General features: G+C 30.9%; 4 protein-coding genes across 6 annotated transcripts; 1 reads left to right on the top strand and 3 right to left on the bottom strand.

The window, feature by feature from the left end:
* Nucleotides 1-73,425: 73,425 nt before the first annotated feature.
* LOC129988136 (gastrula zinc finger protein XlCGF57.1-like) lies at nucleotides 73,426-76,926 on the bottom strand. The gene has a single exon (XM_056096281.1). The coding sequence runs from the start codon at nucleotides 75,884-75,886 to the stop codon at nucleotides 74,681-74,683; it is 1,206 nt and encodes a 401-aa protein (XP_055952256.1). The 5' UTR covers nucleotides 75,887-76,926; the 3' UTR covers nucleotides 73,426-74,680.
* An 18,233-nt stretch (nucleotides 76,927-95,159) lies between these two features.
* On the bottom strand, nucleotides 95,160-110,651 carry LOC129988135 (zinc finger protein OZF-like). 3 transcript variants are annotated; one of them, XM_056096280.1, is made up of 3 exons: nucleotides 110,483-110,651; nucleotides 110,105-110,201; nucleotides 101,966-103,624 (listed from the first exon to the last, which is right to left on the bottom strand). In XM_056096280.1, exon 3 carries the CDS (start codon nucleotides 103,472-103,474, stop codon nucleotides 102,251-102,253), a length of 1,224 nt encoding a protein of 407 aa, XP_055952255.1. In that variant the 5' UTR covers nucleotides 103,475-103,624; nucleotides 110,105-110,201; nucleotides 110,483-110,651; the 3' UTR covers nucleotides 101,966-102,250. The 3 variants fall into 3 exon arrangements, 2 of the variants coding, with proteins under 2 accessions (XP_055952255.1, XP_055952254.1); XR_008785629.1 differs by lacking the exons at nucleotides 101,966-103,624; nucleotides 110,105-110,201 and adding an exon at nucleotides 95,160-95,304; XM_056096279.1 differs by lacking the exon at nucleotides 110,105-110,201.
* A 273-nt stretch (nucleotides 110,652-110,924) lies between these two features.
* LOC129989386 (DNA polymerase kappa-like) lies at nucleotides 110,925-137,766 on the top strand. Its single transcript, XM_056097900.1, has 10 exons — nucleotides 110,925-111,075; nucleotides 115,950-116,161; nucleotides 123,680-123,832; nucleotides 125,491-125,902; nucleotides 127,857-127,981; nucleotides 128,881-129,047; nucleotides 131,890-132,019; nucleotides 132,693-132,864; nucleotides 134,383-134,746; nucleotides 137,121-137,766. Exons 1-10 carry the CDS (start codon nucleotides 111,051-111,053, stop codon nucleotides 137,203-137,205), a joined length of 1,845 nt encoding a protein of 614 aa, XP_055953875.1. The 5' UTR covers nucleotides 110,925-111,050; the 3' UTR covers nucleotides 137,206-137,766.
* An 8,986-nt stretch (nucleotides 137,767-146,752) lies between these two features.
* LOC129988691 (uncharacterized) lies at nucleotides 146,753-254,641 on the bottom strand. The gene is made up of 20 exons (XM_056096965.1): nucleotides 254,424-254,641; nucleotides 181,189-181,414; nucleotides 178,458-178,484; nucleotides 176,455-176,567; nucleotides 176,248-176,315; nucleotides 173,717-173,871; nucleotides 170,896-171,048; nucleotides 167,816-170,122; nucleotides 164,852-164,959; nucleotides 162,318-162,410; nucleotides 159,644-159,757; nucleotides 159,278-159,458; nucleotides 157,623-157,715; nucleotides 156,126-156,196; nucleotides 154,886-155,060; nucleotides 154,179-154,355; nucleotides 153,003-153,118; nucleotides 150,505-150,644; nucleotides 148,992-149,145; nucleotides 146,753-147,345 (listed from the first exon to the last, which is right to left on the bottom strand). Exons 1-20 carry the CDS (start codon nucleotides 254,475-254,477, stop codon nucleotides 147,203-147,205), a joined length of 4,668 nt encoding a protein of 1,555 aa, XP_055952940.1. The 5' UTR covers nucleotides 254,478-254,641; the 3' UTR covers nucleotides 146,753-147,202.
* Nucleotides 254,642-269,656: the final 15,015 nt, after the last annotated feature.

Raw genomic sequence — 269,656 nt, 5'->3', positions numbered from 1 at the left:
TTCTTAACACCACTAATTTCCTTAACTTTAACTTCAACTTTCCAAACTCACAATCTGATTGGTTGAAATTCATGGAACAGCAGATTTTTCAATAAGAGACGCCATTTTGAGTCAAGTTTCTGAAAGTTTGAGTTGCGAAAAAGCAGCGGATATTATTTTCGAGTGACATTACTTTTTTTGAATAAAAATATTTCATTTTATTTCTTTACTTATTTACTCATATACAAATAAACTATGGATTTTTGTGTGTCTTCTTCAGATTTCGTTGCAGGTTTCGAGCCGATGGACTGGGAGGCTTCCTGCACTGAGGAGCCGATGGACTGGGAGTCCGTGGATTGCCAGGAGCCTATGGATTGGGAGGAAGTTCCTCTTCCTCCCCAGGTAAGTCTTCCAGGTACGTCCTTTTCTACACCTCCAGTAGCTAACCCTGACGCATCTCCTAGACCAACTTTTGCTAGGAGACCCAAGCGCAGAGCGTAAGATCAAAAAATCCATGTATGACAGAATTATGTATATTAATTGTCGCTCGAATAGAAAACGGTTCTGAAAACATCCAATTTAAGCAGGTTATAAAATGTCTTGATACATCTAATGCTTTAAGTATTTAAAATTATTTGATTCGAGAAACTTTCTATAACATTTGGCGATTACAAAATGTAAAAAAACCCAACCTGATTTCAATGTTATTTAACAATATGTTTAAGATATTCCGGGCTTTAAACTAATTATTTATCATTATTTATCGAAATCACTTTTCCCTACTTTTAACGTTCAATGCAATTTACAATTGTTTACAAAAACATTGAATGCTTCTGCTAATATTATCAATTTTTGCTAATATTCAGAGTTCAAAATTTTTGTTGTTATTTTCATAAGTTTGGATACACATAAACTTTTAAAAATGTTTTCTTACATTTCCGTTAGATCGCCAACAGAATGTCTCAAGTTCAAATGCTGGCAGGAAATGACTGTTAGTTTTTACGCATTGAAATGTGCCAAGTAGTGTAATTTTATGACATGGATTTGGCGAAGTTTCGCTGCATATGTTTATGTTTTTTGATATATTGATTGGATAACGGCTTTCGCCAAGCATTAATGTTGTTGCAAAACGTAGTTCAAATAGAAAATATTAATGATTAATAAAAAAATTTTGAAATTATAAATAAAATCATTTTTAAAATTTAGCAAGATTACAGTTGGTAGATTGCATACAAATCACATTACATCAATAATAGAAAAAGTATGCTAATTTGAGAGTTGCGACAAAGAAATAGTTTTTTATTCAAGCCAAATTCATATTCTATTACAAGACAGTGCATTGCATCGGGGATATAGCTGAATCGGAAATATTTCACGTTCTTTTAAATTTGAAATACATTTTGAAAGCTCCAAATGGAAATTGGTACACATTGCTTAAAATATGTCTTAAAAAGTGATTAAGGCTTCTTTCTTTCATCCTAAGGGTGAAAAAGATAATTCATTGATTCCATCAGCAATTATTTTATATGTCGTTATCAGTTGTATGTGAAAATAAAAGATGTAAGTATTTAAAAAGTCAATAAAAGCTGTGCCACATCATTCAATGGCCTCCATTATAATAACATCTATTTAGTTTTGGCAAAAACTCATCTTACAAAAATTTAGCATTTCTGATTTCCAAAATTTTGGATATTAAGGAAATAAAAATTAAGAAATTTATATGATTTCTGACACTTTAATTCTGCATTCCAGCATTATATTATATTAAAAATAATTTTGAATAGGAAATCTTTGAGCATACGCTTGAATTTAAGAAGGCGAAAAATTATGAATTGTTTCATTCGTTTACATAATTTTCTTATTTCTACTGAATATTCTGAAATATCACACATAAAGAGAGCTTTATATTAGGGCATTTAAATAAAATGAAAATAATTTATGAATCAATAGATATATAATTCTATATTTTCATTACTTCTCATTTAGCAGGATAGTTCTTATCGCCAAGTAAAAATTTTAGTTTCAAATAACAGGTATTTGTTGTCAGTTAGAGAGTCGCCAAATGGAAATCACGTTTATAAAACGCATCAAACTGATACTTTAAATGTATTCAAAAGCTGCTTGATTTCCGGTACTGACTGACTGTATTTGGCTCGATTTGTAATACAGTCGAAGTAAGAAGTGCGTACTGAATTTCTCGTTGAGAAAATACTGAAATTTTTCTTTCTGCACGAGTTATTGCCAATACTTTTTTGAGTCCTTCATTTCATTTTCTTTCCGCTTTTTATCGCAAATGAGATACGATAACTATTTTCCCCATACTTATAAGCAATGGCCTATTTCGCCGGTTCATCGTGAAGAAAGCTCATCAATCGGATGCTAATAAAATCAATTTGATCTCTAAAGCATCATTTTGTTTTCTTTCGAAAGAAAAAATGATTTTTTACAAGGAGTCCTTTCAAGTCTTTTTTAACCGATGAAATCGCTGTTGTGAATAAACAGAGGTGCTTCAGGAGGAATGGATTAAATAGGATGACTGCAAAAATGACAAATTACGAAATTAGGAGTTACGCCAACATCTTGCAGAACAATACATTATTAGAAATTAATTTGGCGCATGTACAAATAAGTTGGCTATTGTTGTTGTGAAAAGAGAGTGTGAAACATTTTAATAACTTCAATTCTATGAGTGTGTTTTTAAATTGAGCTCAGTTTAAATTAAAATTATTAATTGTTTTTAAAGATAGATTTAGTACAATTTTCTCTGTTTGATTATTAAAATTTTATTTAAAACTTTTGTGACTCATTAATTTTAAGAATCCTAATGTTTTATTTTGATAATGTTTTGGAATATATATATATTTTGTTATCCTGCGTTGGAGAAATTATTGTTTTTATGAATAGCAATTTTATTTCCGATTTTCTGAAATAGTGAAAAAAAAACCCCAATATTTTCAATTTAGCATTTTTTTTATTTTGTTGTCATCACATTCCAAGATATCCAATTGATTCTTGAATATATATCGTTCTTTTTTCACCTGTTTGAGTGGAGGTTTATAATACGCCAACGATAAACTGGTTTGTATCATCCTAGATATGAAACTAAGACATTAGAATCTAAGATGGAGTTGGAATTCTTACTTAGACTTTAAAAAATTTCTTCCTAAAATTTAGGTACCGTTTTCGTTGAAAAATTTAATCTTAGCTCATTTTCTGTTTCACGCCATCTTTTGAGTTCTAATAGTATAAATTAATTGCAGAAATTTTACATCGTTGACGCAAATTTAAATTTATTTTCTATTGCTTTTCTAACGATTCAACGACTTATGTAAAACTTTATATATATATCTTTTCCTGTGAGACTCGCTTTCTTTGAAATTGCGCATAATGATTGAATACATTGTTAACGACTCAGCTGAAAATAGAGAAAAGCATATGGAAAGTCTATTTAAAAATATATTCATCCCTTTCTTTCAAACTATTTAGTCCAGAAATTAAATTGATAAATGGAAAGACCTAAATTCCATCAGGCCTTTTTATTGCATTTCAGTAATGCCTGCTCTAACAATTGGTTGAGAGTTCAAAATAGCTATTCCTTGATATAATGATTAAAGATAAGAGGCCGCAGTTTTACTAATATATTTTGCTGTGAATAGGTGCTATTCAGTTTTCATTGTGAAAACCAATGCAACAATCTCTTAATTTTCCAAAAGATTCATTTTTGCATATAATTAACGAACTTAACAGATTTATTAAACTTTCTGAAATATAACAGATGCTATGAATTGTAGATGATTGAAATATATGAGGGTTGGAATTTTAATTGAAGTGTAACAATATATTTACATTCGAAATTATACGAGCGCTTGATTGGGATACTTATTGTTCTTAACTCTTTTTGACTTTCTTGATACAGAGGAAGCGGTTTACGCTCGAAGGAACAATTCAATGAATCGTTAGGGAATAGGACGAAGTGGGGCTTTAAACTTCAGGAAAACTATTTTAATACTCCTTAAGAGTAGTGCTGCATCCTTTATTAAGCAATTTTTCTCATATCCATGCGTTCTTTCAAAAATATACAGTCCTCTGTACAGATTTGGGTCACCTCAGAAATCTTACAGTTTGAATATTCCTTACAACACTTTCGAATATATTTTGATAGACGAACATATTTTCGGGGACAGTACTTGATTGGAAGTAGCTTTTCTCAGAAGCTGATTTTGTATACTGATTGCGTTGTACAACGTACGTATATTTAAAGTGAAAATATTAAATTTGTAACGTTTGAAAAATTTAGTTAAACTATTAAAAAATTTTTAATATAAATTTTCACATTTTTCCATCATTTTAAAAAGATTGTGACTATCTTTTATCAATCGTCCGTGACTACCAATTGTCAATGCTGCAGCAGCATAATCAAATATTGCTAGAACTTTACTGCGCATAGCTTTCTTTTCAAAAATAAGTAACCCGAAAAGTAACAGAAAAATCGGAGGAAAACACAGAAATAGAGCATATTTATATAATTTGAAACAATACATGTGCATACTATAATAATTTATAAAAGTAGAGTCATTGAAATAAAGTCTGATTTAAGTGCTAAAAATGTTACCTTAATTAAAAAATTCAGTATTTCTTCAGTTATTTCTAATCATTATTTCAGTTATTTCTGAAGTTATAAATATCATTAACATCTTAATTATCAGAAGAATACAGATCTAATTTAAGAATATGCTTAGTATAATTCACAAATAATGAATATTTACAATAATGAACTCCAAATGTTATCATATTAATTTTTAAATCTGTTTCAAAGTCATTAACCTTGTAATCGGTCATGTCTGTGCATTCAGCAACAGGTATTTTTACTGTTATAATGTTTTTTTCTCAAAATAAAGAAATAAAATATTTAAATTTAGAAGCAGATATTCTGTTTTGAAACATACAACTTTAGTTGTATGATCGCAGTTTCTCGAATTTAAACTTTTGAAAATTATGAACATGTGAAAATTTTTAGTAGAAAATGGAATCAGATGACCAAAGAGTTTTATAGATTTTTTTCAATTATTTTTAATTGTTAAGACATTTATAATGAAGTTTAAGTAAATATAAAAATAATCACAAGAAAAAATATTTAAAATACTAACCTGAAAGAATAATATCGGAGGTAGCTTTGAATTTCAATTTAGAATAGAGTAATAAAAAAGGTCATTTTCAAATAAAAACACTGTAGTAACTGTAGAAAATAACAGAAAACCAAAATATTTTATCCAGAATTTTTGAATCATTCAAACACTTAAATTTATTTATTAATTGTCAAATTACAAACCAAATAATATAAAAAATAACAAGTAAAAAAAAGCAGATATTCATTGCTGTTATACATTTTCTTTATGGACGGTAGGAAAAAAAAGGGAGAAAATATTTTAAGAATGTCTTCTTCTTTATTAATTAGTTTTTTATTGGAGTAGATAAAATAAGCTTCTAAAATAACGTGAAATTAAAAAAAATTATCAAATTCTTACTCAGTGTGAAAGAAAAATGATAAGAAACATGAGAAACTGTTTTAAATGTGTTCATACGTATGTAATTATTGAAAATGTATATTTCTTTAAATTCAAGATATTTAAAAGACATTTCACTTATGCGCAAATACTTATTATTGTAGCATTATGCATTTGTATGAAATGTGAGAATATGATTTCTTGATTATGAAGGAGTGCTTCTAGTAATAGCCATGTTTGCGCACAAAGACTCATTTCAAATCATGATAGGTTCATTCAAAGGATTTGAAGATACAATACACGATGTGTTAACCTAATACAAGACAAAGAAATGAAAACAACAGAAGGAAATCGTGGAAATAGTACAATAAAAGAAACAAATGGTTATAATCATCTCAATTTAAGAGTAAAATACTTAACTACTTCATATTTAACCCTTTAGCAGAACATAGATAATCATTGAAATATAATGTCAAGGTACCATTACAAAAACTATTTATTTAAAGCCTTCAATAGTTGAATTTATATTTTCAATGACGAAGAGCGCAGCCATCCATGTCACCATTTAGGAAATATTTAGTTTGATGAATTTTAAATTCAGCTTTTGATAGCATAAATTAACATCTATGATCATTTAAGGGAAGAATAATATGGATAGTTCAAAATAGTTAGTTCATTTATTATTTCATTAATCGCACATTATTTTGCAACACGGAAGTAAATATTGAAATTAAATCTAAAACTAAAAAGTCTTATCTTATTTCAACTATTCTAACCAGCATCTGAAACTAAATATTTTAAAAATAAAACATACAATAGATGGAAAACCATTTTTTTTTTAAATAGAAAGAAGGTTTTATCAACAATACGCAGAAATGTAGGGGGGAAATCCTATTTCGTTCAGAACTGATACAGCATGCAAAAATGTTTTTTTTAAAGTTTAATTAAGAGTTTATTTTATTTAAGGAGTTACACGCGTATTAGTTCATAGAATACACTGAAGGAAAGCGCAGTGACAAAATTTTCTCAGGAAAATCTAGTTCCTACTGTATCGCCAAGCCTCATTTAGATATATCAAATGTCGCATTCAAGAGATTAGCCATCTCTATGACAAATGCATGTAGTAAATGGAAGCAGGAAATATCATCTTTTCTGTTACATATCTTTGAAAAAGCAAGACTTTTAATCTTATTGACACAAAAAAAAATTTCAAATAATTTTCTTTTGTTGTTTCATTTGAAAAAAAATAATTTTTGGTGCTTTAAAGTAAGCATATTAAAGACTGAAGCTTGACTTTTGAGTTTAATTAAATTAGAATATTCGCACATAATTGCAATGATATTTGTGTCTGTTTTTTTTTTTTTTTAAATTAAGCATGGAAAAGGTAAGAAGCGTTGTTCATGAATTTATTAAAATCGAAAGAGCAAGTAAGTGTGAATTCTGAATTAAAAGATACATATGAAAGATCATCAGTAAGTTTAGTTCGTGACATAAATCAGGTACTTACTGTCTTATTAATACATTCATGTGTTTAAAGGAAAACTCTGCGGTTCTGTATATTGCCTTTAATGCAGGATCATCAACATTAAATCAGAACTATTATGGCGAAATTGTGGAAAGATTATACTATTTTTTCGGCACTGCAAATTATTTTTGACATATTCATTGATTATTTTGCAGAATATATCTTAGAATTTAATATTAAAACTATTTATATTACTGTAAATGAAACGTTATCGAAGTAACTACAAAAGACTAGACTGTTTATTAAAGACATTACACATTTAAAATGCCATTGCTAGGAGAATTATAAACAGTAAAAATAAAAGCATATATTTTTTTAATCCAGCATTTGTAAAAATTAAATGTAATATTATTATGAAATGTTTTCATCATATCATAGCATTATAACGTATTTCCATCCAAGAAATAATTTGATAAATTACTACCAATTATAAATCAATTGAGAGCGAAACAATAATGATTTCAGAAATATATAGAAAATTAGCTAGATAGGTTTTCGTATTAAGGTGGCATATATTATTTGAAGAATCTCAGCGCAATTTAGTAGCATCTTCTAAAGACACATTTAAACATTTTTTGCTATTAGGAGCGACAGTAATATTTGAATATCCCGATTATGAGTCTTCAAATAAAAGTGGCCGCGCTGGTCCACTCCCATTCACCAGCCACCTTCAGCGCCCCACCAGTGGCCGAGCGCCGAAGCTCTTTGAACTGGGAGGCGGAGTCCTCCGCTGTGCATAGCGGATATCTGCCGGACTGGCTGCATGGGGTTTACCTGGTTTCCCCATGCTTTGCACGAATGTGGGCCAGTTTCCTTCCAAAGCCCTTCCAGGAAGGCACTTAGAGCACTCCAAAACCCTCTATTCGGCATCACTTCTTTCCAAATTGATTGTTGAAGGGACCAGTTAGTTAAGCATCATTCACACATATGCAATTCCAACATTTAGGTTAATTAAACGATTTAGATATAATTAAATATTTAAGTCTGCAGGAGTGCACTAAGTTGTTGTGGACGCGTTGATCCACCCCCCTACCGTCAACGCACGACACTTTAATTTACTCATACCCCGAATCTGTGACCAGCAGATGGAACCCATTTCTCAGGCGTGTGCGAGGGAGGTCGAGTTTTGTTCGACCTCCCGGGGCTGTCCCGGAATGTAGTGATCGGAGTGTAGGAGGACAGCCCTCGAGGAACTCTGGTAGCCGACCTCCACGTGGTGTTCCTCGGGCAACGCTGCTACGAAATTTAGCAGCGGCTGACGGGCTACTGATATTCTAAAAATTAATAAACACTAAGACAATATAAACGTCCCTTTAAAGATCGTCTTGATTTTTATAATTTAAAATTGAAAAAAAAAAATTCCCCTCCGTCATTAAGAATCAAGATTTAATAATTTTCTTAAGGTCTATTAAGAACACTCTGAGTTTTGTCGGCCCTTTTAAAAATATCCTGTATATCAAATGAAACAATTATTTGCTTAGATGTATTCGATATAACTTGACACCCCTTTGCAAATTCAAAAGAAATTTCTTACGAATGTTTTGTAACGATTACATGCACAATACAAAGTTTCCATGAACACATTTAAGCAGATGAGATGAGAGTTAATATATTTCAGATTTGCTATTTTCTTTTCATTTTATACCATTCTAACATTGTACAAATTATTCATATTGTAACATCAATTTCACTAAAGTAGCAGTTTTCCATAATTTAAAAAAAAATGCGTAAATTTAATCTAAACATTATTTTTAAAATTCTTTTTTTTTTTTGTTATGCAATACTAAATCTTATGAGATAATCAAATATATCTATCATTTGCATACGTTTATAAATGTAAAACTTAAGTTGTTCTCTCTATTTCTACTTTTATTATTTAAAATAAAATGATTAAAACTCGTGATCCAAAATTCGTGATTAAACAATATACCACTAATCTGTGTCTAGATCTCATGTGCCTCTTTCCAATTTTGCATAGGAAAGGTGGAATTTATTTAAAAAATAAATAAATAAAGATAGTAATCAAAACAAAAAAACACATTGCAATAATTTGTGCAAAAAAAAAAAAAAAAAGTGTAAACATGACTATATATAAAACTGACACTAAGGAATAAAAACGAAAATTCTCGATGTTTATAGTACAAGGAAACTGAATGAATGAACACTGTAATTTTTATGTTTATTTACTAGTCGTCTCAGGCTACCACTTGATTTTCTAGAAATAATAACTACAATCGATATTAGATAAATCGTTTAGATTTAATTTCCAAATTTTCTGATATTAAATCCTTGTTTTTTAATTGATTTACTTCATTTCTGTTTATTAAGTAGAAATATTTTTATATTGGGGGAAAACTTCATATCTCTCAAATGGAGTTATATGATATCGCTACAAAAACCTAAATATCTGCATAATCATTTTTCTTAATTTCACAAAATTGTAACTTCAGGCGGTCACCAAAGGCAGCTAGTGTACAATATGAGCGATAAAGTGAAGAATTGTATTATCTATTTATAAGGAAAAACACGAAAGGCTGCATAATGCATCGAATACTAAGATAAGGAAGAAAGTATTATAAGAATGAAATATCAGAGAAGGATCGAGACTGAATTATGAATAATATGAGGAGATATTGAAATATCGAACGGGAAAATTTTATATGATAATCGATAATCGGAATAATTGAACATTATCAATTACTAATTTAATCATGTTTCTTTTCTTTGAATCTTTTTCTTGATTTTAAAGACACTTTTATATGAAAGATTTACCAGTGAAAGTAAGAACCTTTTAGAGTTCCACGAAAGAGTGAAAGGGCGAGATATTGCATAGTGGATAGGGTTGTCCATTGCACCACAGAAATAAAATTGGCCATCTGATAAATAAAATGGATGAAGAAAAGAAAAGCCGCATCCTGTGGCATTCGCGATTTCTTAACAACCCGAAGAGAATGGCTTAATTTGACAGTTTTGAGGACTTTATTTACAGATCGATCAATGTTTGATCTACCCCTAATGTTTTGTTAATTTCCGTAAAAATATTAATTGTAGGTGCTAATTGTAAGTCTGTGTGGAGGTTTTAGAGCTTCTTCTGAAAGTGCTTCTTCGGTGAGACTGCCGACTTCTTCTTTACCCCGAGAACCAATACGTGGTTTGATTCAATTTAAGAGTGATTAAAGTTTGGTTAAAAAGGTAAATAAAGAGTTAGGGAATCTGTTTTATAGAGAGGAATAGAGATAAGGGAATTTGTTTTGGACAATATACTAAAGAGACTGTCCAAATTTTCAACATTCATTTCTCTTACTTGCTCGAATATTTCCTTCTTGAAATCCTTATGATTCAGTCTGAAGTTGTCTCTGGAATTTTTCCATTCTCCCTTTCTATTTTAGCATTTTTATGCCATCTTTAAATGCAAAACAGTAGCCTCCTATTCCCAGTTTTGTTTTAAAAATGCATGTATACAATGTCACAGATTTATCTTTCTCGAAGGGCTCTTGTGTCATGATTTGGTCTGTTTTCCTGCTTCTAATAAAGATGAATGCGTGTGTGTTGATCAGGTCGTTTAATTTACATCTACCGAATTCGGCACATACGGACTTTGGAGAGTAGAAATATGCAAATCAAAGAGTGTGTTTTTACTTATGTTCTGAGCATGATAATGTGACGAAATTATAGATATGAAAGCATATCCAAACAATTTAAATAAAAATAAGCTTAAATAATATCCGTGGGGAAATAGCTGGCCGGCAAATGCGATTCGTTTTGAATAATGAAGGTTGGATTTTGATTGTTCTTCACATCTTTAAAGTTGATAGATAAAACCTTCAAAATTTGTACAATTTAAATAAATTTCTTCACTTGAAAGCTCTCTGACATTTGTGTCTGGAAAATCCTCCTGTCTTACTAATTGATTAAAACATTCTAGATGTGAGAAAATCTCCAGGAAATAATAAGTAATTTAAAAATCCAGATAAAATAGCAAAGCAATCAACAATCGATCAAGGAAATGGAATTCTGTTTGTCGGGATAAAATAAATGAAATCTTCTAAGCAGTTCATTTTATAAGAAACTGGAGAAATGCTTATATAATGCTGATTAAAATAATTAATCGAAAAAAATAAAAAGAATTGATTTTGCAACGAATGTATAATTATAAGATATGGCAGAAAACAGGATAACATTTATTGATATTCTTTAACAACAAGACTGTCTCTAAACAAAACACCTAAGGTATAAAGATTGCTTGACCAAAATATACTGATTAGAAACAATTGAATCGGGAATGTAAGCAGCTTATCATACGAAAGGCAAAAAAAGAAGATTATGTTAATAGTGCATTTTGATTTATAATGCTACATACTGGAATTGAAAATTAAAAATGTTGTATACAAAAAATAACAAATTTATTAAATGTTTCATTCTTTCTTTTAGAAGAGATGGCTAATATGAGCGCATTTTTCCCCTCTTAAGGAATGTAAATATTGACTTTTTCGCAAAGAGTGATGTCTAGAATAATACGCAAAACCGTTTAATTCTTACGAAAAGTAAACGAATTTCCTAGATTGAAGTAGAAATGTGCTATTAGATGAAGTAAATCAAAACTATTTTGTTAATCCAAAGAATGTAAAAAAATGAAAGATATCCTGGCGTGGTAGATTGAGATCCAAATGAAATGTTAAGCCATCACGTTTTTTGGTAATTCAACCGTTTTACTATTCGGTAACAGTTCAATCAATACTTGTAAGAAATTATCGGCTTATATTGCTTAGCTTGTCGTCTGGTAATTTCACCTCCATTGCAGGGAGGAGAGAAGGGGGGGGGGCTCAAAGATCAAAAGATTATTAACGTTATATTTATAAGGCAGTGCCCAGATAGGTGGGGAGGCAGAGAGGTGTCCAAATACTTCTGTCCGAAGAAACTGCAAATTGTTGTCTTCCATTTCAATCGAACTTAACAACATGTAGTAAGAGGTCACCTTTTCTTGTCTTCTTAAAAAGAGACAAAACAGCATTTAATTTCTATAATTTAGATTTTCATGGATTGTATTTTCTGAATAATAAATTCCAGATGCGAAAAAGAAACTTCAAAATTTTAGTAATGTGGCACGAAAATCCGTCGTTGTTTTTGTAATTTTTTTATTTTTTTACCCGTGGCATTTCTAGTTTGCGTACACAAAACTCGCTTAACATTAGAACTTCGAAGGAATCTGATTCTGAATTTGAACCCTTCGAAGCCGAAATTGTTATATTACCTCCAGGCCATGACATCTTCGTATCTAAATTTCAGAATATAGTTATTAAGGCATTTTTCATTTTCAAATCTATTGAGAGGTCAATGTAACACAAATTCTCTTAGCTGTTAAATGACTGATTACCAAGTCAATTTCTTGTTTGCTTGGTTGTCTTTTTTAATGGCATAAGAGTCAGAATAGGCTATACTGCGGCAGACGTATGGTTAATAAAAGATTTTTCTAATATAATTTAAAAATCTTTAATAAGAAAAAAAGATGCATTGAATGTCTGCGTTAAAACTGTAAAAGGAAACGGTGGAACATTAAACAAGTTTATATGGAATGATAAAACCCAATTGCTTTATAAGCTTAAAAAGATTTTTGTGTGGATTTCTCCCCACCAGCTTTGACGTGCCCAGTGATGATGAGTTAAAAAAACGAAAACAATGAAAATTCAAATCAAGACATTTAATAAAATTATGACGATACGTTAAAATCACTTGGTATTTCGAACAGATTGAAGCTCGATCACCAAATAGAAGATATTTGTGCATTATACGAGTATGACCAATGCGGAGTCTAGTCAATTTGACATCGAGCTCACGCCTTGGATGACAAGACCAGGATGTAATTGGTGGTTTTATACTACGAAAGTTATTATTTTTCTGTGGATTCCATGATTGTTGCCGTAACGAATGGAATTTTCTTGAGTAAAAGTTCTTCGCGTTGGATAAAGGTATTTCATGCTGCATTAACAAAGGTGCGGTTTCAGCAGAGTTATCCGTCAGGTCATTTCCAATTATTCCCACATGACTTTGGACCCAATAGAATAATATTTCATTATCTCTATTCTTTAGAGTCCTCAAAAGATACAAGATTTCCAAGGCAATGGGATGAAACTGATTATGAAAATGGGAAAGAGTTTCTAAGGAACTCATGCTATTAGTATAAACACAAAGTTGCATTCAGAGCTTTGATAAATTTTCTGTAGGACAGAGAGAATTGCCAGTAATTCTGTAGGCAAAACAGACAGGTTCATATGTATATTGTAGCCAAATATTTGCGTTCCAAAAACAACACACCCAACATGATCATCTGACCTAGAACCATCTGTAAAAACAGGCATGTACCATGAAAACAGACAGTGATGAGAAAGGAAAAGTTTTTTTAAAACCACAGGGACCGTTCTAGACTTTTGGAATCCACAGGAAGGGAATCCATAAAAAGGGGATATGAGGAATATCCCCAACTGGAAACGCAAATCAATCAAATAACTGAATACCCACATCATGGAGTTGAGAATCAGGGAGGAGCGAATTTACTCTTTCACAAAAAGGAAGAATGTTGGATACTCGGGCTGCGTAAAATCTCCGAAGACGAGTGGGAAGCATCATATAAACCATGGAATGTTTCGGTACGGACAATGATCGGAGGTAATACAGGACATATATTTTTTGGTACCTTAAATTTAGTGGCAGTTAGTGACATACATTCCAAAGACTCTCGACTGGTGAGGATAGGAACGCTCCTGAGCAAATTTTCAGGGCGATGTGGTATATATTATCTAGTCTACGCAAAACGGAGGACCATGCAGAACCATACACCCATACCCATACGGGATAAAATAGTTGCTTCATAAATTCGTAGCAAAGATGTGTGGTTTTTTCCCCCAAGAGGTTTAAGGTAGTACTTTTAGAATGTTCATTGACTTGTCACACTTCTTCCACAGATATAAAATATGCGGAAAGAAAGTGAGCTTACTATCAAACATTATTCCGAACAACATTATTTCATCATCTACAGGAATTGAGGTATTCCTAACATGAATTATTTCAAATGAATTCCTCGTTTCTGGCCAAAGGGAACACATCGATTTTTTTCGGGGTAAATCGTAGCCCGTTTTTCTCACACTAATCTACTATTTTATTAACTGCAACTTGCAACTGGTGCTCGATTAGATGCATATAGCATCCTTCACAGGAGATCTGAAGATCATCCGAATACAGGGTGCCCTAGACAGGGGTGGGAAAATATTAAGAATTTGACAAAATTGAATAATAAAAAGAGTTAGAACAATTTCTTGTGGAATCCCCTCAGCTTGATTAAAAGGATCTGAATAAGAATTGCCAATTCGAACATGAAATGTTCTTAAGATAAGAAATTTTTAAGGAAATAGGTAATTTTCCTTTAAAACCAAAATTTGAAAGGGTTTTAAGAAAAACAAACGATATGTGCGGTCGTAGGCCTTTTCAACATCAAAGAAAATGGACACAAGATGATTTCTGCGAACAAATGCATTGCGTATTTCGGTTTCGAATACGATGATATTATCCTATGTTGAATGTCCTCTTGGAAAACACTCTGCAGCTGTGGAATGCATTCTTTCCTCTCAAGTTCAAAAACAAGATGGGCATTACCCATGCCCTCAAGCGTCTTGCATAGACAACTTGTGAGCGCAATAGGTCTATAATGCAGAGGATAAGGTGAATCCCTTCTTTGAGGATTGGAATCTCAATCACTTCTTGCCATTGTGAAGTAAACATCTGTTCAATCCATATACTGTTGAATAAATGCAACAGATTAGAGAGAGAGGGTGTAGATAAATGGCGAAGCATATTATACGTGATTCCATCTGGTCTGGGACTGGTATCATGCACTTTAGAAAAGGCCGATAGCAGTTGATGCCTACTGAACTTGGAATTGTAGGGAATTGATCTTCGGGTGGAAAATGCAAATTCTTTCGTTATGCGCGATTCTTAGTTACCACAAATGCAGGCTGGTGCGAATCAGCAGCAGAAACTTTTGCGAATGCTTCCCCGAGAGTATTGGCAACAAATAAGTGAGATAAAACCATTTCATTTCCTATCTTCAATACAGTGAAAGAAAGTCTTTATAAATTCATTTGTAGCCTTCATCTTCTTCTAAACCAATTTGTTAGAAAGAGAGGATTTAATAGATGAGATGAAGTGAACCCCTGATTTCCTCTGACACTGCCATGCATTGGCTCGGGAAAATGTAAAAGCAATAATATTCTCTGCTGAAAAATACCTACGAAAAAGGTTCCGACTTCTTTTTTTGTTGTTCTTTGTGACTCTCACGGCAAGTTTCATTCCACCACGGTCGACGAAATTTTCGTGTAAACGTGGGAAACATTTTGGGTCGGTGTTAGCAGCGTATATAATGCAATCAATAATGTGTTGCACTGCCTCCGTAATATCGTAAGTATTAATCAAAGTCTCGGTAATTTCTGACAACTGGTCAAAGTAGCCCAATCTATCCAGTGGAATAGGACAAGAGTCACACCACTTCTATCAGCTTGGGAGACTATTATGGGATAGCGATCACTTTTGTAGAGATCTTCACTGACAGCAAAGTTCAACAACGGGAGTAGGTCAGGAGAGCATATGGCCAAGTCAATACTGTGGAAGGTACGTGTGGGTTCGTGGAAGTATGTTCTTTCTTCATCATTGAGCAGACATAGACAATTATTAGTAATAAAGTCTTCAATCTGTTTATAACTATTAGTACAATTCCCACGAGAATTTGTAGGTGAAAGGTGTTAATAATGGCCTTGATGATGTCATGAAGTTTGGACCGTATGCAGCGACAATCCCCAGAAAGGAAGATGCCTATTAAGACATGTGCGTCGCTGATGGATTATTAGTTGCAATGACAGGAATTGCAGAAACATCGCAACTCATTTCAAATTCAGATTCATCTCCCGAAGGATAATGTTTGAAATCGGGACTATTTGGTATGAGACCAAAAATAGATGTTAAGTCTTTATGGGCTATACCTTGACATGTAAGTCCGAAAGCGTCTGAATTTTTGGAAGCTGGTTTCTTGAATTTTGCAGAAAGATTTGTCTTCGAGTCTCCCGTTTTGTAAATTTAAGTTTTAATGATTTGTCTGTTTTTGATGATTCTCGCTTAGTTGTTTCTGACTTCTCAGTGTCGTGATCATGAACAAATAGATTTATCAGTATCGGAATCAGATGAAGGTTTAGAAGATGATAAAGGATTCATATTTTTAGTACAATTTTGACATGTACAGTTTTCACAAAAATTCTTTCAGAAACGGATGAAGGGGTTTCAGAAAGAACTTTCTTTATGGCTTCTGGGTATGATATTTCCTCCTTAATTTTAACTGTTGTTATTTCTTATTTAAATTCACATCGATGAAGGCACGAGCGGAAAAAGAACGTATGATCACCTTTGCAGTTCAAGCACTTTTCTTGTACGGAGCACTCTTGGTTCTTCTGTCCTCTCGCAGCACATCGGGCACAAGTCACAATGACATGGCAACTTGCTTTCGAGTGCTCAAACGTTGACACTTAAAGCATCTCAAAGAGTTTGGTATATAAGTTCTGACTGGAAGCGTAATGTACCCTGCATATATGTGGTGCGGTAATTCAGGTGACATAAACGTGAGAATGTGATGCTTAGATTCGATTGTTTGCCTGTCTCGCCCAATAGTAATTCGGCGGACGTGGGTAACAACTTTGGATTTTAACTCCTTAGTAATTAAATCTATTGTATGATTTAATATCTCACCATAAGTTATGACATCTTTTGAAGTGTTTAATGACAGGTGAGGTGTAACACGAACCAGTATAGTTGTCAGAACTTTTATTTTTTGTGCTTGCTTCCGGGAGTTGATCTCTATCAGCCAGAACACATCTTGCTAATAGAATCTGAAGATACTATTTGAAATGTCTCATCTTTTTCAGATTATCAATATTGAAAGTTTGAGGAATATGTTGCCCACTGAAGGGACCCTTGCTGCGACGAGCAATACGACATAAAAGTAGATTCGGGCCCGAAGCAACCGCAAAACACGGAGCTCAACAGGGGAAGGCACTTAGATACTCCAACATTAGGCTCAGGGCATTTCCAACCTCTGCGCTTACCTCAGTGCTAATCGGTACCTATATGCTGGGAGTTACTCCCAGAAAGAAGAAAGTACATTTAGAATGTTCATTGACTTGTCACACTTCTTCCACAGATATAAAATATGAGGAAACAAAGTGAGCTTACTATCAAACGCTACTCCCTATAACATTATTTCTTCATCTACAGGAATTGAGGTATTCCTAATATAAATTATTCCAAATGAATTCTTCGCTTCCGGCCAAAGTGAACGCATCGACATTTTTCGGAGTTAATCGTAGGCCTTTTTTCTCACGCTAATCTACTATATTATTAACTGCAACTTGCAGCTGGCGTTCGATTAGATGCATATTTCATCCTTGACATGAGATCTGAAGATCATCCGAATATAGGGTGCCCTCGACAAAGGTGGAAAAATTTTAAGAATTCGACTAAAATGAATAATAAAAAGAGTTACATTAAAAACGCTTCCTTATGGAATCTCCTCAGCTTGAATAAAAGGATCTGAATAAGAATTGCCAATTCGAATGTTCTTAAGATAAATATGTTTTAAGAAAATAGGTAAATTTCCTTGAAAACCATAATTTGAAAGGGTTTTAAGTATATCAAAGCAATATGTGAGGTCGTAGGCCTTATCAACATCAAAGAAAATGGAGACAAAATGATTTCGGGGAACAAATGCATTGCGTATTTGGGTTTCGAATAGGACGATATTATCATATGTTGAACGTCCTTTTAGAAAACACTCTGCAACTGTGGAATGCATTCTTTCCTCTCCAGTTCAAAAACAAGATGGGCATTAACCATGCGCACAAGCGTTTTGCATAGACAACTTGCGAGCGCAATAGCTCTATAATGCAGAGGATAAGGGGATTCCCTTGTTTGAGGATTGGAATCTCAATCACTTCGTGCCATTGTGAAGTGAACATCTGTTCAATCCATATACTGTTGAATAAATGCAACAGATTAGAGAGAGGGTGTAGATAAATGGCGAAGCCTATTATACATGATTTCATCTGGTCCGGGACTGGTAGCATGCAGTTTAGAAAAGGCCAATAGCAGTTCATGCATGCTGAATTCGGAATTGTAGGGAAAGGATCTTCGGGTGGAAAATGCAAATTCTTTTGTTCTACGCGATGGCAACTTGCTTTCGAGTGACCAACGCGTTGACACTTAAAGCATCTCAAGGGGTTTAGTATATAAATTCTGACTGGGAGCTTAATGTACCCTGAATATATGTGGTAGGATAATTCAGGTGACATAAACGTGAGAATGTGAAGCTTAGATTCGATTGTTTGCCTGTCTCGCCCAATAGTAATTCGTAACACCTTTGGATTTTAACTCCTTAGTAATTAAATCTATTGTATGATTTAATATCTCACCATAATTTATGACATCTTTTGAAGTGTTTAATGACAGGTGAGGTGTAACACGAACCAGTATAGTTGCCAGAACTTTTATTTTGTGTGCTTGCTTACGGCAGTCGATCTCTATCAGCAAGTCGCCACAACACATCTTGCAAATAGAATTTGAAGATACTATTTGAAATGTCTCGTCTTTTTCAGAAATGCATTTCGTAATATAAAACCGATCAAAATGATTATCAATATTGAAAGTTTGAGGAATATGTTGCCCACTGAAGGGACCCTTCGGGCCCGAAGCCACCGCATACCACGGAGCTCAACAGGGGAAGGCAGTCACCGGCTCTGGACATTTCCAACCTTGGCGCTTACATTAGTGATAATCGGTACCTATACGTTGGGAGTTACTCCCGGGGACAGTGACCATCCTTAACGCCAAGCCCAAGGAGAAACTTCTTCGGTTGATCCCTAGCAGACAAACTACGCAGGTGGTTAGGTACCGGCAGACTAATACACCGGGGATTACAGTGCGCAGCCCGTCTAATGGGTCGCAACGCACGGCCAAAACGTGGGGATTCTGGCTGTCTATGAGAAGTAGGAAGCAAATAGAGCGGCGACAACTTCTCATGGAGAGCTCCCAAGCGCCATCGAGGGAAGGAAGAACGACAGCATGAATTAGCAGACTGAGAGGAGGAGAACCTGGAACGTAAACCTAATCACTAAGGTACCTCGAGGTCATGAAGGCCGTCACGCGTAAAAAATATGCTCCCCAGCGTAGTCAATTTCTTGGAAGTTTTGAATTAGAATATTTAAATCGTCGTAAAATGTCTTGTTTTATATATAACATTCTGATTATAACTGCTCATAATTACCTTTATATAATGCTTATTACCTCGTACACGAAATATGAAAATATAAAGTATAGTAATTCTTAAAATATCCAAATTCGAAAATTGCCGAATTTCTATATTTCAAATGTCTCTGAATCCGAAAAAAGGCATTTTTTAGTTTTTATGTAAACGTGATAATTTAAAAATGCTCATTAAAGAAGAATGAAATTTGCTTTATAGATTTTATAACAAATTTATAGATTTCTATCAAACATTTTACGAAATCCTTTTACGAGAAATCTATGTCTGGCTGATTGAGAACAGCTGAACAAGATAAATACAGTAACATAAAGAAATGGATTTATAAAATTGTGTTCACAGATTTAGAATCTAAATTCCCAAATAGTATCAATTTTGAACTGAATCCGACAAAGAAATTATCTTCTGTCTGTCGGTATGCACGTAAACTCAGTAACTCAAACACACTTGGACTCAAATGAGTGAAACAAGGTTTAGAATGTTACCATAGAAATCGTACACTCATACTAAATGATGAGTTTAATATTGCAACTGCTGTCCGCCGCTCTGTATTTCCGCATACATGAGAGCACTATAACTGAAAAATGCAGCTTTTATGATTGCTACAATTTGGTATACAGTCACTGAAGCTAATGTGTGGATTCTTTTAAAATTTTAAATGCAATCTGAGAAATGGCGGCGTGTACAGTCTCATGCATGTAAATGCTATAACTCAAGACTGCAGTGAGTTAGATATACGAAACGTGTTACATATTCTTGCTAATGAAATTGCAGTCCCGTGTAGTATTTTGGTATGGGTGTATCCAAATTCGTGTCCCATGAGTAGATTAGTATGATATTCTCGTTTTCATTATATTTCGAATCAAAGAATGCATATGTACGGCACTATAAAACTTAAAATCTTAGCACGCGTAGCATACAAAATTTTATAGAGAATCCAAAGTTTTATGAAGTAAAGGAAGGGAAGGGCTGCACTTGACTGCAAAGTATGTCAGGAAGTTTCGAGAATACGCTTCCGCAGGTTTCAATAGCCAAATACTAATACAAATTTCCAGAGAAGAAAACACGGTATTAACTATTTTGTCTCCTCCGTTTTTCATAATATTTTTTGCTTCAGAACTTTAAATATACAAATGAAATTAAAATCGATAAAATTAGTTTGATTTTGGAAGTTAAGGAAAGAGATGATAGTAGGGTCTCTTCGGTAAATATAGGTAACTAAAAATTTGACATGTTCCTGGAATGCGATAAATATTGCTGGAAAGTATTTTTTGGTATTCCATTATTTTCATGCCCTTATTGAACATTTAAAAAGCAATACTGGGGTATAGAGGTAGGGGGAGTTCTATGATATCGGTTTAGAACAGATTTCTAAGACTTCCTTTTATTCTTTCGTGAGAAGCTTTTACGGTTGCTTTCCATGCGTTCAAATATTATTTACCATTATTAGATCATTTACTTCATTTGTTTCATCATTATCATCGTTCCTCAAAACACTGATAATTATTTAAATTATTTACTTTGTTTAGAGACTACGTAACGGTATTCAGAACTTATCTCTTAAATTTAGACCAATGCTTCAATGCTTGTCACATTTTTTTTTAATTTTTTTTTTTTTTTTTTTTTTGATATTCTCGATATGAACTTCTGATATTTTATTTTAGTAATAAATAGATTTCGAAAAATTATAATTCTCCATCAGTATGTAATAAATTTCATTTAAATAAATTTCAATTTCCATATTTCATACATAAAAATTATTAAAACTATTCATGATGTTATAGAAAAAGTTGAAGTGGAATGTCAGTTCAAGTTTGAACTGGTCAGAAGGTGAGAAATTCTTGCATCCAAATTGACCCCATGAAATGCAAGAAATTGCAATTAATAAAAATATCTATTTCGTACCTTTACAGAAATAGATCCTCCAGAACTACTCTCAAATTCTAAGAATGACCAGTAGAAACAGCAAAATCTCTTTTAGTCTACGAAGAGCAGTAATCAATCATTCAGATTTCTCTTTGATGTCTTTTTAAACAAATCTTCATTAATTTAAACTTTCATTTGTAAAGATATGTAACAGACACACGATTTATGACAGTAGGACTTTTTGCAAAGGATAGTACTCAAATTATGTCAACGCATAAAATTTCATTTACAGACTTACAAAACGAAAACTGGAATTTTTGATAACTATGTTTTCTGTTGCTATTCAGATTGGCGATATTTTATTTAGAATTTTCACTGTTGACGAAACTTTCGTGATCTTGGAGATAATAACAATACCATAGTTTTATTTCAAATCTTCATTGCATTAAAATGATAGTTAATAATTGATTAATAAAAGAACTTTACGTACTTTGATTTGATTTATATTTAATTTAGAAAACATTTTCTCGTGCGGATTTTATATATATTTATCTTTCTGTACGTAACATTTTTTGCAAAAGGAAAAGTCATGCAGAAATGTCATTCATCAAAGGTTTATTTCATTTTTATTAAAATATCATGTAAACGCTCCGAATATTAAAGTATAATTTCTATTGAAGAAATGAGACTAAAGAAGGAAATAAAAATAGTTTGACTAACTATGCAAACATTTTGATCTAACATCAAATCTCTATAAATATAAAGAATTAAATAAACACTCCAGCTAAGCTTTATATACATTCATTTGACGCCTTGCGACGTTGGGAACTTTTCAGTGGCGCTGTTGCTACCGTTACGCTATTGCTGCTGTTCCTGCCACATTCTGCCATTTCTCTAAAATTTGGCGATAAATAATTTTTTTGGCGAAAATGACTGTATATCAAAGCTGTTCCTACTCTAAGAATGTTAAAGTACATTCTTATTGAAGAAATGGTGGATAAAGAAGGAAAGAAAATAAGTTTGCCTAAAGCAGCAAAACTTTTGATCTAACAACAAATCTCCAAAAGGTGAAATATTGAAGTGAAACTATTTTTCTCAAAATTTCGCTAAAATTGTCTTCATAGTGAAATGAGGTATTTGTCGGTTGTAACGGAACGAAAAAACGCCAAGAAAAAATTTCGCCAATTTTGCCATTGCTATTGTTAGAATATATAACATATGATTCCCACGCTCAAAATTTTTCATAATAAATAATAATGCACTTGAATATATTTTTATAATTAGGCGAAATTTTTCCTTCGCGCTTTTTGGTAGCCGCTAAAACCGAATTGTATCTCAAATAACTATACAAAAAGAAGAATATACATTAAGAAAAATGATCAATATAATACGCAATATGTAATAAGAAAAGAAAGTTTAACAGAAAATCAGCCACTCATTTATTTGCATCATCAATAATAATAAAAATTAATTAAATATCAAATCGGTATTTTCAATATCAGTCAGCAGATATATCATGAATAAAGTAGTCTGTAGGTTTATTCTTTAAGGACATTTGTAATAATTTTTATACGTGCAAGTGATTTGGTCATTTTGGTGGATAAACCGAATTTCCATCAATAATAATAAAAAAAAAAGATAAATTTTCTCTTCAAAAATATCAATTCGCTTCAAGGGCATCCATTTTTCAGACAAATAATTCTCCAGTTTTAATTCTTGTTACAAAATACATCGTCTGTAGGACAATCATTTTATATTCTTCACAATACACCACATTGATCAATGGTATTTTCTCTAGACAATATCTTTTATATGTCATCTCCAACAATCATAAGTAGACATTTCAAGTTTCAAATGATACTTTTATGCTTACAAACAGAATAAGGAAATCTACCAAAAGTTACAGTTTCGACACAATGCCCGATGATTCTCTTTCACATATATCTCGGAAGTTGTCTGACGTCAGAAAGTGCATACTTCCCTATTAACATATCTTTAAAAACGAAATACTCATTTTTGATTTAAAATATTATTGATTATTTGCATTTGATTTTTAAAAATTAATGACAAAATAAATAATTAACAGCAGGATCATGATGCCCTACAAAACACTTTGTTTTTATTCATCTACTAATCAAAGTAAATTCATGTTTGCTGATGTTTTACAAAAAGAAATTTCGCGAAAATAACAGTGAGTTCCGAAGTTTTTATACAAATTCGAGTTCATTAGATACGGTTATGTATTGTACCGATTTTCGGAACATGTGTTGTTTTACATGCGTTTGATTAAGTCAAATTGTTTCAATTTTGTAAAGAGAGAATTGGTCTGTTTTCACGCAAAACTTGATGCACTAGAAACCTGAAATTTGTATCTGGGGGCACGGCAGTGTCCCCGCCAAATCGAGCAAAAACAAGCGGCACGACCGTACCATCCTTTTCTCGAAGCAGTTCAGGCCGTTTTCGACCTCCTATAACTTCGTTGTGGATAAAACTAGAAGCCTGAATTTTCAGTAACCAAGCAGGAATTATATAAACACAGTATATTCCAAATTTCTTTAAATTTGAACCAGTAGTTTAAGAATTATAACTAGTCAAAATTTGTGAATTTTGTCACTGACTGATTGACTGGCTGTCTGACCGATCATCAAAACTCTTAGGCACTTCTAGCAGACTTAGAAGCTTCAAATTTAGAATACAATTAGTGTTTAGTGTATAAAACAAGGAAAAACTAAAATATTTTGCAATTTCGATCTAGTTTTCTAGATACACCAACTGCATAAATAACTTCTATACTGAATCTATCGTGTCATCCTTGGCGAGTTATTTGGCGATTAGTCTCAGACACGCATTAACAGTAGGTATCCAAAAATCGAATTTCTGCTTTCGACGCATTTCTTCTCAATCGATTAAAACAAAATTTTGACATATAATTGCACTTGCAATACCATTCCAAATAAATTTAATAATACCATAAAAAATTTATAAATACCATATAAATTCGGAACCGAGTTATGCTATTGACTATATTCGGACATATAAAGGAGAGAGTGGGCTTTGAGAAAAACTGTAGCTCAAGCTCAAGAAATAGTACCGGAAAAGAAAAAGAGGAAGATTACATACAAAAATAAGAAAAGGATTATCTACAAAAAGAAAGGAGATGCCATCAAAAACATAACTTGTAAAAAAAAAACCAAGTCTCGCAACTCAGTTCTATCATAAAAAGTTGTGAGATCCATGTAATACTTTTCGGTCAATTTATTCAGTCCCTACTTAAGGGTCCTTCTGTCTTAAGTTATTACGTAATTAACTAACCTAACAACTCCTTTAGTGACCATATCAATATTAAAAATCTTCTATGGTTTAATTAGATTGACTTGGCAATCACACTAAACAATCTAATTTAATATAATATGTTAATGTAATCTAATTTAATGTAAAGATACATCGTGTTTTCATGCGATGGTCAAGTCAATCTATTTATTTAAACCATAGAAGATTTTTAATATTGGTATAGTCACTATAAGATGTTGTTAGGTTAGCTAATTACGTAATACCTTAAGACAGAAGGACCCTTAAGTAGGGACTGAATAAATTGACCGACTTGGTGTTACATGGATCTCACAACTTTTTATGATAGAAGAACTGAGTTGCGAGATTTGGTTTTTTTTACAAGTTATGTTTTTTATTGCATAGATATATACTGTATGCAATTACACAGAGTTTTCCTTTATCGTATTGTATGCAGCCCCAATTTATTGTCCTTTCATAAAAAACTTGAAAATTTTAAATTTTCAAAATATAATAATTAAATCGAATCGTTTCGAATAATTAAATCAAAATATAATAATTAATCGAATCATTAATTAAATCGAAGGGCGTAAGAAAAGATAATGAATTATTCAGAGTTGAAAATTTGGGCATATTACAGAAAAAAAATACTTGAAATATAGATTGTCTTAGATGAAGATAAAGACAGTAAAGAAAATTCCCTGATCGGTACAAATGCCGGCAAGAAATAATTAAATATATTTCGTCCTATAAATCCATAAAGAAAATTAAAAATATAAATAATATTTCTTTGGCATTGATAATACCTCTAGTTTCATTAACTTTAACTTCAACTTTCCAAACTCTCAATCTGATTGGTTGAAATTCATGGAACAGCAGATTTTACAATTAGAGACGCCATTTTGAGTCAAGTTTCTGAAAGTTCGAGTTGCGAAAAAGCAGCGGATATTATTTTCGAGTGACATTACTTTTTTTGAATAAAAATATTTCATTTTATTTCTTTACTTATTTACTCATATACAAATAAACTATGGATTTTTGTGTGTCTTCTTCAGATTTCGTTGCAGGTTCCGAGCCGATGGACTGGGAGGCTGCCTGCACTGAGGAGCCGATGGACTGGGAGTCCGTGGATTGCCAGGAGCCTATGGAATAGGAGGAAGTTCCTCTTCCTCCTCAGGTAAGTTTTCCAGGTATGTCCTTTTCTACACCTCTAGTAGGTAACCCTGAGGCATCTCCTAGACCAACTTTTGCTAGGAGACCTAAGCGCAGAGCGTAAGACCAAAAGATCCATGTATGACAGAATTATGTGCATTAATTGTCGCTCGAATAGACAACCGTTTCGAAAAAAATCAAATTTAACCATTTGCAAAAAGTTTTAATACATCTAATGTTTTCAATATTTTATATTATTTGAATCTAGAAACTTTGTATAACATTTGGCGATTACAAAATGTAAAAACAAACCTGCTTTGCATGCTTTTTAACGGTATGGTTAAGCTATGCCGTGCTTTACTCAAATTTATTATCACTATTTATCGAAATCATTTCTGCTTACTCTTAACGTTCAATGCATTTTAAAATTGTTTATAAAAAACAATAAATATTTCTACTAATATTATCAATTCTTGCTAATATTCAGAGTTAAAAGTTTTTGTTGATATTTTCATACGTCTGGATACTCATTAACTTCTAAAAATGTTTTTCTTACATTTCCGTTAGATCGCCAACAGAATGTCTCAAGTTTAAAAATTGGCGAGAAATAACTTGAATGTTCCATTGAAATGTTCCAAGAACTGTAATCTTATTGCATGGATTTGGCGAAAAACATTCGTTTCGCTGGATACGTTCATGTTTCTTGATAAATTGCCCGGAATAACGATACTCACCAAACACTGATGTTAGTGCGAAACGTAGTTTAAATAATAATGGCCAATGATTCATAAATGAATATTGAAACTATAAATAAAACCTTTTTCATTATTTAGCAAATTTGCAGATGGTAGATTGCATTGAATAATTAAAGGAATAATACTGATTATTTGAGAGTATGAAATCAATTGTGTTTCATCTCAAGACAGGTTGAAATTGAATTACAATACAGTACATTGGAACCGAAATATACCTGGATCTACAATCTTATGCTATTTTAACTTTAGAAGTATATTTTCAGAGCTTCAAAATAAAAGCAGTTTTGTATTGCTAAAACGATATATTTAAAAATGCTTAGATATTGTATTTTTCATCCTAAACGTTAAAAATATAATTTATTTATATCTGCAATTATTTCATATGTGGGTATGACATGGGAACAATGTATGTGAAAATAAAGTGTATATTTTAAAAGTTAGTGAAAGTTGTGCCATATCACTCAACGGCGTCCATTACAATAGCATCTGTTTTGTTTTGGCGAAAAGGTAGCTTGAAATATTTTAGTACTTTAAATGATCGGAATTTTGGATATTAAAGGAATATAAATTAAAGTATTTATATTATTTTTGAAGTTTTTATTCTGTAATTTGTCAGAATTATATTAAACATAGTTTTGAATGAGACATTTTTGAGGATACACTTGAATTTCAAAAGATCAAGAATTTTAAATAGATTCATTTCTTTACATTATTTTCTTGTTTGTCATCTCTATTATCGCAGAATATTCTGAAATATTACATATGAAGAAAGCATAAAATTTAATAATTAAATAAAAATGGAAAGAAATTATGAGTCAAATGATGTGAAATTCCATATTTTCAGTCATTCTCATTTAGCTAATCAGCTATTATCGCCAAGCAAAAAGGTTAGTTTCTAATGACAGATTTTTGTTTCCAGTTAGAGAGTCGCGAAAATGAAATCTCTTTTATAAAACTCAGGAAAATGAGGCTTTAAACGCATTTACAAGCTGCTTGATTTTCGGCTCTGGCTGACTGTATTGGCAAGCTTTGTAATAGAGTTGAAACAAGGAAAGCGTACTGAATTTCTCGTTGAGAAAAATACTGAAATATCGTTTTCTGCGCGAGTAATTGTCAATTTCCCAGCTTACAATTGTTTTTCTTTACTCTTATTAAACGCGCATGCGATATGATAGTTTTTCTCTTATTGCTAAGCAAAGGCCTCTTTCGTCAGTCCATTGTGAAAAGAGAGCTGCATTCTCATATAATCAATTTGGTCTCCGACGCATATTTTTTTTTTTCTTTCGCGAGAAAAAATAATTTTTGGAAGCAATTTTATCAAATCCTTTTAAACCTATCAAGTAGCTATCGTGGATAAACATAAATGCTTGCACAAGATATAGATTAAATTGAAAAAAGTGTAATTGTAAAATAAATGACAAATTATAAAATTGAGATTATGCCAGCATCTTGGATTATTAATACTCTATTTGGCACATTTGCAAATAATTTGGCGATTACTGATATGCAAAGAAAGGGCCAAATACTTAATAGCTTGAATTCTTTTTCTGTTTTTACATCGAACCGTTCTTTAAATTAAAACTTTAATTTCTTTTTCAAGCAGATTTAGTATCTTTTTGATTGTTAAAATTGCAGATAATTCATTCTCTTTAAAAATGCTGATGCTTTATTTGGATGAATTTTTGATTTATGATGAATAAATATTTTATTTCCATGAACTTTTTGCAATGAATTTGTTTGTCATCCAGAGTAAAAGAAAATATTAAAGCTTGTTTCCAAGAGTTGTAGTTTTATTTCTGAGGAATCTGAAATCGTGATTAAAAATAATGTTTTGAATCCTGAAATTTCTTTGAATTTCGCCGCCAAATCATGCCAAGATGTCCAGTTGACGCTTGAAAATATAGCATTCCTTTTATTTCTCTGTTCGAATGGAACTATTTAAAACACCTATGTTGAACTGGTTTTTACCATTCTGAGACATAAAACTTTAGACAAGAAAATCCAATAAAGAATTCGAGTGCTTCTCAGCACTTTTGAAAATTTTTCCCACAAATTTAGGTGCAGTTTTGAGTGAAAATTGTCTCCTCTCATTTTCAGTTCTAGTAGTAGAGATGATGAGCGAATATTTTATATCTTTGACGGAAATTTAAATTTTGTCTCTTCTGCTTTTCAATTGGTTCAACAATTTATGTGAAATCTTATATATATCTTTTGCTGTGTGTCTCGGAATATTAGAAATTTCAGAAAAAGATTGAATACCTTATTAGCATTTAAGCTGAAAAGTGATAAACATATCGCAGTCTTTATAAAAATATATTCTTTCACTTTGTCTCAAACCATTTGGTCCAGAAACTAACTCTCATAAATGGAAAGAGATAAATTCCATCAGGCCTTTTCCCTGCTTTTCAGTGATGCCTGCTCTAACAATTTCATGAGAATTCCAAAATATTTGCATTAGAAAAGCTATTCCTTGAAATAACGTTTAAAGATAAGAGACAGCAGTATTACTAATTATTTTTGTGGTTGCTACACTATTTAGTTTTTACTGTGAAACCCAATGCATGGATCTTTCAATTTTTCAAATTTTTGTTTTATAAAACGTTAATTATTTGACGAGATTTATTAAATATATTGAGATATAATTGATGCCAAAACTTTACTGATGATTGCAAGTATACGAGGATTGGAAGTTTAATTGGAGGGAGGATAGATATATATTTACATTCAAAATAATACCAATTCTCAATTGAAACGCTTATTGCTGGCTGTTTGATAAAATCCGTGCCACTTTTCTAGACCTTCTTGATATAGAGGAAGTGGCTTATGCTTGAAGGATCAACGCAATGATTTGTCAGGGAATGCAACGATGGGCCATTTCAGCTTTCAGAAAACAATTTTAATACTTCTTTCGAGAGGTGCTGCATCCCTCATTACCCCATTTTTCTCATGTCCAGGCATTTTTTCAAAAAATATACAGTACGTTGCACAGATTTGGATCGCGTCCGAACACAGGCAGTTTGACAACTCCTGACAGTATTTTCGTATATATTTATACATACAAGCACAGCTTTGGGTCAGATTTTCTTGAAGTAGCTTTTATTAGAAGCCGTTTCCATTGTTCATCGTGCATACAAGTAAGATTGAAAATATTGAATTTTCCAAACATTGTAAAATTTAACTAAACTATTCAGATTTCTTTAATGTATATTTTTAAAATATTCCTTCTTTCTAAAGAGATTTTGATTAATATCAAATCGTCAATGCGGAAGCAGCATAATCAAATATTACTAGAACTTTCCTGCGCACAGCTTTCTTTTCAAAAAATAACTAACTCCAATAGTATTAGAAAATGAACAATAGAACAGAAAATGAAACATAGCATTTATACAATTTGAAAAAGTACATGTGTATACTATAAAAGTTTGTTAAAACCTAGTCAGTAAAAAAATATCTCTTTAAAAAGCGAAAAATTTCTTATACGTTAATCATTGCATATTTCCTTCAAAAATATTCCTTATAGTTAGCATTAAAGTTATAACTATCAGTAAACATCATAATTATAAGAAGAATACAAATCGAATACCACAATCTCAATATGATCTATGTTGCTTAACATGACACTTCGCAAATAATAAACATTTCTATAGAGACTAATAAATTAATTTATTGCTGAGCTAACTGTTTTTAGAAAAGTATTACCTCACCATTTTAAATGCTTTATCGTGCATTTAACTGACCAATGGTCATATCTGTGCATCAAATAGCAGATTTTTTTTCTGTTGTGATGTATTTTCTCAAAATAAATAAATAAAATGCTTAAATTTAGAGGCAAATATTAAATTATGAAACATATAAACTTAATTTCATTCACTTGTTTTTGCAGTTTATTGAATTATTTTGCATATAAAAATATTTAGATGAAAATGGAATCTGACGATCAAAGATATTTCATGATTTTTCAAATTACTTTTAATTGCTAAAACATTCACAAAAAAGTTTAATTAACAGATTAAATAGAAAAAAATCTTATGAAAAATATTTTCAACAGAAACCTGAAAGAATGTTATCGGGCAGAACTTTGAATTTCAATTTAGAGTAGAGGAATGAAAAAAAATCGGTTTAAAATAATATAAGTGAATCTCTGGTAACTGGAACGAATGTTAGAAACAAAAATAATTTATGTTAGAATCAGGAAATATTTAGAGGAAATTCTATTATTTCCCTAGGGGCAGAATTTTTGAGTCATTCAAATGCTTAGATGTATTTATTAATTAAGAAATTACTAACTTTTGGGGAAATAAACTGCATTTATTTTTTAGTATTAAACTTATACATCATCTTTCTGGGTGAAAAAAAGCAAGAAAAACTATTTTATGAATGTACCTTACTTTATTAATTAGTTTATTATTAGTGTAGAGGAAATAGGCTTCTAAAATAACTTGAAATTAAAATATAAAATTCTTACGCAGTGTAAAAGGAGAAGGATAAAGTGCATGAGAATCTATTCTAAACGAGATCATAAGCATGATAATTGAATATTCTTTCAAATTAGATTATTTAAAAGACATTGTACTTAAGCGTAGATATCTATTAATACAGTCTTCTTCGTTTCTATGATATGTGAAACATGATCTCTTGATTGTAAAGAGGTCCGTTCAATAATAGAGATGATTGGGCATTAAGACGAAGTTCAAATCATTATTCGCTCATCGAAAGGATTTGAAGATTTTTACCTAAAACACGACACCGAAATGAAAACAATAGAGAGAAATCGCATAAATAATACAACTCTGAAGAAATGTAAATGGTTATAATAATATCAATTTCAGAATAAAATACACTAATTACTTCAAATTTCACATCACATCTTTAAAACATTAATGGAGTACAGAATGTAATTGAATTATAATCTTCAGGTACTACGATAAATAACCTAATATTTAATGTTTTAAAGATTCAAATTTATATTTTTCTTTATGAGGTGCGAAGATATAAATGTTTCACTCTAAGAAATCTTCAGTTTTATGAATTTTAATTTTCAGTTTTTCATAGTATAAATAAGGAAATACGTATGAGGATTTTAAGGGAAGAATGTTTAGAGTCATTTAAAATTTTTAGTTTATTTATTAATGGACTAATTATATATTTTTTTGCAAACCGAAATTAGATACTGAAATTTACTCCAAAAATAAATATTCAAATCTAAATCCAAAAATTCTAACAAATATTCTAAATCTGAAAATATTTTAATCAGCAAGCATAGGATGGATAAAAAGCCTATTTTTTTAAAAGAAAACTGATTTTATCATTAATGCAGAAAAAATAAATCCTATTTTGTTCAAAACTCTTACATCCAACAAAAATTTAAAAAAAAATAATTAGGAGATTATTTTATTGAGATAAAGGCACGCTTATGTGCTCATAGAATATACTGAAGCTAAACGTATTAACGTAATTTCCTTGGAATTACGTTAATACGTTTCCTTGGAAGCATCGATTTTCTTCTACATCACCTAGACTGATTCAAATATATCAAATGACGTGTTCTAGTGTTGTGTCATCTTGACATCAATCGCATGCAAAGTGAAGTAGAAATATTATCGTTTCGGTTACATTTTCCTGAAAGAGCTAGTGTTTCAAACTTAGATTTTTTTTAAAAAAATATTTCAGTTGTTTATATTTTGTTCTTCCATTTAGTGACAAAAGTTTTTTTCATATTTATTGGTATTATTTTAAATATAGTATAAGATGAAAAAACACCCAAAGAAGAAGTTATATATCGATACCCCTGCTACTTTAACTTTTGCGTGTATTTAAATCCGAATATTCGAACAACATATCAGATATTTTTCTTGGAGCGATATATGAAGTATAGAAAAGTTAAGAAGCTTTTTTTTTGATATCATAAAAAGCAAAACAGCATGTAAATGTGGATTAGGAGTTGAAATAAATATATGAATGTCCATTAACTTTGTTTCGCAATATGAATCAGACACTTCTTGGCTTAATAAGACGTTCACGTGCTTCCATACATTGCCCTTAATGCAAGATCATCTACATTAAGTTAAAATTTCATGATGTATTTGAAAATACGATTATATATGTATTTTGGTATAGTAAGTGTAAAATATTTTTGTCATTTTCACTGATTCTTGTAGAATAACTCTTCGAGCAACATTTCAAACTGTTTATTTTATCGTTAATTAAATGTTTGTAAAGCAGTTATTAGAGTGACTAGATTATTAATTAATCTCAAATATAGCATTTAAAATACCTTTGACAGAAGATTTATCAACAAAACTATTTAAATAATTATTAATCAGGCAATTAAAAAAACACTCCTATTATGAAATGTTATCCTTCCATTGTTTTATCACATGTTTCCAGGACAAGATATAAATTCTAAAATTAATAATAATTATATATTATCTGACAGTGAAACACAGATGGTTTCAAAAGTATTTAAAAAATTGTTTCGATAGAATTTAATATAATTAAGTAATCAACTACCATTCGAAGAATCTAGCGCAGTTAAGTAGCATCTCCCAAAGGCACGTTTCAATGCTTTTTTGCTATTAAGAGCGATAGTAATATCTGAATTTCCCGATTATGAGTCTTCAAATAAAAGTGGCCGCGCTGGTCAACTCCCATTCACCAGCCACCTTTAGCGCCCCACCAGTGGCCGAGCGCCGAAGCTCTTTGAACTGGGAGGCAGAATCCGCCGCTGTAAAAAGCGGCTCTCTGCCGGACTGGCTGCGTGGGGTTTGCCTGGTTTCCCCATGCTTTGCACGAATGTGGGCCAGTTTCCTTTCAAAGCCCTTCCAGGGAGGCACTTAGCGCACTCCAATACCCTGTATTCGGCATCACTTCATTCCAAATTGATTGTTGAAGATACCAGTTAGTTAAGTATCATTCACACAACAACAATTCCTACGTTTCGGCTAATTAAAAGATTTAGAGATATAATTACATATTTAAGTCTGCAGGAGTGCGCTAAGTTGTTGTGGACGCGTTGATCCACCCTCTCTACCGTCAACGCACGACACTTTAATTTACTCATACCCCGAATTTATGACCAGCAGATGGAACCCGTTTCTTAGGCGTGTGCGAGGGAGGTCGAGGTTTGTTCGACCTCCCGGGGCTGTCCCGGAATGTAGTGATCGGAGTGCAGGAGGACAGCCCTCGAGGGACTCTGGTAGCCGACCTCCAAGTGGTGTTCCTCGGGCAACGCTGCTAAGAAACTGAGCAGCGGCTGACGGGCTACTGATATTTTAATAACATAAAAAAAGCTGAAACAATATGTTTCTAAAAAGAATGTTTTATTATTGCAGTTTTAAATTGAGAAAATCAGAATTCCTCGCAGTCGTTATGAACTCACATCAGTCTCATAACTTTGTTTGATTATTTAAAAAAAATATTTCTAATGAATATTTAAATGTATTCTGGTCTTCATAGTCATTATATATCATTTCCCAATTGTACAATATAAAGGATTTAAGGATTCTGAAACCAGGAGTTTTGGGAAAAACAATTACTTTCTCCTTTTGAGTACAATTTTAAAAATGAGCCTTAAAACTTCTTTCATTATTGTACTCTAAATTTTTTATTTCGTAATTCATCATTAGAATTACCATTGAAATTCGGAATTTGTTACCAGATGTCTCTTCTCCTGTGGATTCAAAATTAGATGAAATTAAGAGAGTAACCGGCACTGAAATGTTGAAAATTTTATAATGTCATATTCTCAAGGGCACGCACAATCCCAGTTAACTTCAGAATTCTAGCGTATAAGGATGAGAATGAAAAATCGATTTCAGAAATCCATCTTTATCGGCAATGAACTTGAAATTATAAATTGCATTAATGCACTTTAAATTTTTTTTAATGGGGCCAAATTGATGAAGAATAACTTAAGTCAACTGCAGATTCCATTAATAACGGTAAGTTAAATATCAAATAGCTCGGTTGATTCAACTAATTAAAAACAGCTAATTGAAAGCAGTGGAAAAAGCACTTTTTATTAAAAAAAATATTTTTAAATATACGAAAAAATGACATTTTTATATGGTCTTAATAAAAAACTCATTGGTAAAATTTTTCGACTTTGTTCACTTTCCCAGGGAATCTCAATATCCTAAGTTAGAAAATGGATTAGAAATGGAATGTGAAATTTGACATCAGATTTTTAAATAAAAATTTACACTTGCAGTCAGTTTTTAATATTTTGTCTGTAAATATGTTACCACTGCGTAATGCTCTTCCGAACAAAAGTTAAAAAAAAATAAACGTCTACTTTAAGAATTGTTCAAATATGTTGTCTCACCGTATTGAAAGAGTGGTATACTTTTTAGAAAAAGTTTAGCGAGATAAAAACTTTGACGCATTTCATTTTTATGAAAAATAAAAATACTTTTGAGGTGAGTGAGTATCTTATTTTTACCATAATATGATTATTTTGTGTAAGGACCTCTTTTTATTTTTACCATAATATGATTATTTTGATTAAGGGCCTCTTTTGCATGTAGAAAACGGCCAAGTATGAAAACTGATACCTGCTCTTTTTTAGAAATAAATATATAAAATATGTATCGTAATTTATTTTATTATTTTTTCCTTTATTTGGCACCTGCAATGAACACATTGATATTTTTTTTTAAATTTAATTTGGAAAATCAGACTTTTAAAGGTTAAACAAACTTGTCATTTCAGACAAACAACACTTTTTAATTCAGACAAAGTTAAGCAACTGCTTAACTTTGTAAAATCTAGAATCATAAATGCTTTTCATGTTAACAGGTTGCCATATTAACAGTTCAGATCTAAGTACAAGATTTTGCATATTTGATTAAACATTATAGTAGGCCCTTGGAATGAAACGGGTAAATATTAGCATCATGAAAACTGCATCAAGATAAAGAATAATTTCTACAAGAAAATAATTAAACACAATAAATTTTTTTTTCTTAATTTATATTTTTTTAGATGCGCGGTGGCGTTTTTCAAAGTGGACTTCTCATTTCACTCCATTATTGCTTGATTATATCTGAATATTTAATCACGGGGTACTATTTCCCAGTGGAAATATCTATAAATGTTATAAATATTTTCCTTTAAGACGTCTGCGTATGTTATCGTTTCTGAATACTGAAGACGTCTGCGGCTCTATCAATATTGGAAACAGAAGGAGTAGTCTTCCCAAATTTTTCCCGCACATACACTTATAAATGTATTATTACAGAGGACACCTTGCATAACTTGCGAACAATATTCACGAAAAATATAACTTTGGCATGAATTTAGTATTTTTACTGAATGAATCACGCAATTCTTGGCGACTGCTTCAGCATGCAGTTAACAAAACATTGTCATGAGGTTAATAGTGACGGAAAAGTGAATTTTCTGAGCCCGATTGAAACAAAAATTCAACACAGAGCTGCTGCTGCAATCACAAAATCACACACCAAGTTTCATTTATTTACAAAAGTATTTTTTGAGTTATCGCATTTGCATCGTCATGTTAACGAGATATCATGCAAGTTGTCATGTTAACTTATATTCGAACACTCAGACAGTCAGAGAATTTTACTCAAATTTGATAGAAATTTATTAATTATTATAATAAATAAATAAATAAAAATAAATAAAATTAAAAAAAATATTTCAAAAAATGTAAAGACCATATACTAAATTTCATCTGTCTACACCAAATAGTTCAGCTATTTTTGATACAAAAAGACGGACATGAGAACAAAATACTAAAAATATGTCTTTTTCGAACTCGGGGGAGGTCTAAATCATGGAGATACATCAAAATCTAGTGCTCGAATTTTTTTCGACGATTACAATTCTTTCTCTATACTTCGTATACTAAAAAATAAAAAAAAAAATGGGTATGTTTGATTACGATTAGAGCACGGTACAATACTTTAAAATCAAATAATAATAATACTAGAGGGAAATGAATTTTTCTCCAATATTATTTATGATTGTTCAAAAGATTTTTTTGAGAAAGGAAACGAACAGAAATATCTATATAATTTAAGATAGTTCATTTTGTTTGAAGCGATTATTTTTGGGCGTGGGTAGCTTCCTTATTTTTTAATAATATTTTTTAAACGTTGTTCATAAGTCGTTATGCCGAAAAAGAAGAAAACATACCATCTAGATGATCAGAGTTATGTAACACCTCCAGATAATTATTATTTCGTTATATTCTTTTCGTTTCTTCATTTCATTTTGTGGTCTGTGTGTTGATTGCTCGTGTTAGTTTCTACAAACAACTTCCTTTTTTTATCCACCACTCGAAAGAACACTATACGAGTGTTCTTAAGAAAGAAATTCAATAACATTTTCTAGTCTTTATCCATTATATTTTCTTTTCGAATGTAAACGATAAAACGTTAGAGCAAAGAGATCGAGAATATCATTATTGCAGAGTAAACAGTAAGCACGGTCCATTTCATCTATTAACTTGATGTGAGCTCCACCCAGAAATAAAAGATGTCGTCGAAACGACGCTGATGTGTTTTTAGTAGAAGGAACATATCCTTTTTTTTATACGTTTCATAATTAATAGGAGGACCGAAGTTTGAAGCAGTTTCAATCATTTACAATGCAAGTATGAGTGAAATATTTCGTATCGCTGTTTTCCAAAAGAATACAAATTTTGCACTCTGAAAATCACTTTTCGGAAATACCGATAAAATGTTTATGAAAATAAGTATGAAAATAATTAAATCCTTTCAAATCATCACTGGTGCGATTTCAGTTGTGTTAACTTCCAGATCTGAAGCTACATTATTTTTATTTATTTATTTATTTTTGTGAAACGGATACCGAAAGATTAATTTTCAACATTGCTACAGAAAGATTATTATTTCAATACAGACAGTTCATATAAGTAAGCAACTGCACTTAAATTTACATTCACTTTTCCTTTTTATGTTTGTTATATTTGACATTCAGTATATGATAGCTGAATGAAATGCTTGATTTTTGAGTTAGATTTAGTTACATACGAAGCATCTTATCTGTATTGGAAATTACATTTTTATCTTCATGAAGCTTGCTACTGTGAGACAACATTACATTAAAATCTCCAGATGTCGGCATGAGTCTCTGCTAAATAGGTATGTGATCCCAAACGTTAAAACAGCCGCTTCTTTAAATTACTGCTTAAGTTTTATGAGGAAGGGAGTGCTTCATTTACATGTTGCGGGACATTCAATTCCTCATATTCTATATATATACGCTCCCAAAATTATCATTCCCAGTTGAAGATTCCGTAGGCCATAAATATTGTGTTATCTTGTATATTTCAATCAATCAGCATTCTAATCTGTAAAAACAGGCATGGACGATTGAAACTACAGCGATAAGAAATGAAAATTTTTTTAAAAACAACAGGAACCGTTCTAGACTTTTGGAATCCACAGAAAGGGCTTTAAAAGGGAAATTGAGGAATATCCCAAAGGGGAAACGCAAAAAAATCAAATGACTGAATACCCACATCATGGAGTTCAGACTCAAGGAGGAGCAATTTTACTCTTTCACAAAAAGGAAAAATGTTGGATACTCGGTCTGAGTAAAATCTCCGAAGACGAGTGTATTCTTTACCCAATTGTCTCAAATGTTTTCTTGTTTTCCTCTGATTCTCTTTCTTGGGTTTCTTGGTCAAAAGCTTCGGTTTTTTGGCATCTGGTAGGGATAAAATATTATTATTGCTCATTTCATTGTCAGGGTTGTATGACGGATCATTTTCTTCGCCGTCAGACGCTGCAAAGGGATCTGGTGCCCCATCAGAATCTCTACCAGTCTTATCCAATTCATTAACTCCATTCTCATTCATTTTGGTAACAGTAGTCTCATTTTCTTCGGTAACTTCATTTTCATTTATTTTGGTAACATCAGCCTCATTTTCTTCATTAACTCCATTCTCATTCATTTTGGTAACACTAGACTAATTTTCTTCGGAAATTTTATTCCCATTTATCTTGGTAATACTAGTACTAGTCTTATTAACTTTGGTAACTCCAGTCTCACTGGTTTCAGGAATTCCAGTCTCAGTCTTTTTAGAAACTCCATCAGTCTCATTCATTTCGTTAACTCCATTATTTACAGTCTTAATATAATTCAAAGTGCCATCAGTATTAATTATTCCGGCATCTTCACAAAAGTCTTGCATCTCATTGCTATCATTGCATCTGTATTGGTTGTAGTTCAAAATAATCGGGGTCCGGCAGGTTGTTTACCCATTCTTGTGTACCTAAAACCGTTGATGTAGAACCTATCGCTGTTGGTGACACTGGTGACACAATTCGCCATTCATCCCTTGGTGATGGATCTGGTGACACAATTCGCCATTCATCCCTGTGTGATGGGCCTGGTGCTTCAGTAACGCCTTTTTCTATCATTTGGCGCTTTCTCGCCATCTGAAGAATTAACGCTGTCCGCCGTTTCATGATTCATGAAGAACTACAACAAACAAATAACAATAAAATTAAACAACTGCATGCAGAAGTCTGGACAATAGTCAATTGGATGAAGCAAAAAAGCTTTGAAATCAGAAAAGTCTTTAAAATAATGCAGAAAACAACACACTTATTTTGAAGTATTTTGATCTGGTTTTCTCCAAAATGAGGGAAACACCAGAACATCAACCAATACTCCAGTCTTTTTTTAAAAAAAACTACAGTTAGCGGATTCTTACATTGAAGAAACACCGGCATATCAGCTCAAGTGACAGTTTTACTTTGAGTGAGAGATCAGTAGTTAGTCTCCCACTCGATGTAACACCGGCACATCAGCCGAAATGCCGATTTTATTTTCATAATACATAGTGAAACATGGAAGTAAAATGGTATTAAGGCTACTTATGCCGAATCAACTTACAGAGACATAGATGTTCCTCCTCCAAGCACTTCTTCAGAACTGACGCAATGGCGGCTGTGTCGTTGTTTACTAGGAGAAGCGCGCCAAAATACCAACTATGCACAACGACACTAGCGATTGCTGCGTGATATTTTGAAACTAGAGATATGCCGACATTACCACAAGAAAGAGTAAAAAAAAATGAATTTTTTGATGTAATAAAAAAAATCGATTTTTGCAGATATGCCACTGTTTATTTCAAGCAGCGAATTGTACTTAATTCGATGCTGCACTCAGTTAATTCACGGAACAGCACAAAATTATTGAATTTCGCCGTGTTAACCGAATCCTCCATTCAACCAGAGGGAAGAAATGTAAAAGAAATCGAAAGTAAGCTAATTCATTTTCAAGTAGATAATCGCTATGACATGCTTCATTAACGAATTAAATCCGCTATTTCGTGAAAAATATTTCTGGGAATGGCTCGAAATAACGCGAAACAGAAAAAAAAATTTTAAATCTTTAATGTTAACATGAGCACAATTTAATCTGTCCTAAATGTAGTAGATTATGGACGGATTTTATATAAATTATATAATTAAATCTTATAAAATAATGCAAAATTTAAATGTATTCCATATTATTATTATCAGTAGCCAGAAAAACTAGTATTCTGGATAAATAAGCTTGTCCTCCAAAGGTAGCAAGTGTATATATATAAAACGCTAGTGCATAATGCACAAAAATTTACTAAATATTCCTGTTGATCCTTGTCAAATAAGAAGGAAATGTAAATAGATAGCTATGCGAATGTTTCAGACCACTGCAAAAAATATTCTAATAGTTGCATTTCATTCTATACTCACGAAAGTCAAACGTATCCATCAAAACATTTACTCGCATGTTTTTCTTAGTGTTAAAATTAAAAAGAAAAAAATTTTTGAACATGAATTTCGAAATAGGATTTTCACTTCAGCTTTCATTTCGTGTTATATATATATTTGCACCAATAGTATTTGCATCACATTCATTCTTTTCTTTTCCGCCGTATCAAATAAGATGAAATTTTTAAATAAGCATCTTGAGAGATTTCGAAAGTAATTTCGTCTTTAAATACATTATTTAACAACGAAGGATACAAAAGTGGAAAAGCACATGACTAAAAAAAATGATAACATTTTTCAGTCATTTATCAAAATTTACGTAATTAAAAAGAATAGAGGCACGGATCTAGTAATGGTGGCATATTTAGATTGTGAGTTCGCAAATTGTACGGACTAAGTCTATGGCAAAGGATACCGACGTGCTCTGATTGGTTTACGCCTTGACATTTTTTTGGCAAAGTTTTGCACTCGTAATAGTGTAGTTTTCGCTTATTTGGCTCAAACCTTGTACCTTTCATTAGTTTTATGGAAGATACGAGTTTTTATTAATATAATTGTTTTCTCTAAATATTACTAGTAATACTAATTAATAATAATAAATATTATTAATAATACTAGTAATACAAGTAACTAATGTTGATTATGCACAGAAGTATAAAAACTGAATGAAAGTAATTACTCAACATATGATGCAGCAATTAAATAATTCTTATTTTTCTATGATTTTCGTGCCTTTATTAGATAATTTATGCAGTCATTGAAACTTGTTGCTGAACATTTGTTACTTGCCCATCAACTACACGTGGGGAGATGATTACTTAATGCCCAAAACGTATAAACATGTAAGCTTTAGCGGAATATGTGATTTCGTAGCAAATTTATTTAGTTATATCAAAATAATATTAAAAAGAAACACACACAAAAGTTATTTTTAATAAGTTGTAATTTTTATATTTCCTGAATTTAGGTTTCATGATTTGATCTTTTCTGCTGTATATGTTTCCAGATTAATATTACATGTAAACCGTAAAAAATAGGATGGGAAATAAATTCACAAATTTTATTTATTTTAATAAAAATATATTTCGGTATGGCATCTTTTTGGCAAAACATTGCCAAAAAGATGCCAAGGCTTAAACCAATCGGAGCACGTCGGTATCCTTTGCCATAGACTTAGTCTGTACAATTTGCGAACTCGCATTTAGATTGTTGCAAACTATTATTGATATTTTAATGAATTGATTATTGATATCTTAATGAATTCTTTAATTTGGAAAAACAAATCTAACTTCCTGCATATTAATAATCTCACAAAGTCAATTAAAATCGTTTCTTTCGGTGCTAGTTTAAACAGTCATTACATTAATTAATAATTCAATTACAGAGCTTGAATCGAAACTAATTAATCCTGTTTAGTTGCCGTTTTATTCAATTTTAAGTCAGAGAATGCTGTAAATTTAAAGAATATAATAATTGTTCCTCTATAGCCCCCCCCCCACTTAAGTACATTTCAAAATATGTTTCATTCAATCGCGAGCGGTTTAACTCTAAAGATTCTGTTCCAATGCTGTGTTCTAAATATAGCTACAGAATCGAGTCTCTCTCTCTCACACACACACACACACACAGATCGAGAGACAGAAGTAGCATCTTTCATAGCCGTCTTTATCACAAATAAATATCGAACGATTTTTATAAAACCGATTTTAATGCGGGAAATCTGCTGGATATTAATAAATCCTTGTCAAAGAAATGAGCTTTGACACGGATTAAGAAATCGGTGTGGGGATTTTATAAATCAAAAAATCTGATCTCCGCCATCATCCGTTTACAGTTCTATAAAGAGTGAAATAATGAATATTTTGGCCAGTTTTGGTTTGAAATTTTATCTCTTAATAACTAGCAGTTCTTTAAAGAATGGTAAATTAGGTTTAACAGACACTCTATATGTTGCAAAATGTGATCAAGAGATTATCTTTTGTACCAACTTAATCTAATGTGAAGCGTTTTTTAATTAGTTGTTTAAAAATAAAAAGCATTTCATAATTACGGGATTTGAAACGCATAAAATAGTTTAATTATATAGACACAGTGGTTCTGAAAACAAATGTGCATCAATTACTCTTCAGTAAAAAGTACAAAGTAGTTTTTAAAATCGCGCTTAAGCTTGAAAGAGGGTAAAACATGCATTAAGAAATCTAAAATTTAAAGACAAAAACAAAGGATATATGGTATTTTTTAAATCAACACCCTGTTGAACACTCACGCGTTAAATTTGTGTTTTCGTAACTGTGGCATCAAATTGGCAGTCAACAACATATTTATCTAATGTCAAAGATACCAGTTTCTTGGTCACCTAATTGAGCATAGAGTTAGTCTATTTCGTAAGCATGAAATAAATTAAAGAACTAATATCAAAGCATTCAGTTAACAAGATTTTGTTACTTGAGGAATTGTTTGAATCCATTCTTCTTTAGATGCAGTTTCTACTTTCTAGAGTACGAAGGATAGCGAAACTATTGGACAAAAGAGTGTCAAAAAATTCGAACTCCAGATTTTGATGAATTTCCATGTTTTAGACCCCCTTGAGTTCGAAAAACACACGTTTGGCATTACGCTACTCAGTTTATCTAAGAGAAAGATAACTCGAAGGTGTGAGCTAGATAGATGAAATTTGACTCTGATCTTAACACCAAATTTATGGTTACAATCAAATTTTACGCAAAATCCTTTCAAAAGAAACCTTTGTGTTCGAATGTAAGTGAACACTATAAATACGAAACGAAGTGCGGTAGATGGATATAATTCTGTACAAAGATTTAAACGAAATCCTGTTCAAAAATCTGAAGTTATATCCTCGCAGCCACTTAAAAAGTGTTCTGGGATGTTATGGTGGCAAGTGTATATCTTACTATTTTACAGGTTTTCATTTCGAATCTGAATTCTGTCATTCAGAATTTTTTTTTATCTTGCCGACTTTTTATGTATATTATACATTATTCATAATATATGTATTCATATTATTGAATTATTGCTATTATTATATACATTATACATACCTTTTTATACATATTAATCTGAATATATCTACAAAATCTACCATAAATACCCCTTAAATAATAGAAATTTACAACAAAATAGCTGCCATAGCAAAAAATCCCCCATCTGCGCAATACGTGCTTCTATAGAATACATAATGCATTTAGGAGAGATCTGAATCTTTTCATTCAGAATTCCATTTTTCTTTTTTTTATAGATTTTTCATATTATAATACATGCTGCTATTTTGCATTTCTTTGTTTCGAATCTGAATCGTCATTCAGAATTCTCCTTTTCTTGTTTTATAGATATTTTATATTATAATATATATGGTACTGAATATATCTACAGAATTGAAATTGTGAAAAAACTAATATTTTGATATCATAATCTCGCAGCTGCACAATACGTGCTTATATCTAATACATTGTGCATTTAGAGTAGATATACCCTCGTATATTAAACGAAATCTAGTAAAAAAAATTAGAAGTTATATCTTCAGGGCCGCTCAAAGAGTCTGCGGTGTGGCAAAGATCATGCTACTATTTTGAAGGTCATTTCGCATTTCAACTCTGTCATTCAGAATTTCATTTTTTTTTCAGATTTTTTTTATACTATTATATATATAATGTATAATATATTTAAATGACTTTCCAAAAATTCCTCTTAAATAATAGAAATTTACAACAAGATTCTGTGTAAAAAAATACATCATGCCTTTATAATAGACATACTATAATATATAAAACGAAGTCGTGCTCCTAAATCAGAATTATTTCTTCTCATTCATTACTGTGTGGAGGGCGTAGTGGTTAGTTAGACAGGGAACTTGCACACATTTTTCAGACCTTCAGTTCCAATCTGAATCCTGTCATTTAGAGTGGCTTTTTTTTAAACTATAGTATGTACAATTTCGAATATATCTTCAAAACATTCCATGATTTTCACTTCTAATAATAGAAATATACTTCAAAATATCTGTAACAAGAATTATTATTATTAGATGTCAGGGTCTAAAAATAATGCGTAGTACATGCTTCTATACAATACATCATGCATTTTGAATACATACGCCATCTTATCATAATTGAAATCCAGTCAGAAGTTATTTATTCTCATCCGCTGCTTTGCAAGTGGCTTTGCGGTATGATGGCAGTGGACTTGCTTGTAAATAATATTGTTACGAAATTTCCGGGGGTTCGTTTGGATAGTGGAAGTTATATGGTGTGAAGTACGCTCAATCACCAGGCGGCAGTAGAAAATAAAACAACGACGTTTATTTACACGAAGACACAAAGGACAGCAAACTATATACAGCACAGAAGACGATTATCTTCAGCCGAGACGTGCAGCAACAACAGCATACACAGCAGCATATAACAAGACAGACAGACAGTAGCGCACAGCTTAGTTCAGCACTAGCTTCACTCCGTCGCTGCTCCGCTTATCTCTGGAAGGCCAGTTTTTTTACTGTCGATTCCGACTACTCTTCGACTCCACTGGTCCACGACTCAATTCACCGTCGGTTCACCACTGCCCGGCAGCGGCAGGACTGCTTCCTTTCATAGGCATCAGGAAGCGAGGCTAGAAGCCTCTCAACCAATCAGGAAAGTTCGAGACGTTCCTACTGGACGGATCATGAAAATTCTCGATGTTTCGGGTATAATCTATTTTGGCGCCAAATTCGTCGCCAAGTTCGGGGACCTCCCATGGAACCAACTATGCTGGAAAGCCGCATCGCAGATTCGTAACAATATTCTAACATAATTACGAAACATCCTCTTCTATAATAGAAATATACTTCAAAATATCTGTACAAGAATTATTATTTTTAAGTGTCAGGGTGTTTTACATGCGTAGTGCATGCTTCTGTTCAATGCATCGCGCCTTTAGAATAGATGTACCACCATCATACATTAACATCTATATTTTGGGCGACTATTAAAGTTTTTGCCAAATATAAGAAGGGTTTGGCCGTTTGTGTACCCGTACATTCAAAGGCGTGTAAATGCGTAACGCCAAAATGTACTGGTTTAAACATATCAAATATGGTTCAAGATTTTGTGACTGCATGAGTAGTTATGTCTCAAATTTTTGTTTTGGAAAAACGCTTCTAAAACACAAATTTGATTTTCAAATATTCTTAAGCGCATACAAGGAATTAATTGCCAAGAAACTGACCTGTGTTCACGCGATAGATTCAGAAATAATGCCAAATTCACGTCAATGGTTAATATTTCGTAATTATCGCAAGCCAACCAATGCGCCTTCTGGAATAACAACTTTATTAAAGAATATTTGAAAAAGTTTTGGGTCCCGATGGTTAAGAATACTTTCTTCTGAATGTTACGAAATGCGTCTCTTAATTCAGACCACAAATTTTCTACAACATTGAGATGAATGAATGAAGATTAAGTATGAGAATACATTTTGCAATAATGCGCTACGAATTATTTCACAGTTTCAGCTATATATTTTGGGATCGTTGACATGATATTTGAAATTCAAAACGGAACTTTGCATAATTTTTTAAAAAATATATCCACATATTTCCTTTTAATTGCTATTTAAGAACTTAGTTTACCTCATGCTTGGCTATGAGATTAGCGATTGGGAGAAACAGTGTAGAATTAGATTTTCGCCGTCATCAATTTCAAAAACATTACATTTAATTTTGTCGTTAAATATGGCATTACTATAAAAGTCTTTCCACATTTTAGCAAAAAGAGATTTGCTTATCTTTATTAAATTTAAATGTTAAGATTTTTTTCGTAGCGTAATATAAAATTAGAAACAGCTTCGCTGATAATCTTAATAACAATTCCGGCTGAAACTTTTCTTCCTATTGGTTTAGCACTCAATACAGTCAAACATGGCTCTTTGCGCTAAAAAAATACAATTCAACCAACCAAATTATTAGTTTAAATATTTCTACAACAATAATTTAAATTCCCCCCCCACCTTTTTTTCTAATAATGATTCTCTTAATTATCGAAATGTGAATTCTTCACCAAGCTTATTTCTTATTAAGTAAGATTTAATATATTCATACACACAGGGAGATGAATAAAGAATCATAAAGTTTACTCTATCAATATTAAAAAATATGCTTATAAATATTAAACATCTGTTTTGAAATGAAAAATAGATTGGACCGCTCAGAAAATCGTTAAAATGTTCAAATACAGCCTTTGAGCTAAGTTTATATCCGCAAATGGACCACGAGTCTGGAATAAGGTTAAAGGTCAGCCGTGGAGTGGGTGATCCAAATGATGTTTTGAGAAGGACAAGTGACTCATTTGGATGTGTTAAGAAAAAGTTCTTTATATTTTTAGCTCAATTCTTAACTTATACATAGTACAGGCGCTTGCTTTTTAAATAGATTTCAAAAATAAATTGTATCCATCTTGCTTTTTACTCTCTGCTTAGTTTAATTTAGTTTAGTTGTATTAACGTGCCGTTTTAAAGCAATACGAAGGCTATTTTGAGGCGGACCTCGTCATTTTGAACAGCGATCAGATGACAAGGATGATGCCTGAGCTGGAAACACCTCTCCAAACTTCCACACCACATTAGCGGGAGGACGTTTGGCCCTGACTGATTTAACGTGTACCAGACCCGCTTACACGACGGTTCCTCGGTGTAATCGTGTCTCTAATCTGAATCCCTCTGGTTCCGAGGCCAAGACCTTACCATCAGGCCACCGAGACCCCTTTTAATTCTTTGCATGCTGCGCATTGGGAAAAAGTGAATTTGGACCTGTTACAATTTTGATGTATAATTCAATTTCCAGCGGAGTGTTCGGCAGTTTCATAAAGAAGCATTTTACCTTTGAAACAATTTTTAAATATAATTTAAAAAGAGTTTTTAGTTTTCTCTGTCAATTCATGCATTTTGAAGAATGCAGAAAAAAGGTTTTCTGAGCTCGAACTTTTGATATATTTATAATGTGTAGTAAAGACTTGTTGCTTTCATGTATTGAATAACCAGAAATTCTCCATGAGATCTGTAAAAGTCCTATATGGGATTTTGAACAAATAATTTTATTACCATTATAAGAGGAACTTCCCGTTTTTCTGCCCAATCAATGACATGTGGGTCTCGTTCTTCAGGGTCATACATAAAGGGATTTAGAATTTTACACCTTTTTTGAAAAACTTTTTACACCTTTGTTTTGTTTTACACCATTTTTAGAATAAAGATCTCTGATCTTGAAATTTGAACTCATACCTGGCTATTCGTTTTAAGGAGACGAAAAAAGAAGTCAAGGTAGAACGAAGACTACATATTATTTCAGCGAGGATTAGCTGGGATTCGGATTTGAACAATATCATGGTGTTCTTTCTTATTGACGCCTATGAAACTGAGCCATCACTTTTTGATGTTCCTTATGTGAAAATCTCACTTTTAACGTATTAATTAATCACTTATGTTTACTGAATAAATAACAGGCTAATTTTCTATGAAAGACAGCAGATTAAATTTTAAATTTATCGCAATAATTATTTCGGGTTCGAATTTGGAGAAATAATTTTGTAATCTTTTCTAAAGGTGACTTGCTGAGTAGAAATATTTGGAAGAAGAGAACGAATTATTAGAATTTTCTAGATCCTGGTGAACTCATAAAAACTCAAAGGATCAATCGGTTTTCCTTTTAGGGTTCCTTGCATGCCACCGAAGTTTTCTTTTTAAAAAAAAAAATATTGTAGAGCATATAAATGGCATAAATCTATATATTTTATAAATGGTCATTGTTTCTTGTGAATGGGTTCTCTATATCTTTAGTATCGCTTTTTCAAGGATTGCTCACCATTGATACAGAGTTGAATAATAATGGGGAAGTTTCGAGTAATGAGTAAGTTTTTTTTCGTGTTTGTGTAAATATATTAATGAACTATTAGTAGTTTTATTTTTTTATTTCTTGAAGTTGCGAAGAATTGTTATACTAAAATATTCGTTTAAAATAATTTTTTTCGAAGAAGCGTGTTAATATTTTATACTATATATATTTAAAATTTCTTCTTAGATTTGACGACTTAATTTTTACATTCGAGAGCCTATTTTTAATTTTCAGAATTGTTTTAATACGTTCTCTTTATAGTGGGAATTTTTGTGTCCATTATTAGCAGAAAATTCCATTTCAGATTAGTTTTTAAAATTGATGTAAAACTCTTTATTATTTATCACTATTGATATTAAACTTGGAAAAAAATGTCATTGAATTTTTATTTCAAAATAACATAGTATTTTCAGTTTCAATCGTCTTCGTCTCGTGCTAGTTTCATTAGTCAATACACTCTATGGAAAGGGATTTTACAATCATTCGATTTGTAGAGAAAATGCTAGTCTGAATCTTTATTGTTTATTAGAAGTGGAAGTTGAACTTTGGAATTAATGTATAAAATTTGTACTTGATAAAATTATAGCTTTACATTAGCTAAAGCATGCTATTGAAATACGCTAAACAAATTGAATTTTATTCAAGTTACAAGCGTTGTCACTATTTTTTTAAGATTAAATTTGTCAAAAATTAAATTCATAGAAATAAAATCAGTATCGATGAAAAAACGACTTATAAATTCATAAAAAATTACTTTTTTGTTGTATGTTCCGGAATTGTAGAGGGGAAAATTTTCTATTACTAGAAATGAAAATTTGGAATTTAATTTTTAATTAAAGAGCTAAAGTATCGAAAAAAGTGAATCTTTATCGGTGAATGCCACTCTTCAAGAAGTCACAATTTACCAAATTTGATAGTTTTAGGTCAAAAGGGCTGTCCGAAGAGCGTTACATCTTGCATGTAATGAGCATCGTCGCACCTTGTAATTTAAGGAAAATCTACGAAGCCAAAAATAGGTTAACTTCTTAAAAGGTTAGTATTACAGGGATGAAACTCTATAAACTTTTTCTAGTAACTATGATAATGCTTTTAATAGAACGTTGAATGCCAAGGTGATTATCTGTGATGGCGCGGTAAGATTTCTTGAAATATATTATTTTAAAAAATGTCAATCCTTATAAAATTTGGATTACAATTGTTACTACACTGGTGTGGAAAAAAATGCCGTATGAAACATATAAAAGTAATTTAGTTTATGCTTAAATTTAGGTCGTACAGTTTTATCGTTTGGCCTTTCTAATTGCTTTGAATTAATTGCACATACAGCACGTTTTGTTTTGCTAGTTCTTTGATTACAAATTTTCAAAAATCGTAACGCAGTTCTAGCTTCTTGCCGTGGTTTTCTTAGCAGGCTTTCACGTGGAGAAATGCAGTCTCAATTTCATTATCAAAACATTTTGTAAATACGCTCTGAGCCGCAAATATCACCGGTGGTCCTAATGAAATAAAATCATTTATATATGATTATATATCATTACTTGTCTATTGGAAATATTTCAACAAATATTTATCGTATAACAAACTCCTCAAGAGAGAAGCCTGCAGCACGTTGAAAGCCGTACGATTAAGAACAAACTTGAAACGCATTTGTATAATCTTTCTTGTAATGTTTACTTAGGCTGAATAACGAACTTTTCCTTTATCTCATAAGTTGCACCCGATTAATGGTAATAAAAGCATAGAGGTTTAACACATCGTAAGATGCTGAGGAAATTTATGTGTTCTGTTATGAACATCTCATTGCATAAATTTGTCTGTGATATTATGTTTGTAATGCAGATGGTGCAGCTTAGCCAAAAGTGGTTCTTGTGGCATAAAAAAAAAACATTGTTCATTCGTTTCTTTACGTTTGTCATGTGATTGTAAAGCTATTTAAATACTCTGATAGAATTTTAAAAATTGTTAACTACATTAACATTGATTTAGGTTGTCCAGATTGAGATACAGTGGACCCTCATTTGAGGAGCACATTTCGCTCATTCGTAATGAAAGACTCTTGAAGCGAAAAAAAAAAACTTTTCCATATGAATCAATATAAAATAGGATAATGTGTTCCACTTCGAAAAAGGAGAAAATTCATTCTTAACGTAATTTATAATTAAGAACCATAATTTCTCTTTCAGCTTGTTTCACAAAGGATTGGAAATTTGGATTTCGGAGCAAGACTTGCATCTGTATGCCCGACTCATTAGATGAGCTGTATATGCTGAAACTGTCGTCGTTCCAAGTGTCATTCTTCCAATTTCAGGATTAAATATACAACATTGGTTTCAAGATTGTTCGAGAAAAGAACCCGATCTTAATCGCATCACACCATACCATGCTTGGAGGACGATGCTTTCTTCTGTATTTCCCACTCTATTGGACTAACCAGGTATGTCTACATAATTGTGGCATCCTAGCCTCTTAGCGATTACTTGTGTGGAATATTCGGAGATTATATATTTCTTTCCCACTCCTTCAGAATACTTGAGGTTTATATTTTAATGCCTTCGAAGGCGTTACGAATCGTTTAAAATATTTTTTAAACGCGAAAGACAGTTTGGAATATGGAGCAATCGAATTCCTCTTTCAGAGAAGAAGTAATAAATCACAAATGAAGAATAACTTGACAGTAAATGTAATCTCTTCGAATTAAAAATAAAGTTAAATATCTTTCTGATACGATATGTATTAAAATCGTTGAAATGAATTTTTCAAAACGATTCTCAAACTACAATAAAATTATTCCAATAATTTTCATGTTTGATAATTTGGAGATCAGCCCATCTTCTAAATAATTCTAAGTTCGTCCAAAATCTTTCATTTAACGCCCTATACAGTTTCGTGTCGAGATATTTGCAACTAATATCGAATGCTTCGTCAAACTTGTTGACAAGTACTGGGTTAAAACGTTAGTTTAGCTGATTGCATGCTGTTATTCGAACTACTGCTTAAGAGTTGTGATATGGCAAATCTCGGATTGTGTAGTAAAAATTAAATACTTAAAAAGAGGCTTTTATTTTTAAAATAAGTTTAACTATTTAATCCTGAGCTGCATCTAAATGTTAAAAAAATTAATCTTATAGTTGATATTTGTTCGGGTTAAAACAGAATTTTTATCGAATGCAAGGTGAATTGTATTGTAAGACAAGGAATAAATTGTTCGTTAAGAGGTTGAGAATTCAAACATCAAGGCATACTAATTTTCTGCACTATAAGTTGTGAAATTAATTTCCTAAACATACTGTATTTAGAGAATTATTAAGTGCTAAATAAACATTTCAGACTGATATAAATTTGATTAATGAAAACGAAATTTTTATTCTGGCTAGTGAAAATGTAAAAATGAATTGAAAAGATTTCTATCTTTGAATGGTTTCCTGGATTCACGATTTTTTTAAATTGATTGATAAATCGAATTTTCTATTCTATGTAGTGGCAGGGAATGCAAGAATTATTGAAATTCTAATTTCACTAGCCATTTTATAGGGTGTTAAATGTGTCATTTTGTAATTAAACTACGTGTAAAGTTATCCTCGCTTATGATACCCATAGTGCATATTGAAATTCCCAGTCCTTAAACATTCTTTTGCTGTTTGAAAAAATCCGTTCATATTTAGGTTTTCTTTAGATTCTTAATCCGTTATATATAAAACACTTTAAATTGCTTTTAATTAGAAGTTTGTGTCATTAGTCTATCCTACTTATTTTGATGACATTCGTAAAGGTTTACATTTAATATAACAAATCCAAATCATATAAACGTAGTTGGTATCATACTTTGCGTTTGTACCCTTCACATAATGCTATTTTCATTGCTTACAGTTATTTACCTTTATTTAATCAAATCGCAAATTCTTCCCTATGCTATTACATGAAATTAACTTTCATAACATTTCAACTGAGGTTTATTTTAACGTTTTCGGCCTGAAACGAGCCCTGTTAAATGAATATTATGATTCAAAATTTATTGATTAAAATTTGGGAAATTAAAATTTGTTTCGTATCCATCTGATACAAGAAATACGAAAAATCTGGCCTCTTGAGATCGCAAATTTGAAGCAGTAAATTAAGAAATGTCAAGGAAAGCGTAATCTGTATTGCAGTATGTCTAACCCCAGATATGTACATCCAAATATTTATTTTTAAGAATCAATTCATTCATGTATTCTACACAGATAGTATTTTATCGAAAATTTAATTATTTTGATTGTAATTAATCAGACCTGATCGAGAATTGATAGATGTACGTTTTTGACGATTTCATACCGAATTTTGAGGAAATCAATATTGAAAAGCATGAATTGAAGAAAGCAGTGCAGAGTATAAGTAATATTTGTATGGAATTTAGAAAATTAATGCTTCTTAGCAAACCGCTCGTCCTCTTTAATCTACTGTTTTCCTGCTCTAATTAAAGGTTTCGTTCATCAGAACTAGCATAAATTCGATGGGTTCAGTATTTAAAAATTACGTTTTTGTGTTAATTTCAATACAAAAAAGTTGCCTCCGCGACGCATGCCAGTACGCAATTGGGGGTATTGACATGTATTTTATTCTGAGGTTAAGATGCATTATGCGAATGAGAATATTGCCTAGTAATGTGCATTGTGAAAGACCTCGCGTCTCATCTTAAGCATGAGCATGATGTACTAAATGGAACTAATACAGTTTGTTTTGGAGTTGTGGCTTGAGTCTAATCTGTGCAAGGTCGCGTTAGGCAGTGAATGGAGTGACGGCATAGGGGAATGTGTGTGGAAATAGTCAATGTAGAAATATGAATACGTGGCAAGTTATTTCAACATAGGCTTAAGGAAAAGAAACGTTAGTCTTTATGGTTAATTCGTCGAGGTATCGCCTTTTGTAACGTAATCTTGAAAATTGGGAATTTGTGATGATAGCGGGGACCGGGAGAGAATCTTGCACTGTAAGGATGGTTTTGGTGGCGTGAATAATACTTGCGACCATAAACTGGAGGTGGCGTGGGTAATGTGTGAATTGGGAGGGTGTTGGAGATTGGGGTTATTTGTGTAAGTTTTGGTTATCGAGGTGGAGGCGTGGGTTATATGTGTCAGACGTGGATTTCGGGGTGGCGGTGGAGGCGTGGGTTATGTGTCAGTCGTGGATTTCGGGTGGCGGTGGAGGCGTGGGTTATGTGAGTGTAGGTAGTGGATTTCGGGTGGCGGTGGAGGCGTGGGTTATGTGAGTGTAGGTAGTGGATTTCGGGTGGCGGTGGAGGCGTGGGTTATGTGAGTGTCGGTAGTGGATTTCGGGTGGCGGTGGAGGCGTGGGTTATGTGAGTGTCGGTAGTGGATTTCGGGGTGGCGGTGGAGTCATGGGTTATGTGCGTCTGAGTTGGGGTTTTGGAATTGATGTTGGAGGTGTGGGTTATGTTTTGTGTGTGTGAGAGAGATGTATTTCGGGATGGCGATGGAAGTGTGTGTTATGTGAGAGATGTTTTTGGGGATGGCGGTGGTAGTGTAGGTTAGGTGTGAGAAATGTTTTTGGGGATGGCGATAGTAGAGTAGGTTATGTGTGTGTGTGAGAGAGATGTTTTTGGGGATGGCGATAGTAGAGTAGGTTATGTGTGTGTGAGAGAGATGTTTTTGGGGATGGCGATGGTAGTGTGGGTTATGTGTGCGAGAGATGTTTTTGGGGATGGCGATGGAAGTGTGGGTTATGTGTGAGAGAGAGATGTTTTTGGGGATGGCGATGGAAGTGTGGGTTATGTGTGAGAGAGAGATGTTTTTGGGGATGGCGATGGAAGTGTGGGTTATGTGTGCGAGAGATGTTTTTGGGGATGGCGATGGAAGTGTGGGTTATGTGTGAGAGAGATGTTTTTGGGGATGGCGATGGAAGTGTGGGTTATGTGTGAGAGAGAGATGTTTTTGGGGATGGCGATGGAGGCGTGGGTTATGTGTGAGAGATGTTTTTGGGGATGGCGATGGAGGCGTGGGTTATGTGTGTGTGAGAGATGTTTTTGGGGATGGCGATGGAGGCGTGGGTTATGCGTGTGTGAGAGAGATGTTTTTGGGGATGGCGATGGAGGCGTGGGTTATGCGTGTGTGAGAGAGATGTTTTTGGGGATGGCGATGGAGGCGTGGGTTATGCGTGTGCGAGATGGGTTTTTCGGGATGGCGATGGAGGCGTGGGTTATGCGTGTGCGAGATGGGTTTTTCGGGATGGCGATGGAAGTGTAGGTTTTGTGTTAGTGGAAGTGTGGGTTGTATGTTAGTTGTGGTTTTAATTGTGCATGCTAAATTCATTGTGGCAATAGGAAATCCTGAATGAGAAAATGGGTTATCATATGTGTACTATACAAGGATTTGATACTTCTAATCCTTTAGGGTGGTTTAGTTTCACCTTCGTGACAAATATTTTAATAGGGATTGGGAATATAAAGGACGAGTTGAAACGTTATTTCGAAGCTGGAAAATTATTGAAAGAATGTTTAGAAAATTCAGAAGTGAATTGGGTTTAGTTCCTGTCGGCTAAATAATATGAAACATATTATTTTGGTTGAAGCAGAGTGCAGGTTTGAAGACATAGACGAGACGTATTTTTAATTCTCTTTAATATCAATCTCGGGAAAGCAATTTATTTACAAGCAGACGCAGCACAGCACAATAGTAGTAAAGAGCAAAAAGGAGCGAAACAAATGATCACTAGTCTTGTATAACATAAGATTTCCGGTCACGCGCCAATGCGGTGACCTTTGATAAGAGCAAAAATACCACTTTCATTTGATACGTAGTACTGATGGCGTATTATTTTTACAAAGGGATTAATTAAACCAAAAAGTGGAATTGGATCTCGAAATAAGAGAATATTTTTAGAATGAATTTGGCTCATAGTAACTTAAGATAAAATCTTGGAAATTAATTAAATTGAAATTAGAATTAAAATGTCATTACTAAATATTCATGCTGAGTTTCCCCCTTCCTTGAACAATCTCAAACCAGAGGGAACATAGAACAATAAATTAATAGATAAGCAAAAAGTTCTCAATATTAAAGATTAAGTCGGCAATTATAACCCGTAATGACGGTAACCAATAACTGAAGTAACTTCTTTATAGTGAGAGAAAAAAAATTGGTGGATACCATATTAATTCACACTTTCCAATGAGCAGAATAGATTAAAATTGATAATTCGATTAAGTTCGAGATTTCAGTGACATAAATCCTCGAAAACCCAAATTTTTACCATGACGGAATCCGATAACAAAAATCTGTACTCGTAATTATATTTAAATTTAAATATTAATTTAATAGAACTTATTCGAAGACATTGGATTTAAGAGGGCATTGGAGTGAATGACGGATTATCTGGAATTGAGCGTAGATCAATTTCTCTAAATGCAATTAAAAGCTGCAATTTTATCTTTCAAATTCCAACTAGCTGTTTTTGCCATCAAAAGCAGTAATGGCTCCGTGTCCATGAGGCTCAATTATGTGGCGTTTCGTACTTTAAACCATCTTTTCTCAGTTTTGGAATTAAAATCCCCAACCTATATCTCGTTCATTTTTTGGTCTCGTACATCTCTAGTTGATGTATCAATTTGGCATCTCATTAAAAAAAAAAAAAAAAAAAACTCTAGTTTAATTCGATCTCTAATATTAATACATCCTAAAGTTACCAGATATTTTTGATGGCTTTAATTTTTACTGAATAAAGAAATCGAGCCTATTTGAATTCTTACTCTTCAATAATCTAGAAAAAATTGTTTATTCCATATCACAATTCGGAAATGGAAATTTTAATGGCTTCATGTGAACGAATTGCAATTGTCTACGAATCGAAATGAATGAATTAAAGGCAGTAATCGGTTAGGATAAGGATAGGAAAAAAATTTTAGAAATATAATTGCATTAAGTTACTAAGCATTTGAGATTTTAAAAAATTGTACTAAATTAAGCTACTTCAAAATTACTTGAAACTATTCAGATAAATTTCGTATTGTGCTTCTTTATACTTAAGTCTGTAAAATATTATCCATAAAGTTAAATATGAAATGAGTTAAGGCAAAGCATTTTCTATCTGAAATCAAATTTGCTAACTGTAAACAAAACAAAAAAACGCGGAATAATATCTCTGCAATTCATAGCCTTTCAAAATGTAAGAATAATTACTAAACAGTCAATTGTCGGCTCAAATGTTTCTAAACTTTTAGAATCTTTCTAAAATGCATTAAAATCTGCACATTTAATGCGGAAGAAATGTTCATAATCTCTGAATATTCCGCTCGAGTAGCTTCTAAGCGACGAAAATGCCATAATTATGTGGATTTTACATGGTTGTCTAATATGACAGAGGAAACAATCATGGCAGTTGTTCTCTTGTGCCCTCTTCTATAAATGAACAGAATGCATTAATGTAAATTTGACAAGTCTTTTGTGCAAAAGTACCAGGAATCCTTGTGGGGAAAAAGAGTTTAAATCAAATATCTGTAATACCAGAAAGCTTCTGTTGGATTCATTGGCTTTTTCACTCATTAAAGTGAAATGCAGCATCATAGAAATCATCAACGACACAAAATCGTCTGCAGTTGTTGGATCTGTTCTCTGTAAAAAAACACTTTATGCTGTTTACTGACAACAATGGTCAACGCCTGTATGTATAGTGACTGCCTTTCTTGACAAAAGTATGGATGGCAGCTGTCTGGATGGGCACGGAATCTTTTCTGTTTCGTACAGAAGTAATATCGGTAAGTTATGATATTTATAATTATCATATCGTGATGAATATTGGATATAATCATATGATTATATCCATGGTAATTAGAAATGCAAAAATGTCCTCATTTTTTCATTAGGTATTGATAGGCTGGATAACATGACCTATATCCATGCCATTTTGCTTGATAAAGACACTCCGTCAACCACCAGTTGCTTTCTGTTCCTTTCACATACCTATCTACACCTAATATGCTTGATGCGAGGAAGTATTTCTTTCATATGATGTTGAAGGTGATGACAAAATTCAAGGGCAAGTAAGTTAGCCATTTAGATTAATAAAACGGCATAGAATTTGGAAAACCTTTTTTAATTGGTTCATATAGAAAGTTTCTCGAGTCAGCAAATCCGAAACATAATGATTCTGAAATATTTATTGAAATAGATGCAGTCCTTTCAGCTGCTCCCCATCATTTCAATTACCGGAATTGAAACAGGGTCATATTTGCTCCTGATTACAGGATTCGAAGTAATTGAGCGCCTCAGAATAGTCAGCATGTGACGAACATCTACATGTAATTTTCACAAGAGAGCTATTGCATAGCCGAAGAACAGTTTCCGGTAATCTATTCCAGCACAAATGGCAAGACAAAAAAATGCTTCTAAATAATTCCGTTTTGTTTAGGCATAGCCAATGAGAAACTTACTTTCTGGAATCACCAAACGTATTACTATTTAGAAAAACATTTCTTCGATCTTTCATTAGTTATAATAATTATGAAATATGCTTCTGGGGAAGATCATTAAAATCGTTATTTTCCAAGCATAGAAATATAGCATTCAGTAAATTTGATTTGAATGCACCAAAATTGTTTCTTAAATGAAACTTCATATATTTTATCACTATGCATATTAATCCTTTTGAAGAGCATTCTAACTTCGGTGAATAAATTATATCGTTATATTGAATGTAATCAATAACTGTGCTTAACGGACAATCAATTAATTGGATGCACCACATATTTTTCTAGATATGCTTATAGCTCTCGGAAACAAGAGTTTTTCAGAAATATCAGATTCAATGTTTGGATGAATTGTTTTACAAATATATTTCAAATGCTGCAAATGGTTTTTTTTATAAAAGAAAAAAGAATGAACTGATGTAAGACTGAGTTGACTGCTTTTAGGATTTCCAATTGAAATTAATATTAACTAAGTTCTATCAATTTAATAGCGAATTCTTTTCAGGCTTTGGAATTATTGATGTAAATTAAAAGAACAAAAGTAACTTGCATATGTATCTGTATTCCATAGGATTTTTAATGGATGGTTTCATATCTACCATGTTAATTTAAATATTTAATCTTTTCAGATGCTGACGCGTTTTTAATGAAGTGATCACGGAACAAAATATCTGGTGCTGTTAACAAGTGTATATTGGAATTTGAATTCCTTACAATTGAATCATGAATAGAGATCCAGCAGATTTAAGTGATGGTTTGTGCTTGGACTAATATTTCAAGCTTTACAAAATCTTATCTTCAGGACTGAAAAGTTGTCGAAATGCAAAATCCGTCTGAATATATATTAAAAGTGAAAGAAATATTTATGATCTCTGCATATTTTACACAAGTGGTTTCTGAGCGACGAGTGTCGGAATTAAGCTGATTTCACATGAATATTTTCACACCCGTTTCAATAAATGAACAGAAAGAACAAATGTTAATTTGAAGGATTTTTTTTTGTAGTGACAGTAGTAATAGCATTGATAATATCATTTTAAACCATTTTAATTACACCAAGAAGATTCGTGAGTTTTTCTTTTTTCAAGTGAGATAAAATGTCATGCCTATCAAAACCGAGACAAAATCGTCTGCAATTGATACTGGAACAGCGAGCTGTGCAGAGAATAAATCTGTCGTCTATTTGAACTGTGCCATAACACAATTCTAATGTGGAATGAACACCTTTACTGCTCCAGCAACAACTTCTTTCTATACGCAGAAGGTATATGGATGGTCAGGAAAGAACATCGGCAATGCGATATAGGTAAGTTTGTACGAGTTATAATTGTCACATTGAAATGAAATCCAATCATTTGATTTGATTATAAAATGGTAATTATAAATACTTTATTTTGTTAGGTATTCATAGGTCAGACAACTCATGATCATTATCGTCGTTTTCCTGGTTTAAGAACATGCCTTCACCATCGATAATACGCCTTTCAGGATTCCAAACACACTCCAATAGACACCAGTTCTACTTGATGCGGGGAGGATATAACCTTAAGATGAGTTCGAAGTATATGGAATTCAAGCAGATGGTTAGTTACTGAATGATAACAATAAAACTAGCACGAGGTGACACCCGGTAACAATTTTATATGGATTCTCCAGTAAATGTCTTGGAGGCAGTAACTATACGTCAGCTATAATTTTTTAGAAATAATTATTGAAATATATTTAGCAGTTTCATTGACCTCTCAACACTGGAAGCAAATGGACATATGCGTTATTCCGCGGGATCAAATTCTGTAATTGGTTGCGAGGTAATTGATCACCTGCGAATGGAGTCGGCCGTGTTGTCACTACGGAAATATTTCACAGCCGAAACTTTCTCGGACCTCGCCTATGAAATGAGCAAAAGATGCAATTGTTTCACATCTCCTTTTAGTCTCCGGTGAACTCGTTATTTTGGGAAGAATCAAATGCATTGCAATTGATATTTAATATATATGCAATATAAATTTTAATCAGTTTATTGTAGTAATCGGTACATACTGTAAAGTCATTTGCTTTAAGTATTTGAATGGTAATCCAGAAAACTTCAATCACAATAATTGGAAAATGAAATATGCATGTTTCTTAAGTGAAGCATTTGGGCCTTGTGTTTTTCTCCATTTCGCACTAACGCATTCTTTTTATAGCGTTCAAACGGTTTTGTGAACGTTTGGAGAAAATGGAGAAATAACCTACGGTAATCTGAAGTCAAATCATTAACTACGACTACTGCGCAAATAATAAATGCTATTAAAATCCTTAAAATGATCCTTAAAGAGAATAAATCTCTGCATAGCTTCTGAAAGATTCTGAAGCGATGAAATGTTTAGTTAATTATTTTTAAATTGTTTTTAAATCGCTTTAGTTTCATTTTCAAAAGACCAATAATTGGTAAACTTAAATCTACATTTTAAGTAGGCTTTCTATTTCGCTTCTATTAATAGGGAAATCGCAAGCAAATTCTTCAGGTTTTTGAATTATTAATGCAGATTTAAAGAAAAAAATTATCACGTCCATTCTGTCATTTAATGATATTCTTGATTTTCAGATCTAATCTATACCGATTCAAATGTTTAAATATCTTTTCAGATGTTGACATGTTTTGACCGAAGTGATCATGCCACAACACAGAGCATCTGAAGCTTTTATTAAGCGTAAATTGGAATTCGGAGCCTTTGGAGTTAATTATGTCGGGAAGAACAGCCTATGCAGTTGGTTTGTAAAATTATATGTATATTTACTACCAAAAATATAATTTACTATGTGTATTTACTACCAAAAATTATGTATGTATAGTGGAAATGTTCTTACAAATGTAATGGCCATCATCTGAGCATATCAAAACATCTTTGAAATGTCTAACATTTTAAGAACAAGATAGTAAATATTTTTATATTTTCGAAACGTTTTTAAATTTGAAGCCTGAAGTGCATGGAATATTTATCATCCAAAACGAGTGTTTGGCATACCAATCGATATTTCATTTTAAAGTTGTGTAGAAAATTTCATATACCTACTTAAAGCGACTTCAAAATATTACTCTGCATTCATCTCCTTCAGGAGTCATGCTTGATTTCTACTTCTTTGAGAAACAAATTTTTAAAACAATCGAGATCGATAAACATGTTCTCTGTAGATAAATTAAAATTTAATGATATAGTTGATTTTCCTAGAAATAATCTAAATCAAATTTCCAACAAGACTGAAGGTTGAATTCATTATTTTTTCTTCAAAAGGGATAAAATTCGCTTTGAAACTTCATTAGTAACCATAATCTCTTATTAGAACTCAACAAATTTACAAACAGGACTTTCATTGCCTCGGCAATATAAGGAAGAATCGCAACGACTGCCACAGAACTGTAATGTCTTTGAAATAAGAACTAAAATCATTTAATTTGCATAGTGCTTTCTTCTATTATTGTCAATCACTTCAACCGTTTCATGCATTGATTTGTTACGATTACTTTTCATCACCGATTGCTGTAACGAAGTTTGAAAAATTGAATTTTATAGTTATGGAACTTTTAATTGTAGTTTCTTCACATCAGCATAAGTTTGCTGTATACTTCGCAATTTATCAACACATTTTATAAAAATTGTAATCCTTTGCTTTCATTTTGAACTGAATGTCTATGCTCGTGAAAGCAATTTTACTATATTGTCCATTTCTAGAACTTAACTTCATTTTATGAAATGAGTCATCAAATGATTGAATATTTTCGATATATTAATTTGCGAATAGTTCGTTTGAAGAAATTTTGTTATTCATAAGTATCTTAACATTCGTTTTTGAAATTAGTCTTAATTATGAAAAAATGTTTCATTCTTAATTTTTGGTAGAGGGCCTCGAATTCTCTAAATTTTCTGTGAAGAGTTTGGTCTCAAAGCAAACTCTAATACAATAAAATTAGATATCTCTGAATATTTATGTTTAGATAATTTAAAATCTGCGAATAGTCATTAATAGCCTACGAATTGTCGTACTTCGCTTGAAAGATTAGGGAAAAATGCATTGTCAACATGCATGTTTCTCTTGGATTCTCTGAAATAATTTAGAGAATATTTTCAATAAATATTGCTCACTTGTAACTTAGGGGTTAGTGCACATGAAATAGTTCTATGCTTTGAGAAGATTTTACACTAAAATTTTAAATTTAATGTTTGACTGTTGAAGCTGAAATTTTAAGATATAATACAATAGATATTCCCTTTTTCTTGTTAATTTAAACATTCGAAAAAATGTCGTAAAATGCATAGCATTAATTATTCCTGAATAGGAATTTTATGGTAGATTGTATCGATATTCGTTAATTTAATTTTAATATTTTCTGAAATTTTACCATAGTCTGAGAAGGTATATTAAAATGAAGCATCTATTCGTTGCATCCATTTGCAGTTGCGTTTTAATCCAAGAATTTACTCTTGTTAAATTTATTTAAAATAAGCTAGTAATAGTTATAGTATGTAATATAAAAAATTAAAATACTAAATCTTGAATCCTTAAATAACTTATCATTTCGGCTTTTAATTTTATGTAAATATCCGCGGATAAAGGATACTTTGATTGGTTCGGCCGGCCAACCAATCAAAATATCCTTTGATTCTTAGAAAGCATTTGATCACTGTGTCTGATCACCATGGTGATCAATATGCCTATAGGAAAAATATGCGCTCTTTCATTATTAACAGGAATTTAAACTTCTAAATCTTGCCTAATGCAATATAATATCGGATTTGTTGAGGAAAAAGTGAATGGATGCGACGAATGTTAAATAACGTAGTACTTTTTTCTTCAGTAATACGAGGCTTATTTTTTAGAAGTATTAGATACTCTAAAAAAATTTCTTCTTAATTATTAAATTTTCACTTACTACTCATTGTAAAATTTTTATGAATTTTCAACTGAAATTAATTTTATTGGTATACAATAAAATATGTTAATTTCTTTAAATACATCTTAAAAATCAAAGCTTGTATTAAATTTTTCAACTCAAGTTTATCAATTTTATGTTAAGCCAATGTTTCACTTTAAAAACTGAATTTATTATTATGCTTATTATATAAAGTAACAAAAGAATTTATTTTGTTGCCTGTACCGAGTTCTTAATTCAGTGCATTTATATTCTACTTCTTATGTTGTAATAATATTGTAAATTATCTGATTTTTGTATATTAAACTTGCAAATAAAGTATGCATTTTGAATTCAATCTTGTATTTAATTACCAAATATTCTTGCCTCCTTTGTAATTTTTTTGATAGTTTAATATTTTCTGAAAACTACTCGTCTAAAAAAATTCGTAAACTGAATTTAAGTTTGCACATGCATCCAAGTCCTTTAAAAAATACTGAATCAATTGAAAATAAAAGTAGAAATTCATAAGATGAATTATTAATTACTAGTTTCTATCCTGTTCCTTAAATTATTGTTTCAATTTAAATATAATAGAACACAAATATAATAGAAACCGGTCATTCTCTAGAAATGCAGAAGTTGGTTGGTTGTAATTTTTCTCTGGTTCTTTTCAACATTGAGTTCATTTAAATTTCAATGTCTTGAATTCGGATTCATTGTCATTCGAATTTAAAGTTAAAAATTAACTCTTTGCATGTTCCTTCCCGATTGCAAGTGAAAAGTTTTAATCTTTAACTCCGGAAAAAAATTATTCGCATTTAAAACTCTCGGACCGAGCTATATGGGAATTGTACATTATACTTTGAAGTTTCATCTCACTATCATCGCTCATTTTGCATATTAAAACATTGCGTACGGCGCTCTGCACGCTCCTAGAACCCGCACATTTTTTTAACGCTCTAGAAGCATGCTTGGCAAGCAATAGGATGCATATATGCGCTTTTTTAATATGCATTTGGTAATATATTTACATAAAGTATTCTTAAATATTACTAGATATTTTGTATCTATTGTATGATTTTTACATTTTAAATATTATTTCAGACTTGAACAATGCTTTAGAGTAATATTGGGTAAAGCGTATTTCTTTGAGCAATGGTGTTCGGCACGCTTTGCAGCAGTATCTCGTTTTTAAGGATTGCTCACGAATTTTCTCGTTTTGCGTCCCATCTGTTTGGAATCGCTCTCGTCTTCTCGTATTGCGTATCAAGTCCGTTATTGCTTCATATATGACAAAGTTATGATTTTAGAACATAAAAGTTTGCCCAAAATCGTACAAGGCTGCCCCAGGTGTATGTCTTAGATTTCTTTGCAGTCCTTATTGTGTGGAATATTCACGTCTGGTTGGTTATGGATCGATTTAGCCGGTAAAAACATAGAAAACGAGATCTCGCGACCCGGCCACAATGTTCTGCTTATTAAAAAAGAGAAATCTCGTGACCCGTATACAATGTGTTATCCAACGCATTTTTAAATAAATGTTATTTCCTATTACATTAAAATAGGTTACTTTTGAACTATGCAAACTGTCGGCCATTTTTATTTAAAATCTTTCCTTTTCTCTTGCTTATCTGGTTCTTTAGACTTTGTCTCCAATTTGTATTTGTGGGTAAATGGAATTTCTATTGCAATAAATATTTCACTCCTATTCGTTGCGAACTCTATATAATTACATTAAAGCTGTTCTACTCTATGTTAAAAGTCAAATTATTAGGAGATGACAGTAGGGCTTTACACCTTGAAATAAATGGAAGTTAAATCATATCTTCTAAATCAATGATTTTATTGGTGTATTAAAAGAAAAAATGTTGCTATAAAGCTGGAGATGTAGAAAGAAAAGCTTCAAAGGAAGTAAGTTGAATTGCAATTATATTTAATGCATTTTAGTTTTTACTAAACAAAATCTGGAATTTTGCTTCTTGCTGTTCCCATTGTGCTTTATTTTTGTTTTAAAATCAAAAATCTTAACCATTAATCGTTAGGCTTCTTACAGGTTTACATGTACATTTTAAACAATAATACAATGCCATCGTGAAAAAATTTTCCAAATTTTCAATAATATTCTAATTTGTACATTGTGATATATAAGTCCAAGTATATATAATCGGAATACCGAGAATGCATCTTCCTGCCGTTGATTTTAAATCTGATTGTTAATACACGGCTTTAAATATGTGCATTTTTAAAGCTGTCAACAGATTAAATGTTATTTAAAATCCCACTTTTACAAGTGTGAAAGCAGTTTCATTACCTTATCCATTTCTGGAATTTCAATTTATGATTATCAAATTAAATTTAATTTTGTTAGTTATAAACGTATGATCATTATATCAATAAAGTTTGTATTTTAGAAGAATTTATCGTTGAAGAGTGTTCGTAGGTTCGAGTCTCCTATTTTGCTTAACTTTTAATATTTATATTTTTTCAACATTTTCATTGCAATTGCAATTTCTCAGTCTCTACAACAATATTTTTAAATATTTTTCATTATTAAATGTGAAATATAAATACCCCTTTTGATTAAAAAAAAATCCATCAAGCTCATTTTCAAAAACTCTGTTCGTTTGCCATAGGATTACATTGCGCATTTATCCCAAGTTCTCTCTACCTTTCGTATTGTGTTGATATTAGTATAAATCCAACACAATAACTCTCTGTTGAATATGAAATATCAATATAGTTGTCTGAGCACTACGAATGATACTGGGTTTGAATGTCTTAGGTTCGAGTCGCATATTTTGCTTTTATATTTAATTTTTTCAATATTTTAATTGATATTTCTGTGTGTACAACCCTATTTTCGAATATTTGTTTTCTTTAAATGCCAAATGTTAATATGAAACGCCCGTTACGTTTAAAAGTTCCTGGTATCGCATTTAAATAAATTCTACATTTTTGCCATAGGATATTTACCGCATCCTAATGATTTAATCGCCAAAGATCGCGCCAATAGGCGTTTTCGTAATTATTATTCATCATTGGCATAAGATTCTAATAAATATACTTGTGTATTATTAGAGTATGCGAGAAAGTTCCGTGGAATAAAAAAAGCTATTCCTGCTGGTTTAGATTTTAAAATGATAGCTTACAGATTGAAATTGATTATCATCATAACTGATTTTTACAAAAAAATTTTTGTTTGATCATTTATACAAACATTGTCTAACTCTTTAAGAAAAAGCATTTGTTTATTCCTAGTGTAAAGTCTCGATCCAATAAAAGGTAGCGTTATGATCAAATTCTTTATTTACAGCTTAATTTACATAGAATTACAGTTCAACATCTCTAGGTCAAATGATTCTTATTCGACACAACAAGGATAGTTCCTCGAATACTTTCGGAGAAACCTCTCTAGGAAACAGTTAGCCGACTGTTTAGCGTTCTCGCAAACAGGCGTAGCTCCAGGGATCCACCGAATCTTTTCGGGTGAAATTCTAGTCGGACACTCCGCTCTCTGCCTCAGTGTCCACGATTCTCCCCTCTCTTCCAATCTCCTCGCACTTTTATCCTGTTCCCACCCTCATTCACATCGGACCATTTTCCCGGTTATCCAATAATCGTTCAGCAACAACTTCACTGGTCTACCATCGACCGTGGGAATCCATTGGAGAGCCACCCTGCACACTGTAAAGAATGCAGGTTTACATTCGTTTCAAATACAATGGAGGTGGGGTCCCTTATCTGGATTCGCACTAATTGTCCAGATGTCCTTACTTTAAAGGGGTTGACCACCTGGCACTTCTGGAAGCACTTGCACTGCGGTAGGGCGTCGCCATTGCTGATACTGCTGTCTGGATGCTAATTATGGAGCGTGGGAAAGGAAACGTCACCATGATCAAGCACGGAAGCTGAATCATTACACTAGCAAAAAAAAAAAAAAAAAAATTAGCAATTTAAATTTTTTTAAAGGTTCCTACTATTAACTTTTTCTTCAGTACTCCTATATAATGAATAAAATGTTATCTTGTAAAAACAGTATATTGTCTGACTTGAAATAAAGGATCTTATCTATATGTAGAAATATATACTTAATACTGCAATGTCTTGATCTAGACTGATCAAATAATGAAGCAGAATTTCCAGACAATTCTTTATTTTACAGTCCTATATATTCAAAAGAACAACTTGTTCTAATCTTGGTTAAATAAATAGTTATTTACACCTGTAGGAGCAGACACAACAGTCGAAGTCGAAGGTTTATCTTGAAGCTTAGTTGGTTCTCGGACTCCGAACTCGTGGGCGTAGTCCAACAGTCTGCCTAGAATTCGTTTCTTCTCTTTCCTAAAAAAAAAAATTCCCGCCTCTTAATTTATATTGATTATTTGAGCTCTCTTTCGGCCAATCTGAGTTCAGCAATATGCTCTCTCAGTGGCGCCAGTGGGTCGTGGGAAGGTCCTTTCATAATGAGAAACATTTAGGATTGCAGATGATTGAACACCCCTTTCTCTTTGAAGGTACTATCAATACCTCTTGGACGAGAAATTCCACATTTGGTCTTTCACTGTAGTCACTAATGAACAGATGCGAGACCACCCAGGTGAAAAGATCCACCATCTGGCTATCTCGAGGAGTTTAGTAAGTAACAGCGACGACACAACTGGTTGTAAATGTCTTATCAATACTGGGAAACAGGGAATGTTGCAATACCAACAAGTTTTTAAAAGTGTTATCACCGAGTATGGAGTACTTGTGTGCGAGTTGTTAAGGTTTTCCTTCAGATTATTGCCAAAATTCTGAGACTTTCAAGCATGCATTTCATTTCGCCTTCCAGTTTTATCCTTGAAATTTCAAATAGCGTTCGATGAAATTCACCTGATAAATGAAATGAATATCCCCAATTTCTTTTCAAATATCTTTTTGTCGTCATTTGTAAACTCGTCGCCATTTCGGAAGTCACGCAGCATTTGTTTAAGATCTTAAAAATATATTTTGCTTGGAATCATGCTGTAATCCAAAACGGCAAGTTTGTATGACAATGGCTTCACCAAATTGTTTATTCATACTGAATAAAGAATTATCAGTTTCAGTTAAAATCCGAGGTTACTGTAAGGCCGTATGTGCTGTGCAAAATTAAATGTTGCACAAATTTACAGTGTTCGCGAAGAAAGATTCAACATGTGCTCACCGACATGCTAATGCGCTTATAAATACTGTTCATTCTGGGATTTGGAAACCCTTGCTCTTTTGTGCATGCGTCAGGAGGCATTATTTCGTTTAAAAAGGCAGGAGAAGAAAGGTGAAAGGAGGAGATGCTTACTTTAACAATAGGATCAGTTCAAATTATCTGCTCAATCAGTAGACTTAATAACTGTTAATCTTTCAGTGTACCATTTTTTGGTGAAATGCAATCATCGAAAAGTGTCTCGTATTACAAGTATCTGTGGTGAATAGCACATAAGCCAGTTAACAACTACGCTGCACGAGCAGTTGCTTTTGCATAATGGTTATGTTACTGGACTGCTAACCACAAGGTCCCAGGTTCTATCCCTCTCGCATTTCAATCCGCTGAATTGGTGACCTCGGACGATGAACCTTCAACCTTCGTACAGCTGTTGTGGCGCCATCTACCCGAAACCAAAGTCGTCTGATTCACTTGACGCAGCAACACAAAAAGGCCACAGAAACCCAAAGTCGTCAGACTCGCTTGACGCAGCAACCACTCACTCACACACGCTAGCCATAACGCTTGGAGCTACTCAACTGGGTACATGTCCATTAGACAACAGTTTAATACATCACCACTCAACAGCCATATCGTCCGTCTCACTGGAGGGAGAGTTTGCGGTGAATAGCATATAAGCCAGTCAACAACTACACTACACTGCACGAGCAATTGCTTTTGCATAATGGTTGTGTTACTGGACTGCTAACCACAAGGTCCCAGGTTCTATCCTCGCGCATTTCATACCACTAAATATCGAAAAGTGCTAATCTCGAGATCATGGAATATACAGTTAGGATATTTTTTAAAAATTATGAGTTGTATTTGTATTTTTGTGATTTCCATTAATATCCGTGGGAATCACAAAATTGCTATGCTATTTTAGGAATCTTAATTATTCAGTCTTAATCTTATTATTTCGTTTTTATAACATTTAATAAAATATTCAAAATCCAATGCTTGAATGTTGAAACTTGGGTAATAAGGTAGCAATAGTTAACAGGGAAAAAACGCATGGTTACTAGGTTTTAATAAAAAAGAGAATGAAAAATGTTAATAAGAGATTAAAGCGAAATATTTGTCGACGTAGTTTAGAAAGTAGGAAGTTGGTGCGATAAAATATAAAGTGGTGCAGTAAAACTAACAACACATCAAGTGGAATAAATCTTATGTAATAAATTCAAGCTAACAGTAAAAAACAGAAAAATCTTATGATATACCAATTGCATTAATTAAAACTTTAAATTGCTAAAATATAAGACAAAAATGTATCAATCAATGACAAACGAAATTGTAATAATTTTTTAAAGCGCAATAAATCACCGCTTGCAGATGATAAAATGTCGATACGTGTTATAGATGCGATTAAACATGGAAGTAGGTTTAATATTTCAATAGAAAAATGGAATTAATATATATTTTATTTAAATTTACTATTAAAAACTGATTCAGAATCAAAAAAAACTCCATGAAAATGGAATTGCAGTCATTCAATCACTATTTTTATTATTATTATTATTTTAATTTGAAGATAGTGAAAAAATAGTTTTTGTATGATGATATGCTCTGATGTTATGATGGAAAAGCGTGATTCTTTCTATACTCTGTTTCACCCTAACTTGGCAGTATTGTAAAAGGTAGAAAATGTGACGCTCCGCGTTGGGAAAAAGTTCCCCATCAATTCCGACTTTAAAATAGTTAAAATGCGCAGAAATTTATCAAATAATATCATTAATTACAGAAATCCTTTTTATCAGTATGTATTTAAAATTATTCTCAAATTAGAAGTGCTTATCTGTTAAGTATTTTGTCAATAAAGCGAACGAATAAAACTAAAAGATTGACATAATGAATTCCACTTTGGCTAGAACCGGTCTTCAAGGTCAAATATTTGGCGCGCTTTCCTTTTACGTCTCCGCCAACTCAGCTTCATTCAGTTCGCAACCATTATCATCTTTCGTAGTTTTTTATTCACGCTTTTTTACCAGCTGATATTTTTGATACTATTAATCACATTAGTAGTTATTAGTTTTGATTGTTGAATATTTATTCGATTCGTCATTTCTATTCACTTCTAAAATGCCTGAAAAAGAGAAAGTGTTATCACCGACTACGCTGTGCACACCTTCAAGACGAGTGAAATCAACAAAAAGTGTAGCATGCAGAAACATAAATGTTTATTCTCGACTTCGAGAAAACCCTCAAGATTCTATCAATCAAATCGTCGTTAAAGTTTCGCAATGAACAGTTTCTCCTTTTGAAAAAAAGAAAGGATCCAGTCCTTTAAGTACTCCCGGAAAGAAGCGCCCAGGCTCAGTAGGCAAACATTCAGGTCTTGTAAAATATGATGATTTTACATTATCCTGTATTCGACGAAAAATCCATGCATTTTTTCGTAGAAATGAGATCCCAACATTAGATAAAGTTTTAAAAGATGTGAACGATGATACAGATATCTTTTCGAAAAACATTAGCTGAACTACGCTTTACAGAATATTGAAAGATTTAGTATTTTCTTTGGAGGAACGATATGAAATAACTTTAATGATTTATTAAAATCATGTATCAATAATATTGAAAAAATAAGGAAACAATTAATTCTCCGATAAAGTGATAATATAATAAAGTAAATAAATATTTACTATTTGGCGAAAAATTTGCGAGATAAAGTTTCGCCAGCGATCTGCATTTCTAGTAACTTTGTACTTTAAAGTAACCCAGTTCCCCTCACAGCGACTGTGATTCGGCATGCCTAGAATATACACTACTGCCAAGTTAGGGTGAAACAGAGTATACCGCCTTTAAAGAAGCGATTACTTATAGTACTAAAGAACATACAGAACCGGATAAGGATAAGCCTAGTAGGGCCTCATAGGCAAATCAATCTTCACCCTTTTCTTTCTCAACTCTCCAAATCCAATATATTTTTATGCTTTAATTTCCTATTTGATTGATAATTTTTTTAAAAAAATGTCATGTTATAATTAATTAAATTACTGTTATTATCTCACCAAAATTAATTATTTTAAAATTAAGTTAATATTTTAAAAATTTAAAATACTAATTAAAATTTTATTTTTAAATTAATTTAATTAATTATTTTTAAATTATAGACTCCTTTAGTTACTTCTCAATAAAAATGTTTAATTCAAATAAAAAAAAATTAATCAAACTAAAATAACAAAAATATTTAATTTTAAGCAAAATAGTAAAAAAGATGTTAAAACCTTTTTAACGCATTCTAAATACTCTTTAATTAGAGGATTAGACTTTTTTTAGTTAATTAAGAAAACAGTATTATTTTATAAAACAATCCATTATTTCTATTTTTGTTATATTATGCACAATTTCAAATTGCAACTTCCCTCAATTTTTTTTAATGTAAATTCGGTTAAAATATCTTAGAAATATTTTTTTTTTCTGCATCATGTTTATTGCACTTAATAGCCATAAGACAGGCATCAATTAACTAATTTTTTAAGGGAAACATTACAATTAGAGCATGTAACATCTCAAAAAAAAAAAAAAAAAAAAAAAAGATAACATTACATCTTATTCCTAAAAGAAAAAAGTCCGAAGATAAGAGCGTTTAAAAGTAATAAAAAATGGAACACAAATGAAAACAATTGATGAAAAAAGGTGCATAGACATTATTACTATTCTACCTTCCAAAATCGAGAAAATAAATAACTGTTTCAGCAAGATCAATACTACAAAATTAAATTATAGCCCTCTTGGGGATTTTCTTATTCACAAATTATGAGATCCTTTGAAATCAACTAAAAGTAATATAAATTATTAAGGTTTTCACAAAATGTCACAGATTTATGATTATAGATAATAATGAATTTAATTTTCTAAGAATTTCATCTCAAACCTTCACTGGGATCCCATATTGTTTAATTATTCACCTGATTAAGTCAGTTAGAGAAAGGGAGTATCCTTTCATTTTAATGAAATCATTAGAGAATTAAGAGCGTTTTAACTAGCAAAGAGGTCTTGTAGAGCACAGATCTGGGTTTTTAGAATTTTGGAAGTTGTATTTTTTAGGAAAACTATGTAAGTCTTGCGCAAACTTTAGATTTCAATGTGATCCAAGAAGTTCCTTATTGAGTTAGTTGTAAGCAATACCAGTGATGTGATGCTAAAGAAAATTAACGTCCTAGAGATGATTAAAGAAATACTTTCTGTCGTGGCTGGTCCGTAAGTGCTTTGAATCAATAGGCAAATAGAAAACTTAACAACAAATTTATTGCAGATTCGTTCGTGTTACCCTGCTCTGTAAATCCTTCTTCTCCCAGAACAAACACTCGAATGACATCACTCTTTTAATTACACTCGCGCTACTAGCCGCTAGTCACTCGCGCTAGTTGTCTAGCACCATCTATGAACGTTTATTTCCTAACGCTTCAAAATCCAATCTTCTTTTTTGAAACTATGTGAATAAAAAATAAAAACATTAAGTTCTAGTCCAAAATTCTGAAATATAAGAGGCAACTCTGAATTTCGTGATAAAAACAAGTCATACAATTCTGATTTTAAAAAAATTTAACGGAATGGTGACACAAAACTAAAGATTGTATTGATTGATTGCAAAGATTTATTGCAACTTTTTCGAAGTAATCCCAACCGATTCAAATGCATTTCTGCTAATGTTTTTTCCCGCCCTTTTAATCATTAAAACACGCTTTGAAGTCGTTTTTGCAAAGTTCTTTTAGAAGAATCCTTAACGAATATTCTTTTATAAAATTAACAGACTCAAAATAGTGACTGTGAAGAAACAGTTTCAACCGTTAAGATTATAAAAAGTCACATCGTGCCATATCAAGTGAATACGAGCTTGTGATAATTTTATTTATTTATTTATTCAGAAAATTCACGAATTATAATGGCTCTTCGAAAATATGCATTATTGTGATAGAAAGTGCATGCGTTATTCTTGCATATATATATATATATATTGTCCTCCATTTAGGAACTTGCTCAATAATACTATTGTTAAATATCTTTAAAACATTAAAGTATTTTTTTTCATTAGTTCTGACACAACACAGCAGGAAAAAAAAGGAAGGCTTAAATGAAATTCGCAGTTATTTAATAATGATAAAGTAATCAAATAGCGCAGCCATCAAAACTAATAGAATTGTTCAAAATAAAATTAAAATTTGAGCACTTTCTATTAAATCTCTCTTAAATAAAATTTAAAAAAAAGGCTATTGTAATAAAATAATTCATTTAACTTCTTTTCTCAGTTTTATTTTTCATATAAAACAAAAAATATCCTTTATATTTAATACAAATATACAAAAGAATAAGAATGCTTATATGGCTTGAGAAGAGAAGCATCAATTACTATGATAAATTCATAGCTACTAATGAGATATTAAAGTCAAAATGAATATAAACAAAATATCATGAAAAAAAAAACGCTCATAGCCTAAAAAAAAAAAGCACAGCATTCAAAAAAATGTTTTTTTTTAAGTATTAATTAAAAAAAATAATTTCATCAAACCCTCTTTGTATAGATTAATCATGAGGTTTCAAAATGACACTAAAAAATGAAATACTACATTTCACATATTAATTAGACAGTTTACCATACATATATATGACTTGAAAGAAAATTTCACTCTTTTTTAAAAAAAAATTTTCAGTTTTTCTATTTTTCACGAATGCTAAGAATGAAATTTTCATATTTTATATATTGATGAAAATCAATTTTTTAATTAATTGTCCTAAACTTGCATTAACACATTGCTTATACTTCAGTATTTGAAATAAATCTTACATATGAGACATATGTGAAAAAGCAAAAATTTATTTAATGTTAGCATTCAATAGAATTTCAATGTACTAATAAACATATGCTTTATAAATAAGATATTTTCAATGCAAATGATTATCTTATATATAATGTTATAATGCACAAAGAATTTATTTAGAATGAGAAATCCTACTGTACCAAAAAAGTTTAATTATTTTATAGTTCCTCTACTACAGATTGTCCTGAACGAATAACCACATAAAGCTAATTTCTCATTGAGTAATTGATAATTCTAAATCCATTACATAAAATTTAGTTAAACCAGTTGAGTGATAACAATATACATTTACAACCTGGAATTTGAAGGTAATCAGATTCAAATGCAAGTTTCAATCTCCATTGACCATTTAAAGCAAGTAGTTAAGTTTTCAATCAGTTTTTAAGTAATAAAAAGTCTCAAAACAATTTTCAAGTTAGGAAGCACATTTCAGTAATAATAAGGTGAAATAAATTTTATTTGCTTTAAATACCATTTATCAAATAAATTTCAGTTTGATTTATTTGAATCATTCATTTTCTTGCTTTTTCTAGATGTTGCACTATTGAACAGGCACAAAAAAAAAACAATTTTTTAATTTATATATAAAAGTCTGTATTAAATCATTACAAAAGTTTTTCTAAAACCTTTGTATTTCACAAAATTTGTAAAACAATCTGAAGAAAATCTGCTCAGTAATCAGAACTTTTATAAACATATATATATTCAGAATATATGAATATATATTTCAGAAAAAATAGGCATTTACATTTTTTTTATATAGATTAATATTTCAAATATTCTTCTATATACCGTGTATTTTTATTCTTATATTGTAAAAGTGCAAGTGCTTGAAATGCTTAAATTTACAGATGTAAGAATACAATATAATAAAGATTGGCTTTCCCTTATCAGTAGGTTAATATAGTTTTACAGCTTGTTTATGAGAGCATGTTTCAGTCATATTGTATACACGATGTACATAATATTCATGATCCTGGAAAGATAATTTTTAAGCAGTATTACTTTTACCTGTCCTTAATAGAACATATTCTGCTGCATTTACTAGGTACAAAGCTTTTAATTAAAATGCATAAAAAAAATTCTTTAAAATTACTTTTTTAGAAAAATGCTGTTTTAGAAACTTTCTACATACGACGTTTTATTTCTTTTTAAAAGAAAATATTATTCTAAACTAATTCTATTAATAAAAGTCTTTTTTTTTTTTTACTTTTACCAGTACCTCAAAAGTTGAGTCATTCTTTTGTGTGAGTTGATATATGCCACTTTAAAACACTTTTTCGAGAAAACTTTTTGTTACATATGTTGCAGACATTAGGTTTCTCTTTTGTGTTAGGACGTAAATTCATCTTTAAACTGCTTTTCTTAACAAATTCTCTGTTACTTTTTTTACTAACAAAAGACTTTTTTGTACATAAATGTAAATGTCTTTTTTTATGAAGCTTTTCAGCAAATGTTCTGTAACATATTTTATAAACATGAGGTTCCTCTTTTGTATGGGAAAGTAAATGTCTTTTTAAATTATATTTTTTAGTGAATGCTATATTACATATTTCACAAACATGAGGTTTCTCTTTGGTATGGATAAGCAAATGGGTTTTTAAATTACCTTCTTTAGCAAATGATCGGTCACATATTTCACAAACATGGGGCCTCTCTTTTGAATGAGTAAATAAATGAATTTTTAAACTATATTTTTTAGCAAATTTTCTATTACACAATTCACAGACATATGGTTTCTCTTTCGTGTGAGTTAAGAAATGGTTTTTTAAATTATACTTTTTAGCAAATGCTCTATTACACAATTCACAAACATAAGGTTTCTCTTTCGTATGAGTTAAGAAATGGGTTTTTAAATTATACTTTTTAGCAAATGCTCTATTACACAATTCACAAACATAAGGTTTCTCTTTTGTGTGGGTTAATAAATGGTTTTTTAAATTATACTTTTTAGCAAAAGCTCTATTACACAATTCACAAACATAAGGTTTCTCTTTTGTGTGGATTAATAAATGGATTTTTAAATTATTCTTTTTAGCAAATGCTCCAGTACACAATTCACAAATATAAGGTTTCTCTTTTGTGTGGGTTAATAAATGGATTCTTAAATTATACTTTCTAGCAAATGCTCCATTACACAATTCACAAATATACGGTTTCTCTTCTCTGTGGGTTAATAAATGGGTTTTTAAATTATACTTTTTAGCAAATGTTCTATTACACAATTCACAAACATAAGGTTTTTCTTCCTTGTGGGTAAATAAATGAGTTTTTAAATTATACTTTTTAGCAAATGCTCCATTACACAATTCACAAATATAAGGTTTTTCTTTTGTATGGGTTAATAAATGGGTTTTTAAATTATATTTTTTAGCAAATGTTTGATAACACACTTTGCAAACATCAGATTTGTCTTTCTTAGAAGTTGGTACATAATTCATTAACCCACATTCTTCACTCAAATATACATCACAAGCATGAGATTTTTCTTTTGCATGTGTAAGTAAATGTCTCTTTAAATTAGACTTCAGGACAAATCTCTGTTGTGGTATTTTTTCTCTTTCTTCATTGAATGCAATTCTTGCCTTTATCACATTTGGTCAGCTCACAGGGTGTTTTTTGATTCCATTACAAATCAAATAATTCTCCACATATGCTTAATAGATGTACATAGTGCCATCGTTAACAATTGATTAAAAGGAAAACGGATCTCTACATATGGCTACGACTGAAGAACACAGAGATGTAGTAATAATAATTTCTGAAGCTTTCTAAAGGTGAAATATCCTTAAATATAAGAAATTAAACTATACATGTGAATGACTAGTGATGACAAGTTTAGGAATTTTTAACAACAAAGGCGGTTTTTCTCAAATTTACACAATTACTCACTTCAAAACCAACTCCATAACTTCGCAAAAATTATTCGGATATAAACAAAAATTAAGTAACTGCAATTATAAGCATGCAATGTCGTTCTTTCCCTATTCTGTTAGTTGATCATTTTACGATACAATCGTTTCATGCCTTAAAATCCACGTCATGTTCTGCTAAATCAGTTCCACGAGTTTCGGAATTCCGATTCTTGACGGGCTTTGTTTACTTTTTGTCACAGAGAAGGAGATTTGTGCTTTTTGTATATTTACACAGCTGTCGCATGACTACTTGATACACACATGCGCAATAGCGTGTATTTTTTATTTTTGGTTAGGAAGGAGCATAGCTCAACGTAAGTTTACCAGAAATATTCTTGCGATGATTGTATTCAATAGTTGATATTAGGCGACAGGTTTGGCGATCAAAAAAGTCTTACCGATATCTAAGGGTTATAGTAAGTTCCTGAAACGTTAAATTGGAAAGGGGACAAGGCTCGACTTAACTTCTAATTGGGACCCGGGCCAAAAACTTCTTTGGGGGCCTCTTTGCTAAAGTAGAAAACGTAAAATAAACTTTCTATTCGATTTAGGGACCCGGTTGTAACTGCCCCTACCTTAGTCAGACTCTGGAAAGGGAGGGTTCAAAACAGGCAAGAATTTTCCTTAACTGAATTAATTCTGAGTCTAGAAACAAATCTAAATGCAATGCAATATTCTTTATAAATTTTTTTTTAATTTTTTAAGCTTAAAAGAGCAATATGAAACTTCTGAGATAACAAATTTCTCACTATTTCAAGTAAAGTTAATTCAATTTCATTCTAACTCATCTCTAATCATTCCAAAATTTGAACTGTAATTCTTATTGATTAAATCATATTTCTTTTTTATTCTGCAGCCGTTATAGTGTCATTTTCTTTATAGTAATAATGTAATGAAGTATGATTTGTCAGAATATGATACCAAATTTCAAACGATTTCATTTTTGAGTATAAATAAAATTATTAAATATAATAATTAAAAAATAAAGTTTGTAAAATCGATTTTTTAGTATTCGTACATAATTGTAAATGCACTGGAATACCTCAATAACATTATTACAAATTAAAAAGTTAACTACAGTTTAGTTTAAATCTGTAAACTTTTAACTGTTTTTTAAAAGAAAAAATACTTTAAAAAATTCAAGAACTTGCTTGTTGTCCTTTTTATTTTTAACTTCAAATATTATAAATATTTCATTTTTTCAAGTCAGGATGTTAAGCTTTTTCTATTCAAATATAATTCCCCTTTACTTCTACTTACTATCATGTGAGGATTTTTCTTTTTTAAAATATTATTAATAAGTCTTTGATAATGCCATTAATTTCACAGTGATGTTGCAGAATCATCCTTCATAAAGATTTTAACAAGTAGGTTTTATTGTGAGAAATTTGAGGCTTTTTTTTTTTTTTTGTTGTTGTTGTTGATCAACAAATCTGTAGAAATGTGAAAGTATCTGTTGTTCCCTGTTTATTCTGTTGCAAAGTAGATAAATTTTACTGTTACACTTAAGAAAAATATTTCTGAAATGCAATACTTTTCTTCGTAAGGTAATCTTAGTGAAAGTATATCTTAGTAGACTGATGCATCTAGTAAAACAATTTTACCTGATATACTTAAACCAATTGGTAGTTTCTAGTTCATAGCAAATAGGAAGTAAGTTATCATGAGTAGGCTTAGCTAGAAAAGTTTTGCTTGCAGATTCTTTAAAATCTAGTTATTGATGGAACTAAAATTAATTGAAGTATATGATTTCATATTATTAAGATGGGATAAGGGAAAGAGTTACAAAAATTTAACTAATGAATTATTTTTTTAAAAAAAATAATTTTTTAAGCTGTGGAAGATTTAAGTATTTTCTGGCTCCAAGTAATAAATGTTATGAGACCTCTCTTTTAATAACTAGACAGTTTAACACATCTCGGAACACTTTTTAAAATTTAATCAACTTATTAATGATTTTATTTTAATAATTTTAAGAACATATAGGTTTTTTAAAACATGTATATCACCGGGAAAATGAAAAGAGCAATAAAGTTCTTGAAATATGAACTATAATAATGAATTTAATGATTTTCTTGAATGTAAAGTCATTTATCTCATTATAATAATAATGAAATAATAAATTATTAACAAATATGGCATTAAAAATTATTATTTCTTAGGACCTATCAAGTGAAATATGATATAATTAATTTTATGAAAAATGATTGATTTAACATATTATGAATAAGTAATAATACTTTAATTTATTTAATAATACTTAGAAAAAGTCAATGCAAATACACATTGTAATCCTATTAATAATTATGTGTTAAGTTTTTTTATAATAAATTGATCTATTTAACAACTAAGCTAATGAATTCTTTTAATCTGCCTGTTTGCAGTCTTCCCCCGGTTCAGTCTTCTACCTGAAAATCTGCCACTGACACCAAATATTATAATGAAATAAATGAAAAATACAAACAATGGATCATTGGATAGAAAAAAAATTAATTAACTAAAAGTTAAGTCCTATTGGTCATTATTAGGCACAATATAATCTCTCTTGTAGGAGGTATGCCATGTCATAAGAAAGAAATAGTCACTCCACACCATTTCTGTACCCACTGGGACCAACCATGATTCTGGATACTTTTCATCCCCATGTCTGAAGGGCCTGAGACATTGGATATATAATGATTTTATTCTTTAGGTTGCTGTACTTGGAGCAAAACATATTCCTGGTTTCTCATGCAGAAGAAGTTATTCCTGACTTCCTAAAAAAATGTGTGTTGAATGAAATAAAAAAAGAGGGAAATAAAACTATCTTGTTCTGAGAAATGAGAGTAGTAGCATTTAAAGGGCTTAATATTTGCAAATATGCAGTCTGATTATTTCCCCTACATTTGGCATTTGTGGCATGTATGAAATAAGTATAAATAAGAGAACTTATTCTATTTATGGAAACTGTGGATAAAACAGTATCAAATGCGAAATAATACAGACGAGGAACATTCTTTACTTTAAAATTGCCTCACAAAAATAAAAGAATTAATTGTGCAAAGCATGACAATGATATATGTAGAAAAAAATCCAGTGGCTAAATTAAAATTATTAGAAGTATACTGTTATTTTGATAGAGAATCTCTAACAATTACAGTGGAAAAATTTCCAAGATTTGCAACTTAAACAAGAAAATGGCTCTTAGCTCCTGCAAGCATAATAGCATATGGCAAGCTTTTATTTCCTGAACTTGATAATATATGCAAATGAAAACAGACTTCTTCCTGAGTATTCTGAAAATTATTGTTCTTGCAGCATATTTTAAGCTTGTAATGATAAATGAGGTTCATAAAATTATAAAAATATACTTATGTACTTTGCAAGTTAAAATAAAATAAATGCCAAGGAGAATTTTTTGAAATGAATATACTAGAATGTAATTCTGATTTTATGCAAGTTAATAGCACCTAGATATGTTATCACTTGTTTCCTGCTCTCACCACTGCCTATTTTTGAGAGAAATCTCAGAAGCTTTACTTTACTTTGCATTTTATGAGGAAGAAAAACATTGACAGAATTCCACAGCCACTAAATAAGGTGACTAATGTACTGACTTAATCCCTTTTTATTTCATATGCAATCAAGGGTGGTCTTCTTCCATTTTTGCAAAATATAATTTGGACAGAGACCCTAACCTGAATAATTAGACCAATTTCCATCGCCAAAGAATTTCGTCTCTTTGAAAGGAGAGTTAAACAATTTAAAATGTTCTATCATGATTATGCAATTATAATTTTTATCTGTTTTTCTATCTTTAGGCAAGCAATGGTATCAAAATAGAGCACATATATATCTGTCATTTGCATAGGAACTCTCACAGATATTTGGATATATTACAATCGTAAGCAAAATTTGCAAGTACAAAATATGTGCCAAATATCCTGATGTTTGGTTTAAATTGGTTAATGGCAGCTTGATAGGTCCATATGTATTCCAGTACTATCTGAGCAGTAAATCATGTTCCTGGATTTTTACTGTATTCTAATGAGCAGAAACCATTTTCCAACGCGGTAAAAACACTGCACATTCTTCTTTAACAATCAGCATTATGTGCAATGTGCCGTTTATACAAAACAGTTCTTTGATCATTAAGATTCCATTTCATCAGACACTTTTATTTGGGATTTCTTAAAGTAAAAAGTTTCCAAAGATGCAAGGTGATGTAAGTGCCTTTCAATAAAATATTTAGATAAGTACTGCATTGTTTCTTTGAATGTTAATGTAGTAAGTGGAAACTCAATATTGTTAATTATTATAATTAATTAACAGAAACATAAATACCAAATCAAAAATAAACTGTTGCTATTCTGATTCATCCTGACAATAATGTAAATACTTTTTGGACATGCTAGAACTTCTTCATTAATTGATTTTTAATTTCTTCATTGATTGATTTTCTCCATTTATATATATATATATATATATAAATTTTGAATGGCATTTTATAAAAGTACTAAAAAGATGATTGTATTGCATAAAAAAAAAAAATATCACATATCTACTACACAGCTTAATATAGAGTAGACTGCCAACTATTTGAGAGCCTGCTCTTCTATCTCCCTAATGTGATAAAAAGACATGCCAGATATGCTCGAGTTATATAAATAATTACTTACTACTTTATTCATATAATTAAAAATACCTTTCTTAAACCAAAACCCTTTCTTATTTATATTTTTTGATCTCTTAGTGTAGGGCAGTACATTTAATAAAAGTTTATTATATTGAATGTTTAAAAAAATTATTACAGATAATGAAAGTTCAAAAATAAAAATAGTGTACAAATTTTGAGATAAATTTTATGATATCAAACTTATCTACAGGAAACAAAGTCATATACACTATACATTATGAATAAAAATATTTTTAAAATAAATAGAACAATGCCATAAAATTTAGAATTAATTCTTTCAAAAATTACTTTCCATTTCAATACACACACAATATGTTATGAATACATACATTTTTAAAAGAATAAAACAATGAAAAAAAATGCAGGCTTCCAAAAATTAACCTCATTTCAAAAGAGAGAATAAGTTTTTTAATGCAACTGGATAATCAAGAGTTTGCAGTACTTATGACAAATACAAACTTCCATTTTTTTAAATCGGAAATAATGCATTTTTAATTCTTATAAGGACAATATTTTTAATATGAAGTTATGAAAAGAGTACTTATGCAAAAAGTTATACATTATCAAATGAAAAATGTTTATTCTGACATATTGAATATTTATAGAATTTAATTTTAGCCAAAAAACAAATAAAGTTTATTTGTAATAAAATATGATTTCACACAGATCACACATGTGATGAAGAGATACACGTCTTATTTAAAAATAAACATTTTTTAACCAGCAGTTCAAGAAATTATTTTGTTCAGTAAATTCTTTATTTGTACGAGTTCATAAAATCATTTCAATCAATTAAGAAAAATACTGCTTTATAAAATTTTCAAATATTGCACTTTTTTCTCCATATAAAAGTAAGAACTATTCTGAACTAAACCTATGCACAAATATTTTATTGCATGGTTATTATTTATAAAGTCTTTCCTTTGTATGAGTTAATATAAGTCATATCAGTAAAGTATTTTGATAAAATCGTTGTTGTCTATATTAAGCCTATTACTCATTTATGTGCGTAAGCAAATGCACGTTTAAAGAGTTCTTCTGTGGAAATGCTCTTTTACATATTTTTCATACATGAAGTTTGTCTTTCATAAACAAATGTTTCTGAGTAAGCAAATGTCTCTGTAAATTTTGTTTTAGAGCAAATTTTTTGTTGCATATTTCGCAAACATGAGGCTTTTCTTTTGTGTGAACTAGTAAATGCATCTTTAATTTACTGTTACTTCCAAATGGTCTATTACATATTTGACAAGCATAGGGGTTATCTTTCCTATGAGAAAACAAATGTTCATTTAAAGTTCGTTTTACAGCAAATTTTTTGTTGCATATTTCACAAATATGAGGCTCTTCTTTTGTATGAATTCGTAAATGATTCTTTACAGAATTTTTACTTGCAAATGCTCTATTACATATTTCACAAGCATAAGGTTTTTCTTTTGTATGAATTAGATAATGTTGCTTTAAGGTACCTTTTCCTGCAAAAGATCTGCTACATATTTCACAAATATGTGGTTTCTCTCCAGTATGGGTAAGCATATGCGTTAGCAAAGAACTTTTTTTCCCAAATGATCTCTTGCATATATCACAGATATGAGATTTTGCTTTTGTATGAGTTGATGAGCACAAAAACAAATCAGATTTTCCAACCAATGCTTCTGCACACATAATTATTTTATTACTGCAAATTGTTTTTGCAATAATATGATATATTAATAAGATTTACAATGTTTATTTTATATAACACTTTGGACAAATGGAGCTTTTTTAAAATGATTAAGGCTGCAATTAATTTCCAGAAGGGAGCTGTCTTCAATATTAATATCTCATTTTCAGACACAGTAAATAAATTAAAAGCAAAATATTTTTTTATAGTTTGAACCTATGATGTTCCTGCTTTTCAAAAACTTCGACACTGAATTCTTCTCTGGTTCATGGGCGGTTTTTATTTCAACTCAACAGCTTTCATGCAATCAAACTAATTATATTACTAAACAAAACTATTTGAACATAATCTGAATTATTATTCGGCGTTTTTTCTTCAGTTGGAAAAAAACTTTATCTAACATGCTTAAATCTTCAGTGATGATGAGTTTTTTTGAGCCGTATGCTGTCTCTTTGGTTGTTTTACCTCAAATTTTCCTCGATTCCTTTACTATACTTGAATATTCATTCAAAATTAATATTGAAGTGTTCTTATTGGCTTACTTGTAACTTCAATATAAACAACTAAATCGAACTTTACGTTGATGCAAACAAATCCAGGCACAAATCCAGATTACAGCAAAGGCAAAAAAAAACATAAATTAGGATCTATTTGCCAAAGCGAATGTACAAAAACCGCTTCACACCTAACAGATCATAATATTCACAGGGAAGACACCATAGAGCTGAGATACTGATCATCATTTCACTATTACTGATCATCATTTGATTTATATCAGCTCTATGGAAGAAATGAATGGTTAACCGACGCCGATGAGCTATCGCTCGCTTTGTTTACTACTTGGCGACCATCCACGGTAAAGTAAATACTGTTCGTCAACGGATTCTGAGACACGTTCTCAGGCGACCACATTACGACGATCCCATCTCATTAAGGGGTGAGACGCAGAACAATGACCGCATTTCCGGTATTCACCTTTGACCTTGGATTTCCCCCATTAGATACTTTTTAGTTCAATTTTTTTTCACGTATATGCAGAGGCGGCGGTAGTAGGGGGGCAATTGCGCCCCTGTCGGCAGCGTCTTGTCCTCCCCCCCGTCGGCGTGAGATTCAGAGTTTCGTGGGTAAAAGTGTTTACCACTTCAGAATGGTTGTAGAGAGATGCGCATTATCGAATATAATTATTTAAAAGGTGCCTTGAAGTTAATATATTGTAAACAGACAAACTATCCGAATGACGATTAAAGTGTTTTGACTATATTTGGAAAAATAATCGATAGAGTGGTAGGTCAATATGATGTATTTTGCGGACAATTTTTGATAGCTCAATGCAATGGATGTCGAAGATGTTAAGTTCGCAGATTTTCAGACATCCGATTCAAATGTCGTTTCATTCAGTTCATAATTTGTACTACTTTCGACTTATAACCGACAAGCTAACAAGTGAATAAGATATCGACAAGGTGAGAGGCTCATTTTTGTGGCAATTTTTGATCGGTCGGCTATGAACTCAATGCGATGAGTGTCGAAGACGTTAAATCTGCAGATTTTCAGACATTTGATTGAAATGTCGTTCATTAAACTTATAATTTGCACTAGGTTTTGGCAAAATATCCGGCTTGAATAAGATACCGCGTTCCGCCTACAATTTTAAGGCAACCGACTGTGAACAATGTGATGAATATCGAAGACTATACCAGCAGATTTTCAGATATTTGATTCAAATGTCGTTCATCAAGCTTTTAATTTTCACTAGTTTTCGCAATATATAACCGACAAGGTGACATGTGAATAAGACATAAAATATGTCGCATTTTGCCGAAAAATTTTGATTGGTCGACTAAGACTTCAATGTGATGGATGTCGATGACGTTAAATCCAAATTTTCAGTCATCGCTAATTGTTTTCCCTTCGGCTAAGATTTTATCATAGATTATGGGAAAAAAATTATTTTCATCGAGCACTTCGATTACCTACCAGTAGAATTATTAGAGAATTTGAAGCTTTTATATTATTCATGAATAGGACGATAGAGTTGTTTTCTATAATTCAAGTTCTAAAGTTGGTCGTCGTCTTGTTCATCTAATTGTTATTTCCTCGATAACGAACTCGTAAATTTATTTATTCATTTCACTATGAGATTTGCCTGCCTAAAATCTATTAATAATTAAACTAAATTTCATCAAACACTCCTTTTTTATTCTTTTTTTTTGACACGATTGCAAAAAAAAAAAAAAAAAAGTTGTTAAAATGTTACTTTACTGTATCGAAATTATATGACTTCATTATAAGTTACTGAAGTATGTAAATTGTACAATTGAAAATAAAATTTATTTACAGTAAAATATCTGTTTTCTTTCGCAATCTAATTTATCAAGCTACAATTATTACACTAAAGAGGTATTACCGACTACAACTGATATATATATATATATATATTTGTGGTATGGTTACACTAAAAGAGTTTAAGCAAGTATGCACTAAATTTGTTAAATAAATTACTTCCTAAATTATTCAAACTCTGCATTCAATATTATGACTATGTAATCGGGGAACATATCTTTTTTTTTTTTTCTTCTTCTTTTAATTACTATTTGCAGCAAAAAATTATATGATTTCAAATGTTTTTAAATTTTTAACAGACTTTATATAAAGATGTCTTGATAAAAGGATGATTAAAATTGTTATTCATAGAATATTCATATATAACACATTAACCCCTTGACATAAGAATTTACTTAACTTCCTAATTAGATGGCAGATCGTATTTGGAATAAGTATTATTTTAATCCTCAGAATAATATAAGGGCATTTCAGATAATGATGCGTTTTCAAGGGATTTTTGCATTTTAAATTACTTAATACTTTCCCTTAGTTGCAGATTTAATGTTAAAAACTTAGTAATTCCATAGCGAATCAGACCCGTCATTGTATACGAAGGGGTTAACTAAAACGAATGCATGCATCGATGGGATAAAACTCACTTTTTTAGGAGAAATATTAGCTTGCAATAACTTTAAATTAAAAAAATACTTAACTATAAGAAGGCATGTCTAAAAATAAAGATAGGGGAATTCATATTCAAGATCTAATTGTTTCTTAATAAAATTCACTGTTTTTTTAAGCCTAAATATATATTGAAAAATAAATACATGGGGGATCTAATGTATTAAGCATTAATTTAAGCAGTTCATTTTTCATATCTTACATAAAATAGTAAGTTTGTAAATATATTTACAAAATATTTTCTCCAGCCTTCTTAAGAAACAACATCATTGTATCTTTTCCGCATTCTATATTGTTCGTGTCCGAACTATAGTAAATTTTTTTGTTTTATTAAATGTAATTTGTTGATTTTTGTTGACTAAAGAAGGTGGGACACCTGTACCCACCTAAGGAAGGTGGGTACAGGTGTCCCAATCCCGAGATTCCCAGGGATCTTTACTCCCTATCAGTTGACTCTCCTCTTCGCCTTCTGCTTTTTGATGTGTTTTTTAATTCCTGAACGGCAAGCGAAGGAGCTCTCCATGAGAAGCTGTCGCCAATCTGTTTGCTTCTTGTTTCTCCTGGACAACCGAAAACCCCATGTGTTGGCCATGCGTGGCGACCCATTAGACGGGCGGTGCACTGTGGTCCCCGGTGTGTCAATCAGCCGGCAGCTAGTAACCTGAGTTACTAGTCTGCAAGGAGTCAAACGTCGGGGTTATTCCTTGGCCTTGGCGTTAAGAGTGGTCACTGTCCCCGGGGGTAACTCCGAGCGTATAGGTTTCGGCTAGCACTAAGGTAAGCGCCGAGGCTGGGAATAATTCATATAATTCTGCTTCTGAAGAATGGCGCGGAACGGTGAGTTTTGCGTTTTTCTACCTGAAGATCCCTTCCTTACAATTCTGAGTTGAGGATGCATGAACTGCTAATGACCTTGTCTAAATTTAAGGATACGAATCCCGGTCCGATGGAATTACTTATAACATGTTTCGCCATCTATCTAGCACTTCTCATTCAAATTTGTTGTACTTATATAACCGCATTTGAGTTGAGCAGAAGTTCCCTTCGCAATGGCATGAAGCTATTGTTATTCCCATCCTTAAACCCGGTAAGGACTCTTCTGACCCTCTGAATTACAGGCCTATAGCGCTCACAAGTTGTTTGTGTAAGATACTGGAACGTATGGTCAATTCCAGGTTAGTTTTTGAATTGGAGAAGAGGATATGTAATTATATAGTCGTAGACACCAACCTTAAGACGGACATGAAAAAGAAGTATATTTTCGCGCATATTGTGTCTAAATAAGTTGATATAGCTGGGGATAAGCGTAAAAAGAAAGGACTGAGGTCTGTCTCGTATGCTCGGAATTCGCTTACATTCCGGAATCCGATCGGAAAGTTAAAGGGAATCACAATCATATTTAATGTAAGTTTAAAAAATATATTTAAAATTTTTACTCCAATACGAAGACATTTAACAAGATGCTATTAGACAACGAATTTTCTGTGAAATAAGATCTCTAACTCCCGATACCAAGGCCAAAATTACTTCTAGATACTTCAACGTTTTAATTCATGAATGTTTTACGTGTAACTTCTTAAATGGTTTATATATTAATAATATATATATTTATATATTAATATTAATAATTCATTATTAATAATATTCATATTCATATATATATATAAAAATTCTAGATGTTATTCTAATTTTTAAAAATAATTTTGAATAATTTTTTTGTTTAAATAATTTAAGCATATTTTTAGGTGCTTATTTTGTAATGCATATGTATTAACCTCTTCATTAAACTGATTTGTAGCTATATTTAAAATTATAGCCCACCCAACTTCCACAAATTGATAATTTTTCAATGTGTTGCTTGTCTCATGAGCAATCAATAAGGAATAAAATGTATAAAAATATATTTGTTCATTATAAATTAATTATTCTTTAAAGTTTACTTTATAATTAACATAATAATTACCTCAATTCCTTCAGGGTACTTAAAAAATCTAGCTAGAAAAAACTTTTATATTAAACTACAATAATTAAATTCAGAAATAATATTTAATAAGTGAAGTTTCGAGTCTCTATGTCGGGTCACTTAAATAATATAACCTGGAAACATGATTTTCCACTATTAATAAAATATTTAAGAACCAGCAATAGAAATCACAACAAATCCATGCTTTCTTCAGTACATAGTTAATTACTGAATTAATGAACATCCATTCATTTGAAATTTTTATAGGTGTACTAAATAAAATTTTCAGAGAGCTAAATGAATAATTTATCTAGGAGTACATATCTTCAATACTCGGTAGCGGATTTTGACAACATGAGACCTCAGGCGCTGAAATATTTTGTGGCCCCTTCCTCGGCAAACTCTATCGATGACAAGAAAGTAGCATGGAAAAACTTATCTGAGTTTGAACTTTATCTTTATGCTTTTTTTTGGTATCGTTCGATAATTTACAGAAAATTTTTAATGCATCTATAGCTTATTATAAAGAATATACTTTATCGACATAATTTATATAATATGTCATTACAAATAGGAAGGTAGAAAGTAAGAAAGAGAATTCTGTGAGAAAGTATTCTGAACTTATATAATTTTAAAAAGTATTTGCAGATGCAGCGCTTTGATTGTGAAAGAAAAATAAAAGTTCGAACAATTTTGAAATTAAAAATACAGTGAAGTCAAAGTACGACCGATTAAGAAATTATTTTTTGAGCATAGATTAATTAGAAACAATTCCATTATATATATGATGGATTGATGACTATATCTTCGCTATGGATTGATCTATTTCTTTATCTTGAATACATATTGTTACCGATTTTACTCTTCCGTCGGGGTTCTTTTTAAGATTTGTTGGTCGATGAAATAAGCAGTCCTTTAGTAGCAAAAGATGACAACTTTTATTAACACGAAGTCGATAAATACGCAGAGATGACAAATATGTACAGACTAGATGTACACAGGTCAACACACGGCAGCACACTACAACAAACAGTAGCCCATAAGTCGTAATCGGTAGTAATAACATTCACAACACACAAAGCGGCCTGACAGAATTCAGCAGGAGAGGGAATTTTCGTAGCTTCACTCTATGGTCTCTCCAAATGGCTGCAATTTTTCACTGTCTCCTCGCTTTAGTTGTATCCAGCTGCAGACACACTACTACACGACTAGCTACACCTCAAAGGACTCGATGCTGCTTCCACAATAAACACCAGAAACTGAACCGGCATACAGCTCAGTTCAGCAATAGCTTAGGTTCCACACAACTCTGGACTTTTCCATCGTTGCTTCGCTATCCTCTCGGTGATTCCATACACGACTCCAACTGTTTACGATTCCGCCTACGGTTGACTACTATCCATTGCAGCTTGAGACTGCCGCCCTTTTATAATTCCCGGGAGGTGGGCCGAGAAGTTTCTGGTACAATCATATATATCTAGGTTTCTATTGGATGAATCGATAAAATTCTCGAAGTTTCCAGCAATATCTGTTTTGTCGCCAATGTCGCCAAGCTCTAAGATCACTGACTCCGCATCCTATCAGCATACACATGTCTGATCGTAAAATGGTCTTTCCAGTGATTCAACTAACCGTGCTGGAAAGCAGCTTTACAGGTTTGTAACAATATGTATATAATTGGATAGTTAAAAATAAATTACAATTCTTTCCTGCCCTTTATTTTTATTAAAAATTTTTTTTAAGAAAATAATGTAAAAGAGTAAAGTGACGAAGTCGAAATAGATTTTGAGGCATGAGGCGACCGCCTCCACCACTTATGCGGAATCTCCCTATCTCAGAGACATGGAAATTCTGCTGACCAGAAATAAAACAAGCAGAGAGACGACAGCTTCTGAAGGAGAGCACCTAGTTCTTCAAGTAAAGCACCCTCGTGTCCGTTGAAGACAACAAGAAGAAAGTTAAAATTAATACAAAAAATTCACTAAGGCACCTCGGGCAGTGATGTCCATCCCGCCTCAAAGAGTCCATGGAATGCATGCGTAAAACAACTAAAATGATAAACTTTTCATGAGCATTCTTATATTAACTGAATCAGCATTCTGAAGAATGCAATGAACCTAAAAACTGCTTCTGGAAGAAATAAATTTAAAGGAAAAAAAAAAAAAAAAAAAACTTCCTGCTTTTCTAATTTCTAATTATTTTTTTTTTTATCTTGCCTGGTTTTCACAGATAACGATGCGAATCTATACAATATATTTTAAGTGCAGAAAAAAAAGATTTTAACTTTTTATTTGGCTCTTCACCCCTATTTTAATCAATTATTTCAATTAGCAAAAGTGTTCTTTCCACAAATCATCATTCATTCAATAAATTAGAGTGATCTCTCAGATTTTTTCACATTTTTATCTGACTTATTGACATCTTCAAGTGATTTAATATGAATGTCTTTGTTTTCAGACGTTAAAAGATGAAGTCGAGATATAAGTTTGGGTAGCCTAGCAAACGAGCGAACCGTATAACTACAATGGATCCCATACGTTCAAAATGCAATGTGCATTACAGCAATCGGTCATAGCCAATCCTGTCGATACTGCTTCGTTGAGCGGTGGCGGGGTGGTCGGCTGTTCACAAGAAGATGAAATGTTCAAGTGTTGATGGAATTCATTGGTGTACATGCCTTAAAGCTTCAATATGTTGGAACTGTACTGAACGGCGCAGAAACGTGCTCTGAACCAAAAATTCTTTACCACTTAGATGAGTAAGCATGAGGTAAAGTACTATGATTTGATTTTGCTTTGTTGTAACTTTTTAGATATATTATTATTGACTCTAAGTTTCATGTTTAAATTTATTATGGTTAGAAAGCAACAAATATTATCAAATTATCATGATCGTAGTATATATATATGTATACACTTTTTGATCTACATTCAATAAACTTTCTATGAACTCTCTCACTTTTATTCTAATGCGCGAAAGAAATCACAGAAACAAGAAATTCATTTATTTGTTTACCAAATGAGGACATTAAAGGTATCTGAACTACAGATGTTAAATCTGTGTACCGAATTTTATCTATCATTTTTCAGTTATTGTGTTAAATTATTTTCGAACAACCAAATAAGTAAGACTTCCTCTTCATGATTTCGCTCAAAATTTGACAGAAATCTACAAATTTTGTGTAAAGATCGTATACGGGAAATTAATAAGTCAAAATGTCATTTTTTTATCATTTATATATTGCCTTATATCCCAGAATCTTTCCCGGAGTAATAAAGATTCTATTGTTTGTTATCGTTTACAGCATTCTATATACAGACTTCCTGGAAGGATTCCGTAATTCAGAAAACGATGTTTGTATTCTTGTAGGTCAGAATTACGATTGCATACTGCATAATCTTGAGCATTATGATTACATTTTGCACAAAACGTCAACATTACGATTACATACTGCACAAAATGTCAGCATTACGATTACATACTGCACAAAACGACAAACATTAAAATTACATAATGCACTAATCATCAGTATTACGATTACATGCAGCATAAGTCGTCAGCATTTATCAATTTGTTTCAAGTCTTGATGATTAATTATGAATTACTAAACAAACATTAGCATATGATAGTTTTTCTGAATTTAATAAATTTGCATTTTTGAAATAAATGCTTTCATTTAAATTTGCAGTAAGCTCCTTTTAATTTTAAAGTAAGCATATTTCGGAAAATTTTGTATAGAAACTTGAAACTTTGTGTGAGAATAGATGAATGCAAGAGGAACATTCTACTAGTTGGCACTATCCCACTACAGGAACTGTATAAAAATGTAAATTTTAAAAACTTTTTACTATCAACCTTCCAAGCAATCAGTTTTTTCCATTTTTTCATATTTGGCCCATATATATATATATATATATATATATATATATATATATATATATATATAGTTACAAATCTGTAATCTTGCTACCCGGCACGAATAGTGTCATCGTAAGAAAGACCGTTGTACGATCTTTCCTCTGCGTGCTGAGCTCAATGAACTCAGAGCTTGGCGACTAACTTGGCAATCATTTGGCGACTTGGCAATGAATTTGGCGACTTTGGTGGCAAAATGGATAATGCTGGAAAGTTCGAGAACTTTCACGATCCATCCACTAAGAAGCAAGATACGCCCTGTTTGGTCTGGAAGATACTAGCCCCGCCTCCCGGAACTATAAAAGACAGACACTCTGAAGCTGAAAGCGAAGTCGTGTGTGAGAGTAGTCGGAGTCGCCGACAAATAAAAAGGGAATTAGAGGATTAGACAGCAAGCAAGCTGCTGAACTAGCGATTAAATGCGCTGAGTTATTACAATTGATTGGCGGTATTTGTAGAAAAAATTTTTGTAACAATATATATATATATATATAGTATAACGTTAATATACGAAATAAAAAAATCGCACTTATTACTTATTGCCGAATGGCAACAGTCAAATGTAAATCAACATACGAAACCTTCAGGCTCTTTATTGAAAGTTTTCACCGGTGTTTTAAATTAGCTTTGCTTGACTAATTAATGCAGCTGCAAAATATTAGTAGAAGAATATCCAAAGATGCAAAAGAAATCAGAAATTGGTTTGAAGCAAACTTCATTCGAGCATTAACATAAGATTAAGGTCAATATATAAATAATCGCTTTGACTTACCTATGGAAATTGGTATTCATATCTTCCAAAATTACAAACTCACAAAAATGATTTTTGCAATATTTTAAAATTAAAAAAAAAAAATCACCTTTTTAATGGTATCTATTTGGTAATGATATTTTAATGGTATTTCCGAAAATTTTTTATAAATGTATTTTAATACATTGTCTTCTTTTAATGTTATTTTGAAATTCAAACACATCCACCAAAGCATTCAATCGCGTGCTTTTGTCAAAGTAAAAATTAATATGTTTAAAAAAATTGGTGGCGGGGATGGAGTCATGAAATTCGAAGTAGGATTTCCAATTCCACTTTTATTTAATATATATACGATTTTTGTGAGCCATACACATTCATAGTAATTTATAATAGATTGATTCAATTTCAGTCATGTCTTTCAATCATATCAAAAAACGAAGTGAAATTTAACAACGATGCATTTCAAATTAATCGTTTCTAACAGCAATAAAAAATCAATAATATCTGGACGAACAAACGGGTCGCCAAAGGCAGTTACTTTATAATGAAACTTTGTAATTAGATATGCTTAGAAACAATATTTAAGCCGGCGTCCTGGCATAGGGGTAGCGCATCTTCCCTGTGATCTGGGCGTCCCGGTTTGGGCATGGTTGTTCTTCTTCTGTGTTCTATCTGTGAGGTGTGTGAATGTGTCCCCCTGTAAAAAGGGGTTGTGCAAGCGAATCTGACGCATAAAGTAGCTAAGTCGTACTCTTGGCCCTAGTTGGCGTTATTGAAAAAGCAAGAGACGATCTCATGGATTAAATAGCTTACAAATAACTGCCAGCGGGCTTATAAAGTGCCATAAGTCACAACAATATTTGATGAAATAAAAGTTTATTTCACTTTTTTTTTTCGGACACCCTATAAAAATATGGATGATAAGCAAAATAATTATATAATTCTAAAAAGTGTGATGCAGTGTAACGATTTAAATTTCAAATATAAAATGAACGTCTGACAAAAAAATAATCAATTGATGCAATTATTTACGATATCGGCTAAATATTTATCGTGTTGTCTAATACTACAACAATCTACAGCAACAATGCTTTTGAAGGTTAAAGCGAAACAGTTTGGGGTCACACATATTCAAATGTTCTTCAATTACCATTAATTGGGCGTTAAGTGGATTGAAGACATACTTTCTTATGGAACTTGCCTCTTTAACGCACAAAACAATCGCCTCAAATTCTGCAGCATTGTGTTGAATAAATCAAGTAGAGAAATCTGATGAGCTACCAATACATACACATGTATATGAATTTTCTAATAGAATCCTCTAAAAAAGTGGATAAAGAAATATTCTAATCTAACATAGTACACTAGTTAACTGCATTGTTCCCAATTTTTCTTATTATATCAATTTAGTTACTAATTAATTGAATTTCGCGTAAAAAATTTAAATCTATAAAACTTAATTTTTTTTAACCTTTCAATCTCGCAGCAAGGAAAATGCACCAAATGAAATAAAAATTTGCTCTTCCTGAAAAAATGGCGAGGAGTAAGAGGCATGCCGCCATATTTTCAGGAAGAGCAAATTTCCCAAAGTGCAGACTATTAAATATAGTTTGATAAAATTATTTCATAAGTAAATAAGGGAAATAATTTAGCTTTATATGCTTTACGAATATTCAATTTTGTTGTTATAAGTGAAAAAAAATATTTATGCAAATGCTGATAAAATTCTTTATTTCATAAATCACAGAAATTATTTTTCATTTATTTACAGAAGACATTTTTCATTTTTGTGAAGAAGATAATGATTATCCAGGTAACATTTTTCACTATAACCCTTACCACAAGTATCACAAATAAAAGGCTTTTCCTTTGTATGAGTAAGAAAATGTCTATTTAAATCACGCTTCCAATTAAATTCCTTGCCACATTCATCACAGGAAAAAGGCTTTTCATTTGTATGAGTTCGATAATGCTGTTTTAAATGGCACTTCTGATAAAACCCTTTCAGCATACATCACAAGAAAACGGTTTTTCTTTTGAATGACAGCGATAATGTCTATTTAAGTAGTTTTTGCGAGAAAATTTTTTATTACAAAGATCGCAAGGATACGGTTTTTCATTTGAGTGAGTTCGATAATGTTTATTTAAATTTCCTTTATCTGAAAATTTTTTGCCACACACATCACAAGAGTAGGGCTTTTCATTCGTATGAGTTCGATAATGTTGATTTAGAGTGTCTTTAGTAGAAAATAATTTATTGCATATATCACAAGAAAATGGTTTTTCATTGGTATGAGAACGATAATGTTTAAGCAAATTGCATTTCCTCGAAAGTTCTTTACCACATATATCACAAGAATAGGGTTTTTCATTTGTATGAATTTTATAATGCTCTTTTAAATGACATCTCTCATAAAACATTCTATTGCACACTTCACAAGAATAACGCCTTTCTTTTGCATGATAACGATAATGTCTATTTAAATAATTTTTCTGAGAAAAATGTTTATTGCATATATTACAAGCATATGGTTTTTCATTCGTATGAGTTCGATAATGTTGATTTAAATTACCTTTATAAGAAAAAGCTTTATTGCATATGTTACAAGAATAAGGTTTTTCATTTGTGTGAGTTCGATAATGTTCCTTTAAATGACTTTTATTGGAAAAGAGTTTATTACATACATCACAAGAATTAGACTTTTCATTTGAATGAGGAGGGGGATGTGCATCAGCGCGAATTTCACCCTGGCAAGCTGTGTCAGTATCGAATGTCATCACAAACAGCTCACAAACCAAGGGTTCCTCATTCGTATCCATTCCCTGTATTTTAGTTAGTTTTTTCACAATCAAACAGGTGGATTCGCATCAGGCGTAGTTGACCTTTGATAGTATGCTCCTCGGCATCCTTCTTTCGTAGAGAGGCGGATCCTTTTCAACTTTGGCTTTGCATCTCATTGTATTCTGAAGCCACCTGTAAAAGAAAATACATTTCAGTACAATTTTTGTCATCTTGTACTAAAATTAATAATCTGTAGTAATAATTAAGATGAATTTTGTGCGTGAGTGTTGAAGCTCTACAGGATAGACCGTATATTACCATTGGTAATAGGCCGTTACCAAATTTGGCACATATACACCTAAGAGGGTGGAAATGTGTACATTGTATAAATACAGAATATATTTATAAATAAAATTAATGAATTTCCCCGTAATATGAATAATTTTAAAAAAAATTTTAATACAATTCTTAACAATACTTTACATTATTACGCTTAGCTTAAAACAATTTCCATCGTCATCTATAAATATTAAGTTGCTTATTTTTAATCCATTTTTAGATTTTCAGTATGGAGTTGTTGTTTATTTCTGCACTGTATTATTTTTAGGGAAGAGCAGTTGGATGAAATATCATTTATAGGTACCAACATCTCATTCGATCTAATTTTTCTTGTATTGGAGTAACTAAAAATCTTACAGACAAAATATTTCATGTTTTAAAAATTAAGAAAATTTAGAGAAACATATACACATTAAAGAGGGGGAAGGAAGACATTAATAGAAAATAATTGTCTTAAAATTAATTAAGACAATTTGGACCGAAGGGCAAAATCGAATGAAATAGTAAATTTTACAGACAAAACTTTAAAAAAATCAAATTCTTAAACAGATTAGTCATAGAGCTACAACAGACAAAAAGGTTTTAACTTTCTGTACTCGGATGTCTTTTCTCAGGTACCATTCAAGACGGTGCATCATTTTGATGTTTTATTTTAATTTAGATATTAAAAATATCTACGGAAAATGTAGATTAAATTTTCGGGGAAATTAAACTTAAAAAGCAATAATGCCATACACTCCCGAATATCCGGTTCACGACTATCCGGCCTAATTTCTCAAAAACTAAAAACTGTAAATTTTGACTTATCTTAGGGTTATCTTTTCATATCTGTGTCATAGGTAGGCCAATTTTCTTAAGAATTAGGCCTACGATTTACGCTAATGTTTTGTTTGTTTCCTGCATTAAATTAAGCATTTCAGAATTTATGTTGAAATGTGAACAGTTTATATCCTTTAACTTACTTTTTCTATAATAAATTCTTGAAACATGCATTGCAGTATATAAACATGTATAAACGATCAGTACAGAGCTTTCTATTTAACTCGGCAATGGTTTCTATGATTCACCTAGATAAATGGAGGGCTTAATAGTCACTAAGAGGTAAGAAAATACGTATTATGAAAAAGTTTTTGTATAAAAACTTTGTCTTCTGGTATTGACGGGCAAAGAAATGAGTTCATAGAACTCTGACCTATTTGACCTACCATTCTACCATATTAGGACGGATACTCGAAAGTGCACTGCATATATTTCGGAGCAATAAACAAGTCCTAGCATTAGGAGAATAATTATGCATTTTTCCGAGTGCACAGAGTTAAGTTGTCGCAAGGATGGAATCTATTATCTTTAGGATAGTAATCTATTTAGGATAGTGCTCTATTCTGTTAGTAGTTAATACGCCGTTATTTAGTTTCCTTTCTTTTCAACTTATTAAATGGTTTTTCTTCCGATAAAAGCTTGCAGCTTGTCATTGCCATGCAGACGTAAACTACATGTTTTAAATCTGCGACAGCTTCGAAATTGTTAGACATTTTTAACATTCCCGCATGTCTCGATAGTGATTCATACCACAATTTAATTGAAAAAAAAACTATCTAATTATAATTAGATTACTTTTTTTCTATTATAGTATAGTTAGATAGTCCGAATGTCAGATGCGAGTAGTGGTATTGAATGCGTTGTATGATGATTGAAATTTCGATCGTAACATTTAGTGAACGAAAAATTGAACTCAAAACAGGTGTACTGTAAGTTTGTTGTTGCTGGCAACTTTTTTCACGACTATTGCGTAATAAGAAACGTAGCTGTCAAAAATAATGAAATGCCACAATCATTATAACGGGTTTGAACTTGTCATTCCGCTGTTTGTTGTGATTAGAAGAAACGTGCGGTTTATTGAATTTTCTTAATAACTAATCTGAGATTGTTTTTGCTAGTAAAAGCGATAATGAGTGGAGAAATTTAGAAGAGAGGGACACTGAAGGTTTTGTACTGAACTTAACATGTAAATATGCATAATGGTGGATGTTTCCATCAAACTGTTTTTTTTAACTATTTTATATTAAATACTAGGATTTTTAAAACATTTTCCCTTTAATCTAAATCATGAATTATATCACCCTGATTTATTTCTCTCACTCACTCACTCACTCACTCACTCACTCACTCACTCACTCACACACACACACACACACACACACACACACACACACACACACACACACACACACACACACACACACACACACACACACACACACACACACACACACACACACACACACACACACACACACACACACACACACACACACACACACAAATCATGCAAAGCAGGGTTAAGATTATGAAGTCTTCAAGATTGGAGGTTGGACTTTTATCGATAAATTGCTAAGAGATTCAATTTTATAGCTGAAAGATTCAATAAATGCATATAATCCCTTAAAAATAAATCAAATGAATTGAAAACCAACACTCCAAACCAGATTAAATGGTAATTAAAAGTATCACATGCCTCGGACAAAACAGCGAAATTTCGCAAAGTAACATATATGTTTCTTTTAACAATCTCACAAATAAAAATAACATTTTGAAATTCATTTACAAATGGGGCCGAGGTGGTGTGGTAGTTATGTCTCGGCTTCGGAACCGGAAGGTTTTAGGCTCGAGATCCGATTATACCGAACAACCGTCATGTAAGCGGGTCTGGTGCACGTTAAATCCATTAGGGCCATCCTCCCGCTGATGTGTTGTGGAAGCTTAGAGAGGGTTGGCATCCCAAGTGTCGCCCTCATCATCTGACCGCGGTTCAAAATGACGAGGTCCGTCCCAAAATAGGATGCTTATACTAGTCCCTTTTGGCGACCGGCTGATTCGCCGGGATTAAAGGTCATTAGAATTTTTAATTAAATATTTTATATAACTTGTTCCTAATGGTTTCTTCGCGAAATATTTTTAAGCTTCAAACTCTGCTAAAAGATGAGACACAGAGAATTTTTCTTTTACAAATTGTTAAAAAAAAAAAAAAAAATCTTATCATTTATTTGCTGTATGCAACCGACTATTGCATTCCACTTATCCGTTACTTTTATTATGGAGGAGAAAACAATCACGATTTCATTTGAGCCCTCAAAAATAACGATCGGGATATTGGAAATACAAAGTAGACAAAGCGCAATCGAACATTTACGGTGCTCTATACAAGCTGCCTTCGGCGACTAGCTAGTTCGTCGGGATTAAAGGTCGATAAAATTTTCAATTAAATATATTACATGGCTTAGTTTCAATGGTTTCTTCAGCAAAATATTTTTAAGTTTCAAATTTTGATAGTCATCCTATTTTAGAAGCTTTGCAACATCCTGTTTAGCGTCCTATGCCTTTCCCTAACTTTCTGTTACCTTCGCTAAAATTTGACTGAATTTCAACTAATGCAAAAACATTTTTTCCAGAAACCAAACATGCTTGAAAAAAATATGAGTACTAATAAGAGAATCATTCAATGCCTTATATATATTACAGAATATATATATTATAATCTATAAAATTTCTCAAAGGATTATTCTACACAAACTGCTCTGATTTATCATAAAATTCAGTTTTAATTTCAAAAGGATTTACATGTCATGAATCATATTTTGTTTGTTTTACTCAATAAATATACTTCTGAAAAAACTATGGTCTAAATTTTAGACAGTTTCTCGATCCTATAAATCCTATCCTGTAGCAGTTTGACAATCCAACTTTTAAATAAACAAACAAATAAAAAGTTTCAATATTCTATGACCAAATCTGAGCTTTGTGCATTATTATTCTAGGAGAATCAACAATTTGGATAATTTACGAAAATTAACCTTGCATAAACTCCAGGAGCTGATAAAGAGTATTTTCTTCGAGATAGTCAATAGAATAGTCTAAAATCGCATGTATTATAAAATAATGATATTTAGATTTTTATAAATCTGTTTTTGTTCCACAAAGGCACATTTTTTTTATTAATGTCTCAAGAATGATTTATTAAATATGACTCATAGGACGGGGGATTTATAAAAAAATTTAAAATTATTTAATTCAAAAGGAAATTTGTAAATTCAAACAGCATAAAATGTAATTATTTACTTCATTTAGGCCATTTTTTTATTATTAGATGTGTATATTTATTACTAACAGTTTAAATATCAGCTGTTTGGCTATGATTAGAGATATCCTGTACATATTACACTTTAAACAATACAGAAATATTACACTGATAATTAGATGGTTTAAAACTGTTTCTTGCATTTCTTTTTCTAGAAAATATCATGTTTCATATTTATTCAATTTTATGCAGACGTGCTGAAAATTATAATTTTCTAAGTTTAATCTGTAATGAGAATTAACTCAATGTTTTAATTTGAGCTCTTGTCAAAGTGATAACAACAACTTTATACAATTTATAATAAAATTAATTCAGTTTTATAACTGTCTTCCATACACTACTCGAGGAGGCTGATACAACAATCACAAGGAAAATTACACGATCGACATCTAGAATCTTACAATTCAGACCTCACCCTAAGGAAAAATCAAATCCTTCTTTCATAAGAAATGCAATTTAGATAGATGAATATTGATTTAATCAAGAAAGAAACATTAATATTCAAAACTAATACTTCTGAAACGGTAAACATCCATTCTTCATACAAGAAATTCATCATTAGTGACTCTTTAAATATGTGGTGTGACATTTTCAGGACGGTTCCATTTTGCGCAACAAGGCAGAATGGTAACTGATACATATTCATTTCATTTTGATTGATATTATATCTAAATTAAGGAATAAATTGGGTTTGGCAGGACACGCGCAGTAAATCTTAGCCCGACGAATTCAAAAAAATTTAAGTCACAAATGATGAGTTCATCATTTGTGACTTAAATTTTTTTGAACTCGATCGCATATGTGCAAGTATTGTTAAAATAATGCAAATTTGTATAAGTGCCAAAGATATTTATTCTGAAAAAGCTTTTAAGCACTTCAGCTAATGCATTACCTGATCATTTTTACGTTCTCGCATACGTAGTATAAAGAAATTATTGTAATCGTCAAAAAAATTCGAAGAAATTTTGTAGAATCTGCATATTTTAGACTTCCTTGAGTCCGAGAAACACATTGTCGGCATTATGTCTATCTGTCTGTAACTAAGATAACTCAAAAACATTTTGAGATAGACAAATGAAATTTGCTATTCGGTCTTTTTATCAAATTTAAAGATTTCTATCAAATTTGAGTACAATCCGTTCAAAAGAAGTGTGCTTGCTCTAATATCTGTTAGCACAATAACTGCAAAACAAAAAGAGCTAGATAGATAAAATTCGGTACTCAGATTTAACATCTATAGTGTAGACACGTATCAAATTTTGAGTCAAATCCAACAAGCGGTTGATCCATCTGTCAGTCTGTACATTCAGAAATATGTAAATGTGGCAACTCAAAAACTCGCCGACTTAGATATATCAAATTTGGTATGGGACTGTGACTATAAGAGTAGTTTTACGCCAATATTTTTTTCAATTAGTTGGAAAAAAAAACATCTAAAACACAAATTCTGTTTTCGGATCTATTAACTGCATGCCAGGAATAAATCGTCAAAAAAACTGCTATGGTGACAAGATATATTCAGTTAAATACTAGTTACATTCAGTTAAATTCAAGCTAGAGGTCCATATTTCGTAACTATTGTACGCCAAAGCCAAGGGTAATACATTTGTTAGAGAGTAGGCGAGAAAGATTTGGAGAGAGCACTTCAGCAGATTTAAAATCTAATAAATGAATTTTATTTTTTGATTCAATCCTTTTAATAATTTTCATCGTATACATATTATTCCAGAAAATTACAGTCCAGCTCAAACCCCATCAGAATAACGGAAAAATAATCTAAGAACAAATTTCACAGATAGAAACATGAAAGTTTGTGTCCTTCCCGATGAATGCAATATATATATATATATTATTCATAAGCAATTTTTAGGAATGAGAACCATATAAAAGATTCATCCTTTAACTTATTATCTCCCTTTACAGAAGCCAAAGTATTTTTATACATTTAGGTACTTTATTAAATGAAACTTTGCAACTGCAAGCATTGTCTAATTATAATAATTAAGGAAATAAACGAATACTCCACTTTTTTGGGACATCTTGCATATGAGTGAAATTTGGTAGTTCTAGGTCAAACGTTCTATGCTGCAGACAACACACAGAAATATTCATCTTTTATTTTATGTAAAAATTAAATATATTGTTGGTAATATGAAATATTTTATATATATTGTTAAATTATTTTTCAACTGCACAAAATATTTTCGCATATCTAAAATTTAAAAATAAAGGTAAAACAATGATTAAATTATAATAGTAAATTAATTAAAAAATTTTGAACATAAAAGCAAAAAAAAATAAAAAAAATTATGAAATAAATTTTTCCTGTATACATCATAAAAATTCATATTTTATTTGACTGTTTGAGCTTGAAAGAAAATGTACATGAAAATGATGAGGAAAATTCTTTATTTCATAATTCACAGACATCAGTTGTTTTATTAGTGTGAGTTTGAAGATGATTATCCAAATAAAGTTTTTTGGTATAACCATTACCACAAATATCCACAAAATTATGTATGAGCGTGAAAATGTCGATTTAAATCACGTTCTCCAGAACATTCTTTACCATATTCATCACATGAAAAAGATTTTTAAATTTGTATGAATTCGATGATGTTCCTTTAAATGAGATTTCTGATAAAATCCTTTATTGCATACATCTTAAGAAAACAGTTTTTCTTCAGCATGACAACGATAATGCCTATTTAAATAAATCTTTCGAGAAAATTCTTTACTGCATATATCACAAGTATAGGGTTTCTCATTCGAATGATTATGATAATGCTGAGTTAAATTGCGCTTACTAGTAAAATCTTTATTGCATACTTCGCAAGAAAAAGGTTTTTCATTCGTATGAGTTCGAAAATGCTCTTTTAAATTATTTTTATCAGAAAACATTCTGTTGCACACATCACAAGAATAAGGTTTTTCATTTGTATGAGAACGATAATGTTTACTCAAAATGCCTTTACGTGAAAATGTTTTACCACACAAATCACAAGAAAAAGGTTTTTCATTTGTATGAGTTTGATAATGATTTTTTAAATGATCCTTCTCATAAAACGCTTTGCTGCATACGTCACAAGAATAGGATTTTTCTTTTGAATGATAACGATAATGTCTATTTAAATAACTCTTGTGAGAAAAATTTTTATTACATAAATTACAAGGATATGGCTTTTCATTTGAATGAATTCGATAATGTTGATTCAAATTACCTTTAGAAGAAAAACATTTTTGGCATATATCACAAGAATGACATTCTTCATTTTTATGTACTTGATTATGCTCTTTTAAATGACTTTTATCAGAAAATACACTATTGCATATGTTACAAGAATAAGATTTTTTATTTGTATGAAGCCGATAATGTTTACTCAAACTGCTTCTCCGGGAAAGTTCTTTACCACACACATCACAAGAATAGGGCTTTTCATTGGTATGAACTTGATAATGCTCTTTTAAATGGCCCTTTTCATAAAATCTTTTATCACATTTATCACAAGAATAGGGTTTTTCTTTTGAATGAAAAAGATAATGTCTATTTAAGTAATTTTTTCGTGAAAATCTTTTATTGCATAGATTACAAGGATAGGGCTTTTCATTTGTATGAGATCGATAATGCTGATTTAAATTACCCTTATAAGAAAAAACTTTATTGCATACATCACAAGCATAAGGTTTTTCATTTGTATGAGATCGATAATGCTGATTTAAATGACTTTTATCAGGAAATAATCTATTGCATACATCACAGGAATACGGTTTTTCTTTTAAAATAGAATGATAATGCTCATCGATGGGAGCTTCAGTTTGAACAATTGTGTCAGTAGCAAATGCTTGCTCAAACAAAACGTTAATCAAAGGTTTATCATTCGGTTCCATCCTTTATTTGGTTTCTTCTCAATTAAAAAGCTGGATTCACATCAGGGAAAATGAGCATTAAAATTGGATGCTCCTTCATACTCTCCATTATTTTGAAGGGGGGAGATTATATTAGCTATTGCATAGCATGTGATAATTCCAAAAAGCCACCTGGAAAAGAAAATGTATTTCAGTACCACAATACATAACCACGCACTTTTCTTATTACTTTACATATTAGAAGGAGTAAAAGCAATATTAGAGAAAGACTTTCAATTTGTCTTCGGATGTAATCAGTGCTTTAGTTTGGTTTAATTATATTTACAGCTCCCTTCAAGGCAGCACAATAACTACTTTGGACAGAACTTTTCATAATTCTGAAGCGTTGTCAAATCACATATCTCTTTCCATACCTTTGAGTCTTATTTAAGAAATTAGTTCATACTAAATTGATTAACTAAAGAATTTTACATGCAAATTCTCGTTCATTCAGCAAATTCAAATGATCATCTCAATTTTATATTCTCGCACATCGGACTATCACTTGAAATGTTAAGTTAAACGCTTGTGACCTTCAACCAAACATTTGCAATTGGTACGAATTCTCTGAATGAACACACTCTGAATCATCACCTTTTTCAATCGACTGATTCGACACTGATGTTTTGACACAATTTTTGTAGTTTGATATAAATAATATGTTTTGGAAATTGTTTGGTGGGTGTGCGATGGAAGAATATGTTGGATAATTACAAAGGATGCCTTATTATTCGAAAATTCCAGGAAACAAAGCACAAAACATAGCCACGGTATGCACAAAGAAGACAGTTGTAGATACAAGCAGACAGAAAGTAACACAAGTAGATAGTAAATCGATATTTAAAGAACAGCAATAGTGCTCAGCCATCACAGCTTCCAGCTCGCTTTGTGAATTAGCCTCCAGAAAGAGATTTCTTTTCTTGGTTAAAGCGCCACACCTCATATAAACTTTCGATAGGACGTGACATCACATGGAGTTTTCCAGATCTTGATTCCTAATACAGATAGGCCTAAAATTCTTGCATTTTCCTGGACCTTTATTTTTGTCACTATGCTCAGGGTGTCACGAATCATCCAACCAGTATTTCTTGAAATCATTTTTTCAAACTATTAGACTGACATGATAGCGAAACGGTATTACAGATTAGCAACAATATATATTTATAACTTATATCGTACTGATTGGCGCAGTTTGGATGATCCTTGCCTTCAGTGATATAAAAATCCAATCAACAAATAGGTTCATACCAATCGAAGAAAATCAACCATTTTCAAAACAATGAAATATTTTCGAAGATTTTCACAATTTTTGTATAGTCGCTATAATTATTAACATTACAACTAGATGGCACTGAATCCTCTCTCCGCACCGGAGACATCAACAATCCAATTGTTATATATGTGTGTGTGTGTGAAAAGAGAGAGAAAAAGAAGTTAATTTTTATCATTTGGACCGTCAACATGATTTTTAATACTTAAATCTCAAATAACTCAAGTTTTATGTTTATTTCATTAATTAAGTTGTTCATGAAATCCTCTTACCAACCACACAGACAATACTTGTTTGCTCTGTTTGAATTCATGCCAGTGATATTCCATCTTTAATATGGATTAATATTTCACTAAAATCCTTAATGGAACATAAATTAAAATTATTATTAAATAATTTTGCTGAATTTTACGAAATGTTCCGAAAGGATTCCTTTGTGTCATCTAGAAATTTTTAATAAATGCGGATTTTACAAAGATTGGTTGCCAACAACTACAAAGAGACTGGAAATCACATTACAAATAATCTAATTATGAAATGATTCCACCCCCTCTAAATCTCAAGCATTATATTGTGTTATTGTCAGATATTTGTGTTCAAACGTTAGTATAAAAACTGATGTACTATTAACATCAAAACTTATTATTCAGATTCAGTAAGTCTGAATTAAGTCTTATTATTCAGTAAATCTGTAATTGCTAAACAAACAAATGAAAAAACTTGGAAAGAAAAATCTTTAAATTAAAAAAGATTACACAAAATATTTCCACAGATTTGTGAAGCATAAAAAATAAGATGAATAAATTATCCTGGATATCCCTAAAAAATATTTTAAACGACAAAAGATACAAGTTTAAAATTTTTGTTTCTTTATTTGTATTTATATTAGATTCAGCACCGAATTAATGCCTTTTTAAAGTGATACATTTATTTTATGATTGTAATAAAGTAATGTATACAGAAAAAAATAATTAAAAAACATAATACAAATGGACTGAATGTCACATAGAATTATTATTTGTTATGATATGCGCATCATATCACCAACTTAACGCAAACTGGCACTATAATTATGGTTATGATAATTCGAACACAACTGAAAAACATGAATTTAAATTTACATTTAAAGTTAAAAAAAGTTATCTTTGCAAAGAAAAAAATTAGTTAATAATAAGAATGATTAAAACTAAAGAAGAGCAGCCATGATAAATCAAGGCAAAATTTCTTCACATCAATACATTGAACAAAAAATTAAATCACATCTCTCTCTCTCTCTATATATATATAGTATATATCTGCGTGTGTGTCTGTGTGTATAATGATATTTTAAACACTAATTTTAATTATCTCATTTTTATCGTAATTTGGCCTATATCAACTTCAATGTAAAATATTCTTATTTCTTCATCTCATTCCAATTTTTCTATTTAATTAATTCAAGAGAAGCTTTGTAAAATGCTTAGGTCGGCAATTCACACGCTCCGCGTGAAGGAATAGAAAAATGTCCAGTAAGCACATTCTTTTTAAAAGATCCCTGTGTTTCCCTTATCAGAATTGACATGTGGAGAAATCCCTAATAGAATCTTAAAAGTATATAAGCACTGTAAAAAAAATATTTTCCCTATCAATAGTTCATGCTATATAAGACAGGGATAATTTATTTCTCCCTCTTTTTACGCTCTTGTAACGCACTGCGAGCGGACGTGCCTACTTGTAAAAAAATCATATATATGGAATGATATTTTAAACTCTTAATTTAATCCAAATCAATTTCCAAAATTTTATTTTAATTTAGCCCATCGTAACTTCATTCTAAAATATTCTCTTATTTCGTGATCCAATTCCACTTTTTAGCCGACAGGATTCGAAATCTCTCTCTCTCTCTCACTCACTCACACACACACAAAAATTTTTAGCAGTTCAGTTTCGTGGGAAAGGAAATAAGACACTTCGAATTTTTAAACTTCGTTTTATTCCATTCCGGGAGGCATAATTTATATACAGGCAAGAAGCGACAAGGTACGTCTACATCACAACACAAGAGGGAAAAGAGAAAAGGCCAACGAGATATTTATCCTCATGATTATATACTGTGAGATTCTGATATGGATTTCTTTACACATGTCGATTTTTGGAATTATACTTATCTTTTAAAAGAATGTGTTTAGATCAACAAATTTTTACCCCTTCACTCGGGGAATAGGAACTTGTCGATTTCAGCAATTTTACAGAGCTTCTGTTGCATTAATTAAATAAAAAAAGGTGGAATTGGATCAGGAAATAAGAGAACATTATAGAATGAAGTTAATATGGATTAAATTAAGATAAAAATTAGGAAATTAATTAGGATTTTATATATATATATATATATATATATATATATATATATATATAATGAAAAATATTATTAGAATAATTAAACTAGTACAATCAAATAAATTCTGTATAAATATGATGTGAATCCATCTAATTCGTAGTCAGAACAGTAAAATCTGAAATACACTGCTTTAAAATTATGAAATAGATTACAGGATTTCATTTAAACACGAATCAAAAATGTAATTCTAATTTGTTAATGGATTAATCTCTGTGGAAGCAACTAAGCAAAACATGTTTTTTTGGTGGAGGAGGCAATACCTTCCCTTTTTGACTTTTCACAAGCACACTTTTTTATTGATTTTAACTGAAATAGCAAAACTTTTCATTGTAAATTACCTTGAAGGAAGCTGTTTACTATATGCCAAATATTTAAAAAAAAAAAAAAAAAAAATTCAGGAGTAATTTCAAACAAAATTGTTTTGAAAATTTCATACCTCTTTAGGCCATTTTTAATTACTGAATTAAATGTCTTAAATGAATTATTTTAATCTGAATATAATCATGTATATGCCTTTGAGAATCAAACAAAAACAGAATAAAAAATGGAAACAAACTCCATGTCATAAAATTCATTCTTTCAAATTGGGGCTCTGAATATAATAGACATATGATAATATTTTTTTAATGGAATATAGACAAAAATTTGGTAAAATATTGGTTCCTCTTTTAATGAAAATGTCTTATTTATAATGTGGGATTCTAGGAGGCTCTTTGAGTGGTACCCAAATCAACCATCCACACTCCATTCAATATAAATTTTAATTAAAATTTACAACAGGTTACAGAACTATTTGCACTAATGTCCTAATCTTGATTCCACCACTCTATGTCGTGAACACTTCTTACTACACCAAGTTTCAGGTTTGGGTGATGGGCTCCAATATCACTCATAACTTGTTTAATATAAATAAATCAAGTAAAATTATACATATTTTAAATATCTCTTCTGAGAAAAAAAATTAATTGAACTTAATTTTGCTATAGATGATGCTCATCATGAAGTATACACAGATGGAATGAGGACCAATAATGAGACTGGATTTGTGGTACGCATTAAGAAAAAAAAAAAAAAAAAAAAAAAATCAATTTAAGATTTTTTGCTCAGATTGCACAGTCTCTAGCCTGAGATGACTATCATGATTTTGCAGCAAGCTGCATTCATAGGAACAACATTAAAATTAATCTATTTAAAAATCGTCAAACATCTATAGAGGCCATTAAAAGTGAAAACTTCAAATCAGAATTTTTAACAAAATGAAACAAAATATTTAAAATGTAAAGCAGTTGGGTGATGTATTCTGGATAAAGGCACATAGCAGAAACCAGACAATGAACAAACTGACCATCTTGCTATAAAGAAAACAATTTTGGAATAGGAAACTAATTTTCTTTTGCATACTCTTTAGTAGAAATTAAAAATTAATCAACCTGTAATGAATGAATGGGAAAGTTTCTAGAATAAATAAGAGTCAAATACAATTATTAAAGAGCAAGTATATAGATAATTTTTTTAACTAGCAATAAAATAATAATATATTTTCTCAAGGGCCATTCTTATGTGCATAGATTTTATCTTCTAAGTTCTCCAAATTGCATTGGCAGTTTCGTACATGATAATGATCATTATGCTTTTGATTGCACATTTACCAGGAATAATTATCTTAGAAAAACATAAACTTGAATAAAAAAATTTGTTAAAATTTTTTAAAAAGTAAAATAGTAATCTGAAAAACAATGGAGTCCTTTATAATCAGCAATTATAAATGTGCAACATTAAAAATTGATACTGCTACTTCAATACAACTTTGTATTTTAATACAATTTTTATCTGTTCTCTTTATAATTTGCTTTTATAATGTGCCTCAATTTTAAACTTCTGAAATTGAGGCTGTCTCTGGGATGCTCAATTTTAATACTTAATCTTTGACATATATTAATTGCTTAGCTGTAATATTGATCTTAAATTTTGAATTGCTACTCTCAAATGCCTTTCAGATATAATTCTTTTTAAATGTTTTCTCATAACTTTATTCAATTTATATTTTTTAGCTCTGATGGCTCAATCATTTTTTTACTCCCGATCATAAACATGTATTATCATATTTTAAGATTTTATAAGGACTAAATATTTTTAATATTTTTTTTTCTCTTTTTGCATGGCATTTATATTATTATTATTTTTTTAATTATGACTGAAAGCTTCAGCTTATTTAAAATTTTTTCCTTTGTGTTTTAGTATATTATCTATTTATTGCAAGTTTTCAGTATTTTGTTTTACTGTATGTCCTCAGAATTTGTATTGTTCAATTTGATGGAATATTTATGCATTTATTATGTAATTTTATGAATTTGTTGCAAAATCTTCAAATGGTTTTATTGTATTTTATGTATTTCTTATATATGGCTTTATTATATTTCATATATACTTCCCTTTATATTTTATGTGTGTATCATAGCTAAATAAGCATAAATGGGGCTACTTGAGCATTTTGGGATCACCATGATTATGGAAGAATATAACATCAATATATCAAATAAGAATATGCATTTGTATAATAGTTTTGAACATCTCACATTTAATACACGTAAAAAAACTATATTTTTATACATGTAAAAAAAATCTATATCTACTTCTCAAAAATTTTTAATAATGGCATCAATAAATATGACAACATACTAAAAAATATAAATCAATTGATTGCAAGACTATATATCCCAGAAATGACAAATACCTCATATTAATATTTAAAGTAGCACCAACTAGAATATTTTGTGTATATATAATGCAGAGAAATTTCAGAAATCATTTGTTTGCTTATCATTCAGAATAAATTTGAAAAGTTTTAAAATTCAGATAGGTGATCTATAAAGAGTGCTACTAAAGACTTCATACATAATAGTATTTAAAACATAAATTATATCATTAAATTAAAAGTCTGCATATCTAAAATTATTTCACAAACCTTATGCATCAAGGTAAGACTTAATTCTATTGTGCGGTTTGGTGCTCGGCGCGCTAAAATCTTGCAACGACCCAAAAATTCGCCAAGAGTCTCCTTCCTAAAAGATAGGAGGATTACAAATTTGAAAGAAATCATCAAAAAATTCAATCTTGGCACACATATTTTATTCTTAAGTTGAGAATTTCCGCTTAATAAGAGACAAAGATTCAAGAAAAAAAAAAAAGAATGTTTTTTATTTAAAATCCAAGAAAAATATTTATTTTTCAACTTTCATGTTTGGGCGAGTCTATTTTTAAGAGAAAATAAAAAGAAACCGAGACTACATACATTATACAGAAAGATGTCAAGACATATCATAAACAAAGTTGGATGATTTACCTGTCAGTTTATAAGTGGAATTTCAATGCTTTCAAAAATTTTTACTGAAATTTATTTTTATTTTCAGGCAATCAAAGCTGCATTAAATAATCGTCAAATAAAATGTATGTTTGAGTTTGTTTTGCATTGCAGTTTCCTAACGTTCGGATTGAACTTATTGTGAACGAAGATCTCGATTCGAAGAGCGAAATGGAAATTACGCTTCCTAATCCGATCCGATCCCGATCCCATTTTTAGTTCGTTTTGTTTAGTTTTGGTTTCCTCTAAATATTTTCTACAAATTTTTTAAAGAATTATTTCTGTAATAAATTTTATTTTCAGGATTTATTTTACGAACCATAGTAAAAAAAAAAAAAAATTAAGATAAAGGTTTTTTTTTTTGTATGTTTATGGATTTCTGAAACTATTCAAACAATCAATCATTTTCTCTCATAATATTTTGAATATTTTCCAAAATTCGTGACATGAAACGACGCGTTTAGAAAGATTTTCTTTGAATCGAAATTAATTAAAATAATGATTTTATTGAATTGAATTTTTTTTCATTGAGTAAAAGCATTAATCAACAATGGAAGCTGTTACATCTCCAACTGGTAAGTTAATTAAAATAATTCAAACCAATATTTTTCAATCACATTTTATCTCAAGGCAAGTTTTTTCTACAATCATCCACGAGTTTTGCTTCTACTGTTTGAAAAGGAATTTTTGAATGATAAATTTCAATTAATGATTTAAAGTGGTAATATATTGAGAAAAAAATCTTTCTTGTTTTATATTTTCAATTATTATTGATTTGTTCATTATTGTTTTAATAAAAGACTAAAAGCCTGATAATTGAATTTTTACTTCTTTGGTCTAATTTCCTCTAAAATTCTTATAAACTTCTGTTATAGAATTATTGTCATTCAAACCATTGGAGATATTTTTATCTAAAAATCATAAGAGCTTTTAATTTCCATTTATTATTCTGAATTTTTTGTATTTTCTCATTAAACTGACCCATCAATGACAGTATGTTTCACATTAATTCAAATTTTTAATATGATAAAATTTTTAGAATAGTTGTTCAATATATTGTGGCTGCATATACAAGATGTTATAGCAATTGATTTACAAACACTTGAATGAATTGGAATCGCATTTCAGTGTTGGTGAAATATTCACAGTAGGTTCATCCCATATCAAATATGTATTATTTGATATCCATGATATTAGATTTTGACAGATCTGTATGATTTTTTTGTGTGGTTAAATTGAAGATTAATGTCCCCCCCCCGAGTGTGTCCCAAATATGGCAATCCAATGGAACACTTTTCTAGCAACCCTAATGCCTGTTTTGTTTAATACTTTTTAATGATTGAGTTGTACATGAACTACAACTATTTTAGAAATTTTGCAATATTGAAAAGTTGTAGTAGGAGAAAGCAAAATATTTTTATATGTAAAATAAATCATATTTTGCTTGTTAGTGATCCAATTTTACTAGCATTTTTAAAATATATATCCATACGTAAGAAATCCAGGAGAGAGAAAAATGAAACTAGCATGCATATACATATAATCTGGGTAAAAAAATGCTAAAATATTGTTTATAGATTTCTGTAAAAAAATATGGAGTTTTCTGCTAAGTGAAATATTTTCCAAAGGGAAAAAGATAGTCAAAAAAATTATTTTTTTCCTAAAATTTATGTTCTATTACATGAAAAAATATAACTTCCAATCAATGTCTTTGCTTTAATGTATTATTCTGTACTTGTTTATATTTATAGTGCCAAGGTTTATTTGGTAATTTTCAGATTACCAAGTAAATACCAAATCACCAAACTCCATTATATATAAAATGTCAAGATGATTAGCCACAGTTTTCTTTTTTGATGATTTATCATTGGAATTGTAAAAATAAATATATATCTAAATTGTGTATAAATATAGTTATTTTGCTTTAAATATTATGAAAAATAATCACTATGATAGTACAAACAAAACTATTATTTGAAGAAACTTAATTTTAAAACAAATAATTTTCAAAGCAGAAATTTTAATTTCAAAGTCAAGTGCATGCTTAAAATGTTTATTGGAATGAAAATATTGTTAAAAAATTTATTATTAAGATTATTTGAGATTTTAGGTCTAATAATTAAAAATTTTCTCAAGTAAAACTAAATTGAATATACATCTTGCATTATTCTGGAAATTGGCTAATAAGTAATAAGTTTGTAGTGTTTTTTTAGTGTATTGATATAAGAAATTTGTTATAAGTGTGCACTTCTCTCTTTGTCTCTCTTCCTTAATAATAACCTATGTGAATGTAAAAAATTCACTTTGGCATTTTCTTCTGCATTCACTTCAATTATCATGTTAAAATACTATAAATTATCAAAAATGGAACAATAAAACATCCAAAATATAAATAGTATATTTTTACTAATAAAGTTTATTGCTTGTTGCATTAAATTAAAAATGAAAGCTGTCTTTTTATCACCTTTTTTATCCTTTTAATTTTTACTAAAATCCATTGAGATAACAATTCTATTTGATGAAGCTGTTGTCTTTAAATTAAAAGAAAAAGTTTGTAATTTGACTATGTATGAATGCAATAATTTGTTCAGTTTTTCTTCAAAATTTTCTATAAATTCATCATTTTTATTCATGCACAGTATTTCAATTTGGCATAACATTCATTGATTGTGCACAAAAGGGTTTTTATTATCATAATCTTTAAATTTTGTCAGAAAAACTAGATAAGGTCTTGTGATGGGCATTTGCTGTTATACTTCAGCATTTATTCTCTTCTTTTTCCTTTACAAATAATACATGATACAAATTCTTTTTAATACTCTTCAATATATGCTCCATGAATTGATAAAATAATATTTGTATCCAAACATTTAGTGCCAATACTCTTTAATATATGCTCCATGAATTTATTTAGTTTAGTTATATTAATATCCTGTTATAAAGCAACACTAGGGCTATTTTGGAACGGACCTCGTAATTTTGAACCGCAGTCAGATGACAAGGACGGTACCTGACCATGAATTGATAAAATAATATTTGTATCCATACATTTAGTGTATGCCACTGGCACCAGCCAAAATGCAACATTTGCATTAACTAAATGCCAGAGATATTTTGTTTATTGCAACTATTGATTAATAACCAAAGTTACCATGTCTGTTGGATACATTTGCAAATGATGCAACGTTAATAAGCAGTTAACTACCACCAAAACAACAACTTAGATCTTAGAACACAAAATTTTGAAATAACTATTTTTACATTTTAAAACTTCAGTATACCTTAACAACATAAAAGGAATGATTTCTCTGATATATTTTTGATATATATTCTGAAATAATAATTGCAGTATGATTGGATCTCGATTGTTTTCTTCCACCTCTACAAGCTGGTTCTGTAAAAAAAAAAAAAAAAAGTTTTTTCTTTGCATTATATATATATACAGGCAAAGTAATCAAATATGTTAAATATTTATTTTTCTTTTTCACTTTAACTTTTTTCTAGACCATTTAAACTTAAGCTATAACCACCAATCATGGATGTTATTCTGGCAATAGCTTGCAACTCATTGGCTAATTGATTAAAGGTCCTGCCTGTTGAGCAGGTTCACTTACATATACACGATAGCAAAACTGAACTGCTTAGTAGTCAGAATACCATTTAATTTTATTACAACATGAATGGTTTTACTGTTTGCGATTTCTTGAAATGACAGTTATTTAGTGAGTTGATTATAAATAAGAATTAGTTAGCTTTTAAAACCAAATAAAATATTGCAATTTTCAGTTAATTAGACCTATTTAATAATTAAACTAATTATCTTATTCCCAAATTTTAATTTATATTTAATTTTGGGTAAATTATTTTATAATATTTATGCATTTTCATATAGAATTTAATATTAATAAATATATTGTTTTATTTTAATTATATACTGCTAGTTTTTAAAATTTTTTTAACTGTTAATTCTGTAATGAATGAATCAAGATATATCTAATTTTAATGTCTGTAAAAAATAATGAAGAAGTTTTAAAAAAATCACCTACATGTTTTTTTTTTTTTTTTCATGTTATAGAATATACTTTTAAAGCAATAAATAAATTTATATTTTGATTATTATTTTCTATCTTAAATAAAAATATTCCACATAGAATGAAATTCCATTATTTCATTTCCAAAATTTCGAAATAAGATTTTAACTTTTCCTTCTATCCATGCATAGATAGTTGCTAGTTTGACTTTTTTTTTCTCTGGATTGTGTATGTATAAAAGTTTGCTCATAGAAAATTTGATCAGCATTAGTTGATAATTAAGGGACAAAATGTACTTTTTTATAAAGGAATAAAATGAATTTTTGTGATCTCATTGTTAAAAAACATGAAATTTACAAAACTTTAACATGCTGTTAAACCTAAACCATAGGTATCAAGATAAAGTAAAAAATATTTTATATGTTTGCTTAAATCTATAAAGGGGAGAAGCATGTCATGTTATTTTAAAATCTGAGATCATAGGCATTATACTGTGGTTGGATTTTAATGGAATAATCTTTTCAATATATTTGCATTAATGTATACAGAAAGCATAAAAAGCAAAAGAACACTATAAAAGTGAATATTCAATTTATTGATACAACAAGAGCTACATGCCAGCAGCAGTAAAGGTTAACTATATTCTCAGATAAAAAAGAAGATACTGAAATTATCAGCAATGGAGTTGTATGCAGACCTCTTGGTTTATTAAAACTTCAGAAATCTGTCAGCTGTTGCAGTGTATGTAACCAACCCATTTTTTCTTGCTATCAGTAGACATGTCATATACAAGTGACTTTAAATCTTTTATGTATGATGAACTTGTACGATACATAATTAGTAACAAAAGTGTATGATACATAATCAGTAATAATATACTATTTTTAATCAGAATCCTTCATATACTGTTATGAGAAATTCCAACACAGTGATTGCAGTTAATATACTCAAATTGGACTGTTCTGTACCAGATCTTGCATAATCTGCTCATGACAGTTGTTTGGGAATTATTCTGTCAAATAGCCATTGGGATGGTATTTGGAGAGGTTGTGGCCACAGTTGATATTATAGTATATGTCAATTGTGAGGGGTTTTCCCATTACACTCCACAATCCTAGGAAAAAAGGGAGGAAAAAACTGACAATTAAAGGATTCTGCTTTTTTTTTTTCTCCCTATTTCTTAACACAGAGTCAAGATCACAGTATAGATCAGTGACAAAATTTGAAGGTGTAGGGTTATGAAGAATAGGATTTTCAATAATTAATGAACAAATTATCATAATATTATTCTTTGTATTAATTCCTAGAGATTATTCAAAATGTATATTTTATTTGGCAGTTTTATAAAAACAAAATGACAAATTCTTCATATATATCTTAAATTTCATTACTTTTTTTCCTTCTTTTTTTAAATAAAGAGTTGAAGACCATGCAGCTGAACGACCAAAAAGCTGGCATGCAAGGTCTGGACAAGGAACATATCAATAAAATTATCTATGAAGCATCTAAAGGCACCCCTTACTTTGCGTTCCAAGAGAAGAGACAGAAATCCATTGATCGTAGAGTAAAAGAGTTTAAATCTGTTCTTCAGCGAATAACTGATGCTGAACGAAGTGCATCTCTTAAAAAGGTGAATGTGATTTTAGTATTCTGCTTTTTCATTATAAATGAAACAAATGCAATGCAATAAATCATAAACATCTCCCTGCATGAAATTGGCAAGTAATTGAACACAAATTCTAACAAAATAGAATATTTTCTTTTTAACTGTGTTACATGCCTTGCACTATATTTAAACATGATTTTCTTGTGTGTTGAGACACTTATGATTGATAATAATTAAAAAGTAATGTTTTGCTTCACATTATTTATCATCTTTGAACTTTTGCCAGATAAAAGAGCCTTAATTTTGTAAAGATATGCATAAAAAAATAATTGGTAAGGTTAAGGTATAAAAAGGTTAGAGATGAGGGAATATATTCCAACCAAATCCTTGTTAATAGTTGTTGCTTTACAGCTGCTCTTTGGAAAGTAATGGGTGTTTCGATTTTCTTAAACATTTTCAAAATCCTCTTTGATATATATATGCACTGTTATTCTTCTTTAATCTCTGTCTTAAGGATGATTTGAATAGTTATTGTGTATATAAACTCAGGTTGTTACAATGCAGCTACCATTGACTAATATTGAAAATCACTCTTCTATAAAAATTGGCGTTTTTAGACCACTTCAGTGACCGTTTCAAAGAAGATACGCCAATCTTCTGCAATTGAATTGCTTCTGATTTGATCGTAGAAGGTAGAAACGTTTATTTATTTAAAAGTTGAAGTGTCAAAAGTATTCCTATAATTATTATTTCTTTCCGAAACACTTTGTAAAATTTAAACTTTTTCTAATAAACTAATAATTTTTTCATAAGTACATTTACTGACGGAAATAAAATAAATATTTTTATTTACATCATTTATTGAATCAAATATTTTGAAAGTAAAACTAAAAACTGAACTTTACGATGAATAACAGATACTTTTGTTGAATAATTCTTTAAGATATTATATAAAATATGAAAATTATTCTGCAGTGCATGTACAACTTCAATGCCGAACGCTTCTGTTTTCAGTTTTCATATTAAAAAAGAGATATAGTTGATTTCAGTAAAAAATGTTTTTATATTAATTGCTGTATTAATTTAACCTCACACTTTAAAGTAGAAATTTTATGGGCGCTGACAGAAAATTAGAGAGATATATAAGTAGTACAATGAACAGAACTGTTTAAGGTCTACATTATAGTAAGATTGAATTATATAACTATCAAAATCCGAAGCTTAAAAATATTTTGCAGGAAAATTTATTAAGAGAACAAGTTACATAAAATATTTAATTGGAAATTTTAGCCAACATTAATACTGGCGAATCGGCTGGTAGCCAAAGGCGGTTAGTAAGGAAATAAGGCCGAAATGAATATCATACATAGGGTGTCAATAAAAATTTATTAAAGCTCTGCTTCATGATTGTCAGTATATTTCCTGCTTGCTGAGAGTATTTCTGTTAGCAATCGAAATTCTTACATTTTTGTTTTAAACCGCTGATTTTTAATAAAGCAACATAATTGTTTCTTTCAAATGTGCGAATTTAACTGTAGCTGCAATGTCCTAAGAAACATTTTAAAATGTTGATTGCTTAATGGTCTGAGAAAGGGAATGAAATTTTCATATTTATATACTTTTACAGTACAAGTTACAGGTGGATACTTATACAATGTAAGATATTTTAATTATATAATAATTGGAACTTTACTCAGTTATATTTTATAAAATGCAGAAAAAAAATTACATAGTGAATTCAAGAAACATTTCAATAAATAATGAGACATAAAATTGAAGCCGAAAATTTTTATTTGTGTGAAGGATCATGACAGGGCTATTGGAAATTTTGACTATTGCATAAAAAAGTCTTTATTCTATAAAATCATGAGGAAACGAGTTCTTTTTGGAGTCGCCGGGATGGTAATAGAAGAGCCGTGATGACAGAACAAGCCTGGAGCCGTCGAGATGAAAGACTAAGATGATGAATCAGGAACCGCCGAGGTGACAGAGCGTTTAGGAAAGTCTTGCAAGACCGAGATGACAAAACGAGATTCTAAATCTGGAACCACCTTTTGACAGAACGAGATGGTACGTTTTCAAACTGTGCGAGATGGAAACTGTGGAACCATCGAAATAGCAGAATGAGTTGATAAGTCGTGAGCCGCTGAGATGAGGAAACAAGATAGAAATCATGAGTTACCGAGAAGACATATGCAAATGGTAAGCTTGCAGCAATCGTTAGCAAATAAAGCGAATGAGTGTCTGTAGCCATAAAGATGACACTAATGTGATGGCAGTCTTGATTCGCCGTCTTCTCAGAAATTTCCGATGTCCGAATTCATAATGAGTGTTAACCTCAGTGAGGTATTAGTCATAGTCGGGAAAGTTTTCAAGTCAAGTAACAGTAATAACAGTTGCAATTTACTGTTATCATGCCATGCATATTAAATACACATAGCGCATATCCATTATATAAAAGTCACAGTTTTAATAATAAATAAGTGTCCGCAGGTGAAATATAAAAAACAAACACGCACACACACACACAAAAATAATATATACAATATGTACAATATATGCAATGATTACTCGTGCCCATTAGGACAGAGAGTTTCTTAGCAGGTTGTTGAACTTGTGCTTTTAAATTCAAATTCATTTCAGCCTTTGTCAGATAGTATATAAATTCAGAAATCTTTGAAGAAACAAAGTGTTCGTATATTTCTCCAAAAAGTTGTTCCAAAATGGTTTACTCTGTTTTTTTAGAATATAGGTAGAACAGGGCAGAGAATCATTTACGTGTTCCAACTCAGCTATTGAAGGACTAGTGAAGATATAAAATATTTCTCCCAATTCTTGAAAAGTTAGCTCATAAGTAATACAATAACATTTTGCCATTTTTTTTTTAAATTTTGTTTAAAATTGCCATAATTATTTCAATATCATTATTGTCAGATTGTAAATATGCATAAAAACACCTGTAAAAGTAAATGTTCTCTATTGTCCAACAATAATATTATTACTTTAGTTTCAAATAACATGGTGAATTGGTAACCATATTTCTTGACTTCAACCAAGACACAACTTTGTTCACCTTTCGTTTCAAATAATGGTTGGGACGTGATGCCACTAATGTAAGATTATCTTGCTTTGGACATGAACAAGTGTTAAGTTCAGACATTTTTTGTTCTTTTGAACTACCAGAAAAGGGATTGTTATTTGCGATGATTGATTCTTTGAAAGGGTTTTTATATGATAGTTCGAAAGGATTTCGTGTCAAAAATGGATTTGTAGCAAAATCGTTTTTCGAAGGATTGTCCAGAACACTGAAGATATTTTTGGAGTTTTCAAATATTTCTATCAATTCAGGTTCGTCCACTTCAAACCAGGATGGATCTATTTCTGGAGGTTCATCCACTTCCTAGTATAAAAGCAATGTTTTTTCATTCGAATAAATATCAGTTTTGAAAGGATTGGTTTCTTTTTTCACATTTGCAAAATCATCAAAAATGTCCAAGAATGGATTAGTTGCTTTTAATTCAATTGGGGACGCAGCAAAATTGTCCAAGAAAGGATTATTACCAGGTCGAATACATTTAGTCTTTATATCTTCAAAATCCGACTGTGCAGAATCAACATCAAACACATATACTCCAGTTTCGCCAGAGCCATAAATATCAGTCAAAGTTGAAGCATGTTTGGTTGTTTGTTTCTGTTGATAATCTGTCTGCACAGAAACATCAGTCTTTTTCCTGTTTTTTATGCTCGAGTTGCCCATGACGACGAGGTAAATTGCGTATTGAATGAAGTGAAGGCAATTGAAAATTTCTAGGCAGATTATTTAAAACAGAGTCGGCACAAAATGGATAAAAGCACAATGACTAATAGCAATCTCCGCAGTTTCAATGACTTAAATTCACTTGATGAAATCGAAAACAAATTCAAGCTCACCACACTTGAATGCGAACAAGCAAATAATATTATATTGTTAGATTATAATTTCATTGATATATCCTCAATAATAATTTCATGCATTGTTAACAACAAATATTGAATTTTAACAATCACTGTTTAAACATAGGTATGCACTGTTGAATTATAACAATAAGATAGTTTTTAATTCTTGTCTGAAGGATGACTGTAGAGAAAATTTTACATTGCCCATAAACCAAAAAAATATATCGAAGCGTTTTAATGATATTCGCAGTTTTGGAATTAATAGAAAATAGTAATTTTAAAATTTCGAATAAAAATAATACTATTCGATTTTATATTGAAAGCTTTAATATATTAGGTTTTAAAAAATTGATAACAAAAACGATTAAATAAATATCAAGAGATTATATTCAATATAAAATATTTAATTTATATATCATATTTTTTTCTTACGGTACTAAATTCTTCTGAATTCAGTAATAAACAGATATAATTTGAAGGCTATTCACCTATGTTATATAAATAGATAATTGACTTATTTTATCTGACCTTTATTTTGCTGCATTCAATCAAAGGATTTATCAAAAATTAATCAAATCATTTATGAAGGAATAGAATTACATGTACCTGAGAAAATTGACTTTGTATTTAAATTTAATGTTTTTGTAAATTAATAATTATTCGAACAAAATATATCTATGAAAATTCACTTAAAGCTTATCAAAAATCTAATAATAATTTTTATAAGCAATTCTGAAGCTATTTTCGAAAATAAGAATAATGTTCAAAATATTTTTGTTGCTGAAATCGCAGCGTTGAATTTAAATTATAACAAACTTTTGCTTTGAAGGGGGTAATCGATATTGTTCTTGACATACTGTAACGTTTCCTCTTTTTCCTTATATGATAATTCTCATTCCTGCCAGATGTAACGTCACGCTTGTCCCCGAAAATAGTTAAATGCTTATAAAAAGCCAGATAGTACTCTTCACTGTATTGGCTGTCTTCCTTTCCATTCATCTTAACTCAAATAAAAATCGTTGTGACTATGTATGCATGTACATATTCACACATGTTCCGCATCCATTTCTAAGCAACTATTCCGAATTCTTACAAATTTTCAAAAGGCGAAAATTAATTAACTGTTCAATTAATTAGAAATTAACAAAAAATTTGGCATTTTTTGCCCCTCTAGCAGAAAATTTTAAAATGTCCTTTTTAATGTTTTCATTGGTCCTAAGGTAGTGATTTAACAATACTTAAAACTAAGTCAATAGCTTAAACGAAGACAACCTTCCTTGTATTAATATAAAAGTGTATATTTCCCTAATTCCACTTGCAGGTAATCGAAATACTCCAAGAAAACAATTTTTTCTCCTAACCAATGATAACAACTCACCCGAAAGATTGTCAGCAAAAATGTGACATCTTATTCATTATTCTGCTAAATATAGCGCAAATTATAAGCTGAATGAACGACATTTAAATCAGATGTCTAAAAAATTGTGGACTTCCATCGCATTTAGTTCATAGTTGGTCGTGCAGAAATTGTCGGATATACTGCCAAAAGTAATGCAGATTATAAGCTTGATGAGCAATTTTTCAATCAAAAGCCTTAAAATCTGCGAATTTAACTTCTTCGACATCCATTGAATTGAGTTTATAGTCAGTGTCATAAAAATTGTGCTCAAAATGCGGTATCTTATTGACCTGCCACCGTAACGATTATTTGCCAAAAATAATCAAACTGCTTTAAACGTTACTTGAATATTTCGACTGTTTACAACATATTAACTTTAAGGTAATTTTCAAATTATTATATTCAAGAATGTGCAGCTCCTTACAACAATACTGAAATGGAGAAGATTTTTGCCGACGAAACTCTCAATCTCTCTCCGTCGGGGGGTCAAGCAATTGCCCCCCTGCTAACGCCGCCTCTGTTCTTAAGTATTAAAAATACGCTAAGAATGGATTTTTTACAATTTTAATTGAAAGTTTAATTTAAAAAAATAATAATAGCATTTTAACATTTTTCCAAATTGCATCAAAGTATATTATCACACAAATATAATTTTTACATTCTCTTAAAAAACAAATATGATTTTTATATTGTCTCTGTAGTTAAAAAATTGTAGTTTTTTAATTATATCAATTTTGTTTGCAAGAATGTATTTTTCTTCAGTTCTAGTAATTTTTGAAAAATTAATTTTGAATACAATTTATAAGAATGATTTTTATTGTAATGAAATTAAAAACAATATTATTACTTTATTGAATTGCTGAGTCATGTAATTTTACCTCTGTTAATATTGTGATAAAAAATTCTTTACTTGCTTTGCATTAAACTTCGAAACTTTAAAATCAGTTCATTGAATAAGATTCTTTATTTTATGAGTGTTGTTAAAATTTGAGGCACTAATTGTCTTGCTCTGACTTTTTAAAAATGTGTCAACTGACATTTTTTATTTTCATTTGGCTTCTAACTATAGAGCTGAACTCTTTTAACTTATGAAAATAAGAATTGTTAAATAACTTATATTTCTTTGTAAAATATGTATTCATGTTTTCCTGTAAATTTAATTATTTTTGCATATAGGTTAAAAAGCACAATTTTATTGAATTTTCAAAATGTAAAATATTAAAAAAAAAAAAAAAAAAAAAAAATCTGACTAAACTTTAGAAGTGAGAAATAATAAGATAATATTTCTTATAATAAGACCCATCTCTAAATGCTGTTTCAATTCATTCCTTTCAATTAAAAAATGTCTTAAAAAACTTAATTAGGGTATAATAGACTTTGATCTATCACCAATTTTTTTAAATCTTATGATAGCAACTATCCTGGAATCCTTTAACAGCTTTCTAAGACTGTAGAAGAAATGTTTTATATTATAACTGTATTTGATTAAAAAAGCAATATTGACATTTCAAACTACAAATAGATATTTTTTATTATTGTAAAATTTTTGTAAGTTTCTCAAAAACTAAGATTTTGTTTTTGCATTATTGTTTAGAATATTTATTAATCTTCTATATTTTTAAAAGGTTATTTTATTATTTTACTATATTTATATGCTTTTATCATTGATTTCTAAGTGTTAATTACACTTTAAAGAGGGCTAATTCTTTTCTTCACTTTGTAAATGCCAGTCTAAACTGATAATTTGTGTACCTTAATTTTAGATTTTTATAACAAAATGTTAAATATATAGCTTGAATGCTAAATAAGATATTTACTATGTAGAGATTTTGAATCTCTCCTATTAAATGGATTTATTTATTTGTAGTAACAATTTGATTATTTATACAATAATATTTTTGTGTCCTCCCTCATTAAGAGTAAACCTATTTTCAAAGTTGTAGTAATATGATGTCATAGAAAGGTATAATAGTACTCATGTTTATTAGAGGTCACACAAATTAATTACAGAAGGGTTTTCTTAACCATAACTCTTCAGAAAAAAAGAAAGTAGTAGGTACCCATCCTTGTACAGCATCTGTATCACTGGTAAGGAAAATGATAAAGTTTTCTTGATTTCAGTTTTTTTTGAAGTGACTGAAAAAATATTCTCTTTTATTAAATTTCAATAAAATTTGTGAATTTTTATTTATCTATTTATTTTCTAGATGAATATTCTGTGTGCTTCTTTGGAAGCTGAAAGGGATCTCTCTCATTCTATTGTCCATATTGATATGGATGCTTTCTATGCTGCTGTTGAAATGGAAGATAACCCCAAGCTCAAAGGAAAGCCAATTGCTGTTGGAAGTTCATCTATGTTGGTAATTATTTCCTCTTATCCATTTATTAAATAAAGAATGGAAATTAGTCCTTTCTTTTAGTGGTGCTTTTTTATTAACCACATGCAAGTAATTAATTGCAAAAAAAAAAATCATAAAAATGACATATTAGTTTTTTTAAAAATCTGGTGGTGTTTGTTAATAACTTGTAGCTAAGCCTAAAGTTTGCCAATGGCATGCAGTTAATATATAAGAACCTTTTAGACATATGTGTTGATAAAGATGTAAGTTTTTTAAAGGCCTGCATTAGTCAATCTTTGCATTTATATGCATGTGTTGGTTGACTTGTAGCAACTTGTAGCTATTCCAGGCTAAATATATATTATATGTATATAAGTTTGATTTTCAAATATTTTATAACTATACAAAAATAATTTAAAATACATATTTTATATTTATTTTAAAATTTATATATTTTATAGAAATCTGAATTGACAGTTGGATGTAGTTATGTAGTTAAGAATGAACATATCAAAATGAGTATTTTAATGTAACGATTTCTTAAATTAATGCAAAAAAAATCTATTGCTACATTTTTGCAACATTAATTATTGCATTATATGTGTAGTCAGTAGTTAGAAAATATCAATCTAAAAAACTATTTTTATTAGGAAAAATAAACTCCCATTACATGATACTCAATTCTTAATTTGCAATATTAATCCCAGTTATTATATGTTTTATATTTTATTCATTTTTATGTACATTTATTTATTTGAAACTTTCTGAAACAAATTAGTATAAATTATAAAATAAGACTGGGTGAGGTAACAATTTTATGTTTGTTGACAACAAAATTTGGATTTTAAAAAATCATTTCTTGCTTGATAATGCTGGTGTAAATTAAGCAGTATTCTAGTTAATTTAAATATGCTTCCAATCTGGTATTTATCTAATTTTCCTTTGTTTGGAACAAATATATAATTCGGATATTAATTGTTTAAGTAATATTGTAACAATGTCAACAGTCCTTGACTCTATTAGACTAGATACTCTACAAATAGCATTGATTTTCCATATATAAATGAAATTTGGAATTAAAAATTTCTTTCCTGATTTTATTGGTAAAGGTTTCTGCATTTTTTAAAAAAATAATTTTCTAACTAATTGAAACTTTTGAATATCCATGAACAATTCTCATATTGCTTACAATTCCTAGTGTTTGACCCATATGAATGTGCATCTGATTTTTCAATAGATACATGAGAATTCATTGCCTATTTCAAGATGTTTTGCTTATCATCATTGTATTTTCTATGTTTAAACAAAGTGAAGCAACGTTCAACATTCTCCAAAAAATAAACCAAACTTAATATTTTAAAATGTTGAGAATAAAAACATATTAGAACTTTATAAAATGTTCTTCTCTATGGTAAAACGATGTTTTAAAATATAAATTAACTTTAATAAATTAAGAAATGTACATTTTTCTTTAGAAATCAAATTGTTTGGAAATATATTTGTCAAATGGTTTTAAATCATTTTATATTATCTCTTTTTCTATTTTATGAAAATTTCTATGAATTTTGAAATAATTCAACAGTTATTGATTTTTATGCACATATTAAACTCATGTTAATATTTTTTGTTACAATATTTTCCAGTCTTATATATATTATTAATGATTTTCCTTTGTACAGTCCACATCAAATTATGAAGCCAGAAAGTATGGTGTTCGTGCTGCTATGCCTGGTTTTATTGGAAAGAAACTTTGTCCTCAACTTGTTATTGTTCCCTGCCATTTCAAAAGATACCGAGAAATCAGCAATAAAGTTAGACACATCATTGAAGAATATGACCCAAATTATTCTCCAGCCAGTTTGGATGAAATGTACTTGGATTTAACTGAATACATCAAGCACCAGTACAAGAAACAGACACATCAAAATATCTGCTTAAAACAAGAACCTACTGTGACAGATGCTTCATATGAGACATGTCAAAAATGTTCTATGAATGTTCCTAGAGAGGATCGTGATCATTTAGCCTACAATATAGTCAAGGAAATTAGGGAACAAATTTATGCTGTTACTAATTTAACTGCAAGTGCTGGTGAGTTTATACCTAACTCATGTGAAACATATGCCTTTTTATGCAAGATAAAAATAGTCAGTATTGGCTTTTTTAAAACTGAATTGTCAATAGTATGACAATTTATATTTTTCATAAATGATCATATTTTTTTAGTTCAGAGGCTTATCATCATCCCTATATGAAGGTTTTTTTTTTCTTTGAGAAAAGGTGCCATAACCTTTCTTTTTGCTAAATTTTCTTCTCTTTTTTTTCTTTCCTTTAAAAAAAATCAATTATACATATTACAATTTATATCAATTACACAAGGAGGTAAAATATGATTTTTATTGTGTAAAATAAACTAAAAATCAATTGATAAATTTTACTGTAACATTTTAATTGCAACAGTTTCTCTCTGTTTCTCTTTTAACTGCTAACAATGAAAAATCTCTCTATGTATAAAATTGAATATCTGTGTATCTTTTTTTTTTTCCCCTTTCAGACATGTTCACTTTTGCTTTTATTTCTTATATTAAAAGATATTAAGAACATACAGTAATTTAACTTTATATACTTTCATTTTAATATTATTATTTTCTTTTGCTATTTGCCTTAATTTTGTTTCAGATTTTAGAACTTCCAAAATTTTAGCATCCTTCTTTGGTATATATATCTTTTCCATCAGTGCGTTTTATCTTGAGCTCAGTGAATAAGATTTTATTTCACTTGAAGCATTTGTCACTTTATATTGAATTATTATGCATTTTATCCCTCTGGTTTAAAATCCATTAATTAATTAAATTATAATTAACGTTTATAAATGCATCTATTGACCTATTATTCTAATTTTGAGAACTACAGATTTTTGGAGTCTTTTTAACCTCATAGTAAATAGAATTAAGACATTTTTCCCCCTGATAATAATTACTGTCATATTTACTGTCATATTGACTCAAAATTTAAATACTGGATTGTAAAGATTTGATTAAATATTAAAAAGGAATATCGTGGTTTCTAAAGTAGTATGGGAATGATTACAGTTGCAAAACCAAAAATATTTCCCAAATAAATACGTAACTAAATGCAATGAAAAAAATTTCAGAAAATGTAGTTATTATTATGTGTATTGGTATTTTGTTGAGTATACATTACATCCTGTCCCATAAAAATTATTTACTTGAATTTATCTGAATTTAATAATTTTTGAAATTTTGTTTTTAGAGTTGTTGTCATTATTACATGAAGTGTGAAATCAAACTATTTCAGATTAAGTAAATCTTTTAGGCTTTGTCTTTTAAAAATTTAGTATCATCTGAGAAATGTCATATTTCTCCCAAGACCAAAATATAAGTTCTTGATACTGCTAATAAGCTTTGCATAATTATGACAAATGGCAAAACTGAAAGTAATTTTTTATCTGAAGTCTTTAAAAACAATTTGTTAATTATTATTTAAATTAGGGTTGAGAGCTTTAAAGCATCTTAAAGAGTTGAATATAATAATTAAAAAACTATATACAAATTTATATGATTTCATTTTTTCTTATATATAGAATAAATAAGTGTAAATGAATGACTAGTAGTGACATGGGTAGAATGACAGTTTAACATAAATTCCCTAATATCAATCTATAAATTATTCTTATGTAAATTACTTGAAGAATGTGCCATAAGCAAAATATATAATTATCAATCAGTGTTAAAATTTAAATTGTTTCTACAAAAATAAGAAATTTGTGTATGATTTAAGTAATTTATGTTTTAAACAAAGCTAAGCATGCATTTCCTGAATAAAATTTGAAAACTATTTACTTGTGTGGAAATTAAATGCACCATATCTTTTTATCAAATGTATGTTATTCAGAACTAAGTGTTACTGATATGGAAGTGAATTTTTTTCAAAAAGTAGAAATTAGTGCTTTTTATTTATTTATTTTTTGTCTATTTTACTGTGCAAAAGTTTTGTAATGTATACAAAATAAACTTGTTTCCAGGTATAGCACCAAATGTTATGTTAGCTAAAGTATGCTCTGATCAGAAAAAGCCAAATGGACAATTTCAAATCCTTTCTACGCTTGAAGCTGTCAATTCTTTTGTATCCTCAATGCCTGTGAAAAAAGTAAATGATTTGAGATCTTAATGTGCAACAATGATTATATTTGTGAATCACTAAAATAATTGTTATAGCTTGATTTTAATGAGCTGATAAGAAAGATTTGAATTGAACATTGAAATAAAAGATATATCAACATTCACATAGCTTTGTGAAAGATTGACAACTATAACATTGGTACATATTTAATAAAGTTTTCTCAAATTAATTGCCATTTAAAGTGTTTGAATTATTCAATATAAAGTTTTGTAGAAAAGATATGGAGAAGTAATATTGTAGAAAAAATATTTTCAAATGCTATTGCTTAATTCCACATGATTTGTGTTTGTATTAGTTAAGCATTTTTATGACATCAAGAGCTATTGAAGTTGTTTATGTTGTGCCAAATGAAGAAATAAAACCATAGTAATGTAAAAGTATAAAATTTTGTAAGACAAGAAGTATATAAGTTTATGTTTGTAAGGTTAAAATTTTGTAACCCATTTTTTTGTTCACTTTTTCATCCAGAATTCTAAAATTTTGCATAATTATTGGATTTTTCTGTTAAAAGAATAGTTCAATTATTTATTCTTAAATTTTAATTGTTATATTTTACTAAGAATTTATTTCACAATTATGGCAATATCATTTAATTAGATTGAGAAATGTTAGTTTGTAGATTTTGTGAATTACTAAATATATTAAAAACTGAAAAGTGCAAATTAAAAAATGTTTTTAACTATATTTTTATTACAAAATTACTTATTACAAAGAAATGGAAATGTAATGAAAACATTGTGTGTATATCAACCTATTTTTCATTCTGATTAGAAAATACAATTGTTTGATAACATTTTTTACAAGTATTTTTCATCTATCAAATTAATACCAATTTATTCAAATTGTAATACATTTTATTCCCACAGGTTTCTGGCATTGGACCTGTAACAGGTCAAATTCTGAATGCTCTTGGCATCCACACATGCTGGGATATGTGGGAGAAGAGAGATGTGATTCCCATTCTGTTCAAAGAATCATCAGCTGATTTTTACATGAGAGTAGCATTAGGCATTGGCAGCACAGTAGTCAAGAGGTATAAGTTTTCTCATCTTTTACTTTGAAATAAAATAAGGGACAGTTGTCATTGAAAGCAAATAAGGTCAATCAACTTCTATAAAGTTTGCATTTGTATTTTTATATATATTTTTTTGAAAATATTTACATAGCAGAAAACTCAAATAGGTATTATAATAATGGAAATATAGTAAGGCTGAGAAGTCTGGGTTTTTTTTTGTGATATAAAGATTAATTATAATAATCTTAATTATAATAGACAGTAAATTAAATGTCTACTTGATTTGATTAAATTTACCCCAGTGCATTGATAACAACATATCATACTCTTGTGCAAATGACCGAACCTTGAAAGTATTTTCATAACAAAGCCATACCTTTTAACTCCTGTGTCCATCTTAAGTTTTTTAGCATTTGTCATCTTATTATAGTTATCCATATTTTTATTCTATCTGGAGTAAAAACTAATTACTTTTTCTCAATTCACATCTTCATTTCTTAAAAAAATATGAAAGATGCTCATCTTCATAGTTTAGACATGTCCTTTAAAGGGAAAATACACACCCACATGAAATTAATCAATGAATGCTGAAGTCCTTCAAAAGTCATTTTCTAAGGACAAATATTGTCAATCCCATTTCTGCATAAATAAGTAGTGAAAGAAGCAATATTTATTTTTGAAAACTAATGAAAAATTTTGTTTTAATATCTGTTTAAAAATGATAGATTTATAATAAACAGGAAAGAATATATTTACGTCCAATACATAACATGCTACAGGGCTCTGAACACCTCCTTTTATTTCTTGATCACCCTGTATATATTAAGGAAAACTAAATTTTTAAAACTTGAGATTAAAGAAAAATGCACAAAATCTTATGATTTAAAAAAAAATCTGAGATCTATGACTGAAAATTTATACTGCTGAAAACTACAATCATATGTTTTCAGTTTCCACAGAACTTTACTTTTTCCACCTTCCTAAACTGCCTTTAAATCATATATCTAATAAGAGAAAATTATTCTGAACTATCTTTCATTTGAATTCCTTTGATCAGTAAGATTTTCATAATATATTAAGTTCTGATATAACAAAAATTGGCCACCATACACATTAAAGTAAGTGGTTTCAATTTATCAAGAAAAAAAAAAAATAGTACCAAAAAACACCGATAGGAGAAATCCTCTCTGCAAGCGCATAATGTGAAAAAAAGAATACATAACTGCCAATGGAAATAGTAAATAACAATACACCAAATACCAATGAAAAGCATTTATTATAGCAACATGCAAATTTGACTTAAGGTGACCAACATCCTGAAGTTTCAGTAATTAATTGCATGAGGTTTTTGACGATGGCTTGCAGCATATTGGCATTTATTCGTCTGACATGTAACGTTATTTGTTCTTTTAGAGTAGGAATGTCAGGAATCCTTGATACACAACACCTTTCAAGCTTTCAAGTAGCCCCACAACCAGAAATCGTCCTCTGCTTGAAAAAACCTTTTTGTCCTCGGCCTAGTTGAACATCAAGAATTCCTTTCATTTCAAATCTTTCTACCATTCTTTATAAGTTATAGTCATCGGTCCTCTATGTAACTGTTTTAACCATCAGTATTCATGAAGAGTAGCCCTGACATTTTCATTCCGCTGATAAAACAGCTTGTCTAATAAGGCATGTTCAGGCAGTGGTAATGTCATCTACAGGCGAATTCTTGCACAATGACTTAAATTCCAGCAGCCCTTCCTTTTATCCTTGATATCGTGTCACAAAGTACCTTTACATGCAAATTACATAATGAAGTTTTCGATCGCAGTGCCAGAATTTTTCCTATGGGCGTATTTTGGTTGTTTTTTTTCCCTTGATAAATCGAAACCGCATACTTTAATGTGCATGGTGGCCAAATTTTATTATATTTCGTCCAATACATAATACACTACAGGACTCCAAACATCTCCTGTTATTTCTTGATCATCCTGTATATTCCAGTTGTATAAATAAAGGGCAATTGATATTACATTTATCAGCATTGCTTTATTGAAAAAAAAAATGTTTTATTTTTCATAAAAATAAAAGTGGGTGGGTTTTTTTATTGATTTTTTCTTATGTATGATAAACAGTTGTATTGAATACATAATTTTAAAAGTCATTTCACTCTTTCCTGTTTTTTAATCTGTGTGTTGTGAGGCTTTGTAGTTATTTCCCAAAAGACTTTTTCAATTATGACAAACTGATATAGAAATTTTCTACTTTATTTTCATTTAAAAAAAAAAAAATAATTCATGTTTTCATTCTAATTCATTTGCTGAAATTGTCGGTAATGTTTAAAGTACATTTACATACATCAGAAATGTATATAATGTTTAAAATTGATTTCCTCTATATGTATCAACAGTGATTGTTCTTCCTTTACCAATCCACTTTTTGAGAGTAACATTGCTTTATTTTATTTTTTTATTGGAAAAAAAATCATTATAGAATTCCTCAATTCCATTTTTGCTACTCTGCATTTCATATTAATGCTCATGATCCCAAGATACTTATCAAAGGTTGCTCGACACAAATTGTAACATGACAAAACATGTAGTATCATCTGGGATGATTTCTCCTATTCTATTAATTTTGCCACTTTGTAAACATAGTTAACTAAATCAGATTAAATTTTATTTGCACAATAAACATTAAACTTTTGTTTGTTGTGATATGTAGATAATTAAATTGGTTGAAAAATATTTTATGTATTCTTTGTAATTCCATTTAAACAATTCTAGATATTTTTTTTACTTCAATCGCATGGAAGAAAATATATTTCTAGAAAAATTAAAAAGTGGTTATTAATATATTTTTTTTTGTTATGAAGTGATTATGTACGGAAGAGTATTGGAACAGAGCAAACATTCAGAGAAATAAGTCATCCTGAAGATTTGCATACAAAGTGCCAAGAACTCTGTCAAGAAGTTGTAGAGGAGCTTAAATTGTGCAACATGGTGGTAAATATTGCATTCGATTTTTTTTTTTTTTTTTTTTTTTTTTTTGCAATAATGTTTTTTTACAAACATTTGAAAGTATTTTTGATTTTTGGTAGCTAATAATTTCTTACTTTGATATTTTTGGGGCATAGTAAAATATTTCATTAACTTATTCAAAGTTAATGAGTACATTTAGTTCGTTTGAGAAAAAGATATGATGGGCAAATAATTCCATCTTTAAATTAATGCATTAAGAACATAAAGCATGCTTATGAATTTTTAAAAATTTACATCTGCTTTCAAATGCTAAAAAAGTATTGACCAATAAGATTATACTTAATGCTCTTAATTAAAAAAAAATATTACTATTAACTGGATTTTTAACCTTGAATTTATATTTCTTTTAAAAGAAAATTTTTCTTCTGATATTTTATTAGCAATTATTACACTTTTATAATATTTAATGAAATTGGCAATTCTTTTGAGTTTTTTTTTATGAATGCATAATAATGAATTCTGTCCCAGGTTTGTAAGCCAATTGAATAAATGTATTACTGTATCTAAGTGTATCATGTTTTTAATAAACAGTTATATAAGTTAAATATTGTTGTAAAGGAATAAACACTATAATTTACAATACAAATCCATTCATTCTGTCACTTCCAAACCACTAGTTCTTTCTTTCTTTGTTCAGGGTAGAGTAGTTGTATTGAAATACAAAACAACTAGCTTTGATTCACATACTAGAAATCATTCCCTGCCCTACCACACTGCTGATGAAGAAGTGATTTATAATACAGCCAGAAAGTTACTGGATTCAGAAATAGCAGCTGTTGCTCCCAAACCCCTCTGCCTCAGGCTCATGGGTATGTAGACATTTCCTGTTGCAGTTATTTTTATATCATGAATTCACAACAACTTTTAAAATCATTTTATTCTGGGTATATAAATAAATAATTGAATCTCTTATAGTTATATTATCATACCATAAAATTATCTATAGTAATTCTTAATATTAAAATCTGCATATAATACAAGCAGAAATCAAACAGCAGTTTTCTTCTAGATGTTTTGTGATCTGAAAGATCAGAATTAGGCAGGTGTTTGTTCAGGCTTTCTTTACTAGGGCAGCAGCCTAGATGTGTTACGTCAGTGGCTTAAAAACAGTGGCTTTTCAGTTTTGTCCTTGCTGAATACAGATTCTCTCTCCCCTTTCTCCATGTCAAATCAAAATAGGTTTGGTAAAAAGAAGTGAAAAGCATTTCAGTGAATATATTAATACAGTTTGGTATAGCATCTTTCTCATTTTGTGTAATTAAACCTGGATTTTCATCATCATATTGATTTTGCATATGCTTTAATATGTTATTGTTATAAAATCCAAAAAATTAACTGAAATTAGGAATAGCAGATGGAATTTCTAAAAAAATTTTATTGATAGATAAAAATTTTATTTTATTTTATTTATTTTATTGATAGTTGAAACTCAATTCATTCTATATAGCTAAATTTGGTTTTGGATGAATTCACTTCTGCTGTAATAAATGCAGATAGATTAGTGATTTTGAATAAATCTTTAATCCATACCTAATGACTAGCTATTAGTTGATGCCATCTATGAAAAAGATTAAAGAATTATCTTATTTTTCATGCCACTTCTATGAGAAAATCAAGTCTTCAAAAGGCACTGTGTTTTAAATTGCTGATGAGAATAAACATTTTTCAGTTTATCTATCAAAATCCTCATTTTAAGAATTTTTGTCTAAATTTCTAAAAAAACACACATTAATATTATATATTTTTAAAAAAATCAAATTACAGAAGATTTGAATACTTGTTAATGTTTTTTTCTTTTGGTCTTCTTAAAGCAGATTTTGAATTTAAAAACATATAGCAATAGTTATTATAATATATAATCAAATTACCCTGATATTGAACTTCTATGTAATAAATTTTTTTTTTTTTTTCTATCCAGAAAGAAAAATTTGTTTAATATCCATTTTGTTTAAAATTTATATCTTTCATTATATTTAAAATTTCCTTTTGAATATTATTAAAACTCTTAGCATTTTAATGATCTGAATTGCTAATTCTATCCTTATTTTATTGACTTTTTAAATGTCAGAAGTAAAAACTTTATGATTTTTCAAGTAAAATGCTTACTTTTGAATCCTATTTTATCTGTTTTTAAGTAAATTATTTTACAAATGTTATATCATGATTATCACTTTATTTATTTTTAATTTCAGAATCTAATATAAGAATGCTTTTATATAAATAATCTTTTCTGCATTTTTTCCTATGCAGGCATCTTATTCAATTATTAATTTTGAGTATAAGCTTCCTAAAAGAAAAGGTAAAATGATATCTTTCCTTTTGTTTAGGAATACGAATAGTTAATCTAATATATGAAGATATGATTCAGAGTGATGAGAAACAAATCAAAATAAAAGATTTTCTGAAGCCTAAACTTACTGAAAACCAAACTTTATGTGAAGAGCAGACAACTAGCACAGACTCTTATCAAAAGGATCTTGAAGAATGCAAAGGGAACACTTGTAAAGAAAATGAGACTTCAATATCCAGTGTATCATCTAAACCGGCCACATCAGAGGTGTTGTATATATGTCCTGTTTGCAATGCAAGCCAAATAAAAACTTTAGATGAACTTAATACTCACATAGATAATTGCTTGAATAAAGCAGCTATTAAAGAAATTCTTTCTGAAGATCAGCTGGAGAGGAAAAGGTATTGTTCATTTTTATTTTAATCAATTAACTCATTTAAGCAACATTAATGTTACTTTTATTTGAAAAAAAGAAACATGAGGTATTAAACAGGTAAACGAGTCAATGGTTAAATAGGCCAAGTTTTCTTTCTTGAATGATTACATTTAAATGGTAGTCTCATAAAAGCTCTGCATATGGGTCATTTAATATATTAATGTTAGTAAAGCCTATAACCTTAAAAAAATGTGAATTTTTTATATTTTAAAGTGCATTTCTTTAACATAATTTTTATGTAGAAAAAATTGATTTAAAAAAAAAGATTAAGTAAATATAGTCTTGAAAACCATCTAGGCATTTTAATTTAATTGGTAATTTTATTTAATACTAATTTTTATCTTGTTTTGGTTTTTTCATCAGTTTGCAAATGTTTATTTTTAGGATTCAGTTTTTGCTATGAAGAAAAAATGGGGAAAAAGCTAAAATAAACCGAGTAGCAATTTCTAATTTTGCTGTCAGTCCCAAGTTTTCTTTCTGTGACTTAGATTGGGGTAGGAGATTATGCTTTGCACATATATGCTAGTGACTAGGGAGTGAATAGCTACAAATACCCAAAACATTAGAATAAAATTTTATTGCTTACTTTTTGCAATCAGAATCCAGTATGATTATTTCAGGCTCTCTCTCTCTCCTGGTGTGTGGGAAGAAATGCAGTGAAATAGATTTTTTTTTTCTGTTTTTCTTAGGTCATTTGATTATAAACATTCATTCCTAAAAAATGTGTCCATCAATGTTGTAAAGCATAAAATGTGCTTTATTACCATATGTAAACAGCAATTGGTTTGGAATGAAATTTATGCTTTTCTTTAAATCTCTCCAATCCAATTGCTGATTCTAAATAACTCAATATATATTTGTGAAACTTAATCTTTTCATATGCTGAAATTGCAAAATATAAATATTTTGGTTATCTTTTATGACTTTTAAGCTTTATTTAAATTACATAAGAAATTGTTCAGATTTAAATGCATGATTGTAATTTTTCAGAATTTTTTTAGCAGGTAGGATACTTGCCTTACTAGGTAATAGCTCGAATTTAAAAAATTCATCATATGTACAGTTTCTTTTTCATAACTTTATGTGCTGACATAAAATGAATATTGCTTTGAAAATTCTATGATTTATCAACTTCTTTCCATGCCATTAGCCTTCTAGATCTGCATATTATTGTGATGTCGTACCAAAGTAATTTTAAAACAGCTTTGACAAAATTTTGCCTTTTTGAATTTATTTAATGGTTAATCACATTTAAGTGAAAAAAAAAAAACGCTGTGAAAATATTTTAGATTTTAACTGTCGACTTTGTATAAACTTGGTGTATTACAGGACCGGATAATGAATTCCAAACCTTGCCAAAATATATAACAAAAATCAACCTGCACTGACAATTATTTTCAAAATTTCAATGATCACCGATTGAAAATCTGTATCAATTGAGAATAACTCAAATTTCATAAATCTAGGAGAGAGGAATGCAACTTTCAAAGACCATTGATTAATCCTGCGAATACTTAGTAGAAGAATATGCTTCAATTAGCCACTGGCTGGTCTCCTTTCTCTGGCAAGATTCAATGACAAAAATTAAACAAATTTACTCCTTCCATGGAGGAACAAAGACGAGTATTTTAAAAGCATCTATGTTTCTACCAGTGTAAACTCATCATCTCAGCACACCAGCAGGTTTTTTTTTTTTTTTTTTTTTTTTTTTTTAACCTTCTCACTTGTTGCCAAAACTTGGAGAAGAAATCAAAATTGCTTTATTGACTTGCATGTGTTTTTATCTCACAGCTGTGAGTGTCAAGAAAATATCACCTGCTTATAATTGTTTTTAGGGAAATGAAAATGAAATCCTTCCATTTTTGAATGGAACACTGTTAGTTTTATTATAAATTAAATATTATTTATTCATTCCTCTTCTAGTATGACAGTTTCATCACAGTATCTTCAATTTCTTTCTATTCCTCACAACTTTCTCTATTTTGTCATCATTTAGGAAGAGTGTGATGGAACCAGAATTGTTTGCATTCATTCAAGTCTGCATCTTCTTTTCATTAAAACTAGTTTTCTCTGAACTTAGAACCACAAATCATGAACTTAAAACAGTGTCATGAGTTATATAAATAAATCTTTGTTATTCAACATTTACATTACCAGATTGTTTATTATTATATAATTTTTATCTCATAGACTAAATTTTGGGTTTAAATTTAGACATTAAAAAGTACCGCTAGTTCAACATTGGTTCAAAACATTTCCTCTAATATGAATATTTTTAATGTTCTTGAATCATTTTCTTTATATTTGAGTTATTTTTATAATTTTTTTCTCTATTCCAGAAAGCAACCATGGCAGGAAAAACAAAATGTAAAGAAGAGAGCTTTCCATAAAAGTGAAAGAAAAATAGAAGATTATTTTCATTGATATGATTTATTATTTCTTTAATGTGACTAATGTTATGCTCTGTATAAATAGAGCATCTTTCTATGAGCTTGCAAAAATAAGACTTTAATTCTTTATTTATATATTTTATAAATTTTGTTGTTTTTATTGAAAATATAAGAGGGCTATAGAATTTTACCTTGATGTTATAGATCATATATATAAATTAAATTAATGAATGCATTCTCTTAAAAAAATTAAAATTGATTTAATCTGTGGTAATAATGTAGATATTTGAATATTTTAATGAAATCTTATTTTGCCATTACTATTTTAAATGTAATTGTCAAGTTAATTAACTGCAAGAATTGTTCTTTTCTTATTTTAATGTTATTTTGATCACAAAAGAAAAAGTTAAGAAATTACTGACTTCACTGAGGTTTATTTGAATTATGACTTCACACTCCCTTACCAAATCCCAATAATAAAATAAATTGTCCAATACTCTAGTCTAATTAATTATATTTAATTGTATTATTTTTTAATTAATATTATATAGCTTTATCATGTGAATATTTGTTGCATTTAGAATTGCTATTTTCAAAGAAGACATTTATTTTAAAAATAAAAATATTATTTATGTAAATAAATGTATTTAAAAATATTTTTTGTGCTTTGTTTTTTGTCAAAAAATGTTGCACTCCCTATAATTTTAATGTTTAAAGAGTGGGCAATTTTATATTTGAATAGTTTTCATGGAACTAGTAATCTTAAGTTTTTGGTTAAATAGCCAAGAAAGAGTGAAAGTGGTTCTCTGCTGCTGTATTTTATGGGACCGGAACCTTTGAAAGTCTCACATTTAACTGTTTTTTTTTTTTTTATGCAAGATTCAATCATTCAAAAAGCGATTTAATTTAACACTAAATTTTTAAAAAAATATGAAGAAGGAATATAAGAAAAAAAAAAAATGATGATTACATGTTCATACCTAAAATAGTATTGGCTGTCTTTTGCATTTTTCAATATACTCAAAGAATACTGTGGTGCAAGCTGGGATGAAGGAAACGTATGAAATGTTCTGGGGGGGAAAAAAAAAGAAGTTAACATTTCACAAAAGCACAGCAATAATATTTTAAAATATTTCATTAATGAAAATTATCTTGCATGGTAAAGGTATAATTTTTTAAAAAGTGAATAAATAAATAATTTTTCTTTACATAGATCTCTAAAATTTAAATATCCAGTATTGAATTTACAAAATTAGCTAACTTTTATTTCAAATGCACATAATTATTGTTTCCTGTTGAGATAAGTTTTCTAAAATGTATTTCTATTCTTCAGCTATTCATTTTTTTTTTTCCCTTCATTCGAATTATTTGACATAGTATAAATGATGGGAGGTTTAAAATTTATCATATATTAAATTTATAAAAAGCATTATTATCATGGCAATTATGATATACAATATAAGACAATCAAATAAGAAATTTAAAATGCAACAATCTTATCTAAAATCCCGATTTATATTATGTCAAAATCGTTAACATAATTTTCGAGGATCCTTTGTAATGAAATTCAGTTATAAAAAAGTCACCACTTTCAGCAGTAACTAATATGATGCTTTGAAGAAATGAGAAATAATATATTAAATTGAAATAATATATTAATTCTAAATCATAAAAGTTATTTTTCATTTTTCTGTAATATTCCATATTAGTTGAACATAATGTAAAATAATAAAGTTTAAAAATGTACAAAATTCTGCAAAATACCACACAAACAAAAAAAAAACAACATTTTATGGAATTATTTCTGAGCTCTAATATTATTTAATTGTTCTTATTGTAATTTACATAGTTTTATGTTATTTACTCTGTCTTCTTATTTTTGTTCTAGTGACTAATTTCCCGGGATAGAAAATTATCTTTTTCAATTTGAATTTTAAAATGGAAAAATAAAATAAAAAGGAATTCAGAAATTCAATGTAAAAATTAATTTTCTAATGAATGCATATTTCAAAATATATTTTCTCCAAAATTAGCGTTTAATTGTTAATAATATATAAAATTGAACTTTTTGTGGATTTTTAATTTTTTAAATATGATTAAGTTTTTGGATTGCATACATTTTTTTGTTAAAAACATAATGCTTAAAAGGCAATTCTTTACAGGGCAGATCATTAGAATTAGAGCTACCAAATTTAGCACTTATTAATTACCTACTTATCAAGAAGGAACTAGCAATGGATTTTTGAAATTTTCAATTAGAACTTTAATTAAAATATAACGGTTTTTTCCCCTATGAATTTTTGAAAACAGATAAATACAATTTGTAACAATCATTTTTATTCTTTTAATAATATTCAAGCCAATTTTATTAATATCAATATAATTCAAATCATTTTTATTTTATCAAATCTTTCATTCATTACATGATTTTTAAATTTATTTTTTGATGTTTTTTATAGCGTAAAGAAGCTACCTATATACATTTTTTTTTTTTTTTTTTTTTTTTTTTTTTTTGCTTTTCTTTCAGTCAATCTTGCCACGATAAGGGTTAATACATTTTTTAAAAACTTTGGTTATACTTTTGCAGCAACTATAGATATGCAACAATAAAAGAAATCCACAATATCTTTTTAATATTATACTTTAATTGAATTAAATCTATGAAAATAATCCAGCAAATTTGTATCTTACTTATTAAAAAGAAAAAAAGTAAAGCTTTTAATCACTGCTCCGGTTCGTTTTTTTTTTATCAGTGGTCCCCTCTGTACTATAAATTCCAGAAAAGTAATTTCCTAATAATTAAAACTTATTACTTCCAAATTTAGTCAACATTAATGAGAGATTATAATAAAATGTAATGGTGAAAGTCATAGAGATGCATGAAAGCAGATTAAAAATGCAATTAAGAATGCCAGAAAATTATTCGAATTTTAATAAAAACGTCTAACATTTCTATTCCTTTCAGAAGAACCAAGCATCTTACTAAGATATTTTCTACATAATAATTGGATTTCTTTTTCAAACCAGGAAAAATAAGTATCTAGTTATAGGGAATTGAGTAAATATCAAATAATATGAACTAGGATTTACATTTGTTAAAAATAAACTTGTATTCTTTTTTTCCCCGCTTTTAATGATTAATTCATTATTGCAAAGCCTAGAGGCAATATCTCATCAGGGAAAAAAAAAATCAACGTTAACTATGAAATAGTGTAATTTGAAGAAAGTGTAGGACTCGCATATTAACTAGTATCAAGAGTCAGATTAAACCACATAAAGGCCATTTTGCAATGCAAAATTCGGGAACCTCTTTCTTCTCAACAACTTTCAAAATCAGATTTTCTTCATAGATTTCAATTTAATCTTTGGTAATAACACCTTTGAAATCAATTCACTTCTCATAGTTGGTTTTAGTATATCATTTTAAAGAAAATTGCAGAACTTTTTCAGCAAAATCGAAATCCTTTTAATACTATACAAACTAACTTTTAGACGTTTCTAGAAATACGGTGTCAAAGTAATTACAGCGTCACAAAACAAGCTGGCAAAGTAAAATAGTGAATGGAAGGAGAAACTGAGTGGAAGAGACCTACTGATATTGAAATGGATTGTAATGTCTAAAAAGAAAGCAACGGCAGCCAAAGTGACCGCAGAGCTCAGCCAGCATCTTTATTCTCCAGTGTCAGTAATTACAATTAGGGAACGCCTTCATAAACAGAACATGCACGAAAGCGCAGCAAGTCCCAAGCCACTTGTTACAGATGTTAATGCCAAACGTTATCTACAGTAATGCCATAACCACAAAACCTGGTTATTGATAAGAGGATAATAGTTATATGGTTTCACTCTATTCCCCATAATAGAGTGGGTACATGTTTGGTGAACATCTGCATAAGCGTATGATAGAGATTGTACTCCTTCCATCTATCCAGTCATGGAGGTGAATTTGATATGGTATGGGCAACCGTTGCGGGTTTTATGCTGGTCCAATCATAAACTTCAAAGAAAGAATCACTAGGGAAAAATATAGATAAGTTACAGCTGATTAGGTTCATCCTATAATGTAACGTTTGTTTCCTCTAGAAGATGGAATTATCCAGGATGATAATGCTCCTGTTCATGGAGCGGAATGTGTCCAGTCATGATTTAATGAACACGAGGATGAAGTGAAATTTCTATCTTGGCTCGCATTGTCCCCCTATTTTAGTATAATCGAACCGTTATGGTCTATTTTAAAGCGTTCAATCCAGAATCGATATCCTCCACCGGCATCTTTCCAGGAACTTTCACAATATCTCCATGAAGAATGGTACAGTATTCCTCTAGACATTATTTAGCATTTATGCGATTCAATTCCCAGGCGAATCCAGGCTATATAACATGCCAAAAGTTGCCCTGCGCTTTATTAATAAAGATTCTTATATTAAGTTGTGGAATTTCCGTTATATTCATAACCGCTTGATTTGTTTCAACTCTTAAAAAGTAACCTATTTGTCCTCTATCACAGTATTTTCTGTCATATGAATTCTACAATATTTGATAAAAATATTAAAATTATATATCATTCAGAATATCGAGTCAGATTCGACATTCGAATATTAAAAAGATAGGGAAATTAATAGGAATACAATCAACGTGCTACTTGTAAAATAATCTTTTTCCATGGATAACTCTATATAATTTTAATTTTTACTGGCATTTAAAGTTATAAAATTATTCATGAATTTTTTTTAAAAAATAGTTAAAGGAACTATTGTTTTAAAAAAACAATTCAATAAAATTAAATGGTATGATGAGAGGACGATAAAATGATATTTACGATAAGTCCCCTTTGGCAATTTCTTTAATATATTACCATTATTCGCCTAAAGATAACAAGAAAATTTATAAGTGAATTAATTTTATCGAAATATTTATATTGTCTAAGAATATAAAATTCGATATTAAATATAATCTACTAATAATATAAATAATCTAGTCTAATGATAGGAAATAATAAATCAAATAATATGAAAATAATCTACTACTTGATTTAATTTTATTCCGATTACAATGTGCTGATTTTGAAGGACCGAAGTATGATATTGTCTTTGCCGTTTGAAGATCTGGCTCCATGAAGTTCAATAGCTCCATATTACCCACTTCTTTAAATTCTTTTGAGTTCATTTCGACAGACTTCAAAAACTTGGCAAATGATTTTTTTGAATTTTAAATGTTCTTGTATTCTTAATTATCCCTTTGTGTTTTCATAATCGTTTAATTTTCTTGAAAACATTTCAAACGAATTTTTTCATAATAATAATAATAATAATTTTAAGCAAATTAAAAATATCTTAGACAGTAGTTTACTTCCTAGTATATAAAGTATAGAGGAAGTATTGTAGTCATAAAAAAATGTGAGCTTGATATTTCGACAAATCTCCATATTTCAGATCTTTCTAAGTTGGTAAAACATATTTTTGGTATTTTGTCTGCTAATCAGTAAACACGATAGCTCAAAAAATCTTTGAACTATACGGCTGAAATTTGATATATAGAATTGCAGCCAAATTTGTAGAATTCTATCAAATTTTGAACAAAATCCATTTAAAAGAAGTCTGTCTGTTCGAATATAAGTGAATTCGATTACAAAATGCAAAAATCTAGGTAGTTAAAATTTGGTACATAGGTTTAGCAACTAAAATATAAATTCAGGCGCTTCACAAAGCAAAATGAAAGAAAGTGATTCACTTACCGAGTGATATCTCTCAGTACGAGAGGCGAGGAGACACCGCGACGTCACATGCTGGATTGGCTTGTATCAGCTGTGTTGAAAGCTGTGCTTGTTTGAAAAGAATATTTATGTCTTAATGAAAGGAGTTTCGGCCAAATAGCGTTCTGAAGAGTTTCAGCAAGTGTTTGTAAAACCGTAATCGACGAGGTTGTGTGTGTGACCAAGATTACGGGGCTAAAGGTGGGTAGTAATAATATTGATAAGCTAGTGGAAGCTAGAAATACCGAAAAGCTCATGGAACAACAATCTGTGCCACAGCAAGAAGTTGCGAAGGACGTTTGGTCTGTAAAAGAAGAAATAAAATAGGCTAGTGGAAGCTAGAAATACCGAAAAGCTCATGGAACAGCAATCTGTGCCACAGCGAGAAGTTGCGAAGGACGTTTGGTCTGTAAAAGAAGAAATAAAATAGGCTAGTGGAAGCTAGAAATACCGAAAAGCTCATGGAACAGCAATCTGTGCCACAGCAAGAAGTTGCGAAGGACGTTTGGTCTGTAAAAGAAAAAATAAAATAGGCTAGTGGAAGCTAGAAATACCGAAAAGCTCATGGAACAGCAATCTGCGCCACAGCAAGAAGTTGCGAAGGACGTTTGGTCTGTAAAAGAAAAAATAAAATAGGCTCAACAGAGCAATAAGCTTCTGATAAGCAATCAGAGCAATAAGTAATTATGTGCTCTACAAATTGAATTAATGATAATGCTGTATCTCATTTTTGCCAAATTTTGAAGCATAGTCAAAGACAAATGTTTTAAGACAATTTTCTTGTTAAAAAAAGCATGCATTATAAATTACTTCATTATAATTCTTTTTTCGGAATGGAACGCATTTCCTTTTAAACATGGATTCTTTTGGGAGAAAGTATTTCGCATTACAAATAAGATGATTCGGGAACCAATTATGCTCATTAAACGAGGTTCCACTTTATTTATCAAATTTTGAACCAAGTTCATAGAAAGGTTGACCGTTTTTAGTTCTGTACTTTCGCGTGCAATAAATTATAAACGTTAAAACTTAAATCAATATATATATTATCTTGCGACCGTAGCTGCAATTTTGTTTAAACTTTTGGTGTCGATTTACCGGCAAAAGGCATCCAAAATCGATATTCTTGCAATAAATTCAATAAAAATGCTAGATTCATGCCAAAGATCTATATTTCGTAACTGTCATTTACCAATGCCATGCAAGAAATTCGCTATCTTATTCAAGATCCAGAGTTTTATGCAAGGGAAGGGAGATCAGACATTTATTGGAGAGTATGAAAGGAAGTTTTAGGGAAACTATTTCCGCTGGCTTAGTTTAATTACAAGAACTAAACGCAATGTTTTTAAATTGAATTTATAACAGGTTTTCTTACTCCTTTTTTTCAGTTTATAATTCTCAAATAAATAAAGATAATATAAATAAATATTTTACTTACTAAATGCCTTGCGATGTAATGAATCTTCTCGAGTACCCAGAAATTCCCAAATTCTCTAACAAGAGGAGGGGTGGGGGATGTTGCATTACTGAATATCCTTTTATTTCTTAACTTCAGTATGAAAATATGACACACATTCAATAAAGAATAATTTTACAACAGTTTACTGGAGTCTTCCCCTGTCCACTTGTTTATCTCAGCAGTCAATTACAATGTAGCTAGCTCTCACCTGTTCTTTTTTTCCAATCTGAGATCGATTCCTTTTAATCGGTTGTCGGTGCTCTCTATGATCTTGCCAAGGACATTTCGTCGTTCATTAGTTTTCATGCAACGTAACGTCATAACGAAGTTCCAGATGGATAATATGATGAAAACTTATACCAACCAAGTTTAATGAGTTCACCGGAAAAATTTCAAAAGCAGTCATTGTCACAGCATTTGAGCAATATTTTGTTCTAGGGGTCAGAGCATCAGCTTCCACTCAAAAAATTTTAATTGCGCTTCTCTTGATACCAGATGGACTATCTTTTCTGCATTTCCATCGATATAGTAATACTAGTTCACTGTATTCATTAAAAGCAACATCTGAATAGGTTAAACAGCAGCAAGTATGGATTTTGTACTTCCTCAGTTGCATATTTTCACATATTTATAGAACTTTCCCACCTGGTTTTCTGTTTTTCTTTTCGAAGAGTTTTATCTCTGAAGCGTCTTTTAATAATTCTTGTGTACTTTTATAATTTTTTTTATGGAATCTTTTTCTGAGAAATTCGAAATCCCTTTTATAATGGCGATTGAAACAGTCGCAATCTTATTTATACCTGAATTCGAAACTGAATATAAGATGCCCAAGGAAAAGCTAAGAATTAAAATAACATATCAAGATTAAAATTAAAGATTATTTAATAAAATCTAAGCCAAAATGGCGACATTAATTATTATTTTTTTTTTTGTGGTACTAGAAACAAAATTAGCTATGCTGCGCCAATCATATGACTGCCATTAAAAACTTGTATTGAGACATTAAAAATGATGAAGAAAAACAAGTAATTTTAGATGAATGTAAAACATTTTTTTTTATCTAGCACCGCTCAATAAAAGTGAACAATGTTAAATAGAATGATAAAAATCAATTTCTTTCAAAAATTTAAAAACATTTGGATGGGGATATTTTCCCATTAAATTATAAATGTTTCAAGAAGAATAAAAACACCATGATCGATTATTATTAAAAAATAGGCATTCAGATATAAAATCCTTAATAGTCAAATCAATATGGCATGCAATACATATTCATATGGCCATTACTTGGTCATATCACTTTAGTGCATCTGTTATCAAGGAGAAGATGTTTATGGGTGAGACATCTTCTCCTTGTACCAAATGAAGCTAAGTCAGTTTAATATCAAGAGTGAAAATCGAAATAATAGGTCAAAATGTTATGCCTGATTGAAGATATTTGTAAAGGTCAAAGGAATATCGAAAAATTTATACATTCCTCCGGAATGCTACCAACACTTGCATTTTATATAAGTTTCTGCCATATTTTTATAATTCCACACTTAAGTTTCTTAATTTTTTTTTTATCCAAACATCAGATATTGGTACTTATAGTCTTTAATTTAAGGTTTTTTTTTTTTTTCAAATTACGTTATCGACTTAAATGAAATATTTTCTAGCAGGATTAGTACTAACTGAAAGCAGCAGCTCATGTTGCCAGGACTAACTGAAGCACTGAGTAGTACAGTTACTCCTGGAAACTGATTATTCCTGGCAGTGTTGGTTAACATACTTAGGGATAGGTTTGGAAACATGAAAAGATGAGTTAGGTTGTAGAGAATTGAAAATCGCTTCTAACTCTGTATTGCTTTCATCATGAGATTTAGATACTCCATTTTCTTACTTTTAACTGTTTGCTAATAAGAAAAGTTTTGTTCAGTAGTTAGCGGCGTTTTAACTGTTTCACTGTATGGAACATTAAGCTGAGGTGTGATAATTATATGGTTGGTTATTTTCAAAAGAGATTTTTAGAATCAAGCAACCTTCAAATATATCTAGCCAATATTTCTTTACTGAATGAAATAAAAATAGTACGTTTTTCGAAAAAATAACTATTTTAATGAAACAAAATATTTTAATTTGTTTATCACAGTTAAGCACATGAAAAGATCGAATTTTTCGATCGAAAATTTTCTTCATCCATTAAGTCTTAATTTCATTAAATCCGATACTAAATATGATGAAACATAATTTTAAAAAGTCGAGTTTAGCAGCCATGCTGTGTTTTTAAGTCCAGTTGTTTGTGATAGAAAATAAGTACAAAGTAAGCTTAATTCATTATAAAAAAGATTTTATTAAAAAAAACTTTATACAAATGTTAAAATGCCGTTTAAAACAACATTGTAAGCATTACATAAAAATTAAAATAATAAATAAATTTTAAAAGTTTACAAAACATGCTAAAATAATGCTTACAAAATTGTTTCGAGATATGTTAACATGACACACACTCACATAAATAACACAGCTCACAAGAAGAAAAAAAATGTCTTTAAAAAAAAAAGTTTTCAAATGCAAAATTCGAAATGATCAGTCTTTTCTGGAAATTTCATTTCGATGAGTTTTTATGTTCCGGAATAACAAAAACTCTGCTGTCAATCCTTAAAAAAATAAATTAACATACAAAACCTACACGCAGAGTGAAAGTGAGCAAATTTCATCAACGTAAAAAGAGAGAATTTGATTTTTGTTCCCCGCTTCAAGCCATTTGAAGTAAAATTTGATCGGCCACAACCAATGAAGACCCGAGAGAATGAATTTTATGGGAGATGATAGGGTTGTTTATTCAAAGCAGTGGTCCTCGTCCTTTCCTTCAGAACAATCCCATCGTCCGTCACACATCTTGTAGGGGGCGATGCATCTGCCCAATCTACAGCGCACACCCTCGCAGGAATCGGGTAGAATTTGAATAGAATGTTTGGCCTCTGGAAGAAATATCACATGTATATTTAAGAAATTATTTCGTTTTCATCCGTACAGACAAATTATGATTATACTGAATGCCAACTAATTTCCGAATTTTGCATTCTATCAATTGCAGAATGGCTATGGCTTGATATAAAAAATGGTATCTAAATTCAGTGTGGCTATGCTCAATAATATTACTAAGAGCGCCATCTAGCTGCAAATTCAGAATTGGCGTCCTAACTCGAAAATGGTGAGAGGTATGATAGTAAAAAAGAAGAGAGAATTTTCGATTTCGCATGAAACTCTACTTTACACGCATTATATACCACCTCCAAAACTATGTACAAATCAAAAATGACGTTCCAAAACTAAAGTACGATACATTTTCTTGTAGAAATTTTAAAAAAACTGTTTGCCCTGTCTTCCAAATAGTTAAAATATTTGTATTTTTTATAACAACATAGCACGCAGTGTTGACGCAAAATTGGATTGAGCACATAAAATCCTGATTTTCAGTGCGGTAACTAGGATCATAACTTCTCAATACCGCTACTAGTGAATACGTAGTTTTTTTTTTAAGTAAAAAAATTCTACCTTGTGCCCTTTTCAGGCGCTGAGAGAATCGCGCAAAAGTTATGGTTGCAAAAAAAAAAAAAAAAAAAAAAAAAAAAACTATATAATTTTTAATTAATATCTGCTTTTAAAATCATAATTATTTACAGACGATTATTATTAAAAATATTCAACCTTTAATTACTCTTAAGCTATAAAAGTAATAATTCGGTTCATTTTAGATTTACTACTCGAATTTTTTATGATTTCATCAAGATACTAAAGGATAACGATAAATGAAAATTTTCAAATCAATTTCAGTTCCTAAAACAAATTCAATAACGTTGCTACAGAGTTTCAGTTCAAAATGATTGCTTCAAAATGGCTATTGTTATTTTTAATGAATAACGATGCAGATTAAATTTTCTTCCATTACACTATATAAACGTTTCTTTCAATTGCCTAACAGGAGTTCTCTTAGTTGCACGGATAATAAATATTGATCATCTATTTAGAGCGAGATATTTTTACGTATTATCTTAGCAATCATCAACATTCACATTTTCAGTTCTTCAAATTCACTTAGAAAAGGCGGTATAAACATTTTTTTTTAAAACTATTCTTTAAAAAAGGCATTTGGAGAAAGACGAGAAGGTCTAAATGGACAAGAGTAGAATACAGTAACATAACGTCTACAATAACTATTTTTCTTGTTTGGACGTTGCTGATTCGAAATTGCATGAACCTGCTTATCATAATATGTGGGTGCTTTGCTTTGTCGAATCAACTGTTTCGTGCATGCTGAGGTGAACGTATACCGATACATTTATTTCATTTGCTTTGTCACCATTTTTTTAAAACTAAATATGGACCTTGCAATATTTTAATTCATATTGCCAATTATTTTTATTTAAAATATTGATTATGATGCGACTTCTAAATCATTGCGCTCAAATATTTAAATGAAAAATCATTGCGATCCAATATTCTCTTCAAAATTTAAACACATAACTAATCAGAAAATGAACGTAAAAATGAGGAAGATGGTAAAGTAAGACTAGTCATCGTTTTATTTCTACAATACGATGGGAAACAAAATGCCGTAACTCACCTATGATTTTGTGGATCCAATCTAAATAGTTTGCCACTTTGGTATATACCCCCGGACGTCCTGGCCTCCCACATCCGTCTCCATTGCTAGTCACACCTAGAAGAATCCAGCGACCATCCTCGCGTTGGCACATCAGAGGTCCTCCACTGTCGCCCTACCGAATTTCTTAGAATAAGTTAACTTGCATGGGAAGTATTCATTTTACAAATTATTGTAGAAGACTGAAACACAAGAACTGTGCATCTAATTAATCACTGGAATCACCCAGCGAGGTTTAGGGTTATGAAGCAGGCAATGTATGGCTTTGGGACTTCACAACTTTGAAAGCTCTCAAGACCTTGAAATTTCACTACGATATTTTCAGAATACAGGAATGAAATTTTGTGCTTTAATTTTATTTAGATTTCAAATTAAAATAAAGCATAGTTTAAATTTCAAAACCATTATCCTTAATATTTATTTTCAATGCTTTCTCATACTTTGGCTTCCCAAGAGGCTTCTTTTGCAGATGGATCACTCACTCACAATAATTGCCCTGATAAACTTTAATAAAAATTATTCGGAAGATGTTAACATTTTGTTTAAAATTTCTTTTAGTTTAAAAAAAAAATTTCATACTCGAGGTATTGAAATGAACTTTCATGTTGTTGCACCGCAATTGAATGTTTCATTATTTCAGTTTGTCATAAATCTGAACACTTAAAAACTGATACTGAGATTATATTAAAATTATTAAAAGTATTTATTTTGATAGTAAGAGAAATATGGGGAAGGGATTGTTGATGCAAATAGGCATCAGAACAAAGAAAACTTCGACACTCAACAATGTTGCATGTTGACTGGTATCGCCCTTGTTTCGTCTGCCGAACGATATATTGATCATTCAAAGCCATTGCTTTTCTTTTCAGATCACCAACAACCTATCTTTCGCTACATTCATAGTTTTGTTATGCTTTCCAAGCTTGTGAATGACTCTTTTTCGATTCAAATTCTTGACTTACATTACACTCGCCATATGATGCTCTTTCTCAAACTTGCCAATCATTCTACTATGCATTAAGTCCTGTAGAAGAAGTCGTTACTTCTTATTGTTATATAATAAATACTAACTCAGTTGAGAGAACATATTAAAAAGCACTTGTAACCCTTCGTTTGATAGTAAGTCTTGGATTGTAGTACCAGGCTACAATCGTTGAGAGTGTTTTGTGTGTCCTCACTTCACTTGTGATACAATAATCCTTTTGTCTTTTAATTATTTATTACATCACATACTGATTGTTCCTGATACCTGTGCACAATTCATTTCTCTAACAAAATGAATGCTCAATATAAAATTTTGTTATGCAATCAAATGTTTTTATATAACCTCATACTATCATCTTTAAAAATTCCATATTTGCTTTGGATTTATATGACAGTTTAAAAATATTTTTAAAGCCTTATCCTTAATTTGATAATCCGAAAAAGTGATAGAAGTAATTTTGAAGCCTCAAATCCTAAAATTCGTACTCACCAGACATGCATCCCTTCCTCCCCTCTCATATCCGGCACAAAACATGTTGTCTGTGATGTGGTACATGGTGAGGAAGAGGATACGTTTCCGGCATTCTTCGGTTGAAATCACAGGAAGTCGGACCTCTTGTAGACTGTCCGCTAGAAAAGAGAAAAAAATTAAGTCATCTCCTTGAATACTTAACTTAATAGTTGTATTTATAAAACAATCTTGACATAACTTTTTTAAACTAATGAGACGATATGTATTTCTTCATGAATATGTACTCTCCAAATGCATCTAAATTACTGTAGCAACTTAGTGCCACAATAAATCTTTAAAACGGGAAAACTAGTGCGTGTCTCCCTTATCCGAAGGGAAATGTGGCCAGTCTGGATAAAAATATGGCCGATTTTGAAATCTGTAAATACTTTGTAATAATATTTCTATGACCCTAGAAATATTTCCTACATATTTCGATGTCTTTATGTTGAATCCGTATCACCCAGGGTTGGTAAAATGTATGTGATGTAATAAATAATTAAAAGACAAAAGGATTGATTATTTGTAATGCACAACAACAGAAATGTGTATTTGACGTAAGTATAATTCAGAGATTGTTCAAGTTGATAATATGGGGAAAGATATGCAATGTATTTAGACTTCCAATTACACAATTCTGAATATACTCCTAATGCAATTAAAATTAATTGAGCAAAATTGTTCTGAACATATTCCTAATACATTTAAAAGTAATTGAACAGAATTTAATTTTTAAAAATTCATATTCCGAGTGATTAAACAATATTTGAAATTCTCTTTCATTTCAGTCTTGCGCGTCAAAGAAATATGAAAAATTTAATATTGCATTGTATTATAGATCTAAAAAATATGAAGAAACATGCAATTCCAAAATTATTAATGATATGACCATTTGTAGCTTTCTTCTTGTGGTCAACTTTAGTTACCATTGGCTATAAACCATCTAGCTTCAGAATATGGCACGATTATGATGCCCTAATTTGCTTCTAATTCTTAAACTCAGTGAATGGATGGTATGGCCATCAATATTATCGGTATATCAGCTGCATGTAGCATTTTGGCAAGTTGGCTAAGTATATATACCAAAGACCATAGTAAAAGTAAGAGGCATATGGGATATAAAATGATTATTTTTCCCTCTGTTTTCAACAATAGCTCTAACAGAATAAATGATGCACTAGGTCATGATATTTCCTCTACCCGTATCCATGTCTGAATTTAAAAATACACTAAAATATACTAATACACTAAAACTTTGTTCCCGTATCGGCCCTTAAGACTGGTACTTAAAATCGATGCGTCATTATCAAAGATTGCTGAATTCAGTCAGAATAGCTATGGAACTAATGGAAGAAAGACGCCTGGATGCTGGTTGATAAACAGACTCAATTATTTAAGTTGAAAGTTAATTCTAGGAGCTTCACAAAAACGCAGTTTAACTGCAGTCCACATTTAATTAAGGAATGGACAGGTACAGGCAGCACCATACAGTAAAATTTCTTTAGATTATCTCTAAGTCTTTTAGGAATCTGCATATTGATGAATTTTTTCTAAAATTTTAAATTTTAAAGAGAAAAAAGGACGTGAAGAAAAAAACCGAAAAACATTTTTAACATTGTCTGTAAAAATATCTGAATAGAGTCATCGACTAATTCTTGTCAATAACCATGCTATTTATCTAATTCATAGGAATCAACTTGTTATCAGTGAAGTCAATTCGAAATCATGATTTGTTAACTAGAACTATATTTTAGAACTTCCTAGTCTCTTTAGCTTATTCTTTTTCCTATAATGTCTTATTGTTATGCATTTAAAATGTTTACTGCCAGTATTCTCGCTTGATAATTGGACCATCTAGTTAATTAAATGAACCCTTCTTTATTGTCTTAACTACAGTAGAGAAGGGGTTCATCTAACTGGATAGATCTGGATCACTCTAATAGCATCAATACTCTTAGATAATATAGGTGTGAATCACGAGTGACATGGTAGTCAACATCATAATGGAGGTAAAGACTCTGGTCAGGTCAATGGATACATATGGTAACTATGTACCATCGCCCTAATAGCAATGGTAACTGAGTGAAACTTGGGAGACTATGTTGTCTCTTTTTAAATAATGCAACTTAATTTGTTCTTTCGTTTAACATAAGGGACCAAGAAAGATATGTAAATAAACGGAATTTTAAACAATCACCAGCTTATTTCGTCTGACACACTATTATTGTAACAATGTATGAAAAACTTGCAAAGAACTCTATTTCCATAATGTTGCATTTATGTGTTAAATTATTACATTTTTTGGAATGAATGAAGAGAGATTATTTCTGAGTGACACGAATATTAATCTGTGAATTGTGTTTACTCCACTTATGTACCACACAGGTGTATTAATTTCATTTGTGAATTCAGACTGGATATATTGTATAGGCATATGAAATTAAATTAATTGTCAGATGAATTTATTTAACACTTACGGAATGTATGTCCTATTTCGTACAGTTTTCCCCAACCTACGACAGAGCACTGCCTTCCATGCCAAAGGCCTGGATCCTCTTCAGCGGTTGGAAGACACACTGGTCGAAGGTAATCACTAAAAAAATAGAAGGAGTAATAAGTAATTATCAAAAGGAATAAGTCAGTATAGATTTGAATGTGAACAAGTTGTCTTCCAGCTTTAACTTTTCATAACCCATACATTGCTGAATATGTTAAGAATGCAATTGACCAATCTCCTTGAGTGCACAAATTATATTTTTGGAATTAAGTTCTTCTACGAACAAGATAATTTTAAAAAAAAGCTTTTGAGCTAGATAGATGTAATTTTGTATTTGATCAGCTTTGCAGATTTTTTTTTTTTATTAATGTTAAACGAAATCCATTAAAGGAAATTTGTCCATCTGAGTACAAATGAACATAACAACAAAAAGGGAAGAATTGAATAAAATTTGATGCATAGTTTAAGCTTTTATAGTGGAGATCCACATCAAAATGCTTCAAAGGATTGACCATTTGTCAATCTGTACATTTTCGTGCATGTGAACACGATAATTCACATCAAAATTTAAATATAATACTTTCAAGGATTGACCGTTTATCAGCCTGCACATTCCGCAATAGCTCAAAAGTGGATAAATGAAATTTGATACATGAACCTTGTTACAAAAATTGTAAATCTGAATCAAATTTCGATTTCAGTTGGTAAATAAAATGGGGTCCAAGGAAGCGTGTTCAGTTTTCTTAAGTATACTATGATACAGAAAACACTTATGCGTGCTATTCTGTAAATATTAACATGCGCACACCAGGCGTTCATAGTTTCTGCCACGTGCACGATTTGCATGAGAGATTGGGATAATAACTTTGTTAGGAAGTATGGAAGAAATTTCAGTCAGACCACTCACTAGACTTTGCTATTATAGCAAACGAAATAATAATTTTTATTTTATGTGCTACCATTCAAAGATATTTCTTTTCAAATCATATTCTTGTAGATTTAGATAAACTATTAGAGTCAAATGTTATGTTGCTGTTTCTAATTTTATCAAAACCCACACCATTGTTGTCGAGTTACTTTAACTTGGCAAATATCCTCCTGACAAAATTGTCTGCGAATAGGTTATAAAAGAAGAATACAATTCTGAAGAGTTTACCTGAAGAGAACGGGTCTGTCGAGTCGTAGCAGCGCAATGTCATTGATGAATCCTTTGTCTTCATAGTTCGGGTGAAGGAAGATCTGAGCCACCCTTCTCACCTGCTCGGAGGGTGGTGACAGCTCGGAGCCTCGTCTCAGGAGACCTAGTCGAGCCACCCAATGGGCGTTTAGAGTGCTGAATAGAAAGCAAAAGCATATATAAACATGCATTAAGTTTGACAACGCATGCACAAATATTGTTCATCATCGGATTCAGAAACTTTTCGAACATTTCCGCATGCGTCAGAATGTTTTTTTTTAAGTCAAAACAGGGAATAGGGGTGAGAGGAAAGATGAAAGGTTGTGTTTACATTTAACAATAAGGTGAATTCAACTTATACGCGGACTTAGGAGGGGTTTAAAACTGCGGATAACTCTAATATCGTAGGAAAACAATACTAAATCAAAATTAAATACTTTTGTGAAAATTTTTATTTATTACAAAGGGCTTAAACATTAAATTATGATGAATAAATGAAATATTTCTGTTCTTAAAAGTTTGTAATTCACTTTTGTATAAATCATAATTTATGCTAAAACTTTTTTTTATTTGTTATCGAATGTTTGATTTATAGAAGAAAATTGGTATTTCAATTCCATTTCCATAGAAATGGCAGCAGTAGGGCTGTTTCCGTGTCAGTTAAATTACATAGAAAATTCACTCACCTGTAGAAGCAATGTCCAGCGGAAATGAGCCATGTGTCTGAAATGAGGACGGCACCGCACTGGAAGTCCCCTTCTTTGTATAGGGCCACTTGCCAGGGCCAAGAACCCGAACTAGCACTCTGCCCGCCCACGATGCGCCGTCGATGGGAGGTGGCCATTGGTCGCAAGCCGCACTCTGGAAGAAAAAAAAATTATGATGCACCCACAGCAGAGCAAGTTAAAAGACAATGATATTTATTTAATTAATATTATAATATCTCTTCAGGCGTTGATCTATATTGTTATAAATTTGTATTCTATAACAATCCCTGTACATTTAGTGTCAGTACTGTATTTATCTGTATTATGAGTCGAGAACCGGAAATAGTTCAAAAATTGCACACTCTATCACAGAGTATATAAGTAGAGTGGTTTACGTAACATGAGCGTCAATTCACTCTTTAGAGAGACTGTTAATCGTGTAGAAATCTCTCAATCTATATTCAGAGCTTTATTTCTTTTTCTATCTGCTTATGCTGTGAATCTTTAAAAGTGTTGTTCTTTGTATATGTCTTCACTGTATGTTACTGTGTGTGTGTGTGTGTGTGTGTGTGTGTGTGTGTGTGTGTGTGTGTGTGTGTGTGTGTGTGTGTGTGTGTGTGTGTGTGTGTGTGTGTGCGCGCGCGCGCGTGTGCGTGTGTGTTGCAAATGAAGTGTCATTTTTCCTCATCCAATTCGTCTGATTTCTTTCACTGCAAATTCGAGAGGCGATTTTCATAAGAAGGAAAAAAAATTAACTGAATGTTGTAGAACCTCTTTTTCTCCTTGAGCAGAGAGCGCCACCTTGTAGCTTTTTGCAGAAGAGTACCAGTTGAACGGCAGACCTGCACCCTAAGGTCGACTTTTTCCCCATGCGCAACCCATGCGCTGACGCCGAATGCTTTCGGCTGGAAACTGTCCACCATACTGTTCTTTAATCTAATTTTCTATGGGTGTCTATAGTACTAAGTGTATGTGAATTTTGTAGTGTAGCTGTGTTTGTGAGGATTCAAAATAGTGTATTTAAAACTGGGCAGTTCCTTAGAAAACCACAACACACCACTATAATGTCTAATATTTTTCTATAACACAAAAATATTCAAAAGAACGGAAGAAAGATTCCAAAGATTGACTTAGCAAATCATGTTAATGAATAAAACCTAAGTGATTTTCAAGATATGTTTTTTAAAACTATTTAACAATTTCTCAGAGATCAACTCACCTAGTGATCCACATTCCACCCGCATCACTTCTCTGCTCTCACAAACGGAAGGGTGGAAAATAGCACTCGACCTGAAATAAGAGAAGCAAGTCAGTCGGGGTTTTAATTTCAGTTTTAACTATTTAAATAAGATGAACACACCATATACACTGCAGGGTGTGGGAATTGACCAAAAGAAGTGCAAAAAAATACATTTGACATGGATTTGCTATTTGCAAGTAATAAGGATATATGAGAAAAGGAAATGTTCACATGGATTCTGTGCATTGCTAAATACGATCTTAACTTCATATTTTTATGTTTACACAAACAATATTACCGAAGGCAAGATATTAGTAAGAATTCTGAAGAAGTATTAGGGAAATTTTATCAACTTTAGACAAGAACGGATATTTGGTTCTTCAATTTGTCATTCGTTTGATGTAAACGATTTTAATGATTATTTTTACTTTCTCTTATATAAACAGAAAGTATTGTACTCTTTCAAAAATTCGAACCAAGATTTTCATGAAGATAGAGATTTTTCGAACCATAAATCTGAAATATACATTGTGTGAATTATGTATATTTGTTTATCGCTTTGAATTGTTTAAAAACAAAATATTTTTAAAAAACAAAATTTTGTACTCTTCTTAAAATTTGTAGATTTCTATCAAATTTTGAAAGAAACCCTTTTGAAGGAAATTTGTTTGTCTGTCCAAGTGCAAGTGAACAACATAATTACGAAACATAAAAAGTTAGAGAGACAAATATTGGTATGGACCCTGTCATTAAAATTAAAGTTTGGTTTTTTTTTAGATTTAAAAAAAAAAAAATTAATTTGGCAATTGATTGGAAAAAGGCATCGGAAATGCACTTTCGGTTTTCTTTATTATATTATTAAGTCTAATGCGGGACATAAAATATGCGGGACAGAAAATAAAAATCTGAGAACTTGCCTAAGATTGCAATCTTTATGAGGGATAAAAGATGGAGAATGATATCTTTATAGGTGAATACGCGAAAAATTTGTGGGAAATGAGAATTCCCCATTATTTTGTCCTTTCTTCAATTGCAAAATGTGTACTTAAACAAAAGTGGGCAAAGACTTTACTTTCAAAGAAAATATTTGAATGAAATATACGATATGTAATAGGACACAAGAATTGTCTGCTTAACCTTATCTCATTAAATATGAGAAACTGAAACAAATTCATTAATTTATGGAGAAGCAATCAACTAATCAAAAGGTATCAACTAATTACCAAAAGCAAAATATGTCTTGGATACAGTTTATTCCAGATTTTATGTGTAATATTTGATGTAATTGAGAAATATTGTCATAGTTTTAAATTTAAATTTATTTTTTCTCTAATAGTTGCCCGATGTTGTTTGTCAGTTATCTTAATTTCAAGATTATAAATCATGATTGTCGATTTTAAATTAAAAATCATATTTGAGGCAATAAAAATAAAGTGGGGTTTTTTTTGTACTTTTTTTTATTGAATAAAATGTTACCTCTTGTTGGGCGTGGATGCTTCGTTCGAGATGACGTAGTAAGTGTCGTTGGAATTCTTTATGTCTTGTATTCGTTTTGACTCAGATACGCTCCTGAAAAGAAACAAGAAGCATATTCAATAACTCTTGAGAGAAAAAAAGTAACTATTTATCTTGAAGTCGGCAAAATTTAAAAAATAAATATCAAATCAATACCTTACTTACAATGCAATTTATAATTTTTGTCGTGAAAAATGAATTGAAACTTGTAATTCATTCATAATAGTTAACATTTTAGCTTAACCACATTGCAAAATCTACCTTTATATCAATATGTTCTTTTGTGCTCGACTAGGTATGAGCGAAAAGTAGACCAATTAGCTCTCTTTACTTGAATATTAACTATTTCGTTCCATGCCATGAACAAGGTTATTATAGTTTTATATATATTATATACATATATATATAGCTAACAATTAACCTTTTACCAGAAAATGGAATAAAATTTGTAATTATGTGCTAAAAACAAGGTCTAATTCCATTATCTTAAAAAGTAAACGAATGTAATTGCATACACAATTTATATCTCTGTAAAACTCTGCGGATATTTTACTTCAACTAATGAAATAAGGAAGCGTCAAAATGCTGCATGATAAAACATTTATTTGTGTAAAGGATAAAAAACATCTAAATATTTTGTGCAGAAAAAGAAAAAAAGCATCTATCCTTCAAGGATTAAATAAAGAGTCAGATTATTTTACAAGCGGGCGTGATGTAAAAGACAGACAAGCTTTGCTATATTTATATCGTTAGAAATATTCTATTTCTTCTTTAGATTCTCATTAATTTAGATTTATAACCTACTTCCTGTATGATAGAAGTTTGATTTATCACTTATTTGTCTTCATTAATGCTGCCATCTTTTACTTAAAATAATTTACGATAAATCAAATGAATGTGAAATTAAAGTAAAGCTGCATAATATTAAATTAACACATTTACATTCCTTCTTGATTTTAGGCCTGAATTAAAGCATCATTTTCAGTATTGATAGATTTTTTTCTTCGATTAAAGCTTTTTTGAACATATATGAGGTTTCTCAAAAGAGCATCTTAAATTTGTACAATTCCGTGGTTGATAATTGATTTGAGATCCTTCCTCTTCAAACTTTAATATGAAATCATATCAAGAGGAGTTAGCTAGTCAAGTTTTATTAACATCCTGTTTGAAATCAACACTAAGCTATTTTAATACAGATCTCCCCAAACTTCCCCACTACACCAATGGGAGGACGTTTGGCATACGACGTCAGATTTAACTCTAACAGCTCTCTAAACACGGCTGATCTTCCGAGAATTCGAGTCTCGAACCTGAAGACCTTCGGTCCCGAGAATCACATACCAGGAGGTGAAAGTTCGACATTGTTGGCTTTAATTTTGTCTAGTCGCTCGCCCAAGATGGATGTTTAGTAGAAGCGGGTCTCGAACTGGTTATTTTCTGGAACCGGGACATTGCTTCCCTGGTTCGTAGTAATTATACAAATGAAAACAATTAGCTTATCGACTTTTACCATCTATATTTCTATACAATGATTCAAATGAAACAATTTCTATGGAATTTATCTTCGTGGTGGAAAGATAAATTATGAATCATCAAGAGGAAGAGTAGTTTCGTACCTGAATGTCAGAGCGGAACACACAGCTTCCCCAAGTTCGTCTAACTTGAGCCTGAGAGCTCGAGAATCGTGGAGATTGTCGAGACACAGTTTTCCCCATGCGCCTTCTTTTCTAACCATCAGGAAACCTTGCTCTCTGTAGTGTAGCCCCCGAGCATCCTCTGCGTTTTCGGCTAGTTTCACTATAAAGAAAGGATTAATTATAGACAGAACATTGTCAAATCTTACGATTGACTAACAATATCTTAAATTTTCAGGGAAAACAATAAAAATTCTCAGTGCAGTATTATACATAGAATATTTTGTCAAATCATACGATTGACTAAAAATATCTTAAATTTTTAGAGAAAACTATAAAAATCCTCACCGCAATATCTTTCATCCATTCCGGAAGGACAATCATTGTTACCATCGCACACTTGGGACTGATTGATGCAGAACTTGTTCTGGGGGCACACAACTTGTCCTTCGGAGCACCAGGCTATAATATAGAACAATATTTGACATTTTATTATCTTCATAATGCTTCAAAACTCCCAATTCTCCCTAACATTATAAATTTATTATTTCATGAATAGCTTCATGATAGAAATTCGAGAGAATTTTGGTCATGTTGAACTATTAATACAGCTGATTCTTCGATATTAAAAGTTGCTCTGACTTTCTTCTGTGATCGTTTGAACTTGCTGTAGATATAAGATTGAAATATCATATTATATAATTCAAATTCATTTAAATTAAATCTAAGTCAAAATTAAAATGGTAAAAAAAAAAAAAAATCTTTATTTCTGTACTTTTTTCCGCTTGTTAATTGCATCTCTATTTTGTGAGAAAGTAAAAGGATATTTTCCAAGAACCTTAACTCCCACGTGGACTACACATTAGTAATGAATTCAGTAAAAAAAATTCCTTACATTTAAAAAAAGGTTTGAACGCATTGGATGTTAATTTGAATAACACTGCTTATTTCAAAGTTATATTGTATAATTGCTGTTTTAAAAGGACTGCGTAATTCTTTTTAAAATTAATAAAAATATTCTTAATAAATAGCCAAAATTATAATTCTAACTGTTATATACTAAAATTGCTATGTTATTAAAAATTATGCTTTACTTGTCGTCATTAAATGCCAGTTGGTTCGGCAAGTTTAATTGTTGCTAAAAATTTCAATTAAATATTTTGTGTAACGTAGCTTGAATGAAGTCTTCATAAAATAATTTGAAGATTTAAATTTTTACACATATGCAACTCGTACTATTTTAGAAAGTGTTATATTTATTGTGCTGAGCAATTCCCTAATTTTCTGTCTATATCTGTATACATCGAATCATATCACAGAAAAGAATAGCAATATTTAGAAATGGCTAAAGTTTTAAATTTTTCACCCGAAATTAAATTTTTATTATAATACAACAAAATTTCAAAAGATTTTATTAAAAACATGTTTTATGATTAAACCAATTTAGTATGAAAAAAATAAGGACGACTCTTCATATCAACGATGGGCAAAATTCGTTCCTGAAATATATTTTAAGCATGTTTTACAGTCAATATTGTTGTAAAGTATGCTCAAATACATTTAAAATCTAATTATGAGCAGAAAAAAAAAATCAACAGCAAAAAATAGTACTATTGAAAAAATAATTTGAGAAATTTAAGTTAGCACAAAAATTATTTTTTGTGTTGTCATAGCATTGATGGAAAACGCCCTCAATTCACCTAATTAAATTTTAGGTACACATTCTCATACCCAAAGCTTAGTTTCAGTTATATTAACGTCCTGTTTTAAAGCAACACTAGGGCTATTTTGGGACAGACCTCGTCATTTTGAACCGCGATCATATAACGAGAACGACACCTGAGCTGGTACCCCCTCTCCAAACTTCCATACCACACCAGCGGAAAGACGTTTGTACCGACGGATTTACGTGCACCAGACCCGGTTACACGACGGTTCTTCGGTGGAATCGGGTCTCGAACCTGAAACCCTCCGGTTCCGAAGCCGAGACCTTACCATCAGGCCACCTTGGTCTTCTCACACCCAAAAGCATATAATATATGCCAAATTTTGTAGTTCTAGGTCAAACGATCTGGCTTGTAGAAAACCAAAACAGATATAAAAAATGTGATAAAAAATTTTATACAAGCGTATCAAATTATAACATTTAGAAGCGAATGAAAACTAATGGTAGAAAATAAAGAGACAGTTTGTTACAATCACAGGACAAAATAATTACGATTGCCATTAAATTTCAAGCTGCCCTTAGTCAGTGCAATGGCCTCACTTATTTTGTCTTGTGCAAAACATTCGAAAAATGAATAATGAAGAAATTATCGAAAACACTCTAACAAGAAAAAATTCTAATATTAGCTGATATAATGAGGATTATAACTTCAAGAAATGCTCAAGAAAGAAATCTTCAAGAAATGTGTTTCAATCTGCACAAATATGTTAAAAAAATTACGAAAAACGGAATTCTTGTTGAAAGCGTAATCACAGACTCTTTTTTACAGTTAGGAAATGCATTGGAAACAATGAAATGGATCGATCCTTTTCCTTTTTCTTTTCTCCCCACTTTTATAACCTAACCCTTTGTACTCAGATGATATCATTTAAGATGGTGTATCATTTTAACGTTTTATTAATTTTTTTAAATTCTGATAATTAAAAATACCTATAGAGTGGTAAGAAGAAAAAGAATTCATTTTCGGGAAATTCGACTTAAAACAATTGTATCTATTCATCGGACCAATAAATAAGAGCTTGTATTTGGAGAATTATTATCCATAGAATTATTTTTCCGGGCGCAAAGGGTTAATTTGCAAATTTATAATCAGCGAATTTTTTTTTAAAAGTGGAACGATGAGACTTCATTAAATGGAAATTCGATTGTTCAAAGAATGTTCTAATTTCAAATTTTAGGAACATTTTGGGACTACATTTCCATTTTAAGAACAAGATTGTGAAGCTTTCGATTATTTGATATGATACAGCGTTTGTAATCAACTTGCTTGCTTTAGAAGGTTCAATGAATACTTACGACAGTTCTGTTCGTCGCTATGATCTTCGCAATCTTCCACTCCGTCACAGATCTTTTGAGACTGGCCCATCACCCGCAGCAGTTCGGAGCAAGCTGAAATGAGAAAAGAAATTTATTCTAAAGAAGTTATGAAATCTGCTAATAGACTAATATAAGATTCATCATTTGTATTAAAATAACAAATCATAGTTATAGTCCCCGATCGAAAAAAAGAAAAAACTATAAAAGTCAGTGCTTATTAATCGTTTTTGGCAGGGGTGGGTATTAAGTAATTGACAATCGACCAGTGGACCGCCAAGACAATTTGGGGTGATCGCCTTTATTAAGACCTAAAACACGCATACTAAAAGTAACATTTATGGAACACCGATGAAAAATTTCAAAAATATTTCTAACGAGTTATGAAAAAAAAAAAAAAAAAAAAAAAAAAGGAGAAATATTATGTTAAAATAATAAAACTTCTCCGAATTCGAAAAACGTTTTCAAAAATTTTCTAGACTAGAGTCAATTAATTATTAGAATCATGCGTTAACCATTTGGCAATGTTGATGTGGGAAAAATAACTGAAAATATAAATTATATATTCGCTTTATATCTAGAGGAAAACGAAGACTGTCTTACATTTTTCTCTTACAAAAGGGCATAATTTTAAAAGCACGAAGTTCAGAACCTCAAAGTAACTTTTGGAATCTAATGGACGAAGTAGAGTATCCTAATTTAAAAGAAAATCTAGCCTATTATTTAACATCGTTCTTTAGTTCTATCTATCTGTGTGAATCTGCATTTTCAACGATGAATATAATTAAGACAATATATCGTTCCCATCTCAAAGACGACCACTTAGAATCAGCGCGAGATCAGCATTTAGTAATTATATACTGAAATAGTCAAGATTGGTGGACAGCATAAAGACTAAGTCTTCTACTAACTATAACTACCAGAACTAACTTTAGGTGAAAATGATTCATTATCTAATGCATTTTTAATTGTTAGATACTTGATGCATCATTTGATCCTATTATATTTGTGGCTATTATTATTATGTTTGCAGTTATGTAGGTAAGTACATATTCCGTATTTATTATTAAGCTATAATAAATATTGTAGACTTTTTTTTTTAGCTAACCACACTTACGCCACTGGGTGGACCGCAACATCTTGAAAAAATTAGAAGTAGCTCATACCCTGGGAAAGTCTGTCCATTCCTGGTCTTTGGTGACCAGATGGATATTAGTTATATTTAATTTCAGTTAAATCTTTGATATGCATTTTCATGTCTATGACTGCCAAATTGTCTGATGTAAAACCGAGTTATTTTAATTGTCTTATTTAAGCTTTTTTTATTGTGAACATGAACCTTTCTAATGGAGACAGTTCTATTAAAAATGTAAAAATATTAAAATATAAAATGTTAAAATATTAAAAAAAATGTTAAAATATTAAAAAAAATGTTAAAATATTAAAAAAAATGTTAAAATATTAAAAATCTTGATAAATATAAAATGTTAAAATATTAAACAGAATCCTTCTCCACAGTGGAAGAAAATCACGCGATCAGATAGTTGATAAAACAATGAAAACTATTTGAATTTCAGGGCAATAATGTAATCTGTTATTGGAAAGGAAACAAAAATATTTTTAAAAGAGTGCAAAAATGTATCAAAAATTGGCATGATTATTAAACTGGTAATAGTAAAAAAGACGATTTTTTAAGTTTGCAAATAGTATAAAAGTTATTTTTGAGCAATGGTATTTTCGGAAGATATGAAAAAACGCCAAAATTCAGCTTAATTTTTAATTATTAATTTTTTTACAAAAATATATCCCACTCTCCAAAGCACATCTGTGCCAAAGTTGATAGCTGTAGGTCAAGCGGTCTAACCCATAGAGCACCGACACCCATTTTGAAAAAATTAATGAAATATTTTAGATGCATCTATATCTATAAAATATACCATTAAAATTTACCTATTATGCATTGTTATATCATTCATTTACTGCTATCATACATCATTAAAATACATCTATTATAGATGTACTTTAAATGAAGCATTCCGGATACTTTTTGATTACAATATATGATTAAAAATGCAGTACAAAAATAGACAATTTTTTTATACTTAAGATGTTCAAACTCATCTCATTTTGAAAATAAATAAATAAAATATATTGGAGAGTACTAGTTATGTCATTAACGCGTTACAATCGCATTTTGGGGCACAACAGAGGCCCTTTTTCAACCAACTTCATAATTTCACAGATTTACTATGCATCAAACAACCATGACTGGTGATTTTTCGGTCTCGAAACCCCGAAACTTGATTCCGAATCTGAGATTATCATCGGAATTCCGAGACTGGGAAAGAATTTTAAATATTCAAGCTTAGAACAATATTTTCAGCAAGAAACAAGAACATTTCAGATTGTAACCACATTATCTAAGGATAAATAGATTTAAAGAATTTAGTGAATACGAGCAAACCCACGACTGTTTCAAAAATTATTAAAAATAGAAAATATCTAACGATACTTACAGCAATTCTTCTCGTCGGAGTTATCTCTACAATCCCTACGCATGTTGCAGCGTCCATTCAAGTCCACGCACTCGCCGCTCTCGCACTGGAACTCGTCATCCGCACATTCTGAAAAGATCAATTTCATAAGAAACTTTCAGACATTTAAAACCTCAAGTGTATTAATTAACCAGTTAATTAATAACTCGATATATTAATCTCATTTCCTTTTTGCAGTGTAGCAAAAAATGGGTTCATATCGGCTGCTTGATGATTCAACTTCAACTTTCTGAAGAACTGATAAATCAGCGTAGACATTTCAAGATTGCTTTTTCGATAGATTTTTTTTCCAAATTGATCGCTTCTCTTTCTTTCGAGTTTCTAATGAAATGATACGTACAAGTCTGAAGAACTGCATTACTTTTTATATTTTGCATTTAAAAATAATACAGGAAAATTCAGCGACAGTGGTATAGATTTGTGATAAAAATAGAGGGCGTAAAAATGATTCAGAGTCACATAGCATTGCAGGATCGTAAATAATGCCTTCTCCATGCATGGTTATTGAAGGAAATCTAAACTGTACAAGTGCAATTCAAAATCCTTTCGCTGAATATATTTGGAATACTCATCTCGTACTTTCTCAGCTGGATTATAAGGATTTCCAATATATAATCTCGCAAGATCTTTCTAAACAAGAATACGTATATCATGCCATGATGTTGATAGCTCATCTTACATCGGTCAATGTAGCCCAGCATGATGAAACCCTATTCATTTCACAATAGGAGTTTAGAATCAATTAAACGTTGCATTTCAACAAACAGGCTTTACAACATGCTTGAATTAGCTCCCAAGATCGATGGACCTAATCTGTCTTTATTTCTTCTTAAAATGGTATGAAATCAAAAATAGACGAGATCCCTATCTAAACATTTGAAGGAATCGCTTGTCTCAGTGTATATTCCTGGGAAAATATGAGATTTGGCACTAATTTTCAAAAATAATAGGGATTTCATGTAGGCCAATGCTAATCCTGTGTAAGGATTTACAGCCAAAATTTCGCAAAAGCTCCTTCTGTGGTATTCATACTTTTTATTAATGTAAATTTCATGATTAAAACTATTCATTTTACTATATATTACTATTGCATTTCTTGATATCTTTTTGCCCCAGATCTCGAAGAAAATGTTCCGGCCCCGCAGCATAATATGATATTTATCGTCAATAAAATGATATTTATCGTCAATGAAATGTTATTTTTTAGTAATGTAAATTTCAGGATTAAAACTATTCATTTTACTATATATTGCTATTGCACTTCTTGGTATCTTTTTGCCCCATCTCACGAAGAAAATTTTCCGAATAGTATGATTTCGAATCGTCATTGCATGGCCTATCCCTAAAGTAAATTTGGGATAGACTTTGTTGAATCGTCTATATATTTTTTGTTAAGTATTTATGCGGTTCTTAGACCTTTCATATAGCTGCCTTATCGATGATTCACCCTCAAAATAAAAGCCACTATTTTTACTATTTGGTACTGGAGAAAAATTACCATAATGTAAAGTATATGGACCACATCTGTTTCCATTCTTAATGAGCATGCAGGGAACTAGAGGGCTTTTTGTGTAAACCAGTAGGAGTGGTCTCTTCAAAACGCTCTAGCGTATTCTCTAATAAATGTGTTATCCCAGAGAATGCATTGCATAGCTTACAGTACAATAGTTACGAAATATTAGCCTTTGGAATGACTTTAGCATTTTCATTGAATCTATCACGTGATACTTGGCGAGTTTTTTTAGCTATTCACTCTTGGAATGCAGTTAATATTATCCGAAAATCGAATTTAGACGCGTTTTCCCTAAATAATTGAAGCAAACATTTGATACAAAACTACAGTTGTATTCGAGAAATCACATACAAAATTTGATTTATTTAAGCGATTGCATTTTTAAGTTACCGCGTTTATATATTTCTGAAATTACAGAACGACAGATGGTCAACCACTTGTTGAATTTAACTCAAAATTTGATAAGTATCTACACTACAGATGCTAAATATGTGTACACTATAGATGCTAAATTTTATACATCAGGCTCTCCGTTTTGTAGTTATTTCGTTAAATTATGTTCGAACAGCTGGACAGATAGCCTTTTGAATATATTTTGTTCAAAATTTACTAGAAATCTACAAATTTGATGTAAAAACTATATACCAAATTTTACTGTCTAGTTCAAAGCGTTTTTGAGTTATCTCTCACACAATCAATTTTCAGAAATATGTTTCTCGAACTCGGAGAGGTCTAAACTGTGGAGATTCGACAAAATTTCGAGTTCAAATATTTTGACGATCTCATACCTTCTCTACACTCCGTATATGGGAAAATAAATTATCCTCCAATAATAAAAGCCTCGAAAATTTGATCATATGAATGACTACTGTAGTCATTTTGTTTAAATTATATAGCTTATGGCATATAAAAATATTTAGGCTGTTATATAAACCAAATATTGTTTGACCAAATGTGGCACAGGAAAACTCTCACGATTTTAAAAACTTTGCTTTGGACCTTCTAAACGATTTACTATTTTGCTTTTATCTTTTAAATGTTATTTTCTAAACTTTTTGTATTATATTGAGAAGAAACTGAGTTTTAATTCTTCAATTTTTATCTCTCGAGTATGCCTCGATCTTATTGAAATGAATGGAGATTAGTTTGCTATATTTACGCTGCACTTTAGAGCAATACGAGTTCCATTTTGGGATGCATTCATAATTTTGAGTAGTGTTTAAATGATGAGGACAATTACTGAGTACGTCCATATGTACAAATTTTGACTCACATCAGATGAAGGGCATTAAGTACCATTGGATTTTGCGGACACTTTCAGATAACTGATGTTTGGGAGCTCGAGCCTAGTATTATATGGTTCAGACCCCGATTGAAGAAATGAATGAAATTATAACATTCAAACTACTTACTCTGAGAAATGAAGACGGGGTGCTTGCCAAGACTCACAGGAGTTGGAGGGAGAGTGGTGATGTGGCGAATGATTTCAGTTCTCCTGTCTAGATCTAGAAGGTCATCGTCTGTCCAGTCTGACACATCTTCTCCTGATTCGATGGCATTTTCATCAAAACTGAGGTCCGATTGCTGAGGCACTATTTTGGGAACAAAAGAATCATTGGTAGCAGCCTCGCTCAGATGGGAACCAGAAGTTGACAACTCTTCTGCAGTGGTGTGGGGAATGTCAGTCGTTCGAAAAGAGGATGGTGGCGAAACCGAAGAAGTTTCCATTCCGTCTTCTTCATCCAATATTGTTATGGGATAAGTAGTCTTCTGGAGATTATCAGATTTCGATAAAGTCGTGGAAGATTCAGTTGGATTGTTTGAAATGAACGAAATTTTAGACTCGGTGTCAACCTCATGTGCGGATGATGGTAATTCTGTTGTGTGTACAGTAGAAGAGTTATTTGCAGAAGACGGTTTTGGAAGGGGTCTATGGAACCCATGGCCTTGCTGAGTGTGCATCGTTATGTGATTTGGATTTGAATCTTTTGATAGAAAATTGATGGAATGATTCTGAGAATCGTTGCTATCTGCTAGTTTAATATCGTTGATTTCGGATTCATCTTCAAATTCTGTAGGAACACTAGTTTCGTCTCTTTCAGAGCTGCTTATATCAATTGATGCTTCAGATTCTTTTGTAGTATTGACGATATTAAAATATTTTGTGGTCTCTCCTGACGATTCTTCATCTCTGAAAAGCGAAGGAATACTCGTACTCGAGATGACAGATGCATTTTTGTGTTCGAAACTTTGATCAGGTTGATGTTCGGTAATAAAATTTTCAGTACTAATGTACTTAGTGTAAAGGATAGCAGAAGTTGTTTCCTTTTCTTCGAAAGTAATCTCTTCCGAATCCCTCTCCTCATTCAGTGATACTGGAGTCCCTTCATCGTATTCGTCTAGAGATGTGCCTGTTTCTGCATTTGAATGGTTTTGATGGCTAAATCCAATATCACTTTTGGCACTATAAATGTTTAACACATTTTCACGCTTGTGTTCCATTTCATTACTGGAGACACCGATGTAATCAAAAATTTCCTCTGAGTCTGGACTAGTAATGTTATTTATGGTTTCATTAAAATTTGTTAAAAACTCAGTTGTGACATAGGGTGTCCAAGAATTTTCTTTGGAGTTATTAACAACCAACACACTCTCTATAACGCCACTAGGATTTGTTAATTCCTTAGATTCTGAAATTTTTGTATTGTTTTCCGTTTGATTGATATAAATATCAGAGAGAGTTCTTTCTTCAACAAGTTCACTGCTTTGGTATTCTACTGAAGATTCCGTAAGAAATATATTTCTTGTAGTAGTATCGGGAACTGCCATTTCACTTGAGTTATCTTTAGAAAAGTCCGATTTCGAGTCTGTTTTTGTGTATTCTACAGAAGATTCTTTCAATTTCAGATTCTCTGGTGCCGAATTCATGTCATCGGGAGAAGGGGTTTTGCTTAAATATTCCACCGAAGATTCTTTTAGAAGAACACTTCCTTCCACTACTTGGCTTTCAGATGAGAATGAGCCACTAATGGATCCAGATGAATTCTCCTCTTCCACTGAATCTGGCTCAAGTTGAACCGATCCTTCTCCAACCATACCTTCGTCCAGGAATCGATATGATGCCTGTTCCTTCCGAATTGGCAAAGTGTGCCTGAAGGGGCGTTCATTCCTATCAGGACTTCCGGATTCCGAGGTTCGGTTTCTTGTAGTGTTCGAAGGCGGTCGAACAACTAGAGAGACTGAGGACATAATGGAAGAGGCTACTTCACCCCTTTGGGGAGGAGCATCTTGCAAAAGAAGGGGTCGACCACTCCTGGGAGGAAGTGGAATTGGGTCTATATGTAACAGTGGATCTTCCAAGACACTTACTGATCCCACACCTACATGCATAGGATTAGAGGGCCCAGAAGAAGGGGGTTTCTTTGGAGGAGGAGCCGGAAGTGGAGCTTCAGCCAGTCGAACGTTTCCTCTTCCTGGAGGAGAAGCCGGAGATTGAGATTCCGCTAGTCGAACGTTCCCTCTTCCAGGAGGAGGAGGATTGGCAGGCAGAGCTTCAGAAAGTCGAACGTTCCCTCTTCCAGGAGGAGTTCGTTGATCTCCAAAAGATGGCGACACCGAATCTTCAATTGGAACTGGCTTCCACTGACCATAACTGAACTTGTGTAGTTTATCTTCTTCGGAGCTGATGTCACCAACTGGAACCACCTCACCTGTGCCTCCTTATTGAAGAAAAAGAGAGCTAAATTATTCTTTTCTTGGGAATTTTAGGGGATATAAATTTTATATCTGAATGCAGCACATAAAGATTTTCAGATAATGTTTTTTTTTTTTCAGTAATGAATATATGGAAATAATTTTTGTTTTTGAAATTATTATACTTTGTGACAGTGCTTCTTATTTATTTATTTATTGTTAATACTTTTTTCTATACAAATCTTTTAAAATAGTTTTTTCATATCCTTTTTTACCTGGTAAAATATACCAACAAACTATGCATATAGGATAATAAAATATGCAAAATAAGAAACAAAGAAATATTACAAAAGGTGGCCATTTGAAGAAATTAAAGAAATACTTTATAGCTGGAAGGTTTCTAAATGAATTCTACTCTAATGTTAATAAAATTTCATAAAAGCATGACTTACCGATTATTTTTAGAGATAATATAGGCGCGGGAGTCAATATTACAAAAATTCTGTGGCTTCAAAGTATGAGGAAAAGAGTAATCTCTTCACAAGTAATGTTCCTCTTCACAAGTAATGTTCCTCTTCACAAGTAATGAATTGAAATGGCATGAATAACTCAAATCATTGAGCAAATACTGTACGTTAGTAGAATATTAAGAACATTAAAGGGGAAATTCACTTAAGCTTTTCCAAAAATAATTTGAAGTTTTAAAAATTAAAAACTTAATGCTTTTATAAAAAAACATGGTTGAACAACAATTCATTAAAAACAACGTTGACTTTTTCAGCACTCAAGAGAGGCTTACCTTGCATCTTAGGGGATTCATCTTTAGGCTGTAAGGGCCTCTTGTTTGGAGGAGCAGTGGCCAGCCTAGGTGGGAGTAGAGGGCCTTTCGTCACAGCAGAGCTTTTTCCGATTCGTTGCTCAACACCAGGGACGGAAATCCACTCTTCGTTCTCTACAAAAAGACATTATGATTTTTTTTTAAAAAATGTATGAAAATCCACTCTTCTCTTTTTATCAATACCAAAAACTATCAGTCGGTTATTATTTTTTCCATCTGTTATTACTTTGATTATTGTTTCTGTACCCCTATTTACTTTGAAATTTTATTGTTATGTATACTAAAATATCTTTCCTGTGTAGGCAGACATCAATACCTCTTCAAGACCATTCAATAGCTAAGACCAAAATGTCACTTATCAAAATCAATCTAACTTATTCTCTCATAATTGTAATACCCTAAAGAATCAACGAACCACGTTCTCACAAAGGAAATCAAAAGCACAGGACTCGGACGGAAACTACAGATTTCTGATCCTACAACTTTTGTTTATATGTTTATACATGTCATATATTTTTGCAATGTTATTTATCAAATATTTCCTCCCCCCATTCAAATAATAATCCATATATAGTTTACCAAAGCTAACAGCCTCAAAAATGTAAAGAAGTTGCGTCTGTAACATCAACATTTTATCTGTAAGTTCAACCCATTGTCACCATTTGTTTTTCTTGCTCCCTTTATTTAATTACTAGCCGCCTTTGGCGACCAGCCGGTTCGCCAATCTTAATGCTCGTTAAAATGTTAATAATTAAATATTTTATGTAATTCCTACTTTAATATCTTCTTCATCAAATATTTTAAAGCTTCAAATTTTGATAGTCATGTAATTCACTCATAATAATATAAAGTCCTTCAGCCATAACATAATATGTATCTCTCTAATTTTCTGTTAGTTTCTGTAGAATTTATGCTTAAAATTAAAATGGAAATGACTAAACTGCAATTAATATAATAATATTTTTTACTGAAGCAAAGCATTTTTTTTAATAATATGATTACTGATAATAGAGTCACTGAGCGTTTAAACTTTATGGGCACTAAAGAATATCTTTCTTAAGTTATGTAATATCTCAAGAATTTGTCAACAAAATTATCTCGGATTCATCATGAACAGATCGATTAATTAAAAATGTTTCATTTTAAATGCATCAAACTTTAAGAAAATAAAATGAATCGTTTAAAATAATCGGTCAAAAACAGGTTTAAAAAAACTACTTAAAAAACGATGTACTTAAAACTATAAGCATATACAAAAAAATATATAACTAACATAAATACAATTTAATTAAAAAAGCATGCAACTAACCTAAAAATAATTTAAATCATTGAAAACAGGTTAAAAAAAACTACTTAAAAAACGATGTACTTAAAACTATAAGCATATACAAAATAAATATAACTAACATAAATACAATTTACTTACAAAAGCATGCAGCTAACCTAAAAATAATTTAAATCATCCGTTGATAACGGTTGTCATGGCAACAATCAGAACACAGTGCGCATGCGTGAATTTTCTTCGCCAGTTACGTTAACACAAATGCGTGAATTTTTCTAGGGTTACGCTATGCAGATTATACATTTTTAATTTCCTTTATTCTGTGTTATTTTAATTCAAAAGTACTTCAGAATGAATCTGAAACATGGATTAGTTAACAATGTTTCATTTTAAATGCATAAAACATTAAGAAAATAAACAGAATCGTTTGAAATAATCCACCGAAAAATATTAACCCTAGCCTCATTACTGTTGGGAGAAAAAAAAATTGAAACCTTACTCATTTGGCGGTGGAGAAAATGGAAGATTTTTTTGGCGGAAAAGTTGGCGGTGGGGAAAATGGAAGATTTTTTTGGCGGGAAAGTTAGTTTTTAATTAATAATTAAAATTCTAATTAAAAATTCGAAAAAAGGAGCCCCAGGTTCACATTCCCGACCTCCAAGGTATACATGTACCAAATTTGGTAGCTGTAGGTCAAACGGTCTGGCCTGTAGAGCGCCAACACACACACACACACACACACACACACACACACACACACACACACACACACATTGAGCTTTATTATAAGTATAGATTACTTCGCCAAAACATTAAATACAGCCGTGCAGGATTGGACCCAATGGGATTCTCTGAGGAGATCCCTGGATGGTTTGTCACTTAATTTTTTTTTTTTCTTTTCTCCTCTTCTTTTCCTTCCATCTTGTGCTCATCCAATTGGTTAGATAACTCAGTGTATAGGCATCGAGGGCACAAGATGGTGTTAGGTTATGTCATCTGACTGAGGATGTCACTTTGATTTTTCTAATTCTAATTTGCATTTTAATAATAGTTGATAACACACATTTCTATTTTAAAACGCTGCTCCATATTTCTAAACTGCTCCATATAAATTGCTTGTAAATGCGATGTACCATATATTTTATTGATGAAGTAGCTGTTAAAGTTAGCCCTTCAAATGTGTATATCTCGATTTATATAGGTCTGAAGTTAATCTATTTTCTACTGTTTCTGCTCTATTTCTATAAGTTAATATTTCTAATTCTTATTATTATGAAATTAAATTACATTATACTCATAAAGTTTTACAAATAAAGAACAACCCATTTTATTTGTAAACGCATACGATTTAACAAAAAAAACCCGAGGTGGGATGAATATTAAACAAAAATAAAAATAAATTGTCTCATTATCCATATAGTGTATAAGTTATAACTAAATGTTATTTTTCAACTTTAACTTACGTAATTTTCAAGGATTATTATATGAAAAGGAGCTTACCATCAACATCAACGGACTCTCGATCTATCCTGAGAGCCCCAAAAGCGGGTGTCTCCTCTCCTAATAGGCTCTTGATGAGTTTTAAAGTGTCTGAGTCATCTGCCTGGAGTTTTCTTCGGTCTAAATAAACTCGGAAAAAGACCAGAAGACCCGGTCTGAAATATTAAAAAAATGTAAAAAACAAAGAAGCTTGTAACGGGAAAATTCTACGAAATTATTATCAGGCCCTTTTAAAACATTTAAATCAATATTCCTGAATTGAAAGAAATATAATTGCGGGAACTTTCTGATTATACATTCGTTTCTCGAATTATTTTTGAAAGATACTTTTAAATGATATCATTTAAAGTTTTATTTTTTGTTTAATGTTAGAGATACAATAGTTATTTTTCAAGTTTTAACAACAAGAAGGAAGTTCAGGGTCAATTATAATTCAGGAAATTTGGCGAGAGTGACATATGTATTGCCATTCCATTTTAGTATACTTTAGTTATTTTTAAGAACTGAAATTAATACTATAAAATTCAGTTCGTTTAAGGTAACCTTCGTTTTCTAGTTAATGGTAAGAAATTCAACTAATCTACATGCCAATTGCTATCAGTGCTATGGAAAACTGTGTTGAAATTCGAAACCGAATTGTCAATGCCGATTTATTAAACGCCTTGTATGTACTCTGCCACCTCGTTTTCAAATATTAAGCGAGCAGGCGGAAATTGTGTATTAGTACTCTAACAAAGCTGTTCTCAACTTATAGACGGCGGCCCGTTTATGGGATGAGGGTATTGTTTTAGTGAAGCCCGGAACTTTCGTTTTATATTTGTTTTAGATGCTGCTTTCTAAAAGCTGAAGATAAAAACCATTGAATTTGAATGTTTTTGAAGTAAACTGCATAAAGAAAGAAAATGAATCAAATGAAAATCCGATCCGTTATTTTAAAGATCATGTGATTAGACATTAAAATCGTTTTTCAGAACAATATCATCAGTCCCACACAGGGTAAATGTTTGATAACAATATCCAGTAACTGTTAAACTTACATTGAGATATTTAATGGGGGACATTTAATGAAATGAGAACATTAATTTTTCGAAACAAATTCAGAAAAAACTGAATAAGAAGTAAGTGACTTGAGGTAGATTTTGTTAATCGATATCTGTATTAAAACGCTTCTTTTATTGGATTAAAAAAATGGCAAAAATTTCATTGATTAAAAAAGAAATTTATTCTGAAAATTGATTGAATATGTGTGCGTGTGTGTGTGTTTTTAAAGTTGTGTTATAAATATATATGCATGTGTGAATGCGCATTGCGCGTTTGTATTATTATTTTTTTTTACCTGCTTATTAGTATTTTTTTAAACAACAGGTGGGCACCACTTTCAGAAAGATGGAAAACTACTCTTCTAACATTTTTCTCCGGTCACATGAAAATATATTTTCTACATATATCATAGAGCCGTGGCACAAAATGCATTAAAGTGGACAAACGGTATATTAAAACGTCTATGGTAGTACATTTAAACACACTTCTATGGTAGTACATTTAAACAGACTTCTATGGTAGTACATTTAAACACACTTCTATGGGAGTACATTTAAACACACTTCTATGGGAGTACATTTAAACACACTTCTATGGGAGTACATTTAAACACACTTCTATGGGAGTACATTTAAACACACTTCTATGGGAGTACATTTAAACACACTTCTATGGTAGTACATTTAAACACACTTCTATGGTAGTACATTTAAACACACTTCTATGGTAGTACATTTAAACACACTTCTATGGTAGTACATTTAAACACACTTCTATGGTAGTACATTTAAACACACTTCTATGGTAGTACATTTAAACAGACTTCTATGGTAGTACATTTAAACACACTTCTATGGTAGTACATTTAAACACACTTCTATGGTAGTGCATTTAAACAGACTTCTATGGTAGTACATTTAAACAGACTTCTATGGTAGTACATTTAAACAGACTTCTATGGTAGTACATTTAAACAGACTTCTATGGTAGTACATTTAAACAGACTTCTATGGTAGTACATTTAAGTAATTTTTTTGATACATAAAATCAAATAAATGTATCAAAATTAATATATTTTACAAATGTGAGTACGTGGGGAGATAGAGAAATTTGAGATAAATATTTACTAATATACCATATAGCTTTGAAGCCTTGGAAATTTTTATCATTTAGTAGACGTATGAAATGAGAATATTCTTCAGGAATATGTTGGATAAATATGGAACGGTGGCAAATGGAACAAAAGAATAATTCCTCTGTGCTAATCGTGTGGGACCACTCGATTAGCGGCTGAGTTATAAAAGAGCATATAATTGCATTAGTCAGATATAGCTGACTTCCAAAAGTATTCGAATGACCCATATGAAATTTTTACCTTATATAGATACGAACAATCGAAAAATAAAATATATGAAATATATATGTATACACAATACGAAGGAATGGGGCTCATGAAAGATGGATGGGATGTCAAATCTAGCAAACCTCACCTGAAAGCGTATATTCTGGCAGCAATGAATGCAGGCTCTAAGGAACTAGATAGGAAGGCATTTTCTACCTGCAGAACAAAAAACATAAATCCTGGAACATTTTAAACACAAGGCAATCCATATCATTCGTTTGAAATGTTTAATGCTAATAAGTTTAAAAAAAAAAAAGTATTTAGAATTCTTGCATGATTCAGCATCATTGCTCACCATGGCCTGGTAGCTTTCTGCCTTTGTTAGGAACTGAAGTGAAGTGGTGTTGAGCAACTCATCCACGAAATCATCCCCGTGGGACACTCGGAATTTCCCGCTCAATGATAGCACTGATAATAAAAAAAGCAATAAAAAGTAAGGAGATTGAAATAAAAAAGGGAGATCATTTATAACTATTTTAGAAGCATTCGAGATACTCAAGGGAAGGACTTCTTAAACTGTAGGGTTTTTTTAGAATGTCTCGAATATTTTCCTAACAACTCGCTTTTTCACCTTTTATATTTGTCAGCTTTTCGAAGCAAAAAATATTTACGAAAGTGATATCTTAAGCTGCAATATTAATATGTTTCCTATTTTCTATCAACTCTAATGCTTTCTTCAGTCACGCAACTCCAAATTTAAAGGTCTAAAAATTTTTGTGATGCAATTATAAAAAATATGAAGATTCCCTCTATATATATGTATGTATAAGAGAGAGAGAGAGACAGACAGAGAGAGAGAGAGAGAAGTAATTAGGCAAAGAAACTGATCTAGAATTTTATTCATACTTCCATTACCTATTTTATAGATAAATTGATGCAATATAGTGAATTTTTGAACCGTATAAATCCAAATAAAATTTTAGTTATTGAAATAAAGCCTTTAAATTGATTTTATTACCTACTAGTTTACATAAAAAATTTGTACATGGGATCTAGTAAATATGAAATGCATGATTTTTTTTAAGAACTTTGTTTTAACTGGCAAAACTTATGGTTCATATATATAATATAATAAACCTTTTTTATTAGAGTAATTAGTTATGCTCAATGTTTAAATTAAGCAGATACGTTTTTTGTTCTTTAAGTTTTATTTAAGATATATTGAGTGATTGTTCGATTGAATGAACGTATGAAAAACATCATTAGTTCCATTTAGTAAAAAGGTTCATTCACTTTCAAAAAAAACTTCTTGCCGCATATCGGTTTTTTTTGTTTGTTTTTTTGCTTTGCAAGACCAGAACACGTATTCTTTTAATCCTGTTTTCAATAATCATGATTAAATGTTAAATATATTTTTTAAACTAATTAAATTAAAATATGGATGAGTGAGTCGAACGATGTAAATATAACAAATAATATATATTAAAAATTCATTATCACAATATATTTTAAATGGATAAATACCATTGACAGTTTCTTATATACAGGATTACAATAAATGAATGATTGGATTTGAAACATTTGTATTTTCAAAATTATTACACATAACATAACAAGTGATACATGAAAATAGCGTTCTAATTTTTTTCAACGATGAATGTACGATGTGTGAACCTTTCATTATGCGACATACAACGAATCTATAATCAAGTTTAATCTATGCACTTTGAAGTTTTATACTCTCATTAGTGCTTAATGCACTGTTGCGCTATTTAAGTTCATTGACTGTTTTTGGCAATAGAAGCTTATAAACAAGGTCCTTCGTTTAATCCAATAAGAAGAAATCACGTATAATCCGAGGATCTTGGGGGCCATAAGAAGAAAGGTAAATCTATTACCTATACGTCCAATCCAGTGTTGGAGGAGCTGCTCACTTAGGTAGACTATAAGCATCTAAATCTTGTTGAAAAATAAAATTTATGCTATCCTCATGTTGTTATAGAAATAACCATATTTCCAAAACATCCAGATAATTGTAATCTGTAGAGCAAATATTAAAAATAAAATTTGAGAACTTTTTCTTTATTTTCATGTATCACTGTAAATATATGTAATAGTTTTGGAAAAGAAAAAAATTTTTTTAAACCTGGTCATCCATGTTTTGCTAACCTCTTAGATGTACAAAGAGGGAAATTTATTTTATTAATGTTAATTCAAAAATAAGTAAAATGAAATTATCATTAAAATTCACGTAACATTTTAACAACTTGGGTATACAATGAGCGAGAGGAAGAAACATATTAAATGCTCCAAGAAAAAAAAAGAACAGTCAATTGATAAAATAGTAAAAGTTCTTACCTGGTGAACGAAACAAATTTGTGACGACTGAAAAGAGAAAGAAATAAGCATCAGAAATTATAAAGATTCATAAAATAAAGTATTATAATAGAAAAATAATGAAAGTATTCTATCTTCTATTTCAAAAATGACATGCACCATTTTTTGGGAGTTTAAATGCGCCAACTACAAAACAAACATTCAAACTCTAATACAAATGACACGAAAAGCTACAGTATCAAAAATAATTTGATAGCAGTTTTTTTTTCATGTTTAATTTGTTCTATTTTATTCTTAATTTAAAATCTTTAATTTCCTGTACCACTAATTGTGACATAAATGATTTAATCTGTTTTAATTTAAGGAAGAATATTCATCATATTCTTTAATGCAGAATGTTAAATCTCCTTAATTTCTGACAGCAGTTTTTTAATTTTTATAAGAGCCTAATTTGGTATTTGCATTAAGGTATGAAATATAATTTTTATCAATATGCATAAATGCAATTAATAATGCAAAAATAATTTCATAAATAACTTCAAATTAACCGCTTTTATCCTACTTGACACTTACATTTATGGCTGCTAAATAAAGGAAAATTTCAATAAAAGAAAAACGGTTGCTTGATACGAGTTCATATAGAACTATCGTTCATTTTAGCATCAAGTGTTGAGGAAAGAACTGGGATTTTACTAGGAAAATATCTCTAAACTCCACGACATCTAACCAAATTTATTACCATTAGTCTTCAAGAGAATATTCAAATTTTAAAAAGATAGTCAAATATGTCTTAAAATTTCTTCATAAGGTATGTTTTTTGAAACGAATACTAAGTACTTGTTGGTAGTAATGGCGACCATAAAGCTCTAAGGAAAAATTCGCCAATTTGGCAATTTCAATAGTCTGATGTTAAGTGCATTAATGCACTTGAGTATACTTTTATAATTTGGCGAAATTTTTTCTTGACGCTTTTCGATCGCCGTTAAAACTGACAAGTATCCAGTAAAATTTTAAATCGAGCAATTAATTTAAAGGTGTTTAATAAACTAAACAAAAAGAAAAAAAAAAAAGGACATCTCTTGCGCTAATTTTCCAGAAAATGCTCAGTGAATTGAGTTCATATTGCTGTTGCTTATTATTCTTGGAACCGCAATTTTTATATTACTTTTAATTAATGTTCTTTATGGCAATCTTTTTACAAAAATTGTCTATGACAAATTTACATTTTGGGAAGGTCTTATTTCTCGAATAAAATTTATTTTTGATTTCTTAAAACAAAACTTGACTTTTATTAGACTCTTTAAATCTGAAAATACGCTCACTATTTTATGAAAGATCCAAGGGAGTTCAAAAATAACACAAGAAAAAATTTCCTAATTCAGACCGTCGTTTAGATTACATATGTGTTATAACTTTCATTTTATAACAAACTATTATAGATTTACTAATACATTAAATTATTTTTTAACATTTATGAGGAAATTTATAAAGAAGGATTAAGAACGCAACGCATAAAATACCATACTTCGGTTTACATTGCGTGCTGAAATTAATTTGAAAATCAAATATAGATATTATTTTATTAAATTTCGCTAAAAGAAATTGGTGGTCTAATCTGGGAAACCAGTTTCCATAATTGAGTAAATGACATTTCTTATCCCTGTTTTATTTCAAAGTGTATTTCTTAAAAATTAGCTGCAATTTAAATAAAATATTGACTTTTATGCTCTTTAAAATTGTCTATTAAATTATTCAAATAGTACACATTTGGAATCCTCCTTTTACATATCTTATTTGAATGATTTAAACGGAAATAGAAAAACCTTAAAAGTTACATGAATCTTTTTCCTTCGATTCTACCTTTACAGCACTTTATCGGTCAAACAACCTTATGTTTGGTGCAACGTGTTCTATACAGAATGTTGTATCAATAAATCAAAACACTGTTACTATTCTAACAGCCATAAGTTGGTTGGTATTGTATTGTAAAGAATTGAAAAGATGAGCCAAATTATAATTAGGCATTTTAGATGCACGCATAATGCTTGGTGAATCTGAAATAATTTTCTGCATACGTGTTCGAATTGTTTGAATAATGTTCACAAATGATAGAAACAAGTATCAAAAATTAAATATTGTTAGAATGTTGATGGGCATTTTGTGCCAATAGGACTGGAAAACAATTTTTAAAAAAATGGCTAGGTCAAAATAAAGTTAGAATTTTTACTTAGAGTATTTCTATCAGTACTTCGAGCTTTCACAATTTTATTTTAATCTATATTTCTGTTAAAAATATTTTATTTTTATTTTTTAGTACAATAATAAAAGCATATTTAAAAAAAACATTTCATTTTTTATTAAGATATTATTTTACATCTTAACTTATTGATCTAGCTTTTGATTTGAGACTGTGGAATGTAGGAATGGAGATCTAACATTTATATGTTACGCTCTTATCTAGACTAAGATCGGGCCATATTAAAAGTTTTTCTACATTAGAGACCAAAAGATGTCAACCCCTTGCCACTACTCGGCGATGCTTCTCCCCCTCATATGATCGAATATATTGGCGCCTCTGTGAAGCAGCTGGTGAATGAGGGGGAATTAGTTTACAGTCTTATCATTCGAAATGATCTCTTGGACTTGGTTTGAATTGGTGTCCAATCCAAGGTGGATAAGCAACAATAACATCTATATGTGAAATAAGGCAGAAGTTATTAAATTTATTCATTTAATACCGGACCCCTCTCACCTCCGAGGTACACGGATATGGCTACCACGGCCAAGATGGCTGCCACAATAAGGGCGATGGCAGAGACGAGGGCTGTCGTGCTGCAGCAGCTGCGCCCCCTTCGAGGCCTCCTCTCGTCCCACACGAGGTAGGGCGGGGCTTTTCCTCCCGCCCTCTGGTGGTAGTTGGAGGCATAGGGGAGGTAGTCTTCGGGAAAAGATGTGAAGGCCAGGTGATCCAGACGTTCCTTAGAGCAAGAAAGAAAAAATTCATTCAAAACCTTTCAAAATGCAAAAATTATACATCAATTCAATTTTTTTTAAGGGTGGAAGATTTAAATAAAACTGATGACACATGCAAAAACGTGTACTGTTACTCAAGTTCATGTGAAATGTCGTCTATAACAAATTGAACAAGCCAGAAAAATGATGACCAATGCAGATAATGGCCACGAGAGATTAACTTCAATGGCAAAGTTGACATCTGCGTTTTCTTCTTCAATCGCTCATCCTTAATGATGACCATCACTCATCTGTTTATACCGTTATCCGTCCGTCATCATCATATACTCATCTGTTTACAGTGCTGGTTATCTTGCGATGTCTTATTTATTAGGTATATAATATATTATTTATAACCATCCGATTTTGTGGCCATCATATTCATCATTGGTCCATTCCATGCATTGCTGTGACAGGGAAGATTATTTGTCACTAGCAGTCTTTGGTGAACATTTGATTCAACGAAAACATTACTTATGATTAATTTCATTTAAATTTCATGTATAACGTAATGATTTCCACAACAAAATAATTTTTAAGCTCCAAATTGTGAAAGACACCAAAGCCATCCTATTTTAATATATTGATACTGTTTCTGTAAATTATGTAAATGAATTTCCCTAATGGAGTGAAATCTTACAACATCATAGTGTTATTATAAGCACAACTATCATGGTTTCTATCTTCTTACTGTTTACTATTGTTTTCCTTGATACTCTTATGTCATGCAAACTGATTAGAAAATAAACAATCCTTCTTTCTTAACTTTTAACTACGGAAAAATTATACTAGTTAAAGAAGCAATGAAAACTGTTTTATTTTCAATGCAACAATGAAAAGTATTGTTGCAATTTATACCCAAAAATATTTTTAAAAAATTGTCAAAATTAAGGGGGAAGAGAGGATGCACGACTAAAATTGTACCATTTAAAACACAAATTTGAATTTTAAAATGTAAAAAACAAAAACATTATTGAGCATTAACATAAAAAAACATAATTAAGGTATCAATCCCCCCTCTTCTAGCAAAGCATAACATTTCTTACATTCTGGGAATTCTTAACTAACCTCATGAAGCAAGTTTTAAATAGTGTCAATTTTCAACAAGAGATGGCATTCATTCAGGATTTAAAATAATTAATTCAACGTTAACCGTATCCTTTAAATCATGGAATAGAACAGTAAAAAATGTATGCTTTTACTATATGATAAATAAATTTTTTTAAATCAAATGAGTTACGCGGTGTGTCTCAGTTGTTCATGGTTAATGCATTTTAGTTTTAATAGCCTACAAATAAATAAATAAAATGCATGTCATACATGTGTATGAGTAATACAGAATAAGCAGATATAACAGCTTCCCACCACATCTTATCCATAATACAACATTCACAAATCCCCCGTTTAATTTAGTTTATTTATATTAAAGTCCCGTTTTAAAGCAACACTAAGGCTATTTTGGAACGGACCTCGTCATTTTGAACCGTAGTCAGATGCCGAGGACGACACCTGAACTGGTAATAATAATAACAATAATTATAGGACCTTATAATTAATTTTTCTCATATTCAATTCTAGTTAGGAATCAAAATTTAATTCAAATAATTTATTGATAATGAAGTCCTAAAAAATATAACAATAGTATATTCTCATTGAGAAGTCTACAAAATACTATAACTCCAGGGCATCAAGAAACGAGTGAATAATCTATAATAAAATTCCAACTTTACAACCTGAAACAATTTAATATATGAAACCCTAACGTACGTGACACAGAAATTGCGTTTATTACTTATTGTCGAATGGCAACAGTGAAATTTAAACAAACCATCATACGAATTTGAGATTGATTCAATGAACGTTTTCATAGCTGCACTGAATCCAAAGCTGCGCTTAGATAATTAATGGAGCTGCAAAATATTATTAGAAATGTACTGGAGATGGTTTGCCATGTTATCAAAATCAAGTACATTCGATATATTCAGTCAGAAAAATGAAATTAAAAAAAAATCAAAAAATATTCTTCAAACAGAAAATTTTATTGAGCGCGAAAATAGGTTTGACCATCGGAAGATAAGTAATCGTTATGACTTGTTTACGGATATTGATATTCATATCTTCTAAAACAATTATCTTACAAAAATAATCTTTATTCATACATTATCTGTAACAATGTTTTTAAATGCTATGATGGAATTCTAACTCATCCATCAAAACATTCAATCGTGTGCTTTTACCAATCATCAATTCCATAGTAGTATTTTCACTTCCGCTTATATTCCGTAATGTATGACAATTTTAAATTTCAGTAAACTGAATCAAATTCACGTCGTATCAAATAACAAGGTGAAATGTTTTTGATGCATTCTACAGATGTTAAACATTTAGCAATCTAAAAAGAAATCAATAATCTGAGGGAACAAACTGGTCGCCAAAGGAAGCTACTTGAAATAAAACCTCGTAAAAAGTAACCAAGCAAAGCCCTACGCGATTGTTTATTCCCATCTGATCGGGCAAACGTTTCCAGTCTATTTCAAACCTTCTCAGTGTCAGCAAAATGTAGAGAAAACGCGGTTTCGAACTATACAGTATTTGCAGGTTGTTATGATGACAGTCTTCTGTGAAGGACCCCCTCGAGGGGTAGCGGAATACCTGTTGAAGAGATTGTCGATTGCGTCAAGGCCGTTCGTTGCATCAAGCGAGAAGGGCCGACACCCAACGACCCCAACCAAGGACTCTCCATCCATTCGCACGTTTCGCATTCTTGCGTCATTCATCAACAGGTGAATGCCTCTGCTCAACCGACTCTTTCATCAGGAATGCATTCAAAGAGTTGCGTCTGCTGCTTCTTGGAAGATTTCGTGCTGATGAGTATTCGAAAACGTGCCTTTTGGATTCTTTATTTTTTCCCTCCTGGCTTGTTAGTTTGTACATAAGGAATCAGTTTCAGTTGAGCTCCTTAAAGAAATATTGATGCTTAATATAAAATCTATCCCTAAGTTTTTGCTAGTACTAATCAATGATCTTTTAGCATGTCTTTTGGTGAATGAATCTGATGCGAGTAAATTCATTTACTCCTCATCAACACCAAAGCCAGCGCCAGCAGTCTTCCCGAAACTTTCCCGCGTATTTTCTAAAATAACTAGCCTTGCGCGCTATTGGCATACAATAATTACGGAATATGAATCTTTAGCGAGAATTTAGCATTTTTACCGCATCTACCGTTTGATCCTTGGCGAGTTTTTTGGCGATTAATCTCTTGCATGCATTAATAATATCGAAACATCAAAATTTGACATATAATTACACTTAACACCAAATCACCAAACAATTTTGATATTTAATTCACTGCATTTATGAGTTAATCACGTATATATATTGCTGAAAGTAGAGATTGACAGATGGCCAATCCTTTGTTTCATTTGGCTCAAAAGTTGATTAGTATACATACTCTAGATGTTAAAATTCGTGTATCGGATTTCATATATCTAGCACTCTTCGTTTTGCAGTTATCGTGTTAACTGATATTCGAACAGATGGACAGACAGACTTCCTCTAAACAGTTTTTACTCAGAATTTGATAGGAATATACACATTTGGTGAAAAAATATACACCAAATTTCACCCGTCTAGTTCAAAATGTATTTTAATTACCTTTGTCACAGACAGACTTAATACCGTAAATGTGTTTTTCGAACTCTAAGAAGTCTAAAACGAATCATTCATCAAAATATGGAGTTCGAATGTTTTGACGATTACAATACTTTCTCTATACTACGTGTACAAGAAGGTAAGAATCAGTGAACTTTTCCCTCCCCTGAATTGTATGCCGTTTCTTTGATACTTCTTATAAATGTTGCATATCCTGAACATATCGAACTTTCGAAGCGATGAAGATCACGGTAAAGAGTATAAATGGAAGTTTCTCTGCCATCCCCTTCTAACCACTTTAGAGTATACTAAAGTAATATGATCCAATTTGTGCTTAGTTTTAGTTTAGTATAGTTATATTAACAGCCCGTTTAAAGAAACTCTAGGGCTATTTTGGGACGGACCTCGTAATTTTGAACCGCAGTCAGATGACGAGCATGACACCTGAGCTGCACTGACCTCTCCACATGACACCAACGGGAGGACGTTTGGCCCTGACGGATTTATCGTGCAACAAATCCCCTTACAAGGTGGTTCTTCGGTGGAATGGGATCCTGAACCTAAAACCCTATGGCTCACAAGCCGAGACCTTACTACCAGGCCACCATGGCCCACATTGTGCTTCGTACAATAATGAAGAAAATCGAATATGTATTTTGGACGCTTTATTTTCGGATAATAGAAACCGAAATTCAATAACTTTACACAAACTATTCTCGCATATAAATAAATTTAATTTATTTCTTATATTTCGGAAACGGTTCTAACGATCTGGATCAAATTTTATATTTAAATACAGTTTTGCTTTTTGAGTTTATTCTGTATAAGCGTCTTTCCTGAATAAACGCGATTTTACAGACGCATACACAAATTATAACTAAATGTTGACATGTGGCTATACATGATCTGCATAAGCGTATCAGAGACGGACTCTCGTGCATTTTTATCATGTTCGATCCCGCGTTTGCAATTCAATTAGATTTCGTTTATAACTTTAAATGAGCCATAGGATAGGAATTTATTTACAATTTTACAAAAACACTCGCTGAACAAAGCTCGGTCTTCCAGGTACTAAACCTTAAAGGCATCATCTTTCATTTATCTATGTGATGTTTTTCATAACCAGAGTAAACAGACGATAAGTATAAACAGATAAGCATTGACTTATCTGTTTTAATGCAGATCTTCAATTTTGACGATAAAGCTATGTATCCAATTTTATTCAGCTTTTCATGTTTTGTGGTTATGTTCGTATTCACATAGAGACTTCATCCGGATGGATTCCTTTCAAAACTTGATAAAAATCTACAAATGTGATGTAAATACCAAATTTCACCTATCTAGCTTAAATCGTTTGTTTTTGTTATCTTGTTCATAAGCAACATAATTTGAAAATTAGTTTTTCCGAACGATCTAACATAGGGTCATGAATTAAAATTTCAAGATTCATTGTTTTTTACAATACTTTCACCACGTAAATTATGTAAAAACGTTTGGTAGAGTGATTGAATTATTAGGGTAGTTTAAATTTCGAGCGAAAAGCTTTTCTTTATCCAACTGAAAAAAACTTCTCCAAACTTCTTCGTCAGTCAAGAATACGTCAATTCTTGTTGCATCTATTCATTGCCCTTTTTACTCATCGTATGTTTTGTGCACACGAAAGTAAAAGTATCAAGTAATATTTATTCCATTAATAAGCAAAACGAATCTATATTTTGAAGTATCACGAGATGGTCATTTTTTTTAGGATCGATTCATCTGATTTTTATAATATTTTTAAAATTATTTTAAGTTGGTGCAACGGGCAACTTTTTAAAAAACTTTTAAGTGGCGTTCAAATGTTTTTAACGTATTAATATACTATTATAAAATCGTTAGAATATCGATTGATTTTTAATAAAATAAAAGTTTAATTAAAATTTTGAAAAGTCAAACACTAAACACCCAAGAAGTAGCTATGTGAAAAATCGGTGCCCTAGGTTCAACGATCGGCTCTGTAAAGCGTTTTGAACAAATGTTAACCATATTCACAATCAAGTAATTTACAGTATCCAGCCTGTAAACATTTATCATTTTATATTATTTGCATTGGTAGAAACAGATAAGCCATTTATTGAATTACTTGAGAAAACATGTTCTTAGCGTTTTTTATTTTAAAAAGACAAACCGCCTTTGGAGACCAGCTGGTTCCCCAGGATTAATGTTTACTAGAAAATTCACATTAAATATTTTTTTTTAATTTAGTCTTAATGGTTTCCTTAGCAGGTATTTTCAAAGTACATATTTTGTTAAATGTTTAACTCGTGCCATTTAAAAAGTCTTGCACCACTCTGTCCGATGAGTTAAATAAAGAGAAAGTATTATCTCGAATGTCTCGCTATCTCACCGAAAACTCGATTATTAACTTAAATAAATGGGGAAATTTTTAAAATGAAGGTTTCAATTAATTCTGCAATTAAATTTTATGTATAAATACAGCGAAATTTCAAAAACTTTTATGTTATTAAGTTTTTTTAAGTTAAGTTTAAACTTTTGTTATTTATATGTTATTAAGTATAACTTAAATAACATATAAATTAGTCTTAACCCACCTAGCATTGTTACTACATTTGTAGCAACAATAAAAGATTTGAGAGTTTTGCAGTAAGGAAACATAAGATTTTATAATATATACAAATATAAAAATTGTTAAGACGTTTAAAAAACTAATTTAAAATAAAAAAAAACTGTATATATCTAATATTGAAAACACAATTTATTGAATTTTAAGACGGTACCATCATTGATGGTGTAAGAATCATTTTTGGGCTGTAATGTTTTTAGAAATTATAATGAAAAAATGTCAGAATTTTGCTTGATTTTTAATTGAAATTGATAATAAATTGCTCACAAATTAGGGCACACTAACACATTTCAAAATACAATATCTCGGCCAAGTTTGAAAGTTTTAAGTATAATGGTTTGTCCTTTAGAACACAAACACATACACACACCTTTATCGTTAATAGAGAAAGGACTTTTAAACAGGAGAAAACAGAAACGAAATAAATTTTTCATTAAAAAAAATAAAGAATTCAAGACTGGATGAACGAACTTTCTTAATGATCGATCTCATTTTTAAATTGGTTTCCCATACCGCTCATTAATAGAATTGCGAAAAAGGAAATTTCACATCTTACACATGCTTCCCGAAGAATGTTGCAAGAAGTGATTTTACATCCAACGAAAGTGATTCCTATGGTTCTTGGTTTTTACGATCTTTCGGCTCGTTAAAATCCCATTCGGAAAGGAAGAGAAGAATTCATTCCTAAATGAAATGATTTCTGTCACACTTTTTTTATCACAAAGGTTTCTGCGTCTCTGTTAAACACCGCGAATTTTATTTAACAATAAAATTAAAGTAAAAGTTGAAATGTATAGATAATGTTATCTGAAAATTTTCCTTTATGTTTGTTTGAATGTATTTTCTGTGAATATCGAAATTGGAGTATTAAATTATAAAACGGAGAAATAAATTTATTAAATTAAGCAACAGACTACTGATATTTTTAAAACATATATATGAATAACTTTCTAATACATATAAACAAATTTAATGTGCATAAACATTAAAACAATATTCGAAATTTTATCTAAAAGTGCCCAAGAGATTCATAAAGCACATGGAGGATTAAGTCCTTTAGGGAACACTTAGACAAAGTTAATCCCGGGCTAATCCTTTTAAAATAAACTTTTTTTATTGGTTTTAAATTTTATATAAACAATTTTAAGTAGTAAATTCTTTTAAAAAATTAATATTTAATTTGCGGCTATTTTCTAGGAATTTGGTTTTTATATCGTCTATAAAAAATAGTTTCTTATCCAAAATAGAAATTAAAATTTAGAGTAATTTTAAACAGATTAGCTAAAAAAATTTCAAAGCTCTTAACAATTTAGATATTATTTAATTATATGATTCGATTTTTTTTTAATTATAAAGCAACACATCTTATAGAAAATTGTACAAAAAATATAGAAGAAAACTTGCAAATGGTAATTAATTAGAAATGGTATTCAAATAATATTCCAATATTTGAACGACACTTGATTTTTATTTCAAAAAGTTCTAATGAACGATCCTTGGGAATTAAATATCTCTGAAATTACAGCAGAAAACTACAAACAGCAATAGCGAAACTATAACAACTATTTCTAAAATTACAGCAAAAACTATAAACCGCCTACCCACCCCATAAGCAGCTAGCTGCTTATTTTGTCTGTTTATTATCCCATTAATGAATAGCTACCACTTTCAAGAGACAGTTCGAAATATGCGATTCAATTTTATATAAATAAATATTTAAACTTTGAAAATGTATATTTTTTAAATTTATTATTAACAAATGTCAGTCCATAAATGATATAAAGTGTATTCCAAAAACATTGCTTTTACATTCAAGAATCATGCTGTTCTAGAAGTCAAGAAGAGAAAATTATGTTTAAAAATTCATTTATGAATAACTTTATCTGTATTTCATAATTTTAAAAGTATATGTTCTGCAATGAACAGTGTACTTGTCGGTTGACACGGTGACCTAAAAGAGCCAAAGAAATTTAATCGTCAGATTATATAGCATATGATTAGCAAATTTAAAATTTTTCATAATAAATAATAATGCACTTGGAGTATATTTTTATAATTTGACGAAATTTTTTCTTGGCGCTTTTTAGTCACCGTTAAAATAGAATTGTACTTTTTTTAGAATGTTTAGCATTTTAAAATCGTCTCTTTATAGGGACGTTTGAATTGAAAACTTTTTGGATTATATTATATTACATTTGGATTTAAAAAATGTTTTTCCAGTTTATTAGAGAGCAAAATATACAAAATATTTTTTTAACAAAAAATATAGGATATTAATGGATTAATCTGGTTCTGAGAAAGCGTAAATATTTGCATTTGGATTGCATTGCATATTAAAATTGCAGTAAAACTTTCAATCAGACTTCTTTGGACTTTGGTATTTTTTTAACCATTTGGGATATTTTTAAATCTGATCTGCCCTTCTTTTATATATGGTCGGATACTTAAAAATCTGTTGCGCATATTTAACCCTTTGCACTCGGATGTCTCCTCTGAGGCATAATTCAAGAAATAGCATCATTTTGACGCTCTATTTATTTATTTATTTTCTTATTTTGATTGCTAAAAATGCCAAAAGGGTAACAAGAAGATGGGGATTAATTTTTCGAGAAAATTCAACTTAAAACAATTATAAGTCTTTATTTTTTGGAGCAATAAATGAGCCAGTGTATTAGATGAATAATCATGCATCGAATTACTATTTTTTCCAAGTTCAAAGCGTTAACCCTTTGAATTTCTTAACCTTTTGGATACATGTGACGTATCAGAACGTCCGGTATTTGTTTGAATTTATCTTTCAAATCTTTGTAATGCTAATTAGCTTAAATTATTTTAATATCATGCAGCAGTATATACTCTGAATGATATGAAAAATATTAATTATTACATAAAATCCACCGCATTTTCATGCTCAAAAAATTAAATGAGCCCCAAATATAAATGACGCTTTCAAATAAATGTGTAATCAAAGGGTTCAACTTGTTGATCCGAGACATTCCTCTCTAAGTTTGGCTGTACCGAGTTAGTCAGTGCACATGTAATGAAAGAGATTTCTTTCCTAAGATTAAAAGATTTGTCCTTGGAAAAAATTGTGAATTCCGCCACTTTTGAAGAACTTCATGTAAAACTGAAAAATCAGTCTAAGACTAATCAAAATTTTTTACCTCGAATTCATATCCCAGAATTCATTTGAGCCTTTTAAATGATTACGTCGGAAGGAGGAGAATGCAAGACATCGTCATCTTCTAAGTCTGTTCTCCAAATAACAAAGCACGGCTTATTATGGCTTCATTTCGCGAGGTCGTTAGAAATGTTTTTCTAAACTCATGGCTCTGGGGGACTGGACGCCCAACAATTAAGTTTATTGTTTTCCAGAGGTGGAGACTCTTCCGCACGAGTTTTTTTCTTTTTAAATCCTTTCTTTAATGGAATAAAGAACCTTAATAATTACTTTCTAGGATCCTGGTCAGCATTTCAAGGTGCATAACCTTTTAATTTCATCGACTCTACGATTAAAAGAATAAAAACCTTTAGAGAATTCATACTTAACAAAATTTGAATGATTAGTCAAATATATTTTTAAATAGAATTTCGAAATTTTCAGAAAACAACGTTAGAAATGGTGTGGCCAAACACTACATAAACCTAACCATTGGAATTACCTGTTAAATGGTTGCTCATTATATATTTGCTTCCTTTAAAATTCTTGATTTTTTAAAAAGAATTTTTACAAATATAATCTCATTTCATTTATATTTCGCGGAGTGAGATCACTTTTAGATATTGTACATCGGATCGAATCTGAGGCAAACCACCAAATTAACCGACTTATCTCTTATAGACTTTGTATATGAGAAAAAGAGAAAAAAAATAAGTATATGAAATCAAAGTACTGTAATCTCAAAAAAAAAAAAAAACTCATGATTTTGATGAATCATCATGTTTTACATTTCTCCGAATTCGGAAAAACATATTTTTGGAATCAATTTTGCCGGAGAATGCGTTAACTCAAAAACGTGTTGAGGTAGATGGATGAAAACTGGAAAACTCTACTCCAAATTTGTATATTTCTTTCAAATGTTGTACAAAATCTATTTAAGTTTGTTTGAAAATCGGTCTGAATATAAATGAATGCGAGAGCTACAAAAAGCAAATAACGAGATGAACTAAAATTTGGATCATTTAATGTGTGTATCAATATAAAATTCTAAACCAAATCCTTCGACGGTTGAACCCACCTGTAGATATGTGCATTCTCAAACATCTAAACACGATAACTCAAAAATACAACGATTTGGGTAAATGAAGTTTGATATGCGATCTTGTCGTCAAACCCACATGCATGAGTATTTTGTTTCTTAAAGAGCGCCGTTCTTTCTTAATCCTTGTTTCAATGCATTTTCCACCAAAACCGAAAGTTAATTGCAAACGGAAAGACGTTTTACTTGAAGACTTGCATTTCGACAGAATCTTCGGTGTGAGGATGTCGCCATCAGCGATGATCACACTATTGAGATTACTTGAGATTCACTGTTGAGGAAACACTTCATTTCGAAACTGCACTGTGTGTGCACATGATGCAAAAACAGTCGGCGGTCCCTCTCGCCCACGTCCTCTTGCGATTGCGACACCCTAAGCAAATACAAATGTCACCATCGCATGAATCAAATGTAAACACTGTTTCTTGTCAGCTTCGCCCCTGCATCTTCTTGTTAACATCTACGCATTTATTTTTATTATTATTATTATTTTCTTGTACGTAAAAGAATTGGGATGAGATTAATCCTCCTAAAACTTTCCCACACACTCTCTAATAAAGGTGTTATCCCAGAGAACACCTTGCATACAATAGTCACGCAATATTAACTTTTGGCGTGAATTTAGCATTTTTACCGAATCAACCTTGTCGAGTGTTCTGGCGATTAATCCCTGGCATGCGGTTAAAAGTATCCAAAAATCAGATTTGTGTTTTAGACGCGTTTTCTCCCAACCAATTGTAACAAAAATTTTACACAGAGTTACAATTGTAATCACAAAGCCTCGTACCAAATTCGCTGTACTTTAATCATTGATGTTTCGAGTTGTCGCATTTACATGTTTTTGAAAGTAGAGACCGACAGTCGGTCAATTCTATATTGGACTTGGCTCAAAATCTGACTGTTGTCTATTTTATAGATTGTTGCATCGGCATTTAGCATCAACAAAATATTATTAAAAAAAAAACAAATTTGGAAATCAAGTTGTAATCTTTATTTGGCGATAAATCGTCAAAATGGGACAACCTTCTGCATAATTTCTAATATTTTCTAATGACCTTAAATGCGAAAAATGGATGCCTCAAAAGCTATAAATCGCCAATTTGTTGCCTACGCATTTTGACTTCAAAAACCTCAAACCAAAACTACATCATGTTCTCATATGATAATAAAGCTTCTCTAATTACCAAAATGCTGGGACATCAATTTCTTTTAATCCTTAAGATTGATATGGAACTTAGCAAATTTGCTTGTGTAGCGAAATAATGCTCACAATTGCAAGAAAAAAGTTTTAATTAAACCAATATTTACAAAAAAAAAAAAGTTATGAAAAAATTTGCTTAAATTATCGTTTGCGTATTTTTTTTTTTTTTACAAGGAATTGAGTTGATTGGTTTAAACTAAACATTATACGTGATATAGATGTTAAATCTGTGCATTGGATTTTATTCAGCTAGATCTCTTCATTTGTAGCTATCATGTTAACAAATATTCAAACAGCAGGACAGACAGATTTCCTCAGAATGGATTTTGCTCAAAATTTGATAGAATATAGTAAATAATAAATATATAGTAATAAATATAGTATATATAGTAAAATCATATAGTAAATAAATCATAATAATCATAATCCTAAATAAATAAATCATATAGTAGAAGATCATATAGTAAATTTATCCATTTAACTCAAAGCGTTTCTAAATTATCTTTATCAACAAAAAGACATTATGCCAAAACTGTAATAATTCATTGATGTTTAACCGTTTTAATTCATTGATGTTTAAAACGTGGAAATTCGTCAAAATCTCGAAGTTCGATTTTTTTTTTTTTTTTTTTTTTTTTTTTTTTGTCAATACAGTATTTTCTAAGATACTCCGCATACGAGAAAATAAAGGAGTTCGACTCTCAAATATTGATGGATCTGTACCATAATTCGATAGAACCGCTTTTAGGACCATTCTTAATTTTTAATATATTTTTATTTCATTTTTTAAAATGATATTATTTCCAATATCTAACAGATACAGCCTTGAAGTAATTTCATATTATCTTGCAGTGAAAACTGACAATTACTCATCGTAACAATCATCTATTCAAATGGAAACGAAATTCGACCGAAATCTAAATCTTATTTCATGGATTAAGCATTTTATAAAACTAGGTTTAACTGAAGACAGGTATTATTCTATGTTTGGTATTTGGAAATGTCCTCAATTTCTGTCATTGCTAAGCTTTCGAACTTGAATTATTTTCGCTTTTTACAAGACAGCAATTATTTATTTTTCTCAAGATAAAATAAAAATAAATTTAATTCCTTTTCTTTAGTTCTTCTCGTCATAACAAATACGACTTTCGCATATTCTCAGGGATAAACGTACCTCAGGTTGAGAATCTTTGTCGCATAAGGGCATCGAACAATACACTCGCGTTATAGAGGTGGGGTGCAAAATTATGGGAACATTTAGGAACAGGATCCGCAGTTCTCTATAATGATGGGATAGACTAGAAGACGAAGCTGCTTTGAAAGGAGATGGAGTGTGTTTATAATAAGTCCCCTTTCGTTCACAAGGTTCCTTTTTTATTCTTTGCCCTATAAAGTAAGTGAGAGGTCATTGAACTTGAAAAAGAATCACACGAAATAAAGAATCGTTTTAGTGTGAGAGTAAATAATTCTGACAAAACCTTGTAATATTTCCCAGACCTGCAATGGGCACAATTTCTATATAATACTTGATGGGCCCAGTGTTACAGATGACGTTGGTATTATTTTTTTTATTAATAATATTATTTTATTTTTGATACTAGTATTAATTTAAATTAATTAAATCATTCTATTAAAAATCAATAAAACTGCATAGTTCCTAGCTTAAGTTGCAAATAAACGTTCGAATAATAGCCACAAAAAATTTTATAGATAACGGAATTAAGTCTCGAGTCAAATTTTTTTGGCGAATCTCGTTTTAGATTTCCCTAATTAAAAAAAAATCTTTAAGTTGTCTGTCTGTGTGCGTGAAAATTCCAAGACGTTTTGTAATTGATGGGTGAAATTTGTTTTGTCGTTTATATATAAGATTTGTCTATTTTGGACAAGATCCATTCGGTGGAAGTTCATGTACATGGCTGTCCGAAAATAAATGAAAATGATAACTGTAAAATGCAAAAAGCCGTGTAGATTAAATTTAGTATATAGGTTTAGCATCTAAAACATTCTTATGACATCTTGAAACAAATATGTCAAACTGTTAACCGTCAGTCAGTGAGTCTGTGTTTCCGCATACATGTAAGCGCAATGACTTAAATCAATGGGAATCGATATATACAGCCATAGTTCCATTCTAAATTTTGAAATCAATCAACATCAAAAAGGCATCCATATTTTCGCGATAAATTTTACAAAAATGTTAGATTCACAACAAAGATCTATATTTATAACTATCATTCACCAATACCATACAAGGTATCCGCGACCTTACTGAAGGTCCAAAATTTTTGCGGGGTGGAGGTGGAGATAAAAAAAATTTATTCTAAAGTACGCGAGAAATTTTCGGGGGGAACATTCCCTCTGGCTTTGGGGATAAGCTCACAACAACGCTTGAAACAAGAAAATGAGTGCCCTTAGAGAAAAGGCCCGATTCAAAAATAACTATTCTGGTGAGTTATTATGCAAGGAAATTTGAGTTTGAAAGTGACAGAAAATTTAAGTTTCTGCCACCACCACCCCAAACAATGCAAACAACGTTCTTCACGTTAAAATAAAAAATTAATAAAAAACACTTTATAACTAAAGAAAGGAGAAAATTAAAAAGTTCATATATTAAGATGCCGTTATCGGCATCTTAATATATGAACTTTTACGCTAATAAGATTTTTTTTTTATTTTTTTTTTTTATTTCTCCAATATTTTCATTTTTGGTACTTAAAATTTACCATTTTTAATTTTGAGTGTACATTTTAAGATATAGGATATATTTCAAACGCAAAGACTAATAAACATAGTGATGAGCTTAAATCTAGATGTCTGTTATTGAAAGTGCCGGATTTGGCACATTGGGTTGCAGATATTAGTATAAGCATTTCATAATAACTCTGGAAAAAGAAGGTAAACCTGTAATCTAAGTATTTTCTTAGAATCTTTCTTTCGAGGAAAACTGTACTCTGTTTCTTTTACAATAAAGGAAAACCCAGGAAACGTCAAGATATCAACCGCAACATGAACGACTGCAACATAGCAATTCTGCGAAACCCCACATTCAAACTACTTTCTTTACAAAAAATTAAGTGGAAAAATATTGCTAGTTAAAAGCGTAATGGATTCAAACTCGGGACCTCCTCTACTGAAGATGTTACGTTAAATTTTGAACTAGCATTGTTTTTGATGCTTATATTCAAAGTAAAACAGATTTTACAACGAAAAAAATTCATGTTAACAGCAGTTAAATTCGATTAAGATTTAAAGAGAAAGCAAAATTAATTATTGATTATAAAATTATTATTATTTAATTAAAATAATAATGAAACCAGTTTAAAATAGTCATTTAAAAATTTTTATTAACAATTTTTTTTTTGTATACTTTTTGCTTTAATTCTTTTCTTATAGTTTTCTATTTTAAATTAAGTATAACAACGTGGTAACTATTTCTCAGTTGTTTTGATAAGAAAAGGGGAAATAATTGCTTGATTTTTGAGAGAAAGAGGGTAATTTTTTTATGTTGTAAATTAGCAGCGCTTACATAAATTTACAATAATGCCCTTTGTTATGTACATAAACTGATAGTATCGTACATTGTATTTACTAGTTTAAGTAATGCAAAGTAATTCTCAATAAGTAAGTTTATAGCATTTTTTTTCTTTGAAACAGTAAGAAAACATCTATCAGCCAATATAAGAAAGTGTTTTTCAATAGATCTCTTTCTCCCCCAAATTTTCCAATATTAAGTTCGTTAGATTCAAGCTCCCTTAGAAACATGCGGGAGTTATTTTCATCCCGATTCAGGTTTTTGAAATTCGTTTCATTTTAACTACTATAATGATAACTTCAACTGTAAAGAATATTTGAATTAAATACTTTTTTTTCAGTCCGCATATCAATTTCTCTTCACTGGCGATATGCAATTTCAAAATTTATATTCTTCTATTAAAATCAATCAACTAATTTAAATAAGTTGGAAATAATAAAAGAATGTACCTAAATATTATTTATTAGTAAAATAATTTTTAATGAGAATTATTAAAATAAGGCTTAAACAAAAATAATTATCTATTGAAGATGTCATAGAATGCTGCAATTTGTTTTTCATCTCTGTGGTAATTTCGCTAAACAGGCTGAACGGAAAGGAAAACAAAATAAGCTTAGCGCTTAATGTAAACATACAAGGTATTTTAAATTAATTAAATATACAAGGTACAAAAGAAATAGTTGATAATTTTGCTTCTACTTTTAAAAGCAAGTAGATGCGAAAATAAGTATTATTTAAAACAGAATTTGTGTTCGAAAATGGCTCGTTTACCTAGATTGCATGACTTTTTATTTTATTTATTTCTTTTTGCGAAATTAAAAAAACAAAATGTACCAAATGGATACAATATGAATTAAACAATATCCCAGTGACACAAATCACATTATAACAATTCTGCAATAAAAATAAAGCCTCTTTTTTACTGATGTATTACAATATAAAAATGTTCTAATGTTTACAATGTAAAAATACTTTGATTGTATTGTAATGGTATAACTATTCGCACTACAGCCGTTTTGCTATTTTTCCACCTTTCCAATTTAAATCTAATACTAGTGCCGCTATTGCCATATAGCGTCTTTTCTACAAATATTTATCAAAAAGCATTTGATAAAAGATTTACAAATACTTATTGTGACCTTTTGGAATATTCATGTGAGGTTTATTAATGGAAATAAAAACATAACCAAATGGCTAGACAATGCACTGCAGAGCTAAGTTCTGGCAACGCAAAAAATTAAATGAAGGATATGCCATACAGAGTTTCACTAATCTTTTAATAAGTGCCATTTTTATCGCACACACTAAAAATAATGAAGGTAATCAAATTAGAAATCACCAACAAGCAGCATGAATTCTGGCGCTCTCAGTATATGGATTCCCGTACTCTTCCAAAAATGCCATTTTTGTCTATACAGCTGCAGCAGCAACAGATAGTTGTGGCAGATCTCATACGGAGCCAATGGGAGTGCCGTGTATGATGTTTTTCAAGTGGCTCCACAGGAAGAAATCGGAACATGACACATCTGGTAATAGTAGTGGTCAAGGAACAAGGTCACCTACTCCTACTCAACGATTTGTGTACTCCAAGTAATTTCCCCATTTCCAAACACACATTTCATGAAAGCAGTCTGAAACTTTCTCGCATATTCTCTAATAAAGGCGACGTTTCCCTTCCCAGTCCTTGCATTAAATAGTGATCTTTGAATTAGGTTGTGAACGCCGCAAGTGCTCAGATGTTTATTTTCAATTCCGCACTTGACAATATCGTGCTTCAAAATCGGATGTTATTTTCTCCTAATTGATCGAAACTAAAATTTGGCACACAATTAAAATTTTAGCAACAAATTCACACACCAAATTTCATTTATCTAAATTGAAGCGTTTGAGTTATCGCAATTGCATGCACACAAAAAACAGACAGATAGTCAATTCACAAATGAATTTGATTTAAAATTTAAATTCAATTTACTCTTTAGATGCTATGATTTATACCAAATTTTATTTATCTAGCTCTCGAAGTTGTGTAGTTATCATATAAACTAGTACTCAAAAGACTTCCTCTGAATGAATTTCTTTGAAATTTACAAATTTGATGTAAAGACCATATACCAAATTTCATCCATTTAGCTTAGTTTTTCAATTATCATTTTCACAGATAAGAGACATATATACAAATAAAAGGTATATTTTTGGTCTCAGGGAGATTTGAAACGTGCAGATTCGACAAAATTTCGAGTTTGAATTTTTGGATGATTACAGTTACAAAAGTAAAAAAGTAAAAAAAGAAGCCGTTGCTGGTAACATGTCGAGTTAAAATAGAAGGCTTTGTAGTTTATATATCTGTAAATATTGCACTGCGGGTTCCAAGAATTTATAAGATAAAAAAATAAGTTAAAGGATATAAATTGCTTACATTTTAACAAGATCCTTAATGCCTTAACTTAAATGTTGGAAACCTAAAACTTTAAAGTCAATCATAGACCAAATTCTTAAGAAAATTGACAAATTAATTTTATTTTTCACTGATAAACGATACACAAATATGAAAAGGTAACACTAAGGATAAGAGTCGAATCTTACTGTTTTTAGTTTTTGAAAAAACAGGCCGGATATTACGGAAGCCAGATAGTTACGGATCGGATACTCGAGAGTGTACTGTATATATAACTTTTAAACAAAGGGCGGTTTTGGATTCTACGGACTATAATCGGTGAAGAACTAAAGAAATTTTCCCGAATTCGTGTCATGAGATCCATTGCAATAAGTAGCCTTCCTACAGGAATCTACCTAAAGTGCTTCATTTGGTATCATCTACTTCCCCTTGAAAACTTGCCAGTTGTATTAAATATATTCCACAAATATGTTTATTATATTCTAAACATCATGTCAGATTTTGGTGAAAGCATGTGAATTTAAATAGCAGTGTGAGAAAAAGAACTTATATGTTTACTTGTAGAAATCAATACATTCCTTTCGCTGTCAAATCTGAATTTTTGAAAAAATGCGTGCCGGGAATCGAATCACTTTTTCTGAACTCGTTCTTCCAAGTGTCCCTAGGGAAAAAGAAGTGAGAGGCCAGAATGTAACTCCTGCCGGGGGACAAACAACTCGCAAGGCCAAGGCGAAACACGGGCGATGACCCCCGGGTCGGGGCTTTCTTCCCCGTCGAAAGAAAAGCGGATTGGTGCTTGTTGTGTACCGAGAAGCAGACTGATTGGTATCATTCGAATTTCTTGTCTGGCAGAGCTGAATTTTCAAAGAATTCTCTTATTTATTTACATGTAGTTACGTTTCTGCCATTTCTGAGAAAAAAAGACTTGAATACTTTGATAGCAAAAAATCTTAATGACACAAATGCAGATTCGGGAAGGAAATGTATATTCTGTATGTCGCAATGTTGTTCCTCAGGCGATAGCTATAAAATAAAAATAAAAGGTGAGGGACCGAAAAACTCGTATGAAAGATTATTTGTTACAAAATCTTTATTGTATCCGAAAAGAAACGATAAAGAACATTTATTTATCTAGTTTAAATTAATTTCAGAAGAGAAGTAGTAATTGTTATTTGTTACAAACTCTTTATTGCATCCGAAAAGAAACTATAAAGAAAATTTATTCATTTTAAATTAATTTCAAAAGAGAAATAGTAATTGTTCAAACCTTTTGGATGCTACTTTATAACATTAACTTAGCAATCAAATTAAGCAGATGCCACCATAGATATCAATCACATTACATTCCTGACAAATACACCGTATCAGTTTAACAATTTGCACTCGAAAAAATAATTCGTTGCATAATTACTCACTTCTTACAAGGACTTGTATATTACTCCGAAAGAAAAATGTATATTTATAATTGTTTAAAAGTTGAATTTCCTCGAAAAATTAATCTACATCTTCTAACCACTCTGCAAGTATTTTCAAATATCAAACATTAAAAAATAAAACATCGAAATGATGCACCATCTTGAATGGTGTCTGGGAGGAAACATCCAAATTTTAAAAATGTGTTATTCATAACATCAAAATTGTAAATACTCGACGTATTTTTTATTAAAAATTGATCTCATATTCGTGGTTTTCCGTAATCTACATTCAAGTCAAGTGTTAATGAAATTTTAAAATTATTTAAAATCATGCTCTACTAGATTTCAATTCTAGAGAAAAAAAATGTAGAGGATTTTTTTTTTTTTTCTTCTTTATAAAATATATTCGTGACCCCCAAAATCGGATAATGAAAAGAAAATAATTTCAACGAATTAAAATCTGCATGATTTTCTTATCGCTGAATAAGAAAGAAGACGGCCTCTCTATTGTTTGATGAGATCCCATACTCCAAAATGTTCTTCTATGGAATTCAAAACGAGCAAGGTTTTAAAAAAAGCAAACGTTTCCATTAAGTTTTAATCAACTAAGAAAGAATTCGATTCAGGTAGAAGGAATTCGAAAGTACACACTCCGAAATGAGGTGACGGGACAGAATCGCCAATGAAGCAGCTGATTTGTATCTCGTGCGACGGGGATGAAGGTCAGCGACACTCTCTCCCTCGGAAGTGCCGAAGGGGGTGACCGCGAAAAAACGACGCGTGACTGGGCAGTGTCACCGACCCACGCACACTTCCGCGAACACCCACTCGCGCATCTCAGGAATCCATTCTCCGGGATCAGATCAGGGGAATTGCATATTGATCATTCTTCACTTTCGGAAGTCGCAGTTTTGTTTTGAAAAGCCATTACAATACATTTGTTGAAATTATTATTGCTGTATGTTTATGTATATAATGATTTTTCAAAAAAGCATAGGCACACATTGTTAATTTCCATATGAAGAAATAATATAAAAATATAATACAAATCTTGTCACATATCAGGAATAACAATATATATATTACATATATATAGATATGCAGCTCTGTTAATATAGAGACCATTCGAATTATAAATGTCCTTCTACATATAGTTAGTATTAAGACACATCCTTTTTCAACTCCAGTTTTTAGCTCTTATACGATTCGAATTTTCATGGTTTTTTCCTTTTTTTGTGTGCAATGAATCAGGATGATATAATTCATGCTCTAAATTAAAGGGGAAATGTTTTAAAAAATTCAAGTATAAATATATAATATAAAATAATTAAAAAACAGTATAATGGAAGTATCCATTATCATGCAAATTTACATGTTAAGCTCAGTATAAAATCTTCAAAGTCCCTCGCTTCTAAATTTCTCCCGTCATTATCGCTTTTATTTACAAAAATCTCGGATTAGTTACAAAAACTATTCAAGAAATCATACGTTGCTTCCAAACACAACAAACAGCAGAATGACATGTTCAAACCCACTATAATAATTGTGACATTTTATTTATTTATTTTGACAGCGACGTTCCTTATTACGCAATAATCGGAGGGGGGGAGGATTTCCAGCAACAACCACTTTATTGTACACCTGATTTGAATACAATTTTTTGTTCATTAAATGTTTTGATGGAAATTTCCATCAACATACAAAGAAAGGTTAACCTTATGTCGTTCAGCGATGTCCTTCGAAAACTGTCTTATCTAACGATAACTAAAATGATCTGAACCTGACCTACCGACGTTCCTTATTACGCAATAATCGGAGGGGGGGGATTTCCAGCAACAACCACTTTATTGTACACCTGATTTGAATACAATTTTTTGTTCATTAAATGTTTTGATGGAAATTTCCATCAACATACAAAGAAAGGTTAACCTTATGTCGTTCAGCGATGTCCTTCGAAAACTGTCTTATCTAACGATAACTAAAATGATCTGAACCTGACCTACCAGCGCCAAACAAAAGAACCCCAATTAGACGTAAGAATAACATAGTGTTAATATTCCAGCCTTCTCTACATGAATATACGTGTTTGTGGAGGGGGAACTTAATACTTTCTTTGCTATAATCATATGATAAACAGAATTACTTGAAATGCAAACATTCAATTTGTTTACAATTCATATAAATGCCTCGCCTCTTGAATTCGGCATTCTTGAAAAGTAAGAGTCTATAGAAAGTTTATACATGTTAAAAACAAATTCTTGCTTGATAAAAAGTTCAAATGTCACAGAATAGTCACGGAAGTCACAATTTTTAGCTTTTTACACCAGCTTGAAAAAAATTCCCTTACTCATAAATTAACCTAAAAAAAAAGTCGAGAAATGAGTGTATGCAATTAAATGATTAGAAAATTAAAAAGCAAAGAAATAATGAAACGATCAAACTTTTTTGAAATGTCATTCGCAATCAGAACTGTTAAATCACGTGTACAGAGACCAAAAGTTTTGGATTAGTCAACATGATTCCAGTGTTTAACATTTTATACCAGTGGTGAAGAAAATTCTCAGAAATGTCCCTTTTTGTTTATGAATATCTAATTTTCATTGAAAAATCTGCCCTTGGAAAATTCTTTCCAGTTTTAAGTTAAGAGGGTGGAGGTGGAAACGAATCACTGCCCTTTTTTGTTGCATAACGCCAGTTTAATATTGTCATTTCTTTGAATATTATTAGACTATCATTTGAAAATTCGTACTATATTAAATAAAGTAACAGTGTTAATAATTGAAAATCGTCATTGTAATGGTTAATACCTAAAAATTAGTAAATTTATGTAATTAGCAGAAGTTGGAAAAGAAAATTTTATTTCAAAATTAACTTATCTAAACTTTAGAAACTAAATTAATTTTTTTAAAAAATAAAATCTCTTTAATTATTCCGTATAATTTGACAAATTCAGTTCGAATTTGAAAGAAATTATGAATTCCTTTTAAAATCTCGGATGAACCGTCGAAATTTGGAGCCGGTACAATTTATGCGGGATATCAAAAATAGATAATCAAAATTTAATTAATTTTAAATAAAATGATTTTCAAGAATTTCAAGCCTTTAAAAGGTTAAATATTTATTTGACTTGTATAAACTAAACAAAAACGAAGTTTTGTAACGGAAAGAAAACAAAAATAGAGGTAATTGAAAAAAATAGTTGGAGTGAGGAAAAAGAACGGGTTGAAGTGGGCGATCTTAACGGTAAACATTCGCGCAGGACAGGTCCGAATTCTCACCTGACGAGCGACTTTTTTTTGGTTAGGAGAGAGAGGGTATCGCGTGTTGAGGTGTCGTTGACACTCGCGACGGGCAAAAACAGGAATGCTGGTCATTCGCACTCTCTCCAAAATTTCTCTTCGAGTTGTTTATCTTTTAATGCTACATTATTATTGTTTTCATTTTGGACTTCACGCTTCAGTGGTTAGCCAAAAGTTTTCAGACGAAGCAATGTTCATCAAAACTGGGGATTCAAAATCTTTTTTTTTTTTTTTTTTTTTTTTTTTTTTTACAAAAATAACAAAATCGAGTCCTTTGCGATGAGGTAACGAAAATTCTGAGAAGTTTCTTTTAAAAAAATTCTTTAAGCGAACGAAATGTTCTCAACAATGAAAATTTTCGAAATTCAGTTCTAAATGAAATGATTTTTTTTTTTTTTTTTTGCCAGTAAATTTTATATCTGATAGAAAATTTAGTATATATACAACGCATGAGTCATTTTAATTATAAAACATTAGGAAAATACTTGCTTCTTAAAGTATTTATCATTTAATTTCAAATCGAATATGTTCTGTGTTGCGATAATTTTCAAGTTCATAATCACGAAACGATAAGCTATATAAAAATAAAAATAAAAATCTGACTAAAATTATTCAAAAATCAGCATAATATATGAGCATAGGTTTAATGATTAATTATATCTATTTTCATTTAAATACGCTAATAATAATTTTAGAAAAATAATGAATGTCGTGTAACTCGAAAATCTTAAAAATGATATTTTGCATGATAAATAGCCTCTAAAGATTAATATTATTGAGTAAAAAAAAGGCTTAACCGATGCATAATGCTTGTAAATATTGTTGCATACAGTTTCATAAGATTGTAAAGAATATAATCTTCTATGCGTACCTAAATTTTTAAAACATATGTTTCGAGAAAGATGCAAAAAAATGTTTTTTCTCTCATAAGATTACTATTAGGATTACTCATAACATAATTCATAGCATACTCATTAACATAATTTTTAAAGTTTAGCCTTTTCAAACCTATACAAATTATACATTTCTGCAACTAGTGAAATGTACCCTGTTTTATTAGAATAAAACTGAAAAATCACTTTTTTGAAGGCGCAAAGGTTCCCAGTTTCCCTTAAGGAAAAATTTACCGATTTAATATTTTATCCTTATGTTCTTTAAATAATGTTTTGCGATTTTAATTAGGTTCGGATTGTACCACCTTTTAAAATTAATTTTTCGAAATTTAATTGAATAATTAGAGGATAATCGGAGTTGTCAATACAAATACAAAAGCAAAGTAAAACAAATTTTTAAATTATTTGCCAAAGATAGGAATTGATCATTTATTAATATCAATAATTTTTTAAATAACAAACTACTCCTTTTAATTTTTTTCCGAAATGGATTCAAATGTGACTATTTTCAAATTTATATTATGCAAAATTTTTATTATATTATTTTCGAACATGGCCCATCTGTTTTTCTAGAATCATCGACTGATCGATCGATGTTTCCTATCAAAATTTGATATAACTGAAAAAATAGATCACGAAGTCTTTCGAAGCGATTCGCATTTTTAGGACACAATCACAGAATATTGTTCTGACGGAGAATTCACAGGAGAAATCATTGGGATTTCGTACACTTTTATATTCAGATGTAGTAATTTTTAAAGACAAAGACTTTTAAGAAAATCGTTTTAATCTGAAGCATTTGTATCAAAAGTTAAAACATTTAGACAAAATTTAAAATATTGCTGAATAGTTCATTCTAAATGTTTTATTTATTGTTTATTGCTTATTCTTCTCGGAATAGTTTAAGAAATAACGCATTTTTTATAGATTCAAAGGAAAAATAATTTTAAAATCACTTCCGAATCAACTTGACATTTCTTAAGTCTAACTCAATGAGCCAATAAAAGTCCAGGCTTATTATAAAATACGCAATTTTTAACCAAATGAAGTCATATTTGTCACAATATGCTTCAACTTAGCGTTGAAGTAACAAAACAGTAAAAAATGACATCTGAATGAAAACCATCCCAGCCAGACCCTCTATATGTTTCATAAAGCTTCCCATCAATGATGATTATGTGGTTTGATATGCGGTTGAATGAAATGAATTCACAAGTAAATTCACACCTTAAAACAGCAACTGTAGCAAAATCAAATTGCGAATATTCAGTTCACGTTTCGAGAATACAAAAAGAAGTTTATTTCGAACTTTTCCCACAACTTCAAGGTCGAATACCGAGATAAGTCCTGTAAAGATGAACCGGTGTTACTTCCAGAGATGGAGATCATCATGGTCTTTTCTGAAAACTACAAGATGAATTACATGGGATTATCTGGAAAAATAAGAAGGTTAATAATTCTTCAACCCCCCCCCCCTTCCTCCCTTCTCTTCTGGTCTGTGAACTTAAGAGAAGGATGATTCTGGGGGCAGAAAAGGAAGGCCATCAGACTGGTATCGTTCTCAGAATGATAGGTGGTTGTTCTAGTATGTTCGGTACAATAAATTTCATGGTAAATCTTTTTACTGAATTTGTTTAACCATCATTCAACAAGTATAAATTACATGTTTTTCATTGGAACTAAAGTTTAAAAATATATATATCACAAGAAAACAATCACAAACAAGACTAAACAGCTTCAAATTTTTGAAAAAACTTAAGGTGTATGTACACACTTGAAATTTCGAAAATCGTTCAAAATATCGAATATTTTTTTTATTGCTTAATAATGCTTTCTGATCCTTTAGCTTTTAAACGATACCAAGATGTTGTCAATATTCGAAATATTTCTCGAGTTATAATTATTTTTCTTGAGGTGCTTCCATTAAAAACTCTAGTTACGGTGTTTTTAAAACTCATTTTATGAAGAATGATATTTTTCCACTATGTTGCTTCATTCAAACAATCATAACTCAACAAGAAATTATCCAAATACAGTTATTTATATATCAAAATAATCTATATGAAATAGAGGATGTGTTGTGCCTCAATCAAAGTTATATTTATATAAATACATTTTTTAATAGCTATTTAAAAGTTAAAATGACAGAAAAAATCTCGCTTTTTCTATTCATCGTTGATGAAAAAATTGTTTAAAAACAAACTACATATTTTTATAACTTGATTAAGACAGACAACAGTAAGACTAATATTAGGCATAATTTCCAATTAGAATTATGTGTCTGTACAAATTAGAATTTAAGATATCGTGTTTCAAAAAATAGGCTAATTAGCTCATTAAATATTATTTAATTAATTAATAATTAGTGCAATATGGTTTTTTTCTCACTGAAATGACTTTAAACATATATTAATGACATACTGTGAAAAAGCTGGATTTTTAAAGTTAAAATTTGAAAAAAAAAAATCTTCTATTGTGTACGTACATCTTAATAAATTTTTTTACATTTTGAAAACACGCTGAAAAGTTCAACCACTGCAAAACTCTGAACTTGAAGTGGTTTTCTCGAAACGTTCTCTAATAAAGGATTTATCGACATCAAAATTATGAACCACGTAGACGACACGAATATTCAAGCTATCTTTGTCACATAACAGACAGACATTATAACAAAAAGGATCAATCTCGAGTTCAAACACAATATTTTCTCGATATTTCGTATAAGAAAAAATAAATATTTACACAGAATTGTAAAAAGTAGGAGATTAATTTTAGGAAAACAACAACAATAGCAGCAATTACTTCTTGAATAAATAAAATGAGCCCTCTTGCTCAATGAATCATTATGTATTTAATTATTTCCTCAAGTGTATCGGTTAGAAATCTTGACTTATCATCAGGATTAAATAAGGTTAATTTATTCTTAATTGAAAGCACTAATAGTTAAAACTTTTGTTAATCAATTAAAAGTACTGGGCATGAAAAAAAGATGGCGATTGTAGGGTTATCACGGATCGCAAAAGCTTAGGAATTTTCTGTTGTTTGCAGAAGATTTGGGCTATTTGTCATCCTTAAGTCAATGGTTTCACTTTGAGCTGACCGCCTTTCATTCGTTCATGAAGTTTTACGCTCGACTAGTTCACGAATTTACTCAACTGCATGGAAGTCGATTCAGTAAGGTCAAAAATATATTTGATTTGTATTATTGCCAATAGAAGTATTAATCTTTCGTAAAGTTCCAATTATATTCATTCGGAATTGATGTCAATTAAACGGAAACATTAAATACATGATATGTTAAATTTAAAAAAAAATAGAGGAATCTAAGGAAGTGTAGCATATGTCTCAATTTTTTTTAAAATTAAGTTCTGTTTCATGATTTTTATATATTCACACATAAAGGTGCCAATGACTATGTTTAGTCAAAACTTATTGCGTCTATATCTTATGCAACAAAATACTACCAATATGTTTCAACAAAATCACCTACGATAATTTAAAATTCCTTTTTAATAAGGAATTTAAGGATTCTTCAAAACGTTTTTAATTTTTTACTGGAATGACTAGAAGGAAGCAAGTTAATAAATTTTACTAAAAATGTATTATAATATAGTAAAATCAGCATTCAACAAATTTCGATCGAACGAAGTTTCTGCATGACGAAATGTCTTACAAAACCTTGATTTTAAAAAGCATTAATAACTTTTAACTCCGTATTAAGAAAGATAAAATCGTGTAAAATCCGTCCGATTAAATTTTTAAAGCAATTTTTCGTTTATTTTCAGGACTTTATGGTTTGTTATTGGTCAAAGTGCCGTCAAAATCAAACTAAGTGATTATATTAAATAATAATAGCATCTGAAAGACAAAAGGAGATATTGAAAGTAAGAGCTATCTAAATTTTCTTCATAATGATGAAGACAATGTGGTTGCTGTACCACGTTATGCTTTTTAGGCAATAAAGACACTATTAGGAGGGATGAAGATGGCTAAGTACAGGCTATTAAAAAAAGTATTCATAAGAAGAAATTAACTTCATTCGGGACAATATGAGGATTACAGACTCAAGAAACTCTGATGAGGCTTTGTAATCTTCGCAAAAATGTAAACATTTTGAAAATATATTTCTTATAATAAATTTGTATAAAGCAAGACTTTCCCCCCGTTTCCATAAAAAAAAATATATATATTTCTATTAGGCAAATTTCCTTTAGAACGGAGTTTTTAAGTTACGGAGTTTTCAGAACGGAGTTACGAGACTTTTAAATACAGACTAGGCCATATTTTCATTCAGTTAAATTTCAATGCTCTTATTAAATATTTTCTTAAATATGCTTAATTTTTTTGCGAAGTATTTTTTATAATGAAGAAAATAACGCAAATTCTGGAGCAAAATGATTAACAATGTTTGGTTTAATGGTTCAAAACTCAAATATTGTCATGATAGGCCTAACATAACTACTAAGTTTTTTTTTTTTTTTTTTAGAAATCCAAATATATCTGAGAGATGCTAGATCCAAATTTTGAGACAAATCCACAATTTAGCTTCGCATAGATACTTGTATATTTCAGTTATTAGATACACATTATCCAAAGAATATTTTTTTTCTGCCTCTAGAAAATTTGAAATGTCTCTACTATTAAAATATTCGATTGAATTTTTGGTGGTAATGTTACTTTTTCCTTGAACACTTTATATACGATCATTTTGTAAAAAAAATAAATAAGGAAATTGTAAAAAAAAATAACTTTACTTTTGAGAAAAGTATATTTCTAGAAATAAGTTACATCAGACACAGAAAATGTTTCTTTTGAGTAAACAATTTTTTTTCTCATTTAAATCAGAACTGGATTTAGTTGATGAAAAAAAATAGAACGTATCCTTAGAACATAAAGGTCAATAAATCATCAAGAACATAGTTCAATACAGTTTACGATGTAAATTATAAGTTTCGTATAATTTTCACTAAATGCTGTACAAACACCAAAATTGCAACTATGAGTCAAAACAGGAAAAAGATCTGCTAATCAGGACATCACATAAAAGGAAGAAACATGACTTCTTTGCATGAAATTGGCCCCAGAACATCCTCTCCCCCCAGGTAAAAAGCATGAGGCAAATGTCTCCAATTTGCATTGTATATTATTTCACCGGTTCATGAAAATAACAATAGAAAGCCCAAGTAATCGCTTACCCAACGAGGAAAAATGTCTCAAAACGCTGGACCGTCATACTGACCGCTATAGCGGTCAAGCATAAAAAATGGTTGCGTCCCCTCTTTTGGCGCATCTTCAGCTAATCGTCCGACGAAATTCTTAAAAAGCAGCAGCAGTTAAATTGATGTAAATTTGGGTTGCGGAAGTTTTTTTCCTTTTGACCGTGACCGTCGGATGACGAAAGAATGACGTCATCCCCCTTTTGTTAGGATGATGGGAAAAACGAAAAGTTTTGGAGGAGAGAAAGGCAATTGGCGCAAACGGGGACTCATCTTCAAATGGTGATGAAACATCAAATTTGCGCCAAAAGCGTTGTTTAAACGTTGCTTACAAAAGTATCCTCTAATTGACTTCTCAGGTTTCAGGAAGAAAAGCTTTGTTTGGTCACACTCCAGAGAATCAAACCTTGTTGGCAATAATGAAGAGGCAATGGTGTGTAGATGGCGGGCCTTGTATCCAAGTTCTTGGTTTTTAAAAGTGCGAAATGGTGCGTTTATTAGCTATATGTATACTAGAGATAAATCTGCATTCACTTTTTCGCAATTCTGAATGCTGCAGTCAAATGGAAATTTGTGATTGGTTACTTCCGGATTAATTATGCAATAACGTAACAACTAATAATCTTGACTGCATGATTAAAATCAAATCCACCGTTTGCACATCACATTCGCCCATTTAGTTTTTTACGGTCGGTATTTAAATTTGCTTTCATCTTAAGTTTCATCAAAAAGTTTCATTTCATCTCAAACTTTAAAAAAAATTAACATTTTTGCCAAACGAAATTTTAATCATTTTATTTTAATTACTTTATTTCAAAACCATTTTATGAAGACAAAATGGTTATCTGCAACTTATACAACTCACTTCAAAATAATAAGAATAATAACTTCTATAATAATAAAATATCTCACGGCAAGCTGGAAGGCAAAGGCAGATTCTTTTACATTTGAGTTATTGTCTGAAAGATGGATTTTGACTATTGATGTTAGAAAAAGTCAAAATTAAGACGTGAAAAATCCCTTTTCAATCCCTAATTTCTAAAATATTGCAGTTATCGAAAACCTTTAAATACAAAAGTTGTTCGTGCTAATAAGGCGCTAATTTGATTAATTGGATTTATTTTTCTACCTGCATATTAAGAAAGTTATACCGAAATAAAAAATGTCACACTCTCACTATTTCCACCTACTTTGAGCTAGATGTCCCATTTACGAACTCATCCGAGAGTTTTACATTTCTAACAACATATTCCAAGTCAGTTAAAATCCGAACAAAATTACTCTCGTTATTCTATTCACAAGACAACATGGGCAAAGTGTTATACGCATATTATATATATATATAAACTTTTGTAAAGGTGCTTTTAGGTTATAGGGATCATGATCGGTGAACTAAAGAAATTTTTCCGAAGTCTTGTCATGAGCACCATTGCAATAGATAGCCTCCCTACAGGAATATACCTAAAAGTGACCTGTTAGTAACTTTACTTCCTATATTCAGTCCGATCTTGGCTGTTGACACACTAAATATATTGGTATGTATACACATTTATTATCTGTTATTAATAAATCATCAAATTAGTTTTTTATTTAACAAATAATAATTTGGGTCGAAGAAAGACATAAGTTGAAAGACTTAAATACTGAAATGAAATTCGTCTGAAACGGATTTCGAAGACGGATTCTAGAACGTTAAACTATCAGGAATGACATTTAGTATTAGTTAAATGAAAGTTATCGAATTCATACTTTTACAATCTTTCATGAAATATTTATTTTTTATTTTTATAGTAATAAAAATACTGTTAGATTAATTATTAATAAATAGCAAAAGCTATAAAATTCTTTTCGGAACAAAAGATATCTTCTTCATCTAAATTTCTAAAAAAGTGCTGAAAATTATTGTTTATTATGAAGGAAGAAGAGGTGAAACTAATTTTCGGAAATTATTTCATTGTTCTACAGAAATTAGAAACCTGGGTTATAATAACGAGGTGAAAAATAAACATCTCCACGTATTGTTTATAAGATTATTCTTCACTTATTTCATAGTTTTTATCTAAGAATTTTAAGATGAGTTCAGATCAGTGTTGCGGTCACTTCTTACGCTTTTACTGCCACGGCTCAAGACCACCCATCTAATTAGATTACCCCTTATTTGCTATTTCTTTATTTTAGTAGAAAAGCAAGTCTTCTAGATAGATAGTTCGGCACAATTAGAAGTCAGGTGTGACCCACGGGTGATACCCATGGCAATGAACGTGTTAAAAGGAAAAGACATATTTACTTGACAATCATTTTCAATAAATATATTTTTAAACTGGTGCTTCAGAAACAGTTTCGTTATATATTATCCCTTTTACAAATTCTAGTAACAAAGTAGTTAATTTGACAAAATAAATTGCAATCGTGGCCAGGTTAAGAAATTGACACTTGAATCGCCTCTTCACTCCCCAATATTTTATGCCTCTTCCAAAGGAGATTTTTAATAGAATTGAGCTTCGAGCCCTTCATCCATCCTGTAGCGAAGACAAGCTCTGCCACCCTGTTTATTTCAATCCCAGACACAGTGGGAGCTTTGAAATACAAAAGGATTATATTTGCTAATTATATTTATCTCTACTAACAATAAAGAAAAATGTGTTCATGTCTGTTGTCTTTTTGCAGAACCATTAGACTTAAAATTACTAAATTGACATTGAAATTACCAAATTTAGTACAAAAAAATAGTTTGGTAGATGGGGACGTTTGCTTTAGAACGATATTTTTTTGTTATTTTAATTAAAAATCAATCAAACAAGAATACTCTGCAATAACCCTTAAAATATGTTTTTGTACAAAAATAATTGTCACACTATTTTAAAATTCAAAAAATTATAATAATACAATTTGGTGTAATGATACAATAGCACAATTTTTTTGATTAAAAAATTTTTTTGGATAATTTTCAACAATATATTACATTGTTTCAATAAAATGTAAATCATTTTTATTGTTTCATCAAATATTCAATCGTGATTTTCTTCCATTGTTAAGAACTAAAAGATTTTATTTATTATGTACATATATAACTTTAAGAATAACGAAAAAAGTGAAATTCCATTACAGCGTATTGCATCTACTATTAGAAAGTTATTTGGACTGTTACTTTTTGAATGGCTGACGGCATGGGACTTCATTTCATTCGGATGATTCAACTATGAGCAGGTTATAACGTGAGCAGAATAAATGTAAGGCTTCTAGCGTTTTAATGTCTTTAATGTTTTAAAATATTTTCTGACAGAATCATGAACATCAAGCCATGCATGGAATATTTATTCGAAACTAAGCACAGCCAAAATTTCCGGTGAACTAGCTCCTAGTCAAAGACGTATAATTTATTTGAATCATTCTCTTTTGCTCTTAAGCTGCCAAATGGCTGTTCTAATATCTATCTCCAGTGATCTTTGCTCGTGAATGGCTCGCTAAAGGAGATTATAAAATCTCAGTCTCTTATCTATCTTAAGTGATCTCTGTCGCACTGAATACTTTTACTGGCTTCTAACCTGGATATATGCAGAATGGGCTTTATTAATACTTTAGTTTGATTACATCTAGTTGTGTTTACTGACAATGGGTGCTGTGCCAAATTAAATATTAGGATGGAAAATCGGTCTTTTTTTAATGGAGGAAATTTATTTACTAGGGCACCGTAAACATCTTTTAATATACCAAATTGTAATTATCTTTCTTTGCATGCATGCCCTGTTTATTTTGATATTATGACTTCTATAAAATTCTGACAAGCATGCACATATGTATGTCGTTTAAAAGCGATGCAACTTCTCATAACTCACTATCGGCCACAAATTTCAGTTATCTAAAATTATCTGCCAATGCTTCTATAAACATTAGGCAGATAATTTTAGTTAGTGAAGGAAGTTAACACGTTAAAATTACTACGGGAGAGATTCAACATTCTTCATATAACAAAGGTAACCTACTAAGCACAAAGATAAATTTAGAAACACAATTTTGCGCAAAGACCCCCTTAAATAAGCAACGCACTCACTGGGTATAACTTGTTTGTTATGTTACGAGAAAAAAAAAACTGTTTAACAATTTCAAGATTATTACTCAAAGAATCGAACAATACAAGCACACAAAACACGTCGCTATCATACAGACTGTATCAGCCGTGGTCACAAAACAATCTTAGTAAACGCTCTTAATGATATTATATCACTGACGTTTACCAAAGACAGCGGGAAAATTTAATTACTTACTCATTTGATGGCCTTCTCATCACGATTCATAACCCATCTAAATCGAACGTCCTTGAAGGACGCAGGTGCACTTCCTTCAGCCCACGGATAGAAGGGGAAAGTAGGGTGTGCTCCAAGGCCAAGGACTAGAAGGGTTCTGACAGCTTGTGTCTTTAATAAATGGTTGCTGAGCGTCCAGAATGAAGAATTTAATATGCAAGATTCTTCATTCTAATTTTTCAGGAATGATTTATTGCTAAGGGCAAACTGGACTAAATTGGTATTCATTATTAATAAAAGATTCCGCAATTCGACCTATGATTCGAAAAAGAAGAAAAATTAGAAGACTCAAAAGAAACAAAAATAAGCCACAGGGAAAGTTGTCATTAATTTTTATTTATTCTATGAAGTAAAACCATTTGATATGAGTAAGTGAAAATTTCAATTTAACGCTTAGCAACCATTCTTAAGACAAATTTATCTCTCAAGTTAACAATTACCAGTTCAATATGTGACTGATTATATATAATATATTCGATTTAATATAACGTCTTATGATATGTTTAGTTTAACATTCTTAATGAAACTGAAATAACATGTTATTTTTCATATAAATGCAACGTTTTCATGTTTTGTTTCATATACATTCACTTTCTGACATTTCTGTTACTGTCGACGATAAATGTATTCAACATAAAATCAATCTCGAATAGAATTGCTCCTCTTATATAGCAAAACTTTTTTTTTCTTCTTTTTTTAGGATTTGCCTTTTTACTCTCAAACGTTGGACTACAATATTCGTGGTAAGTTAGAGCATAGATTCTTTTCTCTCATACATTCGCATAAGCATACATTTTTGTTTAGATTTGAATTGTTTTAAGTTTTTAGATCGATGTTTCACTTCTAAACTATATCAGATTCTTTTTTGGGGAGGGTTTCACAGTTCTGCAGTATAGTCAAATGGGGAAGGCTAAGTTTGAGCCTGTAAGCCTAATGATTAAATCTTTAATGGATTTTTGCTACCAGATCAGATTATACTGTGGATTTAAAGGATGTTTAAATGAATAACCGAAATTCGTATTTTTCTTCTTTTAATAGACCTGTAAAGTACACCCTTGTGTTTCATTGGAAATTTAAAATAACAGTTGGAAATTTGAATCCAACACAGTTATAAACGTCCAGTGTGAGCCAATCCAGAAATGCAACTGCATGATAGCGCATCCCACATTTCCCCCCATGCTTGGTATGAAGCCAAGAAAAGATGCAAATATTCTTGCGTTGAAACATTTGATTATTTTCCCCTAGGGTTACATCAAACAGCGTTTTCTCCAAACGAACTGATGACATGCATATCTGCAAGCTTTCTAAGCGTCATATCAGAGATGCTGAAAAGTATGGGATGAGTTAACGTGCCATCTAAACATCGTTCATGTTTTTGGAGGGGCTTACAATGAATACCTATAACTCTGTTGAATTTAAACTTTTAACAGTTATTTGTTAATTACGATGTACAACAAGGTTATACTTTGTTTTGTTTTCTTTTAACTGCCCCTCCACTCAAAGATATTCGCTTATAAACACCCTATATAACAAATTTTGGTTTCGAAATTCCGATAACCATCATGTCATACAACATTTTTTTTTTTAAGCTTGAGATTTTATTTGAATTATCGTTTACTAATGATTAAAAACGCTTGAATGGAATAATTGGCCGAAAACAAATTTATAATCTCGTATGTATTTTTGTAATTTTGATCAGTTAATTAATAATTCAATTTGAAGGATAATTTAAATGGACATGACGTGATATTTAAGCATTATTCTTAGAGACCTAACTTGATATGTTTGGAACCTTTGGCGACAGTAGAGATTTAAACAGCGGCTTTTGGAAGATGTGGATGTAGGTGGAATAGGGATTGCGAGAAGGAGGCAGTGTTATATGAATATAGTATTGTATTAGTTTGTTTTTACTACATATTGGACTATAGGTAAATATCGATGGGAGATGTATAATATATTTGATCGCTCTATAGAAATCGTGCAACATGTAATATTTTGCAGTGCAAAGACGGCGCAGTCAGACAGCAGCATTCTGATGCCAAATTTCAAAAAGAGTCCTTTCACCAAACCATAAACCATCAGACATCGTTTGTAATTCTGATTAGTTTCATGTCCTTTGAGTCGGAACCTTGAAGAAAGTGTACGCTTGGGAATGGCCGTTTAACCGCACCGTTGCTTTTCCGGTCGGATGTGGTTTGTTTGTTGTTAGGGAAACGGATGCTGCATTCTTGCTTTGTTAATACCTCGCGAACAGGACACTTTTTGATCTTACTTCTACCGATGTTCATTTAAATATACGATACTAAAACTTCTCAATTAAATGTTGATTTTTATGGCGTTGCGTTAACATTTAATTATTATCTTGAATTTTACATAAGGAGAACGTTATGTAATCATACGACTCGATTGATAAATTCATTTTTAATCTAGATGAAAAAATATTATGCAAAGTGTTTCGACGCTATGAACTATTCTAGGGATGGCGAACCAGAGGACCCGTGCCATCGATGGCACGCCACCGATCAAAACGGTTTGCATTTTACAGTTTACAAAACGGTTTGCATGTGACTTCATTTGATAAACCGAATTTGTCCCACTTCGATTGCTTGGAAATCGAAGAATTTGAAATGCAACTGATTGATTTCCAGTCTAATTCAATGTCGATTCAAAAATTTATTGAAACCATGAAAAAGTTGGATTGGATTGAAACAGAAAGGTTAACAAGCAACGCAAGTAAAAATGCCAGTAACGAAATTTTGGAAACATGGAATTTGATTCAAACATTTAACTGCTTGAAGAAGCTGGCTCATTCTATTTTAAGCATATTTTCATCTATGCCTGCGAGTCATTTTCAGAGAGGAATAACATTAAAGACTCGCTTAGGAACCGTTTGGCAGATGACTCCAATTCAGCAAGCATTCTTCTAAAAGTACATCTTACAATCCTAATATAAGTTATTTGTCATCTAATCTGCGACAACAGAAGTCACATTAATGCTACTTTCATTTGAATTACTCATATAACTAAAACTTCACTTCTATACAGTGCAAAAAGTATTTTTTCGTAGTAAATAAAGAGTTTTGAGTTGTTAGTATTTAGTTTTATTATCTTCCCAAAAATCACAGGCCAAAATTATTCGATGGCACGTCTATACCTCTTTAGACATTTCTTTAGAAAAAATGGTTCGTTGATCCATAAAGGTTCGCCACCCCTGAACTATTCATTTCATTTTGCCATTTCTCTATGGAGTTTACAGAAAAGAAACAGGGCATTAGAGCTTAAATTTCACAATTTAATAAAGGTATTCGGGTACCAATGGGAAAAACCACACCCAGCTTGAATGGGAATGGTTTTTCCCATTGGTGCTCGAATTGTTCATTTCTTGCATCGAAGCAATTGGGGGGAGGGGGGGAATACATTCAATGTATATCGCAGTGTTAAGCTGACAACGAATTTACACTTTAGGATAAGAGAAGGTAGGACGATTTTGCGTCTAAGGCAAAGTATTTAAATTCAATCCACGAGTATGTTTGAGATCAGATTTTAAAATGATATCAAATCTTTTTATTCAGTTTCATTAATTAATTTGATCGAGTAAAACTTCCAAGCAAATCAGCAACAAATTAAATACCTGCAACATTATATTGCATTATACATGCAACAAATTAAATTTACCCATGCCTTTAAAATAAATTCATTTCGATTATTTTTGAAATTAAAATATAACCACTTCTACATTAATATATAAGCCGTTCAGGTATCGTATCAAAATCTAATGAGTGTAAATTTCACTACTTGAAATACAAAACTACCTTACATTTTAACTTCGCTACCTCCATAAATTTTCTTACCCTAAAATAAAAACTTATAAATTTCCAATCCGTGGTGGTAAAAACTATAAACACTTTATCAAAGTTCTTACGATTTTTTCTTACGATTTCCTTTCGCTAAAGAACACGCGAGCTGTGTTTCATGCGGTAATGGCTCGGACCTAATTTAAATTTCATCTAAAGAGTTGCATTCATTTTTCATTATTTAAAATATGCTTTAAGATTAAAATAAAATCCTTTAAAATACATCTCTTACTATACAGTTTATATCTATATGTCATGTTCATAATTGTATGTATAAGTTATGGTTTACGAATAACTGCATTGCGTATTGAAGTAACTGCAATTTGAAGTAAGGCTTGCTGATTTAAGTCTCCGAAGAATACTGCTATTTAATTCCTTCGAATATACTGAGAAATAAAACTAATTAATAATTTTATAAGGATAGAGATAGTTGAAAGAAATTCCATTTAAAAAACATACTCACTGTAATGGAGGAGTATGAATTTTGAGAATTCAAAATAAGGAAAGGATGGCGGAGGAAATACAGATCAATGAATAGTAAACATTAATTTTAAGATTGTACTTACTCCTTTTAATGAAGCAATTTTAGAAATAACATTGTATAAAATTTGAAAGATTTTTTTAGGCGGTCCATATAAATTTCAACATTGCTATTATGGTCAGTATTAGCTAAATCAGGCATCTTTCCCCATGAAAAATTCTTACACGATTTGTTTAGATCAAGTCTTCCATAGATATCCAACACACCCAAATGAGGGCAGCAACCAGTTAACTCGCGTTATTCTCCAATCAGCAAAATTGTCTCAATTAAAAAAGAGCTACCTTGTATAATTTGTCTTACATTAAGCACACCAATAGACCATCATATTCTTCTGGGATCCGTCTTAATTCAGTCAAGTTCCTCAAAAAGTGCACTGGAACTGAAGGATGGCCCACCGCCCAGAAACAATTGTTGAATTTACGACTCCAGTCGCTCATATCTGTGACCCGATTACATTGGTGTGCACGGCAATTTATTGGAAACTTCTAGCCAAAAACACTTATAAAAAAAAAACTCTACTCTTTTTTTTCAAAACTGACTGTATAATTCAAGACGTGATAAGTATTCATTTTGTTCCCCAATTTACCAAATTAAATTCCAATATGTACTAGGGTATCCAGAAACTAAGTTCCTTTAAAAAATTGAAAAAAAAAATGATTTTTTTTAAAAAATTTGTTGCATAATGAAATACAATGCCTAGGCTATTTTTCAACATAGTTGCCACTATTGTTGAAGCATTTATTTTTGCAGGATTCGAGCTTCAGTGTGCCCTTGCAATAAAAATATGTCGCCTGTGATGAAGAAATGAACGTGAAATGTGAGGAAAACACATTGGCAGAGTCATAATGGTAAGTCTCATTGTCCTTAATTTTCTGTTTAACTTCTGTCAACAAATCTTCGTCAATCAGAGAGCTCCGCCCACTTTTTTCTTCATCGTGAATATTTTCATGTCCTTCATTGAAACATCGCGCCTACCTCCTTACCATCGAATCGCTCATCTATTGCTTTCTATTCGTTAACGTCACAAATTTGTTTATGAATTTTAAATAGTTTTGTGTTCCTAGTAATAAGAAAACGAGTGATAGAACGTGATTAGCATGCAGCGGGTTATTTAATTTTTAAAAACTCATTTTAAATGCCCAATATGCAGCAGATGCAATACTCAGAGATTTAAAAATGATTTTCATTGTTTGTCAATGAGTCAGCAAAGTGCACGTGCATGTGTGAATCACTGGAGTGTGAACGGAACACTCCAGGGGCAAAAACTGAAAACGAAACTTAGTTTCTGGATATCCCTCGTACAATTTATATGTATCATATCATCATGAATGAAAACTGACTTGCCTAATGTCGCTTAAAGTGCTTTTGTATCTCCAAAATATCTTCATGTAATTGTAGTAAAATGAATGTATCTTACTTTACTACTAAACTAGAAAACAGATCAAGAAATCTTTAATAACCTAAAAGAGCGTTTTTGTTCTCCAAGTCGGGAGATTCTCACTAATTCACAACATGTCCACCAAATTGGTACGATAGTCCTCCTGCTAAGGGTTTCAAGGGCATTGGATGGCATTCATTCGTGTAGCAAAACTTGAACAACATAATTGTGATAAATGAAATCCATTCTTTATTGCAGGGAAAGTAAGCTAATTTATGCTAAATAAGCTTTCAAAATATCTTCCCCTTTTTCCAAGCATATAGAATTGGTGAAATGATTTAAGAGAATGAAAGAAATTAAATGATAGTAAAAAGAATGCAAAAGAAAAATTATGGACGTTTAATGATCGCTACAATCCAAATAGTCACGAAGTATGGTCACAGGAAGTTAATCGCTTTAATTTGATAATGAGCTACTGGCATTACAAAGGAAGCAGTGTAATATGAATATATATCTACTGTGAAAACAATTGCATAACTGGTTGCGGCCCACTGCTCTCCCACAATAAAATAATTACGGTGGACTTTTATTCGTGTTTAAGTTTCCTAACCCCTTGAAAGTGCATTTACGATAAATAAACCCCTCATGGAATGAAAATTCCCAAGTTTCTCCGATTGTATGGCTACAAATTATGAAAAAAGAAAACGTGGCATAGATTTTTTTTTGAAAACATAAATAAAGACATTGAAAAATTTAATAAATATAATAAAATAAAGTGACAAAAATCATTGCTTGATTATAGAATCGCAAAATCTGTGCAAACTTTACTGTTTATATGCTAATACTTCAACTGTAGTTTAAGAATCATATTTTTAGTATTTCGCATTAATGCGTGTTAAATGAAAATATTTTTCTGTTACAACTGTTACAAATTCTATTATAATCTATGAATTATAACTTATCAATTTCATATTCAACGATTATCATCAAATGCTAAATTCAGAATTTCTATTTTTACATAAAAGATTACATTTGGTAATTTCAGAATATATCATTTTGTCCCTCCTTACGTAATTTTCAATATTTAGGGGTAAGATGATGTTCAGAAGTTTTTATATATCTGTTTTCTGAGAAGGGGAAAGAATGATATATTTTAAAATATGATGCAAAAAATAATTGTGCCGTCGTGAGAAACAACTAAAAGTCTTCTGTAAAGTACCCAAAATAGCTCATTTGGTTAAAACGTGTTCTTGTTATTCCGTGTTTCTAAAGATTTTCAATATTAACTTCGAAAATTCTTTTTCAAAGAAACGTTATTTTATATTTAAAAAAAGAACACTTACTAATGATATCAGTTTGATTACTGAGTTACTTTTGTGTATACTTATCGAAAACATTTTAAAGAGAGATTAAAAAAGACCCTACTATAATATAGGAAAAAAGGCATTTAATATTTATTTCCTGAAGATTGACAACGAACATGCGACACAATGCGCTGACTAAATAAATATATGTCCTCAAGAGATTTACATCAGATTTCACGCTGCTGTCACTTTTTTCAGATACATAGCTTCTATTGATAGGAGTTCTGTCACACCCCATAACAAATGTAGACAAAATGAGACTTGCCAATCCTTTACAGCTCTTGGATACTGAGATACAAATCTGATGAAAAAAAAAAGTTTTAAAAAATTCGCCAATAAAATTCTCATAGAATATTGTTTAAATATTAATAATTTTATTTATGAATCTCATGAAACTTTAAATACTAAATCTTGTTCTATACACTGCATTTTAGCAGAAACACAGAACCGCAGTATTCAAAAAAATTTTTGTAAAATTATTATTATTATTATTATTAAAAAAACATCTCGCGTATTTAGCATGTTTACTTAAACTGCGGATCGTTCAGGCCAAAATATACATTCTCAGCTCGCTCAGTTCTCAGTTTTCGATTCTGCATATTTTGTTAACAATAGTTTTCTGATGTGAGAATACAAATTCTACTGCTGATATCAACTTTCTTAAGTGTACTGAAGCTGCCCCAAGAAATGTAAGCTTAATACTCATTTTATCATATGATTTTTTTCTTATTATTAAGCGTTAATGCTTTTTAATCTGATTAAATATTACACACCTATAAAAATATATTTGTGATTTTAAAATTTTAAAAATAGTTTGAAGGACATTCTTGGCATTTCTGATCTTGCTTGCCGAAATTTATTAATATTCATAATGAATGCGAAATCTTTGAGGATTTATGCTCAAGTAATTGCAGATTTCTAGCTATTTTACATCAAATGATAGGTGCATGGTTAGAAGGGAGAACATTAGAGGGCTGTCTTCTTCAAAACTGGATCATTTGAATCCAGGGCCTTGGATAGACCTAGTTAAACATTCATACATTTCCGTTGAATTGAATTAGCCAATTAAAAGGAATTCTTTCCTGTGAGTTTGGACTTTATTTGATAAAAAGGCGTGAAGTTGAAATACACAATCAATTATTCTCTCAGAATCCAAACTTCCTGGGCCAATTTATTCCAGAAAACTGCCAGCGCGTGCCATGTGGGTCAAGCGAACTATAAAGATGCCTTTTCCGTTGGGAGCGAAAACAATGAGGCAGCTGTTTCACTTGAACCGAAAAAACATTTGAATTTTAAGGTATAGTGAAAGCAATTTACGGTTCGAGCTTGCATATTTGTTAGAGTCCATAAAGTGTGTTTGAAGAAGTCGGGTGCAAAAAGTTAAAAGAGAGAATTTAATTTACATGATTATACAGTTCACAATACTTCTTGGATAAATAGAAATCCCGATGGAACTTTTGAGGTTATTTTATTTTTTCTATTAAACTTTCTAAGCTGGGCACTAAAATATCCTTTTTCTTTATAATCAAACAACACACCCCTGCATACCCACAAAAGTCAACATACAACCTTTGAGGATAGATAAACAATATGCAACGTATATTATCAGGCAAAAATGATGGAAATGCATGCATTTTACCAGATGTATCTTCCTCAGTTACCATTCCCTTGATTTTACCATATATATCTAGCATCGATTCATTCTGTATGGATTCATAGAGGCAGCAATGTTAATTACTAACAGACAAACATGACTGGACATGCATACATCAGTTACCTGCGCATTCTTTTCCTTTTACCAAATGTATCTAGCATCGATTTCATTCTGTATGGATTCATGGAGAAGGCAATAAATTAATCAATTTATATATTAAATATCCGCAATATATATATATATATTATATTAATAGTTGCTCATATCGGAAGAAACAGCCAAAGCTTCCGACATGAGCAGTGGAGTGATGAAAATGATTGGAATTCTTTACGTTAATTAAATCATTTTTCTAATTGGAAATATATGTCAATGTATAAAGCTTTGAAAAATAGTTATTACACTATAATCAGAATAAGCAAAATCCAAACGGTTCAAAGTAACTTATTTCAACTTTTAATTTTCCAATTAACCAGATAATTACAGAACTTATTTTTAGTTCCTCAAGTGGTGAGAAATCAAAATCAAGCGATGATGTATATATGAACCGAGCGCAATACAAAAGATTACATAATAAATTATAAAAAAATCATAGTAGAACCAATAAGATTTTATTTTTATTAGATAAAAATATAAAGATTCATTATTGAAAGAGGTATTGTTATTGAAACTTTAAAAATTGCCAAAGAAGTAAATATAAATATTGATGATGTAGATGGAATAAAATTAGACAAATGTTTTCCGAAAAAACGTATAGGTTTTGCAGCTGTACTCGGCAGACCAACGTTGATTTCGATAAGAATTAAAGGTTTCCTGAATCTTATAGCACTTCAGCCCAAGAACCAGAAATTACTTAGGGTATTTCTTCAAAGTTCTCGCATTTTATTTTTCTTATTGCCATCATTATCGGAGAATCAAGATATACAAATAAAGTACATAGAAATTCCGATTTAAAAATAAAATATGTGGAATATCAGATGCATTGTGAAAAATAATCAAATTATTTTATAAAAAGCAATACATTGTATGGGGAATAACTTTTATATCAAAATATTTAACCTAACAGTTTTTTTTTATTTATAAGATATTTATTTTGTATTAAAATAAAATAGACCACTAAATGACATTCGAATTACATCTTGTCGAAATTGTGAGTTTTTATATCAAATAGTAATTATTTTAAAATTATTTTACACCATATGTATACACATCGCACGCACTGGTTAACTGTGAGACTGTTATAACAAACACATGTTCTTCCGGTTGGTGAATCCAAACAATTTATTGGATGAATTCACAGACAGTTGTAAAATTGGATTTGGACTTTAAAATGCAGAGGAAGACAGTGTGAAAGGACAACAGGTGAGTTTTGAAAAGAATTTTTTTATTTCTCGGACAAGTGCACAGGTCGAACTCTCCTCAGAGAATTTTTTCAAAATATGTAGCTACAGAGAATAATGATGACTGATCATCGCTCCGGCTATTGGGTCGAAAGGTAACGCATATACTCTTTACGCATCGAAGATTTTCTTCGAACAGCAAGAGGAAGGAAATATTATTTTAGAATTAAAACTTGAGAAAAGAATTGTTTAAAATTCAATTAAAGTTGCAAGCTTCATTTGCAATTTTGGAGAAGGTCAACTTTTTCCCACAAAGTGACTGCGACTTAATTTTGATCAGAAGAACCATGAATTTAGCTGCCACTTCCAATGCAAGATCAACACTTTATATGAATAATGCTCAACAATGAAGAAGTTGAGTTTAAGGGAACTGGGAACATTTGCACTTTCACTTAGCGGCAGTGGTCTCCGCAAAACTGTCTCGCATACTCTATAATAAAGGAGTTATCCCAGAAAACGCCTTGCATAGCATTCACATAGAATAGTCACGAAATAGTAACCTTTGGCCTGAATTTAGCCATTTTACTGCATCTATCGTCTCATCCTTGGCGAGATTCTTGGCGATTAATAACTGGCATGAGATTAATAGCAACCGAAAATCGATTTTGTGTTTTAGGACGTTCTTCCCAACCGATTGAAAAAAAAATATTCAGCACAATACTATACATATAATCACAAAATCACATACCTTATTTCATATATTGGTCTTTTTTACATATTCTCTTTCATATATTCTCATATAGGTCTTTCATATATTGTGTTTTTGAGTTATCGGGTTTACATGTATCTAAAAGTACAAATCAATAGACACTCAACACCTTTTTGAATAGGTCTCAGAATTTGATAAGGGCTTACAATAAAATATATATACCGAATTTCATCTATCTAGCTCTCTTCGTTTTGTAGTTATTGTGTTTAATTATATTCTAACAGTTGGACAGACAAACTTCCTCTGAATGAATTTTGCTAAAATTTTGATAGAAATCTACAAATTTGGTGTAAAATCCATATACCAAATTTCATTTGTCCAGCTCAAAATATTCTTGAGTTATCTTTGTCACAAACAGACAGACGGACATTTTCCAAAAATATATTTTTCCGATCTCAGGGAGGTCAGAAATGTGGTGATTCATCGAAATCTGGAGTTCGATTTTTTTTTTTTTTTTTTTTGATGATTACAATATTTTCTCTACACTACTTATGCGAGAAAATAAACTGATTTTTCAATTTTAATCTAATAACACTGGAAGCATTTCGCTGATTACAGAAATGCATAACTTGTATAAGTTGTAGAAGTCGGAAGTTTATAAATTATCCTTTAACAATGAATTTAATAGGAACTCCCATAATAGATTTTTTCCCTTCTTTTTTTCGTAACACGTTTTCCGACTTCTCAAATGTATATGAAGCATTCGATTCATTATAATTACATGGAATTTTATATAACTATATTTACAAACACATTATCCATCTGTGAAACATTTTTATTTTTTCAGCGCAATAGAATTAATTTTCGGGGGACTATTCATTATCATATTTGAATGAAAATAAGTTTACTTTAATCATTCAACCTATTCTCATGTATTATTCTGATTTTTGAGGAATTTTAAAGATAATTGTTGTTGTTTTTCCCCTAAGCTCATCGTTTTGTGGTTTGTAAATTGTCGAATCACAACGCATTTTCAATTTGCAATTAAAAAAAAACAAATACTTTAAGAAACAAATAATTTTTTACTGTTTTATAATTAAAATATATCATTCGTTCTATATATCCTGATTTTTCAATACGATATTCAATTTTATTTGTGAAAAAAAACTCCTTTTATTTATCACTGAAGTTTCATCAATCTTATGATCAATTCTCTTAAATGCAGGGTTCATTAATGCAAGACGATATTTAACAAATTAGGTTTTTTACTGTCTGAGAATTTAAGAAAATTGTAAATGAGTTCAATGTAAATATTTTAAATATGAGCTCTTCTCAAGAAGAAGTTATTCTCGGGGGAAAATATTTCTAGAATGGTTTATGGCAATTTTAAAACAGTTTTATAAAGTTTGACGAACAATGAATTCTATAAACTTAGAAATATGTTATGGAATCGTATTATGATAGAATCATAAAATGAAAAAAAAAAGAGAGAGAGAGAGAAGACAATTAAAAAGACAGAACGACAAATTGTCTTCAGACGTTGAACATCTACCATACTGTCAAAAAAGCATCGAAGCAGTGTTCAAACGAACGATTCGATGAAGTTGCTGTAAGAAGTTCGCAGCCCATAATTCATGTCTGTGATTCGGATCACAATCTAATAAAGATATTAGATGTTAAACAGGTGAAAGATATTAGATGCTTTTTTTTTATTGTTATCATTTAATCGTAGTAGAGAAGAGAATATCCAGTTAGATAGAAGGTGTAAATTACAGACGATTCACACGGTGAACAACGTGTTAAAACATGAAGATATAAACTAAATATAGATGTTTACTATTTGCATCACATTCTACGCTGAATGTGAAACTCTTACTGCAACCCGAATACAGGCGGCACGGCAACAACGAATTATATAGTCAAAGAATGCTATGTGCAATTTAAAAATGCATTAAATAGTACAAATAGATTCTTCCATACTTATATGCACTTATTAAAGAAATAAACAAAGACAAAGTATTTTTAAGCATAATGAAAAAGTTTACCCTCCCCCACATAAAAAAAAAAAATTAATTTTCAAAGATTGTCTGAATAGTTTTAAGTATTTTTTCAAAAATCTATATATATCGGATGTCTATAAAAATCTACAAATTTATCCAAAATGACTTAAAAATTTTAAATATTTGAATGATATCAAGCTATTACAGCTATCAAAGCATTTAAACAAGCCTTATTTATAGAAATTGCCTTTTAATCTATTAAATAATCTTTCCGGTTCCATGGAAATTTCTTCACCAGTGCATATCAATTTTTAAGGGCATTTTATTAATTATTCATTTTAAGGGCATTTAATAAAAGCATATTAATCTTTATAAATAGTATTATATTCATCTACAAAATGTATTGTGCTAAAAGGAAAAAATTGTCACGTGTAGTTAGATTTGGAATAAAGCATTCCCCTTGAATCTGTTGTTAAGATTTTGGAACAGGGGGTTTAACGCGAAGAGTCGCACGTAATATTTGCAACTATCATCAACTTTTGAAATTGCATGCATGTGGACTGAATTTTAGGAATTATTAAACATTGCTCACTCTGTATTAATCTATTTAGTCATGATTTTTGAAGAACAACAAAAAGTAAGAGGACTCACCTGCAAGTTGTAGTGAAAGTCGTACATGATCACATGACGTTTTGGGGGAGGCTGGTCTTTGAAGCGCGCGATCGACGATCGCTTCAGCGCGAGTGACCGGCGTTCCACTTTTCCCCCGTAGATCTTTTTTTCGCAACCTTCCGCTGCTAAAGGGGTCAAGCGCTCCTTTGCGCGGTCATTACCGCACAACTGACATAACAATGCTTCTTTCCTTCTGTCGAAAATGTGTTCGAAACTGCAGAGGAAAATGAATGCTTCTTCCAACAACGGCCCGTTTGGTAACAGTGATTTCTCAAAAACAGTATCCGAGCACAAATAGCAGAATATGCCTGCTTTTCTCTGCTTGTATACAATATTCAGCAGACAGACGACCCAAGATGAACGTTTCACCAGGCCAATTGCTTTTTAGTGGAAAACATTCTCACACATTATTTCCGTTTCGAGCTGTTTGATTCGTGATTCATTGGCCATTTCTGTTTTATGGAGTTGGTTCCGAACAACCCTTTTTTCCTCGGCAAATTGGCTTCGATTCGGAAGAGAAGTGACCTCATCCACTCATCAAGTTCATTTCCTGAAGCAAATTAGCTAGAACAAAGCAACAGAGTTGACGCTTCTTTAGCCCACTAACCGAAAGTGTTTCTTTTCGTTCTAGAGTCAACGAAAAAGAGCTCCTCCAGAACGAGATCAGGAGGTGAAGAATAAAACAAGTTGCCATCGGTTCTATTTAAAACATTAACGATAGTGCTAAGTTAAAATATTCGAAAATCTTTAATCTGCATTGTGTATGTAACAGATACACCAGCTTTAGCAAACCTCATACCAAAGAATGAACTTTACATTGCTACAAGTGCCGTTAAAATAATTGCCCCCTACAAAAAAAAAAATGCACAAAAGACATAGAAGCTAAGATAAAATAATGTAATAAATTGCTATTTTTTTAAACTCTAAAGAACTCATTGCGAATGATTTTTTTTAAATATCTATGGATGATCAATTCAAAATCAATCATTGACATGTGGAGTCGTGCTTAACAATCCAGCTGCAAGTAATTTTGTTTTAAAACGTGACTAAGATACAATTATTAATTGTATATTTATATCTCAGTAAATTGTCGCAAACCTATTATTTTTATTTTGATGTTCTTGTGTTTACATTATTCCAACTGCATTTTCTAAAAAGTAGTCTTAGTTATAAATCTTTTTTTTTTTTTAAATGCACTCTCAAAGAATAGAATGCAGTAGCGGCGCATGCACTCCGGAATTTCTTTTAACTCTCCTTTAAAATGTTCAAATTGTTTATTACAATGATTTATCCATGATTTGTGAATATATTATAAGTATTATTTGCGCATATTATAATATAAAAGTAGCATGCGAGATACTTTTTCTACATTAATCGAAGAGGGCGATTTGATTTTTTTGAAATCTGAAAAGTCTGTTTGGACAAATTAGCATTGTTATATAAAAAAGAAATTTTATGTTCGTATGTACTACTAATGTTTATTAACATGGATTTCTTATATTTAAAAAAAAAACAGTGTCTTCTAAAACAAAGACCTTTTTATGTTTTTAAACATTGATTGCATTTGCTATCTTAATATCAGATTTTTCACCTGCGAATATAAGAACCTCGTAATTTTAATCATGAATCAGACAACGACACGAGAGCTAAGCTATAGCCCATTCTTCCTTCCTCCTTGCCACTTCATTTTAATGCGAACGTTAGATCCTTGTTCAGATTTTATTAGTATTCTATGAAAATGTCGCACATCAAAAATATAAGGGTAGCCCAAATAAAAAGTAGACAAGTTGAATGAAAAGAACACCTTTATTGGAAATCAAAAGGAATTTCAAGGCGCGTTGTAATACAGATCCCATCGTTTAGGTCTATGCCTTTTCTGTAGAAATACGGAGGTTGATTCTTGAGGAAGTCCTGTACAGCTTTCTTCACTTCTCCGTCTGAATGGAGTTTAGTTTAATTTAGTTATATTAACGACCTGTTTGAAGCAACACTAGGACCTCGTAATTTTGAACCGCGGTCAGATGACGAGGACGACACCTAAGCTGGCACCCCTCTCTCCACACCACACCACACCAGCGGGAGGACGTTTGGTCATGACGGATTTAACGCGCAACAGACCCCCTTACACGACGGTTCTTCAGTGGAATCGGGTCTCGAACCTGAAACCCTCCGGTTCCAAAGCCGAGACCTTACCACCAGGCCACAGCGGCCCTTCCGTCTGAATGGAAACGTGTCCCCTGTAATTCTGCTCTCCTAAATGGCCCAAATGTGTGGAAGTCTTAGGGTGACAAATTTGAACTCTACGGCTGGTGTTACATGAGAATCTTTCACTGTTGAACGCCGTATGTAGTGATCACCTCCTATTCGCCTTATACGTATATTCCTGTTCGGCAACACTGCTATAACAGCAGTCGTTCCGACGTAATCGCATGCGTCCACTTTTCAGTTAAGCAAATCTTATACATTTACTGAAAATAAGTGGAATTTAGCTATAATACCTTAACAAACTGCATTTTGTTGCAATTCTCAATAATCTCTTTTCATATGCAACAGACTGAAACCAATTTACATCAATATTCATTCATATATAAAATGCTTCGACACATAATGTTTCGATATAACAATGATAATTTCACACACCTCACTTCCAGTCGAATTTCCTTTGGAATCGATATTCCGACCGGTACGAAGAGATCGTAGTTTATTTCTAAGATCCCTAAATGCTAATTGGTCTACTCTTCCATTGTTTAGTCTAACTCAGAGCATTCTTTTCTACCTCCAAAATTTTTCTAGACAAAAGAAGAATTTTTTTTCTAAAAGGTCTATGAACCTCGTGCACGCTGCTTGATAAGTTGAAAGTATTTTGTTGAATCCAACAGTTGCAAATTTGAATTCTGCGAAAAAGTACTTTATAAATCTATAGTTGCAAACAATTCAGATTGACAGTACATGGAAAATACGATTACGCATCATAAGTGGACGACACCATGTTTGTCCTGCTGCGAACTACAAGACACCATATCATATGTGAGCAATCCTATGCTTCTTATTATGATTGTGTGGTAAGCATCATGGAATGAAACGTTTCATTTTAAACATCAAATTTTATCGCGAAAAATGGCAACTTGCAAATTAAATTCTTTTCAAATACTTTGCTTTTAAATACATTAGAATCATATTCCAATATATTTAATGGGATGCATTGATACACTTTTAAGTATTTTAACTTAGTTATTGACAGAGTAAATAGTTTTAATAAAATAAAATTAGCTTACTTAAAATGAAAGAGAGGGAAAATAAATCTGTTATATGTCAGTAAGATAACTAACATTTAGAATTCTTAATTCTGTTTATAAAATGATACTTTTAATTTCTTAAGAGTATAGGCAAGTTCTTAATTAGTTAATTTTCAAAATAAAATTCAGAATGCGTTTTCTTATATTAATTGATTTATTATATAATGTTAGCTGCTGTGCTATAAAACAGCAACAACGAATTATACTGTACTACTAAACTTCCGTAAATAAAAACATTTAAGATCAAAGACAATTTAAATTTATTTTATCCAAGATATATTTTGCTCTCAGGTATAGAAATATGTAACAATTAACTGTAGAATATAACAAGTTCTTCCTCCCACTTTACAATGACACTTACATTTCGTTAAATTGTTTGAAAAAAATGTTTTGTTTTCATGTCGAAAATGAAGAGTCTGTAAAAATCACATTTCAAGGCTAAGGTCATGGTTTACGTTGAAGAAACTTTGTTTTGGCAGATCAACAAATGTGACTAGACATTCAAAACACGAACGAAATTGCGAAGAGCTCAGCAGAATCCTAAATGAAAATGACACCAAACATCCTGTTCAACAACAAAACACGAGGAAGCGACCTTTCGAATTTCTACACTTTCTCCTTCTCATTGGCTATTCTAACACCCGCCGCGAACCAAGGTTGTTTGCTTTACTACCTTTTACCACTGCTTCACGTTTTGCATATAATGTTCCCATATAAATTTAACAGAAACACTTTTCCCCTATAATAAGCAGCACGTAAGAAGTTAAAATGGAAATCTCGCGATTATTTCCTTCATCTGTATTTCATTTGGTTTCAAATAGAAAGGCTGAAAAAAGGGGGAAAAAATGACGAATAAAAAATTATTTAAAAAAATTTAATTGAAAATCAACTGCCATTATGGCTTTAAAAAATTTCCGAAGCAAAAATAGCTTTAGTTATTTAAAATTAATAATGAAAAAAGCATTTAAATAATTATAAAATAAAAGCAGTAATCTCTACGAAACTTTCTGCCACACTTTCTACTAAAAATGTTATTCTCCAATAGCGTATAGAAGGCAAGTGGAGCCCGAGACATAGTTTTATTTTTTCGTTCCCATTATATTTTTCATAATAAGTGACATAAGCGAATTAATATTCCTAATTTCTTAGACTGATGCCTGGGTATCTGTACCCCCTTTTGTACCCTGATTACTACACCACTATTATCTCCCTATCCTTTTTTCATAAAACTGTAAACTTTGAGCAAAATCGTGAATGCCAGGAATGCTCCGATTTTTATTGCGAGGGTCTTGTGTGTGCGGTTTCTGTGCTTCGTATTACATTAAAGAGAACCAACATCTTTGGACCACTTTTTTTGGACTTCTCTCCGTCTCTTTGGACCTTTTTTTTTCCTCGACCGGTAAAAACCGAAATTTTATATAACGTGTGTTTAATTATAATTTTAATTAGAAATTCGTTATCTAATTTCATTTTTTTAAAAACATTGTGTTGTAAACTCACACTTATATGCATGCGGAAATATAAAAGGACGGATGGTCAACTGTTCGATGAATTTCGTTCAAAATCTTAAACGAATCTAAACTTTAAGTGCATCTAACTCTACGTTTACGTATAGTAGCAATCGTGTCCGCTTGTATTCAAATACTTCTCATGAATGGATTTCGTTGAACATTTGACAGAAATTTAGAAATTCAGTGCAATGCATTGTACATTTCATCCATCTAGCTCAAAGTGTTTCGAGTTAATGTATTATTCATAGACAGCGGCAATTCCATAAATGTGTTTTTCGGTTTTGGGGTGGGTTAAGTCTGAAAGGTGAAGATTCGGCAACGTCTCGAATGAATTTTTTTTAGAGATTGCAATACTTTCACTTTATATTCTTAACTATGACGGAAAATGAAAATGTGTAAATTGAAAATACGCGTAATCTATTATATAATTATTTTTAGCCAACAATATTATTTCGGTGGCATCTTATGCGGCGACCTCAACGAGTGGAAATATTATTTCCTCGATTTTCTCGTATGTGACTCAAAACGCATTTTGCATTATGATGGAAGAAATGCGAACACGTGTTTTGGGACTCCTTTTCTACTAATTGCTATAAAAATTTGATATAGACTAACATTTGCGGTTCAGTGACTATTTTAAGCATTTTACGAACTTTGCTAGCTCACGTTATGAAACATCTCTTTCAATAAATTGATGAATTTTCTTTCACACATAATACATTTTTAACTGAATCAATATGCTACTGATTTATTTATGTAATTTATTGTTAATATTTCATTATAACAAATATGTAAAAACTTGTAGAGTATTATTAAGGAACTTATTATGACTCGTGATCGATCAACATCTAAATTTGTAAAGAAAATTATTTAAGCAGATGCTAGGTGTATATAACGTTTGCATTAAGGAATTGAACTTAATGAAACAGATTCGATGTTGGCCTTTATACTTCATAAAGCGTTATATTATTTATGTAATGATATTTAAAAATTTCTTAACTTTTAGCTTAATTTAACCCATATTAACTTAATTCTAAAACGTTATCTTATTTCCTTATCCCATTCCATCTTTTTTTTTTATTTACTTAATTCACCAGAAGCTCTGTAAAAATGCTGACATCGACAAGTTCCCACATTCCGAGTGAAAAGAAAAAATTGTCAAGCTGGGTGAATTTTTTTTAAAAATATGCCTAAATTCTCCTTATCTAAATCGACACGTGTAAAGAAATCCCTATCAGAATTTCATGGTATATAAGACCGGGGATAAATATTTGTCCTTTTCCACTTTCTTCTGCTCTTGTGCCGCGCTGTGAACGGACGTGTTTTGTCCGTGCTTCTTGTACATAAATTATGCCTCCTGGAATGGAATAAAAGTGAAGTTTAAAATTCGAACGTGTCTTCTCTCACTTCGGCCACTGCTTAAAAAATTATGTTTACATATATATATTATATAAAATTTCCCATTACTTCATTAAGTATTTGTATAGCTTGCATTGTACTGATTGCTTCGATTAACTAAATAATAGAGTAGCAAAATGTAATTAGAAAGGCTCTGGTGAGTGTTCACCTTGTCACCAAAAAGTCCATTGAGTCAGAGGAAAGAACATATGAAATAAACTATTGGCTTCTAACAGTAAGTTAATAGCTCGATTCGAGTTTAAAATTATTTAGCTTTTCTTCGCTCTTCAAAACTGTATACACTCATTATTTAACTTTCCTGTATTCATTTGTATCAAGTTACATATTTTCTGCAGAAAGATAGATCGTGTTGTATAAGGAAAAACTAACAGAAATCTTTCAATTAAAAAAAAGCCTGAAAAATAATATGGTAACTTTAATTTACTTGAAACTTTGCTGGGAACGGCAGGTGTTTTCCCCTGACGTTGTGTCTAGTCTAGTGAAAGGATAGTTTCCGTCGTTTCTCATAATCGTCTGCGAATGCCCTCCACGGAATCAGAGAAAGGCAATTTTCGAACGCAACCGAGCGTCGCGACTCGTGAATAACAACTCTTTAATTTAGAAAATTTCGGGAAATCGTGTGATGTATGCATCTCCATTGTCTGGGTGCGTCGGGTGGCCGTTTCTCCTAACTCGTGTGAATCGAGAGTTATTTCATATTTCTTTTCTCCCAAAATTATCTTCTTCCGAATTTAATTTGAAGCACGTGGGGAATCATTTTTCATCTCAGGTCAGCACGTTTGGACTTTTATTTCCTCTTCGGTGCGAGGTTCCTCTATGATAGAAACTTCCGAAAAATTTTATTGACCATAGAAAAATACATATTTGACCGAGTCATCTATTTGAATTATTTACTATCACAGTAACCCAACGTTGCCCGGTCTTTTCCTCAGCAAAAGCACGTGGGAGATAGGCAACTGAAAAATATTATATATGCAATGTATAGTTTTTATTGATAGAAAACTATTCATATTATAAAATATTTTAAATGGTATTTTTATTCATTTAATTTAAATATAACTTATGTGGTATCTTTCTTATATTATTATAACCATTTAGGGGAACTTCCATTTCAGGAACATTGGCCATTAAACATTCAGATTGATTCATTAATTCTATTTCTTTCAATTTATTGTTCCAACCCAAACCGTAATCATAAACAACTACTCCGATCGGGGCCTCCGAGAAGAGTGCTTTCTCTTCTATATAAAACTTTTATTGCTCACTTCGTTCTTGGAGACCCTGCTCCGATCCATCCAAAGTCACTTGAATAATTCTGAATCATCGGAGCCGCGACGATAAAGGCGACAACTAAGGTGGTTGAGTCCTAAAAGCCTGTTCCAACGGCCTCTTGCCTTTACGGATATGGTCAAGAATCTGCCAACTGACCCATTGTAGAACCATCCCCGCCTGTGGACGTCGTCGAGAGTTTCCAGCAGATTGTCGGTAAAATGAACAGACATCAAAGAACCCCCAAAGAAACACAAAAATTATAGCATTTTTTTTTTTCCTTTTTGTTTCATTTACAAAAAAAAATTCTTTTTTTTCACCACTTTTTATCAGCAAACTAAAACTGGTTAGTCTTAAAGCGACTCGACTTCTTCGATTGTTCAATAACATTTGGTTTTAAATTAATCATTCCAGTTTGAGAGGATTTTCCAAGTTCATTTCGACTTTTAATAAATTAAAACTGAAATAGTTGACACTAAAGAATGGCAGATGCTATTTAATTTTAATAAAGAAAAGATTCTGATAATATTTTCTCCAATTCTTGATATGCATAAAAACAGACTCTTTTGCAGTAAATAATCCAAATTCTATATGATATTTTTTTGTCAGTCATATAAACAAATTCCTTGCCTAGACATGTGTTGTCATTTACATGAAAAGCAAAATTGCCTTTAAATTTTTAAACATCACTTTGACTGGAAATTAAAAACAAGAATCTATCTGGGAAAGTCCGGGTTTCGGACATTCTTTACTAGTTTCTCTTCTGCCTCAAGATTTAAAGGCAGATCATATTACTTATTCCCAAACTTTCTTCTTAATATTCAGTCAACTAAGGGCGACATTTTACTTCATTCTGATTTGTCATCCCATTCATCAAGGTTTCTACAGCGTATACTTCATGCTGTTTTTAACACTCATTAAAGTCTCGAGATCGGAAAGATTGTTTTGGCTGAGAACATCGATGTTAATCATGAAATCCAGAAAGTGACAAATAATTACTCATGAGCAGGTAAACTGAAGGTCACCTCTAATTGGCATGCTCGGATGTGTCTTGTTCTATTTTTAATTCATGGATGATTGAAAAAAAAATATATTGAATGTTTTTTCAGATAATTGTTCTCTCTTATTTGCTTTATTTTAAAGTAAATTCTTTTGTATTTAACGATTGGCGATTTTTATTGGCGATTTATTTATGTAAATGAGAATAAAATCGCATATTTTCAATTTTAATTAAAAATAAAAGTGATTTCGGGAATTTAAAAGTTTAGATGATTTTTGAATGTATTGAGAAGAGACTTCTGCTGCAAGATCCAATGCTCTGCTAATGTAATTTTTTCCTAACATTTTTAGGAATTCTTTTTATTTCTCTTATAAGAAGTACAAAAAATGTATTGTAAACGTCCAAAAAAAAATTAGAACTGGAGATTTCGACAATTATCTCCGTTTCAGATCTCTCCAAGTTCGAAAAACACATTTTTGAAACAGTCTGCCTCTGTAAACACGTAAACTCAAAAACGTTTTAAGCTAGACAAATGAAGTAAACATAAAAACTTTGATAAAATTTGCAGATTTTATAAAATTTAGCACTAAGTCCATTCACAGGAAGCCTGTCTAGGGATTACCAGTGAAATCAATAATTACAACACGCGAAAAATTAATGTGAACTAAAATGCAAATTTAGTATTTAAAATGTAAATTTTTATCACATTTTGAATTAAATCCATCAAAAGTGTATCGTCTGCCAGTCTGTGCTTTCGCTTATATGTAAATGCAATAACTCATAAATGGAATGAATTAAATCAATGAAATGCGAATTGTTATCTATGGTTTACAACTATAATTCCATATCAAATTTTGATTTTAATCGGTTGATAAAAAGGTATTCAAAATACATATTCGCAAGTTAAATTCAGTAAAAGTGTTAGATTTCGTAAATGTGGCTGTGGCGGTCTGATAGCAAGGCCTCTTCTTCGGGACTGGAGGATTCCGGGCTTGAAACCCAAATCCATCGAAGAAACGCTGGGTTAGCAATCTGGTGCACGTTAAATATACAAGCTTTAGCTCTGATGTCGTCTTCGTCATCTGAATGCGATTCAAAATTATGAGATCGATCCCAGAATAGATCTAGTGTTGCTTTAAAATAGGAAGTAAATAAAACTAAACCCAAAAATCACTTTGGGAAAGTATTATTCTCCTGATTCAATTAAGAATCCATAAAAAACTGATATATACGGAAAATGTATAATTTTTGTATTAAATATATAAATTCCCTAAATACTTTAGTTCATCTTTTAAAATCGTTATTTAATCCTTTATTTTTTTCTATTGTCTAATTAGATGCAACCTTCCGTTTGAAATAGTGTTATATTGCTTTAATTAAGAAACACGATCATTTGAGATGTCTTTAAATTAATCAGTTAACTATTTTGACTCTTCGGAAAATGTGCATATAAATTGTGTCGCAAACATTTAGCAATGGCGAGTCTAATCGTCAAGCACAGAGTATGTGTAATATGAAATTATGTTGTAATAAAATGAAATTTATTTTTTTTATTTCAATAATCGCAGCTTATTTAATTAAACTAACATACATTTTTTGCATATGAACGAAAAAAACATAAAAAATTAATTTATTATTTTAATTTGCTATTAGAAAATGGTATTGAGAAAAGAAAAGCATGGTACAGTCCATAATAAACTTTTATTTGTTCCTTTAAATTCGACTTGGCCTCAAAGTATTTCGAACATCTTGAAATTTAAGAATATGAGTTTTTACTAACATTGTAATTTAAACTGTGAATTTTCACTACTTATTACTCCCGACGAATAAAGTCGTCATAACGCAAAATGTTGTGCTCTTCCATGACGAATAAAGTCGTCATAACGCAAAATGTTGTGCTCTTCCATGACGAGTATACTCATCAAAAACAGTTAACTGGTTAACCGACATATTTGATCGCATTATAATATATGAATTTTAAATTAAAAATTTTTTAAATTCAATGTGCGAACCGAATTTGGGCACCACAGTTAAAGGATTAATATTTCACTTTCTTATTTACATTCCAGCCTTAGTAACGAAATTTTACCGACAGATAAATGGCGCGAGTGGGAAAAGTTGAAGAAAACCTTGATTTTGATTTTTAAAATTTAAAAATACTTTAATCGGTCGCACGTGGGAAGCTCTGAAAATCATTTAAGTGGACAGTCTGAAGAGCTTTTCCACCTATTAGTCGCATTTAACGGGGAGGATGATTTGAGGAAAAATATCCGAATTGATTTGGGTGGGAAAGTTGGAGGAAGTCTGACCCTGCATCAGACCTTGGAGAGAGAGAGAGTGCCCTTGGATCCGACGGACAGTGAAAGTGGTCGTTTTCATCACTCGTTGCGTCAAACAAAGGTCACATGCCGTAATGGACACATTGAATCGCCACCCGATGTTTATTCCGAGTTCGAAGTAGTAATTTTTTCGCCTTTTCTCACACCGTTCTTCGAATCTGTGAAAGTGGCCTTCCGCTCCTTCGCCCACAACTATGGATTAGAAGCACACGAACTCTCGACATTCTGAGTAATAATTTATGAATTTAATTTTTTTTTGGAGGGTGGTGATTATATAAAAGATATTTAAGCTCCACCAATATGACGTAACAGTGAACTCCCCAACTCCTCAGGGTCACCAAATTATGCGAGAAAATATTAAAGCAGCGATTCCATATATTTTGTAATATGATTATATTGACGAGGGTGATTGCATAAATAAAAAAATTCAATAGGAAAATTATCTCCCCCTCACATTCTCATATTCTTAAGCAATATAGTCGAAGAATAAGAGAAAGTGAGAAGTGTTTCGTTTTCCTCACACAAGCGAAGAACAATTAGAATGAATTTTGGATCAGCACGCCATCCCAGTTGACTGGTTGGGCTAAAAATTGGATATATATTTATATTAATAATAAGTCTGTGTGTGGGGGGGGGAGGTACTTTCTAGGTTGGACCGTTTGACCTTCAACTACCAAATTTAGCACAAATATACCTTAGAGGATAAGAATATGCATCTCGGAACAATTTTTTTATAATTTTAAAAATTAAGAAAAAATTTGGATTTTTTATATTAACTTCTAAAAAGTATCTAAAAATATGATTTTTTTTCACTGTTACAAAATTTGAAAAATTATCTTTTAATGATATTAATAGTCTTTTAAAGATTTAATTGAATAGTAGTGATATGATATCAGTTTAATAATAATAATTATTATCGATTTAATAGTATCAGTTTAATATTTCCTGAAATTTCCTGAATTATTTAGCTAATAGATTACATTGTTAGTCTGGAATTCAAACTGTTTTCATAGTTTCATTAATTCATTTCCTCCATTTCTGAAAAATATTAAAAGGAACTCTGCTCTTTTTGTTAGAGGCAAATAAAAAAAAACAATATTGCGAAATTTAGAAGGTAGATGAATCGGGTATTTACCTTTTTAACAATGATGTCATAGGACTGCCTCCAATATTAAGGTTCATGGAAAAGATAAACAGAGCAAGTAAGAGAATCTAAGTAACATAGAGCAAAACGGTTCTAATAGCAAACATCTTGTCGGATCATGGACATGAAATTATATCTAAGCGACTTATCTCAAAAAACATATAACCATTATTGCTGGTCACCTGAGGCGACAATTTATAACATTCTTGTAAAGATCATATATATCAAATTTCATTTACCTTGTTTATTGTTTTCTGAATTATTCATTTTATATACGCACAAACATTATTTTCCCATGAATAATATTGTCTAACATTCAGTTTATATAATTCGATATTAGGGTTACAGATAATAAAATCACTTAAATTTTCACTTTGTCAACGCGATCCTCTCTCTCCACTATATTTAGAAAACCTTTCTAAATTAGCGAATCTACTTCTCAGTTACATAGATAATTACGTACATTACACGTCTCGATATTGAAAAAATCCAACCATAATGATTTGACCCTCATTTTCTTTTCTTTTCTTTTCTTTCTTTTTTCTTTTCTGACTTGATGCTCATCGATGAACAAGCAAATGCATTTGCAGGATTCTCGAGATGGCCATGTTTAGTTATGTTAACGTTACGTTTTAAAGCAATGCTATGGTTATTTGGGGACGAATCTCAATTTTGAACCGTGATCAGATGACGAGGATGACACCTGAGATAACACCATCCTCTCCAAATGTTCACACCACACCAGCGGAAGGGTGTTTGACCCCAAAGGATTTAACGCGCACCAGATGCGCTTACACGACGGTTCTTTGGTGGAATTGGATCTCGAACCTGAAATCCTCCTGTTCCGAAAGCTGAGACTTGGCCATCGCGGTCCCCAAGATGGCTATGAATTGGAATCATTCGTTTACTTAATACGTTCGATACTACGCCGTACGCCTGATCTTCGAACCAACTATCTAATTAAAGGATTCATTTTCTGTTTCTTAACACGTTGACTGCCTTGCCATCCATATTCGGGTGACAGCATATGTTCTGTCTGAGTGCAGAATTTGATGCCAGTAGAAATTGCCTATATTTAGTTTATATCTCTTTGTTTTAAAGCAATGTTCACTATGTGAAGCACTAGTAATTCACACTACTATCGAATTTGATCCTCGCTTCTCTTCTACAATTAAGATACAGCAAAGTAAGAATCTTATTTAATAGTGACCCAAATCATAAGCATGAATCATAGCAATGAAAGTGTTATAGTACAGAAGGGTTAACCAATTAAGATGGATGGTCCGGTACAGTTAGTAGGTGTGTACCACAACGGAGTCATGCGGCAATCAGCATGTTAGAAACGTTTGATCAAATATCTTTAGGATTATAAGCATTATGAGATGATTACAGTTAAAGAGTATTTCATGCTTTTCGGAATGACTTAATTCTTTCCAATACTCTCTATTTTACTACAGAACAAGCATACACGTTAAAAAAATATATTTCTTCAAAAATATTTCAATTTGATGCAGCATATTAAAGTTCATGGTCATATTGATTATGTGTGCATTAATAGAAACTACATTAGCTAAAATCGCACGCATTAAAGGAAATAAAGGATATCACTACATAATTTTAGGTATAATCTTCTTGCACTTATCTGAAGAAAAAAATAAATAATCTTGATTTACAATATCAAGATCTATTTTATACCAATCAGTGGAAAGATTAAGATTAAAGTACAAAAATGAAACCATAACAATATATCGCAGTTTCAAGTATCATGTAGAAAAACAATCACCATTTCCTGCCAGCCCAAAACTATTTGCGAGCTATTTGAGATCCGTTTTCACAGTAAACATCGAAATTTACTTTTTTTTCAAAATAAACATAACACCAAGCCTCATTTCAGAATTCTTTTTCAACCCTATCAAAATCAGTTAAACATCTCAATCTTGGTCATGCGCGAATCGTTTCACTTCCCCCCCCCCCTGTTCACTTCGAAATGACTTTTCACGCAACTTTCGCTTGGAATTTTTCAACAAGAGTTTTCTCTTAGATTATTTGTCATAAAAGCCAAATCGCCAATCCCATGAAGGAAAGAAAAAAAAAAGGCTTTGTGTTTCGATAAACAACAAACAAATCGATATCCGAGGGAAAAGCTTAAAAAAAAATAAAAGAATAGTAGCCCTAAATTTATATTTCATACAATAAGCTCGTTAATGAAATCGTTCAGCGTTCTGTACTGTACTGTACTATAAAGCAAATAATACCCTTTGCAATGTTGCAATGAATATGCGATTCCTTTCATAAATTGTTTTGAAGTATTAACCTTTTGCACCTCGAATGGTGCCTCTCACTCACCATTCAAGACGGTGCATCACCTCGACGTTTTATTTATTTTTTCAATTTTGATCGTTAAAAACACCTACAGAATGGTAAAAAGATGTAATTAATTTTTCGGGGAAATTCAACTTAAAACAATTATATATATTTATTTTTTTCGGAACAATAAACAAACCCTTGTATTAGGTGAATAATTATGCATCGAATTACTTACGAAATTTGGCACACTCATTTCTTAGCATCTATAAAGATTAACTGCACTTTTGAAAAATTGTTACATCCTAAAAGAGGCGAAATGGGGCTAGAAGAATTCAAGATGTTTTTCGCTATAATTTTGGAATTATTCGACATTTTTGCACCATATCCTTTTGTGCATAAAATAAATATTGCACAAAAATTGCAATTAAAAAAATGAGCTTTTTAGTGATTTAAATTTTATTTCTACACAAATGTTTCACTAATTTTAATCAATGCTTCAAAAATTAATTTCAACAATTTATAACAATTCCCCCCTCTCTTGAAATATTCATTTAACATATATGGCTAAAGGATGGGACAAGTGTCGTTTATCCGAAGCAATTAATATTAATTAATCACTGTTCTAATTAGAGTTGAAGGTTCTAAGGGTTGGTGCAGCCGTGGTTACAGCGGCTTGATCATCATAAAACAAAAATTAATTCGTTCTTTTCATAGACATTTAGATACATTCTCCTCTTATACCTATGCTGTTCATTCTCGGGTTTGGAAAACCTTCGCGGTTTTGAGCCTGTGTCAGGAGGCATTTATTTCATCGCAAACGGAATGAGAGGAAACGTATCATTTTGATCATTTATGTATCATTTGTTTACATTATGCTTTATTTTGTTTATTATTTGATTTCTGCAGAATTCTTAATTTGTGTTTTTTGATATTGGCAGAAAGTACGATTTAGCAAAACTGTTCCATTGCTTTCTTTTTCCTCGTGATTGATTAGGGTGGTACTACGCACATCCATTTCGTTTATTCATCCGAAATTGATTTAACTCTTTCGAATATCTTTTCCCATCCATTTACTTCGACTTGAAACAACCGATCATAAATATCCTCTTCATTGCAAATTTATGTAATAGTCCTAGTTCATGTTTGAACACGTGGATTTCAATCCATCAGTGCTTTGGAAAAGTAACATCAGAAAAAATAGATGGCGATTCATTAATATAATATCCCAGCAGAAATTGAACTAAAAAGCATCATCAAAGGTTTAAATTTGTTTGCAGCAATTTGAGATAAATATATATAAAAATGAAATATTTGAAATCCTCGAAGAAATGGGTTTCAATATATAATAATATAAATAAAAATCTTGTCACTATTGTTCATTCTCGGATTGGGAAACCTTCTGCGCTTTTGCGCATGCGTCAGAAGACGTTTTTTCTATAAAAAAAGAGGGGTCAGAGGAAAAATGAAAACAGGAAATGCTTACATTTAGTAATAGGATGAATTCAGATTACTAGCGGAATCATACGAAATAACTGCTTATCTTCCCTGCATGCCACCCTTTAGCGAAGTACAATCTTCAAAAAGGGATCTAGGCCATATCCTTTGCTTTACTCTTCCCATTTATTTTTATAGAATTGTTTATTTTTTATTTAGACAATATGGATAGTATAAGTAGTTTCTTTAGGTTAATATAAACTAAACATATTATTGGTGTGAATACTCAAAACAATATATATTTACAATTTTTAATTTTGTTTCAGTAAGCATTTTATAGTTAATAATTTAAGTTCATTATACTCATATAGATTCCTCTAAATCTTGAATTCGAATTCTTTGATCATTGCAGTATATCTTTTTGTATTTCATATTAAGTCAAAAAGATGTACCTAAAAGATGAGTAGAATTTGGAATTGGCTCCTTGTTGCATAAATGCATCCAGTTATAACATTTCACGCTTAACGAATTTTTATGTCAAAAAAATTCGACTAAGACCTTTACCAAACAAGGCCTTGAGTATTTTGTGTGACCATGAAAAGTGTTTAGTCCAGTTTAGTTGAAAAAAGATTCGCCCATCCGATCCACCCAATCTTACGCCAATTCGTGAGTCTTCAAAAACTGAATCTACGAGACTAAACACCAATTTCAAGAAGTTAAAAAAAAAAGGCTAGTATTGCGTGGAAAGACACGTTCAAGATCAAGATAATGTCGATAAATCTGACAAAAGAAGCGGCCGCGGGGGGGGGGGGGGTTAACGAAAAAATATACAGAACAGGTATTACCTCTTTTAGTATGCAAGTTTCGTCTAAACTCCTGAAGTCAATGACTGTTTACTTTCACTTAAAAGCAGATTAGAAGGACGCTAGATTTGTTATAAAAATCTTTCCGTCTTAAGTAAAAAATTTCGAATTCATGGTAGAGATGGGGGGGGGGGGTGGCATCTCCTCCACCTCAAAAGAAAGAAAAAAAAAGAATGCCAATTTGAGTAGAAAAGGAAAACCTTTAAATACGTTTTTTTTTAATTGATGATGTTGACATTATAAATTCATTTAAATCAAAGAAAAAATTATATGGAACAGTGGAAAATTTTTTTAGGTAGTAGATCATGCTTCAGAAAGTTAACATGAGATAATACATCATTAATTTATAATCACCGATTTTTATTATTTTCCATTATACTAAGTTTACGAAAGTAAATCTTATCTATCAATTCCACCTCCAGACTTAAATTTATCTCCAAGTTTGAGACCGAAACCATCTGAAATCGCTTTTAGATTAAAGCACTTTTTAATCATTTCTGTACTATACCAAAATTATCAATACCAACTTCTATCTAATTGTAGATCAATTAATGATGCGGGTATTATTCTGACACAAAATCCTTTTGTAGGATAAACTGCGCCGAAGCGTAAGATTCAGAACATAATTGTAATTTCTTTTCAGAAAGTAAAGTAAAAATGTCGTATAAGGAATAGAACTAAAGTAGACAGATGTTAAAAAAGAAAAAAAAATGAATAAAATATCATGAAAAACATCTGCTTATTTTGAAAATGCTAAGATAATTAATATTGTGGTTTTTGTCCAATTCAAATCGGTAAGTCACAAATATCGGAAACCAAACTGTTTAAATCGTAGCGAACTCAGGCCTGTACAATCTATTAAACCATGTCGCACAGTTAAAATGTCCTCACAACGATTGCAAGTTGGTGTCGGAGAAAAGTAAATATTTGTGGGTAAGGCTTCAATGACCAATCCCAATCAGGTTAAGATGACATAGTATCTGCGGTTTAGAGAAGAAATCCATGGCGTTATCTTAGGTTTTTGCCTTGTACAATTTATTTTTTATATTTAAATTCCATTGGGTTTGCCGCTTTTGAAAAACCCATTTTCGAATATATACTTGCATCTCAGCTTACGGAAGAGCCTGCATATAAATCTCATTTGCAGATTTGGTAACAGCATCGGTTCTCTTATTTCCCAAAATGAGAAGGAATCCAAGAAAATAAAGCATCAAAGATATTCAGGAGTAAATTAAATAATGATTGGGAAGTCTGTTTTGTCTGCGTGCGTGTGGGGAAATGGTAATTAAACGATTCAGCGAACTGAAAAGGCGAAATTGAATCTATCGAAAAAGCCCCACCATTAAAAAAAAAAAGTAGAGCGGAGAAGTCTCTTAAGCAATTGAAGCGAATTTCGGTTTTTTTCAACTAACATTAAATATTAAAACTTCGACCAAGTAAATGAATCAGAAAGAGACAACGAATTGTTTCACTACAACAAACATATAATAAAAAAATATCTTCTGCTGATTCCTAAATAATTGGGTTCATTATCATAATAATTTATATTTTACTAAGAATTCACAATCATCATCAAACAACTTTGCGCTCAGATTCTGATTAATTTCGATGTATTAGAATGTACATAAAATTGAATATTCGTTTGTTTATTTGAACATCGTACAATTCCATACTCCTTGACAAATTCAAACGAAATTACGCTTGAATTCGTCAAGGAATATTCATTCATCATATTCCGTAATGCTTAGAAAGGTTTAACTGGACTATTAAATCGTTAGGACATCCTAAAAGGGGTGAATTCGGGGGTAGCAGGATTTTACATTTATCCACTTTAATTTCGGAATATATTATTGCACAAGAATTATATTTAAAAATTAGCTTTTCAGCGATTTAAATTTTATTTTTGTACAACTATTTAATAATCAATTAGTACAGCTATTTAATAATCAATTTTTTAAAATAAATTTTAAAAAATTAAAATGTGTTTTTTTGTTGAAGTATTAAATGTACATATGTGTGAAGCAGCGAGACAGGAGTATTGTTTATCTGAAACCATTAATATTAATTACTATTCTAATTTAAGTTGAAGTTTCTAAGACATTAAGAAATTGCATGTAAGAATTCGAAAATTGTACAACTTAAAATTGTATTTCATCTTTACTTATGTCTGTCTATACTAATAATAAAGATGTGTGTGTGTGTGTGTGTGTGTGTGTGTGTGTGTGTGTGTGTGTGTGTGTGTGTGTGTGTGTGTGTGTGTGTGTGTGTGTGTGTGTGTGTGTGTGTTTGTGTGTGTGTGTGTGTGTGTGTGTGTGTGTGTGTGTGTGTATGTGTATGTGTGTGTGTGTGTGTGTGTGTGTGTGTGTGTATGTGTGTGTGTGTGTGCGCGCGTCTTGGCGCTATATAGAAAAGATTTTTGACTAAGCTCAAACAGAAACTCGTCTCATTACATGCAATCAATGTCATCCGCATATGAGTGAAGGGCAAGGGCAGGACATTATCCGTTTTACTTCCTCTCTTCCCGTTCATGCAAAGGATTGTGGGAAAAAAACTAACGCAAAAGCCTACATACTTTTTTATTTTTTTAAAATTAGAAACTCATTTCAAGGAATTAAGTTCGACGGACTCCACATTGAATATTCAAATTCAATTCAATTTGTGAATTCGTATATTGCAATTAAAGAACAAGTTCATCGCTCTCGTATTAATTAGAAAAGATCGTCATCACCTATAACGAGTCTGGAGCAGAGCCTGCTTAGACATCATTGATGATGTAGTTAAAAAGAAGCAATCAAAATTTCAACAGTTTTTTCCCCGCCCCCTTCCTCCTTTTTCTTTCATCTTCACTTAAAGACTTGTAACATATACTTTAAAGCGGCAGTCTCTCTCTTTTATATGTACGCTTACACACAATCTTGATTAACGACATTATAAATCCTGTAAAAACTCTCAAATTCGACTTTAAAAAAATGGCTTGACACTTTTTTTATTTAATTATTCTTCCAGTTGATTCACTCAAAAAATTAAGTAATATTAAATATCTACATATTTAATCAATCATTTTTTATAATAGTAAAAATTCGAAAAACTTTTAACCCATGTTTGCTAGTTTTATTGTTTTGAAGCCTTTTTGCCCCATTTCTATTATGTTTAAAATGTATTCTTAATTATAGCCGCGAGCGATTTAATCAATTATTTTTTCATTGAACTGAATGGCACTCTGCATGTAAACAAACATATAAAAAAATATAGGAAATACGTCATTTTGGCATGGATTATTTCATAAAAACTAAAAAGGCATACAATATTTGGATTCAAGACAAAGTGCAGCGGCCATTTCAAAATCTTTGTAAATATGACTCATTTTGTGAAGTTTCATAGCAAACTGAAGAGCATCAAATTTGCGCTTAGATAAACTAGTTCTTCTCTTTGATGCATTTGGTTCAAAATTTGTTCTAGAGCTCAAATTATATCCATCGAATTATTTCTATTTAACAATGAATCTTTTTTAACCATCTAGCTCTTTGTGTTTATGAATTATCGCAGTGCACAAGCTATATTATGTACATTCTTTAAAATATCGATATTATATATTTACAATAATATATCGATATTATATATTTACGATACCTATACTTTGTGTATACTTATTTTTAATCGATCAAGTATTTGACGATTAAATACTTATCTTTACTAATATCAGAGGTAACTAGCGGGGGTGGTCTCTCGAAAGCTTTCTCGCATAAGGTTATCTAATAAAGGTGTTATTTAAAAAGAGCGCCTTGAATGACATTAGTGTACAATAATTACGAAATATTAACATTTGGCATGAATTTAGTATTTTCACTGAATCTGTGATCCTTGGCGAGTTTTTTGGCGAATAATCCCTAAATTAATAGTATTCGAATTTGCAGTTTGGGTTTTAGATTCGTTTCTCTCAACCGAATGAGACAAAAATTTGATACAGAACTGAACGTGTAGTCACAAAATCACATACTAAATTCCAGATATTTAAGTCATTGGGTTTTTGAATTATCCCGTTTACATGCTTCTAAAAGTACAGACCGACAGACACTGAACCCCTCGTTGAATTTGGCTCAAAATTTTATATGTGTCTACACCATAGATGTTAAATTTTTGTACCAAATTTTATCCATCTAGTTCTCTTTGTTTTGAAGTTATCAATTTAACATATATCCGAACAGAAGAACAGGCAGACTTCCTCTGAATGGATTTTTCTCAAAATTTGAAAGAAATTTTACGAATTTAGTTTAAGAGACCGTATGTCAAATCTCATCCATCTTCCTCAAAGCGGTTTTCTTTGTTACATATGGACAGACATAATCCTAAAAATGTGTTTTTCGAACACAGGGAAGTCAAACATGTAGATTCGCGAGTTCAAATTTTTTGATAATTTAAATACCTTCTCTATACTTTGTATACACGAAAGTAAAATTGTATAAATTCGATGGCGGCAGAAATACTTGCAAGAGATACAAAATTTTTAAAAGATTAATTTTACATCTTCCAAATTCCAGTTGAATAGTTTAAATAAAGGTCTCACACGGATCTTGGGCGGAGGTGTCAAAAAGTGTCACCACAGCCCTGTCTCAACACACGTGTTACGCCCAAAACTCGACTCAGAAGATTTGTATTCTAACATTTCACACATGATTGTTGGGCGAGAAGTGTTTTGTCTATTAAAAATGTCCTTTTTTAAGCAGAAAGTTCTTAGAGTGCCAATCTAACTCTTCCGCATATGCTTCATTGACTTCGAAAAGGTTTTGGATAATTAGATTTCATTTACACTGATAGATATAAGCAATGCGTATTACGAAGAAACTCTTTCAATAAACTGGACAATTTAGTTTCACTTTTTACCATATTAATGGTGTATTTTAGATTAATCTTTGTTTTATTTATATAAAATATTTAAATTTTATGACTGCAAATGGTCTGACATTCATGTTTGCATTATGTTTTAGAAGCAGATGTGCGGTCTTCATAAAGTTTCTAATAACAAAGTGAATTTAATGGGGTATATGGGTCTCAATATATTCGATTAAATGTTGATAATATCCTAATATTTTATGATTAATCGAATTTATATATTTTACAAATTTGTTTGGCAAAGAAAATCAAGGGTTTTAGTCGACTTGTTTGTGGCTTCTCAGCATAGCGGCTCTAGACAGCTGTTTAGTTAGAAATCCACTACTGCCCATTTAAAAACTGCTTTTAAAATAGTATCTTATTTTTTTTATTAGAATATCATACATAGATATCCGGATGAGATGAGATGTATTTTTAAAGCTAAGCCAGATATACTAATCAGTCTATTCTAAAACAAAAATGTAATTTAAAAAAATTTAAGACCAGATTAGAAATTTAAACAGTGCTAAAACAACAAGCAAAACTACATTGTCTGGACAATATATTTCTAATTGCACATTATTTTTGAGAGGTAATATAATTTCACATTTCGATTCCTGTAGTAAAAAAGCAGACAATTAAAAGAATCTTATCAATCGAAGAAAATTATGAAATTAATCATTTGATTAAACAGAAAACGGTTCGAACAACGAAATTTGATGACAATTTTTTAAAAATTACGCAATAATATTTTTTTTAAAAAATCCCCAAAACCCAGGAACAATTTGCGTGCACACACCTTTTTACCAGTATAGATTTTTTACACAGGCTCCGTTCTGTAAACGAAACAATTTTGAAAAGCATTCTCGTTTTGATTTGAGTCCTGTCATTTTGCACATAGTCCAAATTAAAGACCGGCAATCGACCGTATTATATGGCTTGTGGAGGGGTGTTAAAGACTAGTTATAGCTATGCGGTGATTTTTAAAAATTTTTTAATTGGAATTTTTGCTAAACGTGTTTTGTTTTTTTAATTGGCCCTATTACATTAGCAATACCAGTACTCAATCGAAATGAGTACTGAGAAGTTGAGCACAAATCCTGCGTTTTAGCTAGTAATTAGAGAAAAAATATTTCGTGAATTTGATTTTGAATAGATATTGATAATTTTCAAATCAGTGGGAGGTAAAAATCTGCCATTGATTTGATTCAATTGAAGACTGACTTTTACTTTGATTCTTTAAATATTTTTTTTAAACTATAAACCGCTTAATATCAATCATTGTCACTATGCCAAATAATAATAATTAGCATACATCTTTTTTTATTTCATTTCATAAAAGAATGCGAACGAAAAAATATTTTAAATAATGTTTTTATTGTTACAACCTGTCCCAGAAGAGAGGTAAAATCATTAAGATTTCCAAATGTTTTGTGCATATGATAAACGAATGGTTGTACAATAAATAGTTACAAGTGAGAAATTCTTATATTTTTAAGAATTGGAAGATTTTTTTCATGTATTGTTATAACCAACCCCTAGTCCCCTACTTAAGAAATGAAAAAAAAAAGAAAGAAAGAAAGGACTAGGATAAAAGGAAAACATTTTTAAAAAATCCATCCTCCTATGAAAAAAATAAGAAAATTAGTGAAGACTATTTTGAATCAACATTCAGATTTTGAAGGGGAAAAAAATTCTCACAGCGATGAGTACAGAAACTCTGACAATATATTATTTAATAGCATATTCTGTAAACGATCATTTAATTTTGAGCTGCGATCAGACGACGTGAGCAGCTCTTGAAAAGATTCCTTTTCATTCCTCTCCCCCCCCCCGCACATGGAGGGAGACATTTAACCCCAAAATATTAAGCACAAGCTAAGAAATATTGAGTACAACTCAAGAAATACTGAGTACAATGCTAAGCCCTTTTACACAGCGGTTTTTCGGTAAAATTGGGGTTCGAACCAGTAGCAAATACACCATGTGGAGATATTACAAACAAGCTACTATGGCCCACAAATCTGATAAAGAAAAATTAATTCAAATTTTTATATGCAAATATAAGGGAACAAAATATGTGCGATAAAAAGCAGTCGATCAATTCTTTGGAAAACTGCAATTCTGACTGACTGATCTTTATGTTGATTGGCTAAAGAATATTGTTATTTTACTATAAACTACTTGATAAAATTTATTAACATTACGCCAAATGCTAGTAATTATCAATGTGTTATGTACTTTAATTAATAAAAGAATGGTAACGAGATAATAAGTTTGAATATTATTGTTTTTATTGTTACAACCTTCCCCATATTTGGCACAAATGTAACAACAGTCGGCAAGTTTAGAAAAAGTATTTCTTGGGCTAAATTTATCAACTTTTTAAAAATTTTCTATGCATTCTATGAATGAGTAGTTAAAATATTATAAAAAAAAACACCAGTTACAATCAAGAAATCGCAAATACGTTGAAAAATGATTAATTTCCCAAAAATTGTTACAACTAGCCCCAATCTTCTCCTAGATATAAACAAGTTTTGAACAATTATTGATTAAAAAAAAATACTGACGATTTATTTCCAAACATTAATTTAACAATCGGAAAGCATCTAGTTAATTGAAATAAAGCTATAAAGGATATTTTTTTTTATAATAGAATTAGTTCACGTTAATAAGTTTATACTACAAATGTCATAGCATATATATGGCATTTTATTTTCCAGCTAATAACATGATAAATGGATGAAATGGAAATCGGAATTGAACATTTAATGTATAGCATTTGAACATGAATTTCCTTCATTTAGTAAATATAAAGTATCTATTATTGTTAGTCCAGACTTTTTTTTTTTTCAAAAAAAATTGCAAATCTAAAAAATGAGAAATAATTTCCATATAAAATAAAAAGTAATATTTTACATGGAATAATAATATATAATTCCATATAAAGGAAAATTATTTCCATATAATATTTTATTTTTCATACATTTTTTTTTTTTTTTTGTAAAAAATAGATAAACCATTAAAGAAAGGAAAACCTTAAAATTTTCACAAATGAAGGTTTAAGGCTAATACATAGCTTTAAATTTAAAAAAAAAAAAAACGAAAAGAATTTCTCATGATGTACATTTTAATCCACTGAAATTTCAAATTTAAGTCTAGCATAAATGACAATGAATTCATAGATAATCTCTTAAACAAAATAAAAGATATTAAAAATGCGAATTTTAGTGATTCAATACATTTTTAAGATCACAAACTTTTTACGACGTCATTTTAAAGCTCCAATTCCACACTTTAATAAAATAAGCAAAATGGAAAGATTCAATAATAATGGAAAAGAATTCCGATTTACATCATTTGTCTTATATATTGAAAATAAAAATGTGGCAGCAAAAGCTAAAGATCTGAAAGAAGTGTCATTCGTACAGAATCATAGGGTTAAACGAAAATTGTCTTAAAACAATATTTGCACATAACTTTCCATATATTTTCTGCATTGCAATTGCCATGCAAGTTCAAAATCCTATGGATTGCATCTAATGAGAATTTTCTCAAAATATATTCAGTACTACTATTTTCTTGAGATATTTTCAATTTCCTTTATTTCAACTTGAAAACTTCATAAAAACCAATTCAAAATACTCATTTCGGAATTGACAACAAAAATGATCAGAGCGATCTTGCACGGATGGAAAGAATAAAGAACCCCACATATTAGAGGAGCCAATAACCTGTTTCGGAAAACCTATCAATTTTGTTTTCGATAGAGAAACTAAAAACAAATGGCTGTTTATATCAATAGAGCCAGCATTTATTTTTTCAACAATTTTTAAATAACCTACGTAGATTATAGAAGCGTTGCTTGCAAGCAAAGTAATGAAATACCAGTTTTACGAACGCTTGTTTTGGCAATAATTGGCGTCAAAAGTCTTCGAAAGATCGCCTCGAAATTGTCGTAACTCTTGACTTCATCTGAAATGTTGCCAATAGTTAAGAGCATTCGAAATATATATATATAAAAAAAAAGTTTTTTTTTTTTTTAAATCGATTTTACTACACATATTAGATTTGGTCATACTAAGCATTTTAAACTGTATTTCAAATAAATTTTGAAATACAGTTTAAAAAAAGAAAATGAATAGGGCAGAGTTTGAGAATAAACAAAATTTAGATTATCACTAAGATTTCCTTACTCATCGCTTGTAAATCATTTGCATAAAATATTGCTGCCATTTGGAAAATTTTGATGCAATACAATTATAGTTTGTTTGCGTGGATTGTGGTATATCGGGCAACACCACAATTTTCCTGATTGTGATTTATGCCTCAAAAACAAGATCTAACCACGCTATACCAAACACATTTTGAATAATATTTGTCCATATTATATTTCACTTTAAACGTCATTTGAAGCAATTGATGGCATATCAAGAGACAAAATTCTTTGAATAATTATGACAAATAAAACATTGAAATATATAAAATGTTCATATTCTTTAACATGTTACAAAAATTTTGAAAAATCCGAAGTAAATCTTTCAACATTAAAATAAAATATGAAGAAAATAAAAAGTTATAGTATTTAAAATTGTTCAATAAGATACAGAAACATATTTATGTGAGAAATGTAATCCAAAAAATCTTTTAATTATAAAAACATTGGTAAAATATTAATTGCCTTAAATATAAAAACCTTGCTAAAAATATAATTAAACAGTAACATTAATTGTAGTTGATTACTTGGTTTATCGATTTTATTGATTTAAGTCATCTTTATTAATACTATACACCAAACACAAAGTATAAAATACCCACCCATTTATAATTTTATATTATTCCTAATTTGAAGCGATCAATAAAATATACGATGAACATATTTTTACTACTTTTTTTAAAATTAAATACAAATTGTTATACCAAACTTATCATATGAAATATCCACGAACTTAACATTTCATATGTCATGTAAAACAACAAAATCCTCAAAATCACAATAAAATGAAAGATTCAATATGAATCACTTAACATTTATTTTAAATCATTATATTTTTAAAAATTATGTAGAAAATAAAAATATATTGTATAAAAATGTTTATAGCAATACAGGAAAACATTTTTATGGGGAACGTCGTCCAACAAGTCTTTATCAAAGTGACGGAATCTATAGGTAATTATATTTGGATGCCTATTGAATTATGTATCAAAATTTTGAGGCTCCTACCTTTTCTGTGGGGTGTTTGATGTAGGATTTGCAGGACGATCCGTCATGACTCATGGTTGGCACCGCAGGAAATTCACCGCCGGAGCACCGCACGCATGCTACCCTCAGTAATCCGCGCTTTTCTCACAACAAACACACGGAGGTATGCTCTGACTTCGTCTTCTTCCCTTCACCTGAGCCTGACCTTCACGGGAGCAGTGAAAGTGATGGCAATGAAGTGGAAATCGCTGCCTACCCCCTCCCCCTTCTCTTCAACTTTTTCTCCGCCGATGACCGGTTCGGGGATGACGGGGAAAAGAGCCTCAACAAGTGGTGGCTGGAGGGAGAAAAAAGTAAATTTTCTTCTGCTGAAGAAATGAAAATCTATTTTGAGGAATGGGCTAACGCACCGGACAGACAACTCCGGGATACAACGATTTGGGGCCCATCGAATTATTGGTTTTAATACAAAAGAACTCTTTCAACGTCAAGGTCGCCTCAATGTTATAGTGAGGGGAAAAAGAAGGGGTATAGATGGCCTGGGTATTACGTAGATAAATCGTTGATGTGTTTATATTTCTTTTTAAAGGCATATGTCATTAGGGAGAAAAAAAAAATAATATGCCATAGGCAATAAATTTATTTATAAGTAATTTATGATAACTGACCAAGGGGTCAAATTAGGAACCACTTAACTTTGCTACGTCACTAGGATGCTTTGAAACGCGTCGTACCTTTACAAATTGTTTGTATTTTTCGAAGAATGACACTCAGCATTCTTAAGTTGCATATAGATGTCTTTATAAAATCCAGTCTTAAGTTGTCTTTATAACATAGCAACTTGTGGCCAACCATTGCGAGCAGGAAAGCGATTAGCAGAGGATGATGAATTCGGCACGCCGTAATTTTGACATAGTATGCCTATGGAGAAGCGAGGGGGCTCCATCCTTTCCCAAGAAACTGTCAGGTCTGATGAATCAGCTGCCGGCGTAGTTGGATAGTGAATATACTAACAGTCAACCACAAAGAATCCCGTTTTCACTTCTAAGTTCTGTGGAAACTGGGTAGCTGGTTGTATCCAAGTGATGGTCCTACATGTTAGACATAGAAGCTCGTGTAGAGATCCTATTCCATTGAAGAATGGTTAAACTATAGGGTGGTAGAGTTGGCAAAATATATTATTTTTAGGGAGCCATGAACCGAATGTTACGATGGTGCAGGCGCATTGCCACCTTCCTAATTTCTAAAATAGACCTTACTCTAAACTTATACCATGGACCTCTATGTCATTGATACTAATATTCATATTGCGCGGGGATATAATGCACAATACATATACTATCTTTCAAATGTTCTTCAAGCTGGTGTGATGTGAAATTTATATTTCGTCCTCGCTATTTGACGAACTCTCAAAATTGCTATATCCATTCCATATTTCTTGAGACATTAACCTAGTAATTCAGGTTTCTTTCTATTCAAGGAAATAATTTAACATCTAAATTATAATATTTCTAACTCATAGATTAAAAGAATCGGAATCAATAAAATTTGTACTTCCTATTCTTGGTTCTTCAAGAAGCCTTTTGAGAAACACCTATAAAAAAAAACTTAAGATCCAAGATAATTCGTTCTCATTTTATCAATTGCTACACAAAAAGGTTTTGCACTTGAATGCTTTTGATTTTAAAGCTTCCAAAACAAGTGTAAAAGATGAACTTTATCTTATGATTTATTAGTGTATATATTTTGATTTTCTGGATTTAAATAAATTAAAGTTGTGGTATCTTTTAATTTGGGGCTTAAAGTTTCTATTGTTGCTAAAAAAATTGAAGGGCTGAACATGTAATTATTATTATAGATTAACTAAAAAAAAAAAAATATCGGGACATCTTCGCTGTTCAATAACCTCTTAGTGATTTTTGAAGTCTAATTTAACAGATGATCGTAAGACAGTACAGAACAAAAATGAAATGCGCATTTTCTATTTGAACCCAGTATCTCAGTATATTTAAATCTCATTTTGAAGCAGCAACAGGGCTATTTTGAGACCGACTTAGTAATTCAAAATGCCGTTAAATGACGAAGATGATATATAATGACTTCCCATTTCCAAACTACCATGCCACATGAATACGTCCAGAGCTTATAAAATATGCTTTAACATAATTCATTTCTTTAACAAATGCAACGTGCATTAACTAAATGGGATTCCTGTTGTAATATTTCCCCACTTCTTGGGCGTAGTATCTGTATTTAAAAAAAAATAAAGACGTAGTAATATTTTTGTCTAGATTGCCCCCACCCACCACCACCTCTAAAAACGTACGTCTGAGACAATGATACTCCTCTGAGGAAATGCTACTGTTTAAAAACCAAGAGCTGGTGGCAAAGTCTCGTTTTCAAGATCAAAGGATAACAGGTTATCCTTAACAATACTTCCGCCTGATAATCAGATCATGTATCTTGTTAGATGATTTCTTTTTTACTATATCTTTAGTTGAGAAGGGGTATCTAATTAGATAGCTCGGTACAATTAGATAGTAGATGTTAAACACAAGTGAGTCTCGTGGCAATCAATGTGTTAATCGATAGGGTCAAAAATTCTCATATTGCTGTAGTGGGAAGTTTTGAAGAAAGACTATCAATTAAAATGTTATCTTCCTCAACTAACGATCGTTCAGATTCGCAATATTCGTAACCATAACAAAGTAGCAATTGTGTAATGTCAAAGGAGGAATAAATTGGTCTTTAAAATTAGAATCTAAAACTTATACAAATCATTCACAATCAGCCAGCGTGAACCATGTTTCCGGTATTAAACTTCTGTAATCTAAATACTAGTCAAGATTTAAGACTAAAGATTTGGACTGGATTTTCTAAATAAATTATCTATAATGTTTTCCCTCTTAGTATAGAGATTGTTAGCGTAGTAAAAATTATAAATAATGCATTTTATTAACTTTACCATATATAAATAAAGTACCATATATAAATAATTTACCATAAATAAAGTACTATTTATACACCTTTCAAGAGAGCAATGTCAAACAAGCTGTAAAAGAAAAGGCGATTAATTGAAATTTCAATCAATAAATTTAATTACTACAGATGTTATACTCTTAATTTTTCCGCATGCAATCACGAATCTGACTCTTGCATCGAATTGTTGAATTAGTCTGACTCTTGCATCGAATTAGTGGTATTAAGAAATTTTAAAAGTGCAAAAATCACTTAAAAATGTTTCAGTATCTCGAATGTCCTTATATTATCATAGGAATTAAAATAATAATAAATGCCCCAAATAGGATTGCCATCTAATTAGAAAGTTAGGGGTTAATGCAAACTGTAGCAGTTGCATTACTCTTATCTTCTCTTTTGGATACTAGATGGCGATGCCTGATTAGGCCATCCCATATGTCATCCCATAGTGCATTGCGATTGTAATTAGAATGAGATGTGATGCTGAACTGTGAATCCGCGCTCGTGAATGTCTTGTCTTTGTGCTTGTTTCGTGTGTGAATGTGATTATTAAAAGAAATGTTCCTAAAAACATTCGTCCTGTTGCTTCCTGCATAGATCATAATAATCTACATACCACCACATTGGCGCCCAACGTGAGCAATAATAATATAAAGCAATAATTTCAAAGTTTTTTTAACCATAATATTAGCATATTTTCATAGAATTAAAAAAAATTAAAAACAATTTTAAAGTTTAAGTCATAAAAGTAGAAAGAATCATACCTTTATCTCGTATCTAGAATATAATTATGTATTTCTTATTTTTTATGATTTATCTGTGAACAGGAACGAGTTTAGTTAAAAACAAATCTAAATCTTTGCGATAAATTCCACGAATCCTTGTGATTAATTCTATTGATTAACTAAGAAATGAAATAGATCATTAGGGATCGAAATAAATTAATTGCAGATTTTTCTCTAGTGTCTTGATAAACTAAACAAATTTAGTTATCTTTAACTCCCTATTAATATGCATTTCTCACCTCTCAGTAATGGAATGCTTCCAAATGTTCGGCCTTTCCCGAGTCTTATATTTGAATATATTGTTCATGCTCGAATTCTGAAACCTTGCTTTGCGCATGAATCAGGAACAGTTTATTTCGTCAAAATAAGACGTGAGAGGAAAGTTGAATGGAGGAAATGTATGCATTTACCAGTACGATGAACTCAAATTATTAACAGAATCAGGAGTCGTAATAAACCATTATCTTTCTGCATACCACCCCTTAGCAAAATACAATCATCGAAAAGAGCTAATCTCAGCGATCCTGCAGCGAACAACAGCTGAGAAGAATATGATGTTATTCTGCATTCGTTTTAGGAAGATTTTCCAGTTTTATAATGAAAAATGATGCATATATTTGAGAATCTGGAAAGGGGTAAATAATCGCTGAAAGAAAAACAACTGAACTATAAAAAACAACTGAACTGAACAACTGAAACAACTGAAGTATAATCCAAGCCTAGCATCATAATAAACTAATTAGTTTGGTGCTACCATATTTGCGAATGCATTGAGGCTTTGGTGAAACGACATATAAAGAAGAAAAAAAACTGTGTTTTGATGTATTTGGTAGTAAAATTGTGTTAAATATAAGCGATTACAAGCATATGAAAGAAAATTTGCTGAAATGGATCGAAAAGCGTAAGTGGCACGTGTTGCAAGTGTTAAAATTGAAAATGCTGAAACAATCGCAAAAAAAACTGTTTACAGTAAACGTTCACCTTAGCGATCTCTTAACACGTTTTTAGAACTACTTAGAAGACTACCAAGGACTTTTCAAGCGTTCCACATTCTAAAACATTGCTCATTCGACATTCTAACGTAAAAAAAAAAGCATTTGGTGTTTGTTTTTTTCTTGCACCGTTAAGTATTTTTAATCTTCAATCATTAATGCATTTCTTTTTCATAAATATAAACAAAATATCGTAAACATTAAAAAAAATGATTGCAATGTTCCATCGAATTTTTTCATTTTAAGCACCCATAAAGCCGATTTTTTTTTTTGTATTGATCCTTTTATATCTGATCACAAATGTCTAGATGATAACAAACTCAGAAACATAGCGGATTAAATGGATGAGTTTCGGTATGTGGTCCTGACAGAAAAGTTGAGCATATGGATCAAATTTTGAACCAAATTAAAGTCAAACATTTTCTTGTCAGTCAACACTAACAATATCCTTGAATTTATTCACTAAGTAATTCAACTACCCGAAGAGTCATATTTATAAACACTATTTAAATATGCTCCGTGGACTCTCAGCGGAATTAATGCATTTGCCATTACGTTGTCATTTACATTGAAAGAAACAGTGTACACAATATAAGTATTCCATTTGTTTGTACATGCATTACAGGCCCCTCCAGTGCAATTATTAAATATGGTCCATTGTGTACGTGTTATCAAGACTCTCATTCTAAGAATAATCTATTTATCAATGAGGAAGAAAAAAATAAACGCACAAGCTTAACAATCATATTAATATTATGAATAGATATTTCTGTTGAATTTTGAGATCGTATAAAAAGTGTTTTCTTTCAGATTACAAATCTCTTAGGTATCACCGGAAAGCACCAATGCTTCGAATTTAAAAGACAGTAGAAGAAAATATAAATTTGGAATCCCTACAGAAGATATTTATGGATGTTAATCTTTAACATATGGTTGCATATAGACAAAATGATTTTTGATATTATTGACATGCATAGATGATCCAAACATTATATATATCATCTTTATTATCAAGAATACCAGAAAATCTAAGACAAAAGGCTATTTATTTTTTAAAATTTAAGACAGCCCATAAGCATGGCAATTGCGCCCCCCCCCTTTTTTTTATAAACTTTCTCGCATATGAAATTTACAAGAGAGGACGCATTCCAATCGTCAAAAAGCCTTTGACGAATCTATATTTTTGACATCTCCAAGTCTCAAATGTGCAATTTTGGAATTATGCTTGTTTGAACACGAAAACTCGGTAATTCTTTAAACTAAACATATGAAGTTAAGCGGATATTAATAAGAAATATATAGTTTTTGGAAAAAAAGATATTGAACGAAATCCGTTTAAAGGAAGTCCGGTTGGTTTGGATGCCCAAACAAAAATGAATATAATAAAGACAAAGCGGAAAAATAAAGACAGATAAAATTTAATGCACAGATTTAGCCTCCAAAGTGTAGATTGATATTTGGACAATTTTGAACGAAATATGTCAAAGTTTGATTTCTATTGTTCTGTATTTTCGTGTGCATGTCAACGAGATATTTCAAGGACTTAGATAAAAGAAATTAGTACTTCATCTTGTAAGTAAAATTGCAATCGTGTGCAAAATTTTGGATTCAACCGTTCGAAAAAAAGTATGCCCAAAATACCTATTTGGCTTTCTTCACTGTATTGCGAAGAACAAAATTGCCATGAGCATAAATTTTGAATATAAAAATCTGAGCACTTATTATGTTTAAGATCTTGCGCAAAGTCCACAATTCTATGCGATGGGCAATTTTATTACACAGTGCGAGAGAAAGTTTCAGAAAGATCATTCGTGCTATTTTTATTTATTTATTTTTGATTTGGTAGTCAGACTTTTAAATAATTCTTGTCATCTGAAATTTATTATAAATGTCTAGAGGATACTTTTTATCTGTTGACTCATATTCGCCATCTGATTGCAAAAGGCTTGACATTCGTGCCGCCGTCATACGTGAGATGTGTGTTATCTTTGCAACATCGAGTGAATCTCTTTTTCGCTGAAGCAGTGAAGCATGCTGTAGCGAAGTCGAGCGTTTATGGGAAAACTTCCAGGGAATATCTATAATTTAAAAAAAAATATATATATATATTCTTTTTTAAATGATCTGTGTCATTATTATATACCGAAATTTCATTTTCAAATGTATATTCTCTAATGAAAATATTTGTTTGTTTATTTTACCACCCGTTTGAATCCCCTCGGGGGGGGGGCACCTTGGAATGAGGATGAGATGCTTCCGGCATGGTGGTTGGATCTCGCCACCCTGGAGGGTACACTAATAGGTGGGGGATCTGACTCCTCCCATTGCTGACGGGACGTACTTCCTTCGGGGAGGGTTGTACCGTGGCCGGTGACAGCCCTTAGGACTCAACCACAGTTCCCGCCAATGTTGCTGTTGATGCGGTCCGGTCATTCAGTTTTATGGTTTAAATCCGTGTGCCTTCGTGGCGGGTCGGAGAGTTAGATGGTTGACTTACCACCCGTTTGAATTTATCTCAGAAATTCTCTGTGATAGGTAAACTGAAACCTGTCGCATCTCTTGATACAAAGAAAGTAAGAATTTTATTTGACATAGGCAGCCTCATACGAAGGAAAATAATATTAATACACGAGAATAATGCCTAATTATCCCACAACGAAAATTATTAGGGATAACTGAGAACCTGGTTTTATTTCTCAAAAGAAGAATCTAAAGATAAAAATTAAATTGGAATCATTTACTCTGCAGACCAAAGAAATACGTAACTAAAAAATTTACATTACAAATAACCCATGTAGAAAATAAATAATGAAATTTCGAAAAGTTTTGGTTTTCATTTTATAGAGCATGGTTGAAACTAAAGTAAATAAAAGTTAGAAAATTGTCCTGAAGAAAATGGGAAAGTGTTCATCGTCTTCCTCTAGAATGCCTTAAAGAATGCACACGTTTCCGAACTTGCTAAAGTCACATCGGTGGTTACTAAATGATCCCCGGTTACTTCTTTCCCAAAATTATTTCTTATTCTTTGTTACTCTCTCTGGTCTTTCCTCACTTAAAACAGCAAGAATAGTTCTCCGAAAAATTTCTCGCTTACTCTCTAATAAAGGTGTTAACCCACTCACATCCCCTGCTCTCAAAATTATGGATTTTAGACCAGGCTATTAAAACCAAATAGTGCTGAGAATTTTATTTTCATTGTCCTTCGCTAATGTAGTAATGAAAACCGGTATATATACATTAATTGAATTTCATTGGCCAACAGCAGTTACGAAATATCAATCTTTGAAATGAATGAAGTGTGCGATTTTGAGTGCTTTTAATCAATATCATATATTAATATATGAGTCACAAAAAATCAAATATGCGTTTTGGAGTGGATTTTTGCACTCATTTGAATTCAAAATTTGTTAAAAATCTACAAATTTTATATAAAAACAATATACCAAATTTCATTCGTTAAACTCAAAGCGTTTTTGAATTAACATTTTCGCAGAAAGCCAGATGCATAAAAATTTTGACTCGATATATGAGTTTCATCAAAATGTCGACTTAACCCTTACTAGGGCCGTGGGAAGTATGCTTCCCACCAAATTTATCAATCTTTGTATGAAATTATGTAGGTTGGCATCAGTTCTGACAATTTTTTTTAGTAAGCCGGAAACTTAGATGCTTCAGTTATTTATCTCACACAAAATGATGCGTCTTGATTTGTACTTAATTATTAATTAACCAAATTAATTAATGAATCAAATTAAATGTATCTAATAAGCTAAATGAATCCCTTTCCTTATTGAAATTTCAAGCCTCAAACTATTTTAACACAATATGACTAAAGAAAAAATGGCCCTTTAAAGGGTTAAACGCCGTGATTGCAATATTTTTTCTTTGTATACTTCGTATACAACCCCCCTCCTCCTCCCCTAAAAGAATAATTTCTGCAGCAAGGACAAAAGAGAGAGAAAAAGAAGGAAATCAAAAATCAATATTATTTTGACTAATCAAGATTGCCTTATGATTAATTTATCTTAAATGAAGTATATAAAGATAAAGTATTGTATTCAAAATTCGAAGTCGGGATATTTTAAAGATTCTCTAAGAAAATCAGACCACCCGAATTCGAAAAACACATTCTTGTCAATTGTATCTGTCTGTCTGTCTGTCTATCTATGAACATGATAACTCAAGAACGCTATGTGCTAGACGAATGAAATATTTTGTGTGGCCTTTGCATTAAACAATGAAATTTTTACCAAATTTTCATCGAAATCCAATATGAAATAGTTAATCTGTTTGTATGTCCGAATACAAGAAATTATTCACATGCATGTAAAAGTGATAAATCATACGCGTAACAAGTTAAATAAATGAAATTTGGTGTGTGGTATTGTTACTAAAATTGAACTTTTAAAAATTTAGTTTCAGTTGATCGAAAAGCAGAATCTGAAATGAATATTCGATTTTCTTCGTTATACCATGAATTACAAAACGCTCATGCGTAGGATTCTGAAAATAAAAATCTGAGCTCTCGTGGCGTTCATGCTTTGCTCATGCGAAAGAGAATAACACTTTTATTATTGAATGTGCGAGAATGTTCCGAGAAGACCATTCTCGCCGTTTTTATTACTTTCTCGTGTACAAAATATAGAGAAAATATTGCAATCGTCAAAAGATTTGACGAATCTCCATGTCTTAGACCTTTCAGAATTTGAAAAACACATTTTTGGACTATGTCTGCCCGCGTATTTGCCTGTCTGTGACAGAAGTAATTCGAAGGCGCTTTGAGCTAGAAGGATGAAATTTGGTATAAGATCATTACATAAAATTTGTAGATTTCTATTTAAATTACGAGCCAAATTTATCCATTCAGAGCATGTCTGGTCCAAATGTAAATTATGCCAACTACAAAACTAAGGACACTAGATGGATAAAATTCATCAAATAGAAGATAAAATTTTCTAAATTTAACATCTCTATTGTAGACACTAATTAAATTTTGAGCCGAATCCAAAAAGCAGTTAAATGTCCGCCGGTCTGTTTTTTCAGAAGCATGTAGACGCAGTAACTCAAAAACACAATGTCTTAAATGTATCAAATTTGGTTTGTGATTTTGAGACTACAATTTCAACTTTGTGCCAAATTTTACTTTCGATCGGTTGGAAAAACGAATCTAACAATAAAACACAAATCCGATTTTAGGATTAACTTCATGCCAGGGATGAATCGCCACAAAACTTACCAAACATCCGTAAAAATGCTGAATTCATGCCAAAGCTTAATGTTTCGAAACTATTGCACACCAATAACATATAAGGCGCTCTCTGAGACAATAGCTTTATAAGGGACTATGCGGGAATGTTCTGGGGAAACCACTTCTGCTTTTTTAGCAACTGATATTGCTTCTGCTTGGTTACCAATTTCATCTTTCTCGGCATAACGCACTCGGTGACGCACTTTCTCTCGTTGGAATCAGAGATAAAGCTGATGGATGGGAAAGTTCGCGTGATGTTCCCGTGGGTCAAGGGCCAGCCTTTTCAAGGTGGAGGAAAATCCGAGGGCAGCCGATGTCACGGTGAAAAATACACTCTCCTTCTATATGCATCAATCAAACACTGAAAGTGTGAGCTTTAAAGAAACTTCGAGATAAAAATGACTATGAGAAAAAGAAAACTACATAAAGCAATCTTGTCAATATTTTGAAACCTTTAAAAGGCGAAGAAAACTTAATGAAGTAAAATTCAAAAGTTTTTTCTCAACAAATAAGGCATTGAATCCACACCTTGTTTAGACTAAAACTATAATAGTTTGATTTAGACTAAAATTATAAATAGATAAAAATACTAAAATGTTGTTATTTGCTTATATTTTTACTACCCCCTGTTTATTTGGATATTTTCAAACTATGCCAGGATCGCCAAACTCTGCAATACGTAAGATGCCAAGGAGATTGGCGATGGTTTACATTTTTTTTTTTTTTTTTTTTTTTTGGCGATTTATCACAAGGGCCGTAAAAGAAAATACAGAAAAAAATCCATAAAAGCCAGCGGGAGTAATATCCTTGATATTTTCCAACACACTCTCTAACGAAGGTGTTTTGTTCCCCACCCCTTTTTCCTCGTAAAACTGTGAATCTTAGAAAACGCTATGAAAGTCATGAATGCTTAGATTTATATTTTCAAATTCTCGTACATCATTTTGAAGACGAACAGATTCTCGTAGACGACATAACTACAAAGAATTTTGTGCTTCGTAGAAAATCTAAGATGCATTTTGGTTATCTTTCTGCCGACTCATTGGAATTAAAATTGCACATGATACTACAAGATCACATAACAAATGTCATTTATTTAAATTATTGTTCTTACTTTAAGTTATTGCTTTTACATGCACGCGAAAAAAAAAACCCTGCCATTATAAATAAAAAAGGGATTTGAATCAAAATTAATAAGCATCTACGCTACAGAATGATAAAACTATATATTAAATTTCATTAATCCAAGTAGTTGCATTTTTGAAACATCGCGTTTGCAAGTATGAGAAGGAACTGGCTGACAGACTGTCAACTTTTTGATAGATTTCATACAAAAATTTATAATAATATACACTTTTAAAATCTGTGCCGAATGTCATCCATTTAGATCTTAACATTTTTGTTGCTAACTTTTTCTGCATTTGGATAGTTAGATAGACAAACTGTCCATGAATGGGTTTCATTCAAAATTTGATAGAAATAATATTAATTTGATGTAACTTGTTTTTCTCATCTGTCTGTACACATATGTATACGTTTTCTTCATCGTTCGTTTCTTCGTTCAAATATTTATAATGATACCCTCCAAATAAAAAGAAAGAAAGAAATAGCAGGATGATACGCTTTCAACAAATGACAGCTGTAATGGTAACAAGTTTAATATATTAAAATAAGAAAGCGAATAAAAACTACTTTTATACTTCAAATATTAAGAAACTTTTTGGAGAATGTGTAAAGGGGTCAACCAAAACATGAAAACAAATAAAAATTCGAAAATATTTATTGTTAAAGCAAATTAAATGCGAAGCCGAATATTGAATATTATTTGCACTTTACTTATGCACGGATTAAAAAGACAGCAGGACTGAAAAAAAATCGAAATAGGAATGACGGTAGACTTTGCTAAAATATTATGATGTGTTAGATAGCAAGAATATTTCTTACAAAATAAAATTAAAATCCACCCATGACCATTGTAGATGGAGAAAAAGTACATTTACTGACCATGAAGAATCAATTTCAAAGTAGAAAAAGCGAGAACCTATGTCTGCAATTCGAGGTAAAAATTGAAATGGAATGCAGTATTGCGTTTCATTTGCTAAACGAGGCGTGTGAAGAGATCTCATCAGAGCTTACTCAGTGTATCCAAAAAAGAACCAGTGGCATAAGTATCCCCAAATCTTTCTCTCATAATCTGTTAAAGGCGAAAAGGTGTTTTATATGCCTTTTTCTCAACCAACTAAAACTAAAATCTGATATAGAACTGCAATTGTAGTCACAAAATCTCATACCAAATTTGATATGTTTAACTCACTACGTTTTTGAGTTTCTGAAAGCACAGACCGACAGACATTGCTGGATTTGCTCAAAATCTGATAGGCATTTATAATATAGATGTTAAATCTGTGTAAAGAATTTCACCTATTTGTTCTCTTAGCTTTTTTAGTTATCGTATGTATATTCGAACAGCTGGATAGACAGACTTCATTTCGATAAAAAAATCGAAATTAAATAGAAATTTGATGTAAAGACGATATACCACATTTCATCCCTTTACCTCAAAGTGTTTTTTATCTTTGTTACAGACAGACATCTTCATATAATGTGTTTTTCGAATTCAGTGAGGTCTGAAAGGCGAAATTCATCAAAATCTCGAAGTCGAAATTTTTGGCGGTAACGTATACGAGAAAAATAAAAAAAGCTTAAATCGAATCTATCTTCAAGATAACAGTTGAATAGTTGTGTTTTAAATAAGGTTTTCTCGCAATCCATTCTCTCTTTAAAAAAATGCCACAGTACAAAATTTTTCATTTTTCCCTCGGTATTCGATTACCAGGATAACTGACGGGAAAACAAGATTATTTATTAAAAGTATCATAAGGTTATTATTAATTATTTATTACACTATAAACAAAATTTACTTGCGGTGTATTAATTAAATGATTACGAAAATAATATTGTTTACATTTTGTATATTTAAATAATGTACTGAAATATCATTGCTGAATGTATCTGTTAAAGTCAGTTGTTTTCACTAAGTTTGCATATATTTACTCAAGAAATTTTTGATTGGGATTTTCTTTTTCATTCAAAAAGATACAAATAACTGAAGTTCGGATAAACCGAGTTCTACTGTTTATATTTAATAATTAAGAACAAATGAACAAAATGACTGGATAGCAGATTTCATCTCCCAAACTCTTAAATATTGAAAACATCTGGCAAAAGTCAGTAAATACCTTTCATTTGGCCTTGGACAAAAGAAGGAAAACAGAGACGTCACCGCGGGATGACGAGAGACTCATTAAAATTTTCAAATATCTTGTCGAAAATATCAAGTGAGACTAAAAAGTCGAAGCACGGGAATAAAGTGGGAAGGACCTGAAGTTTGTGGGCGAATCACTTCAGAAAATATAGCCACGAAGTCTGTTTTCGGACTACAAAGTGACAATGAAAAACGCTCTGCCCAGTGTCTGCCCACAACAAGTGATCTTTGAACAGAGAGTGGTCAGATGCGTGTAGATAAAATTTCTAGTTCAAGTTTTAGGTTGTTGTTTCTCTCTCTCTCTCTCTCTCTTTCTTTTCATGTAAGTTAATAAATTAAAATTGGATGTTGAATACTTTCACATTTGTGATTTGATTTGATTTCATTTTTCAAACATTTATATTTTGATTTTACTTGATTATCACTGTTACAGTGAGAGAGAGAGAGAGAGAGAGAGAGAGAGAGAGAAAATAAACCAGTGGGCGTGGCCTCTTCAAACGTTTCTCGCATACTCCCTAATAAAGGTGAATTTGTGTTGAAGACTAATTTTGCTCAAGCGGTTGAAATTAAAATTTGACACAGAACTAAATTATAATAAAAAAATCACTTAGCCAAATCTGATATATTTAAGGCACCGTGTTTTGAATTATCGTGCCTACTTGCTTCTGAAAATACAGACCAAGAGATATTCCACCCTTCTTCGATTTGGTCCAACATTTGAAAGGTGTCTACTATATAGATGTCAAACCTTTATACCGAATTTTATCTATCTAGCTCTCTTCGCTTTGTAGCTATCGTTTCAACTTATATTCGAGCAGTCGAGCAGGCAGACTTCCTATGAATAAATTTTGCTCAAAATTTGACAGAAATCTACAAAAGTGGAATAAAAACTAATAATTTACAAATAAATCTACAAATTTGGTATATGAAATTCCATCCATCAAGCTCAAAGCATTTTTGAATTATCTTTGTCCCAGACGGATAGACATTTTCCAAAAATGTATTTTTCGAACTCCGAAGGTATAAAAGTAGAGATTCGTCAAAATTTCGAATTCGAATTTTTTTGACGATTACAATATTTTCTCTATATTTCATATACTAACGTAACAAAAGGGTAAAAGAAAAAAGAAGAGTATCAAGTCATAGGCTTCTATCTATGTTATAAATTAAGCAAAAGCGATCCTCAAAAGAAATTAACTGACCAACGTGACTAGAAAAGCGGACTGCCGTTACTAATCTTTTTGGTGGAATAGACCACCTGTTGTGTAAAAATTATTTTGAGATCTGCTACCTAAATATGCAAGTAAAACACACATCTACATATATTACATTCAGGTTATCAATAATTAGCAAAACTTATACCAAAAAATTTAAAAAAATATTATTTATAAAGTAAAATATTTTATTGTTTTTGCTCGGCTGAAATTTCGGCAAATAGTTACGATAAACAAATATTTCTTAATGAGATTTTTGATATTGTTTGTCCTCCATGGGCTAGACACTGTCTGAAATAAAATTGACCGTTTCAACTTACATCACTTTTTACGCTCAATCAGATTTTTTTTTATTAGTGGTCTGTTGTCTACAAGTAATTTGTTTACTTTAGTTATATTAACGTTCCGTTTTAAAGCAACACTAGAGCTATTTATCGACGGACCTCATAATTTTGAGCCTCGGTCAGATGACGAGGATGACGTCTGAGCTGGAACCAAACAATTAATAGACTTTTAATTGGCTACTTGCACCAATCAATTAATAGACTTTTATAGATTTGCCGTGACGTCAAATTCACCTTAGACAACAGACATTGGTATTCGGAACAGAGTTAAGTCCCGCCTCTCTAGTACTGCGCATAACAAGCAAAACAAAATGTAAAATATTGACTCGCTTAGCAAGCGATGTTTCGCTGAATGAATGGTGAGAAAACACGGTGACGTCACATGCTGGATTAACCCGTATCAATCTGTATTGAGTGCTTGTTTGAA

The sequence above is a fragment of the Argiope bruennichi genome, chromosome 10 (assembly GCF_947563725.1).
Source record: "Argiope bruennichi chromosome 10, qqArgBrue1.1, whole genome shotgun sequence".
Classification (NCBI taxonomy): Eukaryota; Metazoa; Arthropoda; class Arachnida; order Araneae; family Araneidae; genus Argiope; species Argiope bruennichi.
This window is presented reverse-complemented; position numbering and strand designations above follow the sequence as displayed.

What these genes read in the sequence shown, in the direction of transcription:
- LOC129988691 (XM_056096965.1), bottom strand. Translation starts at nt 254,477, where the DNA reads ATGAGTCATGACGGATCGTCCTGCAAATCCTACATCAAACACCCCACA. An exon ending in AAATTTGTTTCGTTCACCAG is followed by an intron (nt 176,568 to 178,457) that starts GTAAGAACTTTT and finishes TTTTATTATCAG; the next exon opens with TGCTATCATTGAGCGGGAAA. An exon ending in GGTGGAATGTGGATCACTAG is followed by an intron (nt 155,061 to 156,125) that starts GTGAGTTGATCT and finishes TTTTTCTTCCAG; the next exon opens with AGTGCGGCTTGCGACCAATG.
- LOC129988135 (XM_056096280.1), bottom strand. Translation starts at nt 103,474, where the DNA reads ATGGAACCGAATGATAAACCTTTGATTAACGTTTTGTTTGAGCAAGCA.
- LOC129989386 (XM_056097900.1), top strand. Translation starts at nt 111,051, where the DNA reads ATGGAAGCTGTTACATCTCCAACTG. An exon ending in GGCAGCACAGTAGTCAAGAG is followed by an intron (nt 129,048 to 131,889) that starts GTATAAGTTTTC and finishes TTTGTTATGAAG; the next exon opens with TGATTATGTACGGAAGAGTA. An exon ending in CCTCTGCCTCAGGCTCATGG is followed by an intron (nt 132,865 to 134,382) that starts GTATGTAGACAT and finishes CCTTTTGTTTAG; the next exon opens with GAATACGAATAGTTAATCTA.
- LOC129988136 (XM_056096281.1), bottom strand. Translation starts at nt 75,886, where the DNA reads ATGAATTATGTACCAACTTCTAAGAAAGACAAATCTGATGTTTGCAAA.